Raw genomic sequence first — 288,358 nt, forward strand, 5'->3', positions numbered from 1 at the left:
TCCTCCTGCAGCTGAGCATACAATTTTATTATCTATATGAATTTCAAATGGTTCTTGTCTGTATATCGAGTCACAGCTAAACCATCATCTAACCCTTTATTCAAGGCGCAATGTATTTTATTTTAGGCTGAAAAGGTCCTGCTAACATCATTCTTTATCATTGGTAAAAGGATGTGGAGCCACTTCTTTGTGGAGAGATCAGGCAGGTAAAGCAGAGATCTACTGAATGGTGTTAATGGAGCAGTATCCTCTATACCTGTTACAATTCACATTTTAAGGAAAATTAAAACAAAATCAAAAAAGTAATCATAAACGTGAGGTGTTAAAAGAACACTCAGTAGAGAATGATTTATGCTTTCATTAACCGAGGAAGGTGCTAACAACTCACTTTTGACTTTGCTATGTGTGAGTATTTCAGAATTTCTTCACTTGTGGAATAAATTTTACATGCAACAGTTCCCTGTTTAGTACCTATATAATTGAAAAGTTCTCCACTATTACTTATACCTTTTGTAAAGTAGTAAACTCTTGTACCATCTCCTCGAACATAAAAGTTTCCATCTAAGCAACGACCTAATGAAGAGAATGCAACATAAAACAAAAAAACAAGTTATAAGTTAGAAGATGAACAGGTGGAAATCACGATGATTCTTTTGATATAATTCATTCGGGAATTATATTTCATTTTTCTTTCAGTATCCATTAAATAGTGGTCTAACAGTTCTTTTGGGTAAAACAAAAGGCTGAAGAAACATACGAGAATGAGTATCTTGGCACCTTATCTTGAAGAATAGAGTAAGCATCTGCAAACACTCAAAGTTTTCTAAATCTTCAAGAGATGTAATTATAAGTCGTGAGCAGTCGTTTCTCTACCACCTCCATGCCTCCAGTGCGTCTGAGAGATCATCAAAGCTCTATATTTAATTGGCAGTCTACTGATGAATGAACCGAACTCAGATGGAACAGAAGCAGGGTTATTGCAATGAGTTTAGAAAGAGAAGGATATTGGCAATATCAGAAGATATTTTGACCATTACCCATCAACTCTGGTGGAAGTCCATGTGTGTGGATACAAGGACAGATTAGTGGTGCTGATCCTTTCTTCAAGTAGGTGTCGTGAAGATTTATGCTATCTGATGTGGCATTAAGATACACACTCCAATAGCCTGCCTAAATCTCCCTGCCCATTCTAACACATGAAAAATAACCAATTGAGTGAGGTATCAAGGTCAACATTGGAACTGTACTTAGCATTCAAAAAGGAGACTGAGAGAGAGAGGAAAAAAAGAGTAAAATATCTGTAGGAGTTTTTCAGATTTAATAATATTTAATGAAAGACTTAGAATAGATCACCTTTTTTCAGTCTAAGTTGAGACATATCATATCTGCCATAATCCCGAAATAATATCATCCCTCCAGGTTTGAGCAATTTAGAAAGCCTTTTCACAACCTCCGGCATTCTAGAAATAATTAAAAAAAACATAATTAAGCATTCAAAGTATAATACAGCTAAATTAAAAAGTCAAGAAAAATAATATATTGGCACCAAAGATTTGGGGTTTGTAAATATCAATAAAAATTTAGCTGGGAGTAAGCAATTGTTTTGATATTTAAACTATGTGCACAAGTGGATGTCGGCATATGTAATGAGAAAGCTGTAGCTGTGTCAGAAACGGTGTAGGAGTACAATGCAGTACCCAAATAGATGTGTTTGTGCATTTGTACTGAGAGTACCATCTGCTCTCTTCACAGTTCAAGGAGAAAACCTTCCGCACACCTCAGCAGGAACCTTCACCATTCCTACCTGAAGAAAGCATCAACATCACCGATAACTCGCATCATTTTGACTAAAATTAGGAAACACAGGAATCCTGACCCCTGATAAAAGTTCTTTATCAATAAATTGGTCACTCAATTCATGACCGTTTGTGGGACACTGCTGTGTGTAATTGGCTGCCACGTTTCGCCCACAAAATATACAGTCAATTCACTTTATAGTGTACCCTGTGAAGCGCTTTGAGATGTCTCGAAGACTTGATAAGGCACTATATCAATTCCAAGCAATATTATTATTATAGTTAATTATTGATCACAATTGACTGAATAAACTGTTTGTTTATTCTGGGAGATTTTTGGCCAGGACACTAGAAGAAACTCCCTTTGGATGAATAATGTATTTATACATAGAATACATCTGTTAAAGTATAAAAATAAGGGCTTTATATTAATACATATGTAATATACACTGATTTTAATAAATAATACAAAAGTGTATTTTGTCGGCAAAACTATATTTTGTTAAATATATTTTGTTTATTTTGGTTGATAAACAGGACTGTTGATCATATCACATTTGTTAAGCTTTTAGCATTAAACGTTGCATAACAATAAGTTGTTCCACTGATGGTTCGGTTCTAGAAGAGCCATGACCAACATTAAGAGCAAAGACCAAATGAAATAAAACCATTCACTAAAATGAAAGTGCAGGAAGAATTTCAAGCATGTGATATCATTGGGCGGGTTAACACAGCAGAGAGAAAATTATCTCTCAGTTGTAAACTCATTCGTGTTCTCAACGACATTCATGATCTTGCAATCATTTCCAGGAATTTTTCCATGGAATACTGACCAGACCTGTAATAGATATCTGTGTTAGCTCTGCAACATGAATTCCTGTACTGTCATTTCCTACGATTCACAACAATATATTTTCTAGCATTCTTGCTTGGCTCTTAAAGTTTCCGATCGCCACTATTTTTACTATCGCTTTCCACTTCGACCATGCCTACGGTCTCCACCCCTCGGCTAGGCGTTGCTTGTAGGCGCCATTTTTTTCTGAAGCAACGATTATTTTTAAATAGACTGATTTTCAAAAAAAAAACAAAAAAACCTGATATGGTCTCATTCTACATATTTATCCTTAAAAACATCTGTACTTAATGATGGATCACAGTTGGGAGATGCGAGTACAGTATTTGCAACTCCCTTGAAATGAACAATGTCACAGCAAGCTCCATGTTATTTATAAGGGGGTGGAGTTGTATTTAAAATCTGAGCAAAATAGTTCCATCTTGAGCAATTTCTTGTGCAGAGTTGCAAAATATTGGATGAAACACTTTAAGGGTCACCTCATGCCTACTGTCAAATTCTGGCTGTTCAACTAAAACTGGCAATAACTGGCATCCAGTGTATCAACATATCCACTCGTGCTCTGACTGCAAAAACTGAACACAAAATGGGAGACTGCAATTTTGCTGCTGACATACATTTATGAACAACAGTCAGTCAAGCAGCCAATAGCAGAGAGACTTTGCAACTATGGGAGGAAAATTTGTGGGTGTGACAACTGCCTTCTTACATTTTTTTTTCTTCTTCTTGGTCACTGCTTCTAGCTATTGAGACAATAGCTTTACAATAACCAGATAAAATAGATCAACTGAATGTAAGAGGCAAATCTGCCAATGGGATCAGACCATTCCCACGTGGGAAATAACCGATTCATTTGAAATCCGGTAACACTTTGGGCAAGATTTAATGAATCAAATTGTACCATCATTGATTTTTTTTGAAAAAAATACAGTCCTCAAGGCGTAGTGTGAGAGTCAAAAACGACATTCAAAAAAAAAGTGATCACTTCAAACCACGACGGTTTGTGGGATACTGCTGTGTGCGATTGGCCGCTGCGTTTAGCCCACACAAATAGTCATTTTGTGAAGCACTGTGAGATGTCTCAAAGATGTGATAAGGCGCTATATCAAATGCAAAGATTATTACTGTTATTAATTAATATTATTAGATAGATTATGTGACGTTCGTGTTGAAAAGCAGTTTTTTCTGTCTCATAACTTACCCTTGTGATCTCATTGATTTTACTATATTAATTATTGTATCTCTGCAAAGGATTTCTAGTTGTGGAAATAAAATAAATTCTGCAGTTTCCTGGTAGATTATCATTAACTATGAGCCATAGCTTTTCTCAATAATTAAAAAATGTGATGCATGTAAATAGGAAATTGCATTTATTATACTATTAACTGGCTTTCTAACTTTATGTAATTTAGTTTAATTTTAAAGGCACTAAAGTACTTTTTACGGACAGAGCTTTGTTCTCACCCTGGCTACTGTCCAAAACACATAATCATGATTTCAACTGCTGTCACACATCACCTTATATAACAGGCAAGACAGCCGTTACTTTCTCATGCTTTATTGAAAAGGTACTTAAAGATAAATCCACACGTGTTCTGTCCTGGGTTACAAACAAACGTTCCAAATATATATGACTGTTCCTCAAAAATATGGTTATGCAAGTTACATTCATCATAATTATTCCAGCTTTCTGAAAATGAATATTTTGTTCTGTGAACGGAATTTCTGCAGGGTGTTGTAATATAGTGCTACCTAGGTCTGAAATCATTCTGAATAATCTCAAATGATGAATGAGCTGGAGGACATTTTTCACGATCTTTCACCTTTACCTACCTTTCAGGGTGGATAGAAGAAAGCACAAAGACAAGGAGAATTACATCAATACTCTCGTCTGGAAATGGGTAGGTGTCTGTTTCATCACACACATCATGAACAAAGGCATTACAGTGAACTGCATTATAGGAAGGGTGTGACTGAAAGCAATGAACAAAAGGTGGTTTTAACAGCTATTTAGTCAGATTTAACTAATCCTTTTTTAAAAAAGAAAATCTGTTTCATTTACAATTTAGAAAGTAATTAAAATCCACAGAAAGATATCATATAAAATAACTCGTCTTTTGCATGAAGCCAAATGAATTTTCATCTATGCTTTGTTGGTTTTAAGAAACCAAGGCCCCAATTATTTTATCCTATTCAAAATCTATATGAATCAATTTGAATTTCAGAACAATTTTTAAATCCTCATTAATCAAGCCCTATCTGCACTCAATTAAGACCCAAATAATGTTGGTCCATAAGACTCCAGGATTTATTGGGCTGGGTATAACTGTTGCCGAGATACATAATAGATCCATAATGATTCAAAAGAACGCATGACTATTCTACAAAACAAACTCCAGTGCATACCTTGACCAGATCCACCGCATATGGAGAGAAATCACAGCAATAAAGGAATCCATCGGAATGTCTACAGTGAAAGAGGAAATATCAACTTATTTTCTTGTCCTTGAACATAAATAAATGCAATTTTTATGTACTTAAAACACAAGACTGACACATTTATGCACTGAATTTATTTTAGGAAGATTTGATAAACTGATGTCGTGAAATATAATTTACTTAGACGATACAGAGATTATAAAAATTAGGAATCCGTTTGACGAAGCAGGTTATGTTGAGAATGAAATTAAAACAATGTGCACGAAGGGGTGAAAATATAGTCAAGTTTTGTTTTTAAAGGTATCGAGATTCAGGGGCGCATTGCAGGTCTGCACCCAGAGTTCTGCATGAATCAGCCATCTTAGCTGCGGTTGGAAGGTGCTGATGAGAAGCTCGGAAGGGGAAAATTGAGAGAGTCACCAGGGACTGCCTTGTTACACCTCATAGTGGCTGGCCTTTGAGCGACATAAGAGAAAAGCTGGAAGTAGGATTTGTGCCTGTTCTACCAGCTAGGATCCTTTCTTTCCCAGGTTGAAAAATAACCTTAAAAAGTATAAATAAAACATTCTGAAATACCAGATTGGGAGCATGTTTTATTCATGGATCAATTGTTCAGGTACAGAGAAGCGATCTGATTGAGGAGAAACAGTAGCTCAGGGGGAGGGGAAAGAGAAGGTAAGATTGATCCGATGTACAATCGCAGTCTACTCTGTTAACCCCTCATCAAAGTCTCCAATGTAAAGTTAACATTTTTTGCATTCAACCAAGTCGTGTATCGTAAATCACCGAATGAGGAAAACAGAATCATGCGCTAATATTGAAATCCTCATCTTCTAAAGTAAATCAACGTCTTCACTTCGACCACATTATTTTAACAAATTTTCCTGAATGTGGCACCAAACAGCTTTAAATAATTACTCAGAAGCAATTATGCATAAGCCAGAAAGCTTAATTTGTTCTTTTACATCGGAAAGTGCGTTCCCATGTGCAGTATATTATTTTAATATGTGCTTGTCACGGTTTATGGTTTTGGATACTCCAGAACAGAAATGGTGCTTAGCAACCACATTTCCCCAACACTTTACATGGGATATAATTGGGATTAGTTTACAAAATGAAGCCATTAACTACGTTCAATCCAGTCATCTCGTCACCATTTATAACTATGAGAGTTACCCTTGGCCTAAATTATAAGCGTATCCAGGCTAAGAAAAATAATTACACATTCACATTAGCTCCAATTTAGGTAGATTTATCATTCTTTTGTCCTATGATCAAGATTTGGTAAGGTTTATACCATCATATCTGAAGGGTGTAACATTTAATGCAATGAAAGTTCCAATGTAGGGTTGGCGTTGAATGGAAGGTATCATTGATTTAAATGAAAGTATTGATTTGGATTTAATACATACATTGTAAGAGAACTAAATAGCAGTGGTCTGGATGAAAAAAAAAATCCTCCTTCAATGTCAACTCCCTGGGGATTTAATTTCTACATTATTTAGTATTTAATAATGTTCATTAAAAATTTCCTTATTTGCATTTGCTACAAATTCATAAAAGTAATAGTAATAATAATAATCCTTGCATTAGTTAAGGCTCTTAACTCACCTCAAGATTGTGTTTGTGGCATGAAGACCCTCATCAAAATTCACTAAAAAACCAAACACGGTGTTGGATTGATGTTATTGTGGACCAGATTAATAATAACACTCGCATTTGAGATAGCATCTTATCACGTTTTCTAGACGTCTCAAAGCACTTCACAGAATATTTTGCAGAGTGAATTGACTGTATATTTTGCAGACGATAAAAAGTATTCATTTCATGCATGCTCTCCTGTTCCCAGGTCCCTCATCCCAATTTTCTCTTCTACAAATGAGTAACAAGGGCTAGCAAGATGACACAAAATATGAAATAAGTAATGTTCCATACAACAGATTGAAAATCTGCCTGTGTTTCCACACACTATGAGCTCCTGGGCTGTTGGGGTGGAACCAAACAGACCAGAGGCACTTTACTATAAGGGAGGGAGGGAAATTTCAGAGGGTACACACCCTCGATTGCATCATGCAGATTTTTACCCAATTTGTTCATTTCCTTTCTAGCAACATTATTAGCTACAATTAATTCAATCAGAAAAAGATTAGATCATAACAGACTTTCAAACAATTCCAGTATGTTCAGGTTTCAAAAAAGATTATGCAAATCTTCAAGCTGTGAAACCAGTCAGTTATTGATATACACCTGGCCATTATTTGGCTATACAACAACAAGATTACATTTGTATAGCGCCTTTCACGTGGGGAGGACATCCCAAGGCGCTGATACACAGCAAACTCTTGATAAATCGTCACTCCAAGGGAACAACAACAACAAAATTACACTTGTATAGCCTTTTCACGTCAGGAGGACGTCCCAAAGGGCTGGACAATCAATGTTTCATAAAGAAAAAAGCTCAATGAAGAGTTATCCGGAGTGGCGAGTTATTTAAATGTATATCCAAAAAACACCGCGGGAATATTGGCAGCATAATGATTTAAGTCAGGTTGGTCCAATCGTTTGGCTGCTGAGGGTTGAATGCTCTATTTGAGAAATGTCCACGGGCAGCATAAGCAATATTGTGTTTCCCTTCCAGAAATGTAACATGACAATTACGGGTTATGGGGGGAGCGAGCAGGTGGGCCAGATGAAATACTTTACGTTACTCTATGATATCAATAAAAGTGGATGTTGGCTACCCAACATTAACAGAATTTAGAGACACGCATGGATACGAGATACAATACTGCTATGAATCAAATCACACTAGATTCCATAGTTAAATTGCAAGCCTATGTTTTACATACCGCATTTCAGCCAGAATAGGAAAAACACTGTTTCCAGCACCACATCCAACCTGATTGGTATGAAAGAAAGATAAGTATTTCAGTTTACATTTGCCTCAATTTTAGCTTTGTAACTGAAACAAGAAACATACAGTTGATTATATATTAAAATTGGCACAAAGATGGAGGTAACAAGGTCTGCTCTACAGAAATACGCGTCCTATTAACTGGGTGCTTAACTTTGATCATCTTTTTCCAAATCACTTTGAACTCGTGTGATAGGCAAAATGAAAGTGAAATTTCATGGATGAGAAGAAAAATATTTTGAGGCGTCTCAACGAGGTGATAAGGCCTATAACAAGTGTTAGGATTGTTATTATTTTTGTACCTAAATTTTGCAGAATAAGGAATCAAAAAATCTTAAAAATGTGTTGCAAATGTAACCTAAAATGAATAGAAATTATATGAAAAAACATCATTTTCAATAAAGTTAAACAATAAAGTCAGATTGAAACATTCACTTATACTACTGAATCCTATATAAAAGTATTGCACATTTTTTTGAAAATGTTGACATTAGCAATCTTAACAAGTCTCAATATATCAGTTGCATCGTTCACAAAGATACCTCAAAAATTCTGAAGCCAGGACCAAAGCCGGGAAACACTCCCAGATTCTTGTGTTTGCCTAAATTATTGCAGCTTTGTTCTTCATGTGCAGTCACTGTGATATCATAGACTGGTTTTGTGCATTCTGTAGAATTGGTGCTTACAACATCAGACAGTATTTGTTCAGTTTGTGTGCTGCTAAAGCAATCACATTTTGCTCCTTTTGAAATTGTAGACGATTGTGTTTGCGAGGAACTGTGAGAGTTAAATTTAGGAATAATTGCGGCCTTTTTAGCTCCATTTCGAGCAAGTATCCCATCTGGAAGAAGTTCAGGAAACTCTCGGAACAACCAAGTACGATCTTTGAAGAACTTGCTTTGATGAGTTCTGTAGAATCCATCCCAATATTTACTTGCATCCTTCTCATATTTCACTGTAACAACAACAAATAGTGAAACAGATAAACAATAAAAACAGAGCTGACCTTTTAATGCTTTGGTCTGTACATTAACAAATTATTACTGTTATTGTTGAATCCCTGAGGATGCAACATGACATGCAGCACATGTTAACCCAGTGCTTAGTTTCTGATTTGTATTTATATCTTTTTAAATAATAATACTAGTACAGAAGAAACACAGGGACAATACAATCATAATGAATAAGATACAATGAAATTCTTGACACAATAACAGTGCTAAATAACACCAGATGTGGACAGGTTCTGTTCTGTAGGAACAATTAGAAAATGTACATCATCTAGCCTTGTGCTTTCTGGATCCCTCTTGAAAGTTATTATGGATTTTGTCTCAACCATTGAACCCAGCAGGGCTTTCTATATCCCAACGACTCTCTGTGTAAAAAATATCTCCTATTCTCTCACTTTGCTTCAAATGATGCCCTCCAGTCAATGACTCAATGACCAGTGGAAATAACGTCTGGTCATCAATATAGATTTATGCAAATCAATTATGAATACTCTATTACAGATTAAAATCATAGAGGTACTTTCTCTAATCAGATTACAAGTTACAACAAACTTGCAATTGTATGGAGATTTTCATGTAGGATAAATCTGCCTAAATACTCAATTGTCACAAATCACCTTGTTCTTCCAATGACACTTTCACCCTGGAATTTTCTTCTGCTTTTTGTCTGGCTAATTCCTCTTGTTCAGGTGTCCACTGAATGTGATCCCTACAGAAGAAAATAAAACGAGAATCGCGTGTAAAGAAAAAAGCACAACTACAACAATTTTAATCTGTACATCACACTTGTTTTACTTCTGTGTGAAAGAAAAAGCTTTCAAAGCGTTTGAGGTTTGCGTTTTCCCCCCTTTTGGATCTAATGTTTTGCTGGAGCACGTAAAGCTTTCTTCAAAGCTGTCACCACTGTTAAGTGCTCAAAGACGCTAACCCATATAAAGGTGACATCTACTTACCACATATTATGTTCGAAAACCCTGCTCGGGTCACTTAAAATCCGTGAACCAAGGGGAGCAACTGGTCTGCTCCTGCTTTGGAATCGACACTGACATCTAAGGTTTCGGAGCCACGCAACAGAAACTGAATGAACAAATATCATTTGTCTCTTCATCATCCTATTGAAAGGGAAACCTGTGCTAAACAGATTTAAAAAATCAATTAATTTCTGAATTCACTATTCAAAAACCGCATTGAAAAAATCTCAACAGTTGTTTTGAAATGCAGAAATGACCACAATTCCAAAGACTATAAGGTTTTGGGAGGAAAGTTAACAAAGTGCCTTAAAATTAGTTTCATAAATAAATGTATTCCTCTTAATTTTGTTTGCTTAATGTTACAGGAATTAATTTGATTCTGGCACTTTGCTGAAAATCACCTGGTTTACATCATTGTGGGTATAGCACCTACTTTTTGTAGGGTTACTACACATTTTTAAAAGCATTTTATGACAACTGTCAGAATGGTCCCAATCACTGATGCATGAGGACATTCATGAAGACTATCAATACCTGGTGACTTTGAGGCAGCTTTAATGATTTGGTTTACAGCTGACTTCGGAGATTTATTATATTCTGTATTGATTAGATTTGATCAATCAGCACTCTTGTTAATTGGTATTGATTCGACATTCTACCATTTGATTTGATAAATGAATTTACAGAAGGAAATATGATTTGAAAGGTTAATGAAGCAGCAATTACTTAAATTGAATGTGATCTTCTCATGCGTGGGTCTTTATTATTTGCTGAGAATCATCCAAAACAAGACAGCTGGAGATATGCTATATGAATGAAAGGTACAAACATGAATGGGAACACAAGTTTCTCTATACAGATTTGGATCATTCAAGTTTTCTTAGAATATTTAAAATAATATGTTTAATGTGATGTAATCAGGACAAAAGAGATCTACGAAGCATCAAGAGAAGGCAGATAATATAAGTCACTGAAATATTTAGCAATCCACGTATACACACACACAAATTATCATACTGTAGTTTTCCATCTATCTGACACCAACACACTGAGAAAAGGTCACTGGGTGTTACCGGCAGCTTTAAATACTAGCAATAATAAAGTAAATGTAAAATGCTAGTAAAATGTGAGCATTGGTGGGGGGATGGGGGGTGACTGCACTGTTAATACTCAATGTTAAGTGTTGAGCCAATCACACTTTTATATACCAGAAGTATTTCCTAAGTATAACTGTATGAAATTGCTTTATTTTTAACATCTGACTATCATTTCAAAGTCTTTGCTGAGCTTCTCTGCAACTTTCAAACTCAATAAAAATGCCTCACCCAAAATCCGCTGTGAAACAACACGCAAGGAGGTACCTGGAAGTACCTGTTTGGGGGTTGGGATGATTTGGGAAATCCTCCTGACATTAAAGGCACTGTACAAATGTAATTTGTTGTTCTTGTTTGATGGCAGTCCAGGTGCCTGGACATTCCTACACTGCCGCCCGGCCCTGCCCTACCCGGCCCGGGGGATGCAGCCATCCCCAAGTTCTTTCCCCAGACAGACAGAATCAGACAGACACACAGAAACTGACAGACAGACACACACACAGAGACACACACAGACACACACACACACAGGGACACACACACACACACAGGGACACACACACACACACAGAGACACACACACACACAGAGACACACACACACAGGGACACACACACACAGGGACACACACACAGGGACACACACACACAGACACACACACACACACACACACAGACACACACACACACAGACACACACACACAGGGACACACACACACACAGACACACACACACACACACAGACACACACACACACAGGGACACACACACAGGGACACACACACACACAGGGACACACACACACACAGAGACACACACACACAGACACACACACACACAGACACACACACACACAGACACAGACACACACACAAACACACACAGAGACACACACACACAGACACACACACACAGAGAGACACACACAGACACACACACAGAGAGACACACACACACACACACACAGAGAGACACACACAGACACACACACAGAGAGACACACACACACACACACACACAGAGAGACACACACACACACACACAGAGACACACACAGACTGACAGACACAGAGACACACACACACACTCGGGGTGGGCGGGTCCCCACCTGTGTACCGGCTTCACTCCCCCACTGTGCGGGGCCTCACTGCACCGACACAGAGCAGCAGCCCCGGGCGGTCATTAGGCAGCGGCGCGGCCCTCAAGAAGCCGTTTAATATCATTTCTCATATCCCAGACTGTCGGTAACGAGGGGAGAGGGGGAGGAAGCGCGGCCTCGCGCTCTCTCACACACACACACACACACACCTGCGGACAGCGACACCGGCCCCGCGCGGCGGAAATGGAGGAGCAGCGGAAGTTCAGCCTTCAGCCGGGGTCGGGAGCGGTGCATTGTGGGGTATGTCGTCCTCCTGACCTCGCCCGAGAGGCGGAGCGTCTGTGAACTACCTCTCCCAGAAGCCTCTGCTCTCCCATCCCGCCTGCTCCGAGCGGGCGGGCGGGTTGGGCGGGGTGACGTTGGTGATGGAGGAGGAGGGCGCGGTGCCTTGTGGGGCGTGTAGTGCCGCTCGCCTAACCCGAGCGAGCGAGCGGGCGAGAGGCGGGGCTTTGGTGCACTACATCTCCCGGAAGCCTCTCCACTTCCTCCTGCTCTCGCTCTCACCCACATCCGGCTGCTCCACCTGTCCGGGTGGGCACTCAGTCTGGTGCGTAAAGATGGCGGATGGTTTCCCTGTGTGTGTGTGTGTGTGTGTGTGTGTGTGGTTGGTTCCAGACTTCACCCCGCGTCAGAGACGTCAGATGTAAATGCAAGTTGTTGTTGTTGTTGTAGTAGCAGTTGCTCTCAGGTTTTTGGCCCCGGGGTTGGACTTCGCGGTCGTTCCTTTGCCACAACCTCAATCAGAACATGAGAGCATTTCTTCTCCCATTGGGTAATGACAATAAATAAATAAATAATCACAATAATAACAGTAATATAACAGTGATAATCCGATACAGCGCCTCTATCATTGTCCTGGAGACGTCTCGAAGCCCTTCCTTCGCAGGTTACTATTACGCCGGGAGGGTCGGATTTCCCGCGAGCTTTTTGTTTCCGCGAGAATCTGGCGCCGCGTTTCAAATGCAAAGATTATTACTACTATTGCTGTTAACGTCTCATGAAAGATCAATGACGGGATCCGACGGTCCGCCGCCCTCATCGAACGTGAACGGTGCATTTCACGTGCCGAACGCATGTTGCGGATCCAATCCCGACGGGCGAATAGCTCAGGTCCAACTCAGGCGCTGTATTGAAATGCAGGGATTATTGTTATTAAATTCTAATGAAAGATCAGTCACGGGATGTATTGATCCACTGTTCCCGTTTAATGTAAAAAGTGCGTTTTAGAAAGGTATCTGTTCACATACAGAACATATCTTTTACAGATAATAATAATAATAATCCTTGCATTTGATACAGCGCTTTTCACGTCGGGAGGACGTCCCAAAGCGCTTCACAGAACATACTGCAAAGTGAATTGACTGTATATTTGTGGGCGAACGCGGCGGCCAATTGCGCACAGCAATGTCCCACAAACAGTCATAGATTGAAAATGACCAATTAATTATTGTTTTTGGTTTTTGAAGGGATTATTATTAGGCTCTGTGTGGAGTAAGGAAACTTGCCCGATCCTATCAACAGGCTAATAACTAGGGTCGACGTCTACAAAGGGAAAGAGGCATCGGCTGAATTGGATAAGCTATTTCCAAAAACCTGATCACAAGAGTCGTGCAAAGGAGTCTCACTGCAACGATTGTGGACAGTTTGGAAATGAGGCCTCCCGGGGTCAGAATACAATGTTCCAAACAATCTACCAAGATTTTACGTATAAAACACAAAAATAACTGTTGCATTTTGTCTGCAAGATCTCTTGGTTTGTATGGAAATGAAGCTGGCTCTCTGTATAGAAAAAACATGATCATCCTCCAACATTTAGTGTGCCAGGTGAGTTGCGGTAAGACACACATTTAATGTAATACAGTAGTGCTGCATTGTCAAATCACCGAGTTATTGGATCTGGTGCCTTCTGACGAACACTGCAACAGCACATGACCATTTCCAAACCGTTGAGAATACTGTAGTTTGGGTTCAGTGCAAACTGTATTCAATACATGTTGCAGTGCATCCTGTTTTCATTGATACTAATCAAAATTTGTGTCAACCTCGTAATAACAGGAAACGCTCCAGAAGTACCTTTATGTATTAAGGTTAATTCTCAAAGCATAGAAGTAAATCATTTCTAATTGTCAGTTCAGCTTTGCATTTGAATGCTTTACACCTAATAGTTTGAGGTGAAAGCAAGAAATGGCAACATTCGAATAACAAATTCAGAACAATTTTGAAGGGATCTGTTGATGTATCGGCATTTTTCCTTAAAACTAAGCAAATAATAATCCTAACTTGGCAGTGAAATTCTTATTATTTTAAATCACAGGATCGTAGATGTTGATGTGCTTATTGCGAATTTAAAACTTCTTGTTCCGCGACCAAGTTACTAGTTCCAAAATAACAGAACTTCATAAATGTTTCTATTAAAACAAAATCATTTTAATATCTTTCAGAAGACAACAACATTTGAGAGTGTGTGGGCTAAACAGTCAAATTCGACAGTGAGTTATGAAAAAGGAAGGATTTATTTTGATAATTACAGGTGCTGTTTCAGCAGGTAATTTCAGAACAATTTAAAAAGAAATATGACTTTGAATGCCTGAAATTGTGAAATTGTTGAATGTAATAAAAACATGGCCTGAAGTAAAATGGAAAGCCCACCTCCTGTTTGAATTCTGGATTGCGTGCTTATTTTAAAGATTGCATGTTTGTAAACTCTACCATTAAATTGTTCTTTGACAGCATTGGGCCACGGCCTACCTTGCTATATGAATTGCCCAAACGTCATGAATCAGAGAAGATTGAGGATGCGTTGCTCTGTGAGTGTCCTGTGGTGAGTTAATAACTTAATAAGAGTCTACAGAGTGAATGTTTATGAAAACTCTTATCTTGAAGCTGCAATAATAATAATAATAATCCTTGCATTTGATATAGCAGTTTTCACGTCAGGACGTCCCAAAGCGCTTCACAGAACACACTGTAAAGTGAATTGACTGTATATTTGTGGGCGAACGCGGCAGCCAATTGCGCACAGCAGTGTCCCACAAACAGTTGTAGATTGAAAATGACCAATTTTATTATTGTTTTTGGTTTTGGAGGGATTATTATTAGGCTCTGTGTGGAGTAAGGAAACTTGCCCAAGGTTTCGCCCTGACCTGGAATTAAACTCAGGTCTCTCACTTGCAAAGCGAGTGCTCTAACCACTGAGCTACAGGACTCCGACTCCAGTATGAAAATCAATGGCATATTACCCCAATTGTGTGAAAATGTTACAGTATATGATTGTTGAATATGAAAACATTTTATGATTTCTTTTACACTCAAGGAAGAAATGCTGCCCAAACCAATTGCGCACAGCAGTGTCCCACAAACAGTCATATATTGAGTGACCAATTTTTTTAAGGAATTATTCCCCCTGGAAAAGCAATCTGCCAATCGACTAACAACTGGGTTCCTACTTACTGCTGGTAAACAGAGGCGTTTGTGTGGAGAAAGGAAACTTGCCCAACGTTTCGCCCTGTCGGGAATCAAACCTAGGTCTCTCGTATACAGTATCCAGTATGAAAATCAATGGCATATTACCCCATTTGTGTGAAAATGTTACAGTATATGATTGTTGAATATGAAAGCATTTTCTGATTTCTTTTACACTCAAGGAAGAAATGCTGCCCAAACCATCAGACCATAAGCCATGTCTTATAACTGTGACGGCAAGCAATTGGCTCATGCGTATATGCACCAGTACTGCAGAGATTCTAGAAAAGGTGCATCTCTCCTCTCAATGGAAATTCAGGTATTCAAATAGCTGGAAATAATATACAGCACTTTCTGAAGTATAAAATTGGTTCTCTCTTAAGTGCTGAACAAATTTCTAAAGGATTCCACATTATCATCCATTCTAAAACTTGTTGCATCACAGAGGAATATTATTAGCAAATTATTATTTACAAATGTTTCATTCATTTAAAAATAAACAATTTGTTTTTCAAGTAAGTACTTTTAAATTCTTAACAGTCATGCAAAGACAAGGACTTGGAATTCCCATTTCAGTCTGGGACATTACCAATAAACAGTATCCAATCTAATTACAATACTGTGTTGTCTGTTAAAATAATTAAAATCAACAGGTATCTGGCATGGGAAACGACTCGAGAGACAATCGTAGTAAAGACTACACACAATAAGTTGACACCCGCAGCTAGAGCGGTAAGTAGTGATAAGCATGAGAAGAATTCGCAAGCGAGAGGACCCAGATTTGATTCCCGGGCGGGGCCAAACCTTAGGCAAATTTAGTGGGACACTGCTGTATGCAAATGGTTGCCGCGTTTCGCCCATAAAATACACAGTTACACTTTACAATATATTCTATGAAGCACTTTGAGATGTCTCAACGTTGTGATAAGATGCTATATCAAATGCAAAGATTATTATTACAATTGAGGACATTTTTACAAAGTGAAATGAGTTCAGCTGCCATTTTTGTAGAAAGCTCGATCGGGTTTGGGTGGATTCTAATGCCACTCATAGCTTGAAAGAAAATGAAGTGCAATTAATTTTTGTCAATTGCTGACATGATTAAAATTTTAGCAGCAGCCCATCAGTTAAATTTCCATGCAATCATTTGAAACAAAGTTAATTGAACCATATTTACCTGAACTCGGATCTTGCCATGAGTAATTCAATGTCAGGTGGTGCACATGCAATTGAAAGCAATCAATTATGATCGCAGTTCTTTGCCCATAACATGTTTTTGGCCACAATGCATTTCAACCTATAATTGGAAATGGATGAATAAATATCACTAGCTTTTCAGCTGTAATGATTTCCGCAGTAACGAAACCTCAGCAACTCTTGTGAAGTACCGTAGTTCATTCTTTCAGATCGCTGATCAGTTTGCAATGGTAGAAGAGTCGACTTTTGTGCAGTATAACTGACTTTAATTGTTCTCATTTAGTTTGTTTGCAATTCTCATTGGGTAATTTATTGACCAATTCATACAATTTTAATTCTGTTTCAAAATAATTACATAGTACAATTTGCCCGTTGGGACAATTGTACGTGGAATCCTGTAGTATTGGTTTCTACAGTATATTGTGTGAACTGCTTTGAGACATCTCATTGACATGATAAGGTGCTATATCAAATGCAAGGATTATTGTTATAAAGTTAACAGTTGGTCCATGCAGTGTATTCTTAAAACATTCCACTCGTCTTCCTGTTTTATGCCTTAAGGTTACATTTCATCGTAAACCTACATTGACGAGTGTCACTAAAAACTCACACTCTAGACAAGCATTGTCAACTAGTTTTTTTTTCGTTAGAGCATTGCATTGTTAAAATAGATATTTTCCCAGAATTCAAAGCTAAATGCACAAATAAATCATCATTATACAAAGTCCTTCTGCAGAGTTCTGCCTGTTCACTGAACTTTAGAACTTCTTCCTCATTTCCTAGGAATTACGATTGCCTTTCTTGATGACCTTACACACTTTGATTAACTTGATAAATGTTGTTGTTAACATCTTCCAGGCAGGAATGCAACAGTCAGCTCTCTTCTATCTCATATTGTTCAACGTTCTGCCTCTCACATTAATAGGAATGCTGGATATCAACAAAAAGGTATTTTTTTTTAGACATAAAGTTTGTATTTATCAGTCCATTAGTAAACGTGTTACAAATTGGTGCATATTTTGTTGTCTCTTTTATTACCAATGCTTTCAAAAATGAATTATTAAATATAGGCTATCTAAATAAAACTGAAATCTGAATATTTTATCATGTGCCAAGTAGCTCTGTCGTAGCCATATCCTGCCACTTTAGCTCAGTACACTTCTTCCAAATCAATTCAGGACATCAGGAAAAAAAAATGTACATTGACGTTATCAAGACTGAAGAGGTCTGACGTTGAACTCAGCAAGCATCTAATGAGAACATTTCAAACATGTAGCTGATTCCAGCACATGATTACGTGGGACACGCTTCCAATGGAACTTTGTTCGACCACAATGAAGCTTCACTGTTAACAAAGAGCAGGTTCAAATGAACTGCAGTGAAACGTAATCTGAAACTTGACAAGTTTACTAGTCTGACAATGCTTCATTGTGTTTACCCTGTCTCACCAGCGGAACATACTTTCTTATCATTGACAACGATTTTTTGCCTCATTTTATTTCGACTCTTTGAAATTTGTTTCCTGACATATTAGTAGCATTTTTGTAGCAGTGAAATTGAAGCTTGAAAAGCCTTAGCCGTAATATCTTTGTGTTATATATTTCCTCTTCTCCTCCCCTGTACAACTAACTATCCAACTATTTTGTTTCGCCCACGAAATATTAAAAATGTTACCGGACAAATGTCAATATACAGTCAATTCACTTTGCAGTATATTCTGTGAAGTGCTTTGAGATGTCTCGAAGACGTGATAAAGCTCTATATCAAATGCAAGGATTATTATTATTATGCAAAACCATAGGCATTTCAGTCAGTATTCTCACATTTTCTTTCCTCACCACTATATCCCATCTCACAGTGGCCAGGAAACTCGCTGTTCTGTAAATAGCCACAAGGAGACACAGCAACAGTAGCTCTTGTTGATGTATCATAACTTTTTTTAAATTTCCTCATCAGCCATACTTACCACTATTCCCCCAGACAGTATTTGGCAAAATTGCTGATGTAAAACCACATCCTTTCGGTTAAACACTGCTGATTCTTCCGACAAATACATTGTTTTCACCCTATTTTTGTAGTCCTCGAAGGATTTACTGATATTGCCAAATAAATGATTTAATGCATGTGCCGCCCTTACATGCTGTGAGGTAACCAGTAAAACAATTACTGAATGAAACCTAATTTGCTAACAAACAAACTATGATGTGAAATACTGTAAACCTCACACCAGTCGTATCAGTTTGGCCCATACATTTAATATAACTTATGCAAAGTACGAGTTATGTCAAACTTGCAGAGAATATAAACTCTTGAATGGGTCCTGGGCAGATGTACGACTTATACGATTTATACGGATCAAACTGATGCGAGTTTTACTGTAGTTCAAATGGGACTTCAAAATTGAGTGCATCTCTTATTTATAATTTCTTTTTTTTGCAAGCCTTAATATTATCTACTTTCTAGGTTTTTGGGAACAATGTAACCGATGCCACTATTTCTGAAGGGTTGCTCATTGTGACGTTTAGCACGGGCCTGGTCAGGTTTTACAGTTGTCAGTGGATTACAGAAAAGGTAAAGAATGAACCTAATTTATGCTCATCGATGCTGAAGTGGTGTAGCCGTTATAACTACTCAATATACCAGCGTTGTATTGAGAGTACACAAAATATTTCCCTCAGTTCATTCCCTCTACAGTATAATAAACACAGTAGAATTCATACAGTAAAAAAAGGTGGAATTTTTTTTTTTACAGCAACATTTCTATCAATGGGATGCCTACTAATCGTAAGGACATACGAATTTGCTAGGCAAAAGAAGACCAAAGTCCATCCAGTTCGCCTTCCACCATCCTGGAAGTCGCATGCACATGTGGTGTCTCAAACTATATACTGTATCCCTGATATTATTTCCTAAAATAAATCTTATCTAATTTGCTTTTAAAACAATCAACACTTTCGGCTTCCATCATATCCCAAGGGAGCCTGTTCTGTAAATTTGCTACTCGCTCAATTAATATGCATTATATACCTTTTTGGGAAAGTATTTGCTTCAATATGGTTAGAATTTCTTATGTAGCATTTTAACTCAAATGTGCTTAGTTATTATTTATTCATTGGGATATGTATGAAATCATATCTACATATGTATGAAATCTGTAGATTGAATTATATTTTGCATTTCACCCACAGAATATACTCTCAATTTACTTTACCGTATATTCTGTGAAGCACTTTGAGATGTCTCAAAGACATGATAAGTCACTATACAATGCAGTGATTATTATTATTATGTGATTACACAATGGAGATCATATGGAGAGAGAAACTGAATTTAGGACATTATTTCAACAATGTTGAAAATTAACACTGAGATCAGTCAATAATATTTTCGCAGTTTATGCAGAAACAACTGGTTCTTGGAGAAACCTGTGATTGGAATGGCACAACTGGAATCGTAGGCATGGCTCCATTTGGCATTCCATGCAACATTCAGATAACAGGTAGATTGTATTTGCACAATCAGCATTTATTATCCAGTCAGTTTTCCCGAAGGATATCAACTCAAAACCCCTTTGCTTCCAGATTGCCCACCTGTCCTGTTTGAAGTTTCCTGCCTTGAAAATGCATTGCAGATTGGAGGACAACCCTGGCATTACATCAGTACTCCTAACAAGAGGAGCCAGAAAGGCATCTACCATATCTGTGCTTTACAGGATAAAACGCTGGTAATGAACCACAAATGTTCTGCTCAGTAATGTCCTTGCGCCAAATTATGTTGCAGTGGGACAGCCCATCGCCATTTTCAATACAGTATCAGCCTTTCAGCAGCAACCCAGAGCAAGAACGACCTAATGCTGCCTGAGGGAAAACAGCATGATTTTGAAGTGATTGATACCACGGCTCCGGGTTTGAATGTCATGCAGAGATTGTCTGGTAAACGTCAAAATACCAGACAATGAGCAAAATTCTTAAAAAAAAACTACATTTGCTAGTGCAATCATTGACTATTATCTTACGCTTCTCTGTATTCTGGTCACTGATAACAAAGACTGTACATTTGACTATAAATCACCAACAATATTCAGGTAAAATTACTTTCATTGTTTATGATTAAATAGCAGAGAGACCCATTGACACCTATTTCATATCATTGTCGGCCCCCCCCCCATTCCCATCCCCCAACGCCCCCCCCAAAAGAGGCTTCCTTTGGAACATTCTCCCGATGTGAAAGGCGCTCTATAAATGTAATTTTGTTGTTCCTATTCTGGTTTAGGTTTACATACAGCCACATGTAATGTCCAATATCTGCCACTGCAGTTGTACACCCCTTTCCTTCCAGCTAATAGTGTAGTAACGTATACAGTATGAATCATTACTCTTATTTGTACACATTATAGTATATATGGAATGACCAGAATGAGAACATTAGGTTAAACCCCGAGGGTCTGATGATTCACCTTGACTGTCATTCAGGCTTTCCTACCCTGGGGCTGACGTTTATTGTCTGTCACCTAGGTCAGTAGAGGGAGTCCTCTCCTTAGAGAGGGGAGAAGTTACAGTAACAAGCCTATTCCCATTTCACAAACAATTCTCTCCCGACTGAATGCATCACCATTAACTCAACCAACAGAATGTCGCGACTCATAGAGTAGCTAGCCTACCTTTGTAGCAGACGTAGAACTACACGGAGGTAAAAAAAAGAGCGCAAAGCAAAGCGTGTTCTGTGGGTCACTGATCTGTTTAGTTCACAGGACTCTGTGTCTGTAATTGGTGCCACTTGGCTCTGGTTCAATCCTATATCCTGCTATCATCCCTCCATTTTATCATACCACTAAAGGAAAGAATGTCTTGAAACTATAATAATAATATTAATAAATTAGCAGCAGAATGAGGTCTTGTACGTCTATGATTTGGTCATTCATGTCATTACTCAACACCACTTGCCTTAATATCCGTAGTATGGATGCTGAATCCATTCAGATTTCAAGACTGAGGCGGATAGATTTGTTAGGTCAGGGTATCAAGGGATAGGGGGCAAAAGCAGGTAATTGGAGTTGAGGTACAGATCAGCTATGATCTCATGGAATGGTGGAAAAAACTCAAGGGGCTGAGTGGCCTACTCCTGTTCCTATGTTCCCATCAGCCTGCACTGCGGTGCACCAGAGGTGAAGTGTAACCACAGAGTTTATGGAATTACAAATAGCAAAAATAACTCGTAAAAGTGTTCATGTAATTTTGAAGCATTTGTAGGCAGGTTGTCTATCCACTGTAATTAACTGCTTCAATGACTCAAACAATTGAGGATAATTTTTTTCAGGTGGATTAAAGTCAGGTAATGGTGCAAGTAATGCAGAAGGGAATTTCTAGAGAAATCCGGAGAGGAGATGATATGATTTTTAAAATAGTACAAAATGACAATAGAAAAATAAATTAAAAAAAGCTTCAGTATCCAAAACGTCGACTTAAAAACAACTGACAAAATGTGAGTGTTTGCCTTTGGGCTTGTGAGGCTGTTTTTTTGTGTGAATTTCACAAAATATTCTGATGTTTTGATTTAGTCCAAAAGTAACTTGTGAAATGAGGAATATTCAAAGTTCTGTACGTCACTCTGCTTCAATTTTAACATTAACTAAGATTTTATGTGTTGCCCTGAGGGGTTTAGGTGTCTGAATGGCTGTACATGGCTGCAGTAATACTAATTGAAATCTCATTTCTGATCTTGCTTTGAATTTCTATCTAATTCCACATTGCTGTATCTGACTGAATTCTGTGATGGATATTAATATTTCTGTAACTATCAAATGCGCTTTTGTGTAACTAGGCAGAAAATGGGATTCAGGAGATGCAGTGCTGTTCACTGGAAACTGATTGGATCTATTTTCATCCTGATACCTCTGGGAGGATTATGCACGTTGGACCAACACAAATTAAGTGAGTTTATTTAATTAACTGGAATCACTTTTCCATCGCTCATAAACAAAAGAACCAACTTCCGAATTCATGAATTATTAAGAAGGCCAAGAAAGAAGGGAGAGAGAGAGAGAAGGCAGCAACAACATTTGGAACAAAAAGATACGTAACCAAAAGATCAATTGTGAAAATAAGCAGAGAAGATAAGTCAAAGCGTGAACGATTGTTGATCTAAAATATAGCCACAAGAACGTTTCGGGTCATCCTGATGTACTCGTTACAGCACTGGCAATGCCATGGTATGGGTAGCCCTGGAAGTTGAAAGATATATTCTTCATTCAGACATTTCAGTGGGGAAAAATAGCTTCATGATTCATTGACGACATCTTCCTAATAACTGGTGCAAAATATTTCCTGATAAGTTGTACAGAGTGGCATTTCTGAATTGTACTAAAATTACGCCTAATGTAGTGTCTTACAGTTGACCAAGGTGTCTGAAGATACGCAAAGGCGGCAGGTTCTACCAGCTTTTACCATTTTTGCTGAAAGGGAAAAAAAGGTAAGGACCTCAATGCAGTGAGTGATTCTCAGTTTCCTCGACTAAACCAGAAATTGTGCATTTCAGATTGGTTTGAAACAAGTTCCAAAGCAACTCGCAGGAATGCTTGAAAGATTCAAGCAAAATGACGTAAAATTTATAGAGTAGCTTTCGCCCAAATGCTTTGTATTCTGTGCCCAATCAAAGAAGTCTTCCCCGCCAGCTTTTCTGTTTTTTGTTTCTCATGCAGATGTGCATCTAGAACAGAGACTTTGTGCAATTTGTACAGTAAAACTCACATAAGTCTGATCTGTGTAAGTCGTACATGTGCCCAATTCCTGTTGAAGAGTTTATATTCTATGCAACTTTGACATAGCTCATACTTTGCGTAAGTCATGTTAAGTCATAGCCCAACTGATAAACAATTCACACACTTAATTAAATTATATATAATAATATATAATTTTCTGCTAGCCAGCAGGGACGGGATATCATTTTGTTTCCATGTTTTCATTTTTTATCATTTAGTAACGATTTCTTCTCAGGATCATTACCTTTGCATTTTCTATGTATCTATCCATCAGGGCCTGACCCTCTTTCACTCACTGATCTTATTGGGGCCAATCGGTTATTGTTCCACTGACTAAACCACAGTTAACAAAGAGCTTTTTGTGTATTTCCTGTTATTTGGTGTCTGCATACTGCCACACATTTGTTATTCAAATTTAAGGTCACACAGAAATTAATGGAACAGATTGCTGAATTATAAAGGACCCACATTGTGGAATCCACATCCCACAACTTCACAGGCTAAAACTAGGTGGAATTGCAGGTCTGTGGTTTAAATTTAAATTCGACTGCACCAACCATACTTAGTTACCCTATGGAGAAACTCTCTTGACCCTAGAATGAGCCACCTGCTCATTTTCCGCTATGTGTGTCTCGGGGGAATATTTCTGTAATGTGGAGCCAGCTGGATATCCTGTCACTGTCTGTAGGTGTAATGTAGCCCAATCAGTGGCATTCTTGTGTATATACTCAGGCTGAGCAAGACAAATTCCCACAGACACTGCCCCTCCCTTCCTGAAATACAGCCAGCAATGTGTTAATAACTCTTCCCCAACATCCCGCTCCTCTTCACAGATTAACTCTGTTAAATAGTCTAGGCAAGGACACGTTTCTTCACCGCTCTTAATACCAAGTGCTCGTGATTTCCTCAATGCACATCTTCCAGCAACCAAGACATTTCGGGATCTCCTCTCCCTTCTCAGACGCTCTTCAAATCTTGTTGTGAAGGGAGCTATAGATAGCTTTGTCAATCTGCCACCATCTTCCCCCTCTCCTTCTGGTCTTTAGCTAGGCATCTTGGTATACATCAGTCATTTCTCTTGTCCCTGCCCCGGAAAATGAATGGGCCTGTGAATATTTCGTTCTCTTCAGCTCTGCAGGTTTATACCGGCTTATCCTTTCTGTGATAACATTCTAAATCAATGTTAATAAGCAGGTTTGTCTGGCAGATGTTATGGAAGGCACAGTTCATACAAGTTGGTCATTTTCATCCATAAAATACACAAGTCACTACACTTTACAGTACATTCTGTGAAGCGCTTTGAGACGTCTCGAAGACGTGATAAGGTGCTATGTCAAACACAAGGATTATTATTATTATAATTTGAAATATTTTATTTGAAACAACCTGAAGGGTGAATCTTCTAATGTTATTATCAGAATCTCACCAGCGCCAACGTGTATTTTCAATGTAAATGAATGAGTGAATTTGGAATTGGAATGCCAATACCCAGAACCTTTTAGATAGAAAATTATTATTTGAATTTAATTGAGGCGGAATGGACAATCCCAGACAATACTAATGTGTCTTTGTGAACCTGTTTTATCTATTCCGATCTGCTCATTTTTTGGTATCTAAGAAGAATGCAGCCATTGTTTTGCATACAATTAAGGCATTGATGCACTTTTACAATGTCAATTGGAATCAACAAACAAACTGCAGATTCAGCAATGAAGCGACGATGATGATATTCATGCTTTCATTTGACATTGTGCCTTTCACATCGGAAAAACACTCCCAAAGCACTTCACAAGGGTATACTGTAACGTGTAGTGACTGTGGATTTTGTAGTGAACATAGTATACAATTTATGCGTAGCAACGTCCCACAAACATGAAGTAAATATTACTAGAAAGTGAAATCAGTCATTTGCCTCTTACCCACTAATTTATAGTTCTTTATATCAAATTCAAAAGTGGGTTTTGAGATTGACTGAATCCAATATCTTTATTCATATATTTATTGGGGAATATTCTACTAGCAGTGAAGTGAAACTGAAGTGCTTAAATTACACCAATAGTTAAGTTACCATCTCAAGCATTTGATAGCTTGCTAGGTGATTCCCTAAAACTTTTCCAACCAGAGGAAAAGATTACCATTGTGTTCCAATTAATGAGAGCAGTTTTATAGCTGCTTAGAAGTGAAGGATCATTTGCTTGCAAGGTTTCATTACTGTACAGTATTAGAATACTAAGAAGCACTTGAAACTTAACGCCCGTATTTGTAGAGCATTATCAGAAAGGTATTTATAGCCTTGAGAGCCAGAATCAACTTTTCTTCTCCGTTCTATACAATAAAAATGGCAATATACGTAGACACTTTTAAAACAAAACAAATACTTATTATACTCTCCCTCAGACATACTTATTAAATTGGATTAAAGCTGTTTGCATCTACACCTGGAGATATAACTGCTGTACATGGAAATCAAAGCCTGAATCCTGAAAGATGTACAAACATTGGGTATTGGTTTACAGAACAAATAAATCAGGTAATCAGATCGCGTTGGAATGATCTTGTTCACAACAACAAATTTATATTTATATACAGTAGTGCCTTTCATGTCGAGAGGACATAGTATGATGCTAAATGTTCAGAACTTTCAAACAAGATTGTTTGCTCCGATTATGGCATTAAAGTACACCATTGACTGGCCTGTGAAGGTCAAAGGTAGAGGAATACTGTGTCTTGATAGATAAATTGGACCCTATTCATTTCACTGAGACATTCCCCCATCTCTCACCCTTGCAAGCCATTCTAAATTAAGTTATGATGTAAACAGAATATTATATTACGCTGGATACACTGAACTGAAACTTGAGATGCAAGTTTTTGTTTTCCATGTATAGTTGCTTAATCAGTGAGAGAGGATGAAACGGAACAGTGATGAGGTCGGTAGAGATATTTATTCCTTGTGCCTGTTTTGCCTACGTCTGATACAAGTTCACCCAACATGGCTTTGATCGGAGCCTCAATTACCCAATACTGCAGTGACTCTAGTATTGATATCTGTGTCAGGTGTGGTGGACAGGTGACAGTAAAAGCTCGTGAAACAAGGTTGCCCCTACTTTTCATTTTGGTACAATCCATCCCAGGCTGAGGCTACAGGTTCATGAAATCATAGTAGCAAATCCAATTCCCCTGATGTGCTGAAAACACCACACAAACAGCGAAAGCCATCATTAAAATAGTCCATCAGGGAAACAGTCTAAAGATAGTAACTTAATAACACTAGGCTGAAGAGATTACGACTGTATATAAAGCATTAAGAACGCCACAAAACAGATGGAAACATCAGAGCAAATCCACTTACTGGTTGATGCCATTTCTCACTATATTTTTTGAATTGGTGCTTGATTATTCCAACATTAATTCTGTGGCAAACTCGGGTATCCAAGGTACTCTTCCTGTCCACCCTCAACATGTGCTAAAATGTCTCTTTAATTTCTCTTACCTGAGAGCACACGTTCCAGATGTTTTGCTTGATACAGCACAGCTGGTGTTCAGAGACCTGTTAACACAACATTCAATGACTGGCATCCTACCTTGTCATGGCACCCCCAACAGTTTAGAAAAAAAAGTTTTGATTCTTTTCTCTTCCTCTCCACCATACACCACCTTCCGAAGCTATAAACTATACATGGCAGAAATGAGTGACCTGGTCCAGGACAGGATCTTTGTCAACACTACTCTACAAGGAGGAACAAATAGGTTGGTCAGTCCTTTACTGTTAGGATTGCCAGACAACTTAAAAGAGTTTTGAAACTGAATGATACAGGAGAACATTAAATTGACAGAATATTAAATTATTATAATAATACTTGCATTTAATATCACGCCTCACCGCGTCGTTGAGACGTCTCAAAGCGCTTCACAGAGTATGCTGTAAAGTCAATTGACTGTATATTTTGTGGGTGAAAGCATTGATGTGTAAGTGTCTCCTCTCTTCAAGGTGGAGAGCTCAGAAACAGTCACGGCCTCCGGTCGAGTGGTGAAAAGACGGTTTACTCAGTTGGATGATGACCCGGAATTCGAGGTAATTAGACTTAAGTTGACAAAGCCTGAATTAAACATTTGAACTTGAAGACTTTGTTTTAAATGCTGTGTGTGTGTGTGTGTGTGTGTTGGAGGGGAAATTAAGGCTATGGATTGCTATTTGTTGCATTGTTGCCTAGTTCAGATTATGGCTCTTGCCTCTGCATCTACCAATGGCTGTAACTTCAGAGTCTGATCAGGGAGGAATACTGAACTATAATTCCTGTACATTTTATATAAACTATAAATTAGCTGCCGCATTACGCCCAAAAAAATATACAGTCAATTCACTTTACAGTATATTCTGTGAAGCGCTTTGAGACGTCTCGAGATGTATAAGGCGCTACATCAAATGCAAGGATTATTATTGTTATTATTTCAGGCCACCTGAGGCATGAAGAATTTTCAAATATATTCACATTGCTTTGGTAGTATTAAGGCAATGACTTTAACGTGTGCGTGTGTGTGTGTGGTGGGGGAGAGATAGGATTGATGCTGCGGACATCACACATTGTGGTACGTAAGATTTGAAGGAAACTCGAGATCATATTGCATGAGGCCCAATTTTGTTTGCTTATTTGTTTCTGTCCTGGTGTGATTGCATGAGACCTGTGTTGATGAGCAGATGGCCATGTTTCTCCATAATGCACATGGGATTCCAGAGTGTAATTCTGGGTTCCAGCTGTCGGAATGTTATCTTATTTGTATTTCCACTTCCAGACCTTTAAGATGGTAGACTATGAGGATGAGCTGGACTTGTTGGCAGTGTTAACAGTGGGTGCAGCAAGGAACGATGGAAGTGCACACCTCGATCTTTACGACAACCAAACTGGCATCTTAGTTAAGAGAGTTCCGATAAAGGAACCTTGGGACGTTGTAAGTTTGATCAGTCACTTGCCACCTGATTTCTACTGAATATATTGCGTACGATGTTGCTTTAAAAAACAATACTGCCCACATAGCAGTATTGTTCTCCATTGTATTCTGTGTTGAGTTGTTACTAACTATGCGATTTACATTTGTAGACGTACAGTCACCAACTATCTTCGACAGAGATACCATTGTACACATCGAACAACAGTCGTACCGGACTATTTGTTGTCATGTTTACAAAATGGTTCAACATTCGCCTGATGATGGAAATAAAGAATAACTCATCCGAAAAAACGCTAACCTACATAACTGCAGAAAACCTCTCACGCGACCGGATTTCCCAGCATCTTGTTTGGTTTGTTGACTGCCATTGTACAACGGCAATCAGAACATTTGAGCTGACAGATATCGCGGGGACACAAGTCAAAATGCAAATTAGCCGAAAGCTCTATGAATATCCGATTCATAAAACCTTTGAGGTTGACAAAGCGACTGCTTTGTGCTACTGGAGTTTTCATGTTTAGAGAACTATGCAACTCAGAGCTGTGAGGTCATTGATCACAGAGAACAACAGATGGCTGCAAATTTGTCATGAGCTGTAAGACTTGTGACATTTGGATGATATCCGAAACCACAAGTGCAAAACTTGAGTGATTTATACATGGTCATCCAAACTCCACGAACGTGCTACAGCCTTGAACACACTCCCATCTCTCTGTATTTCTTATTCCGTGTTATTTAGTTGAACCACGAGAGATTTCAGCGAGGTGTACAATACAGGTTTGTGATGGGAGTTTTATGGCTTGTAACATGTTAATGTTTGACTAGGGTTGTTGTGGTATTAGGTGATAGGACTATACAGAAAGATATTGTTATTTCACAAAGACTGCTTCTGTGGTAGATTGCATGACTACGTTCAATGCTTCAAATATATACACAATTTTCTATTTCTTGTTACGATATTTAACACAATAAAACCAAGGAAACTTAAATCAACAGTGCGGTCTTCTATTGGTATTATTTTAATTAAAATACAATGAACAGATCTCAGCGATCTTTTCAAACTGGGATCAACCTCCAGTTTGCCGTTTTGGGATTTTCATTCTCAATTGTACAAAAATCTTAAACTTGTCACTGGAACTTTAATATGATTATTGGCTTCAAAAGACTTACAGGGTATCAGCAACGTGTTGCACAGACCAAAAAGAAGAGGGCTTGTTAGACTGAAGAAAAGAAATCCAGTGTTTGCTTCTTGGGAACAATTTGTAATGGAGGTCACAAATTTGCACTTCATTAATATATATTTACCGGCACAGTAGGTCAGGTCATGATATCTGAGTTCCCTCCTTTGATGGAGGTAAGATGATAGCCATTTTATAATAATAATATTTATCCTGGCATTTGATATAGAACGCCTTATCACATTAGGTTTGCACACAGCGGTGTCCCACAAACAGCGTGGAGTGAGTGACCAATTTTATTCAGCGGATTTGTTGGCCAGGACACCGGGAGTGAGAGAAACTCTGGTAGCATAGTTAAAGTTGCAATACTCCTAATAATAATAATGTAATAATAATGTATTTGAAGAGTTCATTGAAATACAGTTCACAATGCAATACACCTCCCCCCTCCTCCAACTGCCCCCAACCCAGAACCCCTCCTGCAAGGAAACGAATGACAATTAATAGAGTACTGAGAAAAGCACAGTAAATTAAGTTGAAAAAAAAGTAGAAGTTAAGAGGGGTGGGAAAGGCTAATAGTAAGCAGAAGTAGGGTTAAACAGTGCTTGCAAATAACTTATGTTTCCATAGCAATAAGAGGCCTGGTTTTCCCAGCTGAGACTAATTGAGTAATTAAACTATGATCCCATGAACACACAATAACTATCAGGATAGCAGTGGGGAGAGTGGTCTGCACTTACCACAATATTTCCTGGAGGTCCCGAATATTTTATGGTTTATTTTCTGTTTTGTAACAGAATTTGAATCCAGCGATGGCAAAAATGAATAGTTAATTTTGTTTTTCTTCCTCACGCCCCCACCAACCATTATCACTATCACTCCACCACCCCCCCCCCATGTATCAAATGCTATATCGAAGCATAATATCAAATGCAAGGATTATTATTATTAAATATTACTCCAGCACTAAATTTAACGGCATCATTTCTGCCCTTCAGAAAATGAGAGTCCACTGACGGTTGTGTGTGTGTGAATGTGTTTATATGCGTGTGTTTTACTTTATTGTGCGCCAGCATTTATTAGTCCTTGTGGCCTAATGTACACTGTTTATTTGTTGCAAACAGAAACCTCCTGTCTTGCTTCATCACTGAATAAAACAATTTCCCACTTTAAAGCTCCACTTGTGCAACATCAGAGTCACATTGGGATTTACAAAGAGCAACAGCGCCTTTTTCTGGTGGAAAACAGAACTGCAGCCTTATGTAATAATAATAATAATAATCCTTGCCTTTGATATAGCGCTTTTCACGTCGGGAGGACGTCCCAAAGCGCTTCACAGAACACACTGTAAAGTGAATTGACTGTATATTTGTGGGCGAACGCGGCAGCCAATTGCGCACAGCAATGTCCCACAAACAGTCGTAGATTGAAAATGACCAATTTATTATTGTTTTTTTGGAGGGATTATTATTAGGCTCTGTGTGGAGTAAGGAAACTTGCCCAAGGTTTCGCCCTCTGCCTGGAATTGAACTCAGGTCTCTCGCTCGCAAAGCGAGTGCTCTAACCACTGAGCTACAGGACTCCACGTAACAATTATGATGAAGACTTGATGGGCAGCTCAGATGTACCAGACAATTCAGAGTTGTGGTACATAATACTTGGCAACACTGAATCAGCTGAACTAGATAAATTCTCATAGCGAAAATACGGTCAACCACTGATCTGAATCACTTGCGCTCAGGTTTCTCCCCCCCCCCCCACCGCCCGCCTTAGAAAGAAAATGCCTCATCGGCTTTCTGATAAAGAGAGAGGGAGAGAGAGAGAGAGTGTCCCTGCGATATCTGACTCCTTCACAGAGGAGGAAGGGGGGAAAAAAAGTGAATAGAAAATCCAGAATTTAAAAAAGAAAGCATCGTTCATAGGAACAGGAGTAGGCCATTCAGCCCCTCGAGCCTGTTCCGCCATTCTATTAGATTGCGGCTGATTTATTTACCTATTTATAAAACTAAAACATATTTATTATTGATATATTCACTTTACCGTAAGGCCAGGACTAAATGCTTTTGCACCATTCAACACTAGTCTAATTTAATTTGAAAACTAGATTATAAAACACACGCACAGGTTTCATCTGTACGGTTGTCCTTTTATTGGATTCATTGTCCACAAGTAAAACGATGTGTTGAAGGGTTGAAAGCCATTGAGTCATTGAAACAAGGCTTTGAGTCATTGAAACATAAACCACTGAGTTGGTATTAGGTCAGGGAGCTGAAGAATCAATGAGTGACGTTGCTTTGCTTTATTTTTAAGCGGTCATTGTAAAGACTGAGTCATCAATCTATTTTAATCCAGGTGGTGAGTACGATAGGAAAGGCATAGGAGAGGTTAACCCCCAACAACACCCTTAAGCTGGTCACAGTCTCATTGTAATTCCATGAGTTAATATACCACAGTGTTTTACAGAATGATCTGTCAGCCCTATTGGCGATTATAAGGAGTCTTAATAGCTCTGTGCATTGACTAAAAAAAATACCCTACGTATTCCCATTAAATTGATGCGTTCAGGCATTAATCAGTATTGTCCACAGAGAGAGAGAGAGAGTGAGAGTGCGCATTCCGTTCCAACGATCTATCTCAGGAATTTCCAGATGCATGGAATTGGGATGCATGGGATTCTCAGCTTGGTCGGGATACTCTTAAACACGGTGATGGATCTCTGTGTGTGTCAGACACCCGGCTGACCCCCCCAAAAAATGAAGCGACTGCAAACTGCGTTATATTGTATGACAAGCAGGTGAACCCAGAGATGAAATTCTCGCCTCGAAATTACTCTCGTGTATTTATTTTTTTTAATAATGCGCATTGCGGGGTCAGTGGGAACAGCTTTTTCCCGGTTTCTCTACATTTGTTAACCGACATTGCTCCCCAGGACGCTGCACTCAAGTCAACGTGTTATGACTTGCTCCCTCAATGATGAACGCTTGTGTGGTAATCACTTTAAAAATCTATGAGATAATCATCGACTGAGAAAAGGGTATGGCATGTGTTTTTTTTTTGGGGGGGGGATGTTTGCGTCAGACAGGGTCTTTGTTCCGTCGTGTGGTGGTTCCTGAGGTTTGTACGTTTGTGTGTGTTGGTGTTTGTGCAACTTCAGAACACCAGATGAAGCAAACAGTGATTTGCGGCTTCTCTGCTGCTGGCAGTTTTTGCTATTGATATTTTCACTGCGTCTGTCAGTGAGGGAGACTGGGGTTATATCGGCTGCTAACGTGTTTCTATGGAGACACAGAGCTCAAGATCTACATGCTGCGCTGACGGTTTACGTTGAGCAGACTGGAGTCTGCTGTTTATCGTCGGCTATAGCAAGGTGTTACAAGACGGAACCAGCTGAAAAGCAAAAGATATTTGTGTAGGGGAATATTTAACGCCCCCCAAAAATAAAGTAATAACAATAATGATCCTTGCATTTGATACAGCACCTGATCACATCTTCGAGACGTATCAAAATGCTTCACAGAATATACTGTAAAGTGAATTGACTGTATATTTTAGGCAAATACCTCGTGGATTTAACCCCAGGACTTACTGGGAGCAGAGAGTGACTTGGAAAAAGTATACCACTATTGGTGCTAAACAGACAAGTGAAAGATTTCCTTGCAGGGTAATGTATGCCCTAATAACCCTGGTTGAGCAAATGCAGCTCATGCATTCTATGTTTAAACTGCTGTATCATTTGTCAAGGGCAAGGAAGTACAATTCTTCAATGATAAACCATTTGGTAATACACACATCTTCTAAAGCCTTGCTCTCGAGTCGAACCTCAATGACCCGTGTGGTAAACAAGTTCAGTGTATTTACATTAATGATTATCTCGCAAGGGCATTCAGTTAAACAAGATAACGACTTGTTTCATCAGTGTCCAAGTTGTCTGGCTTTTTCATCAGCAAACTCTCACCCACTCTTACCACCATTATCTCCTTTCTTACTGTTGTTTACAGCCAATGGTATGATTTATCAGGAGATGAATAGAACATTATTTAGGTCACAGCACAGCGATAATTCTGGCAATTCCTTGGAAAGATGCAAGCATTTTCCATCAGCGTGATAAAAAAAAACACACCACTGCTGGAAGAAAGACAACGAATTAAATATTTGTATTTATTCAATTGAAAAGTACACTTTAATTTCTACAAAGGGTCTTCTTTGCATTATTATGTTCATGCTAGTGGTGTCTGTAGCTCAGTGGTTAGAGCACTTGTCTCGCAAGCGAGAGACCTGGGTTCGATTCCCGGCAGGGCAAAACCTTGGGCAAGTTTCCTTACTCCACACGCCTGATAATAATCCCTCAAGAAACAATAATAAATTGGTCACTTCAATCCACGACTTTGTGAGACGCTGCTGTGCTCAATTGGCTGCCGCGTTTCGCCCACAAATATACAGCCAATTCACTTTACAGTATATTCTGTGAAGCGCTACATCAAATGCAAGGATTATGATGATTATCTCTCTTACTGGAACCCGTCCTTTGGATGAGACGTTAAACCAAGATCCCATCTGCCTGCTCAGGTGGATGTTAAAGATCCCATGACACATTTCAAAAAGAAAAGGGAGTTTCTCTTTCCCGGTGTCCTGGCCAATAAGCCACCAAATACAGTCAGTCACTCACTCCCGGGCTGTTTGCGGGACACTGCTGTGCGCAAACTGTAATTTCAGAAACAAACGCAATGCAGAGTATTCACCCACACGTTGGCTTCCCCGAGTGGAGGATACGTTTCTAATCATTTTCAATCTGCTTATCTGTTAACGGTACTTTTAAACAATATTTCAAAATCGATATGCATTAGTTGTCCAAAAGCAAAATGAAACATTGAGAAGCAATTTCAGGAGTGAGTGTCAAACAAAATCATGTGAATCAGATTCAGTAAAAATTGTCCTCCTCTATATAAACGTACCACGGTTTCAAAAGGGTAAATATATTTCAATAAATTACTATAAATTACTATAAATGTGAACGCTTAGAGCAGGTCTGCCATGTTTCCTCTCCGCTCACATTTTCGCCAAAATAGCCACTGACCGTTGTGTGCTGGAAGCTCTATTATTTGCCAATAATTTAAACAAAAGGTTTGTCGTGAAGCGAATAGTTCGTCTTTTGGCTTTCCTTTGTGGCCTGTTTATAATCTGGTTATTATTGAAGTGCTCCAAGAAGAGCTATAAAATCAAGTTGTTGCTGTTGTTTCTATTAAGACTTGCATTTTTTTAAAAAAACTGTTTCTAAAATTATCATGGTTACAAGTTTTGATATCGGAAACCATGGTCTCTGAACGCCCGAGTCCTCAAAGAATATTTTTAAACCCTCATTTTATTTCCTGTTAACTTCAATTAATTAATTAACGGATTAATTGATGTTCAGTGTGCAGAGATCCGAGCATCTCATGTTGCGGGAGTATGGTTTGAAGTTTGCCAGTGGTCTGGAGGGAATGCGAAAGACGCAGAAGTTCAGAGATAGAGAGAATTGCTGAGAAACCAGGCAGTATGACTTAGCAGTAACATGGAGAGAACAGATAAGCACCGAGATAAGGATTGAAACAAAAACACGCAGGGTGATTCATTATAATCCGTGGCACATTCTCAGCATTTCATGGGTAGAATTTGAAAGCCAAATGGTCAAAACTACATCATCTGTCTTGATTTCCATTTACACCTGGACTCTGGTACTGTAACCCTGGAATGTTTTACAGCCTCCTTTTGCAGGCATTTCTTCTGACGTCACCCACACACATATAATAGAACTCCATTATAACAAGTCCGCAAACCCAAATATTGCATAATAATCATAATAAAAGGTCAAAATGGTCTCCGTGACATCACGGGATTGGAACCAATCAAATTATAAATAAAAGTATACTCGATTGTATTTTCTTCTCTTTACTTCAGTGTCCGAAGCTGCAGTTTGTTTTTAACAGTTAACTTCAGAAAAATCTCAAAGATTTAAAACCGATAAAACAACATTATTATCTATAATTCTAAAATTGGTAGCGCAGGAAAAATTGCTTGTTGCCTCTCTCCCTGCCCCCCCCCCCCACCCCCATCCCACCCCTTGCAATTGTAAAGCTTCTTTTCAAGCCAAATCCGACTGCCTCTTTATAAACACAATGACAACAGTCAAATCCCAATCTTCCACTGCAAATCTATTAACAAAATGTTCAAGCGAGCAGACTGATACGTAAAACTGCAGTACATTATTCTTTCCTGGATTTTCCTGGACAAAAGATCTATTTGCACTGCCCAAGGTGGCAGTAAAAAGCGGGCTTGCCGCATTCTTTTCAGCCACATTAAACTCTACAATCTACTGATCGTCGCTTCTGTACGTAGGTTCTACCATTTAAATATATCAACACAAAAAAGGATTGAAGAGATTGCACAGGCTTGTTTGCCACTGGTTTAGATAGCAGCGTTGCTACTGACAACAGCTTCGGCTCCTCGATGGGCTGGCAACGTCCCTTTCAAGTACCATCTTAAAATAAACCCAGTTTTGGAAAGGAAAGCTCGAAGGCGCATGTTTGTACAATTAGGTGACAACGTATAAAACCATTCGAGTTATTTTGCCCGCGTCATCTTGACATTCAAAGGCTAAACAGGACATTCCATCCCAAACATTGAAATGGAAATTGACTTCAATAAATATTAAGGTTAGCAAATTCCGAACAAAAATCCTACTTATTTCAGAATGCCCATCGCTTAATTTCATTTCAATAAATAGCTCAAAGGATTTAAGGATAACTCTGCTACAATTGGGCACGGTATTTAGGCCAATAGTGCGTAAAAATACACATTAAAAAGCAAGGACAAAAAGCTCTGGGAGTGTACCATCTGTAACCTAAACGTTCACTTGCCAGTCCATCTGGGCCCCTTCCCTCTGGGGTTTATCAGTTTCAAAACCGAAAATAAAACCATAAACTTCAGTCCTTGTTTGACAGCTGCTGGATATATCACAGTAGCACAATTGCTGCTTGACACCCAAGAGATCTCTTCGCGCTCGCCCTCTGGAGCAGTTTCAAGCAACGATTTGAAATATACAACCCACCCATCACAGATTGCATCTTCATCAACAGCCTCTAAACCATCACGTGCCCTCCCCCCCCCCCGCCACCCCCCGCCCAAACCCCAAATGGCCACCTCATTTTGGGACCATTAAAATGTTGACCTTGATCCAAACATTCTTCAGATGCTTTTGAGAAGACTGTTTGCTCTAACATCTGCAGGCAGTTTATTTCTCATTGAGCGAGTGTAATGTTATGATACATTGGGGTAAAGGAGTTCAGTTTTAATCACTTGTAAAATAACAGCGTTTGAATACACTAAAAATGTGTGTTTGATTTTATGACTCTGAGCATTCGTTGAAATGTTTGAGCGGCTTCACACAATGAGTTACTTTTGAAGTGTAGTGACTATGGGTATGCCTAGGTAGGCAATTGTAGCAGTTAAATTATAATAAGAATTCATAATTTGTTCATTCAATCCACGACTGTTTGTGGGACGCTGCTGTGCGTAATTGGCTGCCGCGTTTCACCCACAAAATTATACAGTCAATTCACTTTACAGTATATTCTGTGAAGCGCTTTGAGACGTCTCAAAGACGTGATAAGGCGCTATATCAAGAGCAATAATTATTATTAATCTGGTCTGCAATAACATCAATCCAACACCATATTAGTTTTTAGTGAATTTCGAGGAGGGTTTTCAAGCCACAGAGACAATCTGGAGACAGAGTTAAGATCTCTAAATACGGACCCATAATGACTCCATTGTATCATTAAAACATAAAAGTCCTGGAGTCCTGTAGCTCAGTGGTTAGAGCACTTGCTTGGCAAGTGAGAGACCTGAGTTCAATTCCAGGCAGAGGGCGAAACCTTGGGCAAGTTTCCTTACTCCACACAGAGCCTAATAATAATCCCTCCAAAAAAACAAAAACAATAATAAATTGGTCATTTTCAATCTACGACTGTTTGTGGGACATTGCTGTGCGCAATTGGCTGCCGCGTTCGCCCACAAATATACAGTCAATTCACTTTACAGTGTGTTCTGTGAAGCGCTTTGGGACGTCCTCCCGACGTGAAAAGCGCTATATCAAATGCAAGGATTATTATTATTATTATTAAAAAACACAAAACTAATTAGTGGGAGCTCAGTCTGGTTGCATTTCAAACAAAAGCGAGACAAAAAAGATATTTCACCTTCCTCAAATTACGAAAGGGGGTCCATAAAGTAAACGTAGATCCATATTTTGTCTGTCATTCCAAACAGGTAGAGAGTTAATACTCTAAATTAGAGAAGGAATAGACCACGTCAAATTTAAGGTTATCTTTACACAAAATTGAAGGAATATCTTTACACTTGCATGTCAACTATGGAATCTGCTGCCATCTACTGACATGTATATTCACAAAGCAAACAGAGGTACTGATAACAAGAACACAATACAGGACTGTTACTAACACTGAGGGTCTTAAAGAGGACTTAAAAGATGGAGAGGACAGGGAACCTGAATGGGTGGGTTTTGTTTCTGATTTTATCCCATTTTTTGAAGGCTCTTCCACAGATATTAGTATCACAATCTGCAACAATTGTTATATATAAATATATATATTATATATATAATAACATTATTATTATTATTATTTTAAAAAGCTTAATTGCCTCATTTTTATGTAACCAGAGATCAATTGTGAGAAATCATAAATACTAGTACTTTTAAATGTGACCACTTCTTACTTCTTCACACTTGATGCAGCTTAAGAGAAAAAAACAATTCAACAAAAAGTGATGTGGGGTGGAGTGTGGAGTTTTATTATGACAGGGGGACTTTCTGTGTAATACAGTATTTTCCCCCCCCTGTGTGGGCAGGTCTGTGAGCAAACTCAAGAGGAAGAATCTCTAGGCATTGGGACCTGATCAGAGGCATTTCCTTAGTGGATTATTTCATGAGGATCACCAAGAACAAAACTGAAAGCAGTTTGCCTTTCATAACACATGGAAGCTTTAACTTGCAATTGCAAACTGTGATGAAATGTTGTCTCTGGCAGCTTAATCCCTCCACCCCCACACCACTCCCTCCTTTGCAATCCCATGTAATAACTTGGGATCTGGACTTTTTCCAATCCTTGAGGAAGTCTAAGGTTTTGCTTCCTCCCCTGTGTTTGTGTGGGTGTGTGTGTGTGTGAGAGGAGAGAGAGAGAGAGAAGCTGCAGCACTTTCTAAAACAACTTCAGACATACATACCACTGGTTGCTGCCATGGAAAGTTTCTACCAGTTTGTGTGTGTCTTCATCGCCTCTATTCTTTTCGGTTCCCTCACCATTGTGCTGGTGTTAATCTGGGTGTTTGAATGGAGAGAAGGATTAGCCTGGGATGGGGGTTCAGCTGAGTTTAATTGGCATCCTGTCCTCCTCACCATAGGATTCATTGTCATCTATGGACTGGGTAAGTGAACCTTTATTTCTCTCTCTCTCTCTCTCTCTGTCTGTCTGTCTCTGTGTGTATGTGGGTGTCTGCTATGCAAACTCCTAAACTGCATAGCTTTGCTTTCAGATTGTTTTATTCCCTGCATCAAAAGGATTTCAATTAATTAGGAAAGGGCCAGACTGTATTGCATAAACTGAACAGCAAAACATTTTTTTTCCCTGACCAGAGCGCACCACTGAGAAAAAGTTGAGTGACTTCAGCCTCATAGAAATAGCATTAACCTGAAGTTTAAAGCTTAAATATTGTATTGTTTCTTCCCATCACCCCACCCCCCCACCAGAAATATTCAGATCGCGTTAAAAGTTAATATAATCTTATTTTGAATGCTATATTTTTGCGGCCCCCGATATGGTGTAAATATTAAGTGGAAGCTAGAGATTATAACTTAACGGATGGCAAGCTATGCGGTTTTAGCTGGTTAGACTCCAGCAGTTACCCCAACACACACTCTGGGGTCCTCAAGCCTTGGCTTTCACCAAACTGCGTCAAATGCTTTCCTGGAATTAGATAAACAGGATGTGTCCCTCCAGGAAGAGAGAGAGAGAGAGAGAGAGAGCACAATCCAATCCAATCATCTCTCTCTGGGATTTCCACGTGTTGGTGGGATGCATGGAATTCACAGCTGGGTTTGGATACTCTTAAACCACGGTGATGGGTTTCCGCGTGTGTCAGACACCCGGCTGATAAAAGTTATAACATACCATAATAATAATAATAATCCTTGCGTTTGATATAACGCTTTTCGCATCTTCTCGACGTCTCAAAGCGCTTCACAGAATAGACTGTAAAGTGAATTGACCGTATATTTGTGGGCGAAAGCGCATCATGTCTGCAGTCCACAGTGTGCGGCTGTTTTTACAACCATATGGGTAAATCCTCAATAGATTTAATGTATCAATAAAGCAGAAAATCACAAGATGCTCAGTACTTTAAGAGCACTGTTGAGACTTGAATACATTTCAACATTTGGAAAACAACTGCCATTATCATTATAGATGGTAATGATTTTCCATTTTGAAATATTCAGGTGTTTTCTTTTCCGCCCCAGCTCTGATTGTTTACAGGTTGCCCTGGACGTGGAAATTCAGTAAACTCTACATGAAGTACATTCATGCCGGCCTCAATATTGTCGCCTTTGTACTTGTGGTCATTTCACTGGTGGCAGTTTTCGACTTCCATAACGCCAAGAACATTCCCAATCTGTACAGTTTACACAGCTGGATCGGCCTGACGGCTGTTATTCTGTACGCTCTACAGGTAAATAAACGACGCCTTTGTCTCAGAATTTACATTTGTACAGTATTTCAGTATATATGTGTGCAGAGAGCATCTTAGGCCAGCAGAGATCATTAGATAGAAATCAGAAGAGCAGGAACACTGCTCAATCTTATATTCTCTTCCAAAAGGATGGTATGGTACAGCCAAATCACCAATCTGTCTTGTAATATATATTGGCAAATTATTCAATGCATTTTTTACGGTGCATTCTTCTTGTCCGCAACAATATAACGTGTGAATCAGTTAACTTTCTCATGTAGATTACTTTGAAAGTTGATTGTTTTTTTTCATGGGACGAGCTAACATTCTGTTTAACACTATGTCGCAATATTATCATAATATTTTTCTTCCATTACACACAATGTTCTTGACAAATGAAACCTCCTGCAATAGCATAGATACTTCTGGTTACATCCAAAAACATCAAACACTCCCTTTCAGTACTGAATGTCTCTAAGTACACTTTCCATTTCACAAAACATCTTAACTGTATAACCCGAAGAATTATAAATAGAGCTGTCGTATTTCCCAAATAATTTACTAACTAAAAAAAAACGCATGAATAGGAGTGGGGTAATATTGTTAGTGAGATTCATAAATGAAATTTTCAAGACCTTTTCTGAATATAATTAGTTCAACTGTTTCATAGAATCTGCTTTTTTGCTGCCGCAAAAGGGCCACATTTAAATAAAAACTGGTTAGGATGGAGTAAGCTTCAGAGAAAAAAAAACACGTGAATACTGTTAGGATATATAATAATAAATAATCCTTGCCTTTGATATCGCACTTTTCACATCTTTTAGACGTCTCGAAGCGCTTCGCAGAATAGACTGTAAAGTGAATTTGTGGGCGAAATGCATAATAGAGATAACCTGTTACTTCACAGATAGTTACAGGGTTGTGCGTCTTTCTGCTGCCTGCTACTCCTGCATGGATCAGGAAGTTTTACTTGCCAATCCATGTCTTCGCTGGGCTTTTCATCTTTGGGATGGTGATTGTTGCAGCTGAAATGGGAATCACTGAAAAACTTATTTTCACTTTGTAAGTATAGCTCGCTCCCTATCTCGCTCTACCGTCTGATAGTAACAGTGACACCTCTATATAGTCTTGATATTAACAGTGACATCTCTACATATTCTGATAGTGACAGGTTCTCATTTGTAATCTTTCGACTCTTTCTAATGAAAGTAAACTGGTTGTTTCTGTATTGTCATTTAAATACAACTTCCATTTCTTTCAAAATGAGCTCACGTGTTTTCCTCTTTACAGCATGTATTCTCCCCTCTAGATCGTTTCCTCAACAAAGAACAATTTTCATTTATATAGCACCCTTCATGTCGGGTAATGTTTCGGAGCATTTCGGTGCCAGGGTTGGATAGTGATCAAGGGAAAAGGGGAGCGGGGAGTGACCATAGATGTGGTTGAAGAGGTAGGTTTCAGGGTGGGATTTAAAGATGGAAGGAGTCAGACAGAGTCCCAAGAGATGGTTAATTCATTTACCTCCAGCTCCTAAAAATGGTAGTTTATCAGAGAACAGCTCAGTAACCACATTTTAAGCCACCTGAATTTTGTTCCCAATTGTTGACCAACGCCTAAACAATAATTTGTCGTCAGTAACATCTGCGATGGTGGGTTTTTCTATTTTCTCTTAGACGCTCAAAGAGCAATACCACTCGCTCATATTCCCAATCACCTCCGGAGGCTATTTTGGCCAATACTCTGGGCGTTTTCATTTTGATCTTCGGAGGATGCATCATGTGGATTGCCACACACCCGGAATGGAAGCGTCCGCCTGAATTTACCTCAATGGCTGTGCAAATAAAGGGAAATAAAGTCAACGAGGAACGGTCCTCCCTAAAGGCAATGCACGCTAACGCTGAAGCCAATATTGAGCAGGATGCTGAAGGAGCAGTAAGAAATCGAAACCTCAACTTGGAAGAGCCAGGCCAAAGATCAACGTTTTAAGAAACACTGCAATTCCAATGGTGTTGCACATTGTACAATCACGTACATTGATTTGCCAACGCTGCAAAGTGTTAACTGAACCTACGTATCCAATACATTCCATTTGAACGAAATTCCTCAGATGAAATGACCATCTGAATTTCAAATGAGTTTGATAAATAATAATAATAATAATAATAATCCTTGCTTTTGATATAGCACTTTCATGTTGGGAGGACGTCCCAAAACACTTCACAGGATTTACTGTGAGTGACTGTGTGCTTGTGGACAAATGTGATTTACTGGAAAGATGGTAAAAAAATTATCATTACTTTTTTAAGATTACTCTAAAATACTAAATATTAGTAATAGTTTTATATTTCTTTAGTTAACTGTATTCTCAGAAGTTAACTAATGTTAGAACCTTAGGTTTACATTTGCAAAATCACTGTGCATGAAATTACAGTATAACTTGGATCAGTTATTATTATCTCTCTTAACTGATCAAGTATTACAATAACTTGATCAGTTAAGATATTTTTCACACTTTAATCCAAATGTTATTCTTTGCAGCAATCTTTAATAGATTTTGCATGTGAATAGCTCCATTTTAAAAGATGCAGATGACCATTAAAGTCACTTTTTAACCCAAAGAGAGAATTTGAAAGTTTACTTTTGTTGCGGGGGGGAGGGGGGTGGGATCTATTACTTTTTTTGTGTGGATGAGAGAAAATATTTAAAAAATTAATTTTTTGAGAGCATTTGAGAGAAATTCAAAAAGCAGAACTGCAAACCACTCCTGCCTTGAATCACGTAAGTGTGTGTGATTCTGGGCCCGAGTGAATGCACTTGGGTATCAAGAACAAGTTCAGGGGATTTTGTTTCCCAGGGGAAAAAAAAGTTTTAAAATTCATCAGCCTTCACCAAAAAAAATTAATCATCATGATAATTGGAATAAGGTATAAAGGTCCTTAAGCATACATTATTGAAGGAACTTTCTTCAATATTGATTAGATGGAAGGAAAAAAACACCAAGTGCTGAATTAGCTTTTACACACGTGCACTAGATGGCGTGGAAGTACACACGTTGACGTATAAACACATGTTGAATGCCACGGACTTCTGGAGCTAAAGGCTTTGGAGGAAAACTGGATAAAGAAGTTGCAATTATGATATCTGATCACTGAAACAAAATGAAAATTATTCTGCCTTTTGTGCTCAAGTAGCAAAAAAAGAATTTATGCATTTCACACACCAAATTATCCCATTGGCGAAGAGGCTCAAAGTGATTCACAGGGCATTTGCTGTAAAGTGTAAGTCCTGTAGCTCAGTGGTTAGAGCACTCGCTTTGCAAGTGAGAGACCTGAGTTCAATTCCAGGCAGAGGGCGAAACCTTGGGCAAGTTTCCTTACTCCACACAGAGCCTAATAATAATTCCTCCAAAAACAATAATAAAATTGGTCATTTTCAATCTACGACTGTTTGTGGGACATTGCTGTGCGCAATTGGCTGCCGCGTTCGCCCACAAATGTACAGTCAATTCACTTTACAGTGTGTTCTGTGAAGCGCTTTGGGACGTCCTCCCGACGTGAAAAGCGCTATATCAAATGCAAGGATTATTATTATTAAGGATTATTAGTGACTGTGTGTTGGCGTCAATCCTCCCAACCACAGCAGCCTACAGTCACCCCAGATACAGTCACTGAGCTCTTTTCCGTTGGAGTGACAATATATCAGGTGTATCTTTTTAAACAGCATCATGTTTATAATAATAAATGTTTATGTTACAATTACACAAAATTCAAAGTATTGTTAATATAAAATATGAATTTTAGCTGCCTTCATTTGTGATTCACAAGAAGAAGAAAATACACAGAAGCAGGTACATAGAGCAATTCTAAATTAAATGCAATTTTGTGAAATGTTTAAATCAGATAACGTTAACCATTTATTGAGGTGAAGTATCCCACAACTGTAATATAAGATTCTTCACATGAAATAACCTCAAATCTAATTACTCTGAAGGTTGATCATCTTGTAAATTATATTTGCGAAATGAAAACTAGACAGAAATAAATTGGCACTGCAATTTATTTGTTCTGAAAGACCTTTGATCTACAAGTACAACTATTTTTATTGGAAAGTTCACGTAATAAAAATCAGACAATCTTTACATCTGCAATTGTACTGAGTGTTGTTGCTCCATGTACAAGCTTGCTACGCAATGACATTTACTTCAATATCCTGCAATTTATGCAGCTTTTTAAGGTTTATAATGCAATCACAAATTGAGTTGAGGTGTCATTGGGGTTGTTTAGGTGAAATAATTGGTACACAATTGACATCTTATATTTTCCAATTCAACCATTCTAGTAAATTACAATGAGAGTGCCAATGAAATGAGTACAAAATGAGTTTGGACACAAAATTCCTGAATTTCTATTCATCTTTCAGTTGCCAAAACATGACAGCTTGCTCAGGTAGGCTTCCCACCCAGCCGTCTTATACATTCTTGCTGCTTCTAAACGATCCTTTGCTGACAGGATTCCTCGGCCCACGATGATTATATCTGAATCCTTCTTATTAATCACTTGCTCGGGGCTCAGATACTGTTGTCCTAGTTTATCTCCTGTGAAAAAAATAGGAGACAAAACTTGTTACAAATTATCCTGGACATGATATGGCTACAATAATGTATTTTAAACATCAATCAATTGACAATATGTTTGAACTAAACCTGCTGACTTTCAATATTGTAGAAGGAGGATAAGATACCTTCAATGTAAAGAGGACACATTTCTATTTGTTCTGATCCAAAAGCAGCCTCCCTGAGATCTACCATGTTAGGACTCCCAACTGAAAAGACCCACTAGAGTATAAAGTACTTCAATATTTAGCTTCTAGCATACTGCTTTTTTTAAAAAAGAATCATCGATTCATTACATTAAGAATTCTTTGCTCTCTACCTATAACATATAGTACTAGATTTAAGAAAGGTCTTGGCCTTGCCTCCAGCCTGCATCTGGACTCCAGGTGTCATGTGTATAAACTTTTGGCTGCTGCTCACATTTGAGCTGGAAATAAACCCAATAACAAAGTCGGAGTGGTCCTCAGCCATTTTCACCTAAAATAAAGGAAAGATCCAAAGTTAGAAGTTACAACTCCAGATTATCTCAGCTCCATTTGGTTGCTGAGGTCATAGCAATATTTTACTTTTATTGATACACCAAAAGTGACAAATAATGATTTACAGCTGCTTTGGTGTAGTCCCCGGTGGCTAAGGAACCCTGGGAGCTCATTTCGGCAATCAGTAAACAGGCCCGGTTCAAAGGCAGCCCAACTTCTTTTAATCCTTTCACCACTCCAGGGCCAGGGACCACATGGGCATTCACAACATCTGACCATGAAGCAATTTTGTATATCCCACCTAAGGAATAAGAAAAAAAAGCCAAGTGTCAGTAAGTGCCACTTCATTATGACTAAACTTGCAAATGAATGTTGCTTTAATGCAAACTTACCAGCATCTCTAGAAGTCCATTGTGGTTCTACTACCATTATAGAACATTAAAACATTTCACAAACTCTAATCAATTCCTAAAAAACTTTTTTAAACTGGCAGTTCCCAGCTTCCCTTATGGCCTAGTGGGTATACAGAAAGCTCCTAATGTAATAAGACATCAAAACAGAAGGTCATAGATTTGAAGAGTTAATCTCGGTCAGGGCGAAAGTTTAGCTGTTACAGTTAGCCTTAGTGTCCCTGTGCTAAATGGGGTGAGGGAAATCGCAAGGTTTGGACATCAAAGGTCATCCAGTTTATTTGATCATATTCTTACAGAATCAGTCAAAGTTTCTGATACAGGTCAGTATTCAGTAACATTTCAGTCGATGAATTGAATATTTAAATGATCGGCAATGATATTGCCAAGTGTTCAAAGACTTACTAGAATTCCACTGCTAGTTAAATTACTGGAGACTCTAATGCTGTTTCTGTGCAAGGGAAAGCTTATTAAGGGAAAGAGTCCCAGCTTATAAAATAAACAGGACGTTATCTGAATACCTTAATTACATTGTCTTGTAAACACTATTAGGCATCAACTAACCTCCCATCCTCTGAATAGCAATCATTATAGCCTTTTATTTTCACAGTATAATTACCTTCATACTGATGTTTGACTGTATTCCCAATGTCGGCAAACTTTCGATCTTCAAATATCAAAAACTCATGCTTATCAGCAATTGCTCGGAGTTCCTTGATCACACATGGTTCAAAATTGTCAAGGATATCAATGTGGGTCTTCAACACACAGATTTCACTACCCAGTGAATCAGCCAGCTGCAATAGTTCTTTTGAGTCTGTGACATCAGCAGACAAGCACAAATTTGTCTGCTTCCTTTCCATGATCTTAAAGAGTTTTGCTGTGACTGGGTGGACATCAAGAAGCTGTGCTCGGTCACTGTAGCTAACTGGCTTATTGTGTCTCTTTGCAGGTCGTGAATCAGGCTCTTTTTCAGGTTGCTTTGTTGAGATACTCTTCAATTTATGATTTGTTGGCTGATAGGTGTTGTTTTCCCTTATGAATGCTTTGACATTTTCTACTATTTCAGAATCAATTTTTCCATGGCTGTGTAGAATATCTAGTAATTTGTACAACGAGCAAAATGAGTGCAAACGTATTCCTTCCTCCTCTAGCTTAGCCCTTCCTCCCTGCTCCCGATCCATCAGCACCACCGCATCAGTGACGTACAGTCCTTCCTTATGAAGAACGTCTGCAGTTTCCAAGACACTCAACCCGCTCGTGACCACATCCTCGATAATAAGACACGTTTCTCCCGGAGTGATGGCACCTTCCACCAGGCGCTTTGTACCTGCGATTGTAAACGAGAATGCTTTGGACGAATGTCGTCGAGTCGTGCAGAATTACAATTTACAGGAACGAGCTCTGAATATCTGAATAGCAAAAGGATGTTGAAAGGAAAAGGAAATATCCCAAATAGCTCATTCTTGTCTCGTCAACAACCGCGAACTATGTTTTCTTATTTGTTGGGCCGTGGACGCCGATTGAAATTCCCTTCCCTTTGCAGCCAGCGCGAGTGACGTCCGCCTGGGTAGGCGGACCCCAAGCGGCCGTTCGCGACGTACCGTAATCCTTCGCTTCCTTTCTCCGAATGAGCATCGGGATCCCGGTGGATGAAGAAATAATGGTGGCCAGAGGCAAAGCTGTGTAGGGAACCCCACAGACAGAGTCGCACTTGACCCCGGCCTTTTTGGCGACCTGCCACAGGACGTCCGAAACCTGCGAGAGAGAGAGAGAGAGAGAGAGAAAGGGAAATCAGCGGCAAACTCGCCGAGCGCTTCGGGGGCTTTTTCCCCCGAAATACTCGCGCCCGTCCCAACCCGGCGAAGCTGCCCGGCCGGGCATCGGCCGCCGGGGCGCAACCGGCTGCTGCGGTCACTCCGCTCCGCGGCGCGGCCCCGCGGAGACCCACCCGAGGAGGGGCCAAAAGGGTTCAAATCGTCGTGGGTACCCGCCCGAGGTTCCCGGTCAGGAGTTGAGATTCCGCCCGAGTTTGACACGAACTCGTGAACTCTGTGCGGCGGTCTTTCGTCAACGTTGGGTCGGAGCACTTTGTAGCCCAAAGCTGAGCACTTTGTAGCCCAAAGCTGAGCACTTTGTAGCCCAAAGCTGAGCACTTTGTAGCCCAAAGCTGAGCACTTTGTAGCCCAAAGCTGAGCACTTTGTAGCCCAAAGCTGAGCACTTTGTAGCCCAAAGCCCGGCAAATAATAGCCCAGAGGTAGCCCAATACCATACGTTGCTTTCCAGGGCGAAACCCGCCCAATCTGACCGGGCGCCCCCCCCTCCCCTCCCACCACCACCACCACACCGGGCCTGAGCGGCCCGCGGGCCACGTGCCCCCGGTGAGGGCCGCCGCCGCTACCTGGTTCATCAAATCCGGATACGACACGATAACCCGCAGGTCGAAGTAGATGGGCGACGATATTCCGCTCTTCAACACGAAGCTGCCGAACTTGACGGCCTGAACCTGGTGCAGGCGACACACCAGCGTCTCCAGCGCGTCCATGGCGGGGAGGAGGGAGGGAGGAGGGGAGGGAGGGGGAGGAGCTGGAGCTGGCACTGTGCGCCTGCGCCTCTCAACCCGAGCCCCGCGCGCGCGCACGCGCGCGAGAGAGCTCCTGTTTAAACGGCCAACCGTCAGCCGGCAGCGCGCGAGCCGCCCGCCCCCTGGGGAAGGGGGTGGGGTTTCACGCCCAAATGGAGAGGGGAGGGGTTTGGCTGTCGTGTCGCGCCTTCTCCGAGACCTGAGCCCTTGAGCCCGGAGCCGCGCGCTGGCCCCGCCCCCTCCAGCTGCTGCTCCTCCTCCTCCTCCTCCTGTGTTTTAAACGCCCAACCCGGCAGCGCGCGAGCCGCCCGCCCCAGAGGCCCCGCCCCCTCCACCCCCCCACCACCAAAAGGGGGCGGGGCGGGTTTTGCCGTTGCGTCGCGCCTCTCTGAGCCCTGAGAGCTGAGCCGCGCGCTGGCCCCTCCCCCGTTTAAACGCCCAACCGTCACCCCCGATTTGAATCCCACCAGTCCAGGCTTCCCCGGGCGGGAGGCGCTCTCGCACCGACCGACCGACCGAACGACCGACCTCTTTATCTCCCCAAGCAAAACGGTCCGCAATTTGTCAGCGAACGAATGAAATGACCGACCCGACACGGGAGGGGGTTAATTTCTGAACCCGTGTGGGATGACCCAGGACAACAAATGTTAACCCAACGTTTGGGGTCTCTTTTTTTTGTGTGTGAGGGGAAAAAATATCCCTCTCCTGGTTCTTTCTCTCTCCTCAAATACGCCCCTCGCCGTGTAAGTAAACCCGACCCGACCGGACTGACGGTTTTAAAAACATATTCTCGGTGGTTAGTCGGCGAATAAGACACGCATTGCGCCCCGTGTCAAATCGGCTGCCAGGTTCAGCGACAATATATGTATATATATATATATATGTACACACACTCACAGTCACTACAGTAAAGTTTCGCGGTCAATCCCGTGAAGACTTCCTTCTTTTAAGGCAAGTCGCGCTTCATTTCCCCTAAAATGTCGAGCTGGTTAAAAGCAAACGATCACCGTAGAGTTAATACAGCGCAGAAGGAGGCGGTTCGGCTCTTCGAAGGAGAGCCGCCCGAGTCAATCCCCCCCACACTCCCCCGCGCCCTCCCCCGTCCCGTAGCCCTGCAAACTGGTCCTCCCCGAACCACTGTCGATCAGGGCCGCTCCAGTCAGCCTCGTCCTCTTATTCCGGTTAAAACGCGCCGGAACATTCATTACCGCTGTTTTATCTCCTATTAACATTCAGGACTCGATGAGTCTGGAAATAACCCGTTTATCGCGCGAAAGCAGACGGACGGGACAGTTGGTGCGAATGATTCGGTAAATGGTGCGCTCATTATTTTACATCAAAGTCCTTGCGGATGACGCTGCCCGAATTAATAAAGAGTCTCGTTTTGGATGTGAAAGTAAACCAAGGATTATTGCAGGCAGGACGTGTCACAAAACCGCAAAGCATGCGGTATTTTTTTTAGTCCGGGTCGTGACATTTGCTGGAAAAAATACCTGCAGATTTTTAGAAAATATTTTGGTAAGCAACATAACTCGGCTGTTGAAAATAAGGCGCTCACACGGGAAGTTAGCCCGTCTGAAATTGACCTCACAAACCAAATCTCCCGTGGGGCTTGACGCTGTCTAAATGAGCATGTTCCAAGGTCGTCAGGAGCCGTTTGCTGATTGCGCTAAGGTCAGCCTCAGATAGGAATGCAAGCAAATACCAAGGAGTTGAGCAAGAATGCTTAGTGCCATAAATAATTTAATATGAATAATGCTATTCACAAAGTGCCGCACTACAATTAATTGGTCAACCCATTTAATGTCTGTGGCAGACCTCAAGATTATCAAGCAAATTTTGTGCACGGTGCGCAGCGCAGCCCATTCATTTTGTTTAAGTATGGAATTTGATTTTTTTTAATGAGGCAGTGACTATACACCTTGGGGATGATTACGAGGTTATATAAGATTAGTTGTAATGTTGCAGTTTTGTATGCATAAGAGAGGACTGAACTTTTAGTATGTTAAAGCTTGGTGCACGGGCTTTTAAAATAGAGTTGACAGAATGAAAAGGTTGTGTTTTACTGAAAAGGGTAGCAGATATATTGATGTGATAACAGAGAAAAAGAAACACACTGCTCTGGCTGCCATGTTCACCTTCAAAATATGCAGTCTATGTTTTGCAGTAAATCCTGCAAAGCCCCTTGAGACTTTCTTCTCAATGCAAGGATTATTTTTAAACATCAAGCTAATTTAAGCAAATAAGGTGATTCCACACAAACACCCTGGAAAGATTTAGATGAAACCCACCTTTAATACTGTATTAAACATGTTTTCCACTTCAATACTAAATTTGGCTTAGTAAATGAAAGAAAGGGACAGATATATTTAGAAACCAAGCATTTAATGTATTAAATATTCAATAGCAAACAGCCAGCACATGTGAAACAGTAAAGGCCCATTTTGGATTGTTGCAAACATGAATAACCAAAGCTTGTGATTTTTATGTGGGGCTCAAGCTATTTTGTGTAATATATTGAGTATACAGGATGTTGTGCATGCAGTTTAAAATTTATATAATAAGCATATACACAGCTCATTAGCCTTTTAACGAGTACAAAGAAAATGTAGCGTTTCCTACAAAATGTCCTGCTTTCCAAAAATGACAACATATTTTATTTCCGTAAATTATTAAAAAAATGGAATATGTACAGCATATGCAGACTTTATATAACACTGAATAAAAAAAGACATTTGCATCAAAGCTTAATGACTAATAAAAAAAAGGCTGATATGGAATAGTTGCTGAGGCAAGGAATTGATATACCTTAAGGCTTTAAAGCTGTATGTACCCTTATTTAATACTATTGTGTAAAAATAAGCCATTACTGCTTAAAAAGTTGGCTTTAGAAATGCTCTGTTTGATCTGGTCACTTACTAGCACTAACTGTACAGGATAGGATTACCTTTTGCAGAAATGTGATACATATTAAGCAGATAAAGGTAACAAGTCTCGAAGACAAAAATCAGCTAACATAAGCAGCACTTTCGTACACTAAACCTGACAACATTGCACACATTTGTTAAAATAACACTCTACAAACCGTGTATTCGTTGTTCTCAAGTACAATCTTGTGTGGGGTCACACTCGTAATTCTGATGACTTTAAAAATATATTAATGAAATGTTTGCAAAATAAGTTATTGCAATTATATATGCACCTATTTGTTTTTAAGTTATTACAATATAAAATTAAATGTAAATATTTAAAATGAAATGAGTACCTCAATCCTAAAAGTCACATCATAGCACACAAGCAAAATAAATCTTAAACAAACGATTTCTCTTGATTCATAACAAGAAAGAATTCTGCTCACATAGTATTTTAAAATGTGTGCCACATTACATACCACTATCAGGAGGTTACAGGTCAGCACATAGGATTAGACAACCTATTAAACAAACCATAATAAAAACAGTTGCTGGGAAAAAAAGTTGCTTTAATATATCTGAAAATGAGCCTGTCAAGTTTAGTTTTAGTCAGATTTGTAATATGATTGTGAAAGTTGCAAACAAAACAAATCCTCTATAAAGGTGTAGTGTGTTGATGCATTACTGATTCCTGCAGATTTTATTCATGAAGGTTTCAAAAATAACTAATTCTTATCTTGGGACTTGGCTCCTCAATCATGTTAGCACTCAACTCCCAACACCAATGTTTGTGAGTTTTCTCTACTCATACATTCAATCTGTTCTCTGCTCAGTGCCTCTTTATAACAGTACAATGCCCCACTGCACAGTGTGCCAGAGTTCCAGCACAAAGTAGACATATACATTTTCCATCATTTACAATAAAAATCACACCAGAAGAGGAAACACACAATTTAAGATTATAGTAATCATTTTACGTGAAATAAACTATCCAGGGAGGAATGCAGGCAGATTGTGTCAGCAGATTCAAGAGAGAATTAGACAGCTACATGACACACAGACATATGGTATTTTCAGCTTCATGTATTTTGTGTTTAGTGTTTTCATTGTGTTATATTAAGTTTAATAATTTACTGGTCAATAACTCTCTTCTGCGTTAAATTGAATTACCCAGTATATGAAACATTGTGTAATCTTATTGGCTGACCCGTACCATGCAACGATTTGGTCATGTGGTTGAATCACAAATCACTTTTACGAATAATTCAAATTGCATTCAATTTAAAACAAATGGCTTGTATGAATGGTATCATTCTCATCTTAAATCCACCATCAGTGATAATCTTCCAAAGAGATGTGTACCTCCCTCTGACAGGGAACAAGATGATTAATATGGTAGTTAAACTCTACACCTCTCGAAAGATTATTTTCTGACAGTCATTTAATTAAAAAGCAACATTTACAAAAAAAACATATCTTTGATATACAATAAGTGATTTTACACATATGAACCATTTTCGTTGATAGTACATCCTATAAAAGTCGCACGTTATAAATGCTTGTGTCACGATTATTGTAACATCTTAATGTTCATTGTATAGCAGATATGATTTGTTGCATTAGTTTCATTTGACCCGTAGTTGGTGTAATTACTGATTGGTCTTTCAGGTACGATTCTCGATAGTAAGCTTTCATCTTCTCAAAGCTGTTGATCAATTACGACTCAACAGTAGAAATATTTCCTATTCTTACAAGACTAGGTTGCAAACTACACTTTTTTGTGTACACTGTAGGATTCATCAGAGTGTATCTCTGAAGTCTGTCATCCACCGATTTAATTGGTTACTTTTGTGGTAGGAATTAAGCTCATATACATATGTTGTAATGGATAATACTCCAACAAATAGTTAAGATATTATGCTTAATAATTCACCTAATTTCCTTCACAATGTAAAGAAGGAATCAGACCCATCGTGTTCATTGCTCTAAGTATGGGACAAATGTGGTTTCTGGATTATGATTGATTTGTTCGCCAAAGATATGTTTTAACTGGTGCATGGTGTGATTTGATCTGAACAAAATACTTCTGTAGTAAACTAAATCCTAACTTTATATAAAGAATACAGTTCAAGATACCAAAATGCCTTTTGAAGACATAAATAAGGTAGAATAAAAACATACAAAACTAAAATTTACCTTATGCGCCAGTGACACATTTGAGTCCATTCACAATGTTGAATAGTAACTTTGGCCAAAGGAAAGAATAATAATAATGAGGCAGGAGTCAGCTCCATCCTTGTAAGTGCTCTGGGCCGCTACTCTGCGTGAAGGGTGCTATATAAATCCAAGTTTTTGTATCAGCACAATGTTACTGAAAGTCATTTGGTTCGAAAACAATAGAAGACAGGAAGAAGAATGGTACAGTGTCTTAAAAACAAAATTCCTAATCAGCAGATTCAAGAGGGAATTTGATAGTTTCTTGAAAAATTGAAAAAGACTAATTTCTGAAAGGCATTTGGATTAAACAAAATATTGACATTTTATTGAAGAGTGTAAGACTTGAAAAAGAAAAAAAATCTTTTTGTAAACAAAGGCCATTATAAAGTCTAATTAAATGCACTAGGCATTCAAATCTGTTCTCATCTTGACATGAGTGATTTTAAATATATAAACACAAGTTTTAGAAAATGCCAGTAGGCTCATGTGGTAAGCCTGATTTTTAATATCCCCTTAATTAGATCCCAAAGGAAATTTTGTAGGTTTAATTGTGCGTGTGGATTGGATGCATCTGGTTCAATAATGAAACATACAGATTAGGAAATGTCCCAGGTTTGATCTCTGGTCTGTGATGAGTTTGCTGATCTCAATTGGGGTTGTGTTAGGAGTAATATAACTTCCCATTCCTAATTCCCTTCTAGTGACTCCTTCAGGAAAGTATACAGATAATATAATAATAATAATAATGGATGTTGCATATGGACAGGGTTAATCTTGTGCATGATTTTTTCCACTAAATGCAGGAAAAATGATCTGTGAAGAGATAGGAACTAGCACCCATGTAATTGTACATCAATACCAACTAATGCCTTTGTGATATAATTTGTGTGTTTAATGCTATTTCAGGGGAGCACAGATAGGCCAGTTAACCTTTAGCGAACTATGGCAACATTGCTTCATCATTATATGCTAAATCTAATAGGGCTATCATTCAATGTGCTTTGTTCAGAAAATACTGTACTCATCATTCTGTACATTTTTTTGCCTAACACCTTTCGGGATTCATTGCAGAATTTTCCGGGATTCAAATTTGCACACGCTATACACAATACAAACCTATATTTCACAGCTACAAACATATTTCAGTGCTCAATGGGTTAAACTGCATATCATCACTCAGAAATTTAAAAGATTTAAATTTTCTGCGGAAAGCCTTTGAAGATGGTGCTTCAAAAATATTCTAGAATGATGTACACCAATTTAAATCTATTCTAATTGTGCTCAGTCTCACTACACCAGCAACTGATACCAGTACATTGTCTGTTTAGCACGTTAGTAACTCAATGAGTACAGGGCACCGATGTAAACCATCCATCTGAAGTTTCACATCCTTGATCCTAGATTTCTTGGTAAGTAGGTCTTCAAGTTACTGACAGGACGCACGTCATTCTGATGTCTACGTCGCTCGATAAACAGAGCCAATCTTGAGGTATCCAGTGGAGTTCTGGAGTAGCTGTCATTGTGAGGATGGAGCCAAGGGTTCTGCAAACAAGTGGCAGCTGTGGGTCTCCATCGGAAGTCTCCCTGAAGCAAAGCTCTTATTAAGTCTCTTGCAACGTCACTGACTCCCTGAAAATATTGATCGGGGAAACTAAAATCCAGTCGACAAATATTCAGACAAGTTTCCTCTATACTCTCATCCAGGAAAGGGGACACGCCACTTAACATGACATAAGTCAGGACTCCAACACTCCAAATGTCTGTGCTCAGTGAAACGGGGGATCCTTGGATAACTTCAGGAGCTGCAAATTCAGGATTTCCCAGCAATTGATGGACATAATAATGGGTTGTGATCTGAACAGCGTCCCCCAAATCTATGAGCTTGACACGTGGCACGGGTGTGTGGAGATCAATCAGCAGGTTTTCTGGCTGTTGAGAAATCAATGAATAAACCTGAAACGCTGTGTGTGCACTTCACTCAGGGCAGTGTGAATCCTTATTATTGATTTGTGGCTCAATGAAACCAGCGCTGTTCATCAGTGATTCATCAATTCAAGCATGCCATAAGGTTTTCTTCCCTCCCCTCCGCCCCACACACCATGCAAAAATATCTTTCTCTTCATTTAAGCTACGCTCTATTTCCTAGCTGATAGCATAAACAGGAAAGTTACTCTCAGGACTTTTCCAATGTTTTTTTCTGCACCAAAGAATGTTTTTTTTCAATTAAATGAAAAGAAGCTATATTGAAATCAAGTGCCATTAAAATTGCTTGATGGTAGGAATTATGTAGACAGGGTCAGGAAAGATCACAATAGCAAAAACTTTGCATTAAATCCTGCTTGAATCAAAGAACTATCTTAAATTATTTACTTGTTCTTATGCAAATAGACATTACACTAAGAAAGAAGGCAAACTTATGACTTTAACACTAAACAGTACCATAAACATCTTACAACATTTTATGAACATTTGTACAATTATAGAATTTCACAATATATATATAAATATTCAACAGAAGAATAAGAATTTGGAATTAATTTCAATGTAATTCTGAATACTCTATCCAGCAATTTCCTACAAGATTCAGGTCTAAATCCAGTAACTGAATTCCTGAAACAAGTGATAATTTAGTTTCAGTCTTACCTTCAAGTCCAAATGAGCAACCCGGCAATTGTGCAGATACTGAAGAGCTTCCAGTGTATCCCGGATGTAAAAAGCAACTCTTTCCTCCAAATGTTCCCCTTGATTTACCAGAAATTCTAGTAGGCGACCATTCTCTAAGCTTCAAGCAAGAGAAAAAGGATGAACCCTCAAACATGGAATTCAAAGGACATAGTGAGTTATCTTAAATATGTACACTAAGCTGATAGAGGCAGAAAAAACAGATTAAATCTGGTTAGATAGCAAGCATGCGAAAAGCATTACTTCTGTGTCAAGACAAAATATTGACTAGCTTGGGGGGAAGCAAAATTGAGCCTTACAGTTCAAGCACTAAGATATAGGTGGTAGGTAGTTCGTATGTATCATATATTGTGGGGAACTGTGGGTGCTGAAGGTTCAGTAACATTGCTGCTTCATGAGCTACTTGATCCTTTTTTTTCATTCTCTTGCTGATGAACTTGACAGCCACCTCCCTCTTGGTTGATCTTTGGGTGCACTTCTTCACAACAGAGAAGCGGCCCCTGCAATGCAGAACAACAGCATTCAATAAAAACATACGACACACATCAAGTCTTTGCAATTGTATAATTCACAAATATCGTGGCAAAGTATTCTCTTCATAATTTGGGTGTGATTAGCGTCTAATAATAATAATAATAATCCTTGCATTTGATATAGCGCTTTTCACGTCAGGAGGACGTCCCAAAGCGCTTCACAGAACACACTGTAAAGTGAATTGACTGCATATTTGTGGGCGAACGCGGCAGCCAATTGCGCACAGCAATGTCCCACAAACAGTCGTAGATTGAAAATGACCAATTTATTATTGTTTTGGTTTTGGAGGGATTATTATTAGGCTCTGTGTGGAGTAAGGAAACTTGCCCAAGGTTTCGCCCTCTGCCTGGAATTGAACTCAGGTCTCTCGCTTGCAAAGCGAGTGCTCTAACCACTGAGCTACAGGACTCCACTAGGAGTCTAGGTTAAGAGTTGGGTGTTTGACATTTGTATCATGTATTTATTGTGAAAATATACATGATTTCGTATTGGTGTTTGGTGACTTCAGCATACTGATGAAGAACTTACAGTTTATACAATGTATAGTATTTTCAGTATACTAACACAGAACCTAAACTTGCAACTATAACGAAGTAACAACACACTGGATTTGAAAATCAGCTTGATACTGCGATGGGAGGTGGTAGGGTTGGTGCTTTGGAAGGATGAAATCAAATGGGCTTAAGGGCCTTCTCCATGCAAAATTCTCTTGTGAAATATGCCAAGTAAACGAGAGGGTACCGATTCTATGGATTGAGGAATCAACTTGAATTGCAGCAATTGGACCTTTATATCAAATAGACCAATTTGACTCAAGTGAATTCGGAATCGGGTTTACTGCAACCTGGCCCAGGGGCGCTTATTAGGAAAGTACAGACATCTGAAAATCACGCCAATTATACCTTGTGGATGATTATTGATATTATTATAGACAGGATGTTCCTATTGTATTAGTGTACCATGCGATTGTACATCAAAACAAAAGGGAAATGAAAAGAAAACGTTTTCAGTAAGAAAATAAAGTGAATGCCGCTTCACTTTAACTATGTGCATTGCAATACCTTCCAATTTCGAATAGCTCGATGTAAGCAGATTCAAAGTTATCCTTCCATGGTATTCTTGAATCATCAGTTGTTGAGTCTGAACAGACATTAAAGGCAATTAGAAGCAGCTTCAACACAGAGCAAATTCTGAGTCATAATTAATCGAGTCAGTATAATTTTTTTCACAAACAATAATAATAGATTTTTCCTTACTTCAGTTACATTTGAAAGCATATTGTAAAGCAAAAATGAGTTTCTTAAATTATAAAGTTCATAATTGCTCCGGTTTACAATTACTCTTTGACCTTTTTTTATAGTATTTGGGTTACTGGAACTCAGCTACACTTACCGTTGCTACAAGAGAGTGTAACAAAATCAGATGGCTCACTCGGTGAGCTGATTCCCCAGGGGTTACTTGCACTGACGCGGAACTGGTACTGACAGCCTGGAATCAGGTCCTCAATCACAAGGTAGGTGTCCAAAGTGGATGCTACAGATTGCTGCCATGACAGTGATCCTAAATATTGAAAGACTCAACATTTGTTTTCATTTCAGTGCAAGTTTTCAATTAAAAACAATCGTGAGATATTCAAAGCTAACAAGCCAAATGTAGTCATTTACAGAATAAGCTACTGACTTTATCTACCAGAATATCTACCATAATAGTCTACGAACAGATGCAAGTTAATTGTTAGTTCTATCTTTAGTACATTAATGGAATGCAATGTTTAAACTACAGTAAGGAGTTAAAACTTTCAAGAACTATTTACTAAAAGAGAGTATTTCAATTCCTTGGTACCAGTATTCTGGTTTGATCAAGCTCATTTACACCAAAACCCACAATGCCTAAATACACTTTGAGATAATGTGTATTTGCCCACTACTGAGTGAGAGATCAGCTTCACAAATTGTTTAATTTATCAATACAATATCATTAACAGAGTTAACACTCAGCACTTAAAATGCACTGTGTTTACAGATCGTACCTTCTTCCCTGTATTGGACAGTGTAGCTGGAGATGGTGCAGTTTCCTGTGCTGGCTGGAGGCAGCCACCTGAGAATGACTGAGCTGCTGCTTCTCTCCTGGGCTAAAGGGCGACCTGGTGCTGCTGGCACACCTGAGAACCAGAAACCGTATCAACAAGTTATATTTGTATAGTGCCTTTCACATCAGGATGACGTCCCAAGGAGCTACACAGTCAGGGATCCACACCTGAGCTGGTGGTTGGGGTCAGGAGGGTTTAATCATAACAACTTGTATTTATATAAGTAGGAACCTAGTTGTTAGTCGATTGGCGGATCACTTTCTGGGGTTAATAATTCCTTTTTTAACAAAAATTTGACGCTCAATCCATGACACTGGCAGAACATTTGAGTAGTTCAGCTCACTATCCCAATTAACATCAACTTGCATTTATATAGCACCCTTCAAGCCGGGTAGCATCCCGGAACGCTTAACAGTGCCGCAGTCTGACTCCTGATTCAGAGTCAACAATAGTAGAGCAGAGACTCAGAAAGGAGACAGAGATCTGGAAGAAAACAAAGAAGGTATTCATAAGACTATTTGTTAACAATTGGGTCATTTGGAGGCATTTAGTTACCCTGCACTTTGATTGTAGCTGAAGACGATGCTGATCCGGTCTCATTTACTGCCAGACAGCTGTAAATCCCACTGTCCTGTGGCATGATGTTACAGATTTTAAGCATGATCTCGCCTGAGTCGCTAGAAATTAATAACACATTATTTCCTTCATGAAAGAAAAACAGAACAGTTTCTAAAAATAAGCCACATTATTTCAGGAACTTTTATTGCGCGTTAAACCCAACATGTTTTACACCCAACAATATTTTTGTCCAAATATTTCAAACTCTTTCCCCCTCTTCCTGTTTGCTTGTCTCAATCCTTTGGAGCCAAATTGGCAATAATTAACCTGCTGAAAGAACACATCCCATGTCTCTCTTTGATCTGCTACGAGTTACCAAGATCAGCTGGGATGCCTCATGCTTTCTGAATTCCTGTGGCAAGGTAGCTGGTGTCTAATCCCCTGCTGGCATCACTTACATTGCAAGGAGTGAGTCTGGCCTGTGAATCTACAGCACATCAAGTTGGCCAAACAGGACCAATGTAACAAATGTTCCCATATAGCAAGATTAACTTCTAATCACAACACATGGTAAATCCGGGTATTTTTGTTCATAAAGAATTAAAATATAAATATTTTATCTGGTGCATAAGACACTAATGTTTGTATGGCCTGTGAGCTATAGAAAGAGAATTTTATGCCAGCGGTGGGACCTATACAACTGATTTATAATATGATGACAGCACAGAGTTCCAGTGCTACACCTTTCACTATTACCTGAATGATATTGAGTAGCGGCTGTCATTGATGAGGACATTCTGATCTGGACCTTTCCAGCTAATGGTAGGTTTTGGTCGCCCACACACTTTGCAACGTAATATGACAGTTTCTCCTATTGCACACGTTAAATCTCCCAGGGGAATAAGAAATTCAGGTGGAACTATGGGAAAGAAAAAACAGAAATAAAATTATATATAACAATAAGATTAGAAATTATTGTCAAACTACTTAGAAATCTTTTGTTATAAACTGACAACTCGTGAGAAATTCTAACATTGTATTTCTAGTGAAAGATGTCTTACCTTCATGAATAAAATTTGGATTTAGCAACTGTGGAAAAATTAAAAGTTGTGGTAAGTATATTATTTAATATGGATTCATATTCTTAAAAGATTTGCCAACTCACTGGAAAGAATAGTTTATTAATGTTAAAACATAAATTGAAAATATTCCTGGATTTACCTATAAATACACTGTCACGACATTTCACAATAATCTCAGTAACATCTTGCTTTGAGAAGGTTGGATGACATGATAAACCGCCATATCAAATGCAAGGATTATTATGTATAATAAAAAAGGGAAAGGCACAAAGTAAAACATTGCATTTTGCTGGTACCGTATAAATTGGTTCAATGCAAATATGAATTAATAAATATGAAGTATTGACATCTTATTCATTCATATTGCTGTTTGACATCTGCAGTTCAAGCTGTGAGGAAGACAAAATGACCTAAAAATTAATTATAATGTGCGTACAGCAGATACCTGCGGCTAGTACAAGCAGTCATTTAATCACATACGTCAAATGACTGAGAAAATCACAGAAGCGAGTTGGAACAGGCTGTAACATTTGAACCAGTCAATTAGATTCTTGCCTTGTAATCGCTTCCATAATTTTCTGCATAACATTCACAGTGTTAAGTGAGGTTTATGGCATCCAGTAATAAAGAATCAGCTCCACCAATATTTCTCTGAATCCATGGCTCTCGCAAAATCCTAAAGTGATTTAATTTGGGTTGGCCAGAGAACATATTTTAAAAATATATAAAGAGGTCAACCACTGCATAAAACATAACCGTGGAATCACTGCAGAATCTGAGATGACTGCAGTGTGATCCTGTTGGTTGCTGCATGTATTTAGAACAGATTTGCTAACGTTACTCACAGTCTACTGAAGAATGCAGTAATATTTTCAGAATTAAGATGTGCTCTCCCGTAATTGACGAACTGTAAAATTTTAGTACTGAATTTGCAAAATGATCATAAATTAAACATAATTGTGCGCTCATCATCTTCAGAGAGCATCCATCCCCAAAATTAAATGCATAGAATATTTTTAAACTAATCTTGCACAATAATTGCTGATGTGGTGATTGTATTAATGTGATGGAATATTGGGACAATATGGCCATAGATGGACCAGAATGAATTAACACACTTGAGAAGAGCATGTGCCAGAGGCTCACTGGATAAAATAAGTTACTGTATTTTACATGATGTGTTGATGTTTCCATGTGGAACTTTGTTATGAACACAAGAGGGCAATATTGCACAGTTTATGGTACTACTACAACAAGTCCCAAAGTTAAAAGCAATACAAATCCAGCACATCTGGATACACATTCACTTTCTTTGCCAATTAATGCGACTATCCAGGCATCTCAACAACATGGCACAAGTTTCCATGTACATAACCGTATGGATTTGATAAACGATAGTGAGATCCTCGTCATATCACTTCATTGCAGAGCTACATTGTACACTATAATAAATCTACAAATAACGTGTTAATCATTTAAATATATCCATTTTTTGATGAGCGTTCTCTCTTTTTTTAAACCATATCCAACAACAGAAAAGATGTAACTGGTTTAGGCATATTCATCCATTAAAATAAAGGAAATTTCCCATATTCCAATGTGAACTTTTGTTTCTTCTCAACTTAAGCAATGTGGAATGGTTAATATGCATTTGCAAATGTTTTAGCAAAATGATTGTAAATTGTAATCCCGCTGTATTGAATAATACTGATAAATTCTGTTACTTGAACATGTTCTGTTACAGAACATTTGCCATTTAAAGCATTCCAAGTGATTTCAATAGCAACTTTGTTATTGACAAAAATACAATAAATAATAATTTACAATGTTGCAACATGTCCTTTTGAAACAATAGGTTTGTTTTTTGCTCCTTTCAGCCTAAATCCAAGAAAAATACTTGGTCACTCTATCCATGACAATAATTACTGTGTTTGTGTGACACTGCTGTACGCAATTGGCTGTGTTTTGCCAACAGAATATACAATTAATTCACTTTACAGTATATTCAATGAAGCGCTTTGAGACGTCTCAACGACGTGATAAGGCGCTATATCAAATGCAAGTATTATTATATTACAAAGTAAAACCTAATAAGAGAACGTTTAACACACAGCGTATTCACAATGCTGAGATAGTCATCAACAAAATGAAAGTACTTCAACCTTTTTGAGAGGATGGACAACCAACACTGCGCTTTCCCCAACTACATATGCAGGAAACAGTGAACATATCCACAAACTTTACGTGTGGTGGCTGGTGTACCCAGAGTCAGAAACCCAGAAATCTCAGCCTTTCCCTTAATAAAAGCTATTGATCAGTACTGTACTTAATGACACAGCTCTGTATTCATTGTCAGAAATTTTTCTTAAATATTGCTAAAATTGTAGCCCTTAAACTGCTGCTTATATATATATGTATCTCTTACGGCCACTGGATACAAAAACGACCAACAAGAAAAGACTAAAATTCAATGTAAATGGCATGAAAGTGGTCGGGTGACAAAAAAAAACTAACAAAGCACCTGCATTAATCTATCACTACTTTTCTGGGGACACAGTCACATTTAAATCCACACTGTTTTGAATATTGCATGCAAAACTAACAGTTGTTACTACCTCCATGCTAGTTTTAGGATCAAGGTCATCACACTCGGATTCCTCGGAACTGTTAGCCTCCTTTAGTGCAGCATGAGAGAAAAAAAAGCAAAATTACAATTAGGAGTGGTTGGATACATTGTGCGCTTGAAATCAGATTCTTAAACCAAGACTTTGTCCGAAAAGCACCACAGTCACAAACTAGTATCCCCTCCCCTCACCCATCCCCCCATACTTGGGCTATAACAATATTCCGCACCAAAATGCACAGAAAACCAGAAGTTCCTCCTATCTGTTTAGCAGTGACAGTGAATTTTAGAAATTTGAGAGACTTCACGTACAGTATTTTTCCAGTTTCCAGTTATGCAAAGTAAAATTCAGCCGTGGAAATTAGCACCGTGACATAGCACCTACTGGCAGGAAGTTGGTGCCCATAATTGGCCAATGACGAATTCCCTACCCCATTCGTACCAGGAAAGCAAGGCATTGAGCAGAGGCAAAAGTACTGTTGGGCCAATCTCATTTTAGACACTAACACAATTACCAGTCACTGGTTCAGTAGAGATCTTGGCAGAAAGTTGTGAGGATGGAACTCACTTAAGCAATGGCTTCCCTCTTGGCTGGGAAGAGGAGTACTCTATACACTAAGAAAAGTTTCAAAAAATGCATAAATTTGATGGGAAGATTTTATCACAGAAAGACTGTGTTCTGTACCTTCCACCCCACCCCCCCCCAAAAAAAAAGTAGTCGGATGTTTGATGTTCCAAAAACCACGGAGAAAACATCAAAAATAAGAACAAACCAGCCAAGAATATCTTTATTACCTTGAAGAGTAAATTCACACATTACACACAGTAAGATAGCAGACAACAAAGTTGTTGAAAGATTTAATTTATTCACACTTGCAGCAAAGAAAATGGTACACTGTGTTCTCAGTTCTCTAGCCACACTCACATGGCAAACAGTTAGAAGTGGATTTAGTGACATCAAACCTTTATCACTCCCGTGGTTGGTGTCTAAAAGGTTAGTCCCAAACTGAAGTATTAATTGAGGGATGTGGAAATGGGCTGTTTGCTTTAAAAGTCCAGTTACTAGGTTTTACATTATTCCAGAATTGAATAAGTGCAATCGTTTCTTTTTTTAAGTTTCGTCATTAAATCTGATGCTTTGCATGATCAAAGATGTTGCGTTTGTTTTTTTTTTGTTCAGTAGTAGTTTGGCTGTAAGAGCTACCCGTAACAGTGGGTTTAATCTTATGATTATTCAAAAGATTCAAGAGTTTATGCTAATGCTATTCGTTTCTTCCCCACTTGTAACAGCCAAATCTATAGTTGAGAGAAAATACAATCACCATTTAAAGCATCACCACTTCAGGCATCAGCTCACAGACCACCGTTTCCAATGGTACAGTGAAAGCATGAAGTATCAATGGATATGGATGCAGGAAAGCCTTGTAACTGGACCTTTTAAAAAATAAACACACAGCTCCTAAACATTGGCTTACTCACTTTAACAGAGGCTTTGTTGGTCAGAATATCCTTGGATTTACGGGCACCATTCTCAAACCTCCCTTCATTTTTCCCACCGCTCTCCTTTTCTCCTCGTTTTCTCAAACGCAGTGATGTTTGCCAAGAACATGACTTCCTGTTGTACCAAAAAACGCACCAGTCAACTTGAATATCTTAGGCTTGTGATGGATACGGGGCCAATAACAATCCACTCCATTCTCAAAACTGGCAGCCATCAGCAACAAAAAAAATATTAAAAACAGAAGCACCAAGGCGGTGCGCTCTCAAAACAAAAAAAAAATATTCTTTTGATCAGTGACAAAACTAAGTACTAGAAACAAATAACTGACTAGCATCGAAAGTAAATTGTGAAGTTAAAAAGGTTGCTTCCCCAAATCTACACAGTTTTCACCATTCCTCCGCTGTACATCATATAATCTCACAGGATTTGTACCCGATGCTTAAGGTTCTACCTGTGCTCTCAGCAACACTGCATAAGGTTAACATCCTGACCCATGAGATTATGGAACATACAAGCTGAAAATGGCAGAAAGAGATCACTTTTTTTTAAAAAAAAAATCATTTGATTAGAGATGCAATTATTAAAAAATTGTGATCTGGGTTATCGATAATAATTCATGACTTGATCAAAATTTAAGGTAGGGGAGGTATGCCGCAAATACATCCTTTGCCATACAAACCCCCCCGCCCCCCCCCACCCCAAAACCACATCAGTTCATGGAATGGATGCTTTGGGAGCTAATAATTTTGCACTGTACAAATTTTGCATCTCTGATCACTGGTCAATACCTCACACTCCAGAATTCAGTAAATCAAACATTTCCACCATTTTACTTAATTAAAACATGCTCAGGTTCAAAATTTATTTTACATATTTAAAATACATTATTAGTTACATTACAGATACAATGATGGAACATTCTGACTATATTGCACAACCTGACTTTATTTATATGGGCTTCTTAAATAGTGCAAAATATCTTTTTGTACAGGAATGTATTGGAAAGAGCCTTGGCAAATAAAAAAATGTAATACTTTTTTTTACAATATACTGCCAACAAATTTCAAAAACCCAAAATTTAAAATTACATGCTGTACAAATTGCCATAGACAACAACAAAAATCTCTCCATCTGGAGATGATAGGCCTCAGTTCAACATTGGGCCTCTGCCAAATGTTTATAAAAATGAAAACATATTAGTAACACAATAAACATACTTCCAGTCCAGTAATTTCCAAGTCGGTGTAGCAAGGGTTAAAGTAAAACATGCCATGACTGTATAAAAGTCACTCGTATTATAAATATTTAACAGAAAAACAGCTGTCAAAACATGGCTGCCCCAAGTTGAAGACCAAGAATTCACTGGGTACTTCTGAAGTTTGTTCCAATGGCCTTGTGGATATAATCGGCAGAGAAAAACCTGCCCATCTTTTTTCCTTACATCCACATACTGCTTCCAGGGCAGCCACCTGGCACTTACTTGATGCTTCCTTCGATAGTGTCTGTGGGGTTGTTACTGATGTGACGCAGGATAAAGCCTGGAATCCAGCCTTCGGCAGCGGGAGAGTGTTGATTGGCAGGCCGGTACACCAAGAACATGTTCTGCTGGTCAAAGGCAAGGACCTGTACCAGCTCTCCCTGAAACACGCAGATTTCATTCTCCTTCACCGCGCTATAATCTTGTGTGACCAGCATGGTAGAGGTCCCATTGCATCCCACTGCATTATTCTGTGTAAATCAAACAGCATTCAATTAGAGTCCACAGTCTGCATTTAGTCAGAGTTTGTACCAAAGGTGAAAGAGAGGTAAAGGCAGTTTGAAAGAGCAATCTGAATGCCAGGAAAACTGGCCTTAAAATCAGACACAAATCTCGGAATAAAAAATGTCCCAACGTGTGGGTATTTTTGAAGTCAGCCCAGCAGGTTTGGATTAAATGTTCATTATAACCAGGATTTGTTTCATACAGGTACCTGCATCTTTTGCAAAACTGGCAAATAACTAATTTGCAGCATCCGTCAACAACAATAATTTGTACTTGAACACGGTGCCTTCCTTATAAGACGAGATTCCATTGAGCTTTAAGGAGATGAGAGCCTGAGCTGGGAGGTGTTTAGGGAGGTGGCTGAAGGCTCAGTCTAAGAGGTAGGTTTTTAAAATGGTTTTTGAAAGCAGAGAGGAAAGGAGTGAGGAGGAGGTATTTCAGGTGAGAGTTTGAGAGAGAATAAGAGTAACAAGGCTGAAATTAACCTTTGTGAGAAGGCCCATAAAGCAAAATGGTAAACATGACAATTCACAATATTTTGCCCTTGGTGGTTTGAGTACAAATAATAGATGTGGGTAAAATCGTAGATGCATCCAGGCCAAGTCTCAAACTGGCCATAGGTCTATGTTTTTCCCCTGATAGAGCAAGGAAGCTGGCAGAGGACTGAGTAAGGATCCACAGTAGCTGAAACTCTATCCAGTGGTATTTCCTACAGCTTCAAGGTATCTTTTTCTGTTGCCCAGTGATGCCCAGTGTGAGTCCAACGCACAGTCATTTCAACCAAGTCTCGTCTTCGTGCCCTTTCTAATAATCCATAAATGTGGGTGTTTTTTCTTTGTAAATAGATATCGGAGCTCAGTGAGACGAGACTCCAGCCATTGCCAATTTTTGCAAGAAAGGGCACTTGCCGTTTTACACACACCAAAAGGCTTTTTTTCCGCCATGAGCACACAACGAAACAGTCTCTGTCTAAGGTTGGACAACCCATCTGCATTTAAATATCATTTACATACACATTTGTTCAGGAGCAATTCATAGGGATGAGTGCAGGAGATACACTGATGCACATTTACATTTATGCACAATGCAAGCCTGCCCGGATCTAATTACCGAACTTCTAGACTTCATAAGATTTTAACACCGAAGTACTTCCAGTCTAATACATACTTCACAGAAGGAAAAACAAGGCTCTTTCAAAAAGTGCTTAAGAAAATCTTTATTTTGCCGATTTTCTCAGGTCAGAAGATTTCATTGTATAAATAGATTTTTTAACGTCAGAAGATGCTATTGGAATCCAGTGTGAAAGGTAACAGGCTGGTAAGCTTTTGTATCTGCAGGAAGATTGGCCAAGCTCTAGAAAACTTATTGGTTGACATTCCCATTCGTGCCCAAATATCCGGTAGTATTCATTTAATCATTTGGAAGGGAGAAAAGTGAATACCATTTACAGCGAGAACTACATGCTCGAGATAAATTAAGTGCACCACAGACGTGATACTAACTTGCATCAAGTCTAATTGGTACAAACCATTCAGAATAATAGACTGCTCAATAATTCAATTGAACCCTACCAGTGTCATGGTTCAGTTTGGTACTTGAAGTAGTTTAACAGATAATTAATAATAATAACAATCATTGCATTTGATATAATAATAATAATAATCCTTGCATTTGATATAGCGCCTTATCACGTCGTTGAGATGTCCCAAAGCGCTTCACAGAACACACTGTAAGTGAATTGACTGTATATGTCGTGAGAGAAACACCACAGCCAACTGCGCACAGCAGTGTCCCACCGACAGTCGAGGATTGAGAGACCAAATTATTATTGTTATATTTTGGAAGGGATTATTACCACCAGAAAGCGATCCGCCAATCGACCAGCAACTGGGTTGGTTCCTACTTACTGCTGGGTAATCGGAGGCATGTGGAGTAAGGAAACTTGCCCAGGAATTGAACCCGGATCCTCTGGCTTGCGAGGCGAGTGCTCCAACCAGTACCCTACAGGATTCCACAAACAATTCAGAATGAATGTGCTGTTGAGGAATGCTCAATAATTCAATTGAACCTGACTAGTGTCATGGTTTAGTTTGGTATTTGAAGTAGTTTATCGGAAAATAACAACCGAGGGTGACAGTTACCGTACTCTGAAGGGAAATAAGGTAACATCTCCAGGGAATTGTGCTACTGTTATTGATGGGCCATTTTGGATTCTCTGGAATTGTCACCTATTACTAAGCTGAGGTGATTGACTGTCTTGTGGTCTTGTAGGTACCTTGCTTTCCTCATATTTGTCTCCATGCTGTTGGTCGTCGAAGGTTGCAGTGCCATTGGAGGTAGGTAGCTTTAGTGCTGGTACAGCTGGATTACGACTGGAGCCCTTTGGAGGCTTTTCAGGCCCCACTGGGGAAGAGGAGTGTGACCTGGGGCTGGTCTGGGGTAGCCTGCTTGCTGCCGCTCTGCCTAAGGAATGAGTAGCACCTTCTTTCTTCTGGTATTCGATTGGCGATTGCAGTGCTAGAATGGCAATAAAATCAAAACATTATGGGAAGGCTGAGGCTAAAGACGAGATGAAACATCAACACATTCTTTCAACAAAATCCTCGCATTTGTTCCTCGACAGTCCGATTAGACACAGCAGTGACATAACACTCTCCTATTTTGCCAAAAGTACAACAAAACGGAGGACGATTAAATAAGACGGCATCCGATGTACCATTTAAAAAGTTCCGTTGAGCGTCAAGCACTTGATTGATATCCTGAACCCAGGCTTGCCAGATCTCAATACTTGGAGCCTGCAACACAAAGCGTTCGGAGGTCCCATGGCAGATCAGGGCAAACTTGCAGAGTTCGTTGTCCACATTCTCCTCGATGTTCAGGTAAGTCATCTGAAAGAGGACAGACGTCAGATACGGTCACTGTATAGTGTTGAAAGCACTAATAAATTCAACGATCTTTTACGTTAGGAGAACTCATGTTTGCATGAGAAGTCTTTTTTTTAAAAAAAGGTGATATTGAAACTTTCTACGGGAGGAACTTAAGCTTTGAGATTTGAAGGGAATATGCATTGGATCACAACTAACCTGCTTTTTGCAGATGAAATTGGTCCTGTTCTAACGGGTTGCTATTCACGTTTACAAACTGTCCAGCTGGAGCCTGTCTAACCCTCTCTTAACCTTGTGAGATGGTACTATAAAAGGTACTGCAAAAAGGCTATGATTCGTGAAAGCTATTCATGATGTCAAACCACTCAGAAGCTTCTTATTTGAGGTTTTTTTTATGACAAATATTCCCTTCAATTAAATGCAAAATATAAACATGATTGGTAAGTGGGTGATTCAGCCACAACTTTGCTGTGAAATCTTTGCTCCACCCAACTTAATACACTGGATATGGGACCTTATTATACAAAGTATTAGTTGCTGATATGTGGAAAGGTTACTGAAAGATTCCCCCCCCCCCCCCATTGACAGCATATTATGCGAGTGCCTCAAAGCAAACCTGTTATCAGGATAAATGAAACACATCATTTATCTTCTTTTGTTATAATTACAATTTCAGGTACCCATCACAGAGTTTTCTCTGTCCGACCACATCAACGGTTACAGATTTAAAGAATGTTGTAAGTCAATGAATAACTCACAAGAGTTATTACACCACAATAACTCATTCGCACCAGCAAGAAATGTGAAAATGTTGCTCAGTTTACGGAGACGGCAATTTATCAATGGCTCAACATGAACATTCTCTGATGTAGACATGCACTGAGATGAAAATTTATTGAAGTGATGACAAAAATTGAAAAAATCCACTTTCAACATTCATTTTCTTTATCAGGCTGAACTAGCTACGAGGAAACAAATACACACATGTGACCTAAGCCCTTGTGGTTCATAAAATACATCTATTTTCTGAGCTTAGGCTGGTTTGAGAAAGAAAAAAACAGCATGACAGTAAGTGGGACTGCAGCAGAAATACTACAGAGCAACACACATTCTCGGGGAGGTAACTGAGTGGTTTGACAACATGCAATCTCTTGAGAGTGACTGAAAAAGAAAGTCTTATCTATTTGATTGTGGTGTAATCTCCAATCTCTATGGATTGCTTGTGAAGTATTGAGCGTCCTCGCTGTGGGGGGAAGAAAAGGTTCTGTTTACCATTCTGCATTTACCTTAATGCACTTCTTGAATTGATACCTCGGTGTAGAGGAACCTCTTTTCAATAGTTCGCTGAAGATTACAACTTGCTCAAAGAGAAAGACTCTTCGTTCCTTACTTCGGGACAGAACTCCAGTGTCCTGCTCAGTCACGTAGAACGTATCCTGTTGTAGCAGTTTGCCCTGTGCTGTGATTTTGCCCTAGAAGCAACACATGTTTTAGGATTCATCATATTCGTAATCCATAAAGTCATCTCCACCTAAGTATTAAATAATATTTTCATTCTTTTCCTCTCTCGGATCCCAGAATCTCTTGGTTCCCTAATGGAGGACTTGTTGTCCACAACCAGACACAGCAGCCGAGATGGCTTTATTTTAAAATGACAAACTGCTTGTCCACTGAACAATCAAACACAATAGACTCCCAAACCATCCCCAAGTAATAAATATGTGTTGTCATTTGCATTTCTAGGTTGAGTATTCCCCTCCAATTAGAACTCTCACTTAATGGAATATACAGTATCCGATAAACTTTCTATTTTAAGCTATTCTGTGCATATACTGGATATTGCAGTTGTGGGGGCGGGGGGTGGGGGGGGTGGGGAAGAAAGAGGGAACTCACCTCAAAGCCCTCAAGTCTTCCCAAGTTCATCATATCATTGCAGCGTTTTGGCACAAGGCACATTACATCAACAGCTTTCTGTCAACAGACAATTAGCACAAGGCATCAGTTTTTGCTCATATGTAAAGTAATAATTTTAGAATTAGCGCTTATATTGATGTCAATTAATTGTACTTCTTTTTAAAACACACACAACAAAATGTCTCTACGTCAGTGTTGTGCTCCCAAACAATGAAGTTCAATGGATATGGCATCTCGGAAACAATGTGACTTGTTGCGGAAGGTCTTTTCTACCATCTACTCAATATTTAAGCCGCATCTCAATGGCAGCTTTGTTATCAGTCTCCGTTAATTTGAAAATAGTTCTCTGTTAAATTGTGTACAGGACAACCCTGTTATAACACAGTTGTGCGGGTACAACATCTCACAGGCCATGCCCAACAAAGAATAATAAAATTAAAACTCGGCTAACATCGTTTCTCTCATGCTGCACGTAGCAAACACAGCGTACAGGAAGTGAATTCAACGCACTCAGCGCACAGCGCTCTCCGGAAGTGACATCAGAGTGATCTGACGACCGGAAGGGAAGCAAGGGGCTATTTTAATGTGCCGGAAGCTGGCTGGTCAGCCCTGGAATTTGAACGTAACGTGTGTCTGGTTAGCGCTGGTCAGTGAGGTCAGGGGCGTTATAACCGGTTTCCTCTGCGCAGTTTGAGGGTTGAACATAAAAATGCACGTGAAGTGCAAAACATTGGATACCTTAACGTAAACTGAAAGGTCAAATTAGACGTGACTTTAGTATTTCCTTACACATAAAAAAATGTAAGAAACTGTATGAAGCAACAATGTCACTGCAGCTACAGAATGTGCTTACCTCGATTTCTGAACATTCGTGCCCAGCTTTCTCACTGTACTTTAGGAAGTCCTGTAACAGGGACATTTTCATTATTATCATCATCACTAGCAGTGAACAATGTTACACGCGCTCCATACAACACACATTACTCATAGTTTCACACACGGTTATTGCAAACATTTCAGTTTCTCTTGTGCAAGCATCGTTTCAGTAAAAACACGATCCTTGCCATCTGTGTCTCTTGAGTCCCCCACCCCTTACAGACTGCATCTCTCTATCCTCTCTCCTTGCCATGAGATACTTTTATTTTTTTTTAAAAGAAACAGGAACAAAAGCAAAACAGAAAGAAAATTTTATTTCAGTGGGTGTGCTATTATATTGAGCAAATTATTTATACCTATAAATATCAGGCTGCAAGCCTATATACACTGCTTATTCCCTCCCTGCCCCCCCCCCCCCCCCCCACCCCTCACATCCACAACTATTTCTACAAAAGAATTGAAAAGCGAATGAGCAAAATAGGTCTTTAATTTTGTGGCTGTTGGTGCTCGACAAAATTGGCTGCCAAATACACAGTCACTAACTTCTCAATAAAATCCCGGGAACCTCTTTGAGACATTTTGTAGTTATGTTGCCCACCTTGATAAGCAGCTGGTACTTGGTTATCCTCTGAATAGGTTTAATGAGATAGTCACTCAGACTAAGTCTCTGATTGATGTCCAGTTTTACCTCCTAAAATGCAAGGCACAAAGCATGACGCACAACTCGTATCTGTTACAACTTTCATACATTTGAGCGTCAATAACAATTCTTTAAAATAACTGAATGTTTACCCAATTTAATTTAATTCATTCATATAACGAAATTATGAAAATTAAACACAACCTCAGGTGTTCAGCTGAAATCGCTGAAAAATAAAGTTAAACATTAATTTAAGCTTTCGATTAAATCACCTCCATTATATAAATGAATCACTCCTATCACAAATCAACATAAGCCCCATATTCTTGCATTGCATGTCACCCGATACTTTATTCTTTGTAAAAAAACGGGGTCTTAATGTTTACCGTTTAAAGTATCATTGACAGAAGAACATCAACCATCGCACTCACCTCAAAGTAGGCATCGTATTCTGCCACAATGTACTCAGATTTCGGCTTGTTTTGACAATAGATCACATACATGTTTAGGCGTCTCTCCTGCATGCACAAAATGTACTACTGTAAATAATTAGTTGACTTGTATCTTTGTTACTCAAACTGCTACCCCGAGGGTAATACAATGCATGACATAGCACTCGGTCAATACAGAGCAGAACGGTCTCAATTTCAATTAATCTCTTTGTTCATGTGTTCGCCCTTTTGTAAGGAAAAATGCCCCCAACAGTGGTGCAGTTGATTTATTATCATTGAGTCAAATGAGTGGTTGGTTGCGGCTTGATCTCTTCGGTTCTCAATCCTGACTTTACTGCACCCCAGAGGCACCAAGTGGAGATCTCTCATCGTGAGGAATAGAAGGGAAATATACAAAAAGGCCCCATTCACCAGGTCACAAACTAAAAGCACATCATTCGTAACTTCAACCAGGCCTCTGTGATGTGGTAATAACAAAGCATTACCATGGCTTTAGATAGGAAGGGCAGGTTGGGTACGGGTTGGTATGTTTTAAGAGGAAGGTGATACTGCCAATCTGACTCGAACAATTCTCAGCTTTTTTCTACAGGGACCTTACAGATTGCATTGGTGCCTTTAGTTTGTACAACTTCATACCCTTTCTCATTCCTCTGTAACAGTAAGCAGTATTTGAATCCCTTGTCCCTTGTACTCTTGCAGATGACCCAAGGATGGACATTTTGCTGACACGAAAGCACGCATTACATGAGGCCATGTGATATTTTTAAAATAAAATCTTAGAAAGAAGCTGCAGAGACTCACGTGTTTGATGAAGAGACTTGCCAGCCGTTCTGGTTCAAGAAGGCATCTTTCCAGTTCCCCCATGAAAAAACTGCAAGTTTATACGAATAACAATTAGACATAAACTCTGTGTGGGCTCCTACTGCTTATCTGCAGCTCTGAACACTGCGAATACAATATGCAACTCCTCACATCAACCAGCGGAGTCAGCCAAAAACATTGTTTTTTTGTATTTAAAAAAAATCACGGCCCACACTTGACTGACACAAGTGGTTTATTGAGTATTTGCCGAGGAAGAAAATGTTAAAAAGTTTGCTAAATATTCTAGCACAGTATTAATAATAATCATCCACGCATCTGATATAATACACAATAATAATCCTTGTATTTGATAATAATGCCTTATCACAGTGTTGAGACGTCTCAAAGTTATATGTACTATATATTAATATATATTTATATATTATTATAACACTTCATGTGTTCATGTGTTCAGAGCCGTAGAAAAAATATTTTTTAACCTATATATTTTTAAAAATTACAGCACCTTTCGTGCAAGGAGTACATCTCGATGCGCTTCACATGATTTACTGTATAACCCAGTGCATTAGGGGCAGACTAACTAACCAGAAATGTACCTGATGGGCTGCCTCGATTCGTAAGAGAGATGGAAAAAATATTTTCAGCCCAAAGAACTCCCTGATGCTCATCATTAAGAAAAGAATCAATATCAAACATCTTTTGTGTGGCAAAAAATATACTTAAATCAGTGATTCATTCCTCTCACTAATAGCTCAGTGGATGAATGCACTATGTGGTGTGATATGCAAAACCAGGAGGTTTATTACAGCTAAGACCAAATCAGGAATTAACTTGCAAACTGTTAATTTCTTCCATCAGTGAGAATTCTTTGCACCAACTACACACTCACCTATTATGCCAGTCGTAGATCTGATGAATGTTTCCAAATACAATCTTATCTTTTCCTTTCATGTCTTCGGGAATTCCCTTTTCTTCCACTTTTTTCATGAAAGCCTGAATGATCAGAAAATGCACAGAAACTGTCATCGCCACCATAACACACGAGAAGGTTTTGTTTTTTAGGAGCTATGACTGAACAAGGCGGAAGCTATGGAATTCACATGAATTTTCATCAATAAATCCAATCGAACCTTTGAAAGGGTTCAGAAGTTATAAAAGTTGAGAGTAGGGGCAAAATGGACCCTTCAATGAACAACAGAGAAAACGTCTCAATTATCAAGGACACTGAATAGATTGAATGTCTCGTACCTCAACAACAATTCCCAAGTCTTTCACATAATCCTTCTCAGTTTGCACAAGTTCATTGAGAACATACCTGTGATGAAACAATGACAGATTATGTACCATTACGTTAAGAATCCTGATTGCACAGCAATCGGTTTGCAATTGATAGTATCCTATTCCAATCAGAATTGTCAGAGATGCCGTCTTAAAAGAATCAGTACAAAAGGATAAAGGGTATCTAGATACGGTTGAAGTGAGAACAGAAATAATGCCTGAACACGTGTTCCTTTTGACCAAAGATTCTTACTTAAGAGGTATATTATCTGATCATTTCTATAAAACAATTAACAATATGACACTATTACAGTAAAAAAATCTAAATGTCTCAGTTTCTTCCTGGGTAGAATAAAATACTGCTCCAAACACATCAAGGTCATAAATAATTACCGCACCTTTATGGTAAAATGATTGGATTATGAAGAAAGATCGTGTTGCCCAGGATTTATTACACTGAGTTGATGAGATTGAAACAAGATCAACATTGAACTGGATACAACATCCTGGAGGTGCAACAAAACAGAACCTGAGCAACGTCTTTCGAACTTCAGGGCAGAGGCAGACACTGACCTTAACGCTGTATCTAATGGTTTAAAAATTAGTATCAGCTGCAATTGTCATTCAAAATTCCAAACAAAAGCTTTTTCCTAAAGCGCAAACGAATGGCTGCAAAGCTGACGAAAAGACTTCCTTGTGCTGTTCACCACGATCAAGTTCGAAGCAGGGCAGCTGCTGTGCTTTGATTGAAGCTTGAATAATGTGAAGCTGGTCTGAGTTGCACTATTTTCAAACTTAGCACCATATACAATAGCCAAAGCACAGTAAGGAGCAGGGAATTGGGATTCGGATGGCTTCTGGCATACTGCAGACCTTATTGTTGTGCGTAAAATTGCAATAATTAGAATTTCTGCCATTTAATACTCCCACTGTGCATATTATTGAAAAAAATATCTAAAAATGTATAAAAGGAATCATATTTTATTCAAGGGACTGTCCAACACCATAGGCTGGAAGTACAACACTGGCAAAATCGTTCCAAACAATCGATCTATAGATCTTACAACATTGTCTGGCTTATTATCAATATTACTGTATTATCAAAATGATTTAGCAGTAAGTTAACTTACGCTCTGCCTTTCAGTGCTTTGGCCCGTTTCTCTTCATCAGCATCTACAGGTGAGGTTAAAGAGTTCATCGGTTCGGGACTAAAAGGATCATTTACATTGGTCCGATAGCCTGATTCCAGAGTCTGGGAGAAGATAAATAGTGGCTTTAGGTTTGTCTTTAAAGCTGAGAGCAAACGTTATAAGATACAAGTTACATACTGTAATGTAGTAAATCAACACTAGGTCAATTGCTAAGTTTTTACTATGATGTCGGGCATACCCAACATTTCTGGATCACATCAGTGCTTTATCTTCCACTTGTTTTGTCTTCGCCTCGCTCCCTCCCTCGCCTCTGGCGAGGCACATCACAAGATCCTCCTCTTCAACCGTGCCTTCGGTCACCCTCCCTGCCCTCCATCCCAACTGTAAAAGCTACAATGAGCTTAAATCAGTCTTTCTGACTTTTTCTTATCATTATAGAAGCAGCTCGCAAGGACTTTATTCTATTTAAAAAATCAACTATAATGATCAAAAATTATGATTGTTTACACATGGGCAAGACATATTTTACTCCACTACTGTGAGAATAAGACGTTTTTTTATTGTTCTGAATATTTCAGTGATTTCCAATCTGCACACAAGGAGTTAAGGACCTTCCACCAAGACCTGAATCCAGTTTGTAGGGAGTGGCAGGCTTCGCAAATCCCTAAGCAAGTTGCATCACATTGGTGACTGGCAGGAAGAACTTGGGATAGTTTGCATTTTCTCTCTGACCTCTCCTCTGATCTGCAATTTTGGTGATACTGTAAATCTGTGCCAACAGTTTCAGTAATGATGTGTACTGATGGAACAGGTCAGTGGAGGGACATTACCTGTCCCTGGGGAAGGAGATAAATCTGGGAGGATGGGGAAGGAGATTAACAGTCATTTCCCTGCCAAATCAAGCATCTTGCAGAGTTGAATGAAACAACTGTAAGGCACACAGGGCCTCACTTAAGTTATGGCACCAATCCACACTTTGATACCACAGCACAAAGCAGTCAGGCTCAAAAGGCACATAAACCCTGTTACCCCCTGAGAGACGTGAGCCCTGGCACAAAGGCGGAGGCTTAACCGTCCTCAGTAGATTGGGATGTGGTCAGAATTTACTGTTAATCTCTTCTTTTCAGATAACATTTCATGTGGGCTATTGTTCAATTCAGGTTTTTTTTTGGCAAGAAGTGGGGTGAATTTTGAAGGAGGAAAGAGTAGGACAGAGATAGTCTGATTAATTTAGAACTCAGCTCTACATCTGCCAGTTGAACGCAGCTAGCTCATTATCCGCAATTTGGTGAAATAACGAGAAAAAATGGCTGCAACTCATGTTCTTTACAAAAAAGATAATCTCTCTGGCCTGAAATTCATAGGAATTACATCCAGATTTGTTATGGGGCCTTTGGGTCCTTCAGATCCCGAAGGGCCAAGATGGTCTTTGACGAATTTCTTCCACAAAATCGCCGTGGTGACGTGCACTTGTTGGGGTGGTGTGACCCCAATCAGATTCCTCAAGAATGGAAAAATATACTTGTGCAGGAGATCCATTCACAAGTAAAATGCGTGATTTGACAAGTTTCGCCGACAAAACACAAATGGATGATTTGCATGTGAACAGCCAGGCATCAGCACGACAGGTTCCATCGCAGTCAGAATGTGCAGCAAACGAAGACAAATGGATTAGAGAAACGCCCACTCAGCCACACAGCCCCTTCAGGAAAAGCAGATTTTATCTGTGCCTTTGCAGAGCACGGGTGCATCTATCGGGATTTGAGAGTCCCCCTCGTCAACAACAACCTGCAATTACACAGCGACCTTCATGTGGGGCAGTGTCTCGGAGCGCTTAACAGTGGTGGAGCCTGACTCCGAGCCGGGGGAACGGAGGAGGTGAGTGACCATAAGCGCAGTTGAAGAGGAAGGTCTTCAGTCGTGTTCTAAAAGGGGGGAAGTGGGGAGCAAGGCAAAGGTATTGGGGGGAAAGAATTCGTAGACTTCAGGTTTGCATTTGAAGTCAGGTTCATTAGGGTTATGATGCCACCTTTTTTAATGGAGAAATCTGAATCACAGCTTCACCCAAAGGAAACTCCCAATTAATCTGGAGTGGGTTGACAATAACCTGTCAGTTTTGACCAAGCTAAAATCTACTTTTTGAGTTGGGCACCATATTGCAATTTCAAGGAGTTTCAGTTTGCGTTCCACTGTATCCAGGAAGGAGGGAGGTTCAGTGAGCACAAGAATAATCCACAGCAGACACCTTCCAACAGGGTACCTCCAGAGAAACTATTTCCTGTGGTGGGGGAATCCAGAACAAGAGGGCATAATCTTAAAATTAGAGCTCAGCCATTTAGAGTCAACTCAGGGGGCAGTTTTTCACTCAACGGGTAGTGGAAATCTGAAACTCTCTTCCCCCAAAAGGCTGTGGTTGCTGGTAACTGGACTTGAGGTACACATCAGCCATGATCTTATAGCATGGCAGAACAGGCTCGAGGGTCTGAACAGCCTTGTCCTGTTTCTATGTTTCCACGTTTCCAATACAGCATTTACCAAAAGCCGTATGAGTCATTAAAACGACGCCAAAAATCCATCCCTTTTGACTCATCCTTCTGTTCAAGTCAAACAGGTTGCGTGATGACAACATGCTGTTAACCACAGCCCAACTAACGAGTTCCGCTCTGAGAAGTGGTGGGGAAAAAGCTTCTGCCTTTGGAAAAGCAAAGAGGAAATAAACGAATTCATTGGCCCTTACAAATTGCCACTTACCAGTTTACTTTTAACCAACTTCTCGATGGCACTGACAAGGTCCGCAGCGCTGGGGATTTCAGTAGCGCTCTGCCGGGCAGCGTGCAAAGAGGACTGCAGGAAGCAGGGTTAGAGAGGAGGAGAGAGCATTACCAGAAGCAGCAAGAGCAGGCAACAGGAAGGAAGGAAAAATGGTTCGTCATTAATACTGCCATGGGGCGGAAGCAAAAGGGGGAAACAAAGTAGCAGGCTAACGATTAAAGGCCCAGATTTTAATAAATAAGGGGAAATTGTGCGCGACAATGGATGGCAAAAGAAAGCGAAGTGTTGCTAGAAACCTTAATATTTTGTCACCGAGGAAATATTCTTTCAGCTGCAGATCAAAGGGTTGTACTTCGCCAAGTGCTGATGATAAATAGCTGCACAATCCTGGCTTTCGTTTTTTTTTTTACAACACTGCGCTCTTTCGAGTGCTTATAAAGATGAAATGAAAACTTTAACCACCTTATGGTTATAGAGCTCTACAACCAGAGCCACACATTCAACAAGAGCCCAAATAACAGCTGAATTGGCACCGCTATAAAAGCAGCAGTCACTAAACACTGACAGCGTGACCACGAGAAATCAGTTTGTTTGTATCTCGGTTTTGGAAAGCTTATTGCTTTTATTTAAAAAAAACTGTCAAACGAGGTTGAAACGAGGAGAGAACTAAGCCAGGCAGTAGAGCGATTAGAAGCTGGATTTATAATTGCTGGATTTATAATAATAATATTATTATAATCCTTGCATTTGGTACAGTACCTTAACCCAAGCCTTGACGTCTCAAAGCGCTTAACACAAAAGCTATCAGTTCCACTGATAAGATGATGAATTCACATCACCCGACGCCCATTTATAGTGTACATTTGGCACACATTCGTGCCATGTTTGCAGTAATGTGCTGCGTTAAACAAGGCATTACCTTCCCACGTGCAGCAGTTCTCAATCAAAATACTCGATCGGATTTAACGTTGTAAAATATACTTTCACTGTAACACAATTAGATTTGGCCGAGCAGTGGCATAGTTAAGATTAAGATTCTGCCTTCATATTCCTGGGATTGAAGAAGCATCGAGTCCAAACTTCCGAGGTGGGGGACGTGAAGCATTAAAGTAAACTGATGTTAGATTACGTACCCCATCCTCAGGTGAAGGGTTATCAATGATCCTCATTCGAGGAGGAAGAGGGGTGTGTGGTTCCTCATCGGGCTCATCTTCGCCTCCACTCTGCATACCAGACGAAGACTTTGATAAAGTGCCACTGGGTGCTTCATCCTTCCTCCCCTTCTGTCAAAAGCAACGACAAATTGTTTCGGGGTGAGCTCAACCAACCAGAACATTCCAAAGCTTTGAACTCGATTTGAGTGACGATTTTTTTAAACGTTTGGGGCTGCAAACAACAACAACAACCGCAATGCCATTTACATGGCGTCTTTCACGTCGGGAGGACATCCCCAAGCGCTGGACAGTCGGGGATGTGCACCCGAGCTGGGGGGTGGGTTCAGGAGAAGGTTGGAGGGCAGGGAGGGTGGAGAGGGAGGAGGGTGACAGAAAGCACGATCGAAGAAGAAGAAGAACAAGGGACATTTAGACAAACCATTTCAAATAAAATATCTCAAATAATCTTTGTGTGTTTGTTGTTTCCTTTTTTTTTACCTCATCTGCACTATCCTCCTGGGGTGTGGTCTCATTCTCTCCTGTTTTGGGTGATGCCAGGTCTAATACCTGCTTGCCGTTGGCTTTTTTCTTCCTGGGGTCGGCTTTGCCGCTGCTGAGTCTGCGCACGGGGCTCGTCAGCCATTTCCTCAGCGTTTGGGAACGTTTGGGTCCCGGGGAATTCTGGTTGGAACTCATGGAAGGCTGGGGCTGAAGGCTTGAAACTGATTCGGACTTGCCTCCATTGTCATTTGGGGAATAACCATCTGAGAACACACAACAGGGAAAAAGACCATTAGCTACTGTACGGCACCTTCGTCCAGAGTTCATACAGTTAACTTGATTCCATCTGCGGAGTAGTCCTGTAACACACTGGTTAGAGCACTCGCCTGGCAAGCGAGAGGACCTGGGTTCGATGCCCGGGCAGAGCGAAAAGTTGTCCAAGTTTCCTTACTCCACACACCTCTGTTTACCTAGCAGTAAGTAGGAACCCGGTTGTTAGTTGATATGCGGATCGCTATTTAAGGGGTAACAAATCCTTCAAAAGATAATAATAATAATAATAATAATTTGGTCACTTAATCCACGGTTGTTTGTGGGACACTGCTGAGTGCAATTGGCTGCCGCCTTTCGCCCACAAACTACACAATCAATTCACTTTACAGTATGTTCTTTGAAGCCTTTGAGATGTCTCAATGGCATGATAAAGAGCTGTATCAAATGCAAGGATTATTATTGTTATCTGTCCTCCTTTTCAAACTGTTCCATAGCAAGAGTCCGTGCTTTCTGGGCGGGGGAGGAGAAAATTGGGAAATGTTTACTGAACAGAATTCATCTAATAAACCGGCCAAAAATTAACCTATTTTCAACCACATCAACCTATTTCCACTGTCAGAGTATAGATGCTAAATTGCGGTCACGTGGTCATTTTTTTTTATTATTATCACCATTAAAATAATCTATTGTGGTAACAACCTCAATAGTCAGCAAAAGCCGAGTTATACATCAAAAAGAAAACCTCTACCTCTGAGGTTTCTGCTATTAAGGAGAAACTTGTTTCAATCAGGTTGCCCAATACTGATGATATCGAACTGCATTGGATAACTATTCTGTGGAATTAGCTGATCTCAGCAGCGCAATATCGAAATTTGCATCAAGTTTCAGGGAACAAAAAAACAACCTGGGTCGCCTTCCAGCGATTCCTGGAAAATACCACCACATTATATCGAGGATCAGTCCGTCTCAGTTGGTAGCATTCTCACCTCTGAGTCATATGTTTGCAAATTCAAACCCCTGTACCTGGATGTTGAACTTGCAGTCTCGGTTGACACTCCAAAAGAGTCCCGGAGGAGCGCTACACTGTTAGCGATGCCGTCCTTCAGATGAGACGTTAAACCGAGGTTCTCATCTGCCTGCTCAGATCCTATGGTACTATTTAAAAAGAGAAGGGAGTTTTTCCCTGGTTCCCTGGACAACTATCTCCCAGGTAAAAGCAGTCAGTCGTTCCATGGCTGTTTGTGAGACGCTGCTGTGCACAAATTATCTGCTGCCTTCACTTACAAAATACACAGTCACTACAGTTTGGAGTAAACCCTGTGAAATGCTTTGTCATGCTTCCTGATGTGAAACTTGCCAAATCAAATGCAAGGATTGGAGCTCAACAACGACTGCTACACTCACCGAAAAGCTTGCCGACGTTTACCATCTCAGGTATACACTTGCTGTAGATTAGGCCGATCTTATAGCAAACTAATTCCTTCCTTAATAAACACTTTTATTATCGATACTGTATTAATTGGTTCCATAGGATTTGATGGGAAAAGATCCTCAAAAGACAATGGCTGTTTTGCTGACTAAGAGTCAGTGAAACAGGGAGTGGGAAAGCAAAGTTGAAATTAGTCACCAGATTAAAGAACACAAGTGCTATAATGTTGTCTATTGTTCAGTGTGTCGACATTCTCAGCGTGGGAGCGAGAATCGAGGATACATTGAAATTCCTGAAGCTTGAAGCTAATCCGGTTGGACAAAATCTCGTGGCTCTGAAATCACAACAAAGTGCACACTACTCAGCCGTTTCATATCTCGGATCAGATTAGCACAGTGCAGAAATGCTTCGCGAATTCTTGCTGTGCACCCACCCTGTTGTATCGCTAAGATTAATGACCCGTGCTTTTGTGTAGATCATAACACTTGCGGGAAGAATCCAAAACTATCCGTTTGAAGTCAACGACTTTCCTGTTGAAACGTTTTGACTCTAAAACACCAATAATATTATTAATAACCCTTGCATTTGGTACTTGATCCTCTGGGAAGAGCCAGGTGAGGATAGGGATGATAGGTTTAAGGAGCTGAGAGCAAGAGAGTGCAGTACTCAAATTACAATATAGTAGTCAGCACTAAGTGTTAAAAGCACACATATAGTAAGGAGTTGGTATTAGTGATTTACTATTTACCTTGTACATTGGATTTACAGCAACAAATTAATCGAGTCATGTTTCCATGACCAAAGTTTTCTGAAACAGCACTCAGATTGATCAGACCTAGTTTTAAAGCTACGAATCTTCATTTTTTTTCCCCCCTTCAGAAATCAAAGGTCTGAAAAACACTTAAATAGGCGCAAACATGGCCAGTTTGGGATCCAATTTGATGGGAATCTAATGTAAAACCTCTGAAGCTTTGTAAATCTGGAACGCTTCAGTAGATTGAAAAGAAAAGGCAAAACAGGACCAAACAAGGTCAAGTGCCCTGAAAGCTGCCAGTTTGTGACCATTTTCTACTTAATTGGCACAAAGTTTGAGACACTTGACTGTGACTCGGAGCAGCCAATATTGGCTTAATGCTATAAAAACCATCTCAAGTATCTTCACCCTGTGAGTTGCCCCATTGATCCATTCACCAGTATGTGGCGTAACAATCAATAAGGTAATGGAAAATAGTAATCAATATGTCTCGCTTTCAGATGCTACCCACCTCCAACAGACCAGGTAACAAGGTTACAGCACAAACATTGAGATGTCACGAGACAATCAGAATCACTTTGGAAAAGCATTTTTGACTTGAATGAGGTGTAATTTGTACAACCCCAGATTATCAGAATACATTCACAAAAGTCCAAATGTACACTGAGCTCCAATAGATTATGGAGGGTTATAGTGGATAAGTGGGTTATGATTATTACTAACCCAAAAATATACTCACTGATTGAGCACCAGATCAGCTTCAGTTTCCTCATTCTACAATGCTCTGTTAAGCCTTAAGCAAATTCCCTTAGTCCATAAGCCACTGCTTACCTTAGCAGCAAGTAGGAACCCGGTTGTTAACCGATTGGCGGATCACTTTCCGGGGTTAATAATCTCTACCTCACCCTCCCCCACAATAATAATAATTTGGTCAGTCAATCCACGACTGTTTGTGGGACACCGCTGTGCACAACTGGCTGCCGCATTTCGCCCACAAAATGTACAGTCACTTCACTTCACAGGATATCCTGTGAAGCGCTTTGAGACGTCTCAATAACGTGATAAGACTCTATATCAAAAGCAAGGATTATTATTATTAATTATTATTATTAATTCTCTGCTCGACTCCCAAAGCAAAACTGGCCACTTGTTTGTGTTTGTAGACCCACATCTCACCCTGAGCCAATAGCATCAGGAGTGTGTGTGTGTGGGCGGGATGGGGGGGGGGGGGGGGGGAGTCAAATTTAAAAGGAAATCTATCGACAATGTTAATAATTATGTCACACACTTTCTAAAGATTCGGTGGGATTGCAATAAATTGAGCTCCGCACACGTTTGTATGTCATTTTGATGGGTAAATATTTTGTTAAGAGCAGTCAGTAGGATTGGTTGCCATGGTCACTGCAATACCAATATAATAAGCACTCGTTGGTTGTCAGGCAATTTTCATAATCAATACTACTCCTTGAGCTATGCAGGAGAAGGTAAAAGAGCCAAACTCTTCAGGAAAGGTAGGGAATGCACTTCACGGGAAAGTGGTGCGTTGTTGGAGGTGCCAGCTGAGACGTTAAACTGAGATCCTGACTGCCTGTTCAGGTGAACGTAAAGGTCCCATGGGGTTGTTCGAAAAGTGAAGGGACTTTTACCAGATGTCCGAGCCAACAATCCTCCAGAAACAATCGGCCAATCGCTTGTTGACCATTTGCAGGACATTGCTCTGTGCAAATTGGCTGCCACATTCACCCATAAAATATACTCACTGCACTACGCTTTACAAACCCGGTCGAACACTTTGAGATGTCCTCCCAATATGAAAAGGTACCACATCAGATGCAAGAATTATTAATACCCTTATTTGCCAAGTAAGCAACAGTTTCTTTATTACATTTATGATGAAATCTGCAGGCTAGTAGAAGTACTGTTCAGTTTAGAAATGAAGGGAATCAGCGTCTCTTCAGGTTGTGTAAATAAAGGTGCAAAAACAGGCAATGTTTCAGAACAATACAAACACTTCCTAACAAGGAGAAGGGAAAGGTTATAATACACACGTTGAGAGATGGTGCTGTTTGTGGGTATATATCACCCTGTGAAATCATCACCTTTAGGAACTCAGGAAAGCGTTTTATTCTAACATATATCACAACAAACTACTGCCAAATAAATCGAAGCAAAAGAGGCCACAGAACACCCTTTTCCTTCAGCTCCCGCTGTGGTCGCTCCCCACACGTACATTGCACTGAACCAGGTATCACTTTAAATAAGCTTCAGCCTTCAATTACCTAATTATTAGGCAATGATGATTCATTCCTTTACAACTTCCAAACTGCACACCTCTGGCCTCACACACCAAAAGCCCCAAATTGAGGCATTTTGGAATTGAGGCATGTGTCAATCCACGACTGTTTGTAGTGCGCAATTGGCTGCTGCGTTTCACCTACAAAATTATATAGCCAATTCACTTTACAATTTTATCCTGTGAAGCACTTTAAGACGCCTCAATGACGTAAGGCGACATATCAAATACAAGGATTATTATTATTCGGGGTCAAGACGTTTAGCTGATCCACACAAAAAAAATCACCCGAGTCAAACAAATAGAGTAATCGAAGGGAACTGTCTGAGAGATTTGGAGTTTTCTTTAAACAATACTTTCAAGTCAGGTTTGTCCTTACGTTCATAGTCAAATCTCCACGTCCTAATTCAAAACAACATTTCCCTCCCCATCGAAAATGGAACATCAATGTGCCGACAGAAGACAGCGACAGAGACAAAACAGGTGAAATAACATCAGTGTGTTGAAATAAACATAATCCTGCTTTAAATGGTGAAGGTCTGACTGCCCATTCAGGTTCTGTTGCCTGTATTTACAGAACACGAGCTGGAGAGACACAGTATGAACAGGCTCCGTCCGCATGCTGTCTATTCATCAGTGTGAGTCCAACTGCGCCTCCCCCACCCCGGCCAGGACTGAGGAGTTTATACTGTGTCTCGCGGCGAGCTCACTCTCACTTGGATAATCTTCGAGTCTAGAATCCATTGATGTTTGAGGCTGTGAAGGGAATCAGAATTCCTGGCAACCGTAAAAACCCAGTGCGAACTGTCCTAACCACAGCACGCGGGGGAAATGGTTCTCAACCCAGAGTCCTGGCACTGCTCGAACTATAAACAAATCACAGAGTTCAGCCTCTGCCCTCACCTTACAGTAAAGGCAGAAAGCTGGGTCACACTCCTGCGCTCCCTCACTTTATGCCGAACTACTCGGCAACTGATCCCACTAAAGTACACCATTAAAAGAGCCAGCCAAGAGCTACAGAAACATTTTTTATTTAAAGCAGATTGTTCAAGCAGGCGCTGGACGTTAAGATCACTAAAGTTGGCATTGCTCTAAATAGGAGACTTGAAAACAACTTGTACAGCTCACACGTCCCAAAGCCACAGGCAGCAGGCAAGCACCTCGTTAGCTTGGAACAAAACATGGTTTTGTGGCTCAATCTTTTGCAATTTTACTCTTGGTTGAAAGTGAAATGCTCCATTCCCAGAGTTCACCACATTTATGGCACATTGATTCCCAACCAACCACTCTTCAAGCTCTGATTAACTGGAGGCGAAATGCAGAGACTTTCGTGCTCCTTTGAGCTGATAAGTTGATACAAGGGAATGAAAAAATAGAGCTACAGGACTTTGTCAAGGAGCCCAAGGCTCCTGGGGCCTGGAATTTGGCTTGTTTACTTTGTGGACGGAAATCCAGACACCAGCGGTGACAAGGACACTGCCCTTTCAATTCCTGTACATGCCGGTTGATTTGTTTTCACCACTTGTGACATCTCTATCTGGCTGCACACCGTCCTCAGAACGCCGTGGCCACAAACACAAAGGCAGCCATTGAGGTTAGGACGTAGGGTTGCTGTTGACGTATTTGTGTCCATGTTCTCTTTGGAATTCATAGGACTCGCTGACTATTTAGGTTGAAGGTTCTCAAACGCCAAGGGTGCTTGTTTCTGAGTCGAAATCCCTGATTGTCCATCGCCTTGGGACATCCTCCAGACGTAAAAGGCCGTACAAACGTAATTTGTTGGGCGTTGATGTGTTTTTCACATTTTGTGTGATTAAAGATTTTTCATCCTTTCAGTTGTAACATAAATTTCACAGTACATCAAGGTAAGAAACCTAACTGATGTTCTTAGGAAGAGCGGGTGTCAAGATGAATAAATGGGAGGCAGTAAGTAATGCTACTCTCAGATAGTCAGCAGGGCCCTTTAATTGCTCTGGGACCCTACCCTGTGTGAGGGACGCTGTATAAATGCAAGTTGTTGTCGTTGATCCAGTTAGCCCTCCCCCAGGGCAACAGGCTCAGGCCTGAAAAAGGATCTCAAAAGCAACTCAGCACTTTGCGATTTTATTGGCACTAGCAATAGATGAAATAAAAAGCTGGTCCACTTACAGAGGTAGATTTCTGGTAAAAATACAAATAAAATAATGGAGCCCTCAGAAGCCAAATAAAGAAGCTCCTTACATCCCAGAACATTTATTCAGTGAGTGTCGGGAGCCCAGAAAGCCTGGGAAGGCTCCCATGTTTAATGTTCGGGATGTGTTGAGTGAGCTGATGTGAGATGGGATGACACTCTGGGACACCTCCTTGCGTGAGGAGAGTTGTATAGATGCCAGCTGTTTTTGTGCCAGGGGTGATACAGATGGCCTCAGCACTGTAGATTCTGAATAATAATAATCTTTGTATTTGATATAGCACCTGATCACGTCTTCAAGACGTCTCAAAGCGCTTCACAGGATGTACTGTAAAGTGAATTGACTGTGTATAACCATCCTGAGTTATACTGTTCGAAGTGCTCAGTCACCTTAGCCATTATAGGTATCAGAACTCTGACTCAAAGACCTTCCCATTGAAAGCAATAATCCCCGTAAGCAAAATCCCTCATGACCAGGCCCGTAACTCTTGAAAGAAAGAACCTAAGGTACAACAGTTAAAGTTGATTTTTTTTAACATAAACCCAAAGTCTTTCCTCTTAAATACGGTCCCTCTGGTCAAGATGCAATTTCTGACTGTGCGCTGTTCAGGCACTAATTTTTCAACAGCAGGTTCAAAATATTATAGATTCGGAAGGATTTGTGTTCTCCAGGTGCAGTAGTTCAGTATTAGACCATATGTGATCAACACCATAACTATCTCCTGAAACTTTAGCTTCCCAGGACAGGCTGTTAAGCACATTGCGTGTCCCCAATCTATCAATGATTATCAAGTGGATTGGGGGCACAGAGCCAAGGGATGCAGTCTAACATACTTAAGACTCACTTCTAGGCCATTTAGTTTATACCATTATCTCTGGCTGCAGCACAAGCCCAGGGGCATGTGGCAATGCAATATGCAGCGATGTTATCCGCAGAGCTGGATGTAACCATTTCCTGAAGGCTGTTAGGTTTTCTGACCTCAAGCAAGCCATCATCCCACTCAGATAAATAAGCAATGTCATTTGAACATTGCTGGTCTGTCCAGACCTTACCAAAATAGTGACTTATAATAATAATACTTGCATTTGATATTTCGTTGAGATGCTTCAAAGCGCTTCACGGAACATACTTTATTTTGTGGGCGAAACACAGCAGCCAATTGTGCACAGCAATGTCTCACTTAATTACATTTTAAAATATAATCAATCTAAAATATACTGTGTATAATCCAGACAGCATCTCGGCCATTTGAAGATTTACCAAACCTCTGCTGGTGTTCTCACTTCGAGAAACATAAACTGTAACTAATTCATCAAATTCATACGAAAAAGACAAGTTTAACATAAAACACTGACGTGAGATCTCAGCATTAAATTTTCCCCATAGGGAGACTCCCTGGCTGGCTGGCACCATGTGAATGGAAAGCATTTTATTTAAAAAAACAAGGGCTTGAATTGTGAAGTGAGATATTCAATCACATGGCACTGGGTTACTCACACAGCCAACTCCTCAGTACCCTGGTGCAGAGTTTTAACTAACTTTCCAGCTCTTAGGCGGCCCAGTTTAGCTTGGAAGCAGATGGCACTGCCACAGGTAAACATATCGCATTCGAGCGATCGCAGGGCAGGACAAATGCCAACTCACAGCAGCATTTACGCGAAGTGATTGATCTACAACAAAGCATGAAGTCAGTCATTCACTGACCTGCGTCGAGTGCATGCTGTGAGTTTAGGTCACTTTGTCCTGAAGCCGAGTTATTTCTTCAGTAAAAGATCACTATTCAGCTCTTGTAGCCCAGGGAGAAATTCCCTCCCTCCCTCCCTCCCTCAGGAAAATTACACTTAGAAAAAAGAACAGGGAAGGCTTGTAGATTCTGATTGATCAGTGGAAGTTTCTTCTGCTTCTGATGTTGTCCTGACAACAATCAGGAATGTTTATAGGCCATATGGTCACGTACTTCCAACGTCCTTTGGAGTTTCATGAGCATGTTTTACCTAAATCTGCAGGTAAAAGCCACAGGGTTCAGCAATTCTCTTATCAAGTCAGTATTCCCTAACGCAGGGGTCTCATGTCACACTGAAGGTGGCTAGCAATAATATCCATCCCCACCACAATGGCTATAACCCGCATTGATGTCAACGAGTTGGAATGCAAAAACATACCGAACCTGATCAGGAAACCACTCAGACACTCATACATACACCAGCCCCCCACACACACAAGGTCATGCCAAGAATTTGTTTTAAAACTTCCTGCTTCAATCTCTCACCTGAAGAAAAACTTCAGTATTACAGATGAATCCTGGTACACCAGACGCCGCATTTTGAATCCAAACAGATGCTTTTTGTTTCTAAATAAGAGTATATTTCTATGATCTTGGCAGCACACGGCGAATATTTTAAAGATGCAGCGTATAGTTTTTTCACAGAACATGTAAGATTTCAAAGCAAAAATACTCCTGTACAGAGCAACACCAAAGGGCCAAGATTAAACAGAACACTTTCTTAAGAACTTAATCCTCATCTATTCTCAACATAGATGACAGATTTTATTATTCATTATGCAGTATATTCTCTGGCAGAAAATACTGTGACAAAAAAAAAACCCTTATTGCTGACAAATAAAAAAAACCTGACATTTCTAAATAAACTAAACCAACCCCCCCCCAAAAAAATGTATTGTTTCCTTTGACTACGCCTTTGAATACAATAATATAAAAAATGACTCAGCTCCTGATTCATCATATCTCTACTTTAAAGCGAAGAATAAAACCCGAATGACTGACCTCGAGTAATACAACAGCAGCAACACTTCCCCAGTAACTTTTTGAAGCAGCATTGACAGACACAACAATCTTTGCCCGCTCTCATTCTGTCCCAGCATTTCTCATGGCAGGGATAGGCTTGTGGTGGAGGGTTTGCACATTAGACGTTAACAGGAGCTGTAGCTGAGATGGACTGGTCTCTTCTTCCCTTTCTCTCAAACCTGCTCTGTGGTGAGTAGAGGCACACAGAGACTTCCCAGTTTCAGGGTGGAGCCTAGCTTAGCCTGGGCTATTGCAGGAAGCCTTCTTTTGTCAGCGTTCAATACAAATACTATGGTGGCATTGCGCAACAGATGGCTTGGAAAAATGACAGCTCTTAAAACGGTTCGAGCCAATGGCACAAATGTCACTGATACCAGGCACGGCTCAAACGTCGTTTAAGACAGTGCGAACTGAAAGTAAAGCCGACTGAGTGAAGCTGCGAATGGGATCGCAGACCACGACTCAAGATTGTGGATGAATTAATTGTACCTAACTGCTCAGTTTTAACCGAAGGTATTTTGAACAGACGCACACAGAAAAGTTACTCATGTGAATAATTCAGTGAGAACGTCTTCGGAACTACGCTAACGTCTCTGACTGCATAAAACCACGTACAAAAACTGTTCAATCCTTGAAATTTGCTGTGTGCCATTGGCTGCCATGTTTCGCTCACAAAAAGCGCTGTCACTACACACTACAGTATATTCTATGAAGCGCTTTGACACACTTCACGACTCAGCGACGTGATAAGCCGCTATATCACACGCAAGGAATGCTATTATTTCAAAATGGTTCCGTTTGAGGCAGAATTATTTTTCCCCCAGAAGCCGCGTTGGTTTAAAAAAACATTTTAAGGTGTAAAAGATTACAGCTCACACAATGCAAGTTCAGAACGTGATGGTAAAATTATATTAATTTAAAAAGCAATGCAAATACCTACTTCTGTCTTGATAAGTAAATTACAGTCCTGACAGATAGATTATGCACAGATCACTTACTACTGAACAGATGCTTTTTATGAACAAAATGACAAACTATTTACCAAAATTACTTTTTGTCCGAGAAGCACTTGTAATAATTGGGGAGAGAAAGGAGTAGCGTGTTTTCACCCATAAATCTACCGTGTCTTTCATTCAGATGATGCTGTGAGAAGCTCGCCGGATAGCGCTTACTGTTGAGCTCTGCGGTTTTAGTTGCTTAAACTCCAGCAATATCCCAAGGCACACTCTGGAGTCCCCAAGCCTTGGCTTCTGCCTATCTGCATTAATTGCTCTCTGGAATTATGTGAGCAGGGTCCTTCACAGGGAGAACGTGCATATTCCATTCCAGACATAAGAATTTTTTCCATGTAAGCGGCGTACATCGAATTCTGTCTAAATACTCTTCAGCACAAAACAGCTGCCATGTTTGCCTACAATACACAATCACTACACTTGACAGCAATTACCTGTAAAGCACATAGAGGCTTCAAAATGATCAAATGGTTGTTACATTATAAAATTGGTTACTGACTTCATGGCTGTTTGCTGTGCGTCGCTGTGCGCAAATTGGCAATCACAAAACACTTTTCAGTACATCTTGCAAAGCGCTTTGAGTCATCCTCCTGATGTGAAAGGTGTTGTATCAAATATAATGATTATTCTTTATCCTTTTCAATTCAGGATTATTATGGATAATATTAGGACCCAAACCCATCAGTGTACCGGTTTGAAGGCAGTGTTGTGACATTGCTAACTTGCTAAACCCCTGCCGTTTTGGTTCTACATTTTCTTCTCTTCAAGATCAAACTATTCCGCTGTTCTCTCTTTCCTGTCTGGAGGTGTTTAATTGAATTAGGGACACGGAATGTTATTGCACCACTGAGAGACTGCAGAAAGGCAGTCTCTCAGGAAAGTGGAACACTATGTTTGATTTTTAATCCTCAAATGCCCTTCGCGACAGTTGTCCTCATTTCCCAATGATAGAATAGCTTTATTGCAACATCTTGTGTCACTATAGTTGGTTATCCTTACTGTTTGAAATCAAGATTTGATATTACAAAAAACTTGCAAATACACACATGCAATCTTTGCATTGAATGCATTGCTTCCTGTATTGTGCAATTAAATAAAGCTGCTCACTTCTTCCAGTAGTAGACCTTCCTGCACAACACCTAACCTCTCTCGCGTTCCACCTTTAATCTACTAGTCAGCTTTCCATATAATCAAATTCAATTTACGCAAATCTGAAACACAAATATTAACCAAAACCCAGTTTATCTGTGATCAGTTTAAACAGTCAGGCTATTCTGCTGAAATAATAAAAATAATAGTAATCCTTGCATTTGACGGAACCCCTTTCACGCCAGGAGGAAGTTTCAAAGTGACGCCCGTTCAAACTCCTGTTGCCCCAGGAAAATATTATTTCATTATTTATCAGCTCTGTAAACAGAGCGGAGTCCCAGCAACTCAAGGGTGATGAAGGAATCCTGATTGGTGCGCATTCAGATTTTTTATTAAGGAATCCCGTTAAAAAATACCGTAAATTAGACCCGACTGTTACTGGAAAGCACCAGCCTGGCTCAGTGGGCTGCACACGTTTCTGGGAAGTCGAGGAAAACACAGAAAAAGCATCTGCAAAGTTACAGTTGCGGGGTTTTTTGCAGTTGACTTGGTTTTTTTTGTTGATGGCAGACGCACATTTGCACAAACAGCCTGGCTGAATCACGAGTGAGTGATGGACATGTCACTATTCTCTGCAATGTTTCCAATCGCCCTGTTCCTCACCAGACATTTTTCAAATAACTACAATTTCGAAGACGGCTTTAATTTGACGAGACCCATTCTGCGGAAGGTCGATCTTTATTTTTTTCTTTAAAAAGGTTGACCTCCCTCGCCTCCTTGAAAACCCGTCTCAAGACCCTCCTCTTCGACCCTGCCTTCAATCACCCTCCTTGCCCCCCCGCCCCCCCCACCCGCTGCCCTTCACTCTCCCCAAACTCAACCCCCAGCTTGGCTCCGAAACACTGAATGTCCAGCGCCTTGCGATGTCCTCCCGACGTGAAAGACGCTTTACACACGTAACGTTGTTGATCTTACAATGGAAGTTATGATCATACCAGAATATCATGATTCTGTGTGAACAGAACACAACAGTAAGATCAACAGAGAAAGGGTTAAAGCCACAGAACCATCTCCTGAAACAACTACTGAGAAGAGACCCTCCACCTCGACTATCAACTAGTTTTTCCACATTCCAAGGCCTAAGAGATGACAAGGATCTCATTAGTGTCACAGTGGTTTCCGCAGTATCATAAAGCAGCAGGAAGGCATTCTCCAGACTAAAGTTCTATCCACATTAGCCGAGCTCCTAACACACCCTGTGACTGGCCTCCCATCATCTATTCTCTGATTGCTTCCGGTTTTCAGAGAGACTGAAGCGACAAAATGCAATGACTTAATATTGAGCTAAATTATCCCAGCACAATCTCTCCCACCCACTCGCCCCTTCTTTGTGAATATAGTCTTACGATAATAATAATCCTTACACTTGATATAGCACCTTATCATGTCGTTGAGGCATCTTAAAACAGCTTCACCAGAATATATAGGGTGACCAAAAAGTCGTGATGATTATCTAAAAAAANTCATAATTTCTCTAAGACTTATTAGACATTGTGTGGTTAAAAANTTGTTTTATTGTTATCTGACTGGCCAAGGAGGGAAACAAATAATTAAGGGCAGAGCGGGACTGACAGAGACAAAGAGACAGAGACAAAGAGAGAGAGAGTGAAAGGGATTAGGAATAAAATAGACAACAACAACTTGTATTTATATAGCGCCCCACACACAGGGCTTTAGACAGCAGGAGTGAGAAAGGAAAACAGTATAGATTATAAAACCAGGCAGCACATACTGATTGAATCCAGAGCAAAGATAGGAAAGCAGGGAAATGTAACGAGACACTTAACAATTAGCTGAAACGGGCAGAATGCAGGGAGGAGTGAGCGCACGCACAGCAAACATCAGGGTTGGACAACCTCGGAAAATGAGCACAGACACAAAAAGCCTGGAAACCCGACCCAGTGAAGGGAAGCTGGGGAGAGGAGGCAGGGAAGGTTGAGGACATTAGAGATAAAAAAAAGAGCTATTCAGCAGTACGGCATCCAAGAAAGTGGGTTAGAAATTTCCACAGGATCTCGTGCTCTTTATTCATCTTTAACGCTGCAGAATCTCAGAGGACCGGTCTCTTCCTCAGGTAATAATCTAATACAGTGAATGGCACATTGCCGTCAATCTCCATTCTCTGATGATCCAGTTTAATTACCATACTGGGCTGTAATGTAGACGGACATTATAATATCGGTTTACTCTCAGTGGTATTCTAGTAATTAACAGCAGCTGAAAAAATCTCAAGTGGATATCACCATTTATATATAGAAGGGAAGAACCTTGCATTTGGTATAATGCCTTTCATGTTGGGAGGCTGTCTTAAAGTGCTTTCCCGGGATTCACTGTAAAGTGTAGTGACTGTATATTTTATCGGCAAACCTACAAAAGAATCCCAAATATAGTTCACAGCCAGGGGACTTTTAACTCCGTAAGAGATAATAGATTAAATACGTGAAATAGTTTAACGTTTCATTCTGACTTTGAGATTGATTGGAATTCAATGCGATTGGGGTTTAGCGGGACAGCTATATGAGATTATATGCATCACTTAGCAATTGATATTCAGAAACTATGTTAAAAATGTTTTGTTTGCCTCACAACATGAAGTGGCATCTGAATATAGACCTCTTATCTCTCAGGCTGCACACCAGCTGACGTCTCCTAAGAAAACAGAAGAGAGGTGGAATGCAAGAGCGAGTTGGTTTGAACACCTCGGGGTGCTGGGCCGTGCTCCAATTTTGGTGGATCTACCTAAATTTAGACGTGTCAAACTGGTAATTTCACAAATTTAAATGCAGGAAAATCTGGTTCACCAAAAGCTTTCAGACTTTATTTTTTTTTAACTGGGTGGCAATGTAGAGAATAGTACGAGGTAGAAAGGTGTTTTAACTGGAAGATCGTCTCCTGAGAGAAAGTAAGGGTGACAACTGGGGTGCTAATGCTACTTATATAAGTCTAACTGTGGCCTGATTAAGACTAAGCACAAAATCTGATACCCAATGGTCTGTAGGGCTTAGTACAAAATCACAGTCCAACACTTTTAACCACTAGCCTGTTAGGGAGTTCGGCTACATTTTCCGTGACCAATTTTCACATGAACTGACTATGAACGAAAAATCAGTGCAAATAAAAAAAAATCTTGCAATTTTCAGAAAATGTTGGGCAAAATACACGTACAAATTTGGCCTTCAATGTTTATTCGGAGTTCTTATTTCAAATTCTTTGATCTTGGATTCCTTGTAATCCCCTTGTGAATTAGAAACACAAAGGCTGACATTCATGAGGGGACAGTTATTCCTGGCTTTCACTCGGCAACATCGAAAGGTATGTTTTTTTTACTCCTGCTGTAAGAGTACAGTGACCTAAAAAAAACACTGCAGCCAATAAACTGCAGGAATAAAACAACAGATGGTTCTTTGCTCAGGTACCCTTCAGAACTTTGGCGCATGGTTAAAAGAAGTAGGACACTTTGTTTTTTATATAAAAATAGGACACCATAATTTTGCAGATCCGCAATAATCATAAATCAAACTATTTTGGATTACGAGCTAACGGTCCCCGGATACCTGTGCTGAAGCAATGAACCCGAGGAATGATGGCGTGGACTACATTAGTAAGCTGTACGTTTAAAGTAGGAGGACAAGCGGAATAATGGTGCCAAAGAGAGGTGGAATTGGACAAGAAGTAGGGCATGTGTGGAAGCCTTAACCAAACGAATGATCATTTGATCGGTGTCGCTGAAAGGAAAACTTGCAACTGTTGGAATTCTGAAAAAAAATGTGTCTTTAATTTTTTAAATAAAATTTTTTTAAAAAAATATTCAATTACTTTTTTTTATAAAAGCGTATTCTGTGAACCACTTTGATTACTAATTATAAAAATCACACGTTTCATCCAGCAAATATACAGTCACTGCCCTTCAAGGTATATTCTGTGAAGCGCTTTGAGACGTCTCGAAGGCGTGATAAGGCGCTGTATCAAATGCAAGGATTATTATTACTATTATTATTAAAATAGAAAACGCTACAAATGTACACCAGGTCAACAATCAACAGCTAAAGAGGGAGTAACTTAAATTTTTCAGGAGAATCTTTCAACAGAGCTAAGAACAGATGTCGAATGGATGCAATGGATGTGTTTTTCCTCTTATAGGAGAAAAAACAGGTTAATAAAAGAAAAGTTATGATGAAACTCACTTTCACTGTAATGTACTTAAAGGCTCTTACAGTTCATAATAAATTACACACTTGGCAGAACTGGTACACCTGCTCCTCTTCTCAAAACAAAATAAACCTATAAAGCACATATGCTTATTCAGTAAATATTCCTCCTAGTATTGTAATAGCCACATAGTAGACCTATTCATGCACATAATATAGCACCCAAGCCATTTTCTTAAAGGTTATGTAAACCATTCCAGCAAAGACTTTTTCCAGTTATAACTAATAAGATGGGATGGTCCAAAAACGTGCACATAGCCCCCAAAAAATACATTTTGTTTACGGTACATTGAATATTCAACACTACAGGTGAGGATGTATTAAAAACACGCAAACATTAAGTGGGGCCCCACCTTAATTGCAGTTTATGAACGCAAATTACAGCTAAGACGAAAAACAAATTAAAGTAATAATTAACAGTGACACATTTATGAGATCTCTATTGTGCAATTGCAGTCAGTCAAACAGTAATTGGGAAACGTGGTCACACATTCCTCTCGGTCAACTCATTACCAAAGTGTAATTAACTTTTGTATTGAGCGCATTTGTTTTTGTGAGCATAAATAAGAAAGTGTTTTCCCGCTTCTACCTTCAGACCATCTCCCTTCCCCTCAGGCCTAATCTTTTTCATTCTGGCTTAATGAGCAAACGCACCGCCTGGTACAGAACAATTACGAGAGAGCAAGAAAACTCATGTTGGTTTTCTCCAATACGTTGGGTCCATTTAAATCATAAATGTCCTATTTGTGTAGGCTCAAAGTGGGTTGTAAAATACAGCGTGTGTTGGTTTAGCTGAGGAAGAAGTGTGGGTAATGACAGGTTCGCCTCAGTGCCTTTGCTGAGGAGTGGGGGAGGAGAAAAGGAGGAGGAAAAGGTAACAGCGGAAAATCATTCAGCAAAGATTTCCACTTGCTATTCAGTGTCTCTCTCCTGTAAAGCGTGGGGGGGTGTGGGGAACATGATTGGGTTATTTATTGCTGTTAAAGCTTACACAGGTCAGTAACTCACTGAGGTCACCTGCAAGGAATTGCCACATTGGAAGGGATATTAAAATTCTGATGACTGCCAGTGATGACGGAACCAGATAATAATAATAATAATCCTTGCACAATGACTACAGTACCTTATCACGTCTTCGAGACGTCTCAAAGGGTTTCGCAGAATACACTGTAAAGTGAATTGACTGTATATTTTGGGGGCGAAACATGATATCCAGTTGCTTTCAGATGAAGAGGCGAGCAAATAAAAGGGTTCAACTCAACGCTTACCATGGAAACTGAATTGCTCATTTCTTTTTAAATGGTGGAAGTCACGTGAATTTGTTCCCTGGACGATCACACAGAAATAGAACTTGCTGGATTTAGTTTGGGAGTGCTTGGCAGGAACACAGTTGGTTTAAATAATATTTGATTTAACCAATGCCAAATAAAATGTCCAAAATAAACTGGTAATGTTCACTACTTTACCCTTTTAACAGAGACGGGGAAAGCTATGAATTAGTGGCAGCTTTTCAACAGTCTCCAGCAATCTGAGCCAAGAAGTTAATATAGAAGTGCCTTCACACGTACCCATGTGTTTACTAACAGCCATGATACAGAGCTGGTTAGAGTACTATACCGTCCTGTAGGGGAGCGGTTAGAGCACTCGCCTCACAAGAGGTTCCTGGGTTCGATTCCCGGACAGGACGAAACCTTAGACAAACTTCCTTTAAATCTCCACATGCCTCTGTTTACCTAGCAATAAGTATGAACCCGGTTAGTCGATTGCCGGATCGTTTTTCCGGGGGTGATGTTACATCCCTTCAAAATAAATAAATAATAATAATAATAATTTGGTGACTCCATCTGTGACTGGTTGTGGGACGCTGCTGTGAGCAAATAGCTATTGCATTTCACCCACAAAATATACAGTCAATTCACTTTACAGTATATTCTGTGAAGCGCTTTGGGATGCCTCAAAGACGTGATAAGACACTAATCCAATGCAGGGATTATTATTATTATTATATACAGGTGTTCTACAATGCAGCACTTTTCCTGTTGCAGTCTGGAGCAAATGCAAGGTAACCTGCTTCACACTTGTTCATAACCGAAGAGAGTTGAAATTCGCTAAATTGCGCAAGCAGCACATTTTATCTCGAATAAGTCTCGTTTAAAAATAGTCGCTGTTTTACTGAGCTGCCTTTTCATTTGATGCATGAAAAGTTCTCGCACAAAGGTGATAATCGTTGCTCTTCAAGGACAGCAGCAAGTGACTGCAGATCACCTTTGCAATATTTTTGTTGTTTAATGTAACACAAATACTCCTTGCATTTTATACTTATATTTCACATTGGGATGACATCTCAAAGCCCACAAAATATACAGTCATATACACTTTACAATATATTCTGTGAAGCGCTTTGAGATGTCTCAATGACGTGCTAAGCTTTTATATCAAATGCAAGGATTATTGTTGTTATTATGTTGACAGCCAATAGGGCCCTCTAGTGGAAACTGTATTAAGAAGATGTAAAAAGGCAAACAAGGAAAAGTGACTTTGCTTACTTTAGCCTCTCTGACAACCTTATTGCAATGGAATCATAGAATTACACAGCATAGAAGGAGGCCATTCGGCCCATCGTGTCTGTGCTGGCTCTTTGAAAAGAGCTATCCAAATTTTAACCCAACGTGAACTCCTGTCACAGGATCCAATTGTATTTGGAAGAACTTCAAATTTTTCTCTCTATTACATCCAAACTAGTAAATTATTACAAGCTTTTTATCACCTTCATTACCAGCCTTTTCAGAATGTTATTGGTTTTAAATTGACATTTCACGAATTTCCATTCTTATCCTGTGGTCTTACCTACTTATTTGCTTTACTTTGAAGTCATCGTTTCCATTAACTCATCTGTGTCATATCCTTCAATAAGAAATGCTCTTAGCTTCCTTTCATTTAATCTGATATGAACGTGTGTGCGCCAGTACACAGAAAAACTAATGGATTAGAGATCTGAAGTGCAGAAAGTGCTAATAAAACTTTGCATTTTCCCATGTCCCTTCCCCACAAAAGCCTTTGTGTGGGTTGGAGAGGACTCCGATACAACTTGTTCCTCAGCCTTGAAATTCAAAATGCCGTCACTTTTGACCTGAGATTGCAGAACCAACATCAAATAAAAATTCACCCCTCAAATCCATTCAAGTCAAGTGTGGTTCAGTGAGTGCTGTCTTCACTCTTCGGTTAAATGAAGCGCTTTGAGACGTCTCAGCGACGAGATAAGGCGCTGTATCAAATGGAAGGATTAGTCTAATTATTATTATTAATATACAATATCCACAAAGTGGAAATCACAGTGAGTGACTTGAATCAGGTTTGTACACATCGCCTTTTCGACCCCCAAATATGCTTTCATTCAGACCATTGGTTGTAATGTGATGGCATTTAGCAGCAATAAGGTTTGCAATCCCGTGGCCAGATCACACAGTATCCCCAAGAACTTTGCTTGCAATGACTGAGCATTTTACACAGCACTCCAGCAACTCACACACAATCAGAAACAGCTGAGGCCGAGGACAACTTTAGCGCAGTGACTATAGATTACTTTAGCAGGAGTCGATTAGACAGAAACATTTACTCATGCTACTTTAAAGCTACAACGCTCCAGTCCTCAATGTCGTTTTCTGACGACGAGTCAGGATTCCCACTTCATCAAATTAGCAGCAAAAGCGATTGAAACACAAACAGTTCTATTTCAGCGCCGAATGATTAAAAAAAAAATTTGTTCCTTTGCATAGCAAACAGAGAGCCGAGAGAGAGAGAGAGAGAGCAGCATAGATCAAACCAGAAAACGTGCACAAGTAAAAGGGGAGAAAGAAAAAAAATAAACTATATGCTGTGGTCCTACAGATCTAAGCCATGTGGTGTGATTCGCTAAAGAGTGTGTTTTTTCAGCTGTATCGGGACTTCTTTCCATAAACTCCTCTGATTCTATTAGTGCAGAACATAGGGTGAGCGAAAAAAAACAATTAAAACACTTTAAAATGCCATTTCAGGGCACTTTTACTATTCTAGTTTTGAAGTACCGCATAGCTACCATGAAAAATTGTAATAATCCTTCCATCTGATATAGTGCCTATAACATCAAAGCCCCTCACATGTAATGACTGGCAACTGTAGTGACCGTGTCTTTGTAGTTAACTCGGGACTGAAACAGAGAAGATAACATAAGGAGATATAATTAAACACTGTGCTCCCTCCCTGTGCGTGTGTGGGGTGGGGGGGGGAGGGAGAAATCATCAACATATAGCACACGTTCAAATTATTTGATAGTACACACATAACCAAACTGTAAATAACAGGACCTGGTCACGGGAAACATAAGCTGCTGGTGCGCAGGAGACACATACTGTATAAAAAAAAGCAAATAACTGTAAATATGTGGTCCCTACAAAGTTCTCTGCTGAACAATAGACATGTTACATACCCATCAATCACTTAATAGGAACTCACAATTATAGCATGTGCTGACAGCTCACCATATGAGGCCTTCAATTAGCCGAGTTTTATTGCAGCAAAAGGCATAAAAACATTACGACTGATTGCACACTGAAATGTCCTCCTTCGCTCCACGGGCAGACGTGGAAATCCATTTAAAATGATGCAGTTTCACAAAGCTATGCTCCGGCTGAACCGAATGACCCTCGAATAGGCTCCAGTCTGTCTCTCTCCCTGATCCCGGGCCAAAGCAAGCATTTAAAGAGTCTATTTACCTTTTCCAGATGGGAAGAAACATTCCATCTCCACACTGCTGCGGGAGTGTGATATGCAGAGAGTGCTGCTGGGGACCAGGCCTTCGGAAGGGGGGCTGCGGTCTGTCGTTCTGACCAGGCACCACCCGGGTCGCTCGCTGGGTCTCTCCAGCAGCTCCACAGTCTGCCCTACTTGGATGCTGAGTTCACTGGTGTTGTTCGCTACGAAGTCTTGCAACACGACCGTCAATTCACACCCTCCTGAAAGCTGATGGGGGGAGAGAGAGGAGAACGATATTGTAGCAAAGATATACAACAACAACTTGCATTTATATCGCGCCCTTCACACGGGCAGTGTCTCGGAAAGCTTTTTTATCTATCCAAATATATATATATACATATATATCTAGTGGGGCATATATATCCAATGCTGTTGAATATACAACGTTAATTATTATTGATGGCATTTCATAAGACAACGTTTAGTCCACATTCAACTTTGTCGTAGAAAAGACATCTTGTTCTTCAACCATCCTCTGGATTTTCTTGCTTAGCATTTTTCCTTTGTATCACAATAAGGGTTGAGAAAATCAACCTAAAAAAAACAACTTTTAGACATATCTAACGGCCGAACAGAAATGCACAGATTCATGATAGCAAAGGGCAGCTCAGAACAATTCACTGGGTCACGTGTCTTTAACCAGAGAGTAATTGACGATTTGAACGAGTTGCTAGAAAAGATTGTTGGGAACAGCTTGTTGGACTCATTTAGAAACGGTTTGATTTTGTAATGGGAGGACGGTAGGGGTGGGCGTTCTGGAAGGCCAAGATCTAAATGGGCCAAAGGATCTCCTCAATCCAAACTGATCTTACAATCCCGTGTGCAGCTCGTCTTTGGTCTCCCTCCCACCTCTCTGCCTTCCCTCACCCCTACACCACCCCTCCCCCCATGCTCGGACCCCGACATCTGACTGTTCAGCGCTTTGGGACATCCTCCCGACGTGAAAGGCGCTCTATAAATGTAATTTTGGAATTGTTGTTTCTTGAGCTTTTATATAGCTGTAACAGTTATCGTACTGAAGACTGCTGGAAGGGGTAAGAGGATGAAAGCGAGAGAGAGAGAGAGAGAGAGAGAGAGAAAGAGAGCGTGGCAAACTCAGGCTCAAAGTTTTCCGATAACAAAAACACTAGAGTTTTACTCCCAGTCTGTGATACAGTATTACACCAGCTGTTTGGCTGAACTCGTTTCATTGCTTTATGACCCCATCCATCATATTTATTGGCAGTAATAATGAGGGCGGATTGCATGATTACTGTAATACTAAAAGTTACATCATAGGAAATGTTGACCAGTGCATCCCTCCCGCCCCCCCCATTAGCACAGTAATTGCCTTTTAAAAAAAAGCTGAAAACAGCTAATTCTTTAGCTCAGTAAAGGGTATAATGGTGGCTCTAATCACTATCGCAGAAACAGACAAGTAACCAGAAACCACTATCAGGAACTTTTTGTTTAAGCAGCCACCAAACAAGCGAACAAGTTTCACTTGTAAATATTTATGTGAGGAACTATCGTAAAGCAAACGTCAAAGAAACCAGTGAAGAGGCATTGGTTTTCCAGCGAGGAATTTTCCGTCATCAACTGCGATGAATAACAGTGACTATCTTTGGCATCAAGCACTGGCGATCGATCCCTTGCTGGTCTGCAATCTCAGTTAACACAAGTAGTGGAAGCCCAGAAGCCTTCTGCCAGACATCTGACTGCACGAGCTCAAAGGAACAATTCGGAATTAACAATTCTAACCTTGCAGTGAATTGATCGATTCAATCGATTGAATTGATAATTTCCGTGACGCGTTAAACAGCAACTTTTTTTTATTCCCGCCACCCCCCCCCCCCCATAGATCTCGACCACCCAACACAGCTATTGATGTCTCTACACTGTGGTTAACGGGACCTGATCACGTATCCTGTAACCTTTTGTGCTGAAGAATTGCTTAGAATGACTATCTTATAATAATAATACTGGCATTTTAAAAAACAGAGGGATTAGGGGATATGGGGATAGGGCAGGTAATTAGAGTTAGGTCTGAAGATCAGCCATGATCTTATTGAATGGCGGGGTACAGGCTCGAGGGGCCGAATGGAATACTCCTGCTCCTAATTCTTATGTTCTTATGTTCTTATTTGATATAGTGCCTTATCACGTCATTAAGATGTCTCAAAGTGCTTCACAGAATATACTGTAAAGTGCAGTGACTGTGTAGTTTGTGGGCGAAACATGCAGCCAATTGTGCACAGCAGTGTGCCACAAACGGTCATGGATTGCGTGACCAAACTATTATTATCATCATTTTTTGGGGAGGAATTATTACCCCTGGAATGGATCCGCCAATCGACTGATAACAGGATTCCTGCTTACTCAACCCAAACTCACTGCCGTCCATTATAACTCATTATTATTGCTTATTATCTTAGATTGGTACTTGCTCAAGAGCCGACACTGCAGGGAGTAGAACAAGCATGAGATGGAATAAAATTGCGGTTTCTTTCTCGTCGACATCAGCTTCGAACACAGAAGTCGCACGACAACAGCTGAAATGTGTTATTAATAAGAAAGAAAATCCAAATGAACCTCACGACTTCCCAACTTAACCATTCAACAACTGTTTGCCATATAATGCTCATCATTCATGATTGAGACTTGAAGCTGAAGAGACCGGGTGGAGACACTTAAAAAGTAGGTTCTTCCCTCTCTTTGCGCTACAAATTAACCCTCAAACCGTAGGAAATCGAGGGCAGTGATTCCAAGGCAGAGAGAGGGGAGAGCCTTGGAATGCCTGGTTCATCAGTCGGCAGAAATTAGGTTTAACAGTTGGCCAACTGGAGAATATAAAAAGCAGGACGGACACACTTCAATGCGGCCAACTGTGGCTGATGAAGTCTTTGAGCACGAGATTCCCATGATACACACAAAACAAAATCCATGCAATAAGACAGAAAAGCATTGTCTGAGCTTATTTTCCTAAACGACTGTATATTCCTTTGGGTTTCCCCTTTCATATTGCACAAGAGTCACAAGGTCCCTAGCTGGTGGTAAAGAAGTGAATCTATACCAGAAAACAGCTTTTTTTAAAAAAAAACACAAAGTACAGCAAATTATAAAAGATACAAAACAATTCCTACCTCTCCACGATTACTTTTATACAGTCTTGGAATATCACACAGCGAAAGCCAGGGCCACTCATTGCCTACCAGCCATTGCACACTTACGACACGAGGGGCACTTACTGCCAAGCAAACACTGTTCACCGTGCAGGAGCTCTGCAGAGAATTGAACTGCTCGAAGCACATAGAGAAGCCCTGTGTTGTAGTAAAGCGAGAGGTCACATGCTGAACTGTGGTCTCAAAAGGAACTCTTCATGACCGATCGGAAGTGATACAAGCGAGCAGACAGCAGCTCTGTTTTCACCGCTTTGCAGCCTTCAAGACCTAATGATCATCTCCTCTTGCACTCAAAATCCTGCCCAGTCAAATCTTGGAACTCTGACAAGTTCTCCACAGAGGAGGACGTATGCTGAAATAAAACCTCTCTTATTACAGTTGGATTTACCCTGGAGCATAATATCACCAAAGCTACAAATACTGGAGAATCTGGGATGGTAAATAGCAGAGAGAGAAAGGGAGAGACAGAGAAGGGGAAACAAAAACTGGAAAAAATTGGAAGGCGGAGAGAAGGAAGCAAGGTCATTTATAAAGAAATGTGCCAATAAAATGAGGAAGAAAATCTTGAGTTTTACTGTATGTATATTAGAGACTTTCGGGCACATGATCTTAAAGGTTGTTCTTGAAGGTTTCCTTCAAAGAATTTTGAATCCTGATCATCGAATAAATTCCACTCAATGCGCTCCATCCAGCACATGAACCCAAAAGACTTGGTTTGCATTGAGCTACTGTGGAGATTTTACAGTCAAGTCAAGCAGTTCAATCTACTACTTTTCCAATTTTAATTCCAAGCGAATATACTGTATCACAAATCACTGGGTGGTTTAGTTGCAATTCACTTAAGAGGTAGCACCAGAGCTATCAACATCAGGAAAACATTTGGAGCAAAATACTGTATCGTAAACCTATTTTACGATAGAATGGCATTTAACCCACAGACTGCCACACGATCTGCGGAAACTTCCTTCCCTATGGGGGCTGGCTGGCACGTTCATGCTATTTTACCTCATGTTGCACCTTATATTTCCATCCTCATTCACATTCACTGCAAATTCAAACGAGTTAACTATTAATCCCATTCCATTAATCCCATTGTTGTTTGCAGGACATAGATGGATGCAAATTTGCTGCTGTCTCTGCCTGTGTATCATTCACTTTCAATTGATTTCATTCTGTCTCATCCTTTGACACTTCTCTTTTAGGTGAACTTCCCCTTATGGAAGAAAGTAGTTTTGAAACTGAAAAAGACGGTAGTACAGTAAAAGTTATTCTTTTACCAAGTTTCATTACTACTAAAAGCAGAATTTAAAACTAAAAACAAGGGCCCCACGTGTCTAATCTCACTCTTTGCTTTTTATTCAAACTGTTTGGATTTTTATGCATGAGGGAGATGGGATTAGAGAGGTATAGGAGCTGGGAACAGAAAGGATGGGAGCTTGTGTCGAGTATAAACACTGACACAGACTAGTTGGGTCAAATGGCCTAGTTCCAAGTTGTATCACTCTATGCCAAACCCTTGTAACTATACACAAATGCCACCTCTACCACGTTGTTTTTTTGAACTTTGAAATGTTCATGTACCTCAGCACTCACCATCCATTATGTGTATTAGTTAGTTAGTAAGTTAGAAGATTTTTTTTTAAGTTGACTATGGATTTTAATTTAATGTACATTTAAATGTCATGGTGTCACCTTTAATAACAGCAGCAGGATGTCAGGTGATTTACTCTCAACGTGCTTCGCGTTTCAGCCCCTATAAAAGTTGTTGAGACCCAGTCCCGTGTTTTACAAGTTGCACTAAAGCTCTGCACATAAATAATGTTATGCAAACTTCTGCGGCTGATTATCAGGAAGGCGTAAAACCATTTACCAGGCAATCTACTGACTAAAGCTTGTATTCATTGCAGGAAAAGGGCAGATGCACCACATGCAAGTACAGTATGTACTGCACAATTAATCCAGTTTGATCAACATCTGCAAAATCTGGATCTTTCCCATAAGTTACTTCACAGTTCTCAAAGGCTTGATCAGGCAGTGAGATAAAGCCAACACATTATGGGAATCTCAGAGTGAGAATTAGGGAAGCATCCGTCTTACAGAAGTGGGGAAAAAACAAGCTAAAACTACTTGCACAATACAAGTCATCTCTCACATTACAGGATAATAAGTAGTTTACGTTTGTCCAGCAGTTGAACATTGCTGGGGTTACTTCAGTAACGAGATTCTCCAAACACCAAACTACGCAGTCAATTCACTTTACACTGAATTATGTGAAGCGCTTTGAGACATCCCAATGATGTGATAAGGCTCTATATCAAACACAAGGATTATTATTATACATTATCATATTTAGCAGTTTTTAATGTGGTTGCCCATTATTCGCATATTATAACTCTTTCAAGTCTTGGATTTGAAAGGACCTTTTAAAACGTGCAACTAACTTTTGATATATATGTGTGCAGAACAGATTGAGCATCCATTGCAAACTCCATTCAATGTTCCATTAAGTTGGTATTTCACCAAGTCCCACCAGAGAACAAACCAGGGGCACCAGGCGTACTTCTCAAATGAAACTTGAAAGAGATTTTCAATCAGTCAGATGTTCCAGTTGGAAATGCTAGCTGGCTTCTGAGATCCAACTGCCCTTGAACGCTTTGGGAGAGAGGCCTTTCATCTTGATTTGAAACTTTCCTGTTAAATTTGCCAATGCAATCCCTTTCATCTTTTACAATTGGTTACTCTCCACTTAAATAATTAAATGGGTTCAGCGGTAAATTTTTTCCCCTTAAACTCAGAGATCTGTTTAGTCTAAGAAGCTCCCAACACCGCAGTGATTTTTGTACAGTACACCCTTTTATAATGTTTCCTGGGTTACTTGCACAATCAAAACGATTAAAGGACACTTTAAAGACATTGTTTAAGCAGACACGATGAATGGATAACAGTTTTGAGACAGCTCAACCACGTGATAATAATAATAATTATTATTATAAGGCGCTAGATCAAATGCAAGGATGATTATTAATCTTTACAAATTTTGGTGTTCGTGAAGGCAAGTGGAGAGGGAAAGCATTGTGTTTTACTCTCATGCATCTGTGTCAACATTAAGCAACAACAACAACAACAAGATTCCATTTATAAAGCGCCTTTCACGTCAGGAGGACGTCCCAAGCACTCTCAATTCATTTGGAAAATTACAAGATGGAGAGTAAAACTCCCTCTGCCCAATCTCAGAAGAATATTGCCTCCACCCTTGTCCACAGCAGCCATCCTCGTTGCCTGTAGGAGATCTGAATAGAATTACTGGCAGTTTTATTCTCTGAGCCTGTTCCCATGAAGAGCTGAGTTGCGACTGCCAAACATGTCCACTTAGGATTCCTGCAACTGGCAGCAAAAGACTATTATCCCATCAGTCTGGGTGGGAACCTGACCTCCAGTACAACACAGTTGAATGAATAGTGACAGAGTACATGTCCACTGCAGCAACAGTCGACTGGGCAGATATATAATGTTGATCGTTCTAATATTTCCCCCCCGTCCTGGTGCATGCTTCCAGCAGGCAGCTGAACACGAGGTTATCTGAAGGACTACTGCTTTCCAACAAACAGATAAAAACATCTATAATAATTGGCTGCCGCGTTTCGCCCACAAAATATACAATCAATTCACTTGACAGTATATTCTGTGAAGTGCTTTGAGACAGCTCGAAGACGTGATAAGGCGCTATATCAAATGCAAGGATTAATTATTATTAAAATAAACTGATGGTTGGATTATATCCGATTCTTAATTGTGAAGCAGTCATTCAACAGAACTGTCATGTCTCGGTTTTCACCATACTTATAGCTTCCTTATTTATGAAATTTACCAACACAAATTAAATTTGTTTGGACTCATTTTGCTGCAAAGTACAATTCACCTTTCTAAAACTATTCCTATCGTTCTAAATACCCATTCCCTTTAGCCTCAACTCACTATTTAAAAGGAAATTAAGAAAAACCCCGTGAAAACCTCCACACTGAAATTTTCCTCCTTGCTGTACAGATCAGAAATTGAATTGAAACTGACACAAACAGGAACGTTCTGCTACAAAAGCACAAACCAGCTCAATTTGCTGCTAATGTTGTGATTTGGCTGAAAGTTAAGCACATGTTGCAATCAACTTGTGTATGAAAGCAAATGCTCCATTTCCTCATCCAAGATTGATCTGCTGGGTTGAACAATTCACAAACACATTTCGTCTTAATCAAAGGGACTTTGCAAATATAAAACACCAGAGGATTTACAAAGACTAGCCAATAGTCATTTTCAATTAGGTTGGCTTTCAGCATCTCTTCACGTTTCAGGTTAATCTGGTTAGGGCTCTTAGGCAAAGACAACAAAAGTTTTGCCCACAAAATACAGAGTCAATTCACTTTACAATATTCTCCGAAGCGCTTTGAGATGTCTCAAAGACGTATATCGAATGCAAGGATTATTAATTTTATATTACTGTTAAAACTGTAACCCTGGAAAGATTCCAATTCAAGAGATGTAAGCAAGAACACACAATGAATTGGCACAGACAAGATCACAAAAGGTTACTTAACTGCCATTGCTCATTTATGCCTGGAGTTGCAGTCACAAGCACAAACTACTGTTGGTGAAAGCATCTGGTTTGTATTGTTTAAAAAAAATCATATTCTTTCCACAGATTTTCCTCGGAGAGAGAGTAAACTGATTACACATTCACCTGGATTCCAAAGATAACAAACTTTAAAAACTCAACTGGTGTCAATTCAACATTGAGTTGTGCCTTATTCAGCCCCGAATGGCTACGTTTCACAGCTACTATTTCCCAACTGCACAGAGCAAGTCATCATTCTTTAACTACGCTGGTCCCCAGAAGCTTCAATTCTAATCTTAGGACGTAAATCCTTTTGGAAAAAAAACAAGGTTGAATCAGCAAAGCATTATAATTATAATTCCACTTTGCCAACAAGACTTTCAGTGGCTCTCGACTCAGTCAAACACCTACCTCTCACCTGCTGTGGCTCTCACAGTACAGAAACACCAACAATAGATTGTTACACCACATGCGTCATGATAGCCACTCCAGAGAGAGAAGGTGGGGCTATATATATGGCAGATGTGACAAGAATAACCACTGAATAATAATACCACGGGGAACAATAAGAAGACATCCACACCTGTGCAAATAAAATTAAAATTCATTGAAAGCAAAACTACCATGACTGAAGCCAACTACTGTTCCCAATTTCGGGGAAAGGAAAAATTGTGGGAACTACAGCAAGGGAATTGTTGGCTCTGCAAGTAAGTGATTACAGTAAATTGGGTTCAAGAGGACGTCTTAAAGGTTAACTCACTGATACCAAAGAGTTGCCATATATCAGTGAGAAGCTTGGCCTCGCCCCACTCTACCTCTGCGACCTCTTAACCCCCAACCAACCGGCCCACTCCCTCCGCTCAGCCGGCTCCGGCTGCTTCACGTCCCCCGACCTACCCGCCCCACCATTGGCGGGAGAGCCTTCAGCCACTCTGCCCCCAACCTCTGGAATTCCATCCCCCAGTCACTCCGCCTCGCCCCCTCCTTAGCCTCCTTCAAGTCCCGCCTCAAGATCCTCCTTTTCGACCATTCCATCGGCCACCCCCATCCCCTCCCTTCGCCCCCCACCCCCGACCCCAGCTCGGGTCTGAAATGCTGTCACTGTCCAGCGCCTTGGGACGTCCTCCCAACGTGAAAGGCGCTGTACCAATGTAATCTTTTTGTTGTTGTTGTTGTTGTTGGAGAGTATAACAGTGATGGAGCCTGACCCCGAGCCAGAGGGGTAGGAGGAAGGAGGTGACCGTAAGCACGGTCAACGACAAAAGTCATCAAGTGAGATCTGAAAATGAAGAAGGGGGCAAGGAGGGATCGAGGGAGTGAGTTCCAAAGTTTCGGGACGTAGTGGCTGAAGGCACGGCCGCCGATGGTGGAGCAGAGGTGATGAGGGACAAGCAGGAGACCGGAGCCAGCCGAGCGGATGTGGCGGGTGGTGGATTGGTGAGTAAGTAGGTGAGAGTAAGATGATACCAGGGCGTGAAGGGATTTATAGACAAATGTGAGGTTCTTGAAGTTGATCGGTTCTGTGATAGTTAGCCAGCGGAGCCTGGTGTGATGGGGGCACGGAGTTAGAGCGGGTGAATATGTGGGCAGTGGAGTTTTGAATTGGCTGTGATTCTGTGAACAAGATGACAGAACATGAGCGGAGTCACAGCTGCAGGAGGAGAAGCAGATTTTAATGTCATCTGCATTACCTGTGGCTGCGGATGGCGTCACCTAGATGGCGCATGTAAATAAAGAGAAAGCTCTACTATAGATTATGTGCCAACATTACTAGAATATGATGGTGGGCGCCTCTGTATTGGCATCTACTTTAGTCTGTAAAATGGACTTTGTGTCAAGTTGATGTTATTTCGAAAAATAGATTTTGGTATCAGTGTGATGGCTTCTCGGGACTATTTTTGAGCTCCCACTCAGCAATCACTCCCATCACGTCAGACATGTGTAGAGACTCGAAATCCAAGCTGTGCATGGGGAGCGAAATTATTAACTAACTCAATTAAAGACGCGTGGTTCGTATTGAAAATATGCCACATTCCTTTCACAGCTGTACTAATCTCCGTTCTACAGGGTTGTGGATTAACCAGATCGTCAAATAATTACTGTTGCTAACCACAGTATTTTTTATTAAAAAAATGAATTCTGCTTCTTCTCCATCCCTGATCTGGTGGGTGAACTTTCTGCTTCGAAGGCAAGGGATTTCTTGTTTCCGTGAAACACATCACACTGACTCGCTCAACTAAACAATGATCAATATGGGCTGCTCGAGGACAGCGGAATCGAATAATAGAGCAGGATCTCAGTGGAATGAAGAATGTTCACATTTTGTCCCACCTGAAGTAAATGCTAAATAAGGAAGGAGCCATTTCATTGGCAACAATCATAGAATCATACAATCTTACAACACAGAGGGAAGCCATTCGGCCCATCATACCTGTGCTGGTCCTTTGGAAGAGCTACCAACTAGTCCTACTCCCCCGCTCTTTCTCCATATCCTCGCAAGTTTTTCCTTCGCAAGTACCTGTCTGATTCCCTTTTGAAGATTGGTATTGAATCAATTGCCATATTTTACAGATTTTAGTATTAAAAGAACAAACATTTCTATTTTGATTTTTCAGGTCAATGCTTCAGTGATTCTCTCTCCTCCACCCCCGTCCCCCTACCCGCCACCCCACCAAGGTTGGCCTTTCAGTAGAGTGGGCCAGATAAGACTGTCGCTGTAAATCCCTTACTTTCATTAAAGTGGATCCCATTTAAACATTCAAGAAAACTTGACACGTAACTGGTGCATCACTGGGGATTTCAACAGTTCATTCATCTCAAAGAGGCATTGTCTGACTCTGCACTGAATTTACATCAGCAGTCTCGCACTTTCGTCAGTGCTCCACAGTGGTCTAAATGATAAATTGTTTCAAGGGTTTTCAATGTTCTTACCACAGGACACAATTAGGCCACAAGCTACCCTGAAGTGAATTGAAAAAAAAACTAGGTCAACAGATATCATCATGAAATCCTCACAAACGTAGGAACAGGAGGCGGCCATTCAGCCCTTCGAGCCTGTTCCGCCATTCTATTAGATCATAGCTGATCCGTACCTCAACTCCAATGACCCGCCTTTGCCTCATATCCCTTGATATGCTTATCTAACAAAAATCTATCCACTTCAGGGAATAAAAAAATGATGTCTCATAAAGCAACCGCATTTGCTGATATTTCTAACTTGAGAATGGTATTGCACACAAGCTGTGATTCAACGGGGGCAGGAAAACGTTTTCTAATTGGGTGCAGTTTTTTCCATATGTAATTTTAATAGAACAGTACAGGTGCATTGGGTTCGTGGACAAATCCATGCTATAAGTTTGCATTGGATGTAAAAGCTCTCTGCTTGACAAACAACAAAATAGACTCTTTCCTTAAAACTCCAATTTCTAATTCCAATTCCAATTGCAATTTCTATCCTTGTGAAAGCTGATAGATTGAATTGTCGTTGAAGTTGCAATGGGAAGTAAAATATAGTGTCTGTAAAGGGTGTGTGCATATCGAATCCTGCAGATCTCCAGGTGTGTGCAGTATTGATCCACAAAAGCTAACCCAAGGCAATCTCTGCCTAGTCCATTGGCATTTTCTCCGCAGCTTATTGCAATGCAACAATTGGGGCTCCTATCTGGGATTTATCTGGTCTGTATGTGTCACTCAGCATCATCTCACACTTTGATATATTTAGCCACAATCAAAGAAGAAAAATCTCAACGTTATGACTTAGACAATGCTCTACTATTACGAGGAGCTAGTAACACAAAGCAAAGTAATTATATAGACTTCTATGCACCTAGTAGTTCGATTTCATTTGAAGAGTGAAGGTAAATGTAGGCTAACATTTCAGAAATCCACAAGTCTTTTCCATGTGGAGGAGGAAAAACAAAAGAATTGTTTTTCTCTGACATAAACATTTCCAGCTGTCCGCAAAGGAATTGCCAGAGCATTACAGTACGCATCAGGATTCCATCCTTATGACTTTAAAGCCAATTTCAAGGCTATTGGCTGAAGACTGCACTTCTGCAGGACACTGTACATGTGCACATGGCTTAAATGAGGGAATTTATAGTAAACAAATTTCTTGGCAAAATGCTTTGCAGCAAAACATCCACAAGGCTCCACGATACACTTACTAACTTCATCAAGTGAATCGTGTGACAATTAATGAGAATAGCTCAGAGCCTAAAGTGGATGTGCGGGGAATTGGGAAACAGCCGTCCCAATGGAAAGATAACATTATTCTGTTTAATTATGCACTGCTAGTGTAACATTAAAGGGTCCGGCCATCAACTGATGCAATAGAGCAAGAGGAAAAAGATCAATTGTCTTATTTTTTTTAATACAAAAACAATGCCTTACCTGTCCTTGATGAGGAAAAGCTAACGAGCTAAGAATATTTGCCATTGCCCCCAGAGTTCGGATAGTAACCCCAGGACTCAGCTGAAAGTCCTTCATGCTTTTACAACTGTTGCCAGCACTCTATTTGATACCGTTGTGCGATGTGCTGTGTGCTGAGCTCCAGCAGATCTGTCGTTGCATATGAGGCTGTGTTTAAGCCAAGAACGGCTACGATGTGGAGCCCCTCCTGAGACACGGAGCAGATCTAACACCGCCAATCATTGGATCAGCAGTACCAATCAAGCCAAACCTCCGAAAACTTCACAGCTTCCCTCTCTGCTAAACAAAGCCTCGTGTTCGAAAATAAAAACGGAACATCTGCTTTAATTCATGTGAAGTTACACAATGACACTAGTTTTGAGATGCTTCAGAGAGAAAGGCAGCAGGGATTTAACTCTCCCAGCTTAAAGTGGCATGACGATTCAAAACATTTAGCAAACAAAGCAAATCTTTTCATTGAAGGATGAAGGAGTCAGAAAATGTGATGTGGGTTATTAATAACCCGTGCTTGTAATTGTAATTCATTTGCCTCCGAGAGATTCTGAAATAAGACGATTTTAAATATTTGAAGGATTGATTCAAATATTTGAACGAATGATTTCAATGATCCCATAAGCTTTCTTCTGTCAATTCCTAGACACACATGAGCTGTGTTTATACAGTGTCCTTGCACGTTTAGTGGTGAATTGCTGGAATTTCGACAGCAATTTCCCGCTAAGTGTTTTTGTTCTTGCTCCTCCCTACCTATGTGACCTAGTACAACAGTAACATGCATTTAAATAGCGCCCTTCACGCCAGTCGGCGTCTCGGAGCGCTAAAAATGAATAACATACCAACCTTTCTGCTCCCTTCGCTCGACGGGCACTGGTCTGTTTCATGTCCCCCGCCTTGCCAACCCCAACATTGGCAGTCGGGCCTTCAGCTTTTCTGTCCCCACTCTCTGGAACTCCATCCCGGAATCCCTCCAACTCACCCACCCCCTCCTTTGCCTCCTTCAAGGCTCGTTTCAAGACTTTCCTCTTTGATTGCGTTTTCGGCCACCCCCCCTTCTTCTTCAACCGCGCCTCCCTACGTGGAAGGCGCTGCACAAATGTAATTTGTTGTTTTTGTTGTTGTTTAAACATGGACGTGTTCCTTTTGGAGTCCGAATGATAGAACCCACACCATTACCTTTCTTTAGCCCTACAATTTATTACAGGAACAGAATTGGCAGTCAGTGTCCACTTGATGATTGAAAGGGGCCAGTCTGCTACTACAAACAAGGTGACATAAAGCTGAAATAAATCCTTTTTAGTGCAAAAAAATCACAGAATATGAAAAGAGAACCCTGCTCACGTCTCTGTTTACTTAGCAGCAAGTAGGGGTAATAATTCTTTCCAAAAAAAAATAATAAATTCGTCATTTTAATCCAAGACTGTTTGTGGGACACTGCTGCACGCAATTGGCTGCCACGTTTTGCCCACAAAATATATAGTCAATTCACTCTTTGAGACGTCTCGAAGACGTGATAAGGCGCAATATCAAATGCAAGGATTATTATTATTATTACTAACACATTATGCCACACGCTGGTAAGGCTTGGATTTACATCGGCATTCCCAATAAGCTGGTTTCTCGATCGAACCAACAACAACTTTAATTTATTTAGCTTTAGTTTCGGGACGTAGTGCCTGGAATATTTAGACAACCGATACTTGACACAAATTAAGTTTCAATTGTAACTATTGATTAAGCTTTCAATGTATATTGGAACAATCATGATAATCACCTTTTTTCAACTCACTGGAAGGATTTTAAACGTAAGAGGTTTCGCTGTTGGGACTTAAACCGAGGTTGTGGCTGCACACTGTGTCTCGACAGAGGCAATGCCAAAAGTATGTGACTAATAGACTCCTGCTGTTCCCGAGTTCCACCTGTTCCTATCAGATTCCAGTTGGTATGGAGCCTCCTACAATTGCTCTGTGCTGTTTACCTTCTGTCACAACACCCTATATTGTACTGCTGCAGTCTCAGCTTACGTAATAACTCCACAACACGCTCTCTCCACGCACTATTGTTATTAACTGGAGAAGCAGAACTAATGTCCCATTTGCCATGCCTGTACACAGAGAAAGGGTCAGTGCAAACACGCGACAAGGATATCTGGGGCTTGGAGGGCATATGTGTTTTTGCAGCTTTGACACACGCACACCACACACACACTTTTCAGTCACGAGATAAAAATTAAGTTTGTGAAAGCTGGACTGATTTTCTTCACTCTCCCCCAGCCCAAGGACACTGAAGTTGACTGGATTGCCGCAACTGGCTCAGTCAAGCAGTCGCTTCACTGGAGTATTCCTATGAAGAATTCTACAATAATTAACATCTACCTGAACAGGCAGACGGGACATCGATTTGACGTCTCATCCGAAGAACGACACATGAGTCACTTCTTCAACACTTCAATGGAATGTCAGCCTCGTCTCCGAGCACAAAGGCCCCAATGTCGGGCTTGAACTCAAACCTTCTGAGTCAGAATTCTGTAAATCTTTTCTTGAAATAATATTATATACTTAACCTCATTAAATGAACAGTTCAGGGAAGACAACAGAACTCACACTGACCAGCATTCCCACACTGCCTCCTATCCTTAAAGTTTAAGATGTAGCTGTGCGCTTTAGTTTAGTTTTCTTTTAAATTTATATATGACCACGACACACACACCAGGTCGAAGAAAGGAAGAAACGTAAAGCAAAAGGCCATGTGAGAGACATGGATATCGAAGTGTGGTGTGCAGTCAGGCCAGGACAGAAATAGGTCAACGTATGATTCAAAAAAAATACACATCAATCATATTACTAAATAAACCTTTTCATCAGTTACTAATAAGGTTGTGGAAGGGAGGAGGTTTCTGCTCATTACTTTCATGCCCTGACACTCATATGTATCATTAGTTTTGTTATCCTGCCTCAATCACCACTCCTGTAACTATTGCTCAGCATGCCTCATGTGCTCTTACTCGTCATCACTTAACTAATCGACTTTATTCATGAAACCTCCAGCAGAGCTCCAAGAATAAAATAAAGCGCTTGGATTTGAAGACGTACTGCAAACAAAGACGACGGGGGAAAATGGTTTAGAGCGAGTAGATCAGTTTGCACGTCAGCTTCTCTGACAGCTTGGTGCACTCGATTTTGCCAAATGTCTTTCTCTCCCCGTGTGAAGTGTAAAGATTATACAAAAGGGACCTCCTTGTGCAATGCAATACATAACCTGATCTGCAGCTGGTAACATTCACAGGTTTTAGTTAACTTTGCAGACTGGGTCGATGCCAGGTGATCAATTCTAAGTGAGTGTTTCTTTCACTCTTGATCACTTTGCACTTCATCACCTGCAACTTAGCAAGGTCTGGCTCAACAGGAAAACACACAAAGAAACAAAGTAAGTGCTCTTTGTGGAAGGTTAGTCATTTTGGAAAATGCTTTAGACACCCTTAACGGCAAGGTGCCGTACATTGTAATAAAGTAATAAATTAATTATTATTATTATTAAACAAATTCATATTTACAAAGTCTACGCAAACTGTTTCTACACTACTAAAATGACGAACAGTTAATGAGTCAGCATCCCGTTGACTGAATGTGTATCAACCCACGTTAGTGTTACATATGAACAAAATGATGCCCCGACCACCAAGTTCTATTTGACGAAAACTTTCAATTGGATTGAAATTGGAGTCCTTTTTTAAAAGGAATAAGCATTTAACACTGAAAAAAAATCCTCATAGAGCAATCAATATTTAGGTCAAGGTAGCAGCAAGAAGGTCATTGAAAATATGAATGCTTGTTGAGGTCACTAAAATGACATTACATAAACTCATTACATTTATCTGACAGCAGCACAAGTGAATTCTAGCTTTCAGTTTGAGATCCAAATTTTTTGCTTGATATTGATGATTAAATCCAGTGCGATAGGTCATAACAGCACAAAAAGTTTGGCTGAAAGGCCCTTTGATACTTTTGATCGCATCCTTCCAGAATATAACCAACCATACCAACTTCCAATTAGAGTATTAAACCATTTCTTAACTAAATCCACTGGGTGTTAGGGGGAAGGAATCATTCAGTAGAAACAATTGGAAATTGGGCTGTACTCACAGTGATTACAATGTGCTTATCTTCACATGATCTAAAAAGGTCAGACCAATTCTTTGCATACCCGTTAAAGCATAGATTAAATGTGGTCGAATAATGGGTACCCCATAAACTGACACTTACTTTATCGCTGTCCATGGTGTTCTGTGAAGTTCTTGAGGCGATGGAGATGGTGTCTGGCTGACTGCTGCCATCTCCCTGACTGTCTCCATCGTCTCCCATATCCCTGAGGATCAAAGAAACAGAAGAAAAGTACTGAGTGACTGGGGCCTTTCCACAACCCAAGAGGTACAAATTGGAACAAACCAACAAAGGTCATTTAAGTATCGTTGGGAATGCAGTTTGGTTACACCTGACAATGAGGGTATTTGTAGAAAACTCAAAATATGATTAAGGGGCACTGCTTCAGCAAGAGGGGAAGAAAGCAAAATCCAAGAAATAGAGAAGAAATAGTTGAGAAGTAAATACAAAACATATCTGCCTAGAACCAGGAGCCAGAAAAAATAATTAAATATATATCTCTCTGTGTATGCATATGCAGGTGAATCCCCATTGTAGCATCTTCTGAAATAGCACTGCCTCACAGCTTGGTCACTGAGACACTGGCGATCCATATAGATACACACTCACACACCTCGATAATTGAGGGGGTAAAATGTAGAACAAATCTACACAACCACTATTTCAGTGAGTGAATAGTGAACCTGTGGAACAGGCTCCCCAGGGAGACGGTTGAAGCAGGAAGTCTTGATTCTTTCAAACATAGATTAGATAGTTTTCTTTCTTTCTGGAAATAACATTGTGGGATACGGTACATAGGGAGTTCGGGACATATGTGCATGAGACCACCAGGAAGGCGGATTAGATGGACCTTGGTCTTTTTTCGTCTAGCATTTCTTATGTTCTTAAAAGAGAATAATAAAAAATAATGAAAACTTTTGCCTGTTGGTATTATTATCACTCAGTAACGTGCTCGGCAGCCAGCTGAGAACATCAGTCTAAACTCCATCACAGCAACTTATGGAATAATGGGTCAGTGGCTGCACCACAATGTCATTATGTCGTCTGTTTTAAAACAAGCAAATTCACTGGTAAAAAAAATCATATGAAAATGTATACGAGAACCAGGTGCTTTATAAAGGAATAGGGACACCAGTGAATCAGGGCTGCCTGGCTTTCTCAACCTTTGACTTAAGTACTGGCTTTCATATATAGTTTTCCAATCACGTAAAGTCACCCTCTATGGAGTGACAAAAGAATTTATTTGTGGAAGCGAGTGAGTGTGTTTCTGGAGAAGGGGGTGAGGCTCCCTGTGGCCCTTGGCTTGTACGTTAATCGGGTCACGATGTAAGTTGTTCTTTTTGTTTTTATATAACTCACCACAAAGTGAAATGGTTCTTCCTTGCAATGTTCAAACAGTGCCTAATCATGTGAAAGCAAGTGGGACAGTTTTAGTGACGTATTTCTGCCCTTTGGTAAGTAAGCCTGTGACTTGAGCTGTGCAGCTGAAGGTGAAATGTAGGGAGGCTTGGCAGCTCACACAGAGGATGTCTGACGGTGCTGCTGGTTCATGTCCAACACAGGAAAATCAAAGGAGGATGCTGTTACATGCGAAACTGAATTATTACACATTTGACGAGGTCTGAAATGCTATGGGGAACAACTGCACACAAGAAGCATTGAAACCTTTTCACGTTATTCCTTTGCCTTGCTGGGGTCTTTGGCAGCTGAATAGGCTCTTTCAATGCTCCTTTCAGGTGAACAGTTCTCTCCTGAATGACCTCACGGATATTCTTAATCCAATCCTGCTTGGTTTCAATGTTGGAGGCCTGGAAAACAAACATTATGTGATCCCATAAGATATTTTTTTATCACCACAGCTGCAATATCAATAAGTCCAAAACACTTGCAGCAGAGAGCATTTAGAGAACACAAGCTGAATTGCAGAGGTAGATTGTCAAATCCATCTGTTTGACCCAGTTAAGGACTGGCTACGGATTTTCAACTTGCAGTTTCTCTTTGTTTCACTATCGGACATCACTTCAATCCAGACGACCTGAGAGTCATTTGTCAGGGCAGTTACAAATATGTGCCATGCGATAACATCATCGAGGAGAAGGTTTGACAAATGCATTCCAAAAAAGTTAAGCTTTTTGTCTAACTGTTTGCAGGACGAGGGTTCCTTTTACATTCGAGTTAAGGCTACAATCTGACATGTTGAAATGATGCAAATGCTTTGAGCAACTGCCAATCTCGTTGCCAGATGCTCTGATCAGATTAAGCTTTCAGAAGAAACAAAAACAGTCCACTTGGCTTCTTCGCCTGCAAAGCCGTTTATCTTTTGTGGATTATTGCGATCCATTCTTTTTGACTTCACACACACACCACACACACGTCTGCACACACAGTTGAAAAGGCAGGGAACAAGTGTGTGTAAGTGGTGATGCTGTTGTCTTCAGATTTGATCACCGTGATCTAGGGCAGTACCAACGGTGTTGTGGATTGAGCTGTAGTTTAAGGACCAGGAACTCATTGGTTCCCATCAGGATTCATGCTGAGTTTGCTGGTCTGGTGTTTGTGGGAAGGGAAGCCAGGAGAGGGGAGAAGGCGGGCTAGACTGTGATACCATCTACAGTCACACTGGCCTGTCGACCCTCACCTCCAAAGCTCAGGTAATGAGATATCAGAAGGCAACCAGTGCTTGTGGATCCAAGTGCCCATTATGATAACCTTGGCAGTGAGTGACAGAGGAAGTCACAAGAGGCCAGACCAGAAACAGCAACATACGCACGTAAGTGGAGAGAACATTAGAAAAATAATTGGACACGCTATTTTTTAACAATTTTTTTTAAATTAACCATGGTTACCGCTGCATGCCACCCCCAGAGCATCTCCGCGGAAAAGTAAATGGCCCACCTCCCTCCCTCCCTATCTCCCTCCCTCCCTATCTCCCTCCCTCCCTATCTCCCTCCCTCCTTGTGCACTAGAAACCATGTTTCTGTGGCCGAAAGAGGGAGAGTGGAACACTGCACAGCAGCAAAACAGTTTTGCTTACTTTGTAGGAACAGTGGCTGAGAATAGTTGGCGTTTCGAGGGAAAGCAGTGAATGGGAAATGGGAAGCTATGGTGAAAGAGAGAGAATAGCAGAGAATCCTTGCCTACATGATACGCATTCTGGAAAAATGCAGATCTGTGATCCTACCACACAGAGGATAGATGTATTCCAAGCGACAAGTCAACACTACCTTCAAGACGGTCTTGTTGTCAGAGGATGGAGTTCTCCCCACCCACAAGGCAAATTTACAGGGGTCACCTTCCACGTGCTCTGTTACCCCTAATTCTGATGTCTGAAAATTGAAAAGATCTATAATAAGTGAATAAAAATGACATTGTTAATCTGTTAGTTAATTAATAATTAATAAGTTAGTCTCGACCACCAATACCTGGTCACATGCATTTATTCAGGCATAATGTTTTTTCATTGTAGAGCCTAAAATGCAGTGTTTATTGAACCTAAGGAACTACTCATTCTGCTTATATAATGGAAAATCACAACTCATGCTTTAGCTTGGAGCACACAAGCTGAGTTTCCAGTCTTTTTAGGGCTACTTGAACCTTTTTCAGGCATCTCAACAACATGATAAAGTATTATATCAAATGCAAGGATTGTTATCATTATTTAATCGTTTCTGTTTTCCTTCAACAACCTGCTAACCATCCAATTCAAACCACATAAAACGAAAAGCAATGAACTCACCAGTAACTTGTGCTTGTAAACATATTTGCTGCGTCCTGAGGAATCCTTGATCTCCTTGCTAAAAACCAAGGACAATTCAAAGAGAAACAAATGCCTTTCACGTCCTTTTCGAATAAGGGATTTCGGGTCCCATACTTGGAAGGAGTCCTGAAGAATCAGCTCACCTTGAACATCGTAATTTTCATCAAACCCTGTGAGCATTTAAACAGATTCATGACAATGTCATACGTATAAAGTATTAGTGAACCTCATGTCAAAGTATAAACTGGACAGAACTAGAATTTTTGTCAAATAAACCATTCTGCTATAACAGTCAGGGAGAGGGGATCAGATTGTCACTTGATTCTTAGATAACATCGAGAGTTTCAAACAATACAGACACTTTTTGCATTTTTTTTTGGTCAGCCGGGTGCCTGACACCCGCAGAAACCCATCCCCATGCTTAACGGTATCCAAAACCAAACTGAGAAATCCGTGTTTCCCATCTACACCTGGAGGGAGATCGTTGGAATGGAATGTGCTCTCCCTCTCCCTGGAGGGACGCATCCTGCTTACCTAATTCCGGAAAATATGAGGTGCAGGTTGGCAAGAGACGAGGCTTGGGGACCCCAGAGTGTGTGTTGGGATAACTATTGGAACGTAACCAGCTGAAGCACATCGCTTGAAACCGAATAAGCAGAAAGGCCTTTAAATTGTGTAGGCTCACCTTCCAGCATACTGACATGCATGGCATCATTGGCTTTCTTAGGCACATTGAGCATCACTTCGAGACCATCTTTTAATTCTCCTTTACCTTCCTCACAGCACGTCAAGAGTTCCTATTGACACAATCATTAAAACTAAAGTCATAAAAATATTACACATCAACCCGCATTCGATGGTTTGTCTGCCATCATTTCCTAACTGCTCTAGAACTCTTTGCGAATTATGTACGTCATTATAAACACAACACCGCAAACAATTTGATTATGAACTAACCTCCCGAGATGTCTTACATGTTGTACAGCCTCACCGTGAAAAATACAACAACAACAAAATTACATTTATAGAGCGCTTTTTGCATCGGGAGGACGTCCCAAAGTGCTGGACAGTCAGGGATTTGGATCTGAGCTGGGGTTTGGGATCATGAGGGGTGGAGGGCAGGAAGGATAGGGGTAGGAGGGTGACTGAAGGCGCGGTCGAAGAGGAGGGACTTGAGGCCGGCCTTGAAGGAGGCGAGGGAGGGAGCGAGACAAATGGATGATGGGATGGAGTTCCAAAGGGTGGGGGCAGAGAGGCTCAAGTCCAAGTTACACTTTTCCAATCCAATCAAACTTTGTTTAATTTGATTAGATTCACAATTGCTTCCTACCTTCAGTAAGAGCTGGTACTTTGTGATTCTCTGAACTGGTTTAATCAGATAAGAAGAGATTGAATTGGCCAAACCGTGTCTTTGTTGAATCTCCTACACACAAAGGAAGCACAAAATAACTTACTAACTGATATAAAAAAAATTCAAACCTAAGCTCCTTTCACAAACCTTATGTTCGGCGTTTATAAAAAAATAAATGCTCTTAGCTTACACAAAGGCTGCATTCAGCAAGTTCCATAATACTTTGATATTAAATAAAAAAATCCACATATTAAATGCTGGCCATTTATCAAACAGCAAATCCCACCGCCCACTTCCCGCTATTTGAAACATCAGCTGTAAAGAATTCAATAAACCGAGCCAGATCCTGCAGTATACTTTCCACAGTCGGGGGTGGGAGGTTGCGTGATGGTAAGTAACAAGTCTTTGCTCACATTCATATGAACGTAGGAACAGGGTAGGCCATTCAGCCTCTTTGGCCTATTCTGCCATTTTATCAGATCATGGCTGATCTGTACCTTAACTCCAATTACTTGCCTTTGTCCCATATCCCTTGAAACCCTGACCTAACAAAAATCTATCCACCTCAGTCTTTGTTTGATTCGAACTTCAGCACGTATTACCCCCAAACCTAGATACTTTACAACACGTGCACACATAAACCCAAATCGAGTGTCAGATAGAGAGAAAAAGAAACATATTTACTTACATCGAAAAAACTTCCTGCGTGCTCTAAGATGAGCTGGCTGGAGTCAGGCTTGTTTTTGCAGTATGTGACGTACATTTGGAATTTATCTGCCTGTGCAAAAAACAAGCGAAAAACAAATCAGATCCCGGAAACGTCATCAACAACACAAAAAGCAGGATTTTGGACAGTTGTCCTCCAAAATATGTCCAACCAGCCAACTATCCAAAGCCCAACTTCTCCTGAACATGCAGCGAGGCAGGTCTCCTGAGGAGACTATGATGAGCTGGAAACTACCCTAATGATGTGATCGCTAGTCAGCCTGCACACTCTCACGGCACTGCTCATGTTTCACGCATCAGGAGTTAATCTCAATTCAGAGTAATTAATGATCCAATCGGCACCTTCACTAATAGTACATGACATAGAATCATCATCCCATTTGGATTACATCGCTGATTTTACGTTTGATAGAACACGTCCAAACTACTCGTGATTTGTTCACATAAATACACCCAACTAACCTTTTCTCTCATTTTAATTTCATGAAATGCAGTGATTATTATACAGTCACATTGATTAAAAGGAATTATTCAGCACAGAACTTCATTAATAATTGTCAAGTCAAGTAATTAAGCGGCACTCGGATGGTGGAGACTGCGAATGCAAACCTATTAGAAACTAACTCACAAGAAATATTTATGACCCATTTCAGAAATTTTGCTAATATCCTTATTCAAGCATTTGTCTTTGCTGCATCTCAATGATGTTATTTGAAGGGCTAATGTTCTACGTATCAAAGAGCTTCCAGCTGGCTGTCCGGCAAGTTTGTTGTGCTCTCATTTTCCTCCTCTCCTCTTCTCTCACTCTTCCTGGGCTACAGTTCTGTGGGTGTGAAAAGGCTTCCACCACCTCACCCAAACAGTCCCTTCTTCACTAGTGGACCCAGAAAGTGAGCATTGGCAAGCAGGAACACGAATCAAGGCTAACGTTTCCTCTCCAGGGCTACAGAGGCCAATTATAGCACTCCTAACTGTTGGGTGCTTGAAGTAGTAAACTCTGGTCACTGTAGCTTCGTGACTTTATCCACTAGTCCATCAGGGAGCTTTGCTATCAGGTTTTCATCAATGTTTTGACCCAGAGAGTAACAATGAAGGAATGACTAAACCAGGAAAAAAAAATCAGACAACTGTGGACAGATTTCTCCCACTGCAGAAATCGTCCCTTCCAGACTTCAACATTAACAAGCCCGACAAAAGTTTACCTCTGAAGTTATTTTCTGAAAGTATTCTTTTCAATATACTTGGCCACAAAACCAGAAATGTTTGAATTGCTTTGATAAGCCACATCAAATCTGACACATCTTGACAGTAAAAGCCAAAAAAGATTGGCAAAGTATGCCGGGAAAATAACACAGCGGTGGTTGGAAGCCACACACAAACACCCTGGAATGAAGTTTAGAATGAACACTATCAGCAAGCAGGAAACATTTGATAAAACAAGTAGGCACCTAGAGAGACCGTGGTGAATTTGGTGCTTTCAAAACAAATGTTGAAGCCAAAAATGATGTTGACCTCAGCAAGAATGTCTTAAAATAGTCGTGGAAATAAGTAAAGCAGATCAAGTGAACTGGCTTTCAACACAGTCCTAGACCTGTGGATTATGGACTGTAAACACCAGTGGAACAGCAAGCAGGATGATGGTTGAATTCGTACACAGCAGTAGGAATGCAAGGTTCACTGTCCGTCCAGAATCTTAAAACCAAACAGAAGAATATTTTACTCACCCAAGTGACGAAGCAATGGCCTACATCTTCAGGTAACTGTTCATATTTCTCCAATTCTTTAAGGAAGATGCTGAAAGGTAGACACATTACAAGTTAATACCATTTTCTGCACTCCTACATGCTGATATACTGGGTTTGTGTGTGGTTCATTGAAATTAACTCTTATTAAAATGCAGCCATTAACAGAAGCAAATTAAAATACGAGAGAGTGTGATAAATAGTTGATACTGGGAAATGGTAATGTAAAAAAATGACAAGTGAGTTTGTGTGTCTATCTTCATGTCGGTTGTCTTTCACACTCTCGTTGTACAATCATTCAAAACCTACTTGTTGTGAAACTCGTAAATTTCCTGAATATTTCCAAAGATGATGTGCTCCTTGTTGACAATACCGGCCGGGATCTCCTCCACTCCACTGGTCATCTCCCAAAGGTAAGTCTGGAACATAAGAAATAATGACAAAATGAATGGGTGAGGATTATACTGGAAATGGCACGTACTGTACCTTCCAGTTTCTGAGCACACTACATTTTCTGGTGAGGTCTGCTCTTTGCTTCAGTGATCACTGCCATGTTAATTGATAAACTAATTGAACTAGAGAAATGTACTTCTCCCAGACACTTTACTCTTTCACTGGTCAGAGCAGACACATACAGGCTAGGAACATCTTATAATAATAATTAATAATCCTTGCATTTGACATAGCGCCTTATCATATCGTTAAGACGTCTCAAAGCGCTTCTCAGAATATACTGTTAAGTGAATTGACTGTGTATTTTGTGGGCGAAACGCGGCAGCCAATTGCGCACAGCAGCGTCCCACAAACATTCGTGGATTGAGTGCTCGAATTATTATTATTCATTTGTTTTATTTTTTGAAGGGATTATTACCCCGGAAAGCAACCCGCCATTTGACTAACAATCGGGCTCTTACTTACTGCTAGGTAAACAGAGGTGTGTGGAGTAAGGAAACTAGCCTAAGGTTTCGCCCTAAAAAATGCAATGCCTATTTTTTTGATGAGAAAAGATTTAGAAATCTAGATAGTCAGATAGAGGATAGAGTCAGATCCTGGTGGCGTTGTTTGTGTGGTTTGTGTATTTTTCTCCGAGTTCTGTGTCCTAACACAACCATGATCACCTCTTCATGTCGGGGGCTGTTTTCTTGGCACAGACTGATTCTGCTGGGAAACTGTAGAGGGTAGTGGAAGGATCCATTTGCAATGTCAACATTCTCCTGCCTTCTTGGATCCAAATATTCTCTGAGTCAGTCCCGCAGTAATAAATCTGTACTGTTTTACAAGATGTATATGCAGTCCGTGGCTAGGCCCTTCAAGGATAGTGTTACAGTTGTTTTCTTTGCACATTAATGATTCTATGAATGTTCTCAAACAGCGTAATTTATAAGTGGAAAGGGACACTGAGCGGCACACAACTAACTCGGAGGACTCGCAGGTGCCAGTTAGCAGCTAAGATTTATTTTGGCTCAAACAGAAGTGACTGCCATAGGACAAAGGGTAGAGAAGAGAGAAATGTAGTCTGTAGGAGAAGAGCAAGTAAAAAAATACACACCTCAAGACACTCATGTAAATCTCTAACATAAGCTTTTTCAGTTTGGAGGAGCTCAGCCATAATGAACCTGGAAAAGAAATGGGGAGAATGATTTTCTCAGTGAAATGATTAAAATGTCTCACCTCCAGACATTCATGTAAATCTCTAACGTATGCCTTCTCGGTCTGAAGTACTTCAGCCATTGTGAATCTAGAAAGAAAACAAGATGATTAATCAGTGCCTTCGAACTCCTATCCCGTTTACGCTGTTACATTGACAGACGTTGAAAAACATCGCAAGCTTGTGACAAACGCTTCTTGTGTAAGGTTTCTTTGGAACACAGGACACAGTCAGACACATTTCCTAAGGGGCTGTCACACAGTATTCCTGGTACAATGATGTTCTCAGAATAGGTCGACCGGTTGACTTCTCACAGAAAGGCAGTCATTACTTAGTTCCCTGAACGTTCATCAAAATGGATCAATGACATTTTGATCTCTTCGAAATAGCACAATGAATACGATTCGGGTATGTTCCAAATTAGACAACATTGACGTTCCTCATCTATAGGGCAAAGTTCAGCACTAATTCTGTTCTTTTATTAAAACGAGAAAATAGCTTGACCATTGATGGCAGCACTGCTCTCGACTACCAATGACAGTACAAGCCCATTTTTCTAGTTGATGTTGGCTGCTTCTTATCATTAATAAATCTTTCTGCTTCTCGGACACACTGACAGTTTACTTTGTAAAGTCAGTGAAGCACAGTTTCACGCTTAGTCTGAGAGTTCAACATGTAGTTTTTACAAGCTTGTTAACTCATTGCACTTTCAGTAACATTTTCAAGTAGAAAAGTACATCATCAACCCATCAAAACTACCCATCCAATTCTGACAAGATTGCATCCGTGTGTCCATATCCACTGAATCTCATACTCCCTGAATCCTTTTAGCCCACAGGGTCTGGATTAGTTTTCTATATTTTCAAAATGAATAACTATTGCCAATACCTATTTAGTTATGCTAAATCACATCACAGTTAAATTACTGAAGGTCTGAATATTCCTATGTCGCTGATGCATATAGTACTTCAAGACAGAGATACCATTCACATGAAAGATTGTCAGAGTCTGCTAGTTAACAAACAAGATGAAAGGGTTTGATAAAGAATGCAACTTCATAGACAGAGAAAATATTACAATATACTCTATTTGTTAAAAAAAACATGTGAAGGATATACTTCAATTAAAGCTGGAATCTGCAGTTTTCTCTGCATTCAGTAGAACCCGGTCATAGTGTGTTTCATTATAGTGTGGGTTTACTTAGAGCATGTTTGGGCTCTGGACCCTGACACTTACTTACCAATAAATTCAAAATGTCCCCAATAATGTGATCAGTGACATCAAGATCTGAAAGTGCTGACTGCTGAGTGCGTCCCTGTTAACAGTGCTGGGTGGGATTTAACGGACCCCCTACCCTCCCCAATTTCTGTGTTAGAACTGATCTCTACTGACAACTCAATCCTCACTCTTTCTTTCTTGCAGATTTTCTTTTTTCTTCATTGGCTTCGTGGTTGGCATCTCGGAGTTTGACCTCTGGGTCAGTGAGACTCGCAGGGATGATGTCCAGCTCCAGGTCTTTATTGTCCTGGGAAAGAAGCACAAATCCAGATCCTTAACTATCAGTAATCGCTGTAACAAAGATCACGTGTCCAGTGTTAACAAGCCAGCCTGGCCCAGCGGTAGTTCTCTCGCTTCTGAGTCAGAAGGTTGTGAGTTCAAGCCCCACATCTGGACCTGGACTCACAATCTAAGCTGATACTCCAATGCAGTGCCAGAGGATGTGTTGCATTGTCGGAGGTGCCAACCTTCAAATGAGATGTTAAATTGAGGCCTCGTCTGCCTGTAGAGGTGGACACTAAAATCCTATGGGACTGTTCAAAAAGAGAATTTCTCCCTGTGTCCCGGCCGATAAATCCCCCAAATAAAATTGGTCACTCACTCCATGGCTATTTGTGGGACATTATTGTGTGTAAATCTTCCAATGCCTCAAGAGGTACAGTACAGGGAAGAATTGCACCAATGTGTTGTGAATGAGATTCAGCCGTATCATTTTTCATATTATTTGTCAGAATTCAGGGCACAACTGATTTCAATAAGGACTATTGCAAGTATCCAGCTTTGACCTGTTGCACTCACCAGGAGATTACATTTATTGAGAAGGAATTCAATTACGTTTTCTCAAAGGATTAATGTGGATTCAAGCAAGAGGTTTTCAGAAATGCCTTCTGATTTGTTGTCAACGTGTTTGCAAAATAAACATACTTAGAAGCATCACATCCTATGCAGAGGGTAAGAGCCAGTAAACTGGGTCATTTGTAAATCATTCTTGATGTTTTGCATGTAAAGCACACTATGAACTTTGGTTTGCAAACTAATTATTGGATCAAACATTACATTAGGGCATTTAGTATTTAGTTTTGAATTAAATCTGAATGCTTCTTTCTTTAAGAAAATAGACTGTAAATCTACGGCAAGACAAATCAATATTTTTGTCTGTTTTATAGTCTAATTGATTTGTAACCATAAACTCCTGCATTTACCCAGTTATGTGGATTCTGACCTACATGTACTTAGGTCTAACAGCTTGCTGTGATCTGACAATCCGGCTTCAAGACAGTCAAAATGAGTGAGTTCTGGCGAGTTGGCCTCTGAAATATCCAGAGGCAGGAGGTGCCGGTTACAAATCAATTGGTAACCCTCATAAATGTGTGTTTGCACATCAGTTTTATTCGCACTGGGCTGAGAGTCTGCACCTTGTTACGCTCAGATGAATGATTATTCTTGCTGTTGCCAATTGTCTTCCCTCCTCCTTTCCAAGTGGTGTTGATTCTTACTGGGACATAATTCCCAAGCATCCGTCATTCTTCCCATGCTGTGCTTTTCCCCATCTGTCAGGGAAGGGCACAAAGGGGCCTCTCTACTCACCTCACACTGAATTCAGGGCGGGGAAACGGACACTGGAAACCGATCAGCCAAAGTTCAGTTGGTCTGAATCAAGTGCACATCAGTCTGAACACTCATTCCAAACCAAAACAGTAAATTCAAGTAAAATTTAATTTAACCTTGTGAATGACCAATTCATCTGAAATACATCCTGGCAGGACACCAGGACAAATATTTTTCTTTTTCCAATTAGTGTCGTGAGATCTTTCTTGCCATAAAAAATTTAGTAGTATGAGACCTTTTAACACTTCGCTAAACAGGTACACAGGACCTTGGTTTATGTCTCATCCAAAGGATGGCACCTCTGATGATGCAGCACTCGCCCAGTACCGCATTGGAGTTTCACCTTGAACTATTAGCTTAAAGTCACGACGTGGGAAGTTCTATAACACAAGTTAATTTTGAAATTCTACAGTGAGACAGAACTGCCATGTAAAAAGTCCATGACAGAAATCATGCCACCCCAGCAAGCAAATACTGTCGAACAGCACCACTTACCTCCGACGTGATTCCAAGGCCTTTTTCCAAAAAGGATCTGTATTTTCCCATCCTCAGTGAGAAATCTCGATAGCGCTTATCCACTGCTGACACCCATTTCTTGATCTCGCAGGCATGTGCGTGACCCTTCTCCACAAAACTGTCCGCCAGCTGAATGATGAGCTTCACCTTCTCCTTGGTTTGCTGGATCACAAATGGAAATGCTTAAATCAATACAGATCAAGCTAACGGTCTTCTGGTTCTTAATCGTGAATCCTGCCTAATTCTAATCTGACGAATCTGCTGCCAATCTGAGACCTACTCCAATCTGCTGCTGGTATTTTGAAACACATGACCTGTATTGTGATATATACTGTCTCAACGCCACTATATTCCTGTCAAAAGTTCAAGGCGTTTCCCTGAACACTTTCATCAAATTCCTTCAGTCTAAACTGGCAGCTATTTGCACCATCAATCCGTTCCACTGAATGATTTCTACATTGAGGACATTAAAAACTCAACAACTTAGAAATACATTCTCATTACTATCATTTTAAGTCTTTTCCCAAGAGATTAGGGGGGGGTGGGAAACACTATTTGGCTCACGGCCAGTGCACACACACACACAAATCTATGCTATAGGGCATAGAGAGCACAGGATGGTACATGATCCATTTATAGCTTTGCCCTCAATATTCTGAGGATTGTATTTGGGGAGAGGGTGAAAGGGTGGTAGAAAAGCACATTAAGGATCAGTTGATCACATGGCAATTATTTCATAATCTCATTTGATGGAACTGAATCCATTTTGAAAACTTGAACCATCACGTGTGTCCAAAAGAATTCCCTCAACAGAAATCGTTACAATTTACTTCAGGCTGTTTAAAACACGGCGACATTCATTACATGCCGTGTGTAAAATGAAACGGTTTATTAGAGCGAAATAATTTTTTTCATCTTACCTTGGCAGAAATCCTAAATTCACTGTATTCTTTCAAAAGATCCTCAGTCTCTTCGGTGGTTTCCCCGGCAGATGTATGTGTAGAAAGGTAATACTCGCCTATTTCCTGGATCCAATCTAATGCCTATTTAATGAAAAGGGAATGAAACAAATCTCAGGGTTCTCCTGAAGTTCTCTCTTCTGGGGTCAAATTGGTTTGGTCATTCCATTACTCCACCATTCATTGCGTCACACAGAGCTGCAGTCACACACACAGCAAATTCATGAATGCAGCACACATCAATCACACACCAATCTGCGTTAACTCTTCAAGCACTCCACACAGCTTTCTATATCTCCTTCAGAGAGGACCTCTCCTTGCCATAAACTCATAGCACATTCAAACAGTTGTGGTGAAGGCTACGGAAAGAAGGAAAATAAACTAAATGTTAAAGCATCGATGATATTATCAAAGAAGCCAGCAATTTAAAACCAACTGTGGTTTTGAGCAAGTACGCTCTGCTATCATAGACCTCAAAATGTACACAGCTTTTCCTGCAGAGTTTCAAACAGACAACAAGCTATGGGCAAAGGTGAATTATGCTCTGACCAGAAGGGAAGGTAGAGGGAGGGAGGCAGTGGTGGTGGGTGGGGGGGGAAGGGAGGGAGGGAAGGAGGGCGGGTGGGAGGGAGGGGTAAGCCATACCTGTTTGGCACTTCTCTCAAACACCACGTATTGCTGGCACTGATCCAGCCGCCTCTTTTTCATCGTCCAGAAGTGAAGCACTCTGTTCTCTCTCTGGAGCAGCTCACTGAGAATAGCTGTGCAACGAGACCAAAACCACAGTCACTTTCTCATAGCCTGACAGCAGCCAGACAAGCAATTGTTACAAGGCACTGATGTACTCCTGCATAAAAAAGCCTTCCATACTCTCAGTAGCAGGTGTATGAAGCAGAAACTCCTATTGGAACATCAAATAATACAACTAAGTTCCCTATTACGTGAGTGTGAATTGTTTTTTTTTTTGGGTGGGGGGGGGTCAGCCGAGTGTGTGACACATGCGGAAACCCGTCACCTTCTTATGAGTCTCCAAAGCAAACTGAGAATTCTTGAATCGAAATTAACAAGACCCAAAATGTTTGACAAATCTCAATGCAGAAAAGTGTTGCGGTTCCGTTGGGATGAAACACAACAGAACAGTTAGAATTTAACTGTTCTAGTTAAGGCAATAATAGAAGGTACTATTGTCAGATGTCGAAGAAGATGTACAAAATGATAATAATTATTCTTTGTTCCTGCTGACAGGCTAATGGGATAACCATTCTATTCAGAGCCAAAGAACCATTGCACCAATACTTCGAAATAACGTTGGAGGAAAATTAACAATAAAATGAACAATTCACGGCTTCTAGCTGCACACTTACCTTTTACCTGCTGCTCGGGACCTCTTGTGTGGGCAGCCACACCTGGCATACTCACATTGTTTCTGTGAATGTACTTGAGAAAGACCTCGGCATTCCTGCGTGCCAGAGTGCAGGCCTGCAGAACAGCCCATAACGCATTTGTTAGGAACAAACTTATCGTCTTTAGCCAGCCTCAGCACTCCCTCATCCCTCTCACTACTGTATCTGCTCACTCGGTCTTTCAAATGCGTTGGATTATTTAATTTCAGCACCGGCTCATTCTTGTCAATCGATAAAACAGACGCGAGCAAATAAGAGTTTAAAATTTCGAAGCACGGAACCAGAAATGAAACTTGCTACAAGCACCAATCAGCGGAACTCCCAAAAAAAAGATTAAAATCGTAGTTGCATGAAACCTGAAATAATGCACGTTTAGTATTTGATATTGCGAGTGGAATTTTTGGCTCAAAGGCGAAGAATGTTAGGAATGTCAGCATTAGAGAAACCCTGCTTTTTGTACCAAATTAAACAAGTGTCAGCAACAAACACAGAGTCACCAAGTGCGTAGTATAGAGTTTGTCGCAGAGTTAAGCTCCCTACACACTGGTCAATTAAATGCATTAATCCCAACCCCCGAAACCAGTATGATATTTCCATTTATCCTCAGCAGCCAACTCGTGGCCTCTTTGGTGAGATTGCCAAAGTGCATTGGTGCCAAATTAGTCTACATAATGGAGCAGCTTTATAATACAGATTGCCCCAACTGTGTTGAGACTGCTTGAACCCCTCCCTTCGCTTACGACTCCACTATTGACCAAGAGCAGAGACATTCCTTCCAATAGTCTACAGTACATTTAAGTCCCAGAGTTAAACCCCACTGCACCACGCAGCGCCATTGTCAAAAGGAATTAATTAAATCCAAATGCTATTGGAGCATTAAACTCACGAACAACATGATGGAATCTTGAACACACAAAGTGTCTTCTGTACTAATACATTTCCATGGTATAAAAAGAGACTACAGTTTTTTAGATTCAATTAAGGACTTGCACAGCTCCATTGAAGATTAAAAGTCCAGATGAACCAAAGCGCTATTGATGCTACAAGTTAATAGCTGATATTCACTGCACCTCTTCAGCTACCGGCACTGACACTTGGGGAGCTAGCAATGATGTCCTATGGATATGGATGTCATTGTGCACTTGACGTGACTATGCCATACAACGAGTGGAAAAAACTTTGAGACTTATCGTTTTTGGTCGCTGTTTAAACCGTGGTAAAGATTGTGTGGAGAAAGCAAGACGAGAGCCACATATTCCAATCTCCTCAAAAGTGATTGAGGCAGTGGGCCCTCAGAAAGGCAAGGTCTTTGCACATGTGCTGAATGTATAAGATTATTGGGTATGTTATGCATGTGATGTTATAATGGAGCCCCTCTTGTTTCTGCACACGGAGAGAAACAAGCCAGAAAAATCACAAGAGTTTTCATCCAAACGACAGAGTCTATCGACACGATGATCAAAATACACACGTCAGACACCCCCCACCCCACCACTCAAGTGCCACTCTTAACCACAATTTCAGAGTCATTACTGGATAACTGGGCAATCAGGCTGCTTAGCCACCAGATTCCCTTTTTAAAGTCGAAGCCATGTCAATAGTTTACTCTAAAAGGGTTTCAAGCAGTCCCGTCATTTGAATAAAATCATTCTGACTTTTAGCTTTCTTGAGGTAAGGAGCACTTTATTTTAACTTAGCTGGAATCGTCCCAAAGGATTACGCTGACGAGATCAGCAGTATGTTTGGAGTCCACATGATTACAGGACCCCGTAACGGGTGAAATCACTCCGCTAGCACTTGTGAAAAGAAACAGAGCAAAACAGAATGGAAACGAATGCACTAATTAATCAAGTAGCGCATATTTCACAGTTCTTCAACCGGAAACATTTAAGGGCAATAGACACTGAATTGAATTGTTTGCACAGTTTGCCCTGCGCCTTCAAGTGTAGCAGAAACGAACAACATGTTCAAGTCTGACCGTCTGAAAATGTGCTATGGAAATAATTATACATCTGGTCAGTCATAAAGAACACCACGAAGGTCAGGTGTTGGCAGAATTTTTCTTAAAGTGACAGTGATACATCAGTCAAGTGTCTTCCACATAAAAATGTCAGTTTTTCTTGTAAACGTATATATAATTTGAAAAAAACACACACGTTTTTACACAAATTCTTAAGCAAATTATCTACTTTTAAAACTATTTGCCACTAAAGCAGATGAGGCACCCGGTAAGTGTGAGCGATGGGTTCCTAAATTGAACCTTTCTGGGAAGATGAGGTATTGCTGCCCCTTTAAAAGAGACAACCTCATCATTGCTTAATACTTCTCGCACTGTTTACCCCATTGAACTCCAGTACTTTTGTACTGTTTAGGCAGAATTCACTGGTGTGTGTTTGTTATTTTTACAGCAGTCTCAGTTATGCGCAAGCCTTAAATACACTCAGGAAGAAAAACTACCTTAAGAAAGGCTTCCTTTTGCTCCAGATGTTTGCTTATGAGAGGTGTGACGTGGTCAGTTTCAGCATTTGGCCCCAACTTATCTTGGCCTCCGCACCAGTCCTCATCCCTTCTGTATTCCTGTTCTAGACTCTCGAGGACGCTGCATACCTAACAACAAGAAAGTAGCACAGAGCTCAGAGGCTGGCACACTGCTTCGGTGACTGACAAACAACAGGACTGGGCAAGAGCAGGGAATTGTGCTTCGATTTGATAACTTCATTGAGCAACGTCTTCGAGACCTCTCAAAGCGCTTCACAAAATTTACTATAAAGTGAAACTACTGTATATTTTATGGGCGAAATGCGGCAGCCAATTGCGCACAGCAGCGTCCCACAAACAGTCGTGGATTGAGTGACTAAATTATTATTATTTTATTGAAGGGATTATTACCCCCGGAAAAGTGACTAACAATCGGGTTTCTTACTGCTAGGTAAAACAGACGCCTATGGAGTTAGGAAACTTGCCTAATGTTTCGCCCTGCCTGGGAATCGAACCTAGGTCCTCTCGCTTGCGAGGCGAGTGCTCTAACCACTACGCAACAGTACTCCATTTAAAGATCCGTCCTGTGCGTACGAGTTACCAGTGCCCGTGAGAAGTTTGTGAACACCTTAGAGAAACAGCTATCCCAAAGTAACACTCGACAAAAATAAATAAGAACTGACATTGTAAAAGGGGTTACAGTTTTAATACCGCTCTAATCATCATGACTCGAGCTTCCTACCTGCTCGGAGGTTTTATAGAAAGCCACTGATGCGTTGACCAGCTTCAGTCTGTCCTCCATCTTCAGCATTAGCTGCTGCCAGTGAAGAGCGACTTTCTCGGCACATTCCCTGATGGCATCACAGTCGTAATGGCCAGCCTGCAGCATGGTCTCAGCCTTCTGCTGTACCTGAAGGGCGCTCTGGTGGGTTTTCTGTAAAGAAGTGGCATGAAAGAGGGACTGTGTATAGGGAGGACAGAGGTGTGCAAAGGAGAAGTGACAGAAGGATGATAAAGGGGATTAGGTGTGAGTAATGAGAGGTAAGAGAGTTGAACATGTTAATTCTAAAACAAAATGATATCAATACTAATGACAATAATAAAAGGACAAAAAAATCATATTTATGTTAGAGCTTTTCCCACCTACAAACCTGGAGGTGGAAAGGCAAGTACAAATGACCCAGACGTAACTTGATGGGAAATATTGTTATTTTCTATCTGTACGGAGAGAGTGTGGAGGGAATAAAATCATACTGAGGGTTCCCTCGATGGTCACTTTAGATCTCAGGGGTACCATCAGCCCTGAGTATGGTGAAGCAATATCATTCCAATTCCAAAATCCCTCATAAAATAAAAGACCTTTCCTTTTATATCACATTGCTGCCTGATGATAGATAGCGATCACTTCTTTTCTGTATTTTTTGTTCACTACAAGCAAATGCAGCCTGCATAAAGTCCACATACTGATCTGTAAATGGCAGTGGTTGGCAATAACACTGATAGGAGGATAATAATAATACTTGTAGCTTGATACAGAGCCTTATCACATCATTGAGACGTCTCAAAGCGCTTCACAGAATTTTGTATTTTGTGGGCGAAACAAAATACACAATCCATCCACTTTACAATATACATTCTCTTCAGGTTGGTGAATTTCTTGATTATATTCTAAAGGATAGAGGGATTAAGGGATATGGGGATAAAGTGGGCAGATGGAGTTAGGTTAGAAGATCAGCCATGATCTTACTGAATGGCAGGGCAGGCTCGAGGGGCTGAATGGCCTACTCCTGCTCCTAATTCCTATGATCCTATATAATAATAATATATTATAATAATCCTTGTATTTGATATAGTGAGAAGTCTCAAAGTGCTTCACGGGGTATATTGTAAAGTCAACTGATTGTATATTTTGTGGGCGACATGAGGAAGCCAATTGCGTACAGCAGTAATTGCTTGCCAAGCAATTTTTTAGTTGTTTCCTGGTGATTTAGATGCCGACAAGATCCTTGAATTCAATACTTGAGCTGGAATGACATCTTGCAGTTTTTGTTAAAACACTTAATAAAAGTGGGAGTTAAGAGATGGCCCAATGTTCAGCACATGTTGGCACAGATTGTGGGGGGAAAGAGCTGTGCACACAATTTATCTCAATAGGGTCAAAAAGTTTTTAAAAACTCAAGAAAGTTAAACCATCAGCAATGTAGTGTTATGCTGCCAACGACTAGTCAACTAGAGTTTAAGAAGGCATTTATCTACAAACTCTTCTCTTTAATATGTTGTATGGCACAACGGCAGCACTAACTAAATAGCGTAGAAATGTTATTTCACCTCTACTCTCTCCACCTCCCATTCAATACTTATCAAGCTATTAAACAAGTGTGGTTTTTGCTAACACAAGCAATCGACCCATTGCACATGAGCAAAAAAAAACACACGCGTTTGTTAGCTGCCATGGCCAGCGTTCAAGAAAATATCTGTAAACTGCTACAAATAGTGCAATCCTATCGCTTGTAAGTAACTTGCATTTTAACAGACTTCACATGTGAAGCATTACTTTTTATATATTTGCCTATGTTCATCAAATCGAGACCTTAAATGCCTTGATCATCTGATAGATATAGTACCCACTTTCCCGGTTCCTTTTTGAACTTTCCTTATCGATTTTCCACCAATTTTCTCCTGAAGACATTTCGACTTGTTTGCCTTCTCCTTTTCTTAGAGAAACCTGATCCTGTCTTCACGACACACACCCCCCCACACACACACACCTACATCTTTTGTCTTTTTATTTCTCCCGGATACACTGGATATATGGGTCAGTGCCTTATGCTTACATGTAGCACAGCTTTAGCAAATTGTTTAAATATGACAGTCCTTTGCTCTATGAAACCATTAAACTGGAGTTCATTCACATCACCTTCTTTACGTTAAGGCACATTATTTTTTTCCATTTAGAACGTTTTAACAAGAGATCTTTGGATCATTCAATCGAGTCAATTGCATTTTCAATTTGATATAACAACAACAACTTGCATTTACCCCTCACGCAGGGTATGTTCAGAGCGCTTATAGGTGAATCATTGTACAATTACAGTATCAATACATTTTAAAAATAACACAATGAAGCCCATGGACACCGAAACACAAGAGAGACACACATCTGGCGTGGTCTCCGGTTTTCGCTGGAGTCCAGTGATTCCATCAAAAAGTACTCAGCACAAAAGCATAATAATTCATGGCTGACTGTAAAGACAGGAATTACCTCTATTGCGAGCTGAAACTGCTCATGTTCTCGCTGGAGCTGCTCTGCCTCGGACAGAGAACTCGCATTAACAAGGCTGGCATTGAGCATGGATTCACCGTTCCGGATCCAGCCTAGCACCTGCAAGAGAGACAGCAGACACAAGCTGAATACAGTGTCATCTTGATTCATGCTCCCCACAGCATGATCCTAAACCATCCGCTGACTTTCCCATCAGTTGACAGAGAGTGTCCCGGGAGACTGACACACGAAATCCCCAACTCCCTTACGACTCAGGCTGCACAGTGCATGCACCATGATCAATATTAATCCCCAAGGGGCTCAGTCAGAGACAGCTGCTTGCTTGAACCATTCTTTTGTTGAAAGTCACATAAAGGAACGGGGCAGGGTTGCAATGCGGGCAGGATTACCGTTCAGCCATCAATAATAAACAGGTTCTCAACATTAGTTTGGAAAAAATAGTTTTGTATCGCACTCAGTGTCACTTGAGATCCAACGGAAAAGACGTTAAATCCCAGCATTTGCTCGGATTATCAAGGGATTAAAGGCATTCACTGCACATAAATAAGGAAAAGTCCGAGATTTCATTTTACTACCAGAAGTCTGGGAAAAACAACAGCAACTGGCGCTCTATATACTTCCGTACAATCATTCAAAGAGTTTAGTCATCAAGCAGGGGGTTGGGATCAGGAGGGATGGAGGGCAGGGAGAGGGTAGTGGTTAGAGGGTGACTGAAGAGGAGGGCCTTGAGATTTTCTGCTTTTAATGTGCATAGATTTCATAATTTGTTAGGAACATGGCTGGAATCAAATAACATTCTGAGAATGCTTTTTCCACAAGCCATTCCTTAAAACTAAGATCTTAACTTTGATCTTAACTTAAACTAAGAGTTACCAAGGGTTGATCCTTAAACTATAAATGACAGAAATCCTGAATTCTCAGAGATCTGGCTTTGCCTGAGACCTCTATTAAGGAGGGATTCTTTTTAGAGCACTTAACAGCATGTCAGCTTAGTACCCTAAGGCCCTTTACCATTACTTTCTATCCATCTACATTGCGTCATCTCTCCTAAAAGGTCACCTTTCAGCAGGAAGCTTCCAATTTTCAATTGATTAACTGGAAACTAGTCAATGCATATTCTAAGTCTCAAATACATGACAAAAACATCATTGTTTATTTATTTCAGGGAATATTAATGTTCTCAAAATGCATGGATTAAAATACTATTACCTTAGCACTAACTTCCTCACAGGCATCTTTATAACATTTTTGTGAGATAACAGCCAAGTCATACATTTGATCTATCATCACAATGCATTATCCAGTAACAGTTATGGATAATGAGCAGTTTTCTTCATAAAAATGTCACACATTTAGTCAGTGCTGGTATTACAATGGATTTATTTTAAATGTGCTGCCTTGCAGTCTTATGACCGAGAAAATGTTTTAAATATTTAAACATTTTAAATAACATGGTATCGTATTTATCCAAGCAATTGCTATACTAATCTTATAGGAATTGCAATAGCACCAAACTAGGAAGTTGCTGTTTAGGGTTCAAAGTCACTTGCTTTCTGAAAGGTTTTGCATTGATTCCACATTTAACCAGTTGGGTGCTCAATGTCAGTAAATCACTCAGTTATAAACCAGTCAGAGCAAAAAAAGAAAACAAGCAAGTGGTATTCAATTAAAAAAAACAGTGCTTTGTTACAGCGTTGGTATCAGTGCACTGAATAAAAGGCATCTTCTGCTGGGTGAAGGGTAATGACTGAATGGAAAAAATGGAAGCTCCTTATGTGAAAAAAAAGCCAAGCAAATGACTTCCATTAAGAAATCTTCCAAAGAACTGGAACCAAGGGAATCAAAAATACATTATTTAGTACAATGATGTGGGCATATTGGTCCGGGACTGTCCAGAGAATGGAAAATAGAGCTGAGTGAACAATAACAGCCGTTTGCAAAGCTATTTCTGAACCGCTCAAGAGTGAGCCTTTCAAAAGCAATCAATTCTTTTGAAACGAAGATGACAGCCACCCAGAGTTGTCTAAGAGTCCAACTCTTTGTGCTTTGTAAGCAAGTGCTCTGAGACGCTACCCTGTGTGAGGGGCGCTATATATTAATAATAATCCTTGTGCGTTTGATAAAACGAGATGTCTCAAAGCGAGTCACAGAATATACTGTAAAGTGAATCCACTGCATATTTTGCGGGCGTCTTGTTGTTGCTGTAGAACGGCAGCCAAATTCTTTCTAAAGAAACTACTTGTCTTACTGCGAGCTGTCATTTTCCTTGAGTGCAAAATAGAAATTCGGGAAACATTTGCCCAGGAGCCTAGGGGGAAAATCTGCAGAGTTCCAGCAAGGAGTGAGTCTGAGTCAGCTCAAAGCTGAGTGCTGCAGGTCTGATTTAATTCCAGACTTTGCTCTTTGAGACAGGTAGCATGGATTCACATTGCACACCTCACTGCCTCTGCGGATAACTGACAGATACTTACAAAGTGCAGGCATGCAGACTATTTCTCTCAAACTTGCCCACGTCCACTGACCGCTGCAATGCAGTGAATATCAGCAAAAAAAGTAGCATATTTCTCCCTCCAGTTTTGCAAATATTACGTGTGTGCGTGTAACACTTCATGCAAGTGCTGTCATTTGAACGAGCCGTCAAATGTAAATGGTGAACTTTTGTGGTTTATCCGGCTTTTACATGTGTGTCTTTCGTAATATGGAGTTGGCCAGAACTTGGCAATTCGGTCTCATTGGAAATGGCAATTTATTTCCCCCCTTGCCAAATATTCTGCTCTCATCATTCTCTTGAAGGCAATGACTCATTAAGTTGGTACTGGTATATTGCCCATTATGGGCATTCGGCTTGTGAGGCTAAACCAGCAAATGGCACCAGGTTATTCACTCAACGGAGATGTACTGCTGTTGACCAACAATGTTGAAGTGATGAATTTCACTGTAGAAGCCATTGGGTCCCTCCTACCTGTTTAACCTCCGCCTGCAGGTGACGGAGCTGCAAACACTGTTCCAGGCGCTTCTGGGTCTGGTCAGCGTTCATCTCCAGCTCTCGCTGCTTCTCATGCAGAAACTCCAGCAGCTCCTGCACTTGTGTTCCGATGTCCATGTCTTTGTCACATGTGAGCTCGATCCCTGCTTAAAGCAAAGACCCTGTTGGTTACTTACACGCCTTTGCTTTTCTCACAGTGGAGCCCCACAAAACTCGCTCGCTGTGGCAGAATTTAAAAGGATTGTTAGAATAACGGCTCCCCACCCCCAGACCAGACCTGTCGAATAACAGTACGACAAAAGATTAATAAGAATTTGGATCTGGCTTGAATCGTTCACGCAACACAGTGTCAATGTATGCTAGATTGTAAATACTGATGGGACAATATCAAGGACACGAGGAAACTTTCAGGTTAACTTTCTGAGTAATACTAATAATAATCCTTGTATTTGATGTAGCGCCTTATCAAGTGGCTGAGACGTCTCAAAGCGCTTCACAGAATACACTGCAAAATGAACTGACTGTGTATTGTATTGGCGAAGCACGACAGCCAATTGCGCACAGCAGGCGTCCCACAAACAGTTGTGGATTGAATAACAAAGAAGGTCAGTGTGGTCTCTCCTTACGTTCCGTATTTTACACATACAACAGCCTGACTGCCTTCATACGTTTGTGCTTCCTCGTCAGATCAGCTGCAGTCATTCATGTGTTGAGATCTGAAATGCAATCGGCTCATGTTCCCTGCAACATTGCTTTGGGACAACTGAGGTTTTAAAGTGCAATAGGAAAGCATTTATGTATCTTTGAAAACTTTGCTAGCGCACAGAATGGGGAAGAAAAACAAGCCACAATGACCTTAATTTACCATCATAACTGTACAGAATTGAAATGGGGCTGAAATGCGATTTCATGAACTGTGTTCAAGCGCTCCGAGACGCCGTCTGGCCCGAAGGACGTTATATAAATGCGCGTTGTCGTTGTTGATTAAAAAACAACTTCACTTGTCACGTTCAGAACATGAGAGTTAGTGAGGACAGTATTGAGCAGGAAAGAGCATTTGAACAATTGGGCCATGTCTGTTTTTTCCCCCCAATGTGCAGCATTTAAAACAATAATTATCATAATAAAACTATGACCGAAATAAACAGGATTCTAATAAAGAGGTTCCCTGCTCCGAGTGTAAAACAAAATCTGTAGCTGAATTTACCCCCTCTCCCCCCACCGACTCACTGTCAGCCTCCGCCACTGTCAAGCACTCCGGAACGTCACCCAGTGTGAAGGGCACTACATAAATGCAAGTTGTTGTGGTTGTGGTGGTGGTTGTCTGCCCAAACCCTGTTTGAGAGTTTATATCCTATTCAAGTTTGACATAACTCATCCTTTGCACAAGTCATATTAAATGTATGGTCCCAACTGGTGTGACTTATGTGAGGTTTACGGCACTAGGAATGGCAGGTGTGTGACTCGTGTGAGATGTGACAATGGACAGCAAGTGTTCCTTTCCATAGAGCAGAGAGACCTAACTACCAAAACCCTTTCAGACTTGTGTCGATCACAATAAGTGCACCCGACAGGAACACTTTGTCTTTTGCTACATCACAGTGCCTTTCCTGCAGAGAGCAATCTGATGCCCGCCTGCTCTTGCCACCCCAGATTTGGAGTTGAGGTGCAGATCAGCCATGATCTAACAGAATGGCATAACAGGCTCGAGGGGCTGAATGGCCTACTCCTGTTCCTATGTTCCGGAGGGGAAGGCTGGAAGGGAATGGGACACTGCGCTTTCGTGCAGGACCAGCAATATTTTGCTGCTCCAGTCAGTGCTCATTCGGCTTGTGCACAGTTCAAACCCAGGGCTCCCCACTCTTTAATGAAACTTGACAGGACCATCGTTCGTTCATGGCTGCGTTTTCTAAACTAAAAGATCAATAAGTATTGTACAACAAGAGGAGTTAGAAGCTTGTTAACATACCAAGGCTGAAATAAGGTCGCATTTTGCTGAATTGTGCAACTGAAAACCCGATAGTGATACACTTATGTGGCGTGGACCAGACTTTGTAAAGCAGTTGTTACGATTCACTTGCATTTGCCACATTGAATGAAGATCATATGAAGTGGCCGCTCAGATCAGCTCCTCTCTCTTTGACTACGGACTAATAAGTGGCTCGTTTGTAAACAGACCTTTTCAAACACAGCGTTGTGCCTGCAGCCTCAGACATGAAGGAAACAGTCAGTCAACGTGAGGCGAACATCAGTGTGTCACCCTCTCTCAGTGGCAAATATGAGTCCATTTCTAGAATGATACATTTTGGGAGATTTGTCCTGTGTATAATAATAATCCTTACAGTTGATTTAGCAGCTTTCACATCAGGAGTACATCCCAAAGCATGTCACAGGATCCACTGCAAAGTGTAGTGACTGTGTTTTTTGTGGGTGAAAGCAATGCAAAACTGACAATATTTGGAGATACTGCTCTTAAACCTTTGCAGTAAATCCGTGAAGTGCTTTGAGACGTCCTCCTGATGTGAAAGGCGCTATACCAAATGCAAGGATTATTATTATTATTAAAAAAAGGTGGTCAGTGTTTATGTCTAAGAGATCTCCTTTATGTATAACAGGAATGTATGGAGGCTTATTGCTAATTTCATAACTGGTGGAGAATCTATTTGCTTAACCCCAGCAAGTTATGTAAAACAAAATCATAATGTTCCTCATCTTAACCTAAGGTGATATTCTAAATGTACAAGGCACGAGAGTGATAATATGTTTGAGTAGGACACCTGACCCTCCATCGATCTCACTGCTCTGACTGTGGACATTCTGCCGAATGGCTCACAAATCAACACTGTAATACATTTACTCATTCCCCCAGGGGACGGGCTGCAAGGAGGATGAAACTGTTTACCTAGCAGTAAGTAGGAACCCGCTTTTTTAGTCGATTGGCAGATCGCCTTCCGAGGGTAATAATCCCTCCAAAAAAAAAAGAATAATAATGATAATTTGGACACTCAATCAATGCACGACTGTTTGTGGGATGCTGCTGCGTGCAATTTTCACCCACAAAATACAAAGTCAATCCACTTTACAATATATTCCGTGAAGCGCTTTGAGTCGTCTCAATGACGTGATCAGGCGCTCTATCAAATGCAAGGATTATTATTATTATTATTGCTATGGAAATGAATAACAAGCAACATGCTTGCGGGTACAGTATTCGCTTCTCGCATTATGTGATCGTCGACTATAAAAAACAACCGGGATTCCCCAGGGAGTGATTGTCCCTTTGAAAATAAGTAACAGTAAAATAACTCTCCCCTTAAACTCCTCCTGTGTTACCTGATGCTTGCACTTCCATGATGTACTGGTGTAAATCTTGGCCCTGCTGAATTACATCGAAGGTCATGTTGTTCATAGCCAGCTTGCGTTCTGTGTGTCTCTGTAGTCGCTGTTCAGCCAAAGTCAGATCCTCGGTATTGAAATCGTTCATTTGACGGAGAAGATCCTCATTCCAGGCGTCTAACTCTGCTGTAACCTGGTGAAACCGCACAGGGTTTGCAGTCACATTTCTAGAGTTAATCTGTGGTCCGACAACTGGGAACTCAAAACTAACTGCCAGCACATCCAAACCACCAGGTGTGAACCAGACAACTATGGTATTTGCCCATCAAAGGCATCATATACCTAGACACGAGCCATCAACCACAGCAGCAGTCAGGAAACAGCGGGCAGGAAACGCTGGCCTATTTGGTCCTCTCTAGCCTTGGACACTGAAGGCAATACACCAGCCTAGAATTGTCCTATTTTAGACAAGCTATCCATTTCTATTCCCCTACAAAAAAATAAACATTCAAATGTCCACCGTAACACAGCCGAGGTCAGAAGCTTGTGTGGGGAATTGAATATAAACCCACCTTCCCATTTCTCTGTGGATACTCTACTGGAGCATTCATGTGATGAGTTAATGTAGAGACATCTTACAAATTGTATTTTATGTCTAATTCAGGTTACCCATGTTTTTTATGATTAAAAGGACTGTTTTCAGCATTGGTATGGCTCCGGCAGTAACACTTTTAGGACCCTTAATAGCTGGCAAATCTAATCTACTGCTTGCTGCAGTGCTTTCTGCTCAATTACTTTCTTTTAATGAAGTTCTTTTGTGATCCTATTGCTGCTTCAATGACTCGAGAACAGTTCTTGTTTAAGGTACACACCAGGGAGTCTTGTCACAGAGAAAGATAGACTTCAGCCAATCAACTGTGTTAAATTCACAAACGAAAGGGACTGGAGACAAATTCTCTTAGTACACCTACTGATTTATATGGAATATAATGCCTTTATACTTGGCAAAATATTTATTGGTACATTAGTTTCGATGATAATAGCCATCCATAATTTAGAAAATTAATCGTCCAGGCAGCATGATTCACAATAGTTGAACCTATTTAAAGATGTTAACATCAACATGAAAACAATTATTGTGAATCCCATTGCTATTTCTACGAAAAAAAATGAGTCGCAGTTAACCGGTCTGTCTTGTACGCCAAGAAAATGAGATGATCTTTGCTTTATCACTCTAACAAAGTTGACAACAAAAATTAAAAAAATCAGTCAGATAACCAGATAAGCGGCATTCTGGCTTCAGTAATTAAATGCATTGAACATACAGTATATCATTCCATGTATAATGCCTATAAGCTTCTATAATGCCTAATTCAACCACCTAGTTCCAAAAGACCCCTAACAGCTGAGCTCCCAAGTACCCCCAAGATCTGATGGGACAGACTTGTCCCAGGAAAGAAATCCGTCTTTCGTTAAAGATCAAAGACAATGGATGATGTGAACTCAGGCCTTACCTCAATCGTGTACTGTTCAAAAATCCGAAGCTGTAAGAAAATATCCAACTTGATTTTTCGCTCGTGGAAAAGCTCTTCCATCTGTCCCTGGGCTTCATCGAGCTGCTGAAGAACACTCTCTATGTGGCTGATGGAGCTATTGTGTGGAGTTTTATTGTTGGAGATTGCAGAGTCCCTGTGGCAAATCAAGATTTCAGCATTAATGCATCCAAATACCTATGATGACGCTCTTTCTCAGCTACACACACGACTGTGAAAACAACCAAAATGTGAAAGGATTGATGAAAAGGCACTCAAGTATATAAAGACCTTTAAGGCAGCTCCTAAAACGGACTAAAAAAGGTTAAAAAAAAGCAGGCTTCCTTGCATAGGCTGACATTTGATTGAGATCTTATGATTCCAGGTACATTCATCCAGAATGATTTCTTTTTAAAAAGTTTTAGAAATAAAAACGCATCTAGTTTTACTTGAGCCAATAGTTTATAGCACCAGAAGTGTGGCACAAACAAATGTAATCCACTTGCAAGGCAACTTTTCAAAAATAACTTGGTTTGCATGATAATATTTACAACCGCAGCAGCAACAAATTATATTTACACAGCGCCTTTCACCTCGGGAGGATGTCCCAAAGCACTGGACAGTTAAAGATGTGTGTCCAAGCTGGGCGCAATACATCGCAACACACAAATATGCTTTCCAAAGTAAGCAGGGGTCATCAATCGGTTGCTGAAAACATTTATTGGTATACGGAGAAAGACACGCGTGGTTTCATTCTCCTTTACCTGCAGCTGACTCCGCTCACCTGAGTTGCTGAATGAGATCCTCCCCTTCCTTTATAACATTCAGGGTTGCGTCAAGTGTGGCTGTTTGCTGTTGCTGAAACTGTTTGATAAGTTCTTGCACGGCATCCACCGAGTCAGCACAAACATCCTCCAACAGCTCCTTTTGAAGCTCCTCCATCCATGCCCACAGCTAGAAGGGATCAGCAACAGCAATGACTCAGACACAGAGATACAATCCCCTGCATAGCAGTACTGAGACAGTCATTTCTTTTCCCTCAGTGGTTTACAAGATGATAATAATAAAGATAATAATCCTTGCATTTGATGCAGGGCCTTATCACGTCTTTGAGACGCCTCAAAGTTCTTCACAGGATAAATAATCCTCGCATTTGATACAGCGCCTTATCACGGCTTTGAGTCGTCTCAAAGCGCTTCACAGGATATACTGTAAAGTGAATTGACTGCATAGTTTGCGGGCGAAACGTGGCAGTCAATTGCGCACAGTGGTGTCCCACAAACAGTTGTGGATTAAGTGACCCAATTATTATTTTTATTTATTATTTAATAATAAATAATTATTTACCCCCGCACCCCCACCATCATCTACCCTGCTCAGGCTCCCATTCCGTCTCTGTGAAGCACTTTGAGACTTTGTCCTTTGTGAAAGGTTCTGTACAAGTACAAGTTGGCAATTGGTTGCCGCATTTCACCCACAAAATACACAGTCGATGCACTGTGCAATATATGGTGTGAAGTGCTTTGAGGCATCTCAACGACATGGTAAGGCACTATACCAAATGCAAGGATTATTATTATTATTATTACTATTATTATAAGTTGTTGCTACTGAATTATTATTATGTGCTTATATTAACTTATTATTTTAGCGCTCTGAGACGCTCTCCGACGTGTAGGGCGCTATATAAATCCAAGTTTTTGTTGTTGTATTATAAGTTGTCGCTACATTCAGTAGCAACAACATTCAGTTGCAGTACCCCTTCGAGCTGTGACTTTTCTCCTGAGATGGTGGTATTTTACTGCATCTATCTTTCCATGAAAACCCCCGACATAGAATAGAACAGAAAAGGAATCTGTGAATTATCAGAAGAGAAAACAGTTGGTGTTTAGCAGTCCTTTTGAGTTATCAATAGCAACCCCTGGATAGTCTCTTCCATTAACATGAACCAGCAGATCAGTGGACAGCTGGGTGGCGTATGTAATAAATCAATTATATGCTGAGGTAAATACTGTCAAGCGATGCTTTGAGGAACATCGACTTGAGCAGCAACTGAGAAACTCAGGAACTAGTTATGTTTGACAAACACATAAGTCTAATCGGTTGCTGTTGGTTTGTGGATTTTCAGTTTTCTCAGCTGGGCTTGATGAGAAATAACAGATCCCATCAGGGGGATACTCACCTTCTCTCTTTTCTGTGATACAGCTTTATACACGTGCATCTGAAATTGGTTAATTTAATAATAATCCTTGCATTTGAGATAGTGCCTTATCGAAGAGGCGATAAGGCACTATATCAAACGCAAGGATTATTATTATTATTACGATTGATATTGCGATCAAATTATTATTTTTTTTAAAGGGTTTATTACCTTCTGAAAGCAATCCACCGATCGACTAAAATTAAATTGAATTTATATCATGGATAGGAAGAAGAATGACATCAGTAGTCACGAAAGCCTGATTTAAAAAAATTGCTCGTTTCATAGCAGCTGCACCTCCTTATGATCTCAACGCATGTAATTTAACTTCGAGAGTCAAACCTGCTGATTTATGGAGTAGACTGCCATCTAGTGCAGCAAATATGGGAACATTTCCGATTCAACTGGGTTGAGTTTAAGCATCACGTTCCAGGATGGGAGAAAGCTGAAAATTGTCTGGTTGGGGGCTGAACAACAGAATGTGGTCTCAGAGGCTTTTATTTCTCAATCGAATCTCTTAATCGCTGCAACGTTGATCTATTATTGGCACTGTTTCTATTCTATCCCTTTGGCTCCTGTGTCATCATTAACACTCTGAAACCCAGGTCCTCAAAATGTGAGCCGTTAAAACTAAATGTTGACAAATTCTAAAATTTTGTGCAATAAAGTGCATCTGCCTAATGTCAAAACTAAACCCAAATAGATGCTTAGCCAAAACGGCTAAATAACACAGGCAGCTCAACGCACAGAGTAAATGAAGCAGCCTCACTCACTTACAATTACAATATTTACATATAACACCGAAAGACAAGTGAATATATACTGGGAAAAATTGTTCAGGCACAACTGGGTGAGCACTTGTGATATTTTACCCGACCAGGCACAGAAACTTTTACAATCACTGTATTCCAAACTGGAATAAATACAGTTACAATTTGCATTTCTGTAGCACCTTCCTCATCAGAAGGATGTCTCAAAGCGCTTTCAACACAGTTGGCCGGACACTCGAGCTGAAGGTGGGCAGGGAGAGGGGGAGGTGGTGGGAGCGGGGGGCGGTGGGGGAACTGAATATTGCTCAAGCAGATGGTAGGACTGTCCACCTTACCTCTTTAGTGTGAGTGTGAAATGACACGGACATGTCCAGTAGCAGTTTCCTCTGCTCCACCCTCCGGACAAAGTCCTGAATGCGCACTTCCAGGTGACGTGCTGCTTTGTAGATCTCCTCAGGGTCGCACTCTCCTGTCTGAGCAAGTTGCTCAGCGGCCTCCAGCAGCTTATCAGCGTTGGTGTACGTGTTCTAGTCGGGGGTGGGTGGGGGGGGGGGGGTGGGGGAAAAAACAGGGAGAGTCTTGAGATTCCAGAAGGGACTGCGGCTGTGTATTATCTTTGTGACTCGCACATCAAGCCTAAAAGAGGATCACGTTCATCAGAGAGACCCCTTTTTGAGAGAAGTAAGCACAGGAGTTAGTTTAGCCGGCACTCTCCAGTGTGTTTATGTGCAAAACAGGATTTAATCTTCTGAAATGTATAACATTCCGCGCCAGAATGTTGTGCAGATTGCTCCGAAATGAAAGAACTCACAGCTATCTGTAAAATCCCTGGAATCTTCCCCCCCCCCCCCCCCAAAAGACTGCTGCTATTCCTTGTTTACTGCCCTCCTTGATGCGAGTTGGCTTGACACACGCACAAAATGTGAGAGTTCAGGTGCAATCAGATAAAGTTGTTCGTCCACTTCGACTGCAGTTTACTAATAAAATGCGTTTATCGCTAAACAAACAAATAAATGTGTCCGACCTACATCATCAGCATTTCCTGATTTTTCGCAAACTATTTTCCAAATACACACCGTAAAGTCCTGACATATCTTTGGATTTCAATTCCAGACACGTTATTTCATTCAATCCTTCACACGGCTGTTACAATGCTTCACCCATTTGCTGTAGCCGAATTAACAATTTTTATTCCGATAGTCTACAAAATACACAGTCACTACACTTTACAGTAAATCCTGTACAGCGAGGTAAGATGGCCGAAAGGCACTATATCAAATGCAAGAATTATTATTTAATTGTTCTCCATTTCCCTTCAGTTTGTGGCATCCGTTGAAGCCTTTTCCTAAAGCAAGTTTTATGGACCATAGAAACAGTAACCATGACACAATCATTCATCAGTGTTGACATTCCACAATTTCCATACAAGATTGAAACAAAAGTCTCTTGAATGTATCGGGACTAGTAATGGCCAGTAGGCTGCAGTATGTTCCCACAGATCTGTGCTACCACTTGCATGTGGATTTCATTGCGTTCCCTTTTCTATTATCCTTGCCAGATCTGCTATAGTTATGACCCATCTGAAAACGATAGTAAATGTACGGAACTGGCTCCCTAGACAGAAGGTGGAAGCAGAAAGTGCTGATTCTTTCACAAGCAAATGAGATAGATATCCTTTAGGAAATAGTATCTCGGGATACAGTACAGTATGTAGTTTGGGACAAGTGACTGCCAGGATGGTGGAAGGCAAACTGGATGGACCTTGATCTTCTTTAGTCTAGCAAATTCTTATGTTCTTATGAAACATAATGCAACATCTTTAATCTGACGTGCACATTTGTGTGAGCTTCCGACGAGCTTGTTCGGTTGAGGAAATACGATAACTATTAAGAGGCTGTCTGTTTTAACGTTTGCCACGCCACAGTAAAATGACACTGGAAGCTCTGTATTTCATGATGTTAATTTGCCTCCCTCACTTGGACACGTGCTGCCTAGACTAGTAGTGCACACTCCTCAGACTGGAAGGTAATAACATATATAATTCATGAATTCCAACTCTATATTCCCACAATAATGGCACAAATTCTGATTAGAGTGCAGACCAGCCCTGATTATTCAAAGGCTCAGGGGGCACTGACTCAAACTCAAAGGAGGAAAGCAAACAGACAGTTTAGATTTAATTATTTTACAGTGTGGTGAATATGTGGATAGACTACCCGGGGAGGTGAGGAAAGCAACAAATTCAAGAGGGAATCAGATAGCTGTTTGGCGAATAAATCAATTGAGGGTATGGAGCAATATATTTTCGTCCCCACAAAATATACAATCAATTCACTTTACAGTATATTCTGTGAAGCTCTTTGAGACATCTTAACGACGTGATAAGGCGCTATATCAAATGCAAGGAGGATTATTTTTATTATTTTTTACAGTTCCATACTTAGTAAATATCCATAGAGGGTGTGGTTTATGTTCTTATCTGTGTGTGTGCACGTAGAACCAGAGATTTTAAGATGACTACATTCTGGGCTAGTTTTATTAGACTTTAACCCACAGTGGCACATTTGCACAATGAGAAAAAACAGTGGTCTAAAACTTTACTCTGTATGGGTATGGGGTGGCGGGGCGGTTGAGGTTTGTGAGCTTTAGACACACCAGGAGCTCAGGTGGGGAAGCAATAAATCAGCCAACTTCCGATGGCTATTAGTTACGGTGAGCAGAGCATAGTTTAGTGATGATGCCCTCAATACCAAATGGTCTGCCGCCGATGCTCTGCAATCAAGAATGGTGCTGTTTGCCTGTGGTACCGGCCGGTGATCTGTGTTTGGCACTTGGACTCATATCTCTTCTCTTCCACTCCCCCTAAAAAAGTAACCCCACTAGCACCTTCGGGTTCAGGATCTCCTCTCCTTTTAGTCTATCAGCATCTGGGTCTGTGTGGATGTCTGCAATTTGAACAAGGTACGGCATGGGAACCGTATATAATTGAGTACACGAGGTTCATTTTTAACCTTCTGGCCTGCAACCAGACAAGTCCGATAAGCAAAAGGACAGCTTCCAAGACCCCCGCAGGGAGAGAAGGATTCCACTTTACATGACTTGCTGCGAGTCAGTTATGAGAGCGGGCGGTACTGAAAATTATATCAGTGATTAATCATACCACGTGTGTGAAACCCAATATGACAGATATAAGGAAGTAGATAAGATAAGTGCTCGCAGGCTAACTGTGTCCAAGTAAAAGTAAAAGCAGCAGTTTTCCCCAAAGCCTGTCATCACGAACAGATATTTGCCTCTAATGAGCAAAGACTTTCCTAACCAGCCAGCGGTTGACTTTTAAAGACTGCGAAGAGCTAAGTTTAACTGATTTTCGCAATCTTTTCAAAGTACTATCGACAACTTAATAATGATTATTGTCAAAAATGCTAAAAGCTCCTATAATTGTGGAATATCGACTAAATGGAATCCAAAAGCATTAGGAAGAAAATAAAACCACTTCATCTTGGAAAACAACATGGATTATTTTTGAAAATTACCAAAACGTGATGTATTGAACACCTGGTGAATTATTTGACCTGACTAGACTATCCAGCAGTCCCCAACGCTACTAAATGGAAAAGAAAATGCACGGCAGTAATTATATTGAGCTCGGAAGCATAAATCACTGAAAAGGAGATTTTAAACCAATAAATTCAGTGGAACCAGACTTTGCCAAGGAGCAATTCACAGAAGCTGCTTCAATGTAACACAATAAAACACGATGATTTATGCACAAGACAAACATACTCGCTTACGAACGGAAAATCTATTTCGACAAGATTAGTGCTTTGTGGCCCACCTGAGCAGACTTTTATTTATATGTGAACACAAGCTGTGGGTTAGAATCAAAACACACCATTGATGAATCCAGTCACTTATGGTCCAATAAACCACAGTGACTTTCCCAAATAGTAGTTATAACATGATCTATAACACATTAGGTGCAGCTGGAATGCTAGAATATGTGAGGGTATGCATCAATTGGTGTAGGGTTTTGGAATATGACTGGATTTGTAGCATTTATTACAATTAATGGTTGAGTTTGTGTTCCTTTACGTCATAGTGGGTAGTGAGATTATTATATTCAAAAGGTAATGGAATGATATGAAAAGGTTGCCAACTGAGCTGGGTTGACACTATAGAAGCAGAATATTTAAGAGGGGGTAATCATCTAGTGGAACATACATTCCCGCAATCTAACTACTCAGATCATTGGGCTCAGTACAGACTGCCTGCTCACCTGTCAAATTGATGAATAAGCAAATGAGTAGCATACATAATGAATGCCCAAAATCTGAAAGAAAAGGGTCAGGGCATGTGGGTCATTCGACCACTTCAGAGAGAGAGAGGAAGTTATGCAGTCTAGCATCAGTGTTTAAAGAAACAAACACACTCAGTGTTATCGTTCAATGTTTCAGTAAAGAGATTAATTGTTTTGGAAAGCGATGGAACGTTACATTGAAATGACTTGGACATTCATTCATAATGGACCAGTTATATCAATCCTCCGTTCTCCAGTACCAACTGTTTAGAATTGACTTCAGAATGGGGAAAAGTAGTCACTTTGTACAGAAGGCTTTGGGATTATGTACGGAATTTCCTATTCCATTCAATGTAAAAAAAACGAGAATTTGGAACAGATGGCAGAGAGATACAGATGTCCTTGTGTTATGCTTTATGAAAGAGGATACATAAACTGTGAATGATTCCTCTAAACAGAATGATGATTAATGCGCGATATAAAAATCCTAATAATCCTTGCATGTGATATAATGCCTTTCATGCCAGGAGGATGTCTCAAGATTAAGTCCAAAACTATGGCCAGTGATATAAAAGCTGGTCTAGAGTGACAACGGCCAGATCATGACGAAAATAATGAAAATATTGATTCCTAAATAGTTTTATTTCAAATCAGTATCTCTAAAGCAGGCCTGGGTGGACACGAACAAAAGAGCCAATACTCCAGATGAAGATTCGGGAAAGTTATGGTTCTGTGTGTTCCATTAGCACCGAATGTCACTGTTCATTTCCTTCTCGAATGCAGTTCTTGCATTTTTAAAAAAAAAAAAGAAACTGGAGCTTGAATCAACAATAATGTGAAGCAATCAGTGTTGCCAAATACCAATGAATTAAGACCGATCAGCATAGATACCCGTTGGCTATTGTTCATTGACAGGACCTGGAAGGGCAGCCCAGTCACTGGGATCAGGGAATCATCCCACTAGGCTCCTTTTAATCTGCAAGCCAAAGTGCTAATGGGTAGGGTGGTCCGAGCTGGACAAGCAGCAGGAAAACTTGCCAGACAGCGGTCTCAATGGCAAGCTATGTGGTTTTAGTTAAAAGGAGTCCTGTAGCTCAGTGGTTAGAGCACTCGCTTTGCAAGCGAGAGACCTGAGTTCAATTCCAGGCAGAGGGCGAAACCTTGGGCAAGTTTCCTTACTCCACACAGAGCCTAATAATAATCCCTCCAAAACCAAAACAATAATAAATTGGTTATTTTCAATCTACGACTGTTTGTGGGACATTGCTGTGCGCAATTGGCTGCCGCGTTCGCCCACAAATACACAGTCAATTCACTTTACTGTGTGTTCTGTGAAGCGCTTTGGGACGTCCTCCCGACGTGAAAAGTGCTATATCAAATGCAAGGATTATTATTATTATTAGTTGGTTAGACTCCAGCAGTTACCCCAACGCACAATCTTGGATCCCCAGCCGACCTGCGCCTAATACTTTCCGGAATTAAGTAAGCAGGGAGAGATAGCGCATTCCAGTCCAGGCAATCCATCACTGGAATTTCCATGTGTAGGTGGGATGCATGGAATTCTCAGTTTGGTTTGGATACCCTTAAACATGGTGATGGGTTTCCTCATGTGTCAGTCACCCGGCTGACCAAAAAAAAAGGAAAAAGTTTCATACCTGAGCCACTTCTTCAAAATCATCGTGTCTTTTCTGCAGCGCCCGGGCTCTATGAAGAGACTTGCCGACCCCAGTGTGTTTGCTTAAGAAGGCTTCTCCGTGATTTTCAATCCAGTCAAGGACCTGTAGTGGGAAAAAGAATGGAAAGGCAAGTTAAGTGAGAAAAATAAAGCAACGTAAGCAGTCACCAAACTGCATTGAGAGATGATGTAGAGGAGCAGTGTTTCACTCAGAGCTTGGGTTAGAAATACTTTTGGGATTGAATCTATTCAGCAACGTTGTTGTTGGAAATCCACCAACATTAGTAAAGGAGGGAAAAAATGGTAAAATGGGCAGGAGGGGAAATTTGGCACTCGAACCATAACGTGAAAGAAATTCAGTTTGCAATAAACTGGCTTTAGTGACTGACGCCCAGTGGGTGCTCCTAGGAATACTACAGCTAATATGGAAAGCATGCGAGGAACAGCCAAAGTGATCAGCGTAATGATCTCAAAGTGTGCCAATTTCCCATCTCCAATTTTACCATTTCTTCCCTCCTTTACTGATGATGGTGGATTTCCAACAACAACAGAAAGTGGCTGATCACAGCACATGCAATGGGTCCGACAAGATTGAAAGTGTCCACTTTATTTATACACTACATTGATGGGGTAGGGACTAGCAACTTGGATGTAGTTTTGAGAGATTTTCTGTTTTGCAAATAATAACTGCAGTGTAATCATTGGGTTATAATCATCCTAAATGTTAAGCTCTCGGGTTCTTAGCAAAATCCACATCTTCAGGATACATTTATTGTGTTGATTTACTGTAGGGTGGTAAACCAGAGAGGGTGTAAATATAAATATGTAATTGCTTTTATAATAAAAAGTTATTTTGGAACACAATGTCTACCAATAAAGCAAAGTTATTCCAAGCTGCCTTTGCAGATTAACATCAGCTGTGTTGGTATTGGGGAATCTGCAGATGTTTCTCAGAACCAATGTGGCTTGCACGTGATTAAAGTAAGTGAGAGGCAGAAAGGCTGGTTCATGGATGCAATCAAAGTTTTCCATTTCCCCAAGTTATTTATTAGATTCCTGTGCAAAGAGGAGCAATGCAACCCAGTATATCCAGCCTTCTTCCAATTTACTGCATCACAGAAATAATAGGACAAGGGTTCACCATCTCAGCTGTGCCATCAGGGATGTTTGGAGGTCTATTTATTCCCAATGAATCTTCATCACTGGCTAAACAGCATCAAAGTTTGGGAGGAGGTTGCTTAATCGCTCTCAGTCATGGAAATGTGCAAGAGGACTCTAAAAGTGGGAAAGGAGGTTCAATATAAAAGGTTGGATCCAAAGACTGTAAGGACCCTGCATAGCTTCTCTCAGCTCTATCCAGGTTCTGTAACATTTCACTTTCACCTTTTGAACCAATGAATTCAAATCACCAAAGAAGTACGGTTCCATTAGATTTTTTTTATCCCACAGAAAAAGTGACGTTTTAGGCATCTGCGTTCAACTGTACAATTACTAAAGGCCACACACAGACACACACACACACACACCATGATTGCTTTCCGCAATTTAAAGAGTCTCTTTTCAAGCTTTCCCAAAACCATAATGAGTCACATCACACTAATAGTCCTTGTTGTTACTGAAACAATAGCACTACACAGTCCCAACCCGATAAGTGTCATTACCCACCTTCGAGATTAAACAAGGCAATAATTATCTTGTCACAGTTCCTCCTCTATTCTCAGAAAAGTCGGATTAATAATAAAAACGCGTAACAAAAATTTGTTTCTTAGCAAATCTTTCTTCTGTTACTAATTCCTGCAAAATTCAACGCACAGTACAAAACACTTCCAGGGGCCAAATTTTCAGTTTCTCGCATTGTAAAAGTGTGCGTGCAGCATATTATTAAACTAAAAATACATCACTGCATGCGGTCTCCTCTTTTTCAAGTCCCGCCTGAAAACCTTCCTTTTCGACAGTGTTTACGATCACTTCCCTCCCACCTCCCGCCCAGACAGGCTCCGCCACTGTTAGATACACTGAGACGCTACCCTGAGTAGAGGGTGATATATAAGTGCAAGTTGTTGTTATGTCCTTTGGAAAATACTCAGTACTGCTGAAGTAAGATTCCATTTCCCGCCAGTCTCATGTATCTAGTTAGTCGCATTAACTAGAAGTGAATTATTCAATGGTTGAGGCATTTTGCTTGGCAACTGTGGATAGCTAGTTATGACCCATAGTACAGTTTAAGAGCACAGGCATTACTTACTTTACATCATTGGAATGCACAATAATCAGAACCGAGAAACTTGGTTTATAAGTGAAACCATTTGTTCCTAACGTATCATTTCCAATTGGGAAATGAATGTGGGAAAATAGAAGTTGTATATGGGCCAAACATGTGAGCAAGAATTCATTAGCTAAATGTCTTTAGCTTTTTNCCTCTGAAATGGTTGGGACAAAGACCCCGTAATGAAGACAGTCTTGGATTGTACTGACCATAGAGAATGGTGTTTTGTGGCAACATTGACTTATAATGTCCTATTCTGATTATTCTATACTGAGGCTCATACTTACATGCATGTACAGAACTCTGCTCACCGGGTTTCTGAAGTGAATACTATTTCTAATGTTGATAACGGTCAATAACTCTCCTGTCAGCTCCTCGCTAACATTAAAAAGTCAAACACTATCCAACAGACTGCAACTATTGGACTCATTTGACATGTTCAACACATTTAACGAGTAAGAAGCAGTTTGTCCCACTCTCAACATCAACCAACCTGTTGCATCGAATTACCCATTTTACCAGATGTATACACTTGCACAAGTAGGTTAGCTTTGAGATGTACCTCAACCAGCAATGCAGGAATCATTGCTGGTTTCACCCCCATGTTCCTTTTTTAGTGGTTCTTACACGTTTGAAGAAGACTGTCAGCGACAAGGCTTATGAAGATCTGCTGAATCTTTGATATATGGAAGAATGTCTCGCCTCCTTTACGATGCTGTGCTCGGTGCTGAAAGGCAACCGCACACTTGTGACACGTCATTAGCCCGTACTTAATACTGTAGAATGATCTCATCTAATTCCCCATTCGCTGCAAGTAACCACAAGATTATGGGGCCTTTCATTGTTTTTTGGGGGGTTTGGGGAACAGTCCAATGTTAAATGTCACTTGCCTCTTATGGGATTAAATTCCCTGCAGTGTGAAGCAGCAATGCTCATGTTTAACCCCATTAGTGGCACTCTATCCCCCATTGTAGCATGTTGGTAAGGAGAACTGTTAAGGTGCCTGAGGCACCTCGACTATAATATTAATATTTAATGGGTGTACAAACCCTTGCCTTTTCCACAACAATGAAGCAGTACGGAAGTGATGTAGATGTACAGCAAACATTTCCATCACGTTCATTACCATTTTTGGTGGACCTCGTTAGGGCAAAGGTTCCCGATTGCTCTATACTGTGTTCTCTGTTACACGCTGTTCGTGTTTCACTTAGTATGTAAACACCTTAATCAGTCCTTCCTTCAGCAACATGCGAGCAATTTCCTTTTTGATTGCACGCACAGATGCAATTCCAGCACGCACAACAACACAAACAACTAATTGTTATTGCGTGGGAAAAAAATAGTAGAGGCAACAAATAGGACACAATTTTCCAGGTCCATCTTATGGAACTGTGAAATGTCTCAGTATTCATCTCTGTTAGCACCAGACTGCGGTTAGGTCTGTGGGTGGTGCTATTAATAGCTAAACCCCTAGAAGAAGTAATCTTCAACAAAGGGAAAGGTATATTCACTGACAGCTATAATGTTATATAATGTGTGGGGAAAATCTTTTGGAACAGAATGTAAATGATTCATCAAATGTGTTTAATAATTCCACTGGTTGACAATGCGTAGGATATGATAGGCGGTTTACAGGGTGTAAAAACAAATTAATTCAGCTGTGTTAAATTACAGGGTGGAGGTCAATCAGAGAAGTGTGGTGTATTTGTGAAATGTGGTTGTGCTTCTTGCTGGTAAACTGTGCAGTTACCATTACATTTATTAATGAGTGCTACCAGATGATAATTCAATTTACTGGGAGCTATAATTCAATCTGGGTGATATACCTGTCTGAAAACAAAATCCTGCTCGGTGTGGAGTTTTGGGTCTTTCCCGATCCCGCTTAGAATTCTTTGAGCCCGTCTCAGTCCTACTCCGCTTGCAGGTAGCTGCACAAAAGTGATTTAAACAGCGGCGCTCAACCATTTATAATTACGGATTCGCATCAGATTACACTCTGCCAATTACATTTAATGTCGAGTGAGGCTCCTGTTCATTTCTTTGTTTCAGATGATACTCTAGGGCTCTTGCCCTAACGGTGTATATGGAGGTTACATTGGTGAGGGGCCCACTGTTGTATGCAGCTGTTGAGAATACAGTAGAAAGGAGAGTTAAATATGTGAATGTTGCTGATTAACTGTCTGAGAGTTGTGGAAGGTCGAGTTTACTCCTCTTAACTGCTAACTAACAGGATGAACCAACCACTGATGAATCACCAGCTCAAAAATCCCAATAACTGACAATGCAAGACAACACACTATTGTACAACTTCACAGGATGCTGATACTGTTTTTTTAAAAAAAGTTTCCTTTTCGTTAGTTATTTGATATTCTCCAACATTCAACTCCTTGTATTCATATTACCTTCCTTATAATAATAATCCTCGCATTTGATATAGAACCTTATCATGTCTTCAAGACTGAGAACAGCAAGATATTCTTGGCCGCAGACCTTTGTGGATGATGTTATTGCCATTCATCACTGGTCAACTTTGTCATCCTGTAATACTGGATGGAATCCTTCCCAAATGACCTGGCTGAGACTGTTACTGCCTCAACCACCCTCCAAGAGAAGCTTCACTATGAACTTTAGTCTAGACTGTGATTTAAACTCAGATCTTGTGGTTGGGAGTCTAACCCTCGAGCTTCAATGCATATTTAACACTGCAATACATTGTGAAGAAACCTCTATGAAATGAATCAGACAGTGCACGATCAAATGTGTTATTGCTAACACTGCCACAAGGTGGTGATGATACAATATATTATTATGGTGTGAGTTCAGTTTTTAAACTAAAAACAGCAATTTTACAAACAAGGGTCTAGAATTTTTACAAGCTTGTGTTTTGATGTTCTTATGGACTAAACTGGAACATACAACAGATGTGAGATTGTCTTAAGGATCCTTAAAAAAATGCAGAACGTTTAATACACAGTATACACCAGAATGCCTTTAAATAAAATCATTCTCAGCAGCGTTGAATCTGCTCTTACAATGACTCTCTTTACAAGTCTGTTAAAGGAATCAATCACATCACATTTCCTCTGATGCACTCAGACTGTTAATCGACCTGGCAGAGTTTCATGATATTGTTCGGGAATTGTTAAAAGGTAAGAAAGAAAATGAACGGGTTTTNCATTGGTAGCAATTTCACGAATTTTATCAGCAGCGATCATGAAATCACGTTAGGGAGTTTCAATGTCAGCATCAAAGATTGTTAACATATTGTCATTTGAAAGTTGCTTCTATAATATCTTCAGGCTGCCAGAACAGTGTACGTTTCCTTAATCAATTCCAATTTATGTACACACGGGATTCTAGTTTTCCAGAGTGGAAATGTGTTATATTGTACCAGAATGGAACACTAATACTTGGTAAGTGTTTAAATAAATTGGTTTTGAATAAGACTGAAATTGCTTGCTGTGCTGATCATTAAACACCAGAATTGTCCTTCATTCAATACCTGACAGAGGTTCACATCAGTGTCTGAATAAACCAATATAACTCCAATCATCTCAGAGCCGGGCTTTTCTTTGAATACCTACTTTGCTCGAGTGCTTTGTAATTATTCGCAGATTATAACGATCGGGAAAAAAAGTAATTAATTCTTGTATCCTGTAAGACTGGAAAGGTAGATTGCTTCACGGGAGCGTAGAAATCTTTGTTCACCTCCACACAACACTGCTCGGATGATACATTTGGCAAAGCCCACAGGGACAAGTCTGTTGCAGCAGGAAAGACTAGATGTCTGATTTTGCTTTGCTAGTGGGGCCAGTGGTGTGTCCCTCCTACTCTGACACCATTTTATCCACAGGCGCTGACACTGTATTCCTGGCAAATTACATAACATCCTAACTAGGAAATGGAGCTGTATCCCAGCCTGCACCATGTGCTCCTTTCATTACATGTCACTTCATTATGCTTTGAGACATCTCAACGATGTGGTGGGAGATTTTTTTTCAAAGATCCTGGAGGATTTGGGCCGTTGTGTCCCTTCAAAGTGGTGCGACCTTAAGTTTGTAAGTTAAATCGTCACTACATTAACTGAGCAAGATCTGCAGTGAATCAGAGCTGGCTGGAATAACTCCAGCATCCAATGCCAAGGAAAAGGAGGAATGATTTTCACCTGCTCAAGGTAGGTTTTCCTCATTTTTTTTGACTGAGGAAGCTGATCTCAACACCTTCCGCTTTGACCATGTCTTCGGCCAACCCTCCCCCTTCCCCTATCATCCACTCTCCTGATTCCAACCCCCAGGTGGGGTGTATACCCCTAACTGTCTTGCACCTTGGGATGTCCTTCTGACGTGAAAAGCGCTATATAAATGTAATTTTGCTGTAGTTGGTGTAGACTGGAAGTGAAAAATATTCCTCATTCTATCTTGGACGCATTTCTCCTAATCCAACCGTTAAACGTGCCATGACTGACTGATTGCCCCACCATCGCCGTGCCTCAGTTTACCACAGTCACTCAGCTTTCTGCCCTCATTTTAGCTCTAGGATGTGACATTATCACAGACCAGGTACGCTGCATATTTATCTAATTACTGTTTTCACTCCAACGTTAACCTGTATCATTAATTACTGGATTAATCTCAAAGTGGGTGATTGTAAAAGCCCTCCGTAAAACGAAATGTTATTTGTAGCTGGCTTCTGCAAGGAAATAATGCTGAATAAAGGTCTAATCAGAGGACAAAAGTCATACGGTATTCAAACAATATATTGGCTGGATGAATAAGAAGTCTGAAGGCTAATAAATTCTGCTTCTACAAAATGCTTTGTTCAGTTGATCAGGATACAAGGATTCTAATAACACAAAACAAAAAGAATCTCAAAAGATAGCAATACCTTTGAAATGTTTCACCCTCGTCAGTTCCCCAAATAAGCCAGTATTACCTCAATTTTCTGGCAACCCCATCTCTTATTTCTGCTTACCCCTGATAACATGGCGACTGAAATGAGATGAATGCAATGCGTTGTCAAGCCTGACTTGTCAATTTGCATATGATAGTAGCTAAAAATTGCTAATCTTTAAAGCAAGCTTGCATTCCTCAGACCTTAGATAAAAGTGTTATGCACGCTGCATATGGCAGCTACAAAATGCCAGCTGTTTGGTGTACCACAAGATTTCTAAACCACACACAAGAATAAAAGGCTTCTGTTTAAATGTCAAAATGTTGCTCTCGTTCTAAATCCCCAAACTATAGAATAAATCAAAATATTCATAGCAAAGTCATTGTAAAGGTAGCTATGATCTATACAACGGGTATAGTGCTCGAAAATATGTTCAAAAATATACAATGTATATCTGGAGGTTTGGGAGCAACAAAATATATGTAATTGATAATTGTTTTTGGTAAATGATCGAGTGTCAGATTATCCACAAGCATTAGGCACACGCTGGAATATACAAAGAGTGTGTAATAATTTATAAAAGGCGAAGACAGAAAGAGGAGCACAAAATAAACCAATCAAGAACAACGAGAAACAGAACAAAGAGGTAGTTGGACAGCAATGAATGAATGAATGAATGAATGATTCCTGCCAGATACTGCAGTTTGGAAGCTAGGGTCTGAATGGGCAGATCCCACAAATCTATATAGAAACACTTACTGCTGTTACAACAACAACAAATTATATTTATATAGCGCCTTTTATGTCGTGAGGATGTCCCAAGGTGCAGTTAATAGAGATTCAGTACTTGCTTTGCATAAAGAGACACGTGCAACGGACAGAAAGATGAAATTTATGTTGTAAACAAATACATTTATGGAATACAGCCAATAATTCAGTGCCTTGAGATGTCCTCTCGACGTGAAAGGCGCTACACAAATGTAATTTGTATTGTATGATTTGTATTGTAATAAGTAAATTTAAAAAAACTTTCAATATAACAAGCAAGATAATCATGTGATGCTCTGATCCGATTCAAATGTAAAGCGTGTGATTTGAGCACTGTGCATTAATTTAATGCATTTAATGTTTGGCATGTACTGGTATGTGAGAAAAGAGTTCATTGCAGAAATTTGACATTTCATGAGCCTGAACGTTAACAATTTAGTTTAAGGATACGGCAGCTCTTTAGATGCACAGCATCATGGGCAGCGTTTCAAGCAAAGGTGGAACATTGCCCTCGTTCACTGAATAGATCTCAACAGGAGATTGGATTCCAGTAGGAAAGGGGAACAAATTTGTCACAATAATCTTTTGGAGCAAGCATCAAGATTCACTCACCTGGAAAACGATTGAACGCAGAGCGGAGCATGGGTAATTTATAAAACAGTTTGCTCTTGTCTAAATAATCCCTTCAAACAATGAAAAAGAAATAAACAATAATAATAAAAAAAAGGTCACTCAATCCACGACTGTTTGTGGGACACCCCTGTGCACAATTAACTGCCGCGTTTCGCCTACAAAACATTCAGTCAATTCACTTCACCGTATATTCTGTGAAGCATTTTGAGACGCCTCGAAGACCGGATAAGACGCTATATCAAATGCAAGGATTATTATTATTATTAATAAACAATGTCGATATATTTTGTGGCTGAAAGGATTTTAATAGGTGGTGTAATTGCAAAGCCTTACAGAGCAGAAATTAGCTTCTGATCTGGATGGAACTTAATGCTAGTAAATATTTCATAATTACCTTCACTTTTCGGAAATATGCCATAAATCACATACTCCTGTAATGAGTGTTGGCAAGCAAGAGCAAAGAGAGCTCTCAACTGAGCTGCAGTTGCTAAACTGTTAGAAATAACCGTACCAGAATAATGTCATGTGGGATGAAAAACGATGGCAGAATAATATCTCTTGCTAAGAAGATGACAGACTGCTTTGTTCTGGTTTTTCAGAAACCCGTCACTCCAAGCAGAAACCATGCATAATTTAAGTGAGGAATGCACGCAAATAAGCATTTATAAATTTAAATATGAAACCCATTTCCCTGGAGGAAAAGACGAGGTGAACATACTGGATGAGCAATACGTTAAAACATAAAATGGCTGTGTCATTTTCTACTTTCAATGGTGCTTTTTGTATAGAGAGATTATTCAGCTGAGAACTTGCCTTATAAGTGCCCTTCTAATCCCTTACCATGTGTCATTTAACCACATTCACCTTCAGAAGAGGTTCAGATAGAATTCACACGAGTGAGTCTTTGTGTTACCGTCATTACTGAGACGCACAAACCAAATCTGTGCAATTTTAAAAAAAGCATAGTTGAAAGGTATGACTGGATTCCAATTGGGTTCCAATCGCAAGATTCAGACCCACTCAGGTCTGCTCAATTAGTCCTTATTGTAGCAAAGCTGCAAGAGTGACAGTAAGGAGGATATCTAGACTAAAACAGCCCCAAAATGTTTCGTTTAAATACTAAACCCTCTGAACTTGAACTGAAACCATAAGCAAAACCACAGGACTGTGGGTGACCACGAGGTTTCTAAACTGCACACAAGAACAACTTCTGTCTTAAATGTTGAAGGTTCAACAATTGCTCAGAATTGCTGAACTTACCTTGGGCAAGTCTCACCTCTCCTGCACACACTGACGTTTCAACAGAGCACTGCCCTTATGTGTTACTGCCTGCCCTCCACTGCTGCACTCAAGGGACACACTCCACGGTGAGGGGAGACTATATCAGCAAACTATTCAACCACAAGTTCAATCACAGCCAAGCCTCAACCCTGTCCACCTCCGACATGCTGGTGTGCTACTCTCCAGTAGAGGTCACTGGATAGAACTCGGGTACGGAAACCTCGACTGATATTCCCATCCTCAGCCCAGAAGCACTCAAGCCAGTTGTCGCTCTTCACAACTGCTGTCCTGATTGAAATCAGCTAACTCAACACGCAACATGATTTGAACCTGTCACTTGGACCAGCGCCTCGGGACATCTTCCCGACGCGAAAGGCGCTTTTACAAATGTAATTTTTATATTTTGTATTGTGTGACCTCGTGTTAAATCAGGTGATGCATTAATCCATCAGGCCTGAGAGAGCTTTGACAATGTGAATGCCAATTATAGCTCCGTGCATTAAAATAATTGTGGTCGGTGGGGTGGGGGATAACAGTTTAAAAAGTACCATGGTGATAAAAGCATAAACATCAGGTTAGGGATCACACCCAGTTCTCAGTACGCATGTAATTCCATTTAACTGCAGAACAAATTTTAAATAAGCAACCATCAAATAACAGTACAATTTATCCTCACAAGTATACTGACCAGCAGCAGTGCTTTTTACATAACATAAAAACTAAGAGTCGAACAGAATGAGTCATCTAAACCCTTATGTCTGTAATTGCAGCCTTTTAAACACATTCTGCTTCATATATCACCCCAAATAGTTTGCAAAAGTTTGGCTTTGTTCCCAGTTGAATTTTGGTGCTGAATGATGGAGAATGGATGTGATGTGCTATTAAAGCACTGGGCTTCCAGGCTGGGTGAGCTGCTCAGATGGAACAGACTGTAGCTCTGCAGCTAATATCCCAACCCTTTTTTTTTACCTGCTGAACATCTTGTTGGAAAACGCAGAGCTGAAGCCGTTGATGTAGCCGCACTTTGCGGTGTTGCCAGATACTCTCCAGCCTTCGCTGATGGTGCAACACCTCGTGTACGATGTCCAGCACTCGATGGACAGCCTTCGAGTAGTTTGCGGTGGCCGTGAGGGAATCGGAGTTGCCCGGGCTTAACGGCCTCTGCAGTACATCCAGCAGAGCTTTGCCGTCCTGGCTCACCTGCAACAAACAGGGTAACGTGTGACTGACTTGTCAGACAATGAAGAACAGGCCTGAAAATTAAAAAAAAGCCCCAAATATTTTAAGCTTTACCATTTATATATCACATCTCTGCTGGTTACCTGACCTAAGGTACCGTGCTCACAGGAGCTGCCTGAGGGAGTGTGATTGTCTTGTATTTCTTCATTGGTAAAACAAGCTGCTCTATGGGAGAATATTCCTCTTTATTGCTGATATAGATTCACCCTCAAAATACACGGTCAATTCACTTTACAGTACACCCTGTGAAGTGCTTTGAGACGTCTCAACAACATGCTGTATCACATGCTCTACTATGCAGAGGAATACAGATTTACAAGCTAAACTAGTTGGAAGGATCAAACTCTCGTGATCGTAAAAAGCTACGAAAAGGAACTCGATTGACATCAGTGTCAGATATTGATTTAGGAAAGAATACGAGGAGATCCACTGAACACGGCCAGAGGCCAAGGTCAGGAAATGATTCCATTCACAATCTGGATGAAGGCAAACAGCGAAACTAAGGAGAAATGCATCATTTTTTATTTTTTTTAAAAACTGCCTGGTGGAGTGACAAGGTGAAGATGATTGGCTCGATCGTAAGGTGAAGTGGTTCATGTAACTGTGTAAATCGAACACTTGCTTACTCACCTCTGCATATGCCTGGGTGATCTGTTCGTAAAGGGTTTGGTGATGGTGAATGGCAACCTCCAAATCTTGCATCTCACTTGGAAGTCCTCCCTCAGCACATGTCTTGCACCAGATATCAATGCTTGATAAATACTGAAATAAAATAGAACACGTCATCAGTGGTATGCTAGCAGGCAGCACTGCTCAAACATGTAGCTGCAGCGATGGAGATTAACTTCAGCTTCTTTACAGGATTACTTTCTGCAGTGATCCCCAGTTTTACGAGAATTTAAACCTCAACATTTCCTTTGGCCGAATTAGTTTCAACATAGTTCTGCTGTGTACTTATATCTCTGTAGTATCCACGACAGTTTGTGGGACACTGCAGTGCGCAATTGGCTGCCGTGTTTCTCCCACAAAATATACAGTCAATTCACTTTCCAATATATTCTGTGAAGCGCTTTGAGACGTCTCATGGATGTGATAAGGCGCAATATCAAATGCAGGAATTATTATTATTATTGTAATGCACGTTTTAAATAAGAATACTTTCCCTGATTTTTAAAGTTATTTATTTTTCTTGCGTATAAAATCTATCCCCGTGAGTTTGGTAACGTTTTCCAGGATTTGTGGATCTAATGAATAGACATCACTGACTATTAAGTGAAACGCTGAGACTAACATGTCTACCACCTCAGACATTCCTACAATGGAATTCCAATTTAATTCGACAATTGTACACCATATCAGGGCAATGCATAATTGCAATCGCTCTGACCACAACACTCCTGTGATAAAGTTTATCCTCTTTATCGATTATTATATGAACAAAAATATAGAATTTTCATAGTTTTACAATACATCTGGAAAATAATGCAAAAGAATACTATCTGGATTGTACTCTTGTGAAACAAAGCAAAACAAGGCAATCTCCCTTAAATTAAATCCACAATATCACTGAATAAGTTGAAACTATTCGAACCCTCAAATACAGGATTTCAAAGAGCTAAGAGTTGGAAAGATTCTGTAAATCAGAAAGCCAACGTTTTTTTTAAAAAATAGCTATTTAGCATTAGTGTTCATCAGTAAAACCACAAAGACAAGCTGATCCTATCCAGAGAGATTTACGCTCTGCAAATAATCATCCTTTGCCGATTCCAGGACACATGTGCATCGCTTTTTATCCTGTAACCCACCTGTTCGGCCTTCTGATGAAACACAGCAGACATGGCCAGAATGGTGCTGCGTTCATCCAGAGCTGCCGCAAAGCTCTTCCACTCTTGATCGAGCTGCACGGATATCTGCTTAATCTGCTGAGACGCATAATGACCGGCCTCTGAAAGCCTGGATGCGACGGACATGATGCGATTGATGTTGACATATGCGTTCTGAAAGTGCAGAGGAATGCCTGGTTACAAATTTAACTCAAGGAGTCACTTCACCACATCAATCCATCAGGGATGAAGCCAAACAGCTAAGATAGTAGGTCACCTTTCTAAAATATTCATCCCTGGTGAATCGTTCTTTACAGTGGATCCCAAAGAGCACTTTTCCTGTTTGTATGCAATTATAAAATGTCACTACAATGTGTTTTAAAATGAGTGGATCAATAGTCCTCTCCAGGAAACAATAGAGGGTCAGTAACAGAGTTTGTTTTACTCTTCTCATGTACAATATGACTGCGATGTCAATTCCCAACATTTTTCAATTCAAGCACAAGATGTTAACCTCACTTGCACAGAAAAAATCAGCAAGGAAATCAGTGATTGTATGTGATAGCCCCAAGCTTCATGTGTTGCTAACTTATATCTCGTGAAGTATTTTGTGAGTATCAGGTATTTTCGAAACGTTTCTCAGCAAACACAGATGTAATGACTTCTGTTGCAGCCAGGAGGCAGTTGTCAATTTCCCAATATTGCCAATATCATCCAATAAAATAACATTGAATGAATATTATTTCACTGAAACCGAGATTAAAACACCAAACGTATCTTTCATAGTTCAGCGAACTGGTCACAAAACATACTTCAAGACCCTGGCTGCACCATTGCCTACACAACTTCACATTAACATGCTCTATTTAATTCTCCACCTTGGGACAACAATTCAAACGTCAGCTGATGGGTATGCAAAAGGCCCAAATCAAGGGAGAATTAGACAGACTCGTGACTTAACATCAGATCACGGAAATTCAGTCTATCAACTCCCTTTCATAAGAAATTAGGAGTAACAGCCAGCAATTGAGAGAAAACAACACTCCAGCTTTCTGTAAACTTCATAAAAAGTTCAATCATAATCAGATACTCAGCCCAAACTATTTAAAATACACAGATATGAACTCAGATATTCTCAAGTGCTCTATAAATGCAAATTGTTGTTGCATAATTATTTTCTTGGCGGAATTAAGACTGGGGCTGACCACTGCTAATAAATCTGTCTATTTCTTTTAAGATACAGACACTTACCATTGAGTTCATGGCAAAGTGGTTGTGCTGGGTCTGCAGATCGAGAGCATGCTGGTAACTCACTCCGATCTCAGTGTGACTCTGCAGGAACAGTTCCTTATTGTGGCTGATCCAGTCGAACATCTGCACAAAATTACAAAATGTTGTGATCAAGTCTGTTCGTACAATGTTTTCCGAGCAGCTGCCTTGGTTCAAGTAAGAGAGACTGACTAAAGGGAGAGAGATAAAAGAAAAAGGAGAACAAGAACGAAAGAGAGAAAACAATGTAGCAGTTGCATTGGGTCGAATTGCACAGTGATGGAGTCAGTTATTTTGCTTCCAAGTGGAAAAACACCCAGGAAAGGGTCAAGACCAGCATCAGAAACGGTTTCTTCCACAATCCAAATGTCCGCGCAATGTGGAGCAAAAAAAAAAAAGTCTCTGGAAATTCTTTCCGAAATAACACGGATCGAGTGCCATTCCAACCCTTCCAATTTATTCTTTGCCCGAATCTGAACAGTAATCATCAGTGAAGGATCGGGTACAAGAATCCAATGTGAGACAGTCGGTAAACTCTTCCCAACAAACTCCACTGGTCCTTACACCAAAAAATGCGAAATGCCATTTTAAAGCAGATTACATAACATGCTACACAGGATACAAACAGCCCCCAACCGTCCTGGCTTTCAGCTCACAATGTGAGTGGTGCCCTTGACTAAGACACCAGGGAAGGTGCTCTTAAAGTACTAGGTATTTCCTCCTTGGAACATCCTCTGTTTTTGTACAGTTCGTGCTGACTAGATGCGACATCAAAAAGGCCTGGAAATAGCTTTGCTTTTTACCCTGCAGGGAGTGTATTTCATTGACAGAGGTGCCATCATTCAGATGAGATATTAAACCGAAGTGGATGTTAAAGATCCTGTTCAAAAAGTGAAGGGAGTTTCTCTCTCTCCTGGTGTCCTGGCCAACAATCTTCCAGATAAAAAAATGGTCACTGACTTCATGTCTTTGTGTGGAAACTTGCCTGGGAGCAAATTGGCTGCTGAGTTTGCCTATCAATAGGGGTTTTGAGACGTCTCGAAGATGTGATAAGGTAGAGTATCAAATGCAAGGATTATTGATATTATTTTAAAATATTAGTAATTCCGCCAAAGGCTTTTTGCACCTCTTAAAACAAACACTACATTAAAAATATTGCCACTTCAAGGTCAGCCAAGGGCAGATTTACTCTCAAATCTGTCTCTGCTGAATCCAAATTACTCCCATTACAGAAATCAATGCTACCTGCTGCTTTGAGTGACAGCAAACCCAGAAAATAATCAAGTCTGTTGGAATTTGGGTAAAAAAAAAGATCATTTAGAAGAGAAATTATAGCATTTCTGAAGCTGAACCTTTGATAATGAGAATTAAAATTACAGTATGTAAAAGTATCGAGTTCAGTCAATTAAAATTTGCATTCACAATCTTCATGGCCACTAAAACAACAATATTTCAAGTGATTACAATAGCTCATTTAAATTCAAGTTGACAGTCCTCCTAAGTCCTACAACATATGTACAGTACCACAATTTATTGGAATAATCTGTAAATTTATAACAAACAGGCCTTTCATTTTGTGCAATACAATAACTACAATTGTTTCTATGTCAATGTTACAAAGTTTCCTGCAGTTTCTTTGGGATTAATATTGCATTGTACAGCAGTGTGTGTGTGGGGGGTGGGGGGGTAGAGGGGGCTGAGGGTAGAGAGAAGGGCTGCATTTAAAATGTAATAATAATAATTATAATCCTCGCATTTGATATAGCGCCTTATAACGTCTCAAAGAACTTCACGGAAATATACTGTGAAGTGAGTTGACTATATATTTTGTGGGCGAAAAACCACAGTTGCTAAACGAGCAACTCGATCAAACAAATTATACACATCATTTAGAAATAAACGGTGAAGCATGCGCACAACTACAGATATAGGAATTGGTTCAATTTGCAGAGATTTAAAATGGTCTTCGGGCTGCCAAATCAACAATTTGCTAGTCTCATGAGCTGAGGCGAAGCTTTTTGGTTAACGAAAAAAAAAAATCCGCATTGAAACCTAGCAGATGTTAACAATTTCCATGGAAAATGATTGATACCTAGGAGCGGTTACAAGACAGCAATCTCACGAGTATGGGAAAAGAGCAGGGAATTAGGATTAGACTGAATGACTCCAGTGGAGTCCAACACCAACATAAGGTACAGCAGTATGTACGTGCGTGTGCGTATGTGTGCGCGTGGCTTCCGATGAGCCAAATGGTCTGTGGCTGCAATTTTGTGTCGGTGAGGAAAGGGAAAAGGAGGAGAGAAAGAATCAGAAGACGTAAATGGCTAAAGCCATTTCTGACGACAAAAGATTGAAGTCTTGAAATCACTCAAATCGCTTTGTTACATACACTGCAAACTCCATAGGGTTGTATATTTTGTTTGGACCTTTAATGTAACGGTGGCCACAGGCAGTCAATGTGCCTTGTGCCATTAGTGTTGTACAACAACTGCACAGAAGGATTAATGATTATTTGGAAGATAATCATTGCAAGCCTCTCCGACGGTAATTAAGAATTGATTGCCAGGAACCCATACACACACACACATGCACACGCAATACAAAGCATGTTCTTATGTACAGTCATCCTGCACATCTGGTGGGAAACTGCTCACAAAGCTACAGCAATCTGCTGCCAAACAGGCAGTAGGAACGGAGACTGGGGGTAATGTAAGTCACGCTAGGGCCCCTCTCCTGAAACCAAGTGCTATTCAAATTTTTTTTAAAAAGCAATAATAATTTGATCACTTCAATCCACGACTGTTTGTGGGACGCTGCTGTGCGCAATTGGCTGCTGCGTTTCACCCACAAATTACAGTCAATTCGCTTTACAGTGTATTCTGTGAAGCGCTTTGAGACGTCTTGAAGACGTGATAAGGCGCTATATCAAAATGCAAGGATTATTATTATTATTACAATTACTCAAAAGTAATTCCTGGGCTCCATTCACATACTGTATTTGCATACAATATTTAGGCAATGATTTTCAGGACATTAAGTTGCAATTTTGCACAATATTTTCCTTCCAGCTTTGGAAATCTCAGTGGGAACCATTCAGATTCTAGAGGAATTGGAAATGAAGGCCCATTTTCATCAGTGCACATATCTGAACGAGTTTGTGTCTCTGCATGTGGGAAATCTGGAATAATAATAGCCCTAATGTCTCAACATGGTCGATAAGATTTGGTTGTCATTTTGAACGCAGCATGAATTTATCTGGTCTTCATTTTCAAGCTCCTCTCAAATTTAACAAAGGCACGACAAGAGTATTCCAAGGAACAGTTTGTGAGATCGTGCCCTCGGTGGGACTCACACCCACAGACCATACACACAGACAGTGCGTGAACAGTCCATATGCTTTCATTCCACAAGCAGAGAAGGTCACAAGAGCATCACAAAGGCCTCATTATGGTCTGCCACTAGTTCAGCCGTGATAAGGATCATGTGAGAAACAAGTCCTCAGAGATTCAAATAATTCTTCAGGCGTCACTAAATTACCCCAAATACGAGTATTTGTATTTGTGAGGGCCTCATGTATGCTGTTTAATGCAACTGTGTTGATGGTCTGTAGAAGTCAAGTCAAAGTAGTGGACAGCCCAACAAAGTAGTGGTCAGCAGTCTGCCATACAGTATACCCCACCTGTAAGCGGTTAGTTCAGTCAGTCATTGGATGGGGTATGAGGAAACTCTCCAAAATTGCTTACACAATAACAATGTTTCTACTTAGCAATCTCAAAACAACGCTATATGTTTGCAAGTGCTTAAACATACAATATTTCCTCTTTCATCAGAGAATGCAGATAAAGAGAACTTAATGTCACCTCCTCCAGGAAACCAGCATCTCTCGACTTTACAATCTCGCTCGAGTTTACTATTCCTCAAAACCTCAGCCATTATTATTCATAAGCTCCAGCGAGACAGAGCCATCATTATTCAGAAGACGCGATGGACGTGGAATAGAATGTAAATACTGTTGCTTCACACGAACATTAAGAAAATGTTTGCAGTTTAAGAATGAAGTCCCCAAGTTTCTTAACGACGTGAACTTCTGGGGATTGTGAGTAATGCAAAAGACAACTGGAGCACAGCTGAATGTTAACACTTTGACACATCATTGAATAAGCCATTTAAAAGCTGTTGATATATATTTCCTTATATTCAGGATGCGGGCCAACAGATTAGCCAAAAAGAAAAATCAAATGAATAAATCAGTGTATAGAAAGTGGGAGGAATAAAAATAAAAATTACCTTCAGGTGAGGGAAAGAAGGTTAAGAGAGGAGCCTTAATCATCAGCAATATAATGTGAAATCTTTCTTTCAAAACGAGATCCATATGGCTCGAAATGTAACAAAATAAACATTTAACTGGAAACCGGAGGCAGTTTTCTGATGGTGACAACCTTTTGGTTTTTAAATGTTTAAATGGACACCATGTCTAGCCTTGTTTCATCACGATTGTGAGGCACAATATAATAATAATCCTTGCATTTCATATAACACCTTATCAAGTATTCAAGGTGTCTCAGCGCGTTATATATCTAAGGATTATTATTAATATCCTCTTGGTTCGGGAGGGGGGTAAGGAATGTAAGCAATGGGAAGCTTGCCAGACAGTGCTTTCGATGGCAAACTATGCGGTTTTACCTGGTTAACCTACAACATTACCCCAACGAATACTCTGGGGTCCCCAAGCCTTGGCTCTTGCCAACCTGCGCTTGATCGTCTCTGGCATTAGGTAAATGGGCGCATTCCTCCAGGGAGAGAGTGTGTATTCCCTTCCAGACATGGGAACTAGCATGTGTCAGTGGCATACATCAAACATTTAGTCTGCTTTGAATATTTTTAAGCATGGTGAAGACTTTGTGCCTGTGTCAGACACCCAGATAACCAAACACTAACAGGGTTGACCTATACTAAGTTGATGATAAATATGGTAACTGTATTCATAAAGGTGAGTTACATAATGTCATATATAAACACATCTCTAAGTATCAGGGTCTGATATTGTTTAGCAACATCATGAAATTCAGAATAAAACTTTTTTTTACTTCGACCACAATGATATTTTGAGCCACACGGACGACCGATGTATAATGACAAATGTCACTGAATTGAAGACTCTCACAGGCTGGGACATCAGCTTGAGTCAATCTTTACCACATGCTTAACAATGACCTCCAGCAGTACTCAATAAACATCATTCACACTCAATAAGTCCCAGTAATTTTCACAGTTTGGCAGATTCCCAAGCCAACATTCCTTTTTTACAGTCTAAATCATGCGATTAAAAAGAAAGGTCACACACTGAAGTTTGGAACGGTTTCTGTAGCTGTTTGCTGTGGGTTATTAATACATGGGAGTCTGGTTATAATAACCAGGTTCAATGCAGGAAATGCTGCTGATGTCATTTCCTACGTACTATTCATGTACTATTCAAATTACAGCACAATTGCTGTAATTTCCTTTCCAGTGATGTTGGACGCCAAAAAGAGCCTTCACAAAATCAAAAGGCCATTTGGATGAAGGCCTTTTGACCCGGTCGATCTCATCCTTCCAGATTCTTCACCCTGCCATCTTCCCTTATCCGGACACTAATTACGATAGGATAAAAAAAAAGTACTGTCTCTGCTGAAATTTCCCTATCCCACTCGGATCTGATGTCTCTTGTTCTCCTGTCTTGATGCAACTGAAAGTACTGTATTGTTCTGGGTTTACACGATGATTGAAGAGCCCCGGCTAGTGTACCTGGTGCTCATACTTCATTGCTCTAATACTGGGCACCATCCTCATTGCTCTCCTCTGCCGTGTCTCAAGGGCCTGAGTAGCTACCTTCATGATATCCAAAAACACTATGCAGTGCTCTGAGTGAGGTGGGACTGGAGTACTATATAGCTTCAGCTTTTCAAAGGCACTCCAAAAGGAAATCTACTTTTAGTGATCAATGTAAAATAACCTCCAAGTATAACACAATTGTTAGAGTCAATAATGCACTGAATTAACTCACTGACAAAATTAACTGACTGACACGATTCTGTAAAAGACCCTTTTCAAGTTTTTTGTAATTTGTTTGTTAAGTCTGGTCCACCTCTCTTCCAAAAGCAAGCTGTCCGTTCAATCCCACCACTCCTACCCCTGGGTTGAATGACTTACCTTCTCTGCATCTTGTTCAAACAATCGCAGTTGAAAGCACTGATCTAACTTGAGTTTCCTCACGTGCCACATCTGATGTAAGTGCTGCCTGGTGGAGTGCAGTTTGTCCAGCAGACTAGTGATTTTTGGCACAACACTCTGAAAGTCTGCACTGCCCGAGATGCAGTTCTTTCCAGAAAACCCATCGCTGCTCCTTATACATTGCAGCAGTCTTTGACCCTCACGGTCCAGTTCCTCCACAGGAGCCTTGATGACTTTCTTCTTCAATTGTGTGTGCTCATCAATTAGTTTCCGGGAACTTTCCACGTCCATTGGAAACTCTTTCCTGGCCAGCATCTCCTGAAGGTCTTCTAACCTGGACAATAGGTGCACAGCACTGCTGATAAACTCCTCCAGCGCCAGACGAAGCTCAATCCATTCATCATGGTTGTACTCCAGGGAACCCTCAAACTCTTCAGTTAATTGTGAAGGATCCACCAACTTCGACAGCCCCTCCACAGACACCATACTTGTCTGAAAAAGAAGATTGAAATGAAGAAAAATTTGAGCATCGGTACTCACAAATTCTACAGCTGTAACATGTATTTCTTTATGAATCACCGATGTAAGATCAGTTATCTCTCTCTCTCTATATATATAATCTATATATATATATATATGTGTATGTTATGGCTGCCGCATTTCACCCACAAAATTCAATCCATTTTACAATATATTCTGTGGACCGCCAACTCTTAGCTCCGGTGCAAACCCTTGATATCCTCCCAACGTGAAAAGATCTGGATAATTATGACTGTTATTGTTATTGTTAATACAGATGTCAACAGGTGCATTTTTTTAATTCAGTGACTGGAGCAATCAGCTCAAATAGAAAGACTTACCTCAAATATAAACTTTGAGCTCCCAAAGTTGGTTTTTTGCTTCTGCCAAAAGTTATCGGGTTTGATAATCAGTGCAACGTGGATATCAGCAGGGAATGACTCCTGGAGAGTTTTGAGGAGGGGTTTGATCAAGTCCCACTTGGAGCCTCGCATGTCGATGATGACAGTGAATCCTCTTTTACAGACATCTTCACTGTTGGGGAAAATCGGGGGGGGGGGGAGGAAGAAAAATAAAGTGCATTAAAAACAACGGAAATTGTTCAAAAGATTTGTGACGCTGAATTGTTTCAATGATTGTCTCACACAATGACGAAGCTGGAGAAGTGGGGATTTCAAGATCCCTGCTTGAAAAGCACACACGGCCATCACATGGATCCCCGCAAACAGCTTTTGACAGTTTATGAATCATATTTTTTCTCTCTCAAATGTAATGTTTTGTCAAGTTGATTGAGCAGTTTACCATTCGCCAGACTATAGCAAGGCAGGACAATCCTAGAGATATAGATGGAAGTCTGGAAGTGGAACATTGTGAAAGAGAGGGAGATGTTTTTTTTCTAAATGGATGGTTGTTGTAACTCCAGTTACAATAATTTCTGAACCTCATCCTTTGTAACTGGAGTCACAACTCGCAACTGCGATGCACCCCTTTCAAAAGCAAATTTAGATAAGATTTCATTTAGCAAATAATATTTTGGGATACAGTGTATAGTTTGGAACATGACGTGTGCAAGCGACAGCCAGGTTGGTGGAAGATGAACGAGATGGACCTTGGTCTTCTTTCGCCTCGCAATTCTTACGGTTCTTAAGTAGATTTCCGGCTCCTATTACGAATCCAGAGCATTAGATCCCCCTATATGTGATTCCAAGACAAGATTGGAACGTTTCCAGCACCACACTATCCATCACTACGCTAATTTCTCGCTCTTGGCTCCAAATTGGAACAGATGGTCAATTTGGGTATAAATATAAATATTAATGATTGAGGCTGCAATCCTAATGACAAATAATTGCCAATCCCATTCAAATGTTTTCTGGATAATTTCAGTCTAAGAAGAACTGCAGAGATTAACAAAAACATATTGGGTGAGGGTTGCAATTGTGAAGCTCTACCTTTGAAGACTATCACAGTGCAGAAGTCTTACAGATTGTAAGACAAAGTTACGATCAGACTTGTCTGGCTTAAACGCAAATCAAAAAAAGTTGAAATACAAGAGATTTGAATTTCTATACACAAACCTCGCAGTTAATGCAGCATCAAAAGGGATCCCATGTATCCCCTTACAATCTAAATTCCCTTGGTATCCTATTAGTGCATTAGGTCGCTTGGCAAGCAGTAACAAAGGAGTTTTATTGAGTGTACAAAAGAAAATCTGGAGTACAACCAGCCATAGTGAGAAATATAGCACCTTTCTGTTCGCACATTGCTGTTGTTTTACAGGTGACTTCTCAGCCTGACTGTGTCCAGCACAGGGACATCATTCTGAAGAACCACAGAACACGTAATGAATCAGAAATAGGAATATAAAACATTTCAGAGAGAGAGAGAGAGATGGGAAATGCTATAGAGGTTGATTAAAAAGCCCAGCAGGTGGGACGAAGGACGAATGGGTCCATTTCAGCTGAAGAATTCATTCGTCATTGAGAGAACAATTGTAAAGACCTGATAGACTGAATCAATGAGTTCAGCAGGAATCCTAAACCAGAAATGCCAAGTCGGCATTACATTATATTACATTACTGATATCTTCCTGATAATGCAAGCACTGCGGTGTCTGAATTCTGAAACGTCCAAGGGAATGACTTTGAGCTGCAGGTGTGTCGACACAAAATCAGAATTATCTTTTCATTCCGGGAAACAGGCCTATTAATTCTTAAGAATAATAATTCTTGCTTTTTTGATATAATATAATTTTGGACATAATAATTTTTGGACGTAATATAATTTTGGGGGGATATAAGATAATTTTTNGACGTAATATAATTTCTTGGGGATATAATATAATTTTTGATACCATATCTTTCTCCCACGGAGCTACAACTAAAGAGTCTTCACGGAAGCTCGGCTCGCTAAATACATTGTCATTCGTACCACTTCTTGCACCACGTTCATCTTCTCTTAATTTATTTCACTCAGATGGCATTCCAAACCCCCTTCACATACTCTACTCTCCTCTTTTGTATTAATCGTTGGCATATGTGGCATTGCAAGCAGGTCACACAGAGGCTAACCCAGAAACAAGACTCACATTCGGTTGGTATGCTTAAACAATCAGACAATAATTAGCACAGCCTCGGTTTTTATCAGTGTTGCTTTGAAGTTCCCTTTTTATAGAGGATGCAGTGCCAGGAACAGTTATGGCGTGATTAAACAGGATGCTTAAACCCACATCAGCTTCCCCAGTAAAGTTCACAGCTTTCCCAGCTCACAACAATCCTGGATGTAGATTTCAGATCACCTTTACCTACTGTATCGTTAAAATTAAATGAATTTTTTTTTGGGGGTGGGGGGTGTGGGGGTACGGTGCTTATCGATTTCACCCAGCTCCCCTCCCCATGCCACTCTCCATTTCATCTGGCCCACCTGCTCCCTCCATAACCCATAAATGATGTTATATTACAGTTCTGGAAGGGAAGCACAAAAATATTGCTTATGCAGCCCACAGACATTTCTCAAATAGGGCACCTGGCCCTCAGCAGCCAGGTGGGTGATCCCCCCTCATGCACTACACCAGTAACAGATATTAATTCCACATCGCTCAATTTATGAACTAATTGCAGATTAATTCCAATTGCATAAGAAATATTTCTGGTTATATAAAAGTTGCTTAAAAAAAACTGAGTTCTGACTCGAATCGAATTCTGTTCCTCGATTTTTCGTTGTGTGATACAATAGTGCGACACTTTAATTGTAGAGTGTTGGAACATATCCAGATGTGGTGTTACAATCTGTTTTCAGCACATAAATCCTAATCCTCAACAGATCAAATCATCACGTTTGGCATATTGTGGGGTAAAAGAGGGGCAAAGGTCAGGAACTGAGGTGATGATAGACTTGCTTAATATCTCAATTACCTTTCATTCCCATTTTGAAGGCTTCAGCGAATGAATAGATGATTCAAATTTCTTTTTGGAGGAAAAAAAAGGTCTTTCCCTCCACTTTAAACATATTAAATGTAAAATCTGTTAATAACGTTTATGTTTAAATAATATCTCTCTCCCTTTTTTCTTTATGTTTCCCACATGACACAGAATTTCCCGGATGGTAAGTGGGTACATAATAATAACTAATAATAACACTTGCATTTGATATAGCACCTTATCACGTCATCGAGACGTCTCAAAACTCTTCACAAAATATATAGTAGAGTGAATTGACTGTATATTTTGGGGGCAAAACGTACATAGCCTTCACCCAACACCTCGCAAGCTCTTGCTCCTGACAAAGGAGATACACAAGAGCTGACTTGCTAGTCTTTCCCTTCGCTTCCTGAGTGGGAATTTGGCTTGTGAGAAATGGAAATGATAAAACTCTCATCCCTTGGAAAATACCTGAGGCAGATCCTCTCCTGAACCCTTTCCTCAACTTGTCATTTTACCAGCGAAAGGCTGCTTTAGTTGTAGACTTCACTAAGTCAGGTTCCACAGTGCAAAATCCCTCGTCACTCAGTTATCTCTGCATGAATGACTTTGTTCATCAAAGGGCTTCCACACAAGCATTTGAAAGGTCAATAGAAGGAAATAGCATAAAATCAATTCCCATTTGATCTGCATTAATTAAGCACCATCCTTTTGAATTTTCATTGAACTCGAGAGTGATCATTAGGCGAAGGTATAAGGCCGTGTTCAGTATAAGCTTCACCATTCTCCTCATTTGAATGCCCGATTGCCTCAATTGGTAATACTCTTGCCTCCAAGTCAGAAGCTTGTGCGTTCCTATCTACTTTGAGCTCATAGTCTAGACTGATACTCAATACAGTGCAGGGGAATCACTGCATAAGCTCTCTGGGATGTCACATAAATGCAAATTATTGTTGCTGTTGTGGCGTCATTAAAGGTGCCATCCTGTGCATGAGATTCCCCCACTCTATGTTGTTGTCGTGGCCCCAACACATTTGAATAGAATTATATATGGTAACTTGTGAACATCAGTGACGTTGAACTGACTTGCGAACAAACAGGAGACAAATACTGTGTGCACGATACCCATAAGCACAACTCCCATGTATTTTAAACATAGCTGCATGTTCACACTATAAAGGTACCATGGCATCAATATTACCGGCTCCTTCCTCTCCAACCATTCACTATTCGAACCCCTTCAATCAGGTTTCCGTGCTGCCCATAGCACAGAAACTGCCCTGGTCAAGGTCACCAATGACATCCTGACCATCTGTGACCAGGGCTCCCTCTGCCTCCTCGTCCTATCGGCAGCATTCGATACGGTCGACCACACTGTCCTCCTCCACCGCTTGTCCTCCCACCTAAACCTTCAAGGCCCTGTCCTTGAGTGGTTTAGGTCGTACCTCTCCCACCGTCTTCACTTTGTCTCCACAAATGGTTTTTCCTCCGGCCCCCGCACTGTCTCGTGCGGTGTCCCTCAAGGCTCTGTCCCCTCCTCTTCACCCTCTATATGCTCCCCCTGTGGTGACATCATCCGCAGACATGGGGTTAACTTCCACATGTATGCGGATGACACCCAACTCTACCTTTCCTCCTCTACCCTCAACTCCACGACCCCCGATGTCCTGACAGCTGTCTGTCCGACATCGAGTCCTGGACGAGAGATAACTTTCTCCAGCTCAACGTACGCAAAACTGAGGCCCTCCTGATTGGCTCACGTCAGCGCCTCCGCACCTCAGGCGCTGACAGCATCAGCATCCAAGGCTGCACTCTCCACCTCTCAAAGCCATCAGGAACCTCGGGGTTCTGTTCGACCCTGAGCTGTCCTTTCTCCCCCATATCCGCGCCACAACTGGCACCGCCTTCCATCACCTCCGGAATATCGCCAGACTACGGCACTACCTCACCCCTCACGCTGCTGAAACTCTGGTTCACGCCTTTATCACCTCAAGGCTGGACTATGGGAACTCTCTCCTCGCCGGCCTTCCCCACACCTCCCTCCACACTGCAGGTCATTCAGAACTCTGCAGCTCGTGTACTGTCCCGCACCAGACACCGCGACCACATCACTCCCACCCTCGCTCGCCTCCACTGGCTCCCCATCCCCCAGAGGATCGAATTCAAGATCCTCATCCTCACCTACAAGGCCATTCACGGCCTCGCTCCCTCCTACCTCTCTGACCTACTATCCCCCTACCTACCCGCCCGTACCGTCCGTTCCTCTGGCTCCGGTCTGCTCCACATCCCCCGCCCCAAACGCCCTACCATCGGTGGCCAGGCCTTCAGCCTCTCAGCCCCGAGGCTCTGGATCTCTATCCCCCAGTGCCTTCGCCGCCTCCTCCCTTTCCTCCTTCAAGGCCGGTCTCAAGACCTTTCTCTTTGACCGAGCCTTCAGCTCCCCTCTCGACTCTCTACCCCCTCCTCACTCCCTCCCTTCCCTCCCCTCACCCTGACCATTTCCCCTCTGCTCGGGTCCTGACCCAACTGTACAGCGCCTTGGGACGTCCTCCCGACGTGAAAGGCGCTCAATAAATGGAATCTTGTTGTTGTTGTTGTTGTCTGGCCTCCTCCTTGTCCCCAGCGTCCTCCACTCCACCCTCGGCGGCCGTGCCTTCAGCCACTACAACCCGAGGCTCTGGAACTCCCTTCCTCACTCCCTTCGCCTCGCCCCTCTGTTCCCACTTTCAGGTCTCGGCTGAAGACCCTTCTTTTCAACTGCGCCTTTGGTCACCTTCCCCCCCCCCCTCCCCCTGGCTCGGCCCGGGATCCGTTACTGTGAAGCGCTCTGAGACGCCGTCCGGCGTGGAGGGCGCTATATAAATCCAAGTTGTTATTGTTGTACGTGACGTTAAACACATTTCAATCATGCATCTCACTCCCCTTCAAAATGCAAGATGATATATTGCATCAACAAAACCGACCCAGTTCTTGTCAAACACAATGTGATCAATCTCTTACCTTGGCACACTTGCTAAATATGTCACAAGTCGCCGAAGGTCCTCCTGTTTTATTCTATCATGATTACTCCGAGCTGGGAACGTTAAGATTGGGCCACCTCTTTTATCGCGTCCGCCTATAATTAAAGAACATCCAATGTAATCTGCAAAGTAATATTCTGAAAAGGTTTTCCCACAGTTCAGTGCGAAAAGAGTTCAAATGTTGTTCAAAAGTAGAGCAATGCTCTTCTACTTTTTGAAACAGTTGTATTGATGGAAATTGATGCAGTACGGAAACTGTAAATCTATTTGGTTTAATCTTCCCGAGGTAGTTAATATTAAGTGTCGTTAGCAAAATAAACTGTACCCACCTGATACAAAGGCAACTTTTTCTTTCATTATAGGCATCACATCGGACACTTTCAATCCATCATTTTTGAAAGATCCTGCAAAAGAGACAATTGTAATTCATTTTTACTCCAATCCTAAAAAAAATTAAAAGATTAATAAAGTAAAGCTTGTCAATGCCAAGTCCTTTATTATCCTGCAGACTTCCTGTTTGATACATGCCACCAGTTAAATAATCTTTAGTAAAACGCTCTTCCTTGAAAAGTCTCCTACAGAGTACAGAAGCTTGATCCGACCGAAGGTGGAGCAGACACTCTGTCAAGTAACAGCTCATCGAAAAACAATGGTTATTGGCTATTATTGATCGTTTCATACTTAGTCTTTGATTGAGAGCCACCTTTGCCTTTTTAAAGCCCTCTCCACCAAGGTTAGCTGTTTTAAGAGTAAATCCGGTTACTAAAAGACAAAGATGGCTACTGTAATAATAATAATCATAATCATAATCCTTGAATTTGATATCGCTCCTTATCACGTTATGGAAGTGTCTCAAAGCTCTTCACAGAATACACTGCAAAGCGAATTGACTGAATATTTTGTGGGTGAAACGCAGCAGCCAATTGCGCACAGAAGCGTCCCACAAGCAGTCGTGGATTGAGTGGCCAAATTATTATTATAATTTTTGGAAGGGTTTATTAACTCCTGGGAAAGCGATTCACCAATCGACTAACAACTGCATTCATACTTACAGCTAGGTAAACAGAGGTGTGTGGAGTAAGAAAATTTGCCTTACCCGGGAATCGAACCCGAGTTCTCTTGCTTGTGCGATGAGTGCTCTAACCACTAATGTTTCGCTTTACAGGACTGCAAAAAGATGAACTGCAAAACAGCGACTGCACAGCAAATCAATGGCAACCGGTGAGTACACTACACTACAGTTCTCTGAACCAGTGACAGAGCCCACTGGGCTTCCATTAGAAGCACCACCAGTGTCCTGTGCTCTGCCAATTCAACTTCACTGAAAAGTTTCTTGTATTAGTTGAAGTCCATTACACACAAGTCCTCGTGAGCTTCATACACGAGTCCATACTTCAACTGTGAGCATTGAAGACTTTCAAACTAAAGACTGGAACATCATCCAAATCCTTCTGACGAGACGAGATAATGAACTGCGAGTGGGTTTAGCACTTCTTAACCAAAATGAAAGCCATTTGGTGATACTGTGACTGTGTGGTCGGTGGTTTTACATTCTTCAAATTCTACATTGGGGTTTTTCCAAATTTATTTTGTAAATGGCAAACAAAAAACACATGTGGCGAATATATGCGTGGACAATATTGCCAGATAAGGCTGGCAGATTGGAGAAAGGAGCTGAGTCTTGGCAGCCCAGCTCCACACTGAACTCGTTTCGTCTCTGTTCAAGCAGGTACAGCTGTGCACATCTGCAAGAGCAGTTAAAATAGGACAACTTTTGATACCAAGTCAGACAGAGCAGCTGCACTGCACAGCGAAGTTCAGGCAGAGGGTACACAGGGAGAAATAGGGGATTGATTATTATTATTTTTTATTATTGTAAAAATGCATGGCAGGAAGTGTTCTTCTTAAATAAACTTTTAGTATCCAAAATAATGTTGGCCTCAAACTAATGTTTGGTTTTGTAGCAGGTCTATTGTAGTCATTCAGGGTCGATGTTGTACAGACTGTGAAGCCTATCAGACTTCTGTTTTTTCAGCTTATGAATCAAAATTTAACAATCTAATCAAAGTTTCTGCCTCAAAGTTATATATTTAAATAATATGTGTAGCACCACAAGTATTTATCAACTTGTTAATGTCATCTGATCAACTTGGACACCGCACTCTCTACCACGGAAAAACAGTTGCGTGTTAAGCAAAACCATAGTTCCCATGATTACACCCACTCCTTTTTACCCAGTGATACACCTGTCAACAATTGAGACTGTTCTGCCTCTGACCTTTATGTCAAGACCAATTTGGAGCACAGATTGAAGACAATACTAACGTATGAACGGGAAAGATGGTGTGGGTCATATCACTGCAGGACTCTAACCTCTGAGTGACTTCTCTCGTAAAGTAGGAGATGGTTAGATTATCTGGTTGAGGAAATGATCTCAAATTACTGTAAATCCCAATACATTCTGATTTGAAACTTCATTACATTCAAATGAAGTTCGTTAACTCCATGTCTCCAAATTAAGACCAGAACAACTATTTATCTGCTCAATGTCCTTAGCAACAACACTAACCTTTACTGAAAAGTTCTTCTCTGTTCTCCTGCAGGCACTGGTTCATACTGGGTTACAGTTATAATAAAATAATAATCTTTGCATTTGATAGAGTGCCTTATCACGTCTTCGAGACGTCTCAAAGCGCTTCACAGAATATACTGTAAAGTAAATTGACTGTATATTTTGTGGGCGAAAGGCAGCAGCCAATTGTGCACACTAGTGTCCCTCAAACAGTCGTGGATTGTTCCAATGATAGCACTCGTCCTCTTTATTCCTCACCTATTGGGTGATACCTCATCTATTCTTCATGTATGAGTTTGGACAGTGAGTGACAGAATCTCATGTGATTGTCAACCCTCACAACCTGAGCCTCATTCTTTCCCTATTGACGTCTACACATGTGCACGTTGTGTCCACCTTTAATCAGACAGCTCGGAACTAGGTTTAAACTCTCACCTGAAAAATGGCACTTTCCCACTGCACTGAAGTACCAAGACTATAAGCTCGAGAACTCAAAGCCTTCTGACCCAGAAACAAGCATGCTATCAATTGAGCCAAGTTAATGCGGGTATCACATTCACGAAGCAGGTGTTGGTAAAAAAAAAACATGAATGAAGCTTGCATGATTTACCATCATTCAAAGCCCCAGAGTATGTCACTGCCTTAAGCACATTCCCAGACCTCATCAATATTTTATAATTTATACAGTTACGTTTGTGTACCTTAAAGAGCTTTCCAACTGCAGGTTTATTGCAGGCATATGTTCCTGTCAGTTATTGCTACAGCGATGTTTGTTAAGTGTCTCCAAGTACATGACAGGAATAAGGGGAGTTTTATCATGGGGTCAACTCTCAGGAAAAAGGTTTGCTTGAAATATAGCGGCATTTGTTTCATAGGACTCAAACACGGCTAGATAAATTCCAAGCAACTACAGTAGTTTCCTCTTAAACTGTTTGCTATATTCGTTGCTGCAGAATGCAACATAGGCTCTTGGAATCTGATGCCTTTATGTACTTACTTTGAAAAAAAATGCCTCCATGTGCAAATAGTTAACCTGCAAATGGCATAATCCAATAAGCATCAATGATAATCTTTGCATTTGATAAAGCGCCTAATCAAGTCTTCGAAACACATCACAGAATAGACTGTAAAATGAATTGACTGTATATTTTATGGGAGAATCGCAGCAGCCAATTGCACACAGCAGTGTCCCACAAACAGTCATGGATTGAGTGACCAAATCATTATTTTTTTTAAAGGGATTATTAACCCCGGAAAAACTATCCACCAATTGAATAACAACTGGATTCCTACTTACCACTAGGTAAACAGAGGTGTGAGGAGTAAGGAAATTTGCCTAATGTTTCGTCCTGCCTAGGAATCGAACCGTGGTCCTCTCGCTTGCCGGGCAAGTGTTCTAACCAGCACAGGACTGCACAAGATGAAGCATAAATGCATAACTTACATCTTCCATTTAAAATAGCTTAGGCAAATGTCCATCTCCAACAGTGTTAGCTAGTGAAGCACATAACTTCAATAATTACTACATGTATAGAGTCTAGGATAACAAAATCCAATTGCTGGGTTTGAGATACTAGGAAATGTGCTTTGATGGATTAACCTTTTCTCAAAAGAAATCGGCATAAGTGCATGTTGTGCGTTTACAAAGAAGTGAGAAGAAATTGTTAATCATTCATTAGAAAGTGAATCCTGCTGGATATTAAACATGATTTACAGCTTATTGGTTTGCCAACCAGCAGATTTAGGTTTGTCAATTTGTTATTCTTCCTCAGTAACAAATCTTTACAAGAACCCACCTACCCACACCCAGACGCACTCCCAACATTGTAATTAGCATTTCCCACTGCAATAAAACTAACTATTAACAGCATGACAAGGTTGAGAGTAAAGGTTGAGGCCAAGCCATTAGCCATTAAATCCAGTAAATGGTTTTGAATGAAAATGTTTCAGAATTATATTTACTGAGAAGTTACCAACCATGTCATAATGGGCTCCAGCAGCCTCAGTATTAAATAATTTCCCAAAGTTATAGCCACAAACACTGACAGACTTTCATTTGAATGACAATTCTAAACGTCAGTGTAATTTGTATACTCCGTTACAGCTTAGAGATGTCAGTGTCCTGTTCTGACCAGTCAGATGTGATGTTTATCAGTGCACAACTGGACCCCTCTGGAAGCAGATGCTTTCAGCTGCCCTCTAACAAGCAGTTAGTTCATTGAGATCTTAAATACAATGGTGCATTTGGGTGAGCCATCCATCAGAAAAACGATGTTCTTAAAAAGCCTACACCACTTTCTGAAAAGGGCAATAACGTATATCAAAGAGTTTCCTCCACATTCTCTCAGTTCCTTCCAATACTATAAAACAAGAGCGCTCAGGGGATCAGGCACGCAAAGCAAAGCTAAGGTCCTTTCACAAGTAAACTCATGGTGAACATTGATCCCTCTCGCAAACGGTGTCAATTCTGTGACAAGAATGCTTTGATCATTTGTTACATAAATCTATTCTGAAAACTGAATGAATTTCCTTCTGGGTAGTAGAAACTATAGTTAGATTTGCACTTCTATCATCAACTCTGTGTATGAGGTTGCCCCCCCCCCCCCCCCACCACTCCTCTCCCTCCCCATTTGCTAAATTTCAGCAGAGGAAGCACGTTTGAAAATAACAGGACTCTAAGAAATCACGTACAAGACAAAACAATAAAGCCAACTGTAATTCAAACCCAACTTCTCAATATCCCTGGATTTGGTGGAACCACAGAACCTGTCAATCAAATGGACGAGAAGATATAGAGGTTAATCTTTCTGCTTTGCCTCCTTCATTAACACCTGACAAGACTGGAGTAGGTGGACCTTTGACCACTGGGGTTTGAGTTCAACTTAGTACCAGACAAAAGGGATTGTTCCATTTGATCAGTTTGATCTTATGTGAAATAAAACTCCTTACCACAAAGTTTCTCGTAATTCAGTACAAATTGGCAATCTCGCTTTCACAGGACATTCTCTAGAGGGCCTCTCACATGCCACTCTTGCGTGAAATGAAAAACTTTAGTATTGCCTCCACCTACGAGGATTTTCTCCAAGTAGCAAACCAACTGCTCTTCAGATCACATTACTGGGGCACAATAGGGGGGAGATTTACTTTACATCTGGCTTTTCCAATCTGGCATAGATTGGGTTCAAACATAGAAACCTAATCCAGATACAACAACAACTTGCATTTATGTAGCCTCCTCACTCAGGATAGCGTCCCAGAGTGTTTGATACAGAGGTTAATCTTTACGCTTTGATACAGGGTGCAGGGTAAGAATGCCATCTTTTAGGACAAGCACTCTTCACCTTGAGTAGCCATTGCAATTGAGCAAAAATTATAAATAACAGTAATCCTGGCATTTGATATAGCACCTTATCATGTCTTCGTTACGTCTCAAAGAGCTTCATAGGACATACTGTAAAGTGGTTTTGACTGCGAAATTAAATTGGAAGTGCTATTGCATCAGCTTTACTATATGCCGACAGCAAATGCATTAATTCTTTGATTTTTTCTTTAGGAATAAGATTTGAGAGAAACAGCCACTGCCCCTCCTCGGTTTCCCCTATTTATTGGGAGAATGGTTCATTTTCCCCCCTTACTCCCTGGGCTTTGCAGCAACAGCAGCTAAAGAGACAGGTGATCTGTTCAGACCTAATATCATTTTGAACTGAGCGCAAGGAGGAATATAGTGTTTGTCAGAAAGGAAACTCCTGTCAGTTCTCTCTCTTTTCCCTGCGCGGACGCACTCTGCCTCCACTTCAGAACCTGTCACAACAGTGGACTGGCACTCGGTGCGGTGCTGGGATCGGATCTGTCGTAAAAGCACCTTTTACTCTGAGCAGAGTGCAGTCCCACCATACAATGGTCAATTAAAGCTACATCCACAATTCCTCGCAGAGGAACAACACAATCTCAGTCAGATCATTAATTTATGGTACAGAAGAAGGCTGTTCAGACCATGGCGTCTGTCCTAGGTCCCTCAAGAGCAATCTCACAGCAGTGCCCCACAAACAGTCGTGATTTGAGTGACTGGGTTCCTACTTACTGCTCAGTAAACAGAGGCTTGTGTGTGGAGTAAGGAAACTTGCCTAAGTTTTTCTCCCGCCCAGAAATCAAACCCGGATCCTCTGGCTTGCGAGGCGAGCTCGCTAACCACTACGCTACAAGATTCCAGGCTACGGGACGGGGCTGTTGGTAACACTATGCAACACGTGATAATGTGGCATCTCAAATGAACTATAAAACACCACTGATGCTACTACACGTGAACAATAGCCGCTGAGATTACACTATACAAATGCAAGTTGTCGGTGTTGATGTTGTGCTAAGTTTAGACTTACGATATGAAGAGCGGCTGGAGAACGAGAGGAGGGCGTGAAATTCTTGATTGCGCGAAAGCAGTCAGCTAGACACTGCCACTCAGCTGGGAAGTATTTAGTGACTGGGGTCTGCCGGGGTTGTTGGGGGAGAGAATCACCACAACACTCTGGTTCTGTTTCGCTATTCAAGCCCCTGCCTGTAAAGCCTAATGACATGAAGAAAACAAAAAGCTTTCCACATAAAATAAAAATCACCACTGTACCAGAGAAGACATCGGTGACAATGTATTTTTCATTGCTTACAAATAGAACCAATAAAATGGCTGACGCCTCCTCATCTTGTACGAAGCATTATTCAGTCAGTGCTTTTCTAAAGACCAAGGTCAGAGACGTTAACTGTGCCAGAGCCGGGCCTGAATATGTCCCGAGATTCTTCGGTTCCTCAATGATCAGTAAGACACTCTCACTGTTTGCAAAAATGAATAAAATGCCTATTTTGTTCGGAGAGAAGGCAACGACAAAAATGAATTCAGAAAAGCGCTGAAAAGCTCGCTTTGAACATGCACAGAAAAAAAATCCGACGAGGCACACGATAGATTTTTGTTACTCGAATCACACTCAATCTTTTAATCTGATTGTTGAGCTCTGAACAAAGAGGTTCGGGGGTGGGGGTGTGCAGACTAATGTCAACCTGTCCTGTGGTCAGTGAGGCCACCTGCTTAAGTGTGCGTGACTGACAGAACGTGAAGTCACTGCTGTGCTTTGTGGACGGAGTGAAAGAGCGAGTGGAGGTGGGGGAGGGGTAGTGGTGTTTGATAATAACTCGTCGATGAAACAATCCTCAAATCACAAAGGAAAACTATATTCCAAACTGCGCAATTGCACAGCTAGCAAAATCACTGCAAGCAATGATACCTGCTCTACTGTGATCATAAGCTAATTGGAGAAAGGTTTCAGATAGGTCTAGGAACAAGCATTAGAGATACAATACAATGCACTTAAGCATTGAATTAATAAACCTCTAACTCACACTGGATGCCCCACTTTGACACATCGCAAGTATTATTGATGGAAAATAATATTTTTCAAAATAGATTGAACTAACTAAAAAAAAACCTGCAAGTTAGCAATTATAATAAATCCTTCCAAGCATTTAAGCGTTTAACGAATAACCGGTTTATGCAGAGTCAACCACAATTGTAAAAAAAAACATTTTAAAAAATGGCTTGATGATAAGCCAAGCTCCATCAACTGCAGCCTTAACAGTTCAAAGGAGACACGATAGATGAACATCCTACCTGCCTCACCATTAATCTGTATGGACAGCCAATGCACAGAATAGTCAGTGTATTGTCAACCGCTTCAAAGCTGTCAATTCGCGGTTGATTTCTCTCTTCTTCTGCGCTACCCCCTTCGCCCCCCACTCCCTTTAACTGCTAACCACATTAAAAATAATTAGAGCAATTTAAAGTGACATCTGTTTCAGGTAGCTGTGTCTCTTGGCCTGGTAACGTGCTAATGTGCGGCACCAACTAACTGGAAATGAGATGTCATGTGCTTATAAATGAATTATCAGCACTGAGGGTGCTCCAGCAGATTGGGACATTGTGGAATAAACTAGTTTTGCTGTGTTGCTCGCTGTGCACTGGCTTTCAATTAAGTAAAACATTTGCAGCTGTTGAGAGTCACCCAGATGGCGAGATACAAAATAAAGATGCGTTGGTGCAAAACAATACCTATATCTGTTGTTCTTTTGGTCCCACCCCATCCCAGAGAGCGAACGAGCGAGCGAGCACACACACACACACACACACAATTACATTAGAAATCCTCTTCCCCCACTAAAAGCGTGTCAACCAACAATGGATTTGTATAATGGTGTTCTCTCTCCTCTGAAATCACTTCAATTAACTTCTGATTCAAAAGACCACAGACTGGCAGACTGGCAGGCCGGGAGACAGACGGGTGCAGAGACATCTTTGTATAATGTGCTCAGTAAAGTTTTCTGGATGCGAGCTAGTACTTTAAGTAACGCACAGCATCTGTGACAGCTGGGCCCAAAATGACCAGACAGCTTTGCATCCCGATTAGATGATTATACACACGGCGTAATGTAAGCAAATTGGGTATTTACTTTTGTCACTCAGTGGAGTACTAACACACTCACAATAAAGAGTGTAGCTCACACCACTGAACTAGCTTACGCCACAATACACCAATCTGCCTCCACGCTGGTAACTTATTAATGTATTAAAGGAACATCATCAACACGAAACAATGTAAAGGAACTGTGTTCCCGTTGCATTCTAGGTTTGGCCTCTGTGGTAACAGCAGTGCAGCCTGAACTCATATGATCCAGTGTCGTATTCAGCCTGCGGAGGTGATGAATGAGCTGCAGTTGCCTGTGTAGCCTTATAAGCAGCAAATCCACTCTTTGGAATGCGTCCACTTTTGTCTTACTATTCCTGGCCCTGTATATACATAGGTGCATGATTAGCAGGACTGAAGCGAGCATTTTATCAGTCTGAAGTAAGTTGTAAATTTAGACGGACTGCTCAATAAATAATTAACTGGGGTACAGTCAAGATCTGCCATTGTGGTACTTTGCCACCTAACGGACCTTCTTGTTTTGCTGTCTTTCTTCACGTGATTCATTTTTTATCGTCACTCAAATAGTCCAGGAGCTTTGTATTGTCGAGATTCAGCTGTGGTCTGAGTTTGGTGAACATTCTCACATTGGGAGACACACCAGCGGCGATTAAAGATTTATGGAGTCAGATTTTCAAATCACACCCAAGTGTAATATTGGATTTAATCCATGGAACATTACGAGGCTTGTTTTCAAAACCAGAAATGACCAGAAAAGCTTATGTTAAAAAATACTTTCCTGACCAGTTCAACATCAGAGAATTGCTCTACTTCTGTACTGATCACAGAGAAATGGTGAATCGAGGCTAACAGTGGAGCAATGGGAATGGGAAAACCCAAACCATAATCAATGCAATAAATAACAGCACTGCTATATAGTATTTTAATTCAAATTTTACCTTTTATACAATGGCAAATCATTTCATGTGAAGGAACAAAGTGATCCGGCACAAGTCAAGTACAGTGATGTACTGTGGTACGGTTTGAGAATAAAGCAACGCTTTTGCCAAGTTTTAAGAACTGGGAAGAAATCCCAGATACATCCAAGGAACTTGCTTGAAAGAGCCTTCATTCAGTATTATGCTCTCAAATGCAGCAAATTAATGATACAAACCGTAAAGGTTCTATTCTCTCGCTGATTCCGGGGCCAAGTTAATCCTACGGAACGCACAGACCCCTAAATCTGTAAGCTTTAAGCACTGACTGAAACCAATGAGAATTGCTGCGCTTTTCCGCGGTGGCGATACCAATCGATGTTGTCATGACAGCAATGGTTCCTGTAAAGGTACAATCATGCACCAGAGGGCACTCTCAACAAAGAGGGTGAGATGATGGATGAGGCATCATCACCCGGCAAGTGAGATGTAGTGGGAAACAAAGAGAATGGCACACAGAGAAGGCGCCGAGCAATAGTGCTCGAGAGGAGTCGACACGGGACATTTGAAAGATGTCGCAGGTATTTAACGAACAGGAAGAGATCACAGGGCGCGAGGGATAATGAGAGAAGCTGCTAAACCGCGAGGAAGATAAAAGCCGTCTCCTTATTACGCTCCTCATCTGCAAGCATTAATTGCCGCGATCGGAAAGATATCTCGTGCTGTGCACCGAGCAGAAACAGGGCGAGCAGCTACAGTGCTGCAGCGTCGCGGGACACAAAATGAACGCATTACGTTCGGTATCGTGGCAATTGGTTGCAGCTCACAATAGAAGCCCCCCCCCCGCCACCCCCCCCCACGAAAAAAAAATCCCTGTAATGAGATTTTGCAAGGCAAAGCAGAAGCCATCAATCTCAGCCTCTCGGGTTAGGTGTGCAAGCTGCTACATGAACAACCCTTGGGAAGCCAATGTGATCAACCAACGAGTGTAACCCATAGCAACACATTCTGTTCTGTGCTTAGAAAAAATCAGGTCAAATAAAACCATCATTCTCACACCATTTCAGACACACTCACATTAAGGGGGAAACAAAAATACTCAATTGTTAATTTTCAGGTGCAACGTCGCTGTTTATTTCCTTTAAACTAAGAAGGTTCATTTTGTGTGTCCTATGGTTTACACACGAGAATCATTCGCAGGACTGTGAGGATATACATAGGCTATTCCCCCAGGGCACAGCCAAAGATAATATAATGAATCTGGTTTACAGAAGATAGTTACCATCCGTTCGCAACAGAGAGGACAAAGACCGCATTGTGTAATTAATAGTGAGCCGAGGCAAGATTCCATCCTCATCAACAAGCCAAACTCATCCCAAATGATTCAAAACACAACGCAGCATTAAACAACCATCGTCCAGTGCCAGACTAATACACAGGCAAGGCCCAATTCTGTAAAATGTGTTCAACCACGAGCAAACAATGCTTTTAATTCCATTTCTTCCTCGTAGCTCAGAGTGTTTGTGCAATCGCGTGAAACTAACCACTGATTTGATAGACTAAATTTCAGTGTGAAATGTTTCATTGTCTTTAGTTATACAATAGTTTGCAAGCCTGCTACCTAAACTTTCGCAAACTCTGTTAAACCAGCTGGCTGGGCGCTTTAGAAGCTGTGTTTTTTCTAAGGGATTTAAATGGCAATGGTGTCAGACATACTAAAATATTGCCATTAGCAAGAAGCACTGGAGCATACAATATGACCTAACTCCTTTGTACAGCAGAGCAAATGAGCATCATCCTTTTGTCAGTCTGTCCTGAAGTACAGTATCTAAATTGACACACAGAGGGCAAAAAGTCACATTGATGGAGGAGGAACAAGATGGACTGGCAGACAGCTAGGACTTGATGGATAGCACACACTCACTCAACAGTCACTGTCCACATACTCCACATGCCGCGGACAGCCTCTGAAAAATAAATACACTGACAGACAAAAATTATACTTTAAACCACGGGATTTAGAAGTCTTGCAGTATAGCCACAAGATGTTTAACCATTTGAATACTATGTGGACTTCATTCAATTGTTATGCTATTGTTGCAGATGTCTTCTCCACTGGCAACTCCGCAGGTAACATAGAATAATAATAATCATCCTTGCATTTGATACAGCGCCTTATCACGTCTTCGAGACGTCTCAAAACGCTTCACAGAATCTACTGTAAAGTGAATTGACTGTATATTTTGTGGGCGAAACGTGGCAGCTCATTGTGCACAGCAGCGTCCCACAAACAGTCGAGGATTGAATGACCAACTTATTATTTAAAATTTTTGCCTTTTTTTTAAAAAAGGGATTATTACCCCGGAAAAGCGATCTGCCAATTGACGAACAACCGGGTTCCTACTTACTGCTGGTAAACAGAGACGTTTGCGTGGAGTAAGGAAACTTGGCCAACATTTCGCCCTGCCCTGGAATCGAACCCAGGTCCTTTCGCTTGCGAAGCGAGAGCGCGAACATATGTCCCTTTTAACCAACTATGCCGAGATAGGTCTCAAATAGCATTGATGCATTGCGTAAATTCTTAGGAATTATATGGTAACTTATCCCGAGCAGTGGGCTTTGTTCCGCTCTTAAGATGTTAAAAATAGCTGCACTCTGCTCCATAGGGCAGAGTCTTAAATGGCAAAGTCAAGTATATGTAAAGCGTAGAGACACTCATACTGGCGACACATCAACTCTCTGGGTAGCACGTTTCACAAACGGTCATAGTATTCGGTTAACCACATGCAAAAGAAGCAGATTATTTTTGTTTAACCAATGAAGGAGCCAAGGAATCCCAAGTCTAACCTGTGCCTACAAACCAGCAGCTTTTGCCGTGCAAGGCACAGGGAATCATAATAATAATAATATTGGCATTTGATATAGTGCCTTTTCACGTCTTTGAGACGTCTCAAAACGCTTCACAGAATATAGCTGTAAAGTGAATTGACTGTATATTTTGTGGGGGAAAGTAACTTTGAGAAGTCTCAAAACGCTTCACTGAATATAGCTGTAAAGTGAATTGACTGTATATTTTGTGGGGGAAAGTAACAACCGGGTTCCTACTTGGAATAAGGAAACTTGCCTCACGTTTTGCCCTGCCTGGGAATTGAACCCAGGTCCTCTCGCTTGCAAGGCAAGTGCTCTATCCAATACAGGACTCCACAAATCCAGGGAATCATTCAGTGTATCAGCAGGTTTAATTTAAGTGGATATTCCCTTCACCAGGAAAGCTGAACATATATTTGAAGGATTAAAACGTTTGCTACTTCTAAATTGCAATTGCTTTGTTCAAAATGCATGTTCCACGGGGTTCTCTCCAATAATGTAACCTTTTCAGAGCAGAACGAAGATGAGTGGCATTTACAAGCATTCGAGAGATTCGAATCTGCCCACTACTGCTCAAAGCGTTGGTCACACACATGTTAAGTGAGGCTTTTCCATCGCTCAACCTGTTTGTTAATTGGTACCTCTTCCTTCACTGGGGAAATAAGGCAGACATGGTGACTTGAACTCTTCTCTCCCAGATTCTTAATAACGAAAGGACCTTTCAATTCTGGTCTGAAGTTCTAGGGAAACGATTTTCCATTCAAAAATGTGTTTTCTCATCACAAATAATAAATGTAATGTAAATAATCATACCAATCCTTACATTGCCGTACAAAATACAGTCACTGCACTTTGCAGTAAATCCTGTGAGGTTCCTCGATGTGAACTGCGCTTTATTGAATGCAAGAACGATGATTATTTCTATTTGATGCAGTACCTTATCACTTTGTCGAGGGTCATCTCAGAGGGTTTCTCACAGGACTTACTGCAAAGTGTAGCGACTGTATTTGCCGAACTAAAGACATGAAAGACAGAACTGAGCCTGCATTCAATGTTAAATATAGTAGTGTGGGTCGTTACCTGAAGGAAATGACCAAATAAGATTGTAGATATGACAAATGCAACTATTCGAGGAGTCTTACAAAATCAGAGGAACGCAACAAGAAAGTGAATATTAGCAAATAATCTTTTTGTAAATTGGAGATATTTGTGATGTGGCCTTTGTTAAAGCCAGATATTATTCACAAAAGTATCGTGCTTATATAGTTATTGCTGTATTCGTGTATTTAAACACGTAGCTTACTAAATGAATTCACAATTCATAAAAAAAAGCATCTGTCCCCAAGGCAGAGTTAATGAGATGTGCAGGAAATTTAAATTAGACGATAGTGATATTGAATCCCATGCCTGTTCTGCAACGTAATAGAGGACAAGGCAACCAGCAACAAAACAAGTTTGATTCTCCTACTGCTGTAGGGAATCCTTAAGAGGTAAGTGCTATTTAATGATCAATGGCTGAAACTGTGACACATCCCTTTCCCTGCCATCAATTTACATCGTTACATCCACAGAGTACACAGTCAGTCCACTTCACAATATATTCTGTGAAACGCTTTGAGGCGTCTCGAAGACATGATCAGGCACTATATCAAGCTCCTTATCGCGTCTTCAAGACGTTTCGCCCATAAAATATACAGTTAATTCACTTTACAGTGTATTCTATGAAGCACTTTAGGGTGCTACAGTATATTAAATGTAATTAATATTATTATAATGATGATGATGTCCAGTTTGCACTGATGTACAGTACAGTAAGCAAGATAAAGAATTTCCATTGTTAGAGCATCTATAGATAGAAATATTAATGGCATTTATAATTAGATAATTATAGATCATTATTTGGGGAGGACAAGTTTGCAGGGCTATGGGAAGAGTGCGGGGGGAGTGGGAATTGAATTGGATAGCTCTTTTCAAAGAGCCAGCACAGGCACGATGGGCCGAATGGCTTCCTTCTGTGCGGTATGATTTTATGATTCTACATCATCAAAACATCTTGCTGAATTAGGGCTTGCAAGATTCTTCTTTGAAGTACTCAATCTGAAACTGCTGTGGTGTCTCATGTAATAAATGCCCCGATGTGAGACCTGTTCAAACAGCCTGCTCCAGATATATCCACAATACAGCAACCGACTGGCAGTAATGACGTTAAGGATGGCTGGTTGATTTCAGTGCAGGTGGCAGCTTTCCTCATTGGTCCCATGGCCCTGCTCAGTGGGAACAGTGGTACCGTTCGCAGGAACCTTGATGGTCGTTGCGAGATGCTGGTGATTCAGCTTGAATTCGTGGCCAGATCTCAGAGCCAGGAATAACAATGGTGTGCGCAGCACTAAAAGTTACACCAGTAGCCAAAGCAACCAAACTTCAGGCCTATCTAATTTCCCATGACTTCAAACGGGACCAAACTAGTATTGGCTTCTCGCCTATAAAGTAGCTGCTTTAAGATGGTTTTGAAGCCTGAAATGTGATTCCAGGAGCCAAACAGAATTGTCCAAGCCCATCCACAGCCAAGGGAACGTACACTCTGTCTACAGTCAGAACTGAATGGCTTACAGTCACTGCTGCTGGTGCCTGTGGAGAGTCTGTCTATGAGAAACCAGTGGTTTTGAATGTAATTGTTACGCAGCCTAAGTGAGGTGGTTAAACCAACAGATTTTGCTCAGTTACCTGCTGCTCTATTGCTAAACTGTAAATTAAATTGATCAAAGACACACATTTAAATGGAGACCGAGTAGCAAATAGGATTAAAACTCTGTCCTTGCTTCCTAGCGGAGAGTGGTACCAATTCAGTTTAACGTTAACCCATTACAAACTACAACAACAACAACAACAAGATTCCATTTATTGAGCGCCTTTCACGTCGGGAGGACGTCCCAAGGCGCTGTACAGTTGGGTCAGGACCCGAGCAGTGGGGAAATGGTCAGGGTGAGGGGAGGGAGGGAGCGAGGAGGGGGGAAATGGTCAGGGTGAGGTGAGGGAAGGGAGGGAGCGAGGAGGGGGTAGAGAGTCGAGAGGAGAGGAAACTAGAAGGACACTTACCTGATTCCAGGCTAAGATAGTTGATCAGCTTGGCAGTACCTGGGCTGCTAAAACTGGCCTTAGTAGCCCTGGGCAAGAGGTGAAAGACATTTTCCAAAAGTCTAACAGTTTTAAGACTAAGATCATGTAGGCTTTTCAGATCTTGGAAGGAGCCAAGCTCACTTACATAGTGATCGAATAGCAATAGTCACTGTCTAAGTTTAATGAAACGTTAAAAGATCACTTGGCCAATCTAATGGGGCACCTATGGAACAGCAGAAAGAAGAAAGAGTCAAGAAAATTGAGGAGAGGGGAAAAGTATAATGCTAACTGGATATATATATTTTAAAAAAGAATGCAGATACGGTGTTTATTAATAATAATAATAATCCTTGCATTTGGTATAGCGCTTTTCACGTCGGGAGGACGTCCCAAAGCGCTTCACAGAACACACTGTAAAGTGAATTGACTGTATATTTGTGGGCGAACGCGGCAGCCAATTGCGCACAGCAATGTCCCACAAACAGTCGTAGATTGAAAATGACCAATTTATTATTGTTTTGTTTTGGAGGGATTATTATTAGGCTCGGTGTGGAGTAAGGAAACTTGCCCAAGTTATTATCGAGTGATGTCAGCTAACCCCAAACTTTTCTTTCACTGATAATGTGAATTGGTTTGTTTGCAAAGTGGCGCTACTTGGGAAGACTTGCATTTATTTACAGGTTGCTGCAGCTATTACCAAACACATCAGAGATACAATAGAACAACAACTTGCCTTCATATAGCGCCCTTCACACAAGGTAGCGTCCCAGCACCACTAAACAAATGTCCAGGATGAGGAATGAATGAGCAAATGCTTAAAAGCACAGCAACAGATACTCTCTGAAGACTTCCACATATTGACAGAAGAACCATTCTTAACTAAGCAAGTAGATAGGGAAAGAATTTCATTTTATTTCTGCCCATATGGAGCACATCCATGAGTTATATGCTTACAATAAAGAAAGATGATACAGTAACTCCCACACAGTGAATCTGCACAAGCCCTTGAGAAACATCCCACATTGATAAACTCAGATAGTTTCTAAATTCTGTTTCACATTATGATATGAAATCATCTTTGAACTATCCAAAGTTTGATATATTTTGCCAAAAAATCTAAGACTAATGAAATACAGGAGTCACATAACATTCAGTACTTGATCAGACCCAGCAGAATTGTTGGAAAAAAATCCATAGACCTTTGCTGCTGCCTTTACCTGGGCAAAATTCAATGTCAAGAAACTTTCTAGACGCAAACGTTTCTAAAGTGAGCATTTTTGGAATGCTAACGTCTTGCCCCAACCTAAAAGATACAAACTCAAGGTCAGATTACCTCTTGTGATAAAGAAGGCTCTTCTGCCCATTTGATCTCTTCTTCGCTCATTCAAAAAAAACTGATCACTCAATCCACGACTGTTTGTGGGTCACTACTGTAGGCAATTGGCTGCCGCGTTTTGCCCACAAAATATACAGTCAATTCACTTTACAGTATAATCTGTGAAGCGCTTTGAGACGTCTCGAAGATGTGATAAGGCGCTGTATCAAATGCGAAGATTATTATTGTTTATTATTATTAACCTTCCAGAATACCCACCCTTCGTGTCTTCCCATCACAGCACCAAACTGTTTTTTTAAATAAGTGCATTATCCTGGCCTCAGCCACCTTTTCTGACAACCTGTGCCCGATGTTACTTACACTATGAATAAAGAAATATTTCCTGGTGCCTCTCTTGAAATTGCCCTCTGCAACTCTAATCTCCTGTACTCTTCTTATTCTACCGTCTTGGTGCAACTGGAAGTTTTATACAGGACTTATGTTTTCAATCCCATTTATATAATAATAATAGTAATAATAATAATCATAATAATAACAAAAATAATAATAGTGTCCCACAAACAGTCGTGGATTGAAGTGAACAATTTATGATTATTATTATTATTATTAAAGGAATTATTACCCCGGAAAAGCGATGCACCAATCAACTAACAACGGGGTTCCTACTTACTGCTAGGTAAACAGAGGCGTGTGGAGTAAGGAAACTTGCCCAGAATTTGGCCCTGCCGGGAATTGAACCCAGGTCTCTCGCTTGCGAGGCGAGTGCTCGAACCACTGAGCTACGGTAACTCCAAAGTTCTCTCTGAGATGCGTCTTTAACGACTGAAGAGCACGAACTGATCGTTGCTCGCAGTTCATTCCTCTAACACCGAGAATTATCCTCAGTGCTCTCCTCTGCACTGCCTCAAGGGCCTGGATATCTCTATCTTGTTAATGTGACCAGAATTATATGCAGTACTCCAGGTGCAGCCTGACTATACAACTGTGTAGTTTTAGCATGACTTCTCAACCGATTTACAAATGATTTATAAACAAAGCCACTGTTTTAAGGTGCTGAAAAGCACAATATAATTACTTCCAGATTACAATGCAGCAACCAGATCGAAAACAAGCGAGGTCTTAGCAGAAAGGTAATATGACATTGGTAAATGTGTCCTGAAGTCAGACTAAAAACTGGAAGTGCCAAAGAAAAGATGACAGATTTACAGTTCCATTAAGCAAGAAAGTAACAATTTAAAACGTATGAAGTACATTCATGGACCAGATTCAAACCAAATGCTTGATGGAAAAATATAAGAATAGAAATACTGCTCGAAAGCTATAACACAACTCACCACACACTAATACTGTTCAGAAGAACACAACTGGTAGGAACTGGGACTTAACCCAAAACACCAGGAATTTTAACTTGAACGTTACGCACATAAACTTTATTTCGTTAATATGACACTTGCTGTTTGCTGAGACTTTCCATTTACCTCATGTGGCCCAAGCAAAGTGAGCTGTTGTGATTACAGAAGTTTTTGAAACGTGTTTCCATCACTAGTGTGTATCTGGGACATTACCCTACATGAGGGGTGCTATATAAATACAAGTTGTTGTCGTACGGGGAACATTTTATCGAAGAAGCACACTACTGGACTCTCGTGTGAAACAATTGTGCATCTCCTGCACTTTGTTGGTCAATCCATGACCAACAACAATCTGCACTTATATAGTACCTTTTACGTCAGGAAAACATCTCAAAGCGCTTCACAGAGATGGAGGTAGGAGGCAGTGGGTAGGAGGAAGATGGCCGTAAAATAAAAATAAGAGGTCTTTAGGTGGAATGAGAGGTAGTAGTAGGAATTGGGGCATAAGAGGAGACATAGTGGCTAGAGCAGAGATGGAAAAGAAGAGCTCAGGAGGCTTAGGTTAAAGAGGACTCTGTCTTGAGGTCCCTAGATTTTAATAACAACCTTTTTCCTCATTCACCTACTACAGTGAAAATGAACAGGTAAACACTACGTTGTCAGAATCAGGGGCAATGTAAATTGCTGTTTTACTGCATCTTCACAAAACAGACACTTTAGGGAGATTTCGACCAGTCTCATTTTGCAATAGACTCTCCTTATATTGGCCATGACAATAACATCATAAATAAGTTACCATTTTTGTTTTAACTTTCACAAATCAACTCCTTGAGAATTTCTGTGGAAATACAGCCAGGGAATATTGGACAGTTTTTCACCACTCCATGTCCAACACTATTTTGTTTTGATATTTAACGACCTTTCACGTAGCTTTGCACAAGGGACGAACATAGGATGTTGATGAGATCAGCCTCTAGTGCCGAGTTGGTAGCTCACCATTTTCTCAAGTCTCCAGGGTGCCTCAATGGGAAACAGTGCAGAGAAAACTCCAATTAATAACAATAGCTACAGGCCAGGCTCCAATCAATATTAATGACCGTCAGGCATCTGACAACTCGGTGTAAAACCAGTTATCCTAACTCTCTTTAAGTGAAAATAAATGATTGTGTTGTGCTCAAACGGCAACAAACCTTAATATTTCACCAGAACAGATGTTAAATCCCTGTCTACAAACACCTCAAAGTGATTACCCTACAATAAACCGATCAGTATATCAGAAAATATTCCACATTCGAGGTCTCCTGATAGCAGTAAGACTAATTCGATGCAGCCTTTCACATCAAATGTCAAGTGGTTTATATTGCACGATTTACATTGCTGCTGGTATTTACATTTTTCCCATGTTTTCCTTTTATTTCACCCCTGAGGCACATGCGCTTACATCCTTTTCCTTCATCTGGAAGAGGGGAAGGCCAGACCGGCATTGTCGATGATGCCTCTGGTGTTATGTCTGATTGAAACACGCATAGTAAAATTTCCCCCACAAAAGATACAGTCAATTCACTTTACAGTATATCCTATGAAGCGCTTTGAGATGCCTTGAAGACGTGATCAGGCGCTATATCAAATGCAAGGATTAGAATGATTATATTATTACATGAGCTGGCTTTATCATTCATGTGTTCTTCTCACACTCGCACTCCTCGTGTTATTGAATCCTCCCAAACCTATTTCTGTGCAAAATACCTCCTTTGCTCCAGTGAGTGGAACAGTCTGGTCTGAAAGTTTCCAGGTCTATTGTCGACCCTACTCTGAGATGAAGCTTCAGTAGGTGCCTTGTACTACAGTTTGTGTGCTCGAGACAGGGTGTCAGCTGCCAATCAGAATCAAAAGATAGCAGAACTTATTTCCTAACAGTGGTCAAATAATTTACGACAAGCAGATCTGGGAATCAAATCCAGAACTGCCTGACAGTCCCTCCATCGCCCAAACTTAGATACTTGCACAGCAGGTATGCCTTAACATGGCCTTTCATAATTCATTTCGGGGAAAACTAGGTTAGGACACAACCCAGTAAGAGGCTTATCAACACTTGCAAACAACAACAACATGCTGAAGTCTTTGGGCCCAAACCATCTACCAAATGCCAGGAATCGAAACTACACGTTTCTAACAAATACACAGAAATCTTTTGACAGAAAGCCGAGCTACACATTTGAAAAAGCTGCACAAGCAATTCAGGACATAAAAGGTTAATAATTTTGAAGCAACAAATCATTTACAAAGAACAGTACACACACACACACACACACACACACATACTGTACCGGAAAGTCTGAAATGGCTGAGGTAGAAAGTCAGTGAAATGAATGTCAGGAAAGAGCGAAGCTGAGAGAGGTTAAGGAGGGCACAGGCTCGATGGATGCCAGCAACAAATCTGTTTGTTATCTCCCTGTTTTGACTCCCACATCAGTAAGTGTAATTATACATAATTCAGCATGCTGCCCTTGCATTTCTGATCATGACAACCGCAGATTAATGTCAGGCACATGCTATTACAAATGTGTGGAAAACAAAAACAAAACGGTTCTCTGATGAATATTTACTTTATACCTAACAAAGCTCGTGCTAATAATTTGGAACAAGGAAGAAATGTATATCTTTCGTCAAGCAACACGCAGAAGACATCTGCCATAAGTTTGTCATTCTGTTTAGCTTGTGGAGGTACGAGAAGGGGAAGGCTATTGTTGTGGGTCGCGAGTGTATAGTGCGGCCATTTTCCTGCCAAAGGGAGGCAGATTAAACAAACAGCCCTAAAAATCAAATGGCAAAACCAGAACACTGCAGACACAAGGTCTCCTCTTGTTTACTCCCAAATCAAAATCTAAACAATCACATTCCCCGGCAAATGCGGCCCGTGATTAATGCCGCACCATGTCTCACGCGTCAAAGAGATCTGTTGGGCCCTGTTAAGTTGCCACTCAACCTCTGCGGCAATAAGCACCTGAAGTGAGCCTCCGATCTAAAAACAAATAACAAAAGAAAGTGCTGACATTTTTCAGTGCTTAAGTTGTATAAATACAACACCCCACGGCTATCAACCGCTGCCAAATTTATATAATGTGTGGACCCAGACATACCATATTTCTGACTTAATTACTGCTGTTGAGTGGTCACCTCTCCTCAGGCACCGGAATGCTAACTATATTTTTATATTCTACTTTTATACCTATTGTTGGACCAGTAATAATACTCTGCCATAAAAGGAAGATTGAATGGAATGTTAGAACCGCTCTGTTGGTTCATTAGATTAAGTGGATGGTGACATGTGGTATTGAGTTATATGGACCAAGTATGATCTCTGGCCCAGGTTGAGGTTGTCGGCACAGTTGGATGACAATAGGCCTCAGGATCTCAGGCTCTGAGTGGGGTTCCTGCTCATGGTCACTGGTTGAGTGCGTATCTATCAACATCGGCTACACAACAAATCACATCTGGATCTTTGTTCCCTCCCCCCATCTCACCCTGAAGTTCACTACTGCGTCGGGCAAAATCTTAGGCAAATTTCCTTACTCCGCACACCTCTATTTACCCAGCAGTAAGTAGGAACCCGGTTGTTAGTCAATTGGTGGGTCGCTTTGCAGGAGTAATAATCCCGCACCCCCATCCCCCCCAAAAAATAACAATTTTGTCACCCAATCCATGAGTGTTTGTGGGATGCTGCTGTGCGCAATTGGCTGCCGCGTTTCTCCCACAAAATATACAGTCAATTCGCTTTGCAGTGTATAAGGTATATATTAAGGTATATTCTGTGAAGCGCTTTGAGACAGCTCAACAAATTGATAAGGCGCTCTATCAAATGGCAATCATTATTATTAATTAATGCTCACAGTGTGCAGAATGGCCACTTAATTAGAATACAGGAGGGCTAACAATACCTATGGAAGGGAACTTCAGCAAACGTCACTATTTTCAGGAGTTATTTTTGGGTGGGGGGAGGGGGGAGGTTTTAAAGGAATAAAGAAAGATAAGTTTTAAAGGGAATTTCGATGTTTTTTCTACCTGTGAGAGGGAAACGTTCGGGAATTACAATCAGATAATACGGTCACTGAAATGGAAGTGTCATTCAGCTTTCATGACGTTTAGAAAGTTGGTTAACATTTTCGCCAAATAATTAATAAACACAGCAAAATATATAAATTTTATGATTCGACTGTTTAAACAAAAAAAAGCTTATTTAAAACATTTGCAGTTTATTTGAACTTCTGACTCGAGTCCTGTCTAATTGATTTAAATGTCCTTTTTCCTGTGTTTAGAATTCGCAGCACTCAACCCAGCACTCACTGGGCAAAGCAGAGAGGCCAGGAACATTGTTGTGTTATCCTAACCTATCTATTCCATGACAGAACGTCAAGCACTTATGTTTTACTGCGAAACTTAACAGTTTTGAACACTTTACTCCAGTCGAAGAACAAACACAATAGTGTTACTGTCTTACACAAATGTCAGGCAATGTCAGCGCGTTCAATGACTGCTTTAGGTTCCCTGGATAGCTGATATTTCTAAAACTTCTAACACTCTACAACAATGCCAGTCAACAAACTTTGGTCTCTACCAAATATGACTCAGTGACTTCTTCTGTCGCTGAGACGTACTGTAGGCCCCAAACTCCAACACTGTCCATTGCCCTCCCTCTCTGGGTTCTCTGTTACACGTTACATATGATAAAACGCACAACGATTTTACACATTTCTGCAGATTAAGGATTTGGTGAGGACCAGGAGGAGGATGGGTGTGAGAATAAACCAGGGCAGGCTTATTGGGTTCTCATAGAAATCCCTATCCTTTTAAGTAGGGTTTCCGCCACTTAACAAACCTCAGCCAAAAAAAATCAAAATACAAAGCATCTTACAGTGAAACAAAAAAAACTATTCTTTTAGCTGGTTCTGAAGCACTGAAGTTCAACATATCAATACATCTGTGTGTGTGTGTGTGTGTGTTGGAGGAGAGAGCAGTAAAATTAATTAACCAATGTAAAATAGTTGTGTAATAACATTTTCACAATGTCTCTTGTACATTCCAGGTTTAGTTGCTTCAGGTATATTACGAGGCTAATTATTTTTAAAAACGAAATGACCAATTTGCAGTAATGATAGATTCTGTTGACACCCATTTCATGGAGTGCCTGGGCGCTTGTCCACTGGGAAATCGTGATAAGGATTAAGAAATGAACTTCTGATCTGGATTAGAAAAGGCACTGATACTGATGAGAAAGTTTCAGTCTCTGGGATTCGTGAGAACCTTTGCTTCTACTTCATTCACCACAGATTATCAAAGAATGATGCTACCCAGCTCTAACCATGTTGGTGGACAAATTGCATCAATAATAAATGACATTATTGATAACACACATAGCACAGCCAGAATTCCTCAACTCACTTAAATGTACTTTCTCTCCAAATCTGTACATCATTGTCCCATTTAACATGTTAGCATCCATGAATTACTTATAATAACTTAAGTAGAAATGAGTTGTAAATAATTGATTAATAGACGTTCAAAGTATAGACAGAGTGTAGTGCTGTCAAAATAAGTGACTGGCTTGTTTGGAATCTGGTCTACAGTAGATACCTGACATCACTGAGATTGGACACAAAGGAGACAGGATTAGTGGTGAACACTGATGATGTTTTAAATTAAGGAACAGCCACAGTCTGTTCCAATCCAATTCAGAAAGAGACATGGAACACAGGCTCTCGTTTCAACTACTCACTCAGGCGGAATAGACATGAAACAGGTTTATAATAATATAATAATAATCATCCTTGCATTTGATATAGCGCTTTATCATGTCTTCAAGGCGTCTCAAACTACTTCACAGAATTCACTGCAAAGTGAAGTGACTACTTTGGACTATTTGTAACTTGTGATTATTTAGGCTGAATGGCCTGTTTCTGTGCTATTGCACTCTCTGTAATTCTATGTGATGGTGGGAATGGTAAAGCTGGGCCCAGGACACTGAATGTCCTCTTAATGTCGACCGAACTCCTCTTCAATTTGTAAGATGGTCCAATGACCAAATGAATAAGAAATGAAGGGAGAGAGAAGTGAGAATTGTGATGTGATAATTATCTATCTCCACGATACCAGAGACTTTATGACTTTAGAGTTACAATGTGAGGTACTAAGGGGTGGATGCTAGATATAAACGCTGTCTTAGCTACTCTTGTCTGATGGGCTGACTTGTTGCGATCATCTTTCCTTGGTTGTGTTTGTTTCTCTGCCACAAAAAGGGTAGAATACTGCGATTCAGAAATTGAACTCATCAAGTGTGTGGTTCAGGTTTAACAGTACAAAATACCCACTTGTAGAAATTTTGATTCAAGGTAACACTAAACGCTTAACCTCTGCTCAGAGCAAAAAAGACTGATTGTACATAAAGCCTCAAAGCGCTTCACAGGTAATTACAGTTAAGTATTAACTTTTTATGCAGGCAAACATGCAGGCATTTTGCATTGGCAAGTTCCCACAAACAGGCATAACGTGAATGACCAATTAATCCGGATAATTGCTTGCCAGGAATAATACCCTACTGTTTGTGGGGATATTTAATAACCATTGGAACAGGCAGATGGAATATTGTTTTGATGTCTTGTGTGAAAGACCTCCAACAATTCCACTAGTACTGAAATGGAGAATCAACCCTCGACTATGAGCTCAAATCAGGAGCTAGAAATCTTACCCACAACCTTGAAGTCCCAGAGGAGATACTACGGGGTTACCAAAAAGTTGTGATATCTACCCTATTATTTAATAAAACAAAGCATCATGAAGACTTATTAGATATTATAATGGTATCACAACTTTTTGGTCACCTTGTACAACTAACTGAGTCAAACTGGCACAGAATTCATCCTAAGCTGTTGATTTGCATAAGAGTAGAGCCGCTATTCTGTTTTGGGTTGTTTTTTGTACCCCCAAGAAGGTGCAAAAGCAGCTGCTAAATATCTGCTCGCTCAAGTTTCTTCTGTGCAGTGCCATTTGCACAAAAGAATGATTTTGACACTCACTCCAGATTGATCGGCAATTAAATTGCCATACACTGTATTCCATGGAAACTTAACACTCAACACGTTCAGGTTATAAAAGAATGGTTTGGCACAGTCTTATTTGATCAGTTGTATGGTACCCATCGAGCCATGTTGCATTAATGAAAGACCACTTGGGATGAGAGCAGCAGATTGTAAGGGCACTATTGAATACGTGATTTGGTGTTAATAAGGTTAGGTATTTTTGTCTCACTGATGCACTCTGACTTGCAATGACATGCTCATAAATAATCAAACAAACGAGAAGCGATGGACTGATGCAGTAAAAAATCACTTCTTTCCTCAGGCAGCCTCTTCTGCAAAACCTCTCTATAATGCCTGTTTGACAGAGAGCTTGCTATAAATTATTCATTGTACTTTATGGCCTTTTATACTGTTATAACACACACTCATTTTTCAAGAATCATTGCAAGGACTGCACTAAGGCATTTCCTAAGAGACAGCTGGCCTAGCAGCATAGCTTTCTCATTAAAATCAATTTAACCAGAATAAATAAATGGATTTGTACAAACTAAATCCTTAGTTTTTTTGGCCCTTTTTTAAAAAGAAATTGTGTTTAGTATTTCGTAACTCGAACGGTTTCAGGTTTTTGGTTTTGTACGTGCACAATTGGTTTTCAATTTTTGTAAAAAAAAACCTCATGTTTTCCCACTATTTCCGAGTTTTTTTTGTGTGTGTTCTCTCTGATTTCCCTCTCCCCCTCCATCCTTCCCACTTCAGCACTATTCTTCTGGTTAGAAGGCAGGCTTCCTTCTCGGTCACATTTCGCCCACAAAATACACAATCAATTCACTTTACAGTTTATTCTGTGAAGCGCTGTGAGACGTCTAGAAGACGTGATAAGGCGCTGCATCAAATGCAAGGATTATTATCATTATTGCTTCAATATGAAAGATCAGATTCCAAAAATACTGCAGTGATACATTAAACCCATTTCCTTTTACCGTCTTCCTGGTAATTTTCTTGGCATATTGCAATTCAAAAGAGAACTGATGACATCTGTGGCGTGGCGAGGTTGCTGTTCCTGACTGTGAGCGTGGGGGTGGATTAACATCAGTTAGGTTATCATTAACCCGGGGCGTTCAACGATTGTGTCACTGTAATAACGGGTGTGTTGTCTCAGCTTCTTCATTTGGTTTGACTCAAACCTCTCCCAGGCAAGTTTCCCCATCATATCATCTCCACTCTTTGTTTCAACTCAAATATTAAAACAACAAGCTCAAAATAACCAATGTTTTAAAGCAGGCTGGTCCAACAGGTGGCCCGAGGGCTGGTGTCATCCACCCCCTCCCCCTACCATCCCCTCCATTTCATCTGACCCACCCGCGCTCTCCATAACCTGTAAATCTGATGTTACGTTTCCTGTTTTAGTCCTCAGCAGCCAAAAGGTTGAACCACCCTGTTTTAAAGGAACCTTGCTGGTCCCTTTTGCCAATTAACAGCTCTGTATTCCAATCAATAAGTGCCACATTTCTCATCGGTCAGAGTGGCCCAAAGTAGTTTATCCTCCAAACTCTGCCACTTGCATTCGCAGCCCAGCCGTGAGTTAATAAAGCGGAAGCTCGGTAAATCTGAGGGCCACAGGGAGCGAATTCAAGTGAAGTCAGCTTCTTTTCTTGAAACAATCTTTCAGATTAATTGGCCGCTTGTGTTGATCTTGTTTGCTGTTGCAAACACCGGCAAGTCTGCCCACTAGTCACTTCTCTTGATAACGGGGTCAAATTTGCAGTGTATGTGATGGTAGATCATTTAGAATGGGTGTTATTTTCAATGGTAAAGACCTAGAAGGTAGACTTGTGGCAATAAAGGGATTATGGTCCTGAACAAGTATGGGGAAACAAACCATCAAAATGTTGGCAGCCTAACCATAGAACTATACAGCACAAAAAGGAGGTTTGCACTGTTCTGGTGAAAATAGACCTAGTTTCTCCAGTCTCTGCTCATAGGTCATCAAAATGTAGAACCTCACACTTTTCTGCATTAAATTTATCTGCTTTCTCTGTATCCCTCACCTGCACTCAATACCATATAGGCCTTTTCAGCCAGAACACAAGAGAGACAGCAGGACAGTGCTGTTTAGTCAATGGAAATGTACACCTTTCTCATCTCCTGTTTCTCTTGAAACATCAGGAATGATTAGCGGAAACGAGACAGGCAAACTGGGAACCTGAAAGAACGGAAAAGGAGAAGGGTAGAATGGAACCTTTTGGTGTAAAAGAAAGCGAAAGGGAAACGGAAGAAAAATTTAAAACTGGGGGAGAAAAACGAAGTAGAAAAGAGAATGTGAGCAGACGATCAATATCTGAAAAAGGATGAGAGAGTAAGACGAAGTCAGCCATCATCAACTCTGATGAGAGAGTGGGCGAAAGTATCACAGTCAGATCCATTTGAGATCCACTGATTCCTCTCGTTTACACTTGCCCGATTATGACAGATGATATTCACTTCCACAAACTGACAAATAAAGGCCCTCTAAGCCATCCCTCTACATGGCCCTACATCCATTTGACCACACTATTTCCTCGTGGAGCGATTAGTAATACTAGACGAGGCAGATATTCAAGGAGCACGGAGATAAGGACAGGTTTATTGAATATTGCCAGCAAGGAAAGTCACATTGCTGCTCATTTGCAAATACTGTATTACAGATCTAATCTTGGATTGAAGTATTTCTAACAATTGCAGGCTTTGTTTTAATTGATTTTTCAACAACACAGCATTATTGGTAGTGAATTCACTACAAATTTCTAAAGCAATGGAAGAATCAAACTGCAGAGGACTACAGAATGCAGCCAATTGAGCACAGCAGTGTCCCGCAAACAGTCTTGAATTGAGTGATCGATTTTTTTTATTATTTATTAGTATTGCAGGACAACATCAGTACAATTTAAATACCAACTAAGGATACAGTCTTGACCCAAACTAACCTAATCATTTTTCATACCCAGACCCGACTGTTTTTTTCCACATCCTCTCTGCTCTGCCCAATCATTGGGAACATTACCAGGATTTTATCAGCTCTGTCTGTGAACCTGGATCGAACTGCATTATGCCGTCTCAGACTTGCTAATGTTCTTTGCAACACTCCGGTGGGAAAACGGGCTTAATGGGTTCGAACAGGGCAAACTATAAAATACAAGAACCCTTTACTTTTAACCCTTTGGGTACTCCCACATCCCAGCGTGCATATTTAACTTTCATTTCTTTGTTATGGACAATTTGCAGTCAACTGTTGGTGACGAGATAAATTACACCACATTTAAGATTTGCAAATCAGCGAGCATCGTTTACTTATCAATGGAACCCTATAGAAAAACAGAGAGAGAGAGAGAGAGACACTGCTTCTGATTACTGTCCAGAAGCCTATCCTCCTAAGCAAGGTCTCCTTGGAGGCTGAACTGTCTCCAAAGTGACATGCCTGGCAACGGAATATCTGAATGGAGCCAGCCCTCCGTGGCGGTCTCTAGTCCGGTTCATGATTCAGACCTGTGCATAGTATTCCAGGGCACTCACTGCTGATGACAGCTCAGCCCGGCCTGGCCCATCGGCAGGACCTGGAAGGGCAGACCAGTCACTGGGGGCAGGGAATCCTCCCACTCAGCTCCTGTTAAACCTGCAAGCCAAAGCCCAAACTAACAGGTAGGTTGGTCCTAGCTGGACAGGCAGTGGGAAAGCTGGCCAGACAGTGGTATCCATGACAAGCTATGTGGTTTCTCATGCATGGTCATCCAGTGAGTAAAGACTGTGATATTGCCTGTGGTCCAAATAACCTGTTCACACTTGTTGTTCAGGCTGACACAATAAGAATGTGTCATCGAGCGAGGTAGTACATCTCCTGTGGAACTGGAGCTCAGTATAAATAGCAGCGCCTTAAGGAAAAAAAAATAATGGGGGGGAAAGAGGGCAAATGCTTTTCTCTGCCCACTTGAGCACGTTACATCTGTCACAGCTTGGAATTTTTCAACGCAGTTTTCATGTCCTTTTCTTCAGGGTTGTGAAATCAAGTCACTGCACAATCTTTCATAGGAAAGCACTAGAATTGTGAATAATAATCCTTGCATTTGATATAGCGCCTTATCATGTCGGTGAGCTGTCTCAAAGCATTTCACAGACTACATGGTAAAGTGGATCGATTGTGTATTTTGTGGGCAATATACTTACTAACTGCAGGAAAATTTCCAAGGAACAAATAATCTTTAAGAGTCAAACTCACACACACAGATCAACATACACAGGGGCCTGCCTGGCGAGACAGGGAAGAGTACACCGGAACACAAACCAATTGATAGATACTCTACCTGTCCCTGAGGCAAGTGATCAATGCTGCATATTCGCATTACTTTGTCTGAGGATTGCTGCTTATTCTGCTGCAGTTTTTTCCGTATGCAAACTCGTGCAGTCTGGCTCCATCACTGACTTCCTTTAAGATACATCCGGGACAGGTGATCACGTTAGTACATGTCGAATGCAAGGTGGGGTTCTCTCAAATGCTTTCTTGATGCAACGCTCTGCACACCTCCATACAGGCTTCAAAGGAGATCGAATCTGCTGTTATAATTTTCCCTCGAACAATGCACCTCGTCTGGCTAGCTAACAGACCCAAGGAAACAGGAACTCAGCAAATTCAACACATGGAACTGGCACCTTGAATCCATGAGTAAAAAATGGTCCTGATATGCATTATAAACACTTGTTCAAAGTGCATGATTCTAATGTATGGTTTTGTTTAGCTGTACCTTCTGGGATATCATTCTGTGACTCACGCCCACTACAGCAGTTTGCAGTCCCTGTGTTCCAAACCAATGTTCTTTTTATAAGTACGGTATATTAGATCCAGTTTTGAGGCAGTGGTTTTAGTGTGCATTGGGGTTTAACTGTGCACTGCATTAGAGCTGTCTTGCCTTAATTATTGTGAAATCACATCCTGTCACTCTCCTCCACAAATCATTACTAATTTGATCCCTGGCCTTTGCCGTGATAGTTTCTCTTTGACGGTAGCATTTGGGGTGTTATCTTAGTCTCAGTGACTCTACCCCATGATCCCAACTGGAACGTAGACATGTATAGATATCAGGTGTGTGTGTGACACATTCAAAGTTGAACAGTTTGTCGATGTCAAGGCTCACACATGAAGAACGGCCACTTGGGCAACATATCAGAGAGCATTACGAAACCACTCTAACTCATTTGGAGTTGAGGTACAGATCAGCCATGATCTAACAGAATGGCGAAACAGGCTTGAGGAGCTGGTTGGCCTCCTCCTGTTCCTACGTTCCCATGTTAATAATCCTTGCATTTGATATTGAGCCTTATCACATCTCTGGCAGCCTCTGGAGAGAAGGGCATAATAATAGAACGACTACTATTTGTGCCATTTTAAGTGCGCTATTCAATCGGTAGTGTACAAGGCTTATAATGACCTGACCTACCATATGGGGGGGGAACGTTCGAAGCTGTGGTCTGTACTTGTATTTAAAAATGTCACTTTGTGTCGGTGCTTACGATTTTTCTTGCCTCTGAGTGCAAAAAGCTTCTCGGACCCATTGCAATCAATCCAGCAATTGTGACAGTATCATTTAGGAGAAAATTTAGCCGCAACATCTTCAAAGTTACCCGAGAAACTGCGAGCCCCAGAGCCATATTCTGACACTCAACTCAGTCCCTTCTCATTGCTCTGGCACTTGCTCATTCCGGTCAGACTCCAGTGACTGGAGGCAGAATTAGTTCAATCCCCTGACAAGAAGCACGACCAGAAATCTATACAGTGTGCATTTCACTTTACAGCAATGACACAAGACACCAACGAGAACCATTGTATCTTTTGCTCGAAAAGTTTCTTGTTACTACTTTGCTGCTTTGGACAAAAGCTCTTTAGACTACAATCAGATAACTCTGTGGAGAGAGAAAAAAGCCAACCTTATACACATAGTGTCGTGTGTTTGAAAGAGTAGTGTTGCCATGGTAATATGTTAGGTGGAACATTGCACCGTACATCCAGAGATTTGCAAGGATTGTTATACAATTTTTTTTTCCCCCAACGTCAAATTTTCTTCCAACCATCCAGACAGTTGCCTCTTTTTTCTTCTATCGGGGTTTGGTTCCACCGCCGCCGGTTCCCTTCTGGCATCTCACACCCAACACAGCCGAAACCCTTATTCGTCACCTCCCACCTCGATTATTCCAATGCCCTCCTCGCCGGTCTCCCCATCTCCGCCATTCATTAAATCCAATTAATTCAAAACTCTGTCGCCGGTATACTCACCCGCACCAAACTTCGCTCCCCCAGCCACAACACCCTGGAACTCTCTGCCTCAATCCCTCCACCTTGCCTCCTCCCTCTTTGACCATGCCTATGGTCACTTCCCTCCTCTCCCCCGGGCTCAGCGTCAGGCTCCGAGACACCACCCTGCAGAAAGGGCGCTAGATAAATGCAAGTTGTTGATGATGGTACCTCACCCATTTTTCACGTACCAATCTTGAAACTCAACCATATGCGGAATCATAGCCAACAGCAACAACTTGCATTGATATAGCACCCCTCATGCAAGGTAGCGTCCCACAGCCATGCACCAACCTTCACATAGGGAGTCTTTAATTAGTCCTGGCTGATATTTTCTCTCTATTCCAGTAGAGCTCATTGTCAACTGAACCAGCCCTACCTCTGCCCCTGACTTACATCCACTAACTCCAAACAGATTGGGATTTTTGAAGCTGCTATTCTTTATTATATACAGGCAAGGTGAGAATCATTCTGAAACAACTTGTGCTGCAGTAAAGAGAGCATCTAAATACTGTGGCCGCGATGTCCAATTCTGCACGAGTAAATGCTGCTCCATTAACTGAGCTGACATTGATCTCCCTAAATATAGTAATGATATACTTTAACGTCAGCAGATTCATTGGCTGATCTGTCGCCTGTTTGGCTCAGACACACACCGGAATCATCAAATGAATGTGCATTCGGCCCATTTGAAATTCTACCCTTACATCCTCTCAACATTCAGTTTTGTTTTCCAAGAGCTATTTCTATTTACAGGAGCGATTGATTTGCTAACATTATCAGACCATTTTTACCTTCAAATCGCTCCATGGTTTCGCCTCATCCTACCTCCGCAAACTCCTTCAACGCTGCTGACCTGATCGCTCCCTTCACTCAGTTGCACACCAGTCTGCCTCCTTCATGTTCCCTGCCTTATCCACTCCACCATTATCGGTCAGGCTTGCGGCTGTTGTATCTGGCTGACATTGTGACTCTGGAACGTCAGCGCAGAGTCCCTCTGACTTGCTCCCTCCCTCACCTCATTCCAGGTCCAACAACTTCAACAACTTGCCCTTCACGCGGGGCAGCATCTCAGAGCGCTTAACAGTGGCGGAGCTTGATGCCCAGCCAGAGGGAGGGAGCGAGGAGGTGATCATAAGCACGGTCGGAGAGGAAGGTCTTCAAGTCATGATCTAAAAGAGGAGAAGGAGGGGGCAAGTGAAGGTCCTTCTCAAGATGTGCTTTATGACCCCATTTCATTCAATTCCCTTCTCACCTCCAACTCGGGTGGCCGACCGGCTGTATTAAGCTCTTTGAGGCATCCTCTTGGCGTGAAAGGCACGATGAAAATGCAAGTTGTATTTTGGCATTAAAAGTAGGAAGAAGGGAAGTCAATACCAAGACCATTGCTGTACCACATCAGGGATTGATAGGCTGTGGGTTGGCACCCACATCTCCCCACACAGCATACTAAACATTCCTCTAGGCCAGCAGGGAAAATGAGACTCCATCGCCTGCAGCTCTGATGTACCTCTTAAACACAGTTCAGAATCAGTATTGGCAGAAAGGGAGAGCAGGTTGCCTGCTTGCACTCTTGGCTGTGAAATGGTGCATGGGACTAATGAGGGGGAAAAAGAGAAACATAAATTGTGAGACATAAAGAAAAATGAACTACTGGAGAAGTGTAGTTGTTAAACTTGACTGCTGGAAAAGGATCCTGGAGTTTAAAATAGAACAGAAAGCCAAATGACATCACATTCAGACATGACTAAACAGTCTGGAAAGTCTGCGGTCAACTAACCAGGTTTGTGCTGCGCTCGGGTTAAAATTGTTCAAATTGCACTCAATGCTCAGATTGGGCAAGGTTTCTCTCGCGCTCTGCCAGGAATCAGGTTTGTGTGTTCGCAAGAATACAGAATGTCAAAATAATACGATAGTTTCAGTGTGTTTTTTTTCCCCCCTCTTCCAAATGAATACAGCCACTATCAAACTGTTGATCTCAGTGTTTTGGTTTTCAAAAAAANTGACTGTTTGCCAGGGTACGCAGAAAGGTTAAGGAGAACGCTTTGTCTGTTGCGCTTGGATATGGGCGAACCAAAGTAAAAATCCTACACAACCTACATTTCGCCCACAAAATATAGACAGTCAATTCACTTTATAGTATATTCTCGGAGGCGCTTTGAGGCGTCTCAACGACGTGACGAGGCGCTATATCAAATGCAAGGATTATTGCTATTATTACTATTATTAATATTATGTTAAGTCTTTGCTTAGTATTATCATATAAGTACAGTTCCATCCTGGACTCCCCACCTCCCTCTCCCCCTCTCCACTTTCAAGGTCAGGCTCAAAGCATACCTCTGCGTTTTCCGTCAGCTTTCTCCTCTCCTCTCGAGTCCCACCCCTGCTCGGGTCCCCAGCCAGCAATGTCAAGCCCTTTGAGACATCCTCCTGATGTGAAAGGTGCTATATTCGTGTATATTGCATTGTACTACCCACTGTGCAGCAAAGACAACTTGTTCATATCACAAAAATGTTGTATCTGTTCAATTATTGAACATTCTTCCATTCCCGCATCCATGTTATTTTCTCCCATTTACAAACAAAAAAACACTAATTCACTATCGATGTTGCTGAAAGGGCTATCTTGTCTGGTAGAATGAATCAAAATCAGTCCCGGAATGAAGGTTATTATACATATATATGTATAACTATATTAAATATATATAATATATAAATCTCATACATATATATGGGAGAAAATAACAATGATGAGCGAAGAAGAATGTTAAATAATGTATAAATGGATATCAATTGACAAAACTGAGTCTTCTCAATTGATGTCCATTTAAAAACAAATATGAAGAAATTTTCAGTGAAACGTCAAATGAAAGTGACTTTATATTTAATCACATCTCCACGACTATGGTTTTCAAATCACACAAAAACTTGAAGATCTCAATGAAAACTGAAAGGAGAAATGGTCAGAGGCAGGAAGCAATTTATTTTGGCCAGGGAGGACTCTTCTGTAAGTGAGCAAGCCAACGAATGGATCATTTACAGTACTAACCAAATGTGTTTTTATATTAACTCATCATATGAAACTCCTAACAGAAAGCACCTTGAACAGTGATCCATTAAGAGTGCTGCTCAGATTGAATCTTAATACAGAACTTTTAACATTTGATTTGAAGTTCAGACTCCAGTGTGAAAGGAATTAAATGTCAAATCTCCCCAGTATGTCCGTTTTTTTTATCTGTAACAATCACGGGAATAAAAAGCATATTTTTCAACCCCTGTGGGTTTTCAATCAGGAAGATCTGAATCCATTTCAAAGAGAGGAGCTACATTCAAAACGTATAGCGTCCCCCAAAACGAACAGAAGGTTAAAAAAAGAAGGCTTGTGCATACAGAATGGCACGACGGCAGGAGCCAAAAAAATGAGTGCGTTTGCAATATAGAAGCGGTGCGGGAGCCAAGAATGAAGGTCTGGCAATGGGGAATCATCGTGAGAGCCAACAATAAGGGACTTGGCAGTAATGAAACTTTGAAGCATCTCGTATTGAAACAGAACAAAGAGAGTCAGTGGTAAAGAGGTTGGCAGTGCACAAACCTTGCAGAGGGAAGTGAAGAAGCAGCCATTAGTGAAATAAAAAGAAAGCCAGCTTCAATACTTCAATCCCTGCTCCCGTGATTTGGAGAGCGTCTTGTACAATGAATCACAAAAACGCTGCGATCTGATCTATCACCTCCAAACTTTTTCTATTGTGCTGCAAATAGACAGTGCTTACACTTTACCGAAAACTCAAGGGCTTTGAGACGTTTCCATGACATAAAGTGCTGCAACAAATGCAAGGATTATTATTGCTTGTTGTAACAGTTCCCTGTCTGATTATTGATGTTGATTATCGAGTCTTTGTGCGCAATTGGCTGCTGCGATTGGGCCACAAAATATACAGTTAATTCACTTTAAAGTATATTCTGTGAAGCGCTTTGTCTGAACGACGCGATAAGGCGCTGAATCAAATGCAAGGATTATTATTACTAATATTAAAAAGAAAAAAAAAATGGCTTTTCTGCTTTCTTCTTTCCCAAACAAAGATGACCACGTCTTCCTGAATCGGCTCCTTAGCATTTGCTGGTAAGCCCACAGAAGTGTTCTTCTCCTGACATTCCGACTGCTTTTGGAATGATCTCCAGGAGATGCTCCATCTGGAGCTATCACCAGGGGACTGTGCGAATGGGGCCTTGGTGCCAGGCAGTGATGGGATTGAAACATGTTTTTCTTTTTGAAAAGCATTCTGTAATTGCAAGATACCTTCCCAATTAACATGTTCGTAAATCTCATGCTGCACCTTGCTCAAATGACGACCGTCCTATTTACCGACAGAATTATCGTTCACCTTCAAAGCAGAATACTAAAATCACTAAATCATCTGATAACGTAACTGACTCTTGATAATGAATAGCCCTTGATTATTCTGTATCTCAGGAACATAGATTAAGCACGGTCGCGCCTTTGCCAATATAAACAGGACACTCATACCAATTTAATTACATGTTTTCTTTTCAACTAAATGAAATGCAAGTCATTTAGTGCATTAAAATTCCTTGGCTATCTATACAGCAAAGATTTAAATACAGGTTGAATGAAGATAAATGGCCTTATCATGATTGTCTGTCATCTTCAGTGGCACACAAGATAAAACTACTATTCTGCCCACTGACGTTTTACATCATGTTGAAATGAATTTAGTGAGGTAATAATATCAACAGCAATAAATTCTCACAGACTTATCGCAGGCTGAAATTCTTATCAATTTCCCGAATGGGAAATATTCGAAATCACTTTGGAAGATAAGTAAATTGAAAGAATACCTTTCTCTGAGCCTCTTGCCATTCTCAGTCTGCTCAGCCACTTGCACTAAGTATTTATTTCTCTTTAAAATTATATACATAAAAAGGGTTGTCCAGATAATGAGCTGTTGCCAGTAGTTAAATGGCTACTATTGTAGGCTGGTCATTGGGGGATACCTTAGCGCTCCGGGATGCTAACCCGCATGAGGGCGCTATATAAATGTAAATTATTGTATCTTCTCTGGACACTGAACGGCAGACACACCTGGAGTAAGCCCCTAAAAACATTTATGCAGTTTGCTTTTCGGGTACTGATCTCTGGGCATTGCTAAGCACACCTGTGATGTCGTTGACACACCAGTTGAATTGGGTGTCAGGTTTTGGTAAAACACAAGAAAATATTAAAACAGTTAAAGCAGTGAAATAATTATTACACGTTTGGGTTGGACCTGGAGAATCTTTCTTCAAATTTATTCAGTCACTGAAGGTTTGGCCCAATACAACACAAAGTTACATTCGTATAGCGCTCTTCACGTTGGGAGGACATCCCGAGGCACTGGATATGTACAAATCTAACAGTTAAGCAAAGAGAAACAGTGGAATAAAGGAAAAAAACAATCGAGTTCAGCAGTTCATTCCTTGCTCAATCCATATGTCTCCTGAGCAAAGATTCAGAAAGGTTTCTCCCTCATCAAATGGTTGTATCCTTGTTAGGGATTCCTATTGTACAGGGAAGGATTCCCTAACCCTCCAGTAAGACCTTTGAAAAATCAGTTTCATAACGCCTTTATGGTTCAGTGGGTAAATCCACAGTCAGTGATCCAAGGTTCTATAATGGTCGGTGCTGTTATTGGAGCTCAAAAGTAGCAATGTAACTGGCTTCGGCACACGTTGGCTGATGAATTGCTAGAGAAATGAGCCAAGGTTCCTGCTTCCTAGCATTATGAAATTAACCCTGTTATAAAAGTGCAGTACACCTGGAATCACTCTATGTGCCAATCCCAGAGAGCGAGGGCTTTCGAAACAGCAGAACAAACTGCGTTTTGAATCATTCATCTGACTCCCAAGCTCAAAAAATATAGGAGGATTCTGTCCTGTGCAAAGCAGAGAGAATACATCATCTTCCATTTTAGTTCAACCTAGAAGGTCGGAAAGGAATCTTGGACTCGAGCCAAAATACAGGAAAAATTCCAAAAAATTTGGGTTAATTGAAGTCCAATTGGATTTCAACTGGTGACGACAGTAAAAGTGGAATAGGGTCAATTTAAGGCCAGAGTTGACTTTGATCTCTTTCTAAATCATGACCAGGCATCAAAAAATGTGGAGCAAGTGCCAACTCCTCTACACCGGCTCCAATCTTTCCCTGGAATTCAGATTGCCTGTAGTATAACTGCCTGAGTGCGTAGGATGTTACATGTAACAGCCTCGGTTTTTGAAGGATTTGCATCCAGGCAAGAATAAAAAATTGCTTGGATTAATAAACCATTTCCGAGAGTTCTTTGGTGTCTTGAGTCTCTGCAGAGGTTGATGCTTTGGATGTTTTGTCACAAACCACAGCTGTATGTTTTGGTTTCATTTCATCCAATTTCCTTGAGAGTTGCTTTCCTTGTGCTTTTATGTTTGAAAAAACAATTTTCAAAGGAAACCATCTGTTTGTCTAATGATTTCATTCACACGTGTGGCAGACTAAAATCTATAATTTACACACAGCTTCATTATTGATGCCAAATTGGGTCTGTGATAAACTCCATCTGTCTCAGATCAATAAAAGAAAAATCATCATCAGAGATGTTTCCCCCATGACATTTTTCACAGGAAAATCAACTGAAGTCCTATCTGATGTACACTGTGATTATTATAGTGCTGTGTACAGGAAGCTCTTCTGTACAATTGTGTCACACAGCAAAGCCCCATTAAAGATCTGAAACTAGACTGCAGCAGTTCAGGCTCGCCTGCAAACCAATCTTGAAGGTAGGAACCATAATAATAATCCTTGCATTTGATATAGCGCCTTAAAAGACGGCTCAAAGTGCTTCACGGAATATACTGTGTATTTTGTGGGCGGAACACGGCAGCCAATTGCGCAAAGCAGTGTCCCACAAACAGTTGTTGATTGAGTGACCAAATTATTAATTCCTCAATTTATTTTAGAAGGCATTATTTCCCCCCGGAAACGCAGGCCGCCAATCGACTAACAACCCGTTTGTGGGACACTGCTGTGTGCAATTTGTCCACAAAATAAACAGTCAATCCACTTTACAATATATTCTGTGAAGGCTTTGAGACATCTCAACGATGTCAAATGCTAGGATCATTATTATTTTTAACTGTACATTTCTTAATGTCCCTCAGTCTCCACTATTTACCCTGATTTCAGAAATACTGGTTGAAACAAATCTACAAGCAGATATTTGGTGTCATGGATCTTGTGTAGCACAGGAATAAAATTTGATTGCGATATAGCATATGCATTGGTGCTATTTGCAGAACATTTTGAGTATAAAATTGGTTACAAATCATTTTATTTTGGACATTAACTTAATTAGGTAATTCTTTTCTAGAATTAACTTGAAGCATTTACTTAGAGGCAATTTTCCTATATCATTAATAGAATAATTCATTAGCAAAATACCCATAGAGACTTCTGATCCTCACATTGATCATACTGTGCATTTAAACCTTGAGATAACACTAAACCCAACAGTCTTTTCCCTTGTAATCCATTTGAACATAATCCAATCAATTGGGTTGTACAAAGTACAGCTATAAGCCATATGCGCTTGCCACCATTCTGTCAAATAGTTTCTGCTTTGTCTGTTACACACAAGGACAGGATCCAAGTCCCGTCAGCTTTTCCTGTGTCAAAATTTATGTTGCCAAAGAGAAGGGATGGCTGTTAATAAATTCTAGGAACTAACAAGAGACGTCAAGGGTCAATGCTCAACACTGTTATTTTTGCCCAAATGCTGCTGTATCCCTGGAACAGCCAATGTTTTAATGTTCTTCAGTTCAGAATCTACAAATCTTTGCTTCACTGAGAGGGATAAAGGGTAAGCGGCCACATCAACTGCACGAATGTTGAAAATGTTGATGCTTATAGTTTCTGACATTCTGAAATAAATCAGTCCCAATGTTCCCGTTTAACTATGAGCATCACATTTTAGACATTAACGTAGTACGTATGAACAAACAATAAAATGGATCTGTCAAGTGACCTGATTGGGTTATTATAACATAGGCTCCAGCTGTGTTGAACTGTTAACTTATGAAGTTGATCAAATATTCTTAAGAAGTCCACAATAAATCTTTTGTAATTACCATCATGTGGTGTGTAATTTAATTCCACGTTCACAGCATAATTCGAACAATCCATTTTAGTCTTTTTGTCTCACTCTTGGGACATTTTACAGCTTTCCTTTTTCAGATTTCGCTCGAGTTAATCACTTTGTTTTCAACAGTTATTCAAAAACATGAATTTTCTTCATTCAGACTAACTTGGATCCCGATTTTGCCCTTTTTCAGAATCTCTCCAATTAAAATTCTGTTTTGAACCTCACTATCTCTTCAAATATCATGTAAATTTCGCCAACAAAATACACAGTCAATCCACTTCACAGTATATTCGGTGAAGTGTTTTGAGATGTCTCACCAACGTGCTAAGATGCTAACTCAAATGCAAGGATTATTATCATAATAATAATAAAAAAAGACTCAAGCAGAAGTAGTAGTAGATCTGTGGAACAATATCCCAAGAAAAACATTACACACCGTATCAATTAATCCCTTTTTAAAAGAAACTTGGATAAGTATTTGCTTGAGATTGCTTGAGTATGTAAGTTCAGACTGAAAGTGAGAAAAGTTGGGGGAAATAAGATTGTGTGTCTTTGAAAGGACCTGCTCAATGGGCTGAATGGCTTTCCTCATTCCATGCTTTTTATTCTTAAAATAATAGAAAGTTATCGCACAGAAGAAGGCCTTTAAGCACATTACGTATATGCAATTTTGAAGGAACAATCAATTCAGTCCCATGTAACTCTCTTTTTTCTATACCCCTGAAAATTGCACATTATTAGATATCTATCTAGTTCCGACTTGAAAGCGAATACTGATTCCGTTCCAAGGAATGTTTATATTGATGTTCCCCTTAAATACCTTGGTGTATCTACCAGGTGAAAGTCAATATTTCCTGAATTCTTGCAAACTAGACTGACATTCTTTCCTTTACCTGTCCAACCATTGAGGACCGTAGCAAACATCACTACTAACACATACACGTGGTAGTAAAGGGTCAGGTTTATAATATCTGTAGCATGAAATATTTTATTGCATTTCTAAGACTCAGCTACTCGTGTAAATTTGAAAAGATTGTGGTGAGCAATAATTCTATCAGATGGTTCCAGAGAAAAACACATTCCTGATCAAACAGATTTCTGAACCAACCATCAGTTTCCAATTGATCAGATCTCTTTCTACTCTCTCAGAGGGAGAAAAAATAAGAATAAACATTCCATTTAAACGTATGATGCTAATCCAAGCAGATGTTGACCTGGAATTATTGGTATTTTATTGCCCTCGGACTGCATGCTGAATAAGGCCGTCTAGAACATGTCATCTTTCAAACCAGTTCTTGTAAAAGGTTATACATCTCCAAGAGTCATTCACATTAAATGCGAGTTTCAGAATGAATAAGTACTTGGTTAAGGCATAAATATTCATTTAAATAAGGATTCTATTCAATTTATCAAAATCCTCATCCCAGCACAACATTTCTTGGCAAATTTATCTTGCAAAATTATTTTGCGATTTATCAGCATTCATCTATGTAAAGAGACACTTGGCTTTTACTGTGTAACTACTTAAGCTAGATGTGTCACTTTCTTAGCAGAGAACCCTCCTGTGGAAACCGCCTCTAAGCCAGCAGTAAATTGATCTGGAGTTATTGAAGGGTACAGCACTGCTAACGCGGACTATTATAATGTCAATGTGAACCATCAAATTCAAGTGGCAACACGTTAGATTTACTGCCAGGTTAATCTGCTAAAGGATATAACTTATTATCTTATTACATCAATAGACAATCAGATCAAACCAGACACGAGACTTACTGGTGATCCATTGTGAGGCTACAGAACCAATTTCGCTTTACCTTCTCTTCCCTAAAGATTAATGGATTTAACCTTTTCAGTTCAAACAAGGCTATGCTAAACAAATTACTTCCTGGATCTTAACTGGGTAGGAGAAGAGGAGGTAGGTTGAGGGGAAAAAGTGATTGGAGGAAATAAAGTCGATATTATCCATTGAATTAAAAAAAATCTAAATCAGCAGCCTTTAATATACATCAGTGACCGACACAGCAAATGAAGCCAAGCTCTAACCTCAGCAGAATAGTCCCCACAGACTTCGTCAATTTAGTTTAATTTGCACTAAATACAAGGACAATTTTGTGCTGTCAGACCACCAAGAACTTTATCAAGATCGGCAAAACCCACTTCAGCTTGAGCCCTTAGAAACCATCAGAGAGACAGTTATCTTCCCATAGGTCTCGACCGGTTCTGAATCCAGATGAAATGAGAGTGTGGTTTACCCAATAACTTGTCCATTCCCTAGGATCACTTTATTCATTAGGGTGAATTACTGACAAATTGACTGATTCTCAAAGGTTGTACAAAACTCTCAGTACCAATGTTTAGGTGTTTAGACATTCATGTTTAAAAGAAAAGTAGAGCTAGTGCAGCGGTTTCATTGATGCAAAGCTCTATAATTATGCCATGTTAGATCATAAGAGCAACTTATCATTATTAAACTGTCTCTTTCAAAAAAAAAGCCAAATTCCACTGGAACATCCATTCAAATGCACATCACTGATTTCCCAAAGCTTCACACTCTTAAATGCAAATCTTACTGGAATAACTACCACAAAATCCGATTCAAACTTTCAACATAATTTCACTTCAATTTAGAAATAATTAGCCCAAAAGAAATGCAAAGTACAGAGACCAAAAAGAATATAACTTTCCTTCGATCTCAAAAATTGTTGAGAGATAAAATGAGCAAACACAGAAGCACGATCACTTCATTGATCATTTCTGCAAATGGAGGCACCCAAAATAGATTGGAGTTACTGAAAGGAACTTGAAAGTGAATTCAAAGAGTATTTTACTAATATAGTGGGAGAAAGTGCACCTGCATCCTTCATTTTTAGCTGTTTTCTAGTCATTCTAAGAGCTTACAGAAACCTGGCTTCACATTTAAGAAGTTGTTAGATTTTGCTAGAAGACAGTGCCAATATAGTTCTGGGTAGAATTTTCTCTCCTGATTTGTCCGAAGAAAAATTACAGTTCCTCAGTGTGATCAGAGTGCAGCAAACAACATTACAACATTTTGAAATGACACTCCCGAATACGAACCAAATCCTCTCAAGTCTTAAGAGGTTTCTCTTACACAATGTAAGTGGTTATTTTTCAGGGGATTCTTCAGATAATTTCCTCTCTGTAGAATATATCTCACAATGGGGATATTAAACTGAATCCAGCAAGAATTCAGAAAGTGTTATAATTTAATTTAGTTTTCCAAATCACACTTGATCAGACACATTGACAAATTAGAAAAGATCATACACTGGAATCCTGTTTAACATTCTGCTAAGCTGCTTTGATAATAAATCATGGGCTCTCAAGATTATTTTACAAAAACATTGACTGAGGCTTCTCTAAGCGTTCATTCTTCTTAGCACTATTTCCGCACTCGAAGAATATTTAGGCAAAATGCAGCTAATTTATCACAACAATGGGGGAAAAGGCGTCCGTCTCGCACACTGACATTGTAACAGGGTGATGAATGGAAATACATTATATGAATAAAAATTCACAAATATCTTTTATGTAAAGGGGTTTGAATAGCAAGCTGCGCAAGAACTTCAAAACCAAGGATATTTATTTTGTGGTAGTTGGGCCCGTCACCATGAATAGGAATGTGGGAATCACGTGAGGATCTTGTGGAGATTTTAACTTGACTGTCTGCAGATAAGACACTTTTCCCTATGGGGGAAGAATGAGAATGAAGTCCATAATGGAGCACGTTTGACCAGGCTTTTATGTGGGATCAGAGGAGGCAGCAAAGAGTGGGTTATGGGCACGGGGCTGATGACTGGTCAATTAAGTGCAGGACAACAGCAAGTTAGTAAATTAAAATTAGAGGCAAAGGTATTCCATTGCCAAGGGGAACGTTGAAAGAGACTGAATTGTCTTAGTTGACATATTACAGTGTGAAGTAGCAGTAAACCAGACAAATAGGACTCTGGGCTTCTTTACTCTATATTGTCAAATTAGTTTAGTTTAAGTGCCTGGAAGATATGCTGGAGTTGACAGTGGATATTGCTCTGATCTGGCCTTACCTAGAGTAATGTGACTAGTTCTGTTCACTGGCATTATCCAGGCCCTAGAAGCTGTGCAGAGAAAAGACTTGAGCAACAATTACACAAATTAAGTCTCTTCAGCCTCGAATAGAGATTTATCTCAGAGGAGACTTACGTAGAGGTAATAATAATAATAATAGTAATAATAACAAACCTTGCTTTCGATATAGCCCCTTATCACGTTACTGAGATGTCTCCAAAGCGATTCACAGGATATACTGTAAAGTGAATCGACTCTGTACTTTGTGAGCGAAACTCAGCAGTAATTCAGAATGGTTTCTTGCAGAACAACATTCCTGCATAACCTTGAGTATAATCCACAGCCTCGTCTTCATCAGCCCCATGTTCAAATCAACCATTGTGCTCTATCCTTTTCCTTTAATCTTTTCTGGTTTCCCTGTTCTGCACTGTAACTATAGCAACTACCTTGGCCTATTTACACATCAAAAAACAATTACATGTGAATATTCCTGACTATGGCAATCCTCCCAGTGACTCAGAGTTACTCATCACACTCAGAAAGGTCGAAATGCTAGTTTCTCGGTGCCAAAATTTCAACTGCTTGCTATCAGAAACATATCAACCTCAAACATCTCACCACACAAGATGGCCTGTTATTGTGCAAGATTCACTGTAATTGAGGAAGAATAAAGAGGCATTCTGAGAAGAATGGTTTGTTCTTTTCACGTTACATAATTCATTAATTATTGCTGTGAATTTTTCACCAGCCAGGTGAATAATTACAGTTTGTCAGTGTAATAATTGTGCAATCGTAAAGAGGTTGGCCTATCTCATGGGGGATTTGAAGACAAGTTAAAACAGGTTATTTGAACTCTTCAAACTTTTAAGGTCAAATTCCAATATTCTGAAAGTTTTGAGGTAGAAAATAATGCACTGAGATAAAAACAAGGATCAGACTCGAGACAAAGTAGACACTCACAGAATTGAATTTGTTTTCATTGGCAAAAAGGATTGAGAGGGGTTGTGATCCAACATTTTGAATGCTGAAAAGGCAGAGTAACTTGGATGCAACTTTACTTCACTGTGAACACTAATAATAATAATCATAATAATAATAATCCACGACTGTTTGTGGGACGCTGCTGCGTGCAATTGGCTGCTGTGTTTCGGCCACAAAACACAGTGAAACCACTTTGCAGTATATTCTGTGAAGCGCTTTGAGATGTCTTAACAACGTGATAAGGCGTATACCAAATACGAGGATTATTATTTTTATTGTTAAAGTTTATTCGTAATTGATCTCCATTTGAGCAACATTCCTGTACCCTGAAAAGGCGTCAGATACTTTGAAATGTATTTTAAACATAGCTTAAGAAATCTACTGTAGTTAGTTTAGTGAATGGGGCAGCAGAACATTTGAGTCTCAAATCAATTAGCAGTTCTAATACAAAATTACTATTTTTTTAAGCTCTCCAATATAATTCTGATATGTGGGGCAGATCTCTTGAAGCAACGTGGCAACGCTACAGTATGTTTCAATTCCAATATCACTTGTAGATCGGCCAGCCACTGCAGATCAGGAATGGTACACTGCATATGTTTCAAAGCACGAGAAGCAAATATTTGGTCTATTCAAATGTATTTGTCACAGTGCCATTTGGGCTCATATTTTCAAATGCTTGCTTTGGCTGTACACACCCATTAGGCATTAAATTTGATGCTAAAGAGTGTTAAATGGCCTTCAATTGCTCCCTGAACAAATGGCCCATGCATCAACTAAACAGGGGAACAGTGACTAGTTTGAGCATCCCTTCCCGCCCCATGCTAATAATATACTTATGCAACATCCACCGCTTGCCTCACCGAACGTATGAATATTGGAACAACACTTCCTCGGAAAAAAGTAACTGCAGGATTTCAGAGCCAGGAAGTTCCAAGAACAGACCCGTATTGGTCTCATGTGACCCTGTTCTGGAGTAGAATTTTTATGAGCTATCACCGGCATGGTTCCTGCATTTTATTCACTCCCTTTGTTGCCAATAAGTTCTCACAATGACTCATTTTGGCTCTTTCCGAAAGGTGGAAAAACGTTAACAGTTTGCAAGGAGTTGCATCGGTGGTCTGGCCTTCAGCTTCTCTGCCCCCACCCCACAGTCCCCCTTCACCTTGCTCCCTCCCTTGGCTCCTTCAAGGCATATCTCAAGACCCTCCTCTTCGACCGAGCATTCAGCCACCCTCCTACCCCCTACCCAACACCCCTCCTGATCCCAACCCCCAGCTCGGGTTCAAATTCCTGATTTCCCAGCGCCTTTGGACATCCTCCTGATGTCAAATACAAGTGTTGTTGTTTGTGGTTTTTGCGTTACGTACACTTTGTGTTTCTTCTCTCCCCTGCACTTCAGTGCGCTTTCCAAATCCCTCCCTCCTACCCATATCGTGATCATAAAAAGACCCAAGTTCATCTCAGTATTGTCTGTATATAATATAAATTAACAGATAGGAGCAAACTGCAGGTTGGACCTCAATCTCCGTTAAGTCACCAGGCCTCCCACGCTGCTTTCCCATGCACAATTTTGCCCGATAATCAAAATAAATTTTACATTCCTAACACTTACATCTAGGACTTCTTCCACTTTAAAGAGAGCAGGATGCCCACCAGTACACGACCTGGTGCATCCAGTCTTATGTACATTTGCAACGCATGGGCTTTATATACAAAATTTAACTTAGTTCCTCTTATAACCTCGCCAGGGAACTGGTTTACATACTTGTAAATGGTTTTCACATAGCGGGGAAAATGTGCCTTAATGTCTATTTGGGAAGTTAAAATACTATTAGGGCTACCCCAAAACAAAGCTGTTTACTAAATATTTCTGCAGTGAGAGCTATTTATCAACTACTTAAGAGAATCACAACAACTTTTTTTTTTAACTTTTCCGGACAAGAAAATAAGCACTGGCCTACTAATTATTTTCTTTTTTTCGCAAAACTCTGTAGGACACATACCTTCCGCTTTCACTTCAAGGAAAAATCCACAAGGGACATCATTAACGTCTGGAGGACGCAAAGTAAACACACTCAGCAATAAGCCATACACAATAGCAAGATCCCAGGTGCGATCAGCAGCCTGTGCCCAGCCTGGCTCAGTCAGACCAGTGGTACATTGAATCAAGCATGAACTGGCCTCAATTGTACCCAGGTTTAGAAACAAAACTTTGGCCATGATTCCTACTTCCGCTTATTAGATGAGTACAGAATCGTGCTCATTGTCAAATAGCCTGTTGACACCTATGCAAAAATAAACAGCTCTTTGTACGAGATACTGGAATAATCATCGTCCGGTGTGAGTCACTGTCTTCAGGAAGGCAAAGACGAAAATGTGCGAAGATCAGGAAAAATATCTTATAGAAAAAAATCCCAATAAAGATAAAATATTCTAACTTTGACTGCCTACCAATTAGTGTGTTGTAATGAGCTCCACATGGTCACGTGCCTTTTCCAGTGCAATTAAGCAGTTACACCTTTGATTTGAACAGCAACTTGCTCGTGTTAATGCATGCAAACCATTGAGAGATTTTTTAAAATCCTTCCACAACCATATAAATACTGTGCTGCATATCATCCACTAAAGGTAAAAGATAGGCCGTGGAGACTTAGAAATCCTGCTTAATAGACAAATTGTGGCTGCTCATCCTTCTGCTAGCATCCACACTTTTTTTAAAAAAAAGAAAAGCTGAATTACTAGAAGCAAAAAGGATATTAAAATATCTGGCACATCTTATGGCATTTTAGTGCTACTTAAAAAANCGTGCCAGGCTTGCATAAAATAAAAGTTACAGCGCCTTTCATAAGTATAATGCATTATTGATCTGAAGCATTTGAAAATATGAGCCCAAATGGCACTGTGACAAATACATTCGAATAGACCAAATATTTGCTTCTCGTGCTCAGATGAACCAAAATTGTTAGTCAGGACCTGAAGCTCTCACGATTGTCCAACCTTCTTCTAACCTTTGGTATAATGGTAAACATGTTTATAGTGGTAAACATGTCTCAATTTCTGTGCGCAATAAGCTGCAGCGTTTCGCTTGCTAAATTATACAGTCAACCCACTTTACAATATATTCTGTGAAGCGTTTTGAGACGACTCTATGACGTGATGAGACACTGTATCAAATGCAAGGATTATTATTCTTATTATTCTTAGTGATCCAAACTACAAGCATCAGGAAAAGACCACCATTGAACAATTTTCTAACATGTTCTCCAACAATCACAGGCCCCCAAATCCTCTTTTGCCAAAGAAGAAGAGGAAGACTTTCTAGGATACTGCATTACCAATGATGTGAAGTCAACCGATGATGTGAAAAAGCACAAAGAAATTCTCCTTTTCGGTGTGTGGCATAAGGTACACATAGCTACTGTATTTTACAGCAAAGGTCTCCATGTACGCAGCTGAAAGTTCATAATGGGTTCCAATCATGTGAAAACTATGCAGTTTTTCAAGAGGTTAGATTAATATGGTAAGACCACAATATACTGCACAACAAAAGAATGGGTGAAAACTTGAGCAAAACCAAATGACTGGTGGTAATTAGCTGCACTACCACTGCATTCCTTTCGATTTTTATCTCCTGGCATCCAAAGTGAAACAAACAAAAATCAATCAGCGAAAATACTCATCTGAAGCCTTCTTTTCTTTAAAACAAAATTGAACATTTACACATAAACGACAACTTGGTCATTGGAAAACATAACACTCTTTAATCGAAAGCGCTCTGGGATGCCACCCCTTGTGAAGGGCCCTATATAAATGCAAGTTGTTGCTGAAAGTCCGAGGATTTGGGGGGAATAGAAGGCAAATCAGGGTTCCAACGGGCCCTTGGCTTGTGCACCCCCATGAACCAAAGTTGTCCTGGATTCGGAAGAGAGAATCTGGAGTTGTGGTCTCAGGGACTGTTCTGTATCTCTCTGTTCACCATAAATCACATCAGAGAACGGGGCTACTAATATTTTCCACGATCCTCCTCTCAAAAGACAATTGAAGCAGGAAGGCTTGGTTTACACTGAATCTCAGTTTCTGGCCTAGTTTGAAGCAATATTGATATTGTTGTGATCCATGAGGCAGTGACCCTTGTCTTGTAATATTTGCAAACAGACGATACAAATCTGAAAAAGAGGCATCAGTTTTGTGGGCGCAGAAGTCACGGAACAAGAGACGCTGTGAGTATGTGACATGGATGTAATTATATTGAGAGATTCTAATGATTTCACAGGCTGTGGTAGCAAAAATGAGTGGTTTATGAATATCAGCAGGGTCTCAAGATTAAATTACATGCTTTAATATCGTTCTACTTCATCCATTGTTCTACATGTACCGACAAAACCAGTTTGTTTATTAGCTGCAATACAACATCGATCTTTCAGGAATTACAGAGGGATAACTGGTATGCTGGCACTTTACTCTTTTATCTCTCTAACCTTAACGCTAATGCTCCAGTCATGAATTCTGCACAACCTTTCCTTTACTTTTAATAATTCTGCACTATTAATTTTAGAGTGATGATGGCCTATATCCTGCAAGATTCGTACAAATAGAAATTACAGAATTTGAATTATTGAGGCAAATTTTCTAACCAACCACATTTAGATAAACAAATTAGGTGATTGTCATTATTTATTACTAAATTATTCTTAATAGTATTAAGTATTAAGCATTCTGTTCACCAAATGCAATTAGCTGAGAGCTTATAGTTTGAATAATTGGGAAATTCTAATGCCATATTGAGGAACTGAGCTAATAATAATTATTTCTAATCTAGTCATGATGTATGCAAATATTCTTTTAAGCATAACGTTTATATTATCCTCGTTATGAGGAGTTTTAGCTCATTTCTTGGGTATCTTGTGTAGACAATTTTTAAATGACACTATATTTCACTTTTCTAAATTCAGTCCAGTATTCTATTATTGTGTTAAGAAAATAAATATTAATTTTAAAGCCACTTGTGATTTAATAAAGGAAGGGACTCTAGGCACATGAGGGGATTATGAGATAGGTTACTGAAATGTAAGGCAACATTCAGTTTTCATTGTTGATAATCCTTGCATTTGATATAGTGCCTTATCACATCATCAAACATCTTAAAGTGCTTAACAGGATTTAGTGTGAAGTGCAGCAATTGCATATTAATGGCACCCAATTTACATTCAACAATGTCCCACAGACAGGATATGAAAAGAATGACCAATTTTATCCAAGGGAATTGGCCAGGACACCTGGAAAAACTCCTTTCTCCTTTCATGAAGTACCATTGGATCTTTAACCTCCACTTGAACAGGTTTAACATCTCATCCAAAGGACAGTACTTCTGACAATACAGCGCTGCCCCAGAAGTATCAGCCTTAACTGAGCTCAAAGCCCCAACGTGGAGACTCATCTCATTATGATGGTAATAGTCGACCACAACCTACTTCAGGTTAACTGGCTTCGCCCTTTCTTCACACCTACTTTGTGATGAACCTCCAGCAAGTGTGCACCTTCGATTTGATTTGCCCTTCATCTGTTGACCCAGGCCACACTACTATTCAATTGAATTTGTAACCACTGATCTACAAAAAATGAAGGAGACAATTATTACAGTTGTGAAATATACAACTGTAGGGTGTGCAAGGAATTCTCTTGACTAAATTGGGCTGCCACAGAGGGAATAATGCAGGAAGCTTCTAAACGTAGCTACATGTCACTTTGCATATCTCAGTTTCCATGATAAGCTGTTGACAGTAGAATGTCATTACCAGCATTTTAAAAACCGTAAACAGGTCAAAAACCCTCTCCCAAATTTACATTTAATAAAATAGCTCATGGATAAAATCAAGCTAAAGAGCATTAAACAAACTGGCACCATTTAAAACTCAAAGGTTGTAGATTTACATAGAGTACATGCAAATAAATGGGCACTTCAATGGCAGACTTTTTAAAAATATATATATACACTTATTAAAATTGTAGAGTCTGGATAGATTTGACATTGCTGGGTGAAAACTGTGATGTGTTCAAAACAGGGGAATCTTATTATGTGGTCTATGAATCTGGCAGCTCAAAGGCTGTATTATAGGTAAAGCTTGTAAACATGGATGCGTGCTGGTTTCAGAGTCTGACATCCTCCCGACTTGAAAAGCGCTATACGATTGTGATTTGTAATAATGATAATAATTTGGTTGCTCAATCCACGAGACACGACTGTGCGCAATTGGCTGCCGCGTTTCACCCACAAAATATACAGTCAATTCACTTTACAGTATATTCGGCGAAGCGCTTTAGAACGCCTTGAAGACGTGATAAGGCGCTATATCAAATGCAAGGGTTATTATTATTAATAACATCTGGGTCGTCAGATTGTTACTCGCATCACTTTCTGCCTGTGAGTAGGAAGTTACCTCAGCAACACTTCCTGCCCATGAAGTGATGTCAGCAGTAAACTAAAGACCTAGAAGCCAGCCATTACTTAGCTCAGAAAGCACTTTATCTCACTATCATCACTGATATTTAATTCATCACCCATCGCAATGTTCAGCCCATTGTCCTTTACTATGGAAACAGAAGCCGTTTTAAACAAGATTTCCAGGATGACCATTTTGAAAATTCAATCGACAATTATCAGAATTAAAAACATCTTCTACCCTGAAACCAAAACCTTGGAATATCCATAAATAAAACATGTGTAACCATTTGCCACAATGTGCCTCTAGAATATTTATACGCAAGAAAGCTTACTGGGAATCACTGCATCTTTTTTAAGTTAAATTTTACTCTTTCCTCACGTTATTGTCTATTGAAAAGATCCTTCTTGAATAAATGTTTCTATTAAATAGCTTCACTGTACAATATCACATATACTGGAGCAGTAAATTTTACCGCAGTGTGCCATTAAATAACAATAACTTGGTTATATTGTGTCTTACATCAAAATTCAGTATCTTTTCAGATCCCATACCAAAAGTCAATATCTTTTCATCCAAAATTGGGTGTCAGCCAACACTGTGTGTCAGCCTGGCTCAGGTGGGAGCACTCGTGCTTCTAAGTCAGAGAATTGCGATTTCAAGCCTCATGTCAAGATGTTGACCTTAGCATTTAGGCTGATAACTCCAACACAGTCCTGGAGATGTGCTGCATTGTCGGAGGTGCCATCCTTCAGATGAGATGTTAAACCGAGGTCCCGTCTGTGTGTTCAGGTGGATGTTAAAGATCCCAAGGCACTATTCGAAAAGAGAAGAGAGTTTCTCTCTCCCAATGTCCTGGCTAACAATCCCCAGATAAAATTGATTATTCCACTTCATGGCTGTTTGTGGGGCATTACTGTGCACAAATTGGCTGCCACATATGCCTACAAAATAAACGGTTACTGCAATTTATAGTAAAGCCTATGATGATTTTGAGACGTCCTCCTGATGTGCAAGGTGCTATATCGAAGGCAAGATTATTTAGGATTATTTTTCATATAACATTGGCTTCAATTAGTTATGGCTAGAAGCAGGAGCCCACGCCAACAAGAACATCTTCTAAACAACAACAGACAGTTCTCAAGGAATTTCAAACCATCTAATATCATGGGTCATGTGATAAACACAAAATTCCCACTTTCATAGGCTATGATTTGATCAGATGGATTACTGCTTTGCAGTATTCCCTATTGTTCTCCCTTTGATATTTCTACATACAAATGTCGTATATTATATTTTACGTGGAAAAAAAATATCTTGGGACTAATGTCAGCAAATTTCTTTTCCTGCTATGACTGAGCTATCCAGGTGGACACTTTCTACAAGTTAATGAAAATTGCATTCATTTTTTTCCCCCCACGGACACACAAAAACGTGTGCTGCTCTGCAGCAGCCCATCATTGCCTCTGGTACTGACAGTTCTGCAGATTCCACTAATAAAGCAATGGCGTAGAGAAAGAATTATCTCCTTGTAAACCCATCGTGGCAGATGGGCTGTTTTACTTCTTATTCTCCTTCTGGGTTCTTTTACGAGTAAGTTAATTCCTGCTAACATATCCTTCCATAACTATATCTTGTCAGGAAGCATTTTCTCAGGGCACTGTAATTGTGTTCAGTGCTGGTGATAGCATGTTACTGTGTCCGTTGAGAAATGGAGAGCAACAACTGAAAATGGTAAAAACTAAATACAAGAAATGACAAATAACATTTATCAAGGGACATGATCCTGGAAGGCTTTGGATATTTATGGCTATTAGCCCAAATCAAATAACATTCTATTAAAATAATGATACTTGCATTTGAATTAGCGCCTTATCACGTCTTTGAGATGTCTCAGAGCGCTTCACAGAACATACTGCAAAGTGCAGTGACTGTATATTTTGTGGGTGAAACGTAACAGCCAATTGCACACACCAATATTGTGGAAAAGATAAAGCTAGTATAGAAACCTTACATAATGTAGCAGAAAGTCAATGTTTCCTTCCCCCCTCCCCCTTTAGGCTCTCCCTCAAACAATTATTGACTGAAATGTGTTCTGTGGTCTCGGTTAATTCCGGTACTGAGTTGGCTGATCGGAGGTGGATGCGATCAACCTTCCTCTTCTGGGAAGCACTTGGCATCCACTGAAGCTGCCTTTGACAGTACAGTCGAGATCATGTGGACAGCATGAGCAGGGATCTGTGTTATATTCTGTGCCACAACATGCTGAAGCGTCAAAATGTACTCTACAGCTGAGGTGACATACCCTCTTCACCCCCCACTCCCATTAAAAATAATCTTTAAGATGACAAACGTTGGGAAAATACTGAGTGCAGACTTGCATCGGAAGTGTAATTAGACAGTGTTTCTGGCTGGTCACCAAACAAATCGCCAAATCGCTTAGTCAATGCATTTCTAACCCTGATTTCAGGAAAAGCATTAACTATACAGCCTCCACATGGCTCGCATGTTAATCCTTTACAACTAACATTCTACTTAAATGGTTGGGAAACCTCAAAATGGGTTAGAGACTGAATCTTCATTTCACAGAGGGGTTGAAAACACCAGCTGTGAAATAAAGGTTACAATTACTCCCACTGAAAACAAAAACAGAAGGCAATGATATAAATATGTAAATCGATATAAAGCTGGTTAAACCTAGTACATTTATTCTGGCAGAACAGTAACACTGAAAGAAAATTGGTTTAAGATGAGGCATTCCCCTTCGACAGGAAAAAAAAATCAGTGTAAAAGATCTTGGGAATCTTCTGCACATTCCCAATACGGGTTACTGTCTCAGACCTGGGAGATGTACTATTCTATTAACTCGGGAACAAAGTGTGGCACCGATGGGTGAAATCCTTAATGAGGGAGGGAGCGGGAAAAGGAACTGAAATTGAATGAGGGACGAAAGAACACAGATAAATGGAAGTAATGCACTCATTGTGTGTTTGAGAGCTTTTTAGACCCTGACCTCAGATTAATGTCATGTTGCCGTAATCTCAATTTATTAATAAGAAACCAGAACTGCAATGCACACTAGGGTTTTCCAGTTCAGCACATTATCCTCTCACAAGTTAAAATAAATGATGAGAATTGCCAAAGGAACTCACTTGATGGTCCACTGAGTTCCCAGTATGAAACTCTGTATTTTTTTTCCCTTTTCCCCCCATTCTGTTGGCACAGTGGCTTAAATTTGGTGCAATTATTTTCATTTTTAAAAATTATTTTCTCCTGTCAAAAGTATAATCCAGGGAGACAGCAACTTCTAGAATGCGGTTAAATCAATACCAAGGGATATTTTGGCCCTTGGTTCCATTTCATAGTCAATGCAAGATCATATAACTAAACACCACAAAGGGTTACAAAACTCCGAAAGGCAATCCACAGAAAATCAGTGATCTCTCAATGTGCGACTGAACAAAAAGCCAAACCTAAATCCCAAATCTTGCTGTTGCAGTTTAAGTTTCTTAGCTATTTTGCTTCTCTAGTATAGCGACGTACGCATACATACATGTAAGCCACACAGACAAGAAAGGAAAATCTTTTTCACGTGATTCCAACATACGATTCAGAAAAGGAACAGCTTTCACTTGTGTAACGTTGAATACGTTACAGAGTAATTGGAGCAAATGATCATAGATAGGCTACCAGAGGTAAATTATCCTCAGATGAAGTGCCTTTTCTGAAACATAAATGAACTTCACGTTCATAACATTACTGCAACCTGGAGGTTTCTCACCAGCCAGCTGCGGTACGACTTAAGACGACGAGATACAGTAGAACACCATTCAGAGAGGAGACTTGAGAGAAACACAAACAACATCAAATTAGCACGATTGTACTCTATTACCTTTGCGAGAGCTCATACTGCCTGCAGACAAGAAGCATAGCATCAAGACAGTTGTCATGCTGCACACTCGCCTGGGATTCTGACAATTGCTGTTCCAGCGATCTCCATCATTCCAAGAGCTTTTATACACCAACACTTCAGCACTGCTGCCGGAGATATGAATTGTAATGCAGTCAGTCAGTGAGGGGTGCACTCCTACAGACCCACAGCTTGTTACTTATCTGGAATAGCTCCCCCCACCTGGGTCAGAGCTGAACATGTTTATCACTGCTCTAGAGGTAACGCAGGAGAAATGCAGCCTCTGGGGAGTTAATACAGACACCAGAAAGCTCAATGAAATTGAAGATTTGACTCAAATCTTCAAGCTGTCATTTCCCTAAACGAGAATATTCAGTCAACACATAACATCAGGATTCGGATCAGGATATATATATATATATAGATAAATAGATGAATAATAATTTGGTCACTTAATCCACGATCATTTGTGGGACGCAGCTGTGCGCAATTGGCTGCAGTTTAATATCTAGATCCTCACTCTCGTGTTCAAACCCCTTCACGCTCTGGCACCTCCCGACCTCTCCAACCTCCTCACTCCCCAATCCACCACCCGGTGCCTCCGCTCGACTGGCACCGGCCTCCTGCTCGTCTCTCGCCCCCCCCCCCCCCCCCCCACCATCAGAAGTCGCACGTTCAGCCAGAACATTCCAAAACTCTGGAACGCTCTCCCTTACTCCCTCCGCCTTGCGTCCTCTCTCCCCTTTTTCAAGTCCCGCCTGAAGACCTTCCTCTTTGACGGCCACCTCCACACCTCCCGCTCCCCCCACCAGCTCGGAGGCAGCCTCCGCCACAATTAAGCGCTCCGAGACCCTACCCTGTGTGGAGGGCGCTATATAAGTGCAAGTTGCTGTTGTGTTGCAGTGTTTTGCCTACAAAATACAGTCAATTCACTTTACAGTATAGTCTGTGAAACACTTTGAGGTTCCTCAACGACGGATAAGGTGCTATATCAAATGCAAGAATATTATTTTATATATATGTGTGTGTGCCTTTCCCCTAACATCATCTTTTCTCTCCAGAAGGCACTGACCCCGTCTGCTCTCTGATACCTTGTTCATGTGGACATTCCTCATGTGTAAGCCTACAACAACAACAACTGACATTTGTATAGCTCAAGTTGCTGGACAGTCAGGGATCCGCACTCGAGCTGGTGATTGGGACCAGGAGGGTTGGAGGGGTTGTGGTAAGAGGGTGAGTGAAGGCACGGGCGAAGGCGAAAGTCTTGAACGGGTCTTGAAGGAGGCGAGGGAGCTGGTGAGGCAGAGGGTCTGTGGGATGGAGTTCCAGAGGGTGGAGCAGAGAGGCTGAAGGCCCGCCCACCAATGGTGGGCCGGGCGAGGTGGGGGATGTGAAGCAGGCTAGTGCCCGCTGAGACTAGACATTAAACACTGACTACCTCTTAAAGGCAACAAAGCAAAACTTTACCCTTTCCTTACCCAATGTCCACACATGTGCACTTTCCAGCAGGGAGATTAGTTGTTAGTAATCAGAAATGGGGTCACTATCCAATTTTCCTCCTGTATTATTTCCCCAAGTGGTGTTTTCCTGAGTTTTATTTCAATGAAAATGTTTTTTTTTCCACCCCATTTCATACCTTACTGTGCTAAGAAAGGTTATCAAGGATTTGTTTTTGATTTTGTTCGACATTGCAGTGTGATTGTCATTTTACAGTAGTGGCAGAAAAACTATTCCTGTAATAATAATACTTGGGAGTATCTAAAGCATCTCAAAGCACATCAAAGGCAATTGCTGTCTTTTCCAATGACTAGCGTTTGTAGCAAACTCAGCAACCAATTTGTGAACAATAAGGTTCCTCAATAGTCGTAAAGTCGTATTATTTGTAGAGTCGTAAAGTACCAGGGAATTAGTCGTAAAGTTGTGATAGTCGTATTGATACACATTCGCACAGTTACACAGTCTGATGTTTGACCAACCTTATCCCAAACACGATCACATAGCTTAAACTATGTAAAAATCAAAAATAAAGCTTCTAAACCCTTTGGGATAATTATTCAATTTGCGAAAAATTGATATTGATCAAACCCCAAGTAAGGGAAACTTCATAACCCTTCACTTTTCTCGAGAACAGGGCTGCCCGAATCTCAACGACGCAGGGTAAGTAAGTACCTCACTGTAGGGCTTTGTGACAAGTCAGCAAATAGCCTAAACCACATGTTTTTACTGTTCGGAAAGTCACTGTATTCGCTCACGTGCTCTGCTTGTCAGTTTTATAAATACCAGTTCATTTAGCTGGAGTAGCTCCAACTGGTTTTTCACAGTACCTCCTCTTACATAACTTCAGCCAAAATGTTCCACAATATAAATTAAGTCCCCGCAATACACATGGGATGCATCATTTTCCGGCGTTCTCTCTTTAAACGTTCGGGAACGGTGTCACAGCATCATTATTTTTTTCAGATAATCGCGACTTATCAATAAAGGAAAGAACACTTGATTTTGACCATCCGATGTAGCTATCATCGTTTGGAAGGCAAGAAAAACTCCGCAAACTGCACGTGCTGTGGTGGATTTAAAACAAAATGGTATCAAACGAACGGTTTCAAGACCACAGTCGCATCCCTGGGGGGTCAAACTGTTCCATTGCTACAAATGGCATCAACTCTACCCTTCGCCTAGTAACCACCGCAGGCTACATGTTCTGTTAAGCATACACTAATTATATTACGTCTCACTTTAGTTACACGACAGCACTTAAAGGTTCAATGTGAACGAGGGGCTCACGGTTCTTCTCTCGTTTCCAGACCTGCGTTTCGAATCGAGTTCTGCGCAGATCAAAACCTTCTCTCTTTTCTGGCAGGGACGGTCTGAGGCGAAATGAATTTGGGCAGCTTCGACCGAGTCACTGCAACCGACTGCCCTCAGCTTAACACAAATTGCCGGTGTCAAATTATTGGAGAGCCATGGATGGCTGCCTCATTTAGATGAGGAGGTTTCCATCGTGGCTGAGCTGGAGAAGTGAAAACAAACCACAACGTGGGTAAGCAGCAGCACCTCCAGCTACACCCGTGCACAGCTTTCCCCTTTCGAGTCAAGCGCTTGGTGTTGGGTCACTGCTGTGCGCAATCGGCTGCCGCGTTTCGCCCACAAGACATACAGTCAATCCACTTTACAGTATGTTCCATGAAGCTCTTTGAGACATCTCAACCACATGATGAGGCGCTGTATCAAATTAAAGGATTATTATTATTAATTATTAATTTTGGCTCTTAAGTGGCAGGGGCAGAGATCTCTTCATCTCGTTCAGCATAGATTTGACCGCAAACCTCATACATTTGAATAAATATACATTTATACACGCAGACACACACACACACACAATGCACGTACAAAGAAAATAATAATTTGAATACCGACGTTTCATCACGAAATTGAAACTCACTCTCGTGCTTATGAAACCATAGCAACCTTTTGATTGGACCACTGCTTTGTAATCAGTAAACGTGCATTATTCTCAATTTCACGCCAGACACACACACACAAAACACTATAAAAATCAAGTGTTAAATCAAGACTTAACCACTTTAAAACGTCCACCCATCCTTTGAGAAAAAAACCCTGTACCCTGATGGTACAGATCGCTGTCCTGATTATACAAGCAATTTGAGGCACTACCCCATGTGACGGGTGCTATATAAATGCAAGTTGTATTTTGTTACAATGACTTAATGAAATACACAAAAAAATACACTCCAGCCCCCTGGTACTACAGGCTTGATTTAATAAGAAACACTGTAGTGTCACATTCACAGTTGATTTCCATCCATTTTACATTCGACTACACTTTGGGCCACAGATAGAAAACGTGATAGACAGAAAACTGACAATTTTATAGCTACCTCCTCCCACCCCACCTCCTTTGCTTGGCGTCCAAACCAGATGGATCCTCGTACAGTTGTTGTTGTTTCATTGGGCTCCAAGACATTACCCTATGTGAAGGGCACTATATAAATCAAGTTGGTTGTACCACAGGCGTAGATGTAGAGTACATTTCGTCCACAAACATTACAGTCACTCCACTTTACAGTATATTCTGTGAAGCACTTTGAGACGTCTCAACCACATGATAAGGCTCTATATCACATGCAAGGATTAGTATTATTATTATTACATTTAAATTATGAGGATTTCATTGACAAGCTAATCATTTTCTTTTTCCGATGTTATAATAGCCTCTAATTAAATGTCATAGTGCCGGTGATTTCTAGGGAACAAGAATATATTTTTGAGGTTGTGAGAGTTGTTTTGCAGTTTTGCAGCTGCGGGGAGGATTGTTGAGCACATGTCATGGAGAATAGGCTAAATAATAATAATAATACTTGCAATTGATATAGTGCCTTATCACTTCTTCAAGACTGGCGAAATGCGGCAGCCAATTGCGCACAGCTGCGTCCCACAAACAGTCGTGGATTGAAGCGACCAATTTTTTTCTACTGGAATTATTACCACCCGAAAAAGCGATCCGCCAATCGACTAACAACCGGGTTCTACTTACTGCACGGTAAACAGAGGCTTGCGGAGTAAGGAAACTTGCCCAATGTTTCACCCTGCCGGGAATGGCTTGCGAGGCGAGTGTCCTAACCACTGAGCTACAGGGCTCCACACGTCTTAGCGGATTCACTGCGTACGACTGGTGTCAAAACACAGAGAAACGAAAAACCTCAAAGTCTTGGAAAAAGGTTAAGCCACACAGAATGTCGCATTAAGCATTCTCTTTCTGAACAGTGTTCCATTATGCATGGGAGAAGGGGAAAGATCACGTGGACAATGTAGTTAGTGCCAGCAAAGAAAAGAAAAGATTGAGAACCTAATCAGTGTTAACTATTCCTTATGAACTGGAAGTTAACTAAAGAGATCACACGGGAAAGCGATACACCCAGCAATTCAAAAGAAAATGCATGTTAAAGGCCCATTTTATACCCATCGTGACCAGTTACTGTATAAAGCCGCAGACTTCGTTTGTCTGTAATTTTTCTCCAACCGTTTCCAAGGCAGAAACAAACACCCACAATGCATGGAGTCAAAGCACACACAGAAGGGTGTGTAAGAGTGAGAGGGGAAAATGCAATTTTTTAAACTGTTCTTATTGTGAGGAAAAACTGAATCGTTCCCTTCACACTCAGATAAGAAGTTTAATGTCATTAATTCTTCTGACTTCCACCAAAAGAACACCTAGGACGAGCTAATACGTCGAGCTTCAGTACACTGTTGATAATCTTACTTCCATCGTTCATTGCTGATAACAGGGTGGGGGGGAAATATCACAATTCCCTGATACATCGCAGCAAAGCAGACTATATTTTTAAACATTCAGCTTTCCGCTACTGATCCTCTTTATAGAACAACTCTAAGGTTCATTTGCCTCCAGATCGTTTAAAAACAGTTTTCCTTATCAGATTTTATTTATAATGTTAATTATTTTAGAACTAAATCTGTAACTCATCAAATCACACCCATAATGTGACTCTGGATGTACACATTTCTGGATGTGCAACCATTTCAGGTATTAGGAGTAGACTTGTCTCCACCCAAAGCCACAATCGCTTCATTGATTATTCAGCGCCATTTTCCAAACTGCAGATACTAAAACATTGAATTGAAATAATCAAAAAACCTTCACAGTATCTGCGTGAGAAAGGTTTTACTCCCACAGTAATTTAATATGTCATAGGATATAAACACATGCTTGGTCTTTTGACTGAAAAACAATGACAGGTCATATGTGAATGGAATTAGGTTAGAAGATCACCCACGATCTTATTAAATGGCAGGGCAGGCTTGAGGGGCCGAATGGCCTACTCCTACATCTTATGGTCTTATGGTTATAAACACAAGTTACCAATTCTATATTTATTGTTTAGCCTCATTTATCCTTGGATTTATCCAATGGAGGCAATACACCAACTGCCGTATTGATAATAATAATTATAATAATAATCCTTACATTTGATACAGCGCCTTATCGTATCGTTCAGACAAACACATATATATATATTCTCTCTCTCTCTCTATATATATATATATATTCTCAGTAACTAGTCATAGATTGGCATTATAACAAGAGATACCAAGCAACCCAGGGTCAGCTATAAATGTCAAAGAGGAATAATATTATTAATTTTAATATGTAGGAAGAACAGATGCTGTTCTTAATCACCTGGCTTCCAATACAATGTAGGAAACAAGGATACATTTCACTTCATGGCAATTCTCAGTTAGACAAACCTGGGATGTGCACTTGCAACTTCTGTCTATCAGTATGAGTGACATTTTATATTAAAAAATATCAGCTGTCTCCAACTTTTTTTTTAATAGCCACAACAATCCATCATAAAACAACCGATACAAGAATACGCTCTGATGTGAGAATCATTTACGCATTTGAATTCTTCATAAATAATGAAAAATATTTATGCTCACTAGTGAGCAAAAAAGGGGAGACTGCGTCTTTCTGAACAAAATCAATGAGGTTGGCCCACAATAAATATCCTTGTCAAATCTCACATACATATCTTTGCAGGACTCCATTTCCAATTATTTCTTGGCAAGTCATCATTGCCTGAGGGATAGGCCAGAAATTCCATTGCAAGTGAAGCCATCAACACCAACGCTGCCCAGCCCCAATCAGCAACATTACACAAACCAGCATAACGATTCCTCATGTGGAAGGTACTCTCTAATTCCCTCTTCCCTCTGGGGAAAAGCTACGTTGAAAACAATTTACTTCTGCACCTGTTTTACATTCATATGTAATTTAGAAAGCAAACGTACTACAACTATTAATTATTTAAACGTGCAAAAAACATTTGAAACATTTTAAAACCTCTCTTGTCTAATTTTCTTTGTTATTAATTATGTAATAATGATAAAAATCCTTGTATTATTATTAATAATAATCCTTATCACGTCGTTGAGACGTCTCAAAGCGCTTCATAGAATATACTGTAAATTGACTGTATATTTTGTGGGCGAAACGTGGCAGCCAATTGCGCACAGCAGTGTCGAAAAGTCATAGATTGAGTGACCAAATTATTATTTTTTAATTAAGTGTAATATACTGTATTTGTGGTGTACGTTTCTTTAAAAAAATAACGTATCGATTTTCTTTCAGAGTCCTGTTAAATTCTAATTAATATTGGAGTGCTGCAGCTCAGTGGTTAGAGCACTCGCCTCGCAAACGAGAGACTTGGGTTCAATTCCCAGCGGGGCGAAATGTCGGGCAAGTTTCCTTACTCCACACGCCTCTGTTTACCTAGCAGTAAGTAAGAACCCGGTCGTTAGTCGATTGGTGGATCGCTTTTCCGGGGGTAATAGTTCCTTCAAAAATATAATAATAATAAATTTCAATCCAATGTAGGATGCTGCTGTGCGCAATTGGCTACCGCTTCTCATCCACAAAATATACAGTCAATTCACTTTACAGTATATTCTGTGAAGTGCTTTGAGATGTCTCAAACACATGATAAGGCGCTGTATCAAATGCAAAGATTATTATACTTATGCAATTATAAGATTAAAAGTAGCAATAAATTATAAAGCTAACATGTCTTATCTTCAGAAGTGAAATGGTTTGATTGCAGTCTTTGAATATCAGTTCTTACTGATCTGAATTGGTGGCTCACGATGGGGTCTATTTTCCAAGAGTGGCAAAAGGATTTGCAACCATCGAATCCTGCAGATTCCTGGATTCATTGGAGTCCGGCTTGTTGTAATCCTGCTCGGGCCCTGACTTCCTGCGTGGAAGCAGGGAATTCCTTATGTTGGAACTGAGATCATCAACTGAGCCGGAGACCCAGTGAATCGGTCTCCAAGTTATCCAGGCACTGGGGGTTTGCTAATTAGGAATCACTCAACAGTCGGACAACAACACTCCAGTGAGATCCAGACATAGTGTGTGAGAGAGGCAAGGCAACGTGCTTTCCGGTGATTCTTATTGGGTTACAATCTGTAAAGAAACTCGGTACTGATTTCAAACCCTCATATTGTGAGCTGTGGAGTCTGATTTTAACATGTACCTTGTCGACTGTATCCCAGGGACACTACAACCATTTGGATTTGGGGTTAAGATGGCAGGTCGACTTATACAATGATATTGCACAGTGCTGCGGTTTGGGATTTGTTTCATTAAAATCAAAACAATTAAGTGATATATTGTATGATGACGGAGGGCATTATTTAGGACGCATTACACTTTTCCTTCCGTGTTTCAGTGAACATCTGAAAGTAAATAAAATAGAAAACGCCCAGCGTTATACAGGAAGAAGTGTTTGTTCTCAAGCTAACGCAAGCTGATTCCCGATTGCAGATCATCACTACAAATGACCAATTTGTTCTCAGTTTAGTCTTTGACACAATAATTTATCCTGTATAATAAATGCCAGTTACAGGAAACAGAATTTATTTTATCTTCCCTTATTGGTTCAAGCTTAGCATAAATCCACTGATATTCCAACTGGGAATAAAGTGTCATTGGCTTTCATTTTTATTACCATCGGGTACATATTAGTACTTTAAAACATATTACATTCAATTATTTAGCTTATTTCAGCTAACAGGCTTGTTGTTTGTTGCATTTTCCGTCACAAGCTTACCTATTTGTGAGTTTTATTGAACAGACGACATTCTGACTATAGATTACTGAATAGGATTAACCGAGCAGTTTTTTCACTGCAGCCGGCGTATGCGCATTTTAAATCTGCGCACAGCATCCCATCAAAGCTAAGCACACTTGCCAAATTTCAAGAAATAAAGTAGAGAGAATTGGGATTAATTCAGTGAGCTCCCTATAGCACAGAGCACTTCACACAATGCTGGTTTGCTTATACGGTCCACCCACCCACTCAGACGCCCACCTGCTTTCCACTTGTAGTATTATTATTAGTACACAGCTCATCACTCTCCCAGAGGTCATGATTAACTCTTGCTGGTAAATATATATGTTTGTTTCCCCTTATGTGAGGGTGGATGTACAATTCAATGTTAATCTTTGCGCGTACGTATTACATGCTCCCGTCAAGGTTACCAGGCTTTCAAATTATACTGCTTCTGTTCTTTCAGAGCTGTGCTGAATGGAACAACCTCAGCTGAACAAAGTACAGGATGTCCCATTGTTGTCATGGAGGTGCCGTCGTGGGTCACGGGAATATTGTGGATTTCATGTGCGTGGCCAGCAGAGGGGCTGATCTAAACCTTCTTTGATTTGCTCTGCAGGGCTACAACACAAAATGGATGAAAGGTGACAATTCACTTGCATGCAGAAATCCAAAAAGGTATTCGATTTTAACTCACGAGGCAATTTCTGCAGTCAGTCATTCCCCCATACTTTTCTGGTCCTTCAGGACCTGTGATAACTTTGGCGGAGCATGAACTTGGCTAGCTGTTCTCAGGCTACAACGACAACAACAAATTGCACTTATATAGTACCACTCACGCAGGGTAGGGTCCCGGAGCGCTCACTGAATTACTACCCGCGCTGTTGGTAAGTTTACATTAAGAACATCTGTGCGGTTCTCTCCCTCCTCCTTTCTCTCCCTCCCCCGCAACCACAGGCACCTCACAAGTAGCATCAGTGAGAACCATAGAAATTCGCAGCGGAGACCACTCTGCCCAAGCCCTCCCAGACACTGCCCCCACGTGAAGGATGCTATACAAATGCAAGTTGTTGTTGTTGTCTTCAAGCACTCAAACTGAATAGTTACCAGCGCAATTTCCATTGAAACGATTATTCTATGGTAAACCCAGTGCATTTATAGATCTAACCCTCCCTCCCTTCACACCCACTATAAAATCACCTACACAATATTTAGCTGAAATGTTACTGAGTTGCAGATCCACTTTGAAGCCATGGGCTCAGCATTGCTTTTATATCATAATACTGTCAGTATAAACGGCAAACTTAAGTTTCCAGACAGTGTTGGCATTCATCCATCTGCCGAGATGTACTGCATTATAATGTACATAGAGGATGCATTATATCATTACAAATCTTCTCATCTGGGCTTACTGTGTCTGCCTGCAGGCAAAGCAGTCCCCAGTTTCTGTAATGTAAATGGAACAACTCAGATTCTATCTCAACAGTCTCTGCAGTAAATTGTATCCTAGTTAACTTAAGTTCTAGTACATAAATGGAAGGGGAAAAAAAACAACTGTATGTAGCAGTTTTTTTTCATTCTAGTCTGCCACTTAGCCTTAAAACACATTATTATTATTATTTCTAAATTATATTTACATGGACTCCATATTGTATGTAATAATATAGCAAACAAGGTTCTAAATCCAGATCAACAAAACCTTTCAATCAACCTCTGTGAAGATTTCAATGAGGCCCCAATTGGCTTAATTTACAATTGCTGTTGGGAATTGGCAAGTTTATATTTTGCACTGGAAGCCAAAGGTTGACCATCAAGCAAAGTCTCAGAACCATAACAACAGGAGTACAGGTCCATCCAATCTGGTTGCAATTTATGTGGAAAATTCTCTTGAGTTACAACAGCAACTACAACGATTTATAGTTATATATCGTCTTTCGTGTCAGGGGGACATCTTAAAAGAAATAGTCAATTGAAAGCCTGGTTGAAAAAGGTGGGTTTTGAAGACAAGCAGGAAACAGCAAGGTGGAGGGATGTCAAAATGGCTGAAGGTTCGCCCACCGATGACTACTGATCAAGGTGGGGGAAAAAAACAAAGTAGCTGGTGTTTGCCGAGAGGAGAGAGCAGTCAGAGTTGCAGGTACGATGGGCGAGACCGTGGAAGGATATGAAACCGAGGACAAAGCTCTTGAGTTCAATTTGCTAGAGGATGGGAAGCTGGTGGAGCCAAGCCAGGAGTATTTATTACAATGTGCACAACCTCTTAATGGATGTTACATGAAGGTAACTAATTTTTCCCTTCCTCTACGGTCGCTAAAGCCAAATACAAGCACTCTTTCTGCCATACCGGCTGTAATCAATTAAGTCAGCGCAGACTGGGAATCGAACCGAGAAGCTTCTCACTCTGTTTGGCTTTGTTTCACACTGGAGAGTAGTTTTACCAACTAAGCCATTGAGGGAGTTCCTGAGCATATTTTCTTTTTTTAAAAAAATGCAATATATGAGAAGTTATCCAGATATGCTGGCACTGCTCAACTGAATCATGACTTGTTACCTCCAGACTTTATTTTAAAGGATTAGGTTGTCCACCAATGGATCATTGTCTGCGCAAAAGAAATCTGGTGACCATTCACGACTAAGTTTCTGTATTTATTAGTTTTATTAATAAAATCAGTTTCCTTTAAGAAAAATATGTCCAAACTGCTGATAAAAGCACTAAGTGTTTTTATCAGGTGCTGAGAAAGTTCACAAAATTCATCCATGTATAACATTTTTAAGTTACTTATTTTAGTCGTCAAAACAATGGCTATTTTGAAATAACACAACTAATAATTATCAGGAATCGCTTAACGTCAATCATATTTATAGGAGCCTCCAACATACCAGAATACTATATCGCAGAGCAACAAAAAGTGGATTTGTGATTTACAGGAATTTCTGAAGGGAAATCATAAAGGTAAAACCGCATTGGGCACACATGTGAAACTCAAGATTATAAAGAACGTCACATCTTTTACCTAACTTTCTCTTCAGATTGATTCACTGTGCACTTCCAGCATTTTTCATCTCTATTCCAGAATAGTTTTCTAACCTTTGATCTGATGTACATTGTGGGCATAATAATCTGCATGGTTGGAACTCTCAGGACTCAAATGATAGATGGATAGCAATCAATCATCCGTTATATTTATTCTGTGTGAAGAGTTTTATTCCTAAGTGGACATTCATCCAGTTTTTTGATGTTATTTGACACACATCAGACGATTCCATTAATTTTCATTTGGGAAATCAAGTGCTTTATTGTTAAATGCAAGACAATAAACATATCCCAAATTTAAACCAATCTCGGATGCTTGATCTGTCTTTCTGATATCCCCATTTATCTTGATTCTATCTCTAAGGTGATTCTCTCTTACAATATGATACCCTGGCAAACAACTTGTGTTCATCTCAGCATAGTAATAGGAATTATGAAAGAACAGCTCATTGCAAACTGAAGTTTTAAACCCCTCTCCACTGAAATGAATAGGATTTATATTCTACATATAACTGATGAATTGAAACTTCCAAAGTACAGGCACTCTGATAGCAACTGCATTACCACCAGAAGAATTCTATTTCACCCATTAATATAAACTGCACCGTCATCCCAGCAATGAACTGCGTGAGCTCATCTGTTTTTAGAGCTTTATCACCTCAAATATCAAGCGTTTCAGAAAAAACTAATCCTGGTGAGGAAACTCCGGTCAGAGAATATCACCAAGATCACTTCTAAAAGAAAAGACGAATGACAATATATAATACTGGAAAAGTCAAGTTGTCTGGAATCGGACATAAAAGTGCATCACAAATAACAGCTGCAAGACGGACCAGTAACATATGGTCCCTTAAGAATCAAGTTCTCTCCAAGTTTCCTTTAAGAGTGCTTCTCTATTCTCCAAAGGACTTTTAAAGATCTTCCTGAACTCCCAAAAGGAGAATATTTACAAGAAAATCCAACGCTAAGGCAACCCAAAACAGATTGAGTCCACAGCAGAGGAATGTTTGGAGTTCCTATCACTCTCCGGATTTCAGTTTGTGAAAGTATTACATGCATTTTTCTTTTGTGTGAGAAAATTAAGAAGCCCGAAACCTCACCTTTCCTTTAACCAGACAGTTATGAACAGGCGGGCCCAAGTTTTGATCGTTTTCCAATGTTATTTCAAATTATCAGAAGGCTGTAGGACCAGTACTTACAGCTGTGAAAACAAATTATAAAAAATTGTGGAATCTACAATGATGTCATCTGAACCGTTCAAGTCTATCACAGCCTTGTGACTCACGCTAACTATTCATTATTCTCAATATGTAACAAGCACTGAGCCAACTGCGTATTATATACCATTCTTCTACGTTGCTGTTCTACATTCATGTTTCACTGGGGCTGTTCTGTTGCCATAGTTCAGGATGATCCACCCACTGATTTTCTTCCTGCTCTTCAAGAAGGTACTTTGTCTCCACTTAACCTTCTTTCCATGGTCTGCTGAAGACTGCAAACTTGCTGCATGGTTGAAACTCGCCTTTGATTACCCAGTTGCATAGCATCTCATGCACCAAATACATGCATCCTTCCATCATCCCGACACACCATTCCACCAACAATTGTCCATCCACAGAGGGGTGGGGGAGAGGAGAAAAGGAAGATTCACAGAATACAATGCAAAGTGTTGTGACTGTGTACTTTGTGGGCGAAAATCCTTCTCTACAATATAGAACTGGATGACTGAAAACAAAATCTCAAATGTCATACTGTCAGCGTAAAGCTGCAAAGAAAAGTAACTTTAAGGTGACGAGGCAAGAATTTTACAAATACACACAGCAAGTAATATTGCTTATTTTGCTGCGTTGTTTTACTGCAAACAAGCTGAAAACCTCGACTGTTTGAGGATCGTGTATCACAGCAGAGCAGAAATTCAAGACAGGCAAACTCTGTGTCTGAATCTGTGCAGCGTAACCAGTCAACCATATGCTTGGTGGTAGTACTTAAATAAAGAAGCTCACTGTTGCCAATCGTTCAGACAGAGAGTGAACCACAGTTACTTGCTAACCTCTGTGGGAAGCTGTGTTTTTCGATGGAAAGAACGGTAGGTTCTTATTATTCACATTTCTGGTTTGCATTTAAATCATACAGCAGATGGTTTGGAACGCTGTCCATGTTAGAGAAAATCTCACACTGGCAGACGTCCCAGTCACCATACAAGCTTTACGTGTGAATATGTGTGCAGTTTGCTTTTATGTTCCAACAAATATTGTATCACAAGTGTCGGGCCAGGAAACCTGCGATATATGACCAGTGGGAGGGACAGGAGTTCCATCTGAATCAATTCTTTACCATTCCAATTATAACCCCATCAATGACCGTGAGCTATCTCATCGTTCTTATGCCCAAAGCCTTGTCTGACCTCATTTACTTCCGAGCTAACTTGACCATGTCTCCTAATTGTTTCAACTCTTTCGCCCAATGTATGCGAAACCCTGAGCCTTCAATTACAACCGCTCGCTCTAAAATGTAAGTTTACTGAGGATGGTTAAACTGCTCTACACTGATTAGTATCTTTTTCAAAATGGGTTCTAGCCTAAATTTTTCAGTAGGACACGTGCAGTTTGTGGGGAGCCTGGAAAACAGTTAAGCACATCATCTGGGGCAGTTTGTGAACTGCACACCTCAGGCGACTGATCGTAAGCCCTTCTTTCTGCGGGTTTCTGTGCAAGAGTGACCCTGTGTGGCTCGCTGCTAAATCTTTCCAGGCTGTTCAAGTGTGAGAGGGTGTCTTTAACAGACAGCAACACTGACCGCTCAATTCAGAATCGGTGCTTGCTTGCTGGCTGCCGATCATTACATGGCTTTCATTAGCGTGACTACTGAGGAAATATGGTTTTGTTTTATTTATTGTGCGTGGGTGGGATTTCTGGGTGGAGGAGGTGGTGGTGGTGGTGGTGGGGGGGCATAAAAGATCAGCGGGTCATAAAAGAGCACGACTGACTTAGCTGTGCCTCATTAAGAACCAACTCACAAGAATATTTTTGTATTTTATATCCAGTTATAAAGACTTTACAGTCTTTGTAATTTACTATCACACCCACAATTGAAACGGATGGAACCACCCATCAGGCCAACCCCAGGTAGCCCAAATAACGAGACATCAATAGAACGTTTAAAAAACAGATACAACAAGGATTTTTTGATCGATTGAGATTGATCCTTCCGCCAACCAGTCGCCCCTCATTATGGACGGCACCAATCCACTGTAACAGAATGCTACTTATGCATATAGAGAACAAGACAAACGGGGGGAGAGAGAGAGAGAGAAAGACAAACCTGATTGCCACGCTGTTTTCACATCCATAATGTAGCCGGTCCCATTTAGTGCCAGAATCAGCCTCTTCACTGTAACTCTCTTTGGAGAAAATGAGGTGCAAGATCTTCCTGATCTTCAAAGGTAATGAAGTAAAAACTCAAGAATATTTATCGATCTCCAATATTCAGACCACCAAGTGCTCTACCAAGAAATATTCCTTGATTTACATCGAACACCCATCCCTACTCAGCTAAACTTCCAAATATTATTCTCAAGCAGATACTTAACCAGTTTATTTTTGAAATGAGTTAATCGACATAACATCAACTGTTTTCACTGGAATTCTGCTCTACATATCTATTGGTGCGTGGGAAAAATAAACTTTTAATCTCTTGAGGCTTTTTTTAATAAAAAAAACTCGTATCCTCCAGTCTACGCTCAATAAAATGATGAATTTACAGCTGAATTTTAGCTCCCATTTATCAGTATCACTTACACCAAACTGCACACAAATATCCAAAGTCTTAGAATACTCAACAACTTCTTCATCCATCTACTTGCTTAACTGAGATGGGGAACTTGTGACTTTATGAATACTATATCGTGTTTTGTGCAACTGCTTTCAGTTTAAATAAAAACTTTGCATGCAGTGTTTTAATTGTTTCCATATTGCAGTATAGCTAATCAGACAGGCAACATGGTTTAATAAATATTACAATTACCATTACACAAACTGTTAAGAGAAGATCGTGACAGCAAAACAGGTCAGGGCTAGAAAAGATTAATGCTATTGCAATGCAATGCTCTTGAGAAAGTGATATCTGAGAATGCCAAGCCACTTCATCAGTGATACGGGAACCAAAACAAAGTTACTATAAAGTCATGGGTTTAAGCAAAATGGGTTGTCATTGCTGAATGACTTCCATGTTCTCCAAAGTAACCTAAGAAATAAACAGCACCTTCAAACTTACTCTAAGTGAATAATAGGATGGAAAATAACTTGCATTTGTATCGTACCTTACCACTGTAGAAGAGCAACATCTCAGAGAAGTGACAAATGATGGACAGTGAGCAGGCAGGAAGGAGGGAGAACTGTATGAGGTGCTGGTATACAGACTTGAAGAGGGATCCGTTATTCCCTGGCCTTTAGTACAGGACAGGACATAAACAGGGCCTGGAGGGAGAAAGCAAGCGGCTGGAAAAACATTGGATTGGGATAGAGGGGATGGGAGAGGGTCAGAGTTTGAGGGTTCCAGTTGGTGATTGAGGTAAAGAGGAATGTATTGTCAGAGGCTCTGAGATTGTGGGCAATGATTTGCTTCTCTAGTGGTTGTTGACCAAGCGATGGAAACAACACATTCCATGATCTAATTACAGATTTATTATGTTCCACCATATTAAACATTGCACTGGCCAGAAACATTTCCACTGGTTCACCTGGATGCAAACAGCGTGGTCTGGGTATAGCAGAGTTACTGGAACACAGATGTCTTGCAATCAAGCATAAAGTGAACTATGAGGCTGTTGTAAAGCCTCATGTTGGGCATCAAGTGGAACCAGACATTGATTCATGTGCAAAAAAACAAAAGATTATGTGTTAATGGAACTTTGATGCAGGATCTGACCCAAGTAGGATTGGATGCCATCAGGCCAATCCAAAGAAATACCTTGAAAACTAAGTGGTTAAATGTAAATATATAAGAATTGAAGTCACAATGGGAAAGGAATCAGTCACTAACATCTACAGGAAAGCAAACAGGCTAAATACACACTTCTCTGCCTTAAATCAACCGCAAGAAAGATCAACCCTTGATTACAACATTAATTTTCATATGGAAACTGTTGTCCAAGATATAATTTATTAATTGTGCATTCATGCTAGTGTATTAAGTCAAATAGTTTTAAATTCAAGCACACAATTGCCAATATTCATATATATATATATACATATGCACATGTATATTATATATATTCACATATACAGCCAGGAATGCAATTAAAGTTCAAGTACCACAACATCTATTTCAGGAATGACATTCCTGTCAGTAACGTATTGCACAGTATTCAGTAAGTTTAGAAATATCATTACTTCTGCAATGCATTAGTTGAAGCAAATTTAAAACTAATTATCTTTGGCACATTCAAAGAAAATCTGCATACTAGACAAGAGTTTTTTCATCTCATCTTATAAGCATAGCACAAAATACAAACTCTACTAACAACAGGAATAAAACTATGAAGAGATGACATGTGGTAAGAGGACTGCATAATAACATAGCATAATGGGATCTAGGCACATTTCCCCTTTGGCTCTGTTGGCTTTGGATCATTACCTTAGTACGTCTACATATCTCTCTCTCAAACGTGCTACAAATAGACACACTATTTTGGTTTTGAAGGCCAGATAGCAAGTCCTAATTACTGCAATTCCTCCTTTCAAAATGGGATCTCAAAGGAAGATAGGAACAGGAAGAGGCCATTCAGCCCCTCGAGCCAGTTCCACCACTCTATTAGATATGATTTCTACCTCAACTCCATTGACTCGCCTTTTCTCCATATCCCTCGATACCCTTGCCAAACAAAAACAGATCGATCTCAGTCTTGAAAATTCTAATTGACCCAGCATCCACAACAAGTTTGGGGAGGGGAGATAATTTCCACAATCCTTTGTGTGAGAAACTGCTTCTTGGTTTCACTCCTTACTCTCTTACATCTAATTTTAAGATTATGCCCACCTTATTCTGGTTTCCCTCACCAGAGGAAATAGTTCCAGATTTCCCATATTGCCAGAAAATATAGCTGCATTTCAACCACATTAAGGTTCAACTACATCAACTATTTTCTTCTTCTGAACAAAAGCTATGTCACACCTACCAGGTAATATGTAGTCATAGTGAGGGAGCAGCAGAATTGGCGCTCATTGCCTACTTTGTAAATCATCCCACTAATTGTAACAGGTCACATCAACACTTTTAATTACCAATTTAGCAGCATGGCGTTAATTGTATCTGTAATCTGCAATCAAACAATTAACTGGTCATTATTTCCTGTAAACAAAATATAACACTGTTTCCTTAAGCAGAAGAGACAACGTTAGACAAGGAAAGGACAGGACGACGACTACATCATTTTAAGATGTCCTGCAACAATTGGGCTCTCATTTTATTCACCAACACATGATGAGCCTTAACTTTCTCCAAGTGAACAGTGACAAAACCGAGGCTATCCTGCCCAATTTCTGCTCATACCTCCTGAACTCAGGCATTGGCCGTATCAACTTCCTGGCTGTTTGTTTCAACTCATGGAGCCTGTGCCGAACCTTGGCGTATTGGTCAACCCCACCTCAGCAATCTTCTAAAACCCTACTTCCTCCACTCTGTCAACTCTAGCTTGCTTCACGTCCTCCACCTGCTCTGCCCCACTTTTGTGGACCTGAAACATTGACTCACTTTCCTTTCTCCTGACCTGCTGAGTGTTCCCAGCGACTTGTGTTTTTGTCTCCCTTTGACTTTGTTTTTTGGCCCCCGGCCTCCTTTCCCTCTTTTGTTCCTCCCAGTTCAGGCTTTGAGATGTTCTCCCTTATAGGAAAGGTGGCTTCATAACTGCAAATTGTTGTTGACTTGGTGAGGATCCATTATCTGCATTTCCACATGATCTACGTCACAATAAGCAGCTGAAGCTATTTTGGGCAAAGTCATCCAGCAGTTGAGTAGAATTTGGCAGCTGTAGCTCTCAAGAGAACCTTTTATTGTCACGTTGAATCCTACCCCTCCTCCTCCACCAGCATTCCACCCACTGATCATCTCAGTGTTTCTTTATATTTTTATTCGTATCTCCAACGACTTTTAAAGGAAAGTCTACATCATAGTGTCTATCGCTGCTCACCTTCGCTCAGCCCTGATGTCTTTAGTTCAGGAGCAGGATCTCCTCATTGTAGCTTTTGTGAAGTCCTTGTTTCCTCATTTCATTTCATTTTTAACCTTCAGGCTCCCACAGGTCATTCACCACAGAGGTGTGCAATGGGAGAGAGAGTGAGTGACTGACTATCTTTACCGTAACGATGGTCAGAAGACTCTGCCTCCTTATTCCCGCTTCAGGATGCAAATGCAAAATATTTAGTACACAAATTTAAATGATTGTGACAATACGTTGTGGGCAGCGCAAGAACAGTAAATATTTCAGCTAAAAATATCCTTCATTAGTCACTGGAGATTTTCCAGACATGAAAAATGTCCTTGGATGATGCCCTGGAGAACCTTGAAGATTGGATTGACCCAATGTACATTAAATAGAGAAGATGGAATGATAATCAGTGATGGGATGGGAAGCGAAGAGGCTTTTTTCACAATTGCAAATGACATCCAGACCCTCAAATTTCCGCAGGCCGAATTGCCGTCTTGAAGCAATAAAGATGACCTTGAACATCTTATTCATGCTATATTGCGATGACTAAATTTCCCATCAGCACTACTTTAGGGACAATCAAGATTTTGAGTATTTACAGATTGGTTTAAATGTTATTTTAAGTTATTTTTCGCAGTATTCTCATACAAGTGTTTCATATTCAGTTTGTGATACCATAGGATTCAGTTGAAAGAGAAAACTTTGAGGTATTGAGTATAGAGCTAGTTTCTTCTTTTCTTTCACAAATGTCCAATAATTGGGATTTTACGACCATATTAATATGAAACTACAGTTCACAACTACCTTCCATAAACTCCTCGAGTAAGACTTTGCTTGAATCCTTCAATACTGTGGTTCTGATTAGATTAAAGTAAATTCCTTTACCTCGAGTGTCAAGTGATGGAGCAAATTACACAAGAAAGAGATTATCGTTGCTAATATACTTCAGTAGTAGAGTGCGTTTATCTTATTGATTGATGCTCTGAAATTTAATGATAACCTAAAATGTTATTGTAGCCTGCATCTGATCTTTGTAATATCCAAGATGGTCCGTGAGGATTGAAAATAATTGTGGACTCTCCAAGTATTTGATTGAGAACTAAGCCGTCATTAAATTATTGCCCTAGTGAATCCATCCATCTTTACTGTAAGTGCCAAAATGTTTTAACATGGTGCATTGGCGTGTATTAGTACTTCTACCAAGGAGGGGGAATGTAGCGACTGGCGACCATTGAAAAACCAATTAGCAGCTTAAGAACTATTACTTTGAGAAAGCAAAATGTCCTTCTACTTCATATTCTGTTTGGAGGAAAGCTTCCAGAATTTATCCAGGTCTTATGTTTAAACTACCCAGAATTTTCTACCTTATCTGATTGCACTAGTTAATTACAGCAATGTCAATAGGAAACTGAGTGACTGGCCATCATCATCGAAACACTGCGTCCTTAATTCCCACTTTAATTTAGGCAAACAGGATCGGGCTGTAGCACAAGATGTATTTAAACCTGAAGGAGCAGCCCGTTTAATTTTGTGCACCTTAAAAGAAATGACAAGCGGAACAAAGCACCCTTGTTCCACACCAAACAAAGGACATCTTTTACAAGAGTAAGCAAATTTTCCTGGTAGGAAGAAGTCTGGAGATGGACACATCAGCAGCCACGAAAACACAAATCACCATCACCGCAAGACAGGAGATCCCGACAAAGAACCATTGTTTAATTGGCCTCGTACATTAGGTCATAACAGTTGCACTACGTAGACTAAACGTTTTATTAAAGTACAGGTTCTGGTTAGTTTCAAAATCTGTACCAAAAATGGTCCATAATCTCGATTGCAAATAATTTATTTAGCAGATGCACTTGCTTCTGGTAATAAATCTGCTCTGTGTTTATGTTGGTAACTGATATCCATGGCACAGCTTTCAGAATTATAGGATTAATTACCCAACTGAAGGTCAACACTGCAATGACACTGCAGATGTCAATGCCCTGCAAGCAACCTTCTTTGCAATCAACCACATTCTTTTCATAGTAACCCACTGGAAGTGAAGTGCTGGGTGATAACATGTAACGTGTGTGAGATTCTTTTTATATTCGAAACATTCAGGAGCAGTTAGCTGTTCTTTGAGCATCAAGACCGAGAGACTAACATTTGTTCGATTCCCATTGCTCATTGAATTCCCCCTCAGATTTTAGTACTTTATCACAAGGATAAATTAGACAACTGCGTTCACAGAAGATCATCATTTTAATCTTGTTAAAATAACCATGTGGCTGTACAAGATTTGGTCGAATATGATCAATAGCAAATACCAGTCAAACAACAAGAGATGAGAAGCATATTAAACAACTTGATAATGGCACTGAGTTTCAAAGATGGAAGTGAAAATTAAAACGAGGTTACATTTATTCCAGATACGCTCAAATGCAAGAAATATCATGGGTTCTGCACATTCTGAAAATACCATTACATCTTATTCCACAGTAGAGGTTCAGAGTATGATTCAAACGGCAAGTAAAATGTTGGTTTTAAAAGATGCGCAAAGGCATTCAGCAATTAAAGGGTTAGGCAATACCATGCTGATACCCTCATCATCTAATCCACAATCGGCCACGGTTAAATGATAATGGATTAGCATTAGATGCTTCAGGTGTTATTTACAGCGCGGAATTTTATTTGTAAAATCCTTGAAGTCAGGAAATAAAGACAGTCAGTAGATTTTTCAAGACAAGGAACCTTCACCCATCTAATTATTTACAAACTAACAGGATTGAAAGGCAAATAACGTAACATTTGTAGCTTAAAATATTTGTGCCATTTTATCTAAGTACCTGTTCTCCAGCGCTCTGGTAATCTGGCTGTATTCCTTGAATGTCATGTTGAACAGTAGATTGTTTAATATATAAACACTAGGATTATGCTATGGTAACTAACACCCACGACTTATTTTAAAATTCAAATCTCTGTCCATATTCCAGATATTTAATGTCTAAAAATGTCTCGATTGGAATTTTATGTAACAAACACATTTTTCTTATATAACTCCCACAGGGTCTTAAGTATTCTAGTGAAACTTTAAATAAAAATATCCCTTTACATGTGATTAACTGCAGGAAGGCTGGCAAGTCTGACGTTAAAACAAGAGTTTGAACCATTCAAATCCACTTACTCAAGTTATATCAGCCTCACAGAAAAGTATGCAAACTCCTGGACAAAGCAAATTCCTTACCATGGTCCTTATTTTGCTCCAGAACTGGTCAATTATGTTCTATTTTACACAAGCCCAAATTTGGCCCATTCCAGCAGATTGTACTACATAATAAAGGGAACAAAAATAGATCTATGCAACAGGCGCACATGAACTCTCCTGAACAGCACAGAGCAACTGAGAACATAAGAATGATGGAATGGAGCCCTCGATGGAATTGATGCATTAATCACAGTTAATATTTTAACTCAAGATCCTTTTTATTTGTAGCTTATGAATTACTACACGCAATTACAAAGAATGTACAGCGCGAAAACAGGCCACTTAACACAACCAGTCCATGCTGGTGTTTATACCCCACACGAGTCTCCACGCATTCCTTACTCACTCCCATATTTTGCCCACACATTACACAACCAATTCACTTTACAGTATATTCTGTGAAGCGCTTTGAGACGTCTCCATAACATAACAGCAACAACTTGCATTTATATAGCGCTCTTCATACTGGGTAGCATCCCGGACGGAGTGCTTACTAAGGTGCTATATCAAATGCAATATTTATTACTATTCCCCTCTCCCTTGTGTGAAGGTCAGGATTCCTCTTGAATGCATCTATTAAAACTGATTCAACCACTGCTTCAGGCAGTGAGTTCCACAATCTCATTACCCTCTGTGTGAAGCACTGTAGTTCCAAATGACCTTCATTTAGTCCGAAATATACTTTAAATTTAAAATAATTCATTCTGAATTGTAATTGAATGTTCACAATATATGATTTTATGATGTAATGTACAGTAACTTGGGCAGGTCATGTGTTTACTTGATGTCAATGGGGGTCTTGGGACCCACAGTGACATCAAGCTCCTTGGGACGTCCTCCCAACGTGAAAGGCGCTATATAAATGTAATCTTGTTGTTGTTGCTGTTGTTGTCTTGGTGAAAAATAACGTGTAGATGGAGTCAGTGGACATGAACACTTACATAGATTCAAACGCTGCACATGCTGACTCTCCAGAGTGGAGTCACTGTAAAGTGTTCAATAACCCAGAGTGAGAAAGCTTCCTTGAAATTGCCGGGAACAGGCAGGGACATCCCAGACTCTAATTGTAGGACATTGGAATCAACTGGTACAGTCTCGCCCACCCCCACCACTTTAAAACCATTAAACTCCTCTACCACAGACACCATGTAATCAAGCACATACAGCAACTTCGAAAGCTATTAGACATAATGGAATCAATCAAACACATCGGCCCTTTTCAGCCAGTATATACCAAGTCAACAAGACACAGCTGCAAAAGGAGGAAGGTAAGGAGGTAGGGCATGTATTCTGTAAGGGTGAATCAAAGTGGTCTGAAGATCAAATCCTTCCAAAAAAAATAAGAAGAATTTGGTCACTCAATCCACAATTGTTTGTGGGACACAGCTGTGTTTCGCCCACAAAATATACAGTCAATTCACTTTCAATATACTCTGTGAAGCGCTTTGAGACGTCTCAACGACATGATAAGCCCCCATATAAAATGCAAGGATTATTATTTTTATTATTATTAAATGTGTACGGTTATAAGACAGAGAATAAACACAAATACAACCTCACATCCCACTCCCTGTCCGCCATGTTTCAGATGCTGCCCATAAAGCAGCTTTTAACATCTTCCAGAAGTTTAGCCACATGTTTGATTTATATTTCCTGCTCTTCTGCGTGGTAGCTGCTAAATGGTTTTCTCTCACTGGATGTGTGGTTAAATGTCTGAACTCAGGCATTCATTTTTTTAAAAAAATAATATTTTTAAAAAACGGTCTCTTTAAAGTTCTTCACTAAACTTAAGTGAGCATTTGGTGACTGCAGTCAACGTGTTGAGTTTGCAAAGAAGGGAAGGAGATTTAATTTCCTCCAAGCAGTCCCGGGTAATGAGGTGCTTTGCTCAACCCAGATTTATTCTACTGGTGCTATAGTGAATGCTTAGCATGAGACCGGTTGGAATTCAAGTGTTTCCAAATTATCCTGAAGGTGACAATGCCAGACCGATTCATATTGGTACTTTTTTGACATCCAATCTTAGACTTCTTTTGGGTGATCAGCCGGGCGGAAACACATGGAAACACATTCTGACACGTGCGGAAACCCTTCACCGTGGCTTAAGAGCATCCAAACCAAGCTGAGAATTCCATGTATCCCACCTACACATGGAAATCCCAGAGAGAGATTGTTGGAATGGATTGCGCTCTTTCTCCCGGGAGGGACGCCTCCTGCTAACCTAATTCCGGAAAGTATTAGGCCTTAATTATAATTAATTATATTATTAGATTTTATGATAAAATCATAAACTGTATAATCATACACTGACTTTGGCTAAACGTGTTTATGTAGTATCAGGAGGTCTAAGATTAGAATACTTCTAATTTACATTATAAGATTATAATATAATCTTTAATGCCTGACAATATAGATTACATCTTAGAAATTCCGAGACGCTCAACTGAAAAACTAGACTGCTCAACCCAACACAACAACAACAACTCACACTTGCACAGCGCCTTTCACGTCAGGATGGGTGGCAGTTTTGCTGAAGAGAGGGAGAAGGAATCCACTGCTTTTATGAATTAAAAACAAAGGATCTCACCTTCGAATCGTTATGCAATAATAAAAAAAACTTTTTGTGGGGGGAATAATGGTTAGCAGTAGAATCACGATGTCAGCCATTACAGCTGACAGCAGCCAGCAAAGGTCAGCCCCATAAATATTTCTGCCGAGCACGCACAAAAACACAGCCTGCTCTTTTCTTACATAAAATACATCTGTTGCATCAAAGTGGAAAAAGTTTCACTAATTGCTAGCACGAACGACATTTGTGTACTGCACATTAGTGCCCTTCATATCAGGGAATAATAATATAATAATAATCCTTGCATTTGATGTAGCGCTTTTCGCGTCTTATCGACGTCTCAAAGCGCTTCACAGAATAGACTGTAAAGTGAATTAACTGTACATTTGTGGGCGAAACGCGGCAGTCATTTGAGCACAGCAGCGTCCCCACAAACAATCGTGGATTGAAAATGACCAATTTATTATTGTTGAGTTTTGGAGGGATTATTATTAGGCGTGTAGAGTAAGGAAAACTTGCCCGAGGTTTCGCCCTGCCAGGAATTGAACCCAGGTGTCCCGCTTGCAAGGCGAGTGCTCTAACCACTGAGCTACAGGACTCCGAATGTCTCAAAGCATTTCTCAGAGTTGAATGGGAACCCAAACTAGGTGAAGGGAAGCTGAGAAAGGACTGAGGTGCGGGTTGGGGATTGGGGAGGGGGGGGAAGGAGAGGTGACCAAGAGGACAATTAAAAGGAAAGGTCCGACAAAGGGGTGCGGCAGAGGGACTCCCGGATGGAGTGCTCGAGGGTGGCCCAAGCTGGACCAGCAGCGGGAAAGTTTGCAATATCAATGGCAACTGTGCGGTTTTAGCATTTTATTCAGCAGTCACCCCATCGCACTCTGGGATCTCCAAGCCTTGGCTCTCGCCAACCTGCCCCTAATACTTTACAGAATTAGATAAGCAGGAATCGTCCCTTCAGGGAGAGAGGGAGAGAGAGAGAGAGAGAGCGCATTCCATTCCAACCATCTCTCTCTGGGATTTCCATGTGTAGGTGGGAGGCATGGAATTCACAGTGTGGTTTGGATATTCTTAAGCCACGGTGATGGGTTCTCGCATGTGTCAAGCACCTTGCTGACCCCCCCAAAAAAAAATTTGCCCAAGAGTTTATATTTTATGCAAGTTTGACATAACTCATACTTTGCATAAGCCATATTAAACATATGGTCCCAACTGATACTACTTATGTGATGTTTACTGCAGTATATTGCCAATAAAGTCACTACTACTTATTAAAATCAGATTTCCCACCTCAGACAGACATTCTGCGAAAGTCCTTATTGCGTCAGAAAAGGGATGAGTGAAAAGGAAAGAATGTAAAATAAAGCTTGCATGGCCTGTATAGCCTTCAGCCACACACATCCTCTCCTCATTAGTATAGGCAACTGGGAAACAGCCCAGGAGGATGATGGTTGAGGGAATAATATCATTTCCAGCTTGAAGAAGGTCTTAGACTGTTCTCTCACCTCATTTTTCTGCTTTGATTATATCTCGCATGAACAATGCATTTATTTTCATTGCCCTCACCCCTCCCTAATCTCTGTTTCCACGCTTTTCTGCAAAATCACCTGGGAAGAACTTCCGTTCCCTGATAACCCGAGTAATAAAAGGATCAGTATCCCCTTTCCTGCTTTAAACGAGTCTCAGGGAATCAAATTAATAATTATTCACAATGCTGCTCTGCATTCCACTATCTCTGTGTTTTCCAATGCTTCTTTTCCTCAACATGTACAGCGATGACTTTCTGCCCCCGACTTAGCTTTAAAATAATGCCAACATTTGACTTTAATTCAAATACATTATTTGCAACCTGGTAGTAACATCACTACAATAGCTGATCGGTTAGTCACTGCAAACTGGTACCATTTATCAGTATGAAGCCACATGTTATTCCCCTCCTACCCTCTAGCAACCACTGCTGTGATACCTTCGAGACCAGTTTCCTGAAGGTTATTTCGATTCTGGTCTCTTCTAGTATATGTGCATGATAGGATATGTATTAAATGTGTCGTCTGTTTATTATTGGTGATTAGACACTACCCTGTGTGCAGGGCGTTATATAAATGCAACTACGATAGGATCGGTATTAAATGTGTCATCTGTTTATTATTGGTGATTGGACGCTACCCTGTGTGCAGGGCGTTATATAAATGCAAGTTGTCGTTGTTGTTATTTCTTAATGACACAATAATTGCCTCTTTCTGACTCGCTGCTCTTTGGACTTCTGCTAAACTTCCTTTTGAATTGTGCTGTCAAATCGTGTCTTTTCCTCCCGCCATTTCCTTAAGACCGTTTCGCTGCACACTTGATCTGCACGCATCGTACAAGCAGTGAAACTGAACTGCATGTTCTGTTCCCATCTCCTAGCAAAACAGTTCCAAAGAAACCACCAATTAGCACAATTATTTGTACAAAGGAAAGTTTCGACTCAATCTCTATTAAGACGACACCAATCTTATTTGAACTACAATTTCTCAGATAACTTCCCATTGGCAATGTACCCAACAGCTGAAAGGCATTATTTCCAGCTGAAAAAATGTGAATGAAGACAGGTGGACCCCACGCAGAAATGGCACTAACTTTAGAACAGATATCAGTCAGATGCTTTGATGGAAACGGTAATGTATCAGAAGGATATGTTTTGCATCCCTGACTTTTATTAGATTTCCAACCAGTATTAATATGGAAATGCAGTTGGATAATTGGTTTTAATAACTGGAAGCAAGTTTATAACAAGACTTCAAAACTGAGTGAAACCAGTGTGATGCTAACTCTAGCGAGTTCCTTTATAGTTCAACTTTAGATTGTATTTTAGTCAGCTGTGGGTGTTGAAATCGCACTTTTAAGAGTCTCCAGTTCCAATTACCAAGACTTCACAGAAGCAAAGTTGCAGTGGTCAGTTTTGGATTACACAGAATCTTTCCTCGCTTCAATATGCTTAGAAAACAAAGGTATGGGTGGCAAAAGCCAAAGCATTGCGCACTGAGTAACTGTTGAAAAACTTAACCAACTAAAACTGTGCAGTTATTTATGCCTCGTGCTCCTTGTACAAATAGAACCACCCCGTTTACAGCAATGGGCTGCAGGATGATCAGGAGCTAATCGGGAGATGTGCCTACCCTCTGTGTTTCACTAATACTTTGTTCCCCACAACTCCACAGTCAGTTGATGTGCTCTTAGACTTCAGGTCCTGCTGCGGTGTAAACAGCCACGAGGAGGTACTGTAATAATAACATAATAACCCTTGCATTTGATTATAGCGCCTTATCACATCGTTGAGATGTCTCGAATCGCTTCACAGAATATACTGTAAAGTGGGGTGACTGTATATTTTGCAGGCAAAATAGCTGTACGCTAGCTCAAGTAAAATATACAGTCAATTCACTTTACCGTATATTCTGCGAAGCGCTTTGAGGCAGCTCAAAGAAGTGATATCAAAATGCAAGGATTATTATATACTATTAAGTTGATATGCTTTCAGACTTTCCTTCCCTCCATCTCAGACAGTGTCTCATCTGCTCTCCTCACCATCTGCTGTGATAAGGAGCTCATTATGTGGGGGGTGGAGGGAGAACTATTAACAGGAACAATCAGAGTAATTTCCCAATTGCCGTTGTGTCATCCCTCAACGCAGCGAGGAAAACTGGTTATTTTAGCAGGCAGCATCCGGGCAATAAAACTCCTTTAACAGCTTTCAAACCACACAAATCTCCCCTAACATAAAACCCAACAAATTCCAGTGATATTTCCCTAAATTTTCGCGTCGCACATTGAAAAACTGAATTGAATGCAGCACAAGATGCAACTTGGTTTAAAATAAGGCACCGTAATCCTGGTTATATTTGTGTCTTGGTGGTGGAAGGGTTAAAATGAAGGTTGCGATCCATTCGGAGGTCAGAGAAATATTCTTTGCAGGCAGTGAAATGGTCGACCAAAGGGAATATCCGGGACCCAAAACCCAGCATGAATCATGGAGCCTGTGAAAAGGGTTGAAAAGCACCTGTTTTGCCAGTAAATGAAGTCCCCGGGGGCTACAGCAAATGAATTATGCTTTTCCTAACGTAAAAGGTGCTTTTCATTTCTCAGTCACGCTATAAGCCAAACCGGGCGAGACTCAAAACCCGAGAGGTACCACAAGTATGGATTTGATAAAGGGGAAGATTGATAATCTACAAGTCACATTTATTTAGGTTTCGTTCCTAAGCTTCCGTCTGTCTCAGCCCATTGGGGCTGAAAACTATCAATGTCCTCTGTTGAGTTTACTCTGTGACATATAATAAATGAATACTGTATCAACTACAGCTCAATCACATTTCACAAGTGATATTATTTTCACTTACTTTACATCAAATTCTATGTACAGTACAGCTCTTTATTTGTAACACACACAATTCAAACTCTTCATGCGTTACTTTCTTTGCAAAATGGTTGAGGGAAATGGATATTGAAAGCATTAACGAGCATATCATGCAGATTCACAATTGACATCAGGCTAACCTCACAGTTTGAAACAACTTTTGCATCATTTAGTCTGGAGGAAGATGGACAGCGGTATTGTCTGCACTTCCTATTAATGAGAGCAGAATGATCTGAATCCCCACAGATTCACAGCGAGTAGCAGACTCGCTACACACAGGGATGGAGGAACCGTTCCTTTTGCTTTACTGTGAACCCACTAAGGTGGTGCAGTTTTCCAATCAATGGCTGACACAGATCACAGTGGTCCATTTGTGCGTTTCATGTTTAACAAATAGTATTTCCTCCGGCAACTTTCCTGTGCTGTGTGGAATGAATCCTGAAGAAGCCTGCGAGCGCATGTCTAAGGCAACAGCTGCATTAACGACCCTTAACCGCAACCCACAGCTTACTGCTTAGAATAAAACATTTGTGCAACAGTTCTGGGTCAGAGATCATTCTTAGGCACCAGCCTTATGCTATCACATGTGTTTGGATGTCCGACTGACTCAGAAAGATCATTCGGGCGACGATACACTTAAGAACATTAGACTTTTTCATGTCAGGGTCTAAAGTTAAAGCAGCTGCATTATACATAAGAAGCAAAATTGCACCATAATAACAAAATCCTTGCATTTGATATAGCAGCTTTCATGTCAGGAGGAAACTTTTGAACCACTTTACAGGATTTTATTGTTAAGTGTAGTGACTACATATTTTCTAGGCCAAATGCAGCAGCTATGACACCTCTTATTATTTGCCCTGAATATTTTGTTGATGCTAATATCAACTGGAATGCGTTTTCAACTGCATCGTTCTAAGGTGACCAGCAGCACACTGCCTACTTTTACAGAGTCATATTTATTTTTTTGACTGGGTTAGGGTTGGTGTCTGAACATGTGGAAACCCATCACCTTGCTGAAGAGTATCCAAACCTGACAGAAATGACCATGTGTCTGGTCTCTCTCTCTCTGTCTGGAAGCTAACCAGCTACAACTGAATAACTTGCCATTGAGAACACTGTCTGGTAATCTTCCCACTGCTTGTCCATCTTGGAGCACCCTAAACATTGGCTTGCAGAGTTAACAAGAATGAATCCTTGTTTCCAATGACCAATCTTGCCCTACATGTCCTGGTGATGGGTTGGGCAGGCCACCTGGTCTGTTTATCAAAAGTGGCTCGGAAAACTGCAGTGCCACTTAGTTCAGGAATTGGACTACAGATCCCCAACTCCGACATTCCGTGACCGTGCACTCAGACCATGCACTCGGCCCAAGTAATTCCCTCAAAAAAATAAATAATAATAATAAATTGGTCATTCAATCCACGACTGTTTGTGGGACGCTGCTGTGCACAATTGGCTGCCGCGTTTCGCCCACAAAATATACAGTATATTTGTGAAGCTCTTTGAAACGTCTTGAAGACGTGATAAGGCGCTTTATCAAATGCAAGGATTATTATATATTATGAGCAGAGCAACCTACAGGAACTCTGATGAGATGCATTAAGAGTATTGCAACATATCTGACACACATCTCTCTATACCCATTGAATCATGGTACCACCAGTTGTGAGGGGAAGAAGTCAACACTCTCTTTTATTTGCCACTTATGAAGACCCTGGAGTCTAGCTACAGTTTCGTGAGCGCTCTTCAGTCTCCAGTACATCCCTCAAGTGCCATTGTTCAAACGTGGTTGAAGTAGGTTCAATGAGCCAAACAGCCTACTCCAGTTCATTATGCACGGACCAGACAGTAAGCACCAGAATGCTTTTTAAAACCACAGCCAAGCCCAATCTTGTCTTCACTAAATGTTCCCGCGAGAATCTAACAGCAGTGTCCCTGGATAAGAACCCTAAAAGAATATTTTCTCCTCCATATCAAAGACTTGCTGCCTCTGCAAGGATGTTCTTTCCCATGATCCAGGCTTATGAATGAATGCGAATGATTATCAATGTGTGTTAATTCAGGCGAGGAGTCTACTATAAGCTATGTATTCAGAAATACTCTAGTTAAGGATTCCCGGGCAGGGCCAAACCTCAGGTAAGTTTCCTTACTCCACACGCTGTTTACCTAGTAGTAGGTAGGAGCTTGGTTGTGTATAATAATAATAATTCTTGCATTTGATATAGCACCTTATCACGTCTTTGAGCTGACTCAAGGCCCATCACAGAATATACTGTAATGTGAATTGACTGTATATTTTGTGGGTAAGATGTATCTCACTGAGAAACACACAGCTCTTTCAGACATAAGCAAATCTGCCGATTGACAAGGATATCGTGTTGTAGTTTTTGTTTTCTTGAACCACCACCTGGTATAAAGGTGAGTTTAGTTTAGTAAAGAGTAAATGATGAAAAAATGATATTTCCCATAAATGAAGCAAGATTCCATCACCTACACAGTACGTAGGTACGAACCACAGTTCAGCCACAAACATTTATTACTCATCATTCTGCAGTGCTCCCAAGTAGCAACTTTTCCTCCACTTTCATTCTAATTTGCAGGTTGTGCATTTTCTGAGTGAGTACATCACCTTTGAAAATACGTCTTAACAAAACAGGCATAATCCTGTGGAAATTAGAATAACCGGGAACCGGAGCCAGCTGTTTAAATGTTTAAATGAATAAAAGGTAAAGCAAGTGCTTATTCAATTACTAAAGTAAATAGTCTTTTTCTTTTTAAACTGTGTGGTTAGAGTTGAACAAATCATGTAGGTGTTACAGCTGAATCAGTGTCACAATGAGCCGATCTCACAGGCTTGAGAAGCTTTTTAATCTGGGTTTGTAAAATTACCATATTTGCTTACTCCAAATGTGGCACTGAATTCTATTAAGCAGCAATTCTATTTGCACCCAATTCCAGACAAAATGGTGCAATGCATACATAATGCACCCTCTCTATTCCACTTGGCGGTAATATCCACATACACTGGCCTCCAAGACGCTAGCCGCGTAAAGGGCACTGTCTAAATGCAAGTAGTTGCTATCGGGTTCTTTGAAGAGGAGGCAACAGCATTAATATATAGTCACCTTAAGAATATAAAGGTCTGGAATGAAACGAGGCAATACAGCCCTTTAAAACTGCTCTTTCCACGGTGCTTGCAGTCCATTTATAGTATGTCATCTTCCTCCCCACTCAATTTCATCCAATATATATGTGACTGTATTGGTAGATTAATATTCTACAATCCTTTCCTCAATACACTACATCAGCCTAGCTCAGCTGGTAGCACTCTCGCCTCTGGATCAGAAGGTTGCGGGTTCGAAACTCGTCACAGGAGTTCAAAACTCAAACGCTTTGAGCTCATACGAGATGTTAAAGGTCCCGTCTGTCTGATTCAAACATGTCTAGACTGCCTTCCATTTCCTTCCAAGTTAGTTTGAGATTATCCATAACGCCATACAATCTACTTCTTGATTTGCCTTCTCTTGCCCCCATCCCACTCCAGAATCAAACATCTTATCATCACAAATTCAGGTTTTATATGAACATCATCGGGTGAGAATAACCAGAGAGTCTATCCTCAGCTCTGGTCTCCATTCTCCTAATCACTGCTAAAGGGAATCACGTTCGGTTCAATCTTGGCAGCAGGCAAGCTCTCCAGTAACATCGTTTTGTTTGCAACTTTATCATGGAAACTGACAGGACAGGTGGTTCGTAGCTCATTTGCTCAGTGGGTCCACAGCAAGGAAGGTGAGGAAATTACGATACAGTTGCTGGATTTCAGCAGTGCCAGAAGAAGCCAGACATGCTGTCACCCAAACAGATGGGCTCACTGCTTCACGCTCACCCAGGCTTGGCACTGAAATAACTCATTTGAAAGTGTATCAATTTGCCTGTAACCTGTCAGAACACTTCCTTGCGGGGTGTCAAAGCAAGTGACAGAATAAAATTAAAGATACCGTGTGGGAATAATTCAGGATGAGACCGAAAATAAAGCAGGGGCGATCAAAAGATCAAAGGCCTCGTCAGAAATTTATCTGCAGAAGAATTTAATTGTGCTTGGGTCCCAATTTTACCTGATCTTTGCCTTTTGCCCTGGACAAATTCTAGTGTTTACAGACACCCCGTTGACCAAATAAAAATGGACGTAGCGTAAATGGGTTGTTTTTCTTTTAATAGAGAGTCAATACCTCCATTTTACCTTTTGACAACACCATTTATGTCAGACTTTGCTGGGATGCCCTCTACAGTCAAATAACCCGACAATATTCACTGTCGAGCCTTACAACGTGAATAATGGCCATTCGGATAAGGTATCAGAGGTCACCTTGCCACCATGGAACTGTACAGGGAAACAAGATCTTCAGGAGATGGATACAAATAGAGGGGAAAACAATGGCAGACAGAGGAAAGAAAGGTGGAATAGAAAATCTAACAAGAATCCAACGTCACCGCTATGGCATGACATTAATAATAATCAGTAATAATCCCTTCAAAAAAATAAAAATAATAATTTGGTCACTCAATCCACGGCTGTTTGTGGGACACTTCTGTGCGCATTTGGCCGCCACGTTTCGCTCACAAAATATACAGTCAATTCACTTTACACTATATTCTTTGAAGCTCTTTGGAATGTCTCGAAGATGTGATAAGGCGCTATATCAAATGCAAGGATTATTATTATTATTATTGAGAGAGCGACATATCGCAGCAACAGCGTCTACTAATTCCATATTAGAAACAGAAGATTAAGCAATGAGACGTGATAAATGTAAAGCTCGTGCAGATATGGTTCTTTATTTCACGGCTAGTCCATCCCGTTTCTCTCTCCCTCTCTCTCTCTCTCTCTCTCTCTCTATGGAACTCTTCAACCTGAATAAAATTCCGATTTTCCGTTTAAATTAACTAAACAATAATAAATAATGGTTTAGAAGTGTTAGAGGCACCGCTGATGTGTTTTACAAGCACTAGCAGCTACTGTGTAATGGAGGGTACTTGGCAAAAATACTTATTGAATAAATCTAACATGATCCTGCCCCGAGAGATGCCTTACTCTGTTTACTCAGCTGTCTAGGTATTATTTTTTAATTATTTCCACTGTAGACACGCACCGTGTTGCTATTCATATCATCTTTTCCCGTCTCCCAATCTTCCCAAATGGGAGCTTTGGAAAACAATCCTATTTTCATTTCTCATTCCATCAAGGAATGGTGGTGGGAGATGAAAATGGTAGATATGCATCAGACCAACACTATTTAACACTGTGAAATATCATTATCGCCTCATGGAGATATACACTGAGGGATGCCTCTCTTTATTTGAATGTAAATAAATGGACTTAAGCGCTGATACTGCAAGTGATTTTAATTTTCAGATACCATAACAAACTTCTCTTGTAAACGATCTTCAAATTGCTTTTGAATTGCCTTTGAAGTCAGTCGCGCATTTTTATACCACCTCTATACAGAGAATGTACGGTTTCTTTCACCTACACATTTACCAACTTTCTCAAAATTGAGTTTTTGATCTCATTCATTGCATTCAGAAGTAGCACTGAAGATGGAAATCCACATAGAACTTAAGTTCAAGGACGAGAGAAATAATTACCACAGGCCAGTTAGCTACAGCTCTTTATGGCCTTCAAACTGAGCTTGAGCATCTAAAACACTTACTAAGTGTAATACAATTTGCACATTAAAACTGAAATTGTTACTATAAACACTCAGAAACCTTCATAACTTGGTTGATACTTTGATAAAAAAACTCCATAATCACATTATTTTTTGCTGAAAATTAAAGAGTAACAGTGACTTTGGACTGATGGTGACTTTGGGTTAATTCTGGCCATGCTCACGCTCATGCCATCGTGCATTATTATATTGTAATCCTCCAATTGTTCTTCATAGTAATGCAATCCATTCAGTGAGTGGTATGACAATTAGATGGGAGTGAGTGGCTATTGAAAGATACAGGTGCAGAATAAAGCTGCCAAACGATAATCAATGAAAAGACACAAAACATCACACTGAGTGCAAAGATTTCTTTCAAAGCCTAAGCGACATGCGGCCAGAGCTGTTCAAGGTACGTACACGTGCTCCAGGCAGGCGAAAGCTACGCTTCTCGTTTCATGCAAGTGCAAAAAAGGGCAATTCTTTTGGTAGTTTCTGTCTGGATATTAATAACATAATCCTCTATTACTGAACCAGTGTAAGCAACCCTGTGCTATCAGCTCTCACAATCTGCAAATGATAGGATCAAATAAAAGAACCAAACAAAATAATAGAAGCAGTTGCCGGCCAACATGTTTGCTTTAGGTAGACAAGATCAAAGGCACTTTTGCAGAAAATGTAAACCACGGTTTTGAAATGTAAATACTGTATCCTGATGATCTTTTTGAACAATCAAATTCTGTTCTCTGTTCCTGTGTTTTGATACTCACTGCTTCATTTCACATTCGCATTATACCCTCAACAGCTTCGTTCACTGCAAAGACTAAAAGTCCTTCCACCGTAGAAAGCAATTCTAACATGTCACTTGCGCTCCTGAATAAGATACAAGAATATACCTATTGTCTAATAAGTGATGTTGCCTTACCTCAGGCCTCCATTTCCTTTCTGTCTCTCTCCTCCCCGCCCATTATAATCCGATCTCTGCATCTCTCCATCAGTACTAATACTACAGATCATTGCTCTGCCAAACATTCCTCAGATGCTCCAGCCAATTGTACTAATAAGTCATCCTACAAATTTATCCCTCCTTGCATCTTAAACTAAATTGAAATCAATCCCTTATTGCATTGTTTAATTCCCAGGATGACAAAATTGTAGAACTCCTTACTTCCCCTCATCTTTATTCAATCTCCAGGTCTTAGAAACCCAAACTCAGCCTCACAAAACCACCTGTTGACTTAATTTCCATTATTGGCCTTCACTTCAATTCCCAATATTAAACAAACCAGGCAGATTACCTTCCAGTGCAATCTAAAACCACTCCTGTAAAAGCTAAGCTCCGGCTTTGGAAAGAACAATTTATTTTATCTTACAATCTGTTAAAACAATACACAAGGTATTTCTAAGCTCCTTAATAGTATTCAACTAAAATCCAGCCTAAATACGATTAGTTTGAAATCTCTCGCAGTGGCATGTGACTTCACTTGGACAAAGTGCTCAAAAAATGCATGCAGTCAGGCAAAGCAATCCTTTCCTTTTACCTTTAATTAAGGAACCAGTTCTTACCCTCTGATCCAGCTGGGTTGATACATGAAAAGTTCATTACCAGCTCTGACAGTAACTGTGCCTTCTCCATTCCTCTGCATTCTAGGACAATGAGTAAATGGAGAAAATATAAATGTACTGCATGTGGTTCGTTCCCGTGGTATCACAGGAAAAAGTAAAATAACAATAATTCTTGCATTTGATATAGCGCCTTATCACGTCGTTGAGATGTCCAAAGTGCTTCACAGAATATATACCATAAAGTGGATTGACGGTGTATTTTGTGGGCGAAACACGGCAGCCAATTGGGTACAGCAGTGTCCCACAAACAGTCGTGGATTGAGTCAGCAAACCTAAAAGTATTTATTGAGATATTTTATCATTCAACAAACGTAAAGTGATTACAACACAGAAAACAACCAAACAATATGAGTGACGAGTGCATAATACTGCACGTGCAAGTGTATAAATTCTATGTTTGACACAGAGTAGAGAAGGAGATAGTGATTTCAGGCTCGTTTCAAAACCATCCCACTTTCTATCGATATTTCCTAACGTTACAGCATATTATCTTTACAATCTATTTCCAAATGTTGAAGCTTTCAAATACATTCAACTTTTTCTAACTGCCTGGTACATTGATGAGAACCTCTCCTTCCGCTGACAATGAATGAGAACTCTGAACACAGATGCAAACAGATATCTCTGGAGAGAAATTCCACCTGGGTCCAGATTTACTCTATTTCTGCAGCTGTTTAGAACGGCCAGAATTCTTAAACGCAGCTTTCATTTTGGTGGCAGTTTTCTGCAGGTTCTTTTAAGACCTACAGACCCGTTTCAAAGTTAGTTCAAAGAACTTAATAATTTGGAAAATCCTGTACGCTGTGATGCTACATAGAGAAAATCTAAAGCAAGATGCAATTTCTCCCCATCCATATACCCTTTGCGCATGAATGAGAATAAAAACTTATTGCAAAACTCCTCCCCACCACGTCCATATCGCCTGGATGTTTTCAGTTTAATGCTGCCACTCGCAGCGTGATCCACTATTTTTCTCAGCTATCACTAATAACATAACTTCTGTTGTAACACTTCAGCTGCTTGTTTTAGCACTGTAACAGCCACTTGCTCTTAATGTATAACTCGTACAAAAGTGTTGGAAACCCTTTCAACAGGTTCTCGCAGTAACAGCGCAATGTCTTAGCACATTCATTTTTGTAAAGAGGCATTTCTCAGCCACGATTCCTGCTCCTGATTAACAGGAATTGCTCTTAATAAGAATATCTTATCACGTCTTCGAGATGTCTCAAAGCACTTCACAGTAACGTGGATCGACTGTGTATTTTGTGGGTAAAACGTGACAGCTAATTGCGCACAGCGGTGTCCCACAAACAGTCTTGAAAATTAAAAATTCTGCAAGCCAAAAAGTCACCCCAGACGTAGATAATTCAAATTTGTATTTATTCTATTTATTTAAAAATGTACTTTTTATGCATTCAGGAGTGTAACTTGTGTAAGGTGTTGGAAACCTTTTCAACAGCAGGTGGTCCTGGTAACTGTACAGTGTCTTGCACTGCGTTAATTTCTGTACAGACATTTCTCAGCCTGGGTTCGTGCTCCTGACTGCGATCCGGTGATCCCTGCTGCTGGAACGTGTGCATGTTTAGTGGCTGATAATCGAGGTTGGCAATGCGGTGCGTAACGTTGCTCGAGGTGCTTGCTGTCTTGCCCGTTTTCAATGGTTCAAGTGAAGGTTCAAAAAATTCCGCGTCCACTGTTTCAAAGAGCAGAAGAGTTTGCCGAGAGTCCAGGCCAACGTTCCAATCTCTTCCCAATTCACCCAAACAGAATCAACAACAACAACCACTTGCAGTTATGTAGCGCCCCTCACCCAGGATAGTGTCCCTTTAATATAATTACTGGAACCTAGTCTGAAGTTTGCTCATATCTGGATACTGAGATGCTGTGATGCCTCCACTGTCGTCACTTGCTGTCTCAGACTCATAAGTGAAGGAGAGTCGTGAGAGATGGGAATCAGAAGGTGCTGAATTATAAACTATAACGTTGGCACTTATATCTCACTTCGCTCCAGTTAACTTCGCAAATGATTAGCTTTGCGCAGACCGACGCCACCATTTCTGTGGGCAATAAAGTGAATTGTCACCTAATTAAAATTCCTTTAATATGATTAATTCTGCTTCATCTGCCACTTGAAATATTCCTGCAGGATTTGATCCTGAGCACAATGTAAGGAAAGAGCATAACTAGGTGCCAACGTAGCACAAGGAATCCTCAGTGCTTATTAGGGGCTGCATGAGGAATACTCACCCCTTTAGCTATTACTTTGGTGAGCTTAATCCAGTCCTAGAAACCTATAGCATTACAAAAGCTGCATAGAGGTTTCTCTCCAAAATAAAGATTACATCGCAAAATCTTAATAGCCTACAATTTGGTCAAAAACGTAATAGTTTAACTGTGTTTCTTGAAAAAAAATGCTTCTCCATCTACCTAACTCACTCTTCTAATCCTGGAAAATTAGATTGATAAAATAAACTGAAAGATGACAACTCAATGGATTCAACTGTACTTCTTTATTGCATATTAACATTAATGTCTGAAAGGCGTGGTAAAGCACTATATCAAATGCATGGATTATTAGTATAAGTCTAACTTTAATATAAATGCCCAGTCTGGTTTTTTTATGGATACTCCAAATATTGAGATAGTTTACATTAATTGTTATTTATGTCATAACATTTATAAAAAAAATTCTATTGTCTGGCGTACAGTTTTAAAAATTATGAATATTACAGGCATCAAGACTTGCAGAATTCTTCTTGTATGCTTAAGATGAGTCTTCCGGTGCAGGTGGATATTAAAGGTCTCTTGGCACAATTTATGAAGAGAAGGGAGTTTCTCCTGGTTTCCTGGCCAACAATCCCCCAGATAAAATTACTCATTCCCATTAAATGTAAGGTTTATTATGGTTGCTTACGGGATATTGTTTCATGTGTATGAAAAATGCGGTCAGAAAGAATTCTGCCGTTAACCTTGATTACTTTCTTTTGAAGTAGAACACAGTATATGTCGCTCTCTTTTCTCTGCTCTCCCCAAAACCTTATCACTGGAAATGCAAGCCCTCCCATTTCCTCTTGCTCTTCCAGTTGCTAAACAATTTTACTGGCTCAAGCACAAAGGAAGTCGCCATTGTCCAATCTGTTGGGTTAACTCACAGGCCAGGAAACCGGCAGTGCGGTAGTGGGGATGTGGGGCTCAGATCCTGGCACTGACTTTACAGACAGTGGCACACTTTGTTCTAAATTTAGAGAATAAATCTTTATGTACGTATGGTGCGCTCGTAGGGCAAAAACATGGCTTCTTTTCAAAACTACGTTGCTTTCAAAAAGAACGTCCTGTGTACGTCGATCAGTATGTCAACATTTTTTTTTATGCTGCCCAGCTAAATCTCATTCCATGTTTCTCGGAGTTAAAACTATCATGTTTTGTCTCGACAATAGGGATGAGTGCCCCAGCAAGATGTACACTTGTTCCAATTCATTACGGAAACAGCATCACAGCAACTCGTTTTTATTAAAAAAAAAAGGAATTTCATCAGTAAATCTGTGCCAAATTAGTTTGGATGGGTACTTTTCACACCCACTGAGTTTAACCAGCATCTGAGACAAAGTCCTTTCATATTAAGACTCATTTGCAGATTGTACAAACAATTTCACAAAGGAATAAACATGAAAGCTTGCATTTATAAGACAGTTGAAGTCTCTGGGTGTGCACGTGATTTTTTTAAAAAGCAGAGATGTGCTTAAAATTTAAAAATTATAATAATTTGGTCTCTCAATCCACGACTGGTTGTGGGACACTGCTGTGCGCAATTGGCTGCCGCGTTTCACCCACAAAATATACGGTCAATTCACTTCACAGTACATTCTGTGAAGGGCTTTGAGATGTCTCGAAGACATGATAAGGCCATATATCAAATGCAAGGATGATTATTATTGTAATGTAGCATATTTCACGTTTTCTCCTGAAAGAACATTGAAAATATAATTATAAGTTATATCCACATAAGACTGTCAACATCTAAATCTCAAAAAACATAGTTAGTGTCATATCAGGAGCCAGTGAGACAAAGTCCTCCTCCTCTATGGCTCCTCACTGACTTCAAGGGTTTCAGATCAGTCCTTCAGGAGGTTGGATATGACAGCACTTCTTCCTTCAAGACAGCCCCTTCTAACATTTTCTAATGCACTAGCAGACCCGAGGGAATGATGAATGTTCTAGGTCACCGTAGTGACATACGACAGAAAATATTCAGTCTGTATCATTACTCATTCCGGTTATCATTTACTCACTATGTGTTGTGTCATTTGAGGAATATGCAGGAAAGAGCTCAAGTTTCACCCTCCAATCCCAGCTTATCCTGAAGGTGAAAAGAGTAGTTCTGTGCTGCGTACAAGACAATTTAAATGGTGCCTGTGTATTGAATGTATTCCCACGGAATAGTGGCTCAACATTTTGAGAAATGTGACGGATTCTGATAGAACAGATGAATTAGTATCAAACCCACAGCTTCCGAAATGGCTATTGTCAATTTCAGAATTGTGGCACTTTAGGTGAAGAGATGGTAACTTATTTTACAATGGACCAGTTATTAATTTCAGTGAATTTTCTGCTCCCAAACATGAGATCCTTAAAAGTTCAAGTTTCTCTCGCTAATACTTCACTAAATGCGGATTGTGCTGTGAAGTTTGATGTCAACACAGATATTAACAACTGAATGACAAAAGTAGCACAAAAAATTCTTTGGGCCAAAATTTACACTTGACACAAAGTCCCATTGCATCAATATGTAAATGTTTCCCAGGCTGCACAATAAATTGGTTGAATTATGTTCTCTCTCTCTCTCTCTCTCTCTCTCTCTCTCTCTCTCTCGAGTGCCATAGCTTCACAAGGAATTCATTTTCAAACCAATGTATTATTTCATTGCAAAACATTATTTCCTATTGGCAATAGGCCAATGGTGTACAAAGTATGTTAAATACGTATGTGGAGTTGTTAGCTCAGCTGGGACTATATGACTGTATACGGGCTGCTAACCGGGTCACATGAAATATACATTAGGAGACGCAATAAATAAGGCGACTTTCCATGTCCTCGGATGGAATCACACTCGGTAAAAGAAATGGGTGAATGAATGGTTATTATTATACAATTCCATTTTAGTAAGTACAGTAGATATAAGCTTTGTGCTTCATGTGTTTGAGCCGTTAGTTATAGTAACAGGTCATTTTGTGGTGCAATGCAATTCTCGGCTGAGAAGCAACGCAACAGCAGCCAAAGCCACTACCACCTGCTTTTATGTCAAATACATTTATCAGCAGCACCATTATGTCCGAGCCAATTAAAACCCGATAGGAAGCCAATGACAGAAACTCTCCCAACAGGAGCATTTTGGCAGCCGGCAAGACAAAGGCTGCTGGGGAACAACTTTAGAAAAAAAAATTCCAATCTGGACGTTGCAAGCAAGGGGTTTCCTTGCAATCTCTTCCAAGTTTATTTTCCTGATAAACCTGCTCTAATGATGTTATGAAGGGAGTTGTTTCTCCGCTGGGGGAATATCATGACTCAGAAGATTCCGAGACGCTCTTGTAAACTGCAGGAAACTGGCATTTTCACACAAAGAAAAGTGCTTAAAATTTGAAGGAATGTACAGTGGACATAAAACAATCGACGTCAAGAATTTGAAAGCCTCCTCTTCGGGGCCAGATGCAGTCAACTGAAACTCTCGACTAGAAGTGAGAAACTTCGCCCACAAAATATACAGTTAGTTCATTTTTCAGTATATTCTGTGAAGCGCTTTGAGACGTCTAGAAGATGTGATAAGGTGCTATATCAAATGCAAGGATTATTATTATTACATTGCAACTCCAACATCATCTATAAATATCTTACACACCCTACCCCAAGGGGCAATACAGTTCCTGGAACAGGAACATAGAACCATTATTTTATACACTGTGACGCAAAACAAGACTGCACATCGCTAACCTATTAAGAAAAGTCCGCAGGTATGACAGAACAAGTCAATCCTTTGACCTCCTCCAAGCTAAAAGAGAATATCACTGGTATAAAGACTTGTGGGCACTCTGAAGGGATAAACACAGGCGAGTTGACCATGTTGGGTGGGGGGGAGGATTGAAGCGAGAACACAGTCAGTCTCTGCAACTGCTGTCAATCCTATTCCCTGACCTCCTGGCGGTGAACATCTGTAGGAGAATCCAGTTAGAATTAATGTGGGGAACTCCTGAATTTCAGTAGAATAAAGTCCACTGTGTTTGACTGCAGCAGAAAAATCATTACTCGTAAATCATCAGTTGACCAAACTCATCCCACGGTCGCTTTACCTCTTCCAAAAGGATTTTCTCAACGTTCTCCATCTAACGCCACAGTCAAGAACAAACAAAACCAGCCGACCAAAGCAAGCAGATTGGAGTGGCCAGCAGGTCGTGGAACTCACAGCTGTGACCTGGTTCGAACGCCAATAATGCTCCCGTAAAGATCTTTTGTCATCTAATAATAATAATGCTTCCATTTGAAAAAGCATCAGAAAGAAATTTTCTCTTCCTCTGTATATAACACACACACACACACACATACAGAGTGACCAAAAAGTTAAATAATAGGATAGATATCACAACTTCTTGGTCATGCTGTTTATACATTATGTATATATTTTATGCTTGTAGATATTCTAATTATCTGAACTTTTAAAAGATTCCATGTGTACAGCAGTGGGAGAGGGAATAGAGTCCTGTAGCTCAATGGTTAGAGCACTCGCTTTGCAAGTGAGAGACCTGAATTCAATTCCAGGCAGAGGGCGAAACCTTGGGCAAGTTTCCTTACTCCACACAGAGCCTAATAATATTCCCTCCAAAACCAAAAACAATAAATAATTGGTCATTTTCAATCTACGACTGTTTGTGGGACATTGCTGTGCGCAATTGGCTGCCGCGTTCGCCCACAAATATACAGTCAATTCACTTTACAGTGTGTTCTGTGAAGCGCTTTGGGACGTCCTCCCGACGTGAAAAGCGCTATATCAAATGCAAGGATTATTATTATTATTATAATAGAGGGATAAGGGATTAGGGTGAGCAGAAGTTCATGTGGAGTATAAATACCAACTAGCTGGGCTGAATGAACCTGTCTGTGTGTATATAAAATATATAATTGTAAGTAAGTGTCACTTCTTTTTTAAAGATCCAAACGCACTTTAACACATGGTGAATTATCCATAACCTTGTGATGGAAACATTTTCACACTTGTAACTTAAGAGGACAAGTGATGAATTGGGGGGAATCATTCTTCAGCGATGTTAAGATGACAGCAATAATCTTAAGAACAAGTGCACATAGTGGTACTATTCTTGACATGTTCCAAACACATCACATAATTCATGTGTAAGCACCCATTAATATCTGCAGCATCTAAAGGATATTGCAGTTATGACATTAGAAAGTAATTCATAAGCGACTTCAGTTTATTCTAATTGCTCATGTGATGAAATTAATACTGCGAAGGAATGATTGATTTCATCAGTTAGTACAACAAATTATTGCTTAAAAGTGCAGCTTAAATCTCATTTTACAGACAGTGACCAATCTGTTTCTGAATCCATGGATGCAGCAGTAGCAATACAACAGAGATAAACTTGAGATCAATGAAGTGCCAGCAAATCTACTATGTACCTACTATCCTTAGACACCTTCATGACTCGTCCAGGGTTAATATGATCAGCCCAATGCATTACACTACAGTGCAGTCTCCACGTTTTCTTCTTGCTGCTGAAAACATATTTTTAAGTGGAAATAGGATCAAATTAACAAGCAGATGTTCACAGCAGCAAAATACTTCAGGCACAGACCACAATTGGTGCTTAAAGAGTTGAACAATTACAATTTTTTTGACATATGGAGTTGACGAAAAAAAATTGCAGGTTCAAATTACACTTAGAAAGACATTCCATTTTCTGTCTGTGTAGAAAGATGACCTTAGTAATAGGTCAACAGTAATGTACAGGGTGCGAAAGCAAAGCAGTGAGATGAGATCACCTCTGAAGTCCAGAATAACTTTGTCCTGTAGAATGTAGCACTTCCACAATATTAATATAATAATTCCCGAGAATTGATGAAAACCTTTTGAACGCTCCTTTGAAAGAGACGTTTCACTTTTAGACAAAAGGCTAGGACGTTACAAGATACCAATTTCTTTGGAAATCCAAGATTTGGTGATTATATACTCTGTTGATTTAAAAATGACAATGCGTTGGCTGTTCGTTCAGATTTCAAACGTATTCTTCACCACAATGTGTTTATGTGGGGACCCTAAACCTTACAAACTTGGCAACAATCCAGTGAAATCTGTTAAATAGGTTGAGGAATTCACTGCTGAGGCCAACACTGATAAATCTTAACCTGGGTAGAATACTTTGACATGGAAAGGGGTGGAATTGTAAACACTATTTCCCCTCTCTTGTAGTACACATCAAAGTAAAAGCCAGTTGGCCACCTCCTGCTCCCAAATTGCAAAGTTCCCATGTCTGAAATATATATTGCTTTATAATGCAGGGTAGAAATGCATTAGGGCAGACTGAGAGAATAAAATCATAGACTTAAAGAGTTAATAGAACTGTTTGGTATTTAGAAGGCAAACTGATAAATGTTTTTCCTTTCCATCTTGCCTGCCAATTGCACAATCACTCATCGTGTGTTCATTAAGAATTTGGCTTTGTTAAAGCAAATCTGAACTATGACTTTCCACTCTGTCTCCTGATGGGAAAGGCACGATACAAATATAATTTGTTTTGTTGTTGCCACCTTATTCAGTCCCCACTTCTTACATCACAGACAATTTGCAGCAGAAGTCCAAAATTGATTTGCACTCATCATATCATCTGATACATTTATTTGCTTTATGCACCAAAGCTGCTTTATGTGGAGTCCTGTAGCTCAGTGGTTACAACAACAAAATTACATTTTCATGTCAGGAGGACATCCCAGCACTATAAGGTTAGAGCATTCGCCTTGCAAGTGAGAGACCTGGGTTCTATTCCCAGCAGGGTGAAATGTTGGGCAAGCTTTCTTACTCCACACGCTCCTGTTTACCAGCAGTAAGTAGGAACCCAGTTGTTAGTCGATTGACGTAGCACTTTTCCGGGATAATAATTTCCAGGGATAATTTCTGGGGAGTGTTAGAAGTGTGTAAAAAAAAGTAAAGCATGAGATGGGAATGTAAAATGTCTCTCGTTAGTGGCTCACTCGACCAGAGGGTGTCCAAACACATCTCACACTTTGACCCTTACAGATTGCCCAAGAGACTTTCATCCCAACAATGTGAATTGGATTCATACGCAGATCCAAGAGGATGGCTGAATAGAAAAGTCATTGCCTCTCAAAGTAAAATGTGGTTTGGAATATTAATTGTTGGAGTAGTATGTGGAAATATTTTAGAGCAAAGCATCCCTTCAGTACACTTGAAAAGATGAACAGAACGCTGGCAGGCAAAACATTTTATTTTGCTGTCTTTCAAAAGTTTCTCTCTCTCAAATCTCAAAATTGTAAACTGCTGTCATAGGCCCCAATAAATCCAGTTTGTGAATTTTGTATTTTAGACACCAATGAAACACAGTTCATAAAGATACCCTTTGGCCACTCACTGCTAAAGTATTGGAAACGAGTTTATCAGGTAAACTAGCATAAGAATCTTTAGAAATAATGTGTAATTAATGGGGATGGTGGCTTATCAGGACTTGGTTTTGGCAAAAATTTCTGAGATAAAGATACAAACAGTATTTTTCTGTTTGTGTGGCATGTGTTTACACTGTTCTACTCTTGGGGGGAAAGAGTCCAGATTGCATCTGAAATCCACATTCCTCAAACCCCGAGTGTGTACGTGACAGGGAGGGTAGGGAGGAGGAAAATAAACTTTGGATAAATCAGATGATCAGATGCTCATGCAGTTACTGCTAGACCCCAAATCAACAGTATCTGGCATATCAAAACCACACTAACAGCAGCAAGAACCCACCACAAAGGACAGGGGGACTTTACCCACTATCACAATCCTCACACGAAGGAAGGAGTCCTGTTTGACACTGCAATGACCATTTAATGAAATACCCACAACACCATTAACTCCCTAACCAGTCCAATCCTACGCTGCATGTAGATGTTTAAAAAGCTCTATTCAGCATATAATAGCCTAGAATCCTCTACCTTTAGTGTAAGGCATCAGCTGAAAGTACTGCGCAGCAATTGTCAAAACAATAGAGATAATGATTATGGAAATCAGAGGCTTTATGCTATGCTGTATTTGTGTGCGTGTGTGAAAGGTTTTTTGTTCAATGTGCAAAGGTTTTGTTCTTGTCCATGTGCAAAGGTTTACTGCGTTCTCCTGAGCCCATTGTTTGCTGAACGACTGTGATTATCATGGTAAGAATGACATGGTTTATGACAGTCACGATGTAGAGTGAACAAAAGGACATTTTAGCCAGCTGAATTATTTGAAACCATCCTACCTCATCTCTATAAATATACAGTTCTGACAAGAGACACAAGCCCCATTGCTCTGCGTGGTTACAACACACTGACATATACCCACTATGGGCAGCAAGTGCTACTATACTTGATAAAAAAATATATATAATTTTAAGTTACATTTACTGTTTATTTCAAGATTAGCACTAGAAGGAAAATAGGAAGTGTTAGAATTTGTTTATTGGGACACTTTTATGGACATTTCGCCCACAAAATATAATCGATTCACTTTACAATATATTCTGTGAAGCGCTTTGAGACGTCTCAAAAACATGACAAGGCTCTGTATCAAAAATGCAAGGATTATTATTATTATTATTACCACAAATGTTTGTTGCAGCTGATTGTAAAGGGAACTGAATAGAAACTCAAAGAAATATTCAAGGTTATTAACAAAGAGCAAGGCAATGGTATTGAATAGATGGCTCCAGTCTGGTCGCGATGGATTGAATGGCGTCTTTCTCTGCTGTAAACAATATAATTCTCTAAATATACAATTGTTCCAATCATGTCTGCCAAGTAAATAAAACCTCAAATGGCACAATATTTTTTGCTGCAGATTTGTTCATCGCCCGATGATCCAATCTAAATTTTTGTCACATTCCTCCCATTTGCTTTTGAAAGTTGTGCCAAAAAGTCTTACTGCATTTCTGACCATTACTTTTGTTTCTAGTTTGTTTATCTTCGCACAAGTTGTGTGCACCAGATGAATATACTTATTGGATCATGAGTGGCTTGTGCTAAACAAACTTCTACACTTATACTTAAAAAATGGCAAACCACAGATATCTAAATGTTAGGGATAAAACAATAAAATGATTACATCATGATTCTATTTTTGAGTCATGTTTAACTGAATGGAAACAGTGATTAGCAAATATGTACAAGTTGCCTCAGAATACAAACTATTCTACACAGTATATTTCACACAAAATACAGTCAATCCACTTACAGTATCTTCTGTGAAACGCTTTGAGACGTGATTACACACTATATCAAATGCAAGGATTATTATTATTATTATTATTAGAATCCTGGATTGCACGGCTGTTAATTTCTGTTGGGGGAATTTTGGTCTCTCTTATACTGCCAGGGAACATTGTTTTGACTACATGGGAGCGAGGGCAGAACTCCCTCTCCCTTCTTTTTGCACTGTCCCGTGGAAGAGAAAAAGGCCATTTGGTTCCATCGAGCCAGTTCTAAACACAAGCAGTCACAGCATCAACAACAACAACAAGATTACATTTATATAGCGCCTTTCAAGTCGGGAGGACGTCCCAAGGTGCTGGACAGTGTACAGCATTTCATGGTCGAAGAGGAGGATCTTGAGGTGGGACTTGAAGGAGGCTAAGGAGGGGGTGAGGCGGAGTGTTTGGGGGATGGAATTCCAGAGGTCGGGGGCAGAGTGGCTGAAGGCTCTCCCACCAGTGGTGGGGCGGGTGGGTCGGGGCACGTGGAGCGGGCCAGAGCGGCTGAGCGGAGGGAGCAGGCGGGTTGGTAGGGGGTTAGGAGGTCACAGAGATAGGGTGGGGCGAGGCCATGGAGGGCTTTGTATGTGAGGACCAGGATCTTGAACTGGATCCTCTGAAGGATAGGGAGCCAATGGAGTCGGGCAAGAATGGGGGAGATGGGGTCACGGAGTTTGGTGCGGGAGAGGACACGGGGGCTGCAGCGTTCTGGATTATCTGCAGCTGTGGAGGGAGGAGTTGGGAAGGCCGACAAGCAGGAAGTTTGCATAGTCGAGCCTGGAGGTGATCAAGACTTTACCTCATTGATTCAATCTTCCCAGAATCTTGCATTCATCCACAACTCCTGCTGCTTGTTCAATTGCAACCTATTCTCTTTAGTTTTGCGCTCATCTTCCAAGTCACTTCACCTGCGAACATTTTATCATTCATGCCTTTCAGCACTTTAAAATGCCTGGATTATGTCCCTCCCTTTCCCCCCAATCTTTTGTTCTTTATCTCTAAAGCAATGCTGTAAAAAAAAATAGCACACACCACAATCTAACAGACTATGACTGGAATAGACGACCACAAATCTGGCCCTGATGTACTACATAATGTAACCCCAGCTACTGCTTGGAACCTTGCATTCACATTTCATTTGTGCTTGAATTTGATCACCTATCCCGCTGAGATGCAAATCATCACGATTCGATCAAGGTGCCACTCAGCTCTTCCAAACACATTGGTCCATCGCACAGCTGCTGATGCAAGATAGCCATAAAATATGGACTGGTGAGTGCAAGCTATTTGCTTCACCCACGTAAGAGCACAATCTTATTGCAGATATTTGGGGCAGATTCTTCTTTAGTTTTGAGAGGGTCATTAAGTATTATTATTACTGACGTGCATTGACCTTACGAATACATTGCATTTGCTGGATTTTGCCAGTCAAATGAAAATCATCCAACTTTCTTCAGGCAGCCGTGCGAAAGTAGATTAGAATAATATGCAAATGTAGTGGACCTTAGCTGTTACCAATCATTTCTATTGCAATTCACTAATGATCTATTTTCATGCCCATCAACTAATATTTATGTCCAGTTATAATTTCACCATCATTTATTCAGTTCAGACTTTTTTTATATATAAATCCAGAGAGGTTCCGCATATGAATAAAACTCATTTTGCG

The 288,358-nt window shown here is 40.4% G+C and overlaps 6 protein-coding genes and 2 long non-coding RNA genes across 20 annotated transcripts in view; 4 read left to right on the plus strand and 4 right to left on the minus strand.

Annotated features, from left to right (window-relative positions):
- Positions 1 to 5,748, plus strand: part of LOC103176426 — a 10,722-nt gene extending 4,974 nt beyond the window's left edge. The window contains exons 2-3 of the long non-coding RNA XR_487593.2: positions 4,490 to 4,550; positions 5,389 to 5,748. This is a non-coding gene — a long non-coding RNA (uncharacterized LOC103176426). The remainder of the gene's footprint in view (positions 1 to 4,489; positions 4,551 to 5,388) is intronic.
- The window catches only part of mettl8 (methyltransferase 8, methylcytidine), a 13,659-nt gene extending 1,236 nt beyond the window's left edge, over positions 1 to 12,423 (minus strand). The window contains exons 1-10 of one of the 11 annotated variants that reach the window (XM_007889948.2): positions 12,186 to 12,337; positions 10,710 to 10,789; positions 9,966 to 10,145; positions 9,630 to 9,721; positions 8,545 to 8,957; positions 7,938 to 7,987; positions 5,056 to 5,116; positions 4,483 to 4,622; positions 1,354 to 1,460; positions 508 to 573 (exon numbers count right to left, since the gene is read on the minus strand). In XM_007889948.2, the coding sequence (XP_007888139.2) occupies positions 508 to 573; positions 1,354 to 1,460; positions 4,483 to 4,622; positions 5,056 to 5,116; positions 7,938 to 7,987; positions 8,545 to 8,957; positions 9,630 to 9,721; positions 9,966 to 10,123 (1,087 nt within the window). In that variant the 5' untranslated portion in view covers positions 10,124 to 10,145; positions 10,710 to 10,789; positions 12,186 to 12,337. Of the gene's footprint in view, positions 1 to 507; positions 574 to 1,353; positions 1,461 to 4,482; positions 4,623 to 5,055; positions 5,117 to 7,937; positions 7,988 to 8,544; positions 8,958 to 9,629; positions 9,722 to 9,965; positions 10,146 to 10,709; positions 10,790 to 11,308; positions 11,399 to 12,185; positions 12,339 to 12,385 lie in introns of those variants that run through there. The other 10 variants (XM_007889949.2, XM_007889952.2, XM_007889951.2 and 7 more) reach the window with 10 other exon arrangements.
- A 344-nt stretch (positions 12,424 to 12,767) lies between these two features.
- Positions 12,768 to 28,943, plus strand: dcaf17 (ddb1 and cul4 associated factor 17). Its single transcript, XM_007889957.2, is given in 16 exon segments — positions 12,768 to 13,008; positions 13,703 to 14,060; positions 14,678 to 14,781; positions 14,967 to 15,057; positions 15,881 to 16,017; positions 16,352 to 16,430; positions 17,754 to 17,843; positions 19,359 to 19,466; positions 20,289 to 20,394; positions 20,477 to 20,619; positions 22,716 to 22,825; positions 23,276 to 23,363; positions 27,644 to 27,727; positions 28,447 to 28,602; positions 28,752 to 28,767; positions 28,770 to 28,943. Coding segments are annotated over 15 exon segments (1,596 nt in total). The 5' UTR covers positions 12,768 to 13,008; positions 13,703 to 13,886; the 3' UTR covers positions 28,880 to 28,943.
- Positions 28,944 to 38,930: 9,987 nt separating this feature from the next.
- On the plus strand, positions 38,931 to 43,196 carry LOC103176425 (plasma membrane ascorbate-dependent reductase CYBRD1). The gene is made up of 4 exons (XM_007889946.2): positions 38,931 to 39,260; positions 40,351 to 40,559; positions 41,467 to 41,621; positions 42,233 to 43,196. The coding sequence occupies exons 1-4, from the start codon at positions 39,074 to 39,076 to the stop codon at positions 42,543 to 42,545; spliced, it is 864 nt and encodes a 287-aa protein (XP_007888137.1). The 5' UTR covers positions 38,931 to 39,073; the 3' UTR covers positions 42,546 to 43,196.
- A 38-nt stretch (positions 43,197 to 43,234) lies between these two features.
- On the plus strand, positions 43,235 to 44,317 carry LOC121849396. The gene is made up of 2 exons (XR_006085206.1): positions 43,235 to 43,841; positions 44,164 to 44,317. It is a non-coding gene; the product is annotated as an uncharacterized LOC121849396 (long non-coding RNA).
- Positions 44,318 to 44,597: 280 nt separating this feature from the next.
- umps (uridine monophosphate synthetase) lies at positions 44,598 to 48,626 on the minus strand. Its single transcript, XM_042336311.1, has 6 exons — positions 48,463 to 48,626; positions 47,665 to 47,818; positions 46,680 to 47,390; positions 45,776 to 45,951; positions 45,534 to 45,648; positions 44,598 to 45,153 (listed from the first exon to the last, which is right to left on the minus strand). Exons 1-6 carry the CDS (start codon positions 48,604 to 48,606, stop codon positions 44,975 to 44,977), a joined length of 1,479 nt encoding a protein of 492 aa, XP_042192245.1. The 5' UTR covers positions 48,607 to 48,626; the 3' UTR covers positions 44,598 to 44,974.
- A 6,146-nt stretch (positions 48,627 to 54,772) lies between these two features.
- On the minus strand, positions 54,773 to 63,409 carry LOC121849397 (kalirin-like; the record flags this gene model as incomplete). The annotated part of the gene is made up of 10 exons (XM_042336315.1): positions 54,773 to 55,703; positions 56,418 to 56,556; positions 56,756 to 56,956; positions 58,052 to 58,130; positions 58,383 to 58,550; positions 59,020 to 59,151; positions 59,635 to 59,756; positions 60,394 to 60,556; positions 60,699 to 60,726; positions 63,335 to 63,409. Coding segments are annotated over 10 exons (1,653 nt in total), but the record flags the coding sequence as incomplete, so codon positions are not given.
- Positions 63,410 to 64,188: 779 nt separating this feature from the next.
- On the minus strand, positions 64,189 to 166,714 carry kalrna (kalirin RhoGEF kinase a). Of its 3 annotated transcripts, XM_042336312.1 has the most exons (42): positions 166,642 to 166,714; positions 155,815 to 155,937; positions 150,198 to 150,389; positions 147,677 to 147,846; positions 146,875 to 147,049; positions 145,358 to 145,553; positions 142,001 to 142,167; positions 139,018 to 139,137; positions 136,498 to 136,716; positions 135,735 to 135,884; positions 133,239 to 133,353; positions 132,520 to 132,635; positions 131,836 to 131,958; positions 130,895 to 131,077; positions 128,920 to 129,038; positions 127,415 to 127,481; positions 126,175 to 126,284; positions 125,848 to 125,917; positions 124,086 to 124,175; positions 123,377 to 123,469; positions 122,732 to 122,843; positions 122,026 to 122,216; positions 121,514 to 121,615; positions 119,955 to 120,097; positions 118,392 to 118,494; positions 101,898 to 102,144; positions 81,048 to 81,313; positions 80,529 to 80,678; positions 79,375 to 79,467; positions 76,603 to 76,724; positions 75,443 to 75,509; positions 75,084 to 75,187; positions 74,174 to 74,243; positions 73,352 to 73,438; positions 72,879 to 72,971; positions 72,258 to 72,308; positions 71,384 to 71,461; positions 70,777 to 70,962; positions 69,322 to 69,493; positions 68,881 to 69,122; positions 66,324 to 66,571; positions 64,189 to 64,957 (listed from the first exon to the last, which is right to left on the minus strand). In XM_042336312.1, exons 3-42 carry the CDS (start codon positions 150,228 to 150,230, stop codon positions 64,780 to 64,782), a joined length of 5,421 nt encoding a protein of 1,806 aa, XP_042192246.1. In that variant the 5' UTR covers positions 150,231 to 150,389; positions 155,815 to 155,937; positions 166,642 to 166,714; the 3' UTR covers positions 64,189 to 64,779. The 3 variants fall into 3 exon arrangements, with proteins under 3 accessions (XP_042192246.1, XP_042192247.1, XP_042192248.1); XM_042336313.1 differs by lacking the exons at positions 118,392 to 118,494; positions 119,955 to 120,097; positions 121,514 to 121,615; ... (20 more) ...; positions 155,815 to 155,937; positions 166,642 to 166,714 and adding an exon at positions 114,097 to 114,204; XM_042336314.1 differs by lacking the exons at positions 101,898 to 102,144; positions 118,392 to 118,494; positions 119,955 to 120,097; ... (21 more) ...; positions 155,815 to 155,937; positions 166,642 to 166,714 and adding an exon at positions 90,756 to 90,952.
- Between the last annotated feature and the right edge of the window lie 121,644 nt (positions 166,715 to 288,358).

Source organism: Callorhinchus milii, unplaced genomic scaffold (assembly GCF_018977255.1).
Source record: "Callorhinchus milii isolate IMCB2004 unplaced genomic scaffold, IMCB_Cmil_1.0 Scaffold6, whole genome shotgun sequence".
Taxonomy (NCBI): domain Eukaryota; kingdom Metazoa; phylum Chordata; class Chondrichthyes; order Chimaeriformes; family Callorhinchidae; genus Callorhinchus; species Callorhinchus milii.

Coding starts and splice junctions, on each gene's coding strand:
- LOC103176425 (XM_007889946.2), top strand. CDS start 39,074: ATGGAAAGTTTCTACCAGTTTGTGTGTGTCTTCATCGCCTCTATTCTT. Junction 40,560..41,466: donor TTATTCTGTACGCTCTACAG/GTAAATAAACGA, acceptor GTTACTTCACAG/ATAGTTACAGGGTTGTGCGT. Junction 41,622..42,232: donor GAAAAACTTATTTTCACTTT/GTAAGTATAGCT, acceptor ATTTTCTCTTAG/ACGCTCAAAGAGCAATACCA.
- umps (XM_042336311.1), bottom strand. CDS start 48,606: ATGGACGCGCTGGAGACGCTGGTGTGTCGCCTGCACCAGGTTCAGGCC. Junction 47,391..47,664: donor AAAGGAAGCGAAGGATTACG/GTACGTCGCGAA, acceptor TTACAATCGCAG/GTACAAAGCGCCTGGTGGAA. Junction 45,154..45,533: donor AGTCCAGATGCAGGCTGGAG/GCAAGGCCAAGA, acceptor TTTTTTTCACAG/GAGATAAACTAGGACAACAG.
- kalrna (XM_042336312.1), bottom strand. CDS start 150,230: ATGTCCGTGTCATTTCACACTCACACTAAAGAG. Junction 75,188..75,442: donor ACTTGGGAATTGTTGTTGAG/GTACGAGACATT, acceptor CTGATCATTCAG/GCTTTCATGAAAAAAGTGGA. Junction 69,123..69,321: donor TCAACGGAACTTTTTAAATG/GTACATCGGATG, acceptor TTGCCATTCTAG/CACTGCAATCGCCAATCGAA.